General features: G+C 39.9%; 3 protein-coding genes and 1 long non-coding RNA gene across 10 annotated transcripts; 3 read left to right on the forward strand and 1 right to left on the reverse strand.

Moving 5' to 3' along the window:
• Positions 1 to 7554: 7554 nt before the first annotated feature.
• On the forward strand, positions 7555 to 8816 carry LOC148149615 (protein FAM200C-like). Its single transcript, XM_087988563.1, has 3 exons — positions 7555 to 7740; positions 7805 to 7945; positions 8127 to 8816. Exons 1-3 carry the CDS (start codon positions 7555 to 7557, stop codon positions 8814 to 8816), a joined length of 1017 nt encoding a protein of 338 aa, XP_087844689.1.
• Positions 8817 to 13859: 5043 nt separating this feature from the next.
• Positions 13860 to 132530, forward strand: slc25a12 (solute carrier family 25 member 12). Of its 3 annotated transcripts, none has more exons than XM_043693649.2 (18): positions 13860 to 13893; positions 14579 to 14632; positions 26717 to 26859; positions 33423 to 33538; positions 45913 to 46052; positions 50636 to 50782; positions 57666 to 57804; positions 61101 to 61194; positions 67977 to 68061; positions 75487 to 75571; positions 86986 to 87144; positions 91241 to 91293; positions 105557 to 105637; positions 115503 to 115643; positions 123023 to 123161; positions 128208 to 128366; positions 128475 to 128565; positions 131823 to 132530. In XM_043693649.2, the coding sequence occupies exons 1-18, from the start codon at positions 13882 to 13884 to the stop codon at positions 132025 to 132027; spliced, it is 2043 nt and encodes a 680-aa protein (XP_043549584.1). In that variant the 5' UTR covers positions 13860 to 13881; the 3' UTR covers positions 132028 to 132530. The 3 variants fall into 3 exon arrangements, with proteins under 3 accessions (XP_043549584.1, XP_043549585.1, XP_087845163.1); XM_043693650.2 differs by lacking the exon at positions 13860 to 13893 and adding an exon at positions 13937 to 14206; XM_087989037.1 differs by lacking the exons at positions 13860 to 13893; positions 14579 to 14632 and adding an exon at positions 32265 to 32394 and having other exon boundaries at positions 26724 to 26859.
• A 1413-nt stretch (positions 132531 to 133943) lies between these two features.
• LOC122551568 (cytoplasmic dynein 1 intermediate chain 2) lies at positions 133944 to 221678 on the reverse strand. Of its 5 annotated transcripts, none has more exons than XM_043693645.2 (17): positions 221613 to 221678; positions 210867 to 210990; positions 205496 to 205607; positions 198561 to 198699; positions 188442 to 188495; positions 188119 to 188234; positions 167163 to 167246; positions 161803 to 161965; positions 161622 to 161721; positions 158794 to 158919; positions 147978 to 148124; positions 147675 to 147788; positions 143908 to 144041; positions 138873 to 139017; positions 138499 to 138639; positions 138168 to 138293; positions 133944 to 134800 (listed from the first exon to the last, which is right to left on the reverse strand). In XM_043693645.2, the coding sequence occupies exons 2-17, from the start codon at positions 210978 to 210980 to the stop codon at positions 134699 to 134701; spliced, it is 1917 nt and encodes a 638-aa protein (XP_043549580.2). In that variant the 5' UTR covers positions 210981 to 210990; positions 221613 to 221678; the 3' UTR covers positions 133944 to 134698. The 5 variants fall into 5 exon arrangements, with proteins under 5 accessions (XP_043549580.2, XP_043549581.2, XP_087845162.1 ...); XM_043693646.2 differs by having other exon boundaries at positions 198561 to 198648; positions 221613 to 221677; XM_087989036.1 differs by lacking the exon at positions 221613 to 221678 and adding an exon at positions 221081 to 221206.
• Positions 221667 to 223882, forward strand: LOC148149616 (uncharacterized). The gene is made up of 2 exons (XR_015757680.1): positions 221667 to 221941; positions 222899 to 223882. It is a non-coding gene; the product is annotated as an uncharacterized LOC148149616 (long non-coding RNA).
• Positions 223883 to 288358: the final 64476 nt, after the last annotated feature.

The following is a 288358-nucleotide window of genomic DNA, read 5'->3' on the forward strand; positions in this document are numbered from 1 at the left end:
TTTAAAAATCGAAGTGATTGCTTCTCCTATGACAGTCTCCTGCCTGTCTAATCCTGTCTGTTTCTGTCTAATCAACTCTTCTTCAGATGAGCTATACGAAAAAGCTGCATGCTCAGATCTAGAAAATTTCAGAACACAACAGAGATTGCTTATCAATTATCGAAATGTGAACAATATGCTTGCCAGTTATAGTAGAATCACAGAATTTTATTGCACTGGAGGAGGCCATATGGCTCAATGTGCCTCTTTGAAAGTGTTGACCAATTCAGTTCACACTTTGTTTTCTCCGCAAATACAAATAAGCTATTTAAAAATATATATCCAATGGTCATTTAAAGATTCCTATGGAATCTGATTCTATCACTCTTTGGGTCATGCATTACAGATCACAACAACCCTCAGTGGGGAATAATTCCTGTTTTCCCTTCTAATTGCTTTGCTGATTTTTAAATTTCCGCCCTACTGACTCAGTTACAGAGGAAACAGATCATCCCTATTCGAAAAACACTTGATTATTGTGAATACCTCTATTAGGTCTTCTCCTGACATCCTCTCCTCTTAGCAGAATAATCCCAGCTTCTTCAAACTCTCCACATAACTAAAGTCCTTTGCCCTTGCTATTTTTCAGATAAATCTCCTCTATACTCTCTCCATGGCATTGGCATGTTTCCTAAACAGACGTGCCAGTTTCTATAGCCCAGCTGAAGCCTAAGCAATGATTTGTAAAGGTTTAACATTCATTCTGGTTTTTGTACTCAATGTTCTTACTTACAACATACTCTTTCTTAACCAGTTTATAACTGTGACCTGTCTGGTCTTGCAGCTTCCTCAAAATAGTATCATTTGGATCATGTTGTCACTCCATGTTGTTTCTTTATGTACACTTGAAGTCTGCTGCTAACTTGATTATTATTTACCACATTTCCAAGTGTTGTGTTAAGTGCAAACTTCATAATGTTACTCACAATATCCAAGTTCAGGTTATTTAAACATAACAAAAAAGCAACTGTCCAACAGCAACACCTGGCATCCTGCTGGTCAGCAAAGCATTCATTTCCCCACTACCATCTACCTCCAATCCCCAAAGAAATTACAAACTCAAACCCTTTAATATCATACACTTCTATTTTCTGAGTAAGTCTGATATGTAGTTCTTACTCAATGTCTTTGAAAGTTCATATGTATACATATCTCTGCATATATTTACTGTACTGCTGTCATCAATATCCCTGTTACTTCACAAAAAAGTCCATTAGGTTAGTGAGACATGCTTTGTCACTAACAAATCACTGCTAGCTATCTCTTATTAACCTACACGTTTCAACTGAGATTTAATGTTGTCCTTAGTTCTTGTCTCTAGTAGATTTCCTACTGTAGATATTAACCTGAATATACTGGAGTTAGCAGTTTTATCCCTTTTTTTTTGAACAAGTATTAAACATTTGTGGTTCTCTAATCCTTGGACACCACATACAAAGTGGATCAAAAGGTTGTGGTCACAGTTTCTCCTGTCTTCACCTTAGTTTCCCTCAAACGGCTAGGATACAGTTCACTGCTAAATACTGCATTCTGGAGCTCACTGACACCTTTCATTGCAATGCTGCTGTCAGGCTGCTTTGCAGGCAGAGGCAGGCACTTTCTCATGCTTCAGAACAGGGTGTATCCCAGCTAGCCGTTGAAACCTGAAAATGGGAGAAAAAACCTTTTTACCTTTATGCCTAGAATTTTGAATTTTCAATCTCACTGTATTTTCCCAACTGTCCTTCCATTGTCCATGCCATTTAAAGGCTGGAAAAATTCTGCCCATTGTTATGTTGTAAGGAAGCATTAGAAGCACCAATTTGCAAACAACAAGCTCCTATAAACAGGAATTAAATAAATGACCAAATAAAATGTTTTAGTAACTGTCTGAGAGATAAGTGTTGGCCAAGACAGCAGGAGCACTCTCCTACACTATTATGAATAATATTCTATGATCTTGCCACTCATCTTAGAAATTTAACTTAAAGTCTGTTCTAAAATAGTACATTTAAAAACATACGATTCCCTCAGTACAGCACCATTGTATTGACCTATATTAGGTACTCAAATTTCAGGGTTAGAACACAGGCACAAGTGTGGGTTTGCAGACAACACAACTGGGATTTAATGGTTTGTTTTTATAGCTACTGAAGTTGAGGTGGTGCTGCATCAGGTCATAGAGTCAAGGATTCATACAGCATGGAAACAGACGATTTGGTCAAACTTGTCTGTGCCGACCAGACATCCCATTTGCCAGCATTTGGCTCATATCCCTCTCAGACGCTAGATTAGAGTGGTGCTGGAAAAGCACAGCAGTTCAGGCAGCATCCAAGGAGAAATAAAATCGACGTTTCGGGCAAAAGCCCTTCATCAGGAATACAGGCAGAGCGCCTGAAGGGTGGAGAGATAAGTGAGAGGAGGGTGGGGGTGGGGAGAAAGTAGCATCGAGTACAATAGGTGAGTGGGGGAGGGGATGAAGGTGATCATTCAGGGAAGAGAGGGTGGAGTGGATAGGTGGAAAAGAAGATAGGCAGGTAGGACAAGTCATGGGGACAGTGCTGAGCTGGAAGTTTGGAACTAGGGTGAGGTGGGGGAAGGGGAAATGAGGAAACTGTTGAAGTCTACATTGATGCCCTGGGGTTGAAGTGTTCCGAGGCGGAAGATGAGGCGTTCTTCCTCCAGGCGTCTGGTGGTGAGGGAGCGGCGGTGAAGAAGGCCCAGGACCTCCATGTCCTCGGCAAAGTGGGAGGGGGAGTTGAAATGTTGGGCCACAGGGCAGTGTGGTTGATTGGTGCGGGTGTCCCGGAGATGTTCCCTAAAGTGCTCTGCTAGGAGGCGTCCAATCTCCCCAATGTAGAGGAGACCACATCGGGAGCAACGGATACAATAAATGACATTGGTGGATGTGCAGGTAAAACTTTGATGGATGTGCAAGGCTCCTTTAGGGCCTTGGATGGAGGTGAGGGAGGAGGTGTGGGCGCAGGTTTTGCAATTCCTGCGGTGGCAGGGGAAGGTGCCAGGATGGGAGGGTGGGTTGTAGGGAGTGTGGACCTGACCAGGTAGTCACAGAGGGAACAGTCTTTGCGGGAGTCAGAAAGGGGTGGGGAGGGAAATATATCCCTGGTGGTGGGGTCCATTTGGAGGTGACGGAAATGTCAGTGGATGATTTGGTTTATGCGAAGGTTGGTAGGGTGGAAGGTGAGCACCAGGGGCGTTCTGTCCTTGTAACGGTTGGAGGGGTGGGGTCTGAGGACGGAGGTGCGGGATGTGGACGAGATGCGTTGGAGGGCATCTTTAACCACGTGGGAAGGGAAATTGCGGTCTCTAAAGAAGGAGGCCATCTGGTGTGTTCTGTGGTGGAACTGGCCCTCCTGGGAGCAGATACAGCGGAGGCGGAGGAGTTGGGAATATGGGATGGCATTTTTCCAGGAGGTGGGGTGGGAAGAGCTAATCCAGGTAGCTGTGGGAGTCGGTGGGTTTGTAAAAAACGTCGGTGTCAAGTCGATCGTCATTAATGGAGATGGAGAGGTTCAGGAAGGGGAGGGAGGTGTCAGAGATGGTCCAGGTAAATTTAAGGTCAGGGTGGAATGTGTTGGTGATGTTGATGAATTGCTCAACCTCCTCGCAGGAGCACGAGGTAGCGCCAATGCAGTCATCTTTGTAGCGGAGGAAGAGATGTGGAGTGGTGCCAGTGTAATTACGGAAGATGGACTGTTCTATGCAGCCAACAAAGAGACAGGCATAGTTGGGGCCCATACGGGTGCCCATGGCTACCCCTTTGGTCTGAAGGAAGTGGGAGGATTCGAAGGAGAAATTGTTAAGGGTGAGGACCAGTTCGGCCAGACGAATGAGAGTGTCGTTGGAAGGGTACTGTTGGGGACATCGGGGGAGGAGGAAATGGAGGGCTTGGAGGCCATGGTCATGGCGGATGGAGGTGTAGAGGGATTGGATATCCATGGTGAAGATGAGGCGTTGGGGGCCCGGGGAAACGGAAGTCTTGGAGGAGGTGGAGGGCATGGGTGGTGTCTCAAACATATGTGGGAGGTTCCTGTACTAGGGGGGATAGGACAGTGTCGAGGTAGGTAGAAATGAGTTCAGTGGGGCAGGAGCATGCTAAGACAATGGGTCGGCCGGGGTGGTCAGGCTTGTGGATCTTGGGAAGGAGCTATAACCGGGCAGTGCGGGGTTCCCACATGGGCCGCATGGGCCCTAGCTATGCCTTGCTCTTTGTTGGCTACGTAGAACAGTCCATCTTCCGTAATTACACCGGCACCACTCCCCACCTCTTCATCCACTACATTGATGACTGCATTGGTGCCAACCCGTGCTCCCGCGAGGATGTTGAGCAATTCATCAACTTCACCAACACATTCCACCCTGACCTTAAACTTACCTGGACCATCTCTGACACCTCCCTCCCCTTCCTGGACCTCTCCATCTCCATTAATGACGGCAGATGCCCTCCAACGCATCTCGTCCACATCCCGCACCTCCGCCCTCAGACCCCACCACTCCAACCGTAACAAGGACAGAACGCCCCTAGTGCTCACCTTCCACCCTACCAACCTTCGCATAAACCAAATCATCCGCCGACATTTCCACCATCTCCAAACGGACCCCACCACCAGGGATATATTTCCCTCCCCACTCCTTTCCGCCTTCCGGAAAGACCGTTCCCTCCGTGACTACCTGGTCAGGTCCACACCCCCTACAACCCACCCTCCCATCCTGGCACCTTCCCCTGCCACCGCAGGGATTGCAAAACCTGTGCCCACACCTCCTCCCTCACCTCTATCCAAGGCCCTAAAGGAGCCTTGCACATCCATCAAAGTTTTACCTGCACATCCACCAATGTCATTTATTGTATCCGTTGCTCCCGATGCGGTCTCCTCTACATTGGGGAGACTGGACGTCTCCTAGCAGAGCACTTTAGGGAACACCTCTGGGATACCCGCACCAATCAACCACACAGCCCTGTGGCCCAACATTTCAACTCCCCCTCCCACTCTGCCAAGGACATGGAGGTCCTGGGCCTCCTTCACCGCCGCTCCTTCACCACCAGATGCCTGGAGGAAGAATGCCTCATCTTCCGCCTCGGAACACTTCAACCCCAGGGCATCAATGTGGACTTCAACAGTTTCCTCATTTCCCCTTCTCCCCTTCACCCCAGTTCCAAACTTCCAGCTCAGCACAGTCCCCATGACTTGTCCTGCCTGTCTATCTTCTTTTCCACCTATCCACTCCACCCTCCCCCCCCCGAACTATCACCTTCATCCCCTCCCCCACTCACCTACTGTACTCTATGCTACTTTCTCCCCACCCCCACCCTCCTCTCACTTATCTCTCCACCCTTCAGGCTCTCTGCCTGTATTCCTGATGAAGGGCTTTTGCCCGAAACGTCGATTTTACTGCTCCTCGGATGCTGCCTGAACTGCTGTGCTTTTCCAGCACACTCTAATCTAGACTCTGGTTTCCGGCATCTGCAATCATTGTTTTTACCTCATATCCCTCTAAACCCTTCCTATTCATATACCCATCTAGTTGTCTTTTAAATATTGCAATTGTACCAGCCATCTCCACCTCTTCTGGCAGCTCATTGTGTTCACACATTACACTCGACGTGAAAATGGTGCGCCGTAGGTCCCTTTTAAATCTTTCCTCTCTCATCTTAAACCTCTGCTCTCTAGTTTTGGACTTCCTTACCACGGGGAAAAGATCTTGGCTATTCACCCTATCCATGCCCTCCATGGATTTATAAACCTCTATAAGATCACCCTCAGCTTTAATTATTTTTAGTTAAAGAGTTTCTGTTTGCCATTCTACAAAGATAGAGACAAAAAAAGCAGATACTGGGATCCAAAGTGGACAGGCAAGAGGCTAGAAGAACACAGCAAGCCAGGCAGCATGAGAAGGTAGAGAAGGGTTGAAGAAGAGTTACACCCAAAACATTGACTTCTCTACCTCATGATGCTGCCTGGCTTGCTGTGTTCTTCCAGCCTCCTGCCATTGTACAAAGTTGTTCAATAATAAATCAGTGCTGCAACATGTTTGCAAAAAATACTGTAGTTGGGTACAATGTATAACTCTACAGGTGCATTGTGCTGCAGTGTAAAAGCAATTTTCATTACCTGCCTCTGCATGGAAGCCAGCAAACTGTTAATGGAGGCAGCTAGATAGTTTCTGGATCGTTCCAGCTTCTGAGCAATCATGGCCAGCACATCACAGGACTGGCAGCATCACTCTGTTTTCTTGGCAAAATCGCAGGGTCCTCTCCTGCTAGTGCTGATCTCTGCTACTACTCTGGCTGCAAGTTGCCTGGGTCGTTTCTCCCTTCCCCATCTGTACAACAATCAGTGTGAGCTTCTCAATAGCTTCTGATCCTAAATTCAGTTCATCTTCCGATCCCACCGACATTTCTTTATCTGAGGTGGTTGGGGGGGGGGGGGGGGGTCCCATGTCAATGCTTTCTCTGGGCCATGAAGAAGGGATGCTGGTCTTAGGGATATTCAGTGAGAGGCATGTTGCTGTAAGAACAACGTGTGGTAAGACAGGGTGGAAATTGGATGAGATACTCGCTATTGAGTGGCAACAGCAATGAATGCAGTTTGGTAAGATATAGTGAGGTAATTTGCTCAGTCTTGTGGCGAGGAGCAATCCACCAAAATTGACATGACTTGCACTTCGGATAAAAACCACAAGATTCAACGATTCTTTTACTTGTAAATTATACTATTGAAAGTATATTGATGGTAAAGCATACTCTACACCAGTGTTTCGCAACGGGGGCGGGAGTACCCCCTGAGGGGCGTTAGCCTTCCATCAATGGGCATTAACTCAAAGGGGACAGCAAGGGGGCACTGAATGACTTTGTAGAGAGCTAACCAATCACTTGGAAGACTGCCGTGTCCTTGAAGGACATTGCTGTGTGTAGATGGATAGTCGCATAATACGAGTCTGTTATTTTCCCTGCATCCATGGAGGCGTGCGCTCTGATTAGTTGCTGCGCTATTATTGATAGTCTTCTCTATGAATGGCAAACCATTTGAACTCGTTCGCAGTTGGCACTGATTCTACTGCCGAGATCAATATCACCTCACTCGTGTCGCTTCTAGGAAGACGAAACACAGCTTTTCAACTGTTTTACCCAGGTGGCAGAATGAATGCACATTACAGCTAATTAGCCAATCAAATTTTGCCACTTGTCTGAGCATCTTATGGTGATAAGGTAATACCCATGATTCCATCAAGGTATTCGAGTGACAGTGTAAAAATGGCCTCATCGAGTAATAAAAAGTGCAGGCAGTATAGCGTGGACTATTTGCGATATGGCTTTATTCAATTTCCATCTAATAAGCAGTTACCACCGTGCTTGCTCTGTGAACAAAGTTTTTCCAACAAGGCCATGAAGCCTTCTCGTCTTATTAAACAGTTGGAAAAGAAAGACAGTGACAAAAAGGACAAAGAGGTGCATTTTTTCAAACATTAAAGAATAAATTCAATCAGCAACCAATGATTTCCACTGCTTTTTCAAAGATGGGAGCCACAAATGTAGATGGGCTTGTGGCATCATACAACATAGCGAAGCTAATCGCAAAATGTGGTAAACCTCATTCCGTGGGTGAATTGTTGGTGCTTCCAGTTATTGCTGAAGTATTATCAACCATGCTACATCAGGAACCATCAATGACTATCAAGCGTATTCCTCTTAGCAATGATTCCGTGAGAAGGCACATCAATGAAATGGCCTCAAATGTTGAGGATAAATTATGTTCCCTTTTGATAGCGAAATAAATCACCTTACAAATTAATGAAAGTACTATATGTGGAAATCAAGCTTTACTTTTGGGGTACGTATGTTTCATCGACAAAAATGAAATACGAGAAGAACTACTTTTTGCTCTGGATCTACCGACAGATACCAAAGGTAAGACCATCTTTGACTGCGTCAAGGATTATTTTGATAAAAAGTCTGTTCCCCTCAAAAACATTTATGCTTGTGCTATGGATGGCGCATATGCTATAACTGGCCAACATCGGGGATTTGTCGCATTATTAAAGAGAGAAGTGCCCATGTTTTCACAGTACACTGCATAATCCATCGGCAGCATCTGGCTGCAAAGAAGCTTAGTGAAGCCTTCTCTCTACAAGTGGCAATAGATGTGGTAAATTATATAAAGAGACATGCTCTGAATGAACCACTTCTCCGCCAACTCTGTAAAGATAATGAAGATGAATTTCTGCAATTGCTGCTACACACAGAAGTGAGATGGCTCTCGAAAGGAATATGCCTCAATCGTTTCCATGAACCGTTCAATTCTATCATTGAATTCCTACACAGAAGTAATGAAAACCTTTGTATGAAAGCCGAAGCTGTAAAACACAACTGTGCATATCTTGCGGATATATTCGATAAGTGCAATTCACTGATCATGCAGATACAAGGAGATAATGTGAATTTCATAAAAGCAAGGAATGCTGTTACATCTTTTATTGTGAAACTTGATCTCTTTCATTGGAATATCAGTCGTCGTGAGTTTTACCAGTTCCCGAGTTTAAACAAAATCGCGGAGGATGTTACTGATAATCAATTACTTATCTACTCAGGTTACATTTGTGCACTGCAGGATGATATGAAAATACAAGTTGCTGAGATGGAGATGCCTACATGGCTGACTGACCCCTTTATCTCATGCGCAGAAGAAATGGACATTCGCCTTCAGGAAGAAATGACAGAGCTCCAAAATGACACTGCAATGAAAATTCGGTTTTCGCAAATGGGTGAGCCCCTTTTTTAGATTCAAGATGCCACCGGATGTCATTTCCTGCTATTAAGCGAAGTGGCAAAGCGGTTTGCACGACCATTTCTTACCTCTTATTTGATTGAGAAAGGATTCAGTGCCGTCGCCAGAATACAAGATAAGATCTGCAATCGCATGGATGTTGTTCAGCGTGGTGACCTGAGATTGCTTTTGACAAAAATTGAACCAGATGTATATGATTTAGCAAGACAACATGAACCACAAGGATCGCATTGACTATTTTGCTATCGTAGACTAAATTTTATACAGAGTGAGCCAAAAGTAGGTGGACAGTAAGAACAGTAATAAATGATAACATTTATTTTTTGTTGTATATAAAACATATTTAACAAAAGTTTTCCATTTTCAGCACTGCAGTGTATAGCAGTTATAAGTGCAAAAACAGACTTTGGTGATTCGGGGGCATTGCATGATTTCAAGATAAGGGGGCGTTGAATACGGAAAGGTTGAGAAACACTGCTCTACACGATTAAATATTTGGTAACATAATTGAAATCACCATAATATATAGTAATTTAAAGGATGATCAACTGGAATGAAAATAGTGAGAAATCATTTTAGCTTGGAACACATTTGTAGTGAATGTGGGTTCCCAATATGAATTACTGTTAGGTAATTGTTTCTGGTAACTACTTGTAATTTTCACTGGAATCCTATGTCCAGTCTGTTTTCAAGATCCATTATTAATAACAGAAAATATATGGTACATTATGTGCCCAGTATTTTGCAGTATGTCAAAACCATATTTGTTGCATTTTTCAAATATAGGAAATTTTATTTAAGACCAAAAGGCATGTTAACAGGTGATTTACTGTATCTTTTGCTCATTCTTTTATACTGCTTTCAATTGTCATTAAATGTAAATCTTGTCTGTTTTTAATGTAACCAATTTATTGTAATCTCTATTCGATTTCAAAACTGTCTAATGTAAATGTTGCAAACGTTTCGTCCCCTGTCCAGGTGACATCCTCAGTGCTTGGGAGCCTCCTGTGAAGTGCTTCTGTGGTGTTTCCTCCGGCATATATAGTGGCCTGCCCCTGCCGCTTCCGGTTGTGAGTTTCAGCTGTCCGCTGTAGTGGCCGGTATATTGGGTCCAGGTCGATGTGTTTGTTGATGGAGTTTGTGGATGAGTGCCAAGCTTCTAGGAATTCCCTGGTTGTTCTTTGTTTGGCTTGTCCTATAAAGGTCGTGTTGTCCCAGTCAAATTCATGTTGCTAGTCATCTGCGTGTGTGGCTACTAGGGATAGCTGGTCGTGTCGTTTCGTGGCTAGTTGATGTTCGTGGATGCGGATCGTTAGCTGTCTTCCTGTTTGTCCTATATAGTGTTTTGTGCAGTCCTTGCATGGGATTTTGTACACTACGTTAGTTTTGCTCATGCTGGGTATCGGGTCCTTCGTTTTGGTGAGTTGTTGTCTGAGAGTGGCTGTTGGTTTGTGTGCTGTTATAAGTCCTAGTGGTCGCAGTAGTCTGGCTGTCATTTCAGAGATGTTCTTGATGTATGATAGTGTGGCTAGTCCTTTGGGTTGCGGCATGTCCTCGTTCTGTTGTCTCTCCCTTAGGCATCTGTTGATGAAATTGCGAGGATATCCGTTTTTTGCGAATACCTTGTATAGGTGTTCCTCTTCCTCTTTTTGCAATTCTGGTGTGCTGCAGTGTGTTGTGGCCCTTTTGAACAGTGTCTTGATGCAACTTCGTTTGTGTGTATTGGGGTGGTTGCTTTCATAGTTCAGGACTTGATCTGTGTGTGTGGCTTTCCTGTGTACCTTAGTGGTGAATTCTCCATTTGGTGTTCTCTGTACCATCACGTCTAGGAATGGGAGTTGGTTGTCCTTTTCTTCCTCTCTCGTGAATCGGATTCCTGTGAGTGTGGAGTTGATGATCCGATGTGTATTCTCTATTTCTGTGTTTTTAATGATTACAAAGGTGTCATCAATGTATCTGACCCAGAGTTTGGGTTGAATTTGTGGTAAGACTGTTTGTTCTAACCTTTGCATTACTGCTTCTGCTATGAGTCCCGAGATCGGTGAGCCCATGGGTGTTCCGTTGATTTGTTCGTATATCTGGTTGTTGAATGTGAAGTGTGTTGTGAGGCACAAGTCCAGTAGTTTAAGTATGCCGTCTTTGTTGATGGGTTCAACGTCCTGTTGTCTGTTATGTCTGTTCAGCAGGTTGGCTATTGTTTCTCTGGCTAGGGCTTTGTCAATAGACGTGAACAGTGCCGTTACGTCGAATGAGACCATGGTTTCTTCCTTGTCTATGTGTATATTTCTGATGATGTCCAAGAATTCCTGTGTTGATTGTATAGAGTGTCTGGATTCGCTGATCAAGTGTTTCAGTTTCTGCTGTAGTTCTTTCGCCAGTTTGTGTGTTGGTGTCCCTGGTAGTGATACTATGGGTCTGAGTGGGATGTCTGGTTTGTGCATTTTAGGTAGTCCATAGAATCTGGGGGTGTTGTTGCTTTCAGGTTTCATTCTTTGTAGGTCCGACCTGGTTATCTGTTTTTTTGTAGGTTCCTCAGTGTGTTGTTTATCCTATTGGTGAGCTGTGGGGTGGGGTCAAACTTCCTCTTTTGGTAGGTGTTGGTATCTGCAAGTAGTTGTTGTGCTTTTTGGATGTACTCTGCTTTGTCCAGGATGACCGTCATTCTGCCTTTGTCTGCTGGTAGTATGATTATGTTCTTATCGTTTCTTAGTGATTTTAGTGCTTCCCTCTCCTTGGTGTTGAGATTATGTGTTTGTCTTTTCCTTGTTATCAACAACTACTTGCAGATTCACTTATATATTTTCAATACTGATTTTAACTATTATCAGCATTGTTAGTTTTGGTGAGAAACTGTATCCATTATACGAAAAAGGAAAATGTGTTTAAACTTCTTCCAATCACCAAGAAGCATCCAGTTCTTGCTCTAGCAATCTTTGTTGTTACCTTAAATTCTACAGTCAGAGATCAGTTAGCTCAGTTGGCTAGACAGCTGAAAGGTTCCAACAGTATTCCAATTTCTGCACCAGCCGAGGTTAACGTAGAAGTTCTGCTTTCTCAATATCACCCCTCACCTGAGATATAGTAATCCTCAAGTTAAACCCACTTCCAGTCATCTTTCTCTAATGAGACTGTGGAACTATAATGATTTAAATTTTAGAGTACATTTCATTTTTATTGATCATTTCATAGAAATGTATCTGGCAAGTACCAAGATGAAGAAGGAACACCTGGGAATATGAGTGTTTGTTCTCAGGATGGAATGGAGAATGCTGAGGCAAGAAGGAAAATGAAAATCCTACATGTTCTAATGTAACAACGTGAGAAGCGTTTGTTTAGAATGTGGAAATTGCACAGCAAACCCATGAAACGTATTGTGTTCGCCATCAATAAACCAATATCCTATTTTTTAAGTTCAGCAAAAAAACTCAGATGAAAATTGAGATTTAATGCATGTTAGAAAATCACTTGACAGAACCTAGTCAAGCAGTTGGAGTTTGTCGGTTGTATTAGTTCCGAAAAGATAAACATGCATAATTTAAACAGGCTATAGTCCTGCTCTCTCTCTCTCTCTCTCATTAAAGAGAGATGACTGGTGGTGGTTTAACCTGAGGGTTACAATGCCTCAGGCAAGGGGAGAGGTTGACAAAGAGAATTTTGCATGATAACCTCAGCCAGTGTGGGAATTGATCCCATACTTGGAAGGGTGAGCTGTGAGGAGGATGCAGAGATGTTGCAGTTGATTTGTACAGGCCGACTGAGTGAGCAAATGCACGGGAGGTGCAGTATAACGTGGATAAGTGCTAGGTTATTCAAATAGGAAGGCAGATCATTATTTGAATCGCTGTAAATTTAGAATGGAATGTTTGATGAGACCTGGGTGGCGTCATGCACCAGTTGTTGAAAGTAAGCACAGAAATGCAGCAGATAACAATGAAGGCAAAATGTGTGTTGGCCTTCATACCATGAGGTTCTGTGTACAGGAACAAGGATGTTACACAGTTACACAGGGCATTGGTGAGGCCACACGTGGAATACTACATGTAGTTTTGGTCTCCTTACCTGTGGAAGGATATTCTTACTACGGAAACAGGGCAGCAAAGATTTACCAAAGTTAAATCATGAGGGGCATAGATAAAGATCTCTTCCCTCGGGTCAGGGAGTTCAAAATTAAAGGGCATAGTTTTAAGGTGAGAGGAGAAAGACTTAAAAGGGACCTGAAGGGCATTTTTTTCACACACAGGATGGTTCATAAGTGGAATGAACTGCCAAAGAAGTGGTGGATGGAGGTATATTTACAACATTTAAAAAACATTTGGACAGGTACATAAAAAGTAAAAGTTTAGAGGGAAATGGGCCAAACAACAGGAAAACAGGGCTAGTTTGTAAAACTTGGTCAGCATTGATGAGTTGGACCAGTGTCTTGTTTCTGTGACTATATGTATAAGGGAAAATTGAGTCTTTTAGGATTGTATTCACTTAGAAGCATAAGGGGGAATCTGATAGAAACTATAAAATTCTAACAGGACTAGGTAGTTTAGACGCATGAAGGATATTCTCAGCAGTGGGGGGAGTCCACGACCAGTGGTCATGGGTTAAGGATAAAGCACAAACCTTTTAGGACGAAGATAGGAGAACTTTTTTTCACCCAGAGGATGATGAACTTGTGGAATTCACTACCAAAGAAAGTGCTTGAGACCAAAATATGCGTCTTCAAGGAAGTAGCGCTCCTTGTCTCATAACCAGAGAGGGATCGGGGAATGTGAGGGAAGGGCGTGATTAGGGTATTGAGCGTGATATCAGTCATGAATGGCAAAGCAGGCTCGAAGGGCCAAAAACCTCCTCCTGCTCCTGACAAGATTTCTCTGTAAACCTGATCAGTCAACTCGATCCACATATATTACAGAAATGTAAATATGTGATTCATATCCAATGCCCTACTTTCTCCTCCCCCGTCCCCCACCAGGAGCCGCTAGCGCCGTTACCCGGGTGACTCTCTGACCTCTGACCCCTGACGTTTGCGCGCCTGCATTCCGGCGTCTCGTGACATCACAGTTGCAGCATGGCGGTCAAGGTGACACAAGCGAGATTCCCTGTCTCATTGTAGCTTTTACAGAGATTCACATTGAGTGTTGTACTGTAGATTCTGTCAACTGGTGAAGGGTTTGACTAGTAGATCTGTATTGTGTATATATTTCAACTGAACGGTCGTTGTGTTTGTTTTTTTTTGCAGTCTGTTGATATTTGCAGGCCTAGCGCTTGGCCTTGAGTTACCTTTAAACAATTTTAAAAAACGAAGTGTGTATTTATATTGAACAACTTTACGTATTATTATCCGAATATGAGTGTTTTGAATATATGTATACTGCAGGCAGCTCACTGTCACGGTAAAGATTTATAATGTTTTGCGGATCGAAAGAGCTAAATGTGTTGTTTCGTATAACTGAAATAATGAAACTTAGTTTCTAAATGTAAAGTCTAGGCAGTTCGGACGTGTGTGAGCTTCTGCTAAAAAGGAAGGGTTAAGAAATCCTTATCTGGGAGGACCTTCTTCAGTGTCAAGCTTGCATAACTAGTTACAACCAGGAACAAGAGATAACTAGTATTATGTACCCATATCTGTCAATTGAGCAAATTACAATTTAAATACTGTTCAAAATTGTGAAATGAATTACATTATTTAATGTACTTCTTTAGATATCTTTTTCCAATATAATTCATTTGTGTAACAAACAGAACAAGTGTTTTTGTTATTTCAGGTGCAGTCTACTAAAAGGGCAGACCCCAGTGAATTAAAAGCAGTATTCTTGAAGGTAATGGAAAGTTTATGTAATTTGGGTAAACTCTAATTTTTATTTGTATTTTAGCTGTTACTATAGATTAAATAGACTTTTGGACTCAATGTGAGAAGGAGATCTTAACACTTAAAATTTTATATTAAAAATTATAAATGAAGTTTTAGGGCTTATTGGTTCAATTAACATTTAAGGATGTACTAGGTGTATCAGTTGTGAATGATGAATTAATGCAGTATTGTGATTTTGGGAGGCAGGTGTACTAAGTAAAATAACATTTGTTTGTGATTAGTTTCTTGTGTTTGTAGTGCTGAATGCAGTGTTTTATTAATAGTGGAAATCTGAATATGAGATACCCTTGACCTGCCTTTGTTCAACCGTTTAGAGGTTTAGCCACTAATAAAGAGATGATTATTTTCTGCAGTCTTTAACGTAAAAGCAAAGTACTGTCAATTTTGTAAATATTATGTAAAAATAGGTGGAAATGCTCTGCAGTTCTGGTACTATCTATGGAGAGAGAAATATAACTTCTTGGCTATGTGCATACATAGGGTGAATGAGATGCAACCGCATGTGGAAATTATTGAAAACATTGCATATAAAATTTCTCCTTGACTCTGCCATGCTCTGTAGTTGTAATTCTTATCCCCAAAAACTGAAAATTCAGTTAAAATACAGCCTTTGTTTTTCTGTGCTGGTCTCGGCAAGTACACATTTTGTCATGACTGCCAAAAATCACTTTAAAAGTCACTGATTCGCTGCGATGCAATGAGGATGAGCGAATACCTTTAAGTAGACTTGGAAGTATTAGCGCCATATGTATTGTAACAGGTTAAACAAAGATCCATTAGAAGTGTTTAAGATGTCAAATTAAGGTATGGAATATTATGAAATTTGGACGAATCTGAGTAATGATATCTGTGTGCAGATGAGACATGCACATAACAAATATTAGAGGATACTCGAATGGAATAGGGAAATAGTAGTAGGAGAGGGTGTTATATTATTCTGTTTTTTTGTCTGTGAAGTTTCTTGCGTATTTAGTTTAAACCACTACAAATCATCTAATAGGGTACTAAGTGCTGCCTGTTATATTCCTTTGATGCTAGATATCAGCCTTTTGGATGGTCTCTGCAGTTTTCTCTTGCTTGAATGTTTGTTTTGATTTGGTGACCAAGCCTGAATCCAGCATTGGTGTTTTCAGTCATTCATCCTTATATTCGTGAAAAGAACTCCCTTGTGGTTTCTTTCGTCCTGGATGACCTATTTGTGATAATTTTAAAAATGCGAGCTGATTTACTGTTACATTAAAAACCTTCAATAAAATATATTTTTGCTTTATTTCCTATATTTTCAGTATTTACTCTGAGCATTTAGCAGTAGTCTTGGGCTGAAAGAAAATCATTTGTTCAACCAAGGAATTCTTAAGAAAGCAAAGCAATTGCGTGCAGTGACTTAGCACAGGGATCAGTGCTGGATCCCATATTGTTTATGTAAGTTTGTGATGATACAAAGTTTTGTCAAGTGGTTGACTGAAGAGGTGGTGTTTGGTAACAGAAAGATGTGAACATATTGGTCAGGTGGGCAGATCAGTGGGTGGAATTTAACCCTAATATCAAGAAGGAACAAGACAAGGGAATACTTAATGACTTGGCAGGACATGAGAAGTTCAGAGGGACCTCTGCGTGTTTGCCTACGCATTCATGAAGGTTGATAGAGTAATTAAGGCATACGGGATACATGCCTTTATCAGTCATGGCGTAGATTATAACAGCATCATATTGGAACAATATATTGGAGCCTTACAGAATTTTGGTTAGGCCACAGCTGGACTACTGTATGCAGTTTTGGTAACCACATTGTAGGAAGGATATGATTGCACTGGAAGGGTGCAAAGGAGATTTACCGGGAAGTTCCCTGGAATGGAGCATTTCAGCTCTGAAGAGAGGCTACATAAGTTCAGGTTTTCTTTTAAAGTTTGAGGGAGGAACCTGACAGAGGTGCCTAAGATTAGAAGGGACGTAGACAGGATGGATGGACAGTAGCTGTTCCCTGAGTGGAAGGATAAATCCCAAGGGCATAATTTGAGGAAAGACTTGTTAACCTAGGGTGTGGTGGGATCTGGAATGCACTGCCTGGGTGGATGATTGAAGCAGGAAACCTTGGAACCTTTTGTTTTTAAGCACTTGGTTGCCATTTAAAGTGTCATAACATTCAAGGTCTCATGTAGTAAAGTGGGACTAGTGTTGGTAATGGTATATTTTTGGTGATACAGAATTGATGAGCTGATGGGCTTCTGTGTTGGCTGATTCTGTGCTTGCATTTATGTGGCACCTTGCATTTATACTGCCACAAAGCATTTTAAAGTTGAATTAATTTTGAAATGTAACTAATGCAATAAGTATTGTCAATTATTATAAATGAAAGGTTAAATAGTAGTTTTCAGTTTCTGGAGAATAATCAGTAGCATTTCCTGTCAAATTGTAATATCTTGGGGCATGCACTGACAGTGAGAGGGGCAAAGTGCAAAGGAGATGTGAGAGGCAAGTTGTTTTTACACAGCGTGGTAGTGCGTTCCAGACTCCTATCAGGGCTGGTGGTGGAGGCAGATACAATAAGGGTGTTTAAGAGACTTTTAGATAAACTCATGAATATGCAAGGAATGGAAGGGTATGGACCAAGGGCAGGCAGAAGAGATTAGTTTAATTTGGTGCCATGTTTGACACAACATCGTGGGCTGAAGTAACCATTTCTCTGCTGTACAGTTGTGTTCAATGTACTGTCTCAAAATAGTCTGTTTGAAGAATATGACAGAGCAACATTTGAGAAAATCTTCTGGAACTTGAATGGATGTCCACATTCCTTCATACTGGAAAGTATGTCATGACATTTGATTCAAATTTTAACTGTTGTGGCTCTAGGCAGGAGTTATGAATGGAACTGCATTAAGTTATTAATGTGAAGTATTATCTACATCCTAATAATGTTGTGACTCCAGCATGCTCCCATGCTTTGCACTAGGGAGTGTAAGACTAAACCGGTTCCTAATTAATAGGGCATATATGCCTGGCCTATATTTGGCAACGTGAAGAAGTAGTTTATGTCAGTTCAGCATATAGTTTAAAAATTGCCTCTTGATATTTGCTGTAACGGTGTAGGCTGTCATTTGAGTCTTTATTTTGCCTGGTACAGGTTGTCTTTTAAGTCTGTTTTCACAAGCAACCTGGTAGCTTAGCCAGTTAAGTGCTATATTGGTATGTCTGTAATGCCACCTAACCTCCTGTAGCTGAATAAATGTTATTGGCACTTGAGGCTGCTGTAATGAATGCCATATAAAAGTTAAATGGTTGATTTTGGAAGAAACACATTTGATAGAAGTGCTGCCAAAGTTTTTGGGAATTAAAATTGTACTTAGCTGGCATGGTGTCACAGTATTGGCATCTGTAGTTAGGACTTTCTGAACCTTGCTTTTAAAGAGTTTTGTAGGTTAGTGGGGAGGAAAGAGGTCTGTAGAAGTTGATAGTTTGGCAAGTTTTTCAAATACATTTTTATGGAATTAGTATGCAGTAAGATTTATTCTCATTGATTAAAAGCTGTATAATGGTAAGTCAAGATGATGTGAACAAATTAGTCAGAGGTATCCAGCGCAGAAAAAGGCCCTTCAGTCCAACGAGCCCAAAAGAGCCACCTGACTATTTTAATTCCATTTTTGGCACATAGGTTTGTATGGCTTGGCATGCAAGTGGATTCTGTATACCTGTTTATCACTTATGCTGACTTAATTTACATTTAAAAGGTTATAAATACACATTAAAGTTAGGATGTGATAAACTTGGCACTTACGTAATGCAAGCACTTTAAATCTATCGCATTAACTTAAGAATGCCGGTAGTTAGTTCCAAAGTAACAATTTATTAATAATTTGGCTTGTCTTGCCTCTTTAAAAGAGTTATTGAATTAGTCCAGATCTTGAGCTATTTTTCCATAATCTTGCAAATTCAATATCACTTTTTAGCTATGTGGTGTATACATGCTTATGTATTATTGTATTGCTTTTAATTAATCTTGATGGGCCAGAATTTGCTGCAGCAGTTATTTGAACATTTTGTTGTCGTTTCACTAGGCCTTGCATGTTTAGGATATTACATAGAGTCGGAGAGATGTACAGCATGGAAACAGACCCTTCAGTCCAACCCGTCCATGTCGAACAGATATCCCAACCCAATCTAGTCCCACCTGTTAGCACCCGGCCCATATCCCTCCAAACTCTTCCGATTCATATACCCATCCACATGCCTTTTTAAATGTTCCAATTGTACTAGCATCTACCACTTCCTCTGGCAGCTCATTCCATACACGTACCACCCTTTGCGTGAAAGAGTTGCCCCTTAGGTGTCTTTTATATCTTTCCCCTCTCATCCTAAACCTATACCGTCTAGTTCTGGACTCCCCGACTCCAGGGAAAATACTTTGCCTATTTATCCTATCCATGCCCCTCATGATTTTGTAAACTTCTATAAGGTCACCCCCCCAACCTCCGACGCTCCAGGGGAAACAGCCCCAGCCTGTTCAGCCTCTCGCTATAGCTCAAATCCTTCAACCCTGGTAACATCCTTGTAAGTTTTTTTCTGAACCCTTTCAAGTTTCGCAACATCCTTCCGATAGGAAGGAGACCAGAATTGCATGCAATGTTCCAAAAGTGGCCTAACCAATGTCTGCAACATAACATCCCAACTCCTGTATTCAATACTCGACCAATAAAGAAAAGCATACCTAATGCCGCCTTCACACTCTTTCAAGGAGCTATGAACCTGCACTCCCAAGGTCGCTTTGTTCAGCAACATTCCCTGGGACCTTACGTCTTTTAGTATGTCCAAGAGCTGAAAATGTGAATATAGAAGGTGAAAACAGTTATCTGCCAAGTGATGGGGAGGCCACACAATTTTGTATCTTCTAAGCAATCAGGTTGAAAGACTATAACCCTAAAAGTATTAGAATTGAGAAATGCAAAAAAATGCAGGTGAACTCAATGCCAAATTGGGTACTGGAGGAAGTAGACATGAAAGGAAATTGGATTAAGGGTTGATGTGGAAAATGAGACAGGAAGCAAAAATAAAACTTGATAACTTTTTAAATTAAATTAAAACTAGACTACCATCTCCCCAGTAGTAGTGGATTGGTTAAAATTCCTGAGTCTCTGGGGTCTTTTGAAAGTGAGTGTTACTTTTTTTAACTAAAGGCAACATATTGCAGATACTGGAATTCTGAAACAGACACAAAATGCTGGAGAAACTCAGGTCTGGCAGCATCTGTGGAGAGAGGAAAAACCAAGCCTTTATTCTGAAAAAGAGTCATATCAGACTAAAAATGTTAACTCTGCAGATGCTACCAGACTTGTGATACTTCTATTGCAATGTTAAAATAGCATTTAAAACATAGATCAATTATTGTCTTAAATTATGCAAAATCTAAAGAACAGATCAACTGTATAAAGCAACAACTCCATGGTGGCGCAGTGGTTAGTGCTGTAATCTCACAGCGCCAGGGACCCAGGTTCGATTCCAGTCTTGGGTGATTGTCTGTGTTGAATTTGTACATTCTCCTCGTGTCTGCTCAGGTTTCCTCCCACAATCCAAAGATATACAGGTTAGGTGGGTTGGCCAATCTAAATTGTCCATAGTGTTTCAGAATGTGCAGGCCAGGTAGATTAGCCATGGTAGATGAAGAGGGATTACAGGGAAAGGGTAGAAGGCCAGATCTCGTTGGGATTATCTTCGGGTGTTTGGTGTGGACTCAATGGGCCAAATGGCCTGCTTCCACACTGGAGGGATTCTGTTAAAAATGGTGTGCAGTATTTATGTATCTAAGCTAGTGTAAAGCTAACTTCTGCCTTCAGTCGTTGTAAATTGCTTCCAAATAGACAACTAGATTTCCTTTTAGTTTGAAAGTTCAGCTTGAGATGGAGGGAAAACAATTATGCACATTGCAAGGAATATAATGCCTCCTTTCAGATGAGCACAAATTTAACTTAAGCAATAGACTCAAAATGTTTATTTTAAATCTTTAATTCCGTACTCTCTATGATCATCTTAAAGGCCCTAGTAAAATAATTTGATTGAATGGTTAATTTTTCTCCTAATGTATATCTACTCGTGCAATGCATATTGAATAAATGTTCTTAAAAGCCAATTGGGTAAGGGAGGAATTTTGTTGAGATGTGAGTGGAAAGATATAGGAATAAATGTGGATGGCTTTTTGAAAGAGTTGAACATGATGGACATAATTATCTCATCTTTATCTGCTTGCTAGTTCTTGATTGAAAAAATGAAACATTCTTTCCCATCTAACCAGTGAAGACCCCTCAGGGTCTTATGTTTCAATCTTGCTCTTTTAAACTCTCAACAAGTGTAAGCCTAGCCTGTCTAACCTTTCCTCATAAAGCAGCCCATCTATTCTAGGCATTAGACATGTGATAAAATAATAAAGACATGGATAGCTTTCAGAGTAGACGAGTTGGTCTGAGGCAATATTACAGAAGTGGATATAGGTGGTTTTTGTAAAGGCAGATACGTGGTCACAAGCTCATCTTGGAATCAGCGATGCAACCAAGGTTGCAAACTGTCTGGTTGAGCTCAGTTTCTGAGAGGCATAGGAAACAGTTTGTTTCTGGTACTAAAGGCAATCATATTTGCCTTGCAAATATTTAAGCCAAGCAAATTTTTGCTTAGTACTGTTAAAGATTTTGATTGCTAAGTTATATTGAGATAGTTGAGAGGGCTGCTGCTGAGCTAGAGTTGGGTGTCGTCAGTACAACTTGTGGAAACTATTGTATGATCTCACTAAGATGCATCATGTGGATGAGAATAGGAGCGCTGAAGTGTATATTATTGGTTGAAACCAGATATAGCAACCAGAATTGGGGAAAAATTGCTAGCCCTGGCTCAGTTGAAAACATTGTTGTCTTTGAATCAGTAGCTTGTGGGTTCAAGTTTCATTTCAGGGTTTGAGCACACAAATCGAAGCTGATAATATTGAAGTGACATTGAAGAGTTAGAGATTTTAAGAGTTTTGGTAGCGGTAATAATGTTATTGTAATAAGAATTGCTATTTTGAACAACTGCAGAAGCATAAATTCAAACACCACCATAGAAGCTGGATGAATTTAAATCAAATGAATAAATCTGGAACTAAAATACTTGCCTCATTAGTAGCAATCATGAAACAATATATTGTTGTAACAACTCACCTGGATCATGATGTTCAGTGGAGGAAACCTGTCTTCTTTCCCTGTACTGGTCTATGTATGCTTCTAGTCACATATCAGTGGGCCACGTGCAAAGTTAATGTGTTCATTTGAAGAAGTTGAGAAACCCAGCATTTAAAAGATGTAAGAAGGATTTCACTGTACTCTGAATGGACCTGGAACAGCAGGAACCTTTATTTTAGGCCTAGCTAAGCCACCACCCTCGCCCCTACGATCATGGGTCTCTGTTCAACTGACCATTGCACCTTCTCTCCCAGCCGTTGTGATCTCTGTCATTCAGCAACCCAAAAAGCATAGTAATTTTGTACTTTTTGTTCTGTTGGGTAGCCCCGTTAGTAACACCTTTGAATCAGGTTGGCTTCTGGACAGGGATCTGCCTTTTACTTGTTTCCAAAAAAAGCAAAATTCAGGGAATCTGCACTGTTTTCTCCCTCCAGTGTTCTTGACAGGGTATGTAAGTAGTCCAACTAGGGAAGGCATTAAACTGGACCTGGTTTTGGAAAATGAGGCTGGCCAAGTGAGTGCAGTTTTAGCAGGGGAGTATTTTGGGAATAGTAACCATAATACCATGAGTTTTAAGATACTTGTAGTTAGGGATAACAGCAGACCTTTGTATCCTCTTTGGCCACAGGCAAGGTCCCAGAAGACTGGAGAATAGCCCATGTTGTACCATTGTTTAAGAAGGGTAGCAAGGCTAATCCTGGAAATTACAGGCCTGAGAGTCTAATGTTGATGGTAGGGAAATTTATTGGAAAAGTTTCTTGTGGACAAGATCTATATGCATTTAGAAGCAAATGGACTTATTAGCGGTAGCATAGTTTTGTGTGGGGGAGGTTGTACCTCACGAATTTTATCACTTTTGTTTGACGAGATGACGATGATTGATTGTTGACTACATGGACTTCAGTAAAGCCCTTGACATGGCAGACTGGTACAAAAGATGAAGTCACATGGTATCAGAGGTGAGCTGGCAAGATGGATACAGAACTGGCTTAGTCATAAGAGACAGAGGGTAACAGTGGAAGGATGCTTTTCAGAATGGAGGGTTGTGACTAGTGCTGGGGCCTGTATTGTTCGTGGTCTATATAAATGATTTGGAGGAAAACATAGTTGGTCTAATTAGTGAGTTTGTGGATGATATAAAGTTTGGTGGAGTTGCAGATAGTGAGGAGGATTGTCAGAGGTCACAGCAGGATATTGAGGCATGGGCAGAAAAATGGCAGATAGAGTTTAATCTGGACAAATGTGAGGTGAAGCGTTTTGGAAGGCAAAATGCAGGTGGAAACTATACAGTGAATGGCAGAACCCTTAGGAGTATTGATATGTAGAGGGATCTGGGTGTGCGGGTGTGCAGGTCCACCGGTCGCTGAAGGTGACAGCGCAGGTAGATAAGGTAGTTTTTAAAAAAAAAGCTTATGGCATGCTAGCCTTCGTTGGAAGAAGAATAAGGAAAAACAAGTTATGCTGCAGCTTCATCAAACTTTAGTTAGGCCACACTTGGAATATAGCGTACAGTTCTGGTCACCACACTAACAGAAAGATGTGGATGCTTCGGAGAGGGTATGGAAAAGGTTTACCAGGATGTTACCTGGCATAGAGGATTTTAGCTATGAAGGAAGGTTGGAAAGACTGGGTTTCTTTTTGCTGGAGCACAGGAGTTTGAGGGCAGCCTAATAGAAGTTTATAAGATTGTGAATGGCATGGACAGTATGTGGCTTTTTCCCAGGGTGGAAGGGTCAATAACAAGAGGACACAAGTTCAAGGTGGTGGAGGAAGGGTTTTAAAAGAGATATGCAAGGCAAGTTTTGTACACAAAAATGTGGTGACTGCCTGGAACACATTGCTAGAGAAGGTGGTGGAAGCAGACACAATAGATGCATTCAAGAAGCACCTGGACAAATACATGAATAGGAAGGGACAAGAGGGATACGAATCCCGTAAGCAGAGACTGTTTTAGTGTGGATATATTGGTGCAGGCTTGGAGGGCCAAAGGGTTTGTTCGTATGCTGTATTGTTCTTTGTCCTTTATTCAGTAATTATCGCAGTCGTTTTCTACCAGTTAATGCCTAAGCACACTTAAATTCCCAGACTACAATATGTGCTCCTGCTTTGAAATGTTTTGTTACAAAGTGAAGTCTATTTTGACATGTTTAATACAACATTCAGGGAAAAAATTGCCTTATTTCATGTGTCGAAAAGTTAATGTTTATATTGCAGTAATGCATTAAGTCAAACCCAAAAATCAAAATCTGTTTGTGTGTTGGAAGCTAGCTCTCCTTGTCCAAACGTTCTGTTTTACTTTATTCCTCCATCATTTTTCTTTATAAACCAAGTGGTCCCCTCAAGACACAAACCATGTTGACTTGGAACTATATTGCTGTTTCTTCACTGTAGCTGGAATATGATCCTAAAACTCCTTAAAAGCACTGTGGTGCAACTGCACCAGGTGGACTACGACAGTTCAAGGCAGTACCACCTGCATGAGAACAATTTCAGATTTGCTAATGATATACCTCATGGAAGACCTTCCTGAAAATAAAACCTGATCTTTCATATTCTTGTTTTCCCACTATTCAACATGTAAGAATTTAATGGGTTGGACTGTTGAAGTTTTCATATCTGCTTTTAAGAAAAATTGATATGAGAGAACAATTGGGAAGGGCATGCCAGGGAAATGTTTGTATACGCATTTCTTTGTGTGTTTGAGTTTTGGAGTTTTATCAATGTGAATGCTTGTTTAATGATTGGTTATGGTCTGACTTGCAAATCATACTATGGAGATTCTTAATAAATTTCCTATGTAGGGCATTCTGCATTTGTAGCTCTACATAATACACTTCCATCCTAATATATTTAACTTTTTAGCAAATGAATTAGTGCCTTGTGATTTTGCTTTGTCTGAAAATAGTTTTCATAGATGATCTGTAGCATGATGTTTATACTGAACCTTGCATTTTAAATTTTTTAAGATTTTCTTCAAATTACAGAAGGTATGCAGTACATTTTGAAGTTAACATTAAAATAGCAGTTGAGCTTTCTACCATTGAATCTTAGAAACTGGGACTATTTAATAATTAGTGGCAGTAGAATTCTTTCAGATCTGTTCTTGTAGTTACCATCTAAGCAGTGTACATTGAAGTTTACTTATTTAAAAACTTAAACTGGAATTCTCACTCAATTTTCAGACAGTAGGTCTACTTCACCTATATCTAAGGTAGATATTACTGCAAAAGAAGATAAGTACTAATGCATTATTTATGGATATATGGTTTTCCACATACGATAATTTCTTTACAGTTGGACATGACATATTAGTATATTCAGTTTCTTATTCTCAATGTTTAACTGAAAAAATTTCAGGCCTGTATGTTGTCAGCACATACTTTAAGTAACTATCTTAGCTGTTTTGCATTGATTTTGAGTGATTCAGTCAAGCTTAAACCAAGGATCTCAAATCTGAACACAGTGAAGTATGAGGGTGAATTGGCTCTAGAAGTTTGGGAAGCTGTAAATTTAAAAAAAACTTTAGAGAATCAATTTGTAATTTGAAATAGCTGTATATCTTTTCAAAAAACCATGAGAAAGTGGTCTGTCCATAGCCATCAAGAAGTTATCTACCTGACAAATGGAAGGATTTTAGAATACAATATTGTCTGATCAAGACATTAATCTTGATGAATGGAGAGAAGAAAACAATGAACTAGTTAGAAACCTGAAATATACTGCAAAAGCTTCCATAGAAGTGCACAAAGGAACAAAGAAAATAAATGTGGTTCCCTTTTGGGCAATGTATTTGCAGATATATTCTATTTTCGCTCAAAAAGTGCACAACCTGCAGGAAGTCAATCCATATAACATTTCATAAATTCCTACTTTGGAAATAGAACCAGTCTGACTCAAGATTGCGATACAGATGAACTCTAACCCCACGTCTTTAATGCATTGTCTGAGCTGAGATGTCACCTTTTTTTTTTAATCAAACCGTAAATTATCTCGAGAATATGGCTTAAAAGTAGTTCTGGGATTTACATATTAATGAAAATTACATATTAACCAAAACCTGCAACCCAGTTTAAAGACGAAAGACTTAACAGCAATCTAGGTTTGTTCTATATATTGTTTTAATTGCATGAACTGTGATCTTTTGCAATAAATTCTGTGTCTTATGATCCTGCCCCACTAGTTACCTGATAAAGGAGCAGTGCTCTGAAAGCTAGTACTTCCAAATAAACCTGTTGGACTATAACCTGATACAGTGATTTTTAACTTTCTCAAATTTCAGAGCTGTCTTTTTTTAAAAAAAAAGCTATAACATCATAGTGTAATGGCATGCTGTGACCTCTACTCTGGCCCATCCTGATGAAGGGTCTCGACCCGGAACATTGACCGCTCCACCTCCTGATGCTGCCTGGCTTGCTGTGTTTGCCAGTCTCCTTTTGGTCTACTCTTAAAATTCAATTGTTATAAAAAAAACCTGACCTTAAACCTCCCTGTAAGGCTTGGAGTCTACGCACAGTCCACACATGCACATGCCATTATCTAAGGTGTCAAAAAGCAGACCCAGCCCTCTTTGAATCTTTAACAGCCAAGCCACCCAAGCTTGTTGGCAGAATTCAGAGAAGGTCTTGTGATCCTTTTCATTTCATTATTTTGCCTTAAAGCGACATTCCAAAGCTTCATAATCTTTTAAACTTTGTTTGTAACACTGCATATTATTTTGGTAATAGCTGCGTTCTCCTTTTTTTTTTGGTGTAATGTGCGTTAAAGGTTGTCCCATTCAATTCTACATACCTCCAACAAAGCAAATATTATTATTTTATCTTTACTTTTTTTTTCAGTTTTGTAGTGTCACCAAGGATGGGGAGCATTACATGACTCCAACAGACTTTGTGCAGAAATATTTGGGATTACACACCGATCCACATTACAACCCCAAGACTGTACAGCTTCTAGCTGGCGTAGCTGACCAAACTAAAGATGGGTAAGGTGATATTTAACTTTTAATTTGCGAACTAATCTAAAATGTCTTTTTCTCGCACTCTTTCTGTACATTTTGAAAGATGTTTGTTTATAGTTATTGTGCAAAATTAAGCACAAGATGTTCCTGGTGATAACAAAGAATCGATCATTTGTGATGTTTTGTCATTATCGCATGAACTCCAAAAGCAAGGTTGTGGACAACCAATTGCAGTCCAGGAAAATGATAACTAAGCTGTCAACTTCCACAAAGAAATTTATAACTTTACTACATATTTTTCTGCTCTTGTTCAGTTTTAAATAAATGCATATAATTAAATGATCAGAATTTAGAGAGTGGGAGTCTTTTCCAGAAAGCTTTTTTATTGAGTTGAAGAGAAAAGTGTGTCATTTGCTCTTCTACCAGGATTCAGTGAGATAAACTTTTAATGTTAAATTCTATAGGAAAGATAAGTTGCTGTCATTTTGCAAACCTGGTCATTAATCTTTTTTTCATGTTTTCAGTGCAGTATATTTATAAGAAATTAAAAATTACTCAAATTTACTGAACTATGTCATTCACATTGCTTCTCTTAATTTGGAAGAATTTAGACTTTTATAAAATATTCACTCTCACGGAATCATACAGTACAGAAGAGTCCCTTTGGCCCATCAAATCTCTACTGTCAAAGCTGCACTAAATCTGCACTAATTCCACCTTCAAACATTAGGCCCATAACCTTGAATGCTGTGACATTTCAAGTGAAGCTTGATGTTGGTGAATGAGCACCAGTTACTTAAAATAGTGTTGTCATTCATAGCAATTGCAACCGGTTGAATTTCTGAAGCCATTAAAATTTTGTTCGTTTTTTTGCATTTATTCAGTTCTGTTTGTGTTGCTGACAAATGTTGCTTTACAAATTCTTAGAGAAGGCTCTAAATGCAAATTATCACTTACTTTTGTGACTAAAGAAGACTGTAGCTTCCTGATTAAGTGCTTTCTCCTTTTGATTGAGATTAGCAATCCATCACGTCTGCTGCTTCAGCTTGCTCTCCCTGGATAAGGCTAAATCTTCACTATATTGCAAGGTGAATGTTGTAGTATCACATCACATTACTGCAGTTAATACAGAAACTGCCTGATTAGAACTAGCACATATCTGACAATTATTAAAACACTGCAAAGCTTTCTTTAAAGTGAGAAGTCAAACAATCAAAAGTTTTGAATTGATTCAGCCGATACGTTAACGATGTATTATACTTCTTCTTTCAAATATCAGCTTTAAAAGAGGTTTGTTGTGTTCATTTACAGGAGCATGCCAACATGTCACGTATGTCAAGCTAATTTGAGTTTTTTAAATTATCCTGTGGAATACAAACGCTTATATTTTAATCAGTAAAGGAATCAAGTATTATAGTGAAAAGGAGGAAAGTAGAGTTGAGGATTATCGGATCAACCATGAATTGAATGGCAGAGCGGTTGATGGGCTGAATGATGTGCTTCTGCTGGTAGGCCTTATAGGCCTAAAGCAAGTAAAAGCAAGAAAATGTTGGCACTATAAATAGTTGTGCATAAAATGACAACAGATGGATAAATAAATTGCTGTGGAAATTCCAAACATAAAATTACATATCAGCTGTTTCCCATAAATAAATACTGTACAGCTTTAATTAAAATTTTGTATTTCAGTAAAAGTTAGCCTAGTATTTTAAATGACTTTTTCTATTTTTTTCCTATTTTCTAAGGATACTTATTGAAGAACCAGCACGTATTAATTGATTGTGAAGTGAATTCTAATAAAACTTTAAGACAGACTGGATGTAACGAAGTGAAACAAGGTTTCAGGGTAAATTGGCAGGATATCAGAAAATATTCAAAAGAAAAAAGCCAAAACAATATTTTGATACTTTTTAATTGAGCCATATAACTTAACGAATGAAATATTTGTGACATAAAAATTAGGCGCAAGAGTAGGCCATACGTTCCAGGGCTCTTCTCCATCATTCAATAAAATCTGCATCACCTCTAGTTTTCTGCTGTATCACCGTGTCTCTTGATTTCCTTTTGTGTCCAAAAAATTATCAGTTTTGTTCTTGATTGTCTTCAACTGGATATCCACAGTTCTCGAGGGTTGAGAATTCCATAGATTCACTGTCTTCTGGGTGAAAACATTTCTCCTCATTTTAGTCATACATGACCAGCCCCTTATCCTGAAATTGTGAATCCCAGTTCTAGCCCAGGCTCGTCCAATAGAGTTCTGCTGAGGAATCCTCTGTGTCTGTTGAGCTGTTCAAAATATAGTTAATCATGATAATATGCATCTTTTGTCAGAACCTTGCATCTTGTACTCATTGGGATAATTTGCAAGATGCCTTGATGTGTATATGAGGAAAAGATTTTTTTTCCAGGAGACTTCAAGTTCTATGCTACGAAACTGTTATACATCTAAGTGTAACTGGAAGATCTTGCAAAATCTGTTCTCAAATCAGCGTGTTTCTCTCCTGTATTTGGTGCTGATAGGTTCACTAAACACTCTGTCATTGGCAGAGCAGCAAGTGTTTCAATATGATTAGTTTAAATCAGCCTAAGGCCTTGAGATACAGTGTGGGTCTGTGGCATGGGGATTTGGAGGATTGTAAAACACAGTGGTTTTAGTCGAAGAAAAATGAGAGCCACATAACTGGCTGCCAGGTGGTTAGGAATACAAGAGTCAGGCCTTTGCAGGAATGGTAGCGGCAAGTTCAAGAGCAGCTGTGATGTTGATCAGAACATGTGTTTGTACCTTCATGACCACGAGTCACTTCAGTGATATTAATCAGGCAACCTGCTGGCTGTGAATGGATTAGTGAATGAATTACTGAGAACGCATGGGGAATTTGGTGAGCGAATGGGCGCAGGCATGTTGTTAAGTTGGTGAATCATTGTGGTTGAGTCCATCTGGGTGAGTGTGTATATGTTTCTGAGCTATTCATACAACCTCCTTCCCCAAAAGCCTTTTTTTCAAAGCAGGGTAGGAGAGGATGAAAATTCAGGCTGAAAGGCAGTCCACTTCCAATCCCCACTTTCCATGGATTCTGCTGACGCCAGTGCAGAGTGTGTGCTACGAGATGCAAACCAAATTTGGTTTTGTTAAATCAATTTTTAAAGTTTGGTCCTGGTCCCAATTCCATTCCTGAATTATTCGGGCTTGTGGCTAGTTTTATTCTGTCTTCATCTCAGTTTCTTAACTGAGATGGGTTCGAAAATGGTTTTGCAGTTTGGCTTTGTTTTAGTGGGCATTTTTAACAATTCCTCATTTGAATTCTCAACTAAATTGTAAAACTTAACATTCCTGATGAAGGGCTTATGCCTGTAATGTTGATTCTGCTGCTCCTCAAATGCTGCCCGACCTGCTGTGCTATGCCAGCACCACTCTCTCGACTCTGATCTCCAGCATCTACAGTCCTCACTTTCTCCCTGTTGTAAAAGCTAACTTGCTTAACTTTGATTGTTCCCACCCGTCTCTCCAGGCCATTCACGAGAGAACTATTGAAATGTGGCCCCCAGTGAAAAAGTTGGTGAACCCTGTTCTAGACCCTACAACAAAGGGAAACAACTTTGCAACATTGAGTTTGTCAAGCCCTTTAAGAATTTTTGTTTGTATATTTCAATGAGACCATCTTTTACTTTTTAAACTCCAGTGAGACTATTCTACATGAACTCTTTTGATTCTAGGAATCAATTTAATTGCTTTCAATGTACAATCTGTAAGTTAGAAATATATCCTGAGTGGACAGTGCTCCAGGTGTGGTCTTATTAGAGCTCTATAGAATTGCTGAAAAATGTCGTTAGTCTTTTAGTAAAGGGTAACATCCCATTTACATTCATTGCAATTTATAACAATGAAGGAATTGATTATCAAATAAAATTTTCAGTCTTATCCTAGATAGATGAATGATATTTGAAGCAAACAGTGTTAAATTAACTTTTCAGGATAAATAAAGACAAGCTGGAGAGTCATTAATAATTTAATTGAATCTGAAGATAATTATGTAGCCTAATGCAATGGTGGCAGGAAGTAAACAGAATTTTAAACTAATTGTCAGACCTTAAATGAGAGTTATGTTTTGTTAGAAAGCCAGTAATTAATTATGCTTGGACAGAAAAGCAAAGCTAATGCACAGTCCAGTGTACAAAGAATTAAATGAATATGCTTCAATTGCAGCCATTTTTAATTTTTCATAAACTACAAATTTCTCATTCTAGGTGATCAGTACAATTTTTATGATACAATATTTCATTGGTTTATTTTCTATCCCCACAAACCCATGGATCTGGATTGGATACACTTTGACCTCAGTTGGCTCAGAGATTCCATTACCATGTGTGTATACGTATGCACTGGTGCTGTACCGTAGTTTAATGTTTCCTGACATTTGGCCACCTGGTGATACAAGGCAATGTAAACAATGCAGATTTGATCACTGTCCCAGCTGAAGTAATTCCTGGGGCCTGCCTCACCTCCAGTATGATATGAAAAGAGTGAGAGTAATATAGTATGTACTTTCTATCCAAGTTTGTTTATTGTAGATAGGTTAAAGTGGTTCTAAGAAGAACAAGGGCCCATTGCTGCACTATTTTACAATTGTTTTGACTCCAGTGCAGTTATTGCTGGATCAGTATGAAGATGTGAGATGGTGCTCCTCGAGCAATGTCTCATGTACAGTACTTTTATCCATATTGAAGTTTTTATTTAATATTGATATGAAGCAGAAACCTCTTCTACAAAACTGAAGTCGATCAATTATGCTGTTGTGCATCAAAATGTATTTGGCTCCAGTGAATGATTTTTTCCTGGCAGTCTGAATATGGAGAGGGATTCCTTTTTCCTTCTGTCACCAATTCAATATTCATTTAGTTGACGACATCCAGAATTTGAAAAAGTTGATATAAAAGAAATGCAGGGTACTTCCTTTTTAGCAAAGCAAGTTCTTTATAATATGCTGAAGTTAAATATGAATGGAAAGGGACTAATGTTTTTGTACAAAAATCTGATAATCATTTCATGTTACATTTGGTTCTGGAAAGTTCTTGTCTCTTCTGACAATGTTTGTATAATTTATGTTTAGCATGGCACTGTTTAAAAATTGGGAATAATGCTAGATATTTTTGCCATCAACTTTGTCTATGTTCATTGCTTGTACTGTCAATATTTATTGTTATAGATCATTCACAATTGAAGAACTGCAATGTGTATTGCTTTCATAAAAAACTCAGCAATATTAGAAAATAGTTGGGTAATATACCATATGGTGTATATTCAATGCCACTAATATTTTAGCTATCCCATTGCAATGATATGTGACTACCTTTTCCATAAGTTTTTTGTTGAAGTGCAGTTTAGTGTTGCTGTTTTGAAGTGAAGAATTCTGACATATGCTTTATATCAGTGCAACAGGATGTCGAAAATCAGCATGTGTTGATTGAAAGGAAGACCAAGGTTTGTGAAGGCTGCCATTACTGAGAGTTAGGATTCAGCAGCAGTTTGTCGTAAGCAGGCAGCCCAGCTTTGTCTGACAGGTGACTATTTAAGAGGGTATGATCCATGTTGCAGGATAGATTATTATGCAGTTAATTGAATTGAAAACCAATTTTTATCTAAAAATTTAAGTGGTTAAAAACCACCCAATTTAAGTTTTGAAATAATGATTAAATAGTACAGGTGGAAACAGATGTAACAAACAAGTACAGTTTTATGATTTTAAGTGCTTTGTCGTGGTCAGTAAATTATTAAATAACTTGTGACACAACTAATTCAACAGTTCATACGTATTGGTGTGAACTACTATGGTCAGGATTAGGAGTAAGGTATATATGTCAAAAAGTGTCCAATGCTTGGCTTCTACCCTGCCAAACAATGCTGATCCCTGATCCTGGATAGAGTGCAAATCTTGGAAAAACTGTTTCCACTTTTGTAAAATACAACCATGCATAGCTCTCTTTTCTTCAGAAATAGGTTCTTTATTAAATATCGTCTATTCAAAAGTGAATTAAGAAGCAATTAAAATGTCTTTTCTGAGAATCTGATGACATGCTCTAGATTACCACTGTAGTTGATGTTGGGCACTTGCTGTAAATTTTACACATTTTTAGACAAGTGGTCAGCTATATGCTTAACATTTTGAATGCATCTATGAATGTATTATTGGGCAAAAAAATCTGGAATTCGTAATCCAACCATTTTACCTCTTCCTCAGTCTATTTTCTGACTACGTGAAATGATGAATCTCGTTAGACTCAATGCAATATGTACTGGTGATCAGGTTGCAGCTGAACAGGAATTCTGCTGTAATCTGATCAACGCACTTACCACCCAGACCTAATGGGAAGCATGAGTTGTTGATATTTCTTTAAATGTGTATTTGTTGGAATTGCTAATGTTGTAATTCTGGCAGTGTCAAATTAATATAGGCACCTTTGTACTGAAAATCCAGCAATGAATTTAAAAGTGTACTCTTTAATTTGACATGAAGCAACTTCTGTTTGTTTCTTTAAGTATCTCAATTTTTGATTAGCCTTCTTTGATAACTTATGCATTGCAATTATAGGTTGATCTCCTTTCAAGAGTTTCTGGCATTTGAATCTGTTCTGTGTGCTCCTGATGCCATGTTTATTGTGGCTTTTCAGCTGTTTGACAAGAATGGCAATGGAGAAGTAACATTTGGTAAGCACAGTAAGATACAGTATAAGTGCAATACTAAAATTAATTGATGTTGTTACCCTGTTATTTTTCCTCCCATTGCAGTGTTTAACCTGCAGGCATGCTGTTATCAGCACTTTAGCATGTTTTCATAACTACTCACTTGGATATAAATGTAGATAGTACAGACTGCATGAATAACTAAATATAATGGAACAGAAAGTTCTATTACTTTGTGGAGAATTCCTTGGAGTAAGCATCAATGTTCATAAAAAACCAATTTGAGTAGTGTTTCAAAACTTAAGAAGCAAGCATTAGTTGTAGATTGCAAGTCTGACTTTGACCCTAATCTTTACTTGTTGTCACGATTCTCATTACCAATCAAAAAATATTCTTTGCAACCAGAGGCTGTTATTTGTCATTTATGTTTGCGACAAATTTGTGTTGAGTGTTTATTCCATGATTCACGACCTCCGGGTGACAACTGCTAAAGCTTTTACTGTGGGCTTCAGGACTCTAGTGTTGCACCAGGGCTGTCTTGATTGTGTTACGACAGGTTGTTCCACCATCTGATCAAGGATGGTGGGCAGGTTCCTGATTTTGCAGGCCCAAAGAACCTGCAAAAGGGGAGGTGAGAGATCTCAAGGGTGTTACAGAATTGGTGTATCTTTAGACAGCCAAGCTAAATTTAAAATTTAGGAGCCGAGGGACATTATTATTGTCTATTTGAGAAACTGGGAATTTCTCGTTAACAGCTCCAAGAAATGTTTTTTGACTTCTACAGATAAGAGTAGTAGCCAGAGATTAAAGACGTGGGACAATGATTGAAATGCCTATCTGTTACATTTTCTAGATATGGTGACCGGGTTTAGCGTATCCATGTTGGTAAATAAGGTAGACAGATGGACTGTAGTGAGCAAAGTCATGAAAAGGCACAGGCCTTGGTTTACCAACAAAATTTTGAATAGATAATACAGTTGAATTTCAAATTCCTTTAGATGGTTGAAAGGTTTGCCTCATACTAATTTGTATATGATTGGAACCCAAACTGCTTTTAATATATATGATGAGCCACCAGTACTGGAAGGAACAACGATCAGCGCTATCCTTTTTGCATTCATCTATGTGATTCACAGGCAGTGTATTGGCCAGCAAAGTCAGAATACTGGTGGATGACCACATTAGTAGTACATGCGAGAAAGTCTCCTGGAAAGTTAAAAATTGGCAAAGTATCCAAGATAAAGGGCAAGAAATGAGGGGGTGGGGGTGGATTCGCACAATAGATTGAGAATGGAGAACTAGAAAATGTAGTGCTAGTATTTATTTGGGGGATACATTTAGGAGAAAGCAGAAAGATTTCCAGCAGACATAGAAATACAATTATGGATGTTGGGAGGGAGAAGAGCTATCTGGATGCTTTATTCTGTGGGCAGTTACAGGCTTTGGGTTAAGTAGAAATTTGAAGTTGATTAAATATCAGAGACAGAAGGATATGACTGTGATTCAGAGTGAAACAGGTGTGGGGGTCTAACATAGTAAAGGAGGAGCCTCAGCATTTGATTCTGACCAACAGGTACAAATACTTGCCTTCTCTCTGTATAAGAACAAGAACTGTAGGATGATAAACAAAGTAAGTTGCAGGATGCTTTTAAGCTGGGTGGAACAAAAAATGGAATGTGATGGTGTGGGGACAGTACAATTGGGGATAGATATTGCTTCCTGTAGCTGCAAAACTGTTGGAGGTCATGTTGTCTGTCCAGATCAAGGATTTATGGACACATTTTCATGACTGTAGACAATTGAGTAAAATGTGGAGGATTAGTGTGTTGTGGCCCATGTGGAAACTGAGCATAGCGGCTCTGATGGGAGTGGTGTGTTGGTAATTAAGTCCCCCTAATCCATGGATTATACCAAAAGTGGAAATGTCTTATTGAATCACCAAAATAATAAATTTATCTCCTTTGTGCTACGAAAAGAAATGTCCATCTGGTGCTTTAAACAAACACTAAAATAACTCCTTTATGAAAAGCAAGAACTTTTTTCTAAGTAAATTGCAAAAATGGTAAACAACTAAATTGTGATTAAGAAGTATACTTTCCTCTTGGTTTCAAACACGTCGATTCATACACGTACAAGTTACACAGCTCTGCAGACATAATTATGGGTTGGAATGAAAAAGGGGAAAAAAAAGTCACCAAGTCAAGGGCACAGATTGAGAAGGTAGAATGTATTGACCTCTCACAGTTCCTTTGGTCCCTAAATCAAGATCAACTTCTTGGCAGTTGCAGAATGACAAAAGATCTTCAACTCAGAGTTTAGATTCAAATAGATAGGAAATAATTAGGAGTCTTGATATTTGAATTGTTATCCTGTTTTCCAACTGCTGACAGAGATTTTAGCAGGTTTTGCTTTAAGGTTTGTCCCTTGCTGCATGCCTGTCTAACAACAGTTATATAGATCTGTGAAAACACACAGCTCCACAGTCCAGAAGCTGTTGAAATAGCATTGATTCTAGAACTTATCCAAGTCTGTTTGGCCAGCAATTAAGAATCTTAAAATTCACCTCTTATTTCTTCTGAAAGCTCCAATAGACTCTTCACTTGAAATCACTTACCCTTCCAAGAAACAGCAGATACTCCACTGTTCTCTTTGACCTTTTGATTTTTACTTTCTAAAGAATTATATGATAAATGAATGGGTGCAGAAATGTCAAAATAGTTCTATGTTTCAGTCTTTCATAGTCCAGAAATATGTTATTTCATAATGAAAGTTTTTTGGAAGATGTGAACATAATACAGTTCGATGCCATGTTAAGTTTGAGAGCCATTTATTCAATCCCAAACAAGAATCTTGAAGTTGTTTGGGTAGTTAGATTAAAAGGGATGGTGGTAAATCAACAGTGGTAAATGCATTTTGGGAAAGCAAATCTTAGCAGGACTTATACACTTAATGGTAAGGTCCTTGGGAGTGTTGCTGAACAAAGAGACCTTGGAGTGCCGGTTCATAGCTCCTTGAAAGTGGAGTCGCAGGTAGATAGGATAGCGAAGAAGGCGTTTGGTATGCTTTCCTTTATTGGTCAGAGTATTGAGTACAGGAGTTGGGAGGTCATGTTGCAGCTGTACAGGACATTGGTTAGGCCACTGTTGGAATATTGCATGCAATTCTGGTCTCCTTCCTATTGGAAAGATGTTGTGAAACTTGAAAGGGTTCAGAAAAGATTTACAAGGACGTTGCCAGGGTTGGAGGATTTGAGCTATAGGGAGAGGCTGAACAGGCTGGGGCTGTTTTCCCTGGAGCGTCGGAGGCTGAGGGGTGACCTTATAGAGGTTTACAAAATTATGAGGGGCATGGATAGATTAAATAGGCAAAGTTTTTTCCCTGGTGTCGGGGAGACCAGAACTAGAGGGCATAGGTTTAGGGTGAGTGGGGAAAGATATAAAAGAGACCTAAGGGGCAAATTTTTCACGCAGAGGGTGGTACGTGTATGGAAAGAGCTGCCAGAGGAAGTGGAGGACGCTGGTACAATTGTAACATTTAAGAGGCATTTGGATGGGTATATTAATAGGAAAGGTTTGGAGAGATATGGGCTGGGTGCTGGCAGGTGGGACGAGATTGGGTTGGGATATCTCGTTGGCATGGAAAGGTTGGTCCGAAGGGTCTGTTTCCATACTGTACATCTCTATGACTCTATGCATTTAAAGAGCAATTCAAAATGTTCAACAAAAATGCATTAAAAATCATTTTAAAAAAAGCAAACAAGCACTGTGAGAAAAATCTATCCTGCGTATACTAAGGCAGTAAAGAGTATTATTAGGAATAGTAGCAAGCCTGAGGATTGGAAATGTTTCAGAAACTGGAAGGCCTCCAAAAATGATGAAAGGGGAAAAACTGGAATTAATATCCCTTAATATAAAAACAAATAGTAAGAGCTATAAGAAATTGGTAAAATGAGAGTAGCTGAGGGAAATATTAGTCCTTTTAAAGGCAGAGACAGGAGAAATTATTACGACAAATAAGGAAATTACAGGGATATTGTATTCATATTTTGTGCCTACCTTCACGTTAGAACTCTCAAGTTACATGCCAGAAATATAGGGCAGCTGAGGAGCTAACAAAAAAAAATTGGAACCTAATGTATTTAGTTTGAGCCGAAACAATGAAGACTGACTAAATCCTTACATCACAGCGTTCGAGAAGAGGTAGCTGCAAGATGGTGGAAGTGCACGTTATGGTTTTCTAAACTTGCCAAGATTTTAGAGCATTAAAATTATTTCTATTTGCTCACAGAAAATTTACAATGAAACAGCTGCTCTTCAGGAAAGAAGGCTGAATAAAACCAGCCAGTTACAGGTCATTCTGGTATAACACACATTTTGTCAATGCAAACTGGCTATAACACAGTTGATGAATTATTGATGCTGTTCGGATAATGCGAACTTTCTATTGAATGGATATAACTGTCTTTTACAGCGCGATTTTCTGTAGCGCGAGGTTGTAGAGGAACACAACTGTTGTGTTATACCAGATTGCACAGTGTGGGAATCAATGATGAAGGAAGTTTTTAACAATGCATGTAGCAAATCATAATATGAGATGGAAATGTGTTGCTGGAGAAGCGCAGCAGGTCAGGCAGCATTCTAGGGAACAGAAGAATCGACGTTTCGGGCATTAGCCCTTCTTCAGGAATGAGGAAAGTTTGTCCAGCAGGCTAAGATAAAAGATAGGGAGGAGGGACTTGGAGGAGGGGTGTCGGAAATGTGATAGGTGGAAAAAGGTCAAGGTGAGGGTGATAGGACAGATTGGGGTGGGGGCGGAGAGGTCGGGGAGAAGATTGCAGGTTAGGGAGGCGGTGCTGAATTTGATGGATTTGACTGAGACAGGGTGGGGGGAGGGGAAATGAGGAAACTGGTGAAATCCGAGTTCATCCCTTGTGGTTGGAGGGTTCCTAGCCGGAAGATGAGGCGTTCTTCCTCCAACCGTCGTTTCGCTGTGGTCTGACGATGGAGGAGTCCAAAGACCTGCATATCCTTGGTGGAGTGGGAGGGGGAATTGAAATGTTGAGCTACAGGGTGGTTGGGTTGGTTGGTCCGGGTGTCCCAGAGGTGTTCTCTGAAATGCTCCGCAAGTTGGCGGCCTGTCTCCCCAATATAGAGGAGGCCACATTGGGTACAGAGGATGCAATAGATGATATGTGTGGAGGTACAGGTGAATCTGTGGCGGATATGGAAGTTTCCTTTGGGGCCTTGGAGGGAGGTGAGAGGGGAGGTGTGGGCGCAAGTCTTGCACCTCCTGCGGTTGCAGGGGAAGGTGCCGGGAGTGGAGGTTGGGTTGGTGGGGGGTGTGGATCTGACGAGGGAGTCACGGAGGGAGTGGTCTTTACGGAATGCTGATAGGGGAGGGGAGGGAAATATATCCTTGGTGGTGGGGTCCGTTTGGAGGTGGCGGAAATGACGGCGGATGATGCGCTATACATGGAGGTTAGTGGGGTGGTAGGTGAGGACCAGTGGGGTTCTGTCCTGGTGGCGGTTGGAGGGGCGGGGTTCAAGGGCGGAGGATCGGGAAGTGGAAGAGATGCGGTGGAAGGCATCGTCGATCACGTCGGGGGGGAAATTGCGGTCCTTGAAGAAGGAGGCCATCTGGGATGTGCGTTTTTGGAACTGGTCCTCCTGGGAGCAGATGCGGCGGAGTCGAAGGAATTGGGAGAATGGGATGGCGTTTTTGCAGGGGGCCGGATGGGAGGAGGTGTAGTCCAGGTAGCTGTGGGAGTCGGTCGGTTTGTAGTAGATGTCCGTGTTGATTCGGTCGCCTGAGATGGAAATAGAAAGGTCGAGGAAGGGGAGGGAGGAATCTGAGACTGTCCAGGTGAATTTGAGGTCGGGGTGGAAGGTGTTGGTGAAGTGGATGAACTGTTCCACCTCCTCGTGGGAGCACGAGGCGGCGCCGATACAGTCATCGATGTAGCAGAGGAAAAGGTGGGGGGTGGGGCCAGTGTAGTTGCGGAAGATGGATTGTTCCACATATCCTACGAAGAGGCAGGCATAGCTCCACTTCCTCCAAACTCTTTCCAATCCTCCCACTTCCTCCAAACTCTTTCCAATCCTCCCAATTCCTCCAAACTCTTTCCAATCCTCCCACTTCCTCCAAACTCTTTCCAATCCTCCCACTTCCTCCAATCTCTTTCCAATCCTCCCACTTCCTCCAAACTCTTTCCAATCCTCCCACTTCCTCCAAACCATCCAGTCCCTGTACACCTCCATCCCCCATCACGAAGTACTCAAAGCCCTCCGCTTCTTCCTTTCCCGCCGTACCGACCAGTACCCTTCCACTGACACCCTCCTTCGACTGACTGAACTGGTTCTCACCCTGAACAACTTCTCTTTCCAATCCTCCCACTTCCTCCAAACCTCCGCCGCATCTGCTCCCAGGAGGACCAGTTCCAAAAACGCACATCCCAGATGGCCTCCTTCTTCAAGGACCGCAATTTCCCCCCCGACGTGATCGACGATGCCTTCCACCGCATCTCTTCCACTTCCCGATCCTTCGCCCTTGAACCCCGCCCCTCCAACCGCCACCAGGACAGAACCCCACTGGTCCTCACCTACCACCCCACTAACCTCCATGTACAGCGCATCATCCGCCGTCATTTCCACCACCTCCAAACGGACCCCACCACCAAGGATATATTTCCCTCCCCTCCCCTATCAGCATTCCGTAAAGACCACTCCCTCCGTGACACCCTCGTCAGATCCACACCCCCCACCAACCCAACCTCCACTCCCGGCACCTTCCCCTGCAACCGCAGGAGGTGCAAGACTTGCGCCCACACCTCCCCTCTCACCTCCCTCCAAGGCCCCAAAGGAAACTTCCATATCCGCCACAGATTCACCTGTACCTCCACACATATCATCTATTGCATCCTCTGTACCCGGTGGCCTCCTCTATCTTGGGGAGACAGGCCGCCTACTTGCGGAGCGTTTCAGAGAACACCTCTGGGACACCCGGACCAACCAACCCAACCACCCTGTAGCTCAACATTTCAATTCCCCCTCCCACTCCACCAAGGATATGCAGGTCTTTGGACTCCTCCATCGTCAGACCACAGCGAAACGACGGTTGGAGGAAGAACGCCTCATCTTCCGGCTAGGAACCCTCCAACCACAAGGGATGAACTCGGATTTCACCAGTTTCCTCATTTCCCCTCCCCCCAGCCTGTCTCAGTCAAATCCATCAAATTCAGCACCGCCTCCCTAACCTGCAATCTTCTTCCCGACCTCTCCGCCCCCACCCCAATCTGTCCTATCACCCTCACCTTGACCTTTTTCCACCTATCACATTTCCGACGCCCCTCCTCCCTATCTTTTATCTTAGCCTGCTGGACAAACTTTCCTCATTCCTGAAGAAGGGCTAATGCCCGAAACGTCGATTCTCCTGTTCCCTAGAATGCTGCCTGACCTGCTGCGCTTCTCCAGCAACACATTTCCATCTCCGATCTCCAGCATCTGCAGACCTCATTTTCTCTGCAAATCATAATATGAACAGACAAAGCCATATGATTACATGAAAAGGAAATGATGCCTGATACGTATCAGTTTTGTTTGAGGATAGCTCCAGGATATCACGCAGTAGCACAGGATATTCTTCTGGAAGAGGTGATCAGTCCGAAATCATGAGGGACGTGATGGTCTAGTGATATTATCGCTGGATTGTTAATCCATAGACCCAGATAATGTTCTGGGGATCCAGTTTTGAATCCTGACATGGCAGGTGGTGGAATTTTAAGCTTAATATTAAAACCTGGAATTAAGAATCAAATCTGTTGTTGATTGTTGGACAAACCCATCTAATGTCCTTTATGGAAGAAAACTGCCAACTTTATCTGGTCTGGCTACATGTGATTCCAGAACCATGGCAATATGGTTGAATCTTAAAAAATAAAAGCAAATTACTGCGGATGCTGGAATCTGAAACCAAAAGAGAAATGCTGGAAATCTCAGCAGGTCTGGCAGCATCTGTAAGGAGAGAAAAGAGCTGACGTTTCAAGTCTAACTGACCATTTGTCAAAGCTTTGACAAAGGGTCAGCTAGACTTGAAACGTCAGCTTTTTTCTCTCCTCACAGATGCTGCCAGACCTGCTGAGATTTTCCAACATTTCACTTTTGTTGAATCTTATCTGCCCTCAGGGCAGTTAGGAATGGGTAATAAATGCTGGCCTAGCCAGTGGTGCCTTCGTCCCATAAATCAATTTTTTTTAAAAAATGGGTAGAAGAGGGATCAGGTTGGTCTTGATTTTAGGGAACAGCAAAAGAATTTAAATAGCAAGACCTCATGTGCTACAATTTCAGGATTACTCCCAGTGTTATTTACCAGCGAGCATAGAAATAAGGCCATCAGAAATAGGAGTGGAAATAAGGCCATTCGGCCCATTGAGTCCACTCCATCATACAATCGTGGCTGATGGGCTTTTCAAAGCCGCTTACCTGCACTTTCCCTGTATCCCTTAATTCCTTGAGAGATTAAGAATTTATCAATCTCCGCCTTGAAGACATTTAACGCCCTGGCCTCCACTGCGATCCGCGGCAATGAATTCCACAGGCCCACCACTCTCTGGCTGAAGAAATGTCTCCTCATTTCTGTTCTAAGTTGACTCCATCTAATTCTAAGGCTGTTCCCACGAGTCCTAGCATCCCTGCCTGATGGAAACAATTTCCCAGCGTTCACCCTCTCTAAGCCATGCATTATCTTGTTAAGTTTCTATTAGATCTCCTCTCAACCTTCTAAACTCTAATGAATACAATCCCAGGATCCTCAGCCGTTCATCGTATGTTAGGCCTTCCATTCCAGGGATCATGTGTGTGAATCTCAGCTGGACATGCTCCAGTGCCAGTATGTCCTGTCTGAGGTGTGGAGCCCAAAACTGGACACAGTATTCTAAATGAGGCCTAACCAAATCTTTATAAAGTCTCAGTAGCACATCACTGCTTTTACATCCAACCCTCTTGAGATAATTGACAGCATTACATTTGTTTTCTTAATCACTCAACCTGCAAGTCAATTCTAGAGAATCTTGGACTAGCACTCCCAGATCACTTTGTACTTTGGCTTTATGAACTTTCTCACCGTTTATAAAGTAGTTCATGCCTGTATTCTTTTTTCCAAAATGCAATACTCACACTGAATTTCATCAGCCATTTCTTGGACCATTCTCCTAAACTGTCGAAATCTTTCTGTAGCCTCCCCACCTCCTTCGAACTATCTGCCTGTTCACCTAACTTTGTATCATCGGCAAACCTCACCAGAATGCCCCCAATCTCTTCAAATAAGAGGATCTATTGGTTAAATCTCTTCTCATGGGGATTTGATAAGTGCTGTTGATGATCACTTGAAGTAGCTTGTTATGGTGGTAGAATCCTGTTTGACAGCTAAATTGGAAGGAAGTAAAGTTGGTAACAGGAACTGGAGAAGCGATGAATGAAATTAAAGGTACGCAAAATAAAACCAAGCATCTGCTAAGTTTAGAATATAAAGTAATGTTAAAAGGCACTCCAACCTGAAAGCGCGCAGCATTCACAGCATGGTCAGTGATTTAAAGGCACAAAGACGGGTATAATCTAATAGCTGTTGCCAGAAACATGATTGCAGAGCAACCAGGACTGCGAACTTGGGATTCAAGGGTACAGGCTTGCAAATGAGTTCTCTTCTTGAGTACATTGGCAAGCTGATTTATACTCAAGTTAGAACACAATGTGGGACAATATAAAATAGCCATTCAGAAGTACAAGGAAATATTTGCATGTTAATCTTTAAAATTAATACAGCCTTGTATGGTACTTCATTTTCATGTATGAGCGTTTGTAAGTAGAATGTTTGTAAATCGCGGATGACCCATATTTGAAATTTTAGGAAAGGCAGGTGAAAAAGAGGTGTGGTGTTGTGTTGTTGATAAAGGATGGGATTAATAGGCGGGTAAAGAGTAAAGTCGCCATAGTCCCTGAGGGCTGCTGACTCATTGGAGCAAGATAATTGGGTAGTGGTTTAATTTGTCAGGTCACCATACCTCGGGTAGGGGGATAGATTGAGGAGGAGATTCCATCATGATAGCATGAGCATGTACAGCAATTGAACCTATGCTGTTGACGTCACTCTGCATTGTAAACCAGCTGTACAGCTGAGCTGAGAACCAAGAAATTGATAGAAAAAAGGAGCAAATACAATTACCTAAAAAATAGACATTTCCATAGGCATTTAAAATGAAAATATTTGAGAGGATTTGTAACTCAGGTTCTGGATGTAGGTTTGCTCACTGAGCTGGAAGGTTCATTTTCGGATATTTCGTCACCATACTAGGTAACGTTTTCAGTGAGCTTCCGGATGAAGTTGGATGTCTTTCAGTGGTGTTTCTAAATCTGTTAAGAAATCTTTCTTGTCCGCATCCTGGAATTTATAATTTAATGTATTCAAAAAGAACTGTACCCAACAAACACAGTCCACCGATTTCTCAGCAACAAACCCAAATAAGCAGACAAAACACATCCAGAAACCCTAGCCACTATCCCCGACATCAAAGACATCTTTGAAATGACTGCCAAGCTACTCAGACCCCTTGGCACCATGGTAGCCCACAAATCCACCAACACACTAAAACAGCAACTAATGAACTTGAAAGACCATATTCAGACAACAAGCCAAAGTAATGTCATTTACAAAATACCATGCAAGAACTGTAACAAACACTACATTGAACAAGCTGACAGAAAACTAGCCATCAGGATACATGAATATCAACTAGATTAGATTAGATTACATTACATTGCAGTGTGGAAACAGGCCCTTCGGCCTAACAAGTCCACACCGATTCGCCGAAGCGCAACCCACCCATACCCCTACCCCTACATTTACATTTACCCCTTACCTAACACTACAGGCAATTTAGTATGGCCAATTCACCTGACCTGCACATCTTTGGACTGTGGGAGGAAACCGGAGCACCCGGAGGAAACCCACGCAGACACGGGGAGAACGTGCAAACTCCACACAGTCAGTTGCCTGAGGCGGGAATTGAACCCGGGTCTCTGGCGCTGTGAGGCAGCAGTGCTAACCACTGTGCCACCGTGCCGCCCACTATCCACAAAAAGACATGACCCGCTCTCTCTGGTATCCTTACAGACTGATGAGGAAGAACAGCACTTCGATTGGGACAACACATCTATCCTAGGGCAAGCCAAACAGAGAACATGCATGAGAATTCCTAGAAGCATGGCATTCCAACAGGAACTCTGCCAACAAACACATTGACTTGGATCCCATTTACCATCCCTGGGAGGGGGGAGGGGGGGGCAGGAAATGTCATCAGCGTAGGAAATGATATCACCGCAGGAAATGACGTCACCAACCCAAGGAAATCCAAACACATAAATAGAAAGCGGGCCACACCACCAGTGCTTCGTCCGGAGGCTCACTAAGGATGTTACCTAGTATGGTGATGAAACATCTGAAAACGAACCTTCCAGCTCACTAAGCAAACCTACATCCAGAACGAAAATGTTTATTTAAGGCAGATGTGGCTCCATTACAAGCAGTGAGAAGAATTGAAAATGATTAATGGAGGAAAAGTCAGAGAAGCCAAATGGTAATTTATATTTGTTGTCTTTGAAAAAGAAACAAGAAATCTTCCAAACTTAGATATCCAAGGTACTAAGTAAAATGAGGAATAAAAGAAATTAATGGGTCTGAAGGTTGATGAGTTCCCCAGGATATGATATTCCACACCCCAGTGTGTTGAATGGATACATGGATAACTATAGTGATAATGGATACATTGGTGATCATCTTCCATTAGTTCCTGCAGATTGAATAAGTAGCACATGTCACCCCACTATTTAAGAAGAGAGAGAGAGAAAACTGAGAGTTGCAGTCCTATTTGCCTTAAATCAGTAGTGGAGAGAAATGATATAGTCAAGATATTTTCTAACTAACCTGTTCGGAGATGTTATCACACTTATAGAGCAGATTAGACTTGAACCCAGGCCTTCTAGCTCGGAGGTAAGGAAGAGCCCGCTGTGCCGAATGCTAGAATATATTATAAAGAATGTGATCGTTCTTGACTGATAGTGATTTGATTGGGCACTGTCAGCAGAAGTATTTGGGTAATTTTCTGAACTAGTGACAATAAATAATGTGACAAATGCTTTGCTATTTTGGGATTTTAACCATTCAATTTTTTTTAGTGCTCCTTTTTTATTTCTACAAACTCAATCACTGATGTGCAAATGTCCTTGATAGATTTGCCTGTATCATTAACTATTGCCTAAACGTATTGTAACTTTTTAAGAAGCTAATGCATGTAATTTTTATTCTGTAATTTCTTTAAGTCCTGACTACCTTCTCAAAATTATTCTTAGAAAACATCAAAGAGATCTTCAGCCAGACAATTATGCATCATCACATTCCTTTCAACTGGGATTGTGAATTTATTCGGCTGCACTTTGGCTTTGACAGGAAAAAGAATCTTTCATACTCTGAATTTACACAGTTTTTGCAGGCAAGTAATAATCTCGACCAATTGTATTACACCTAAGGGGGAGCATCATTTGATCTGATCCGCGTATTAGATGCATGTGTGTTTAGTCTTCCCACTGACCTTCGCCAAGTAATCTTGTCTTTGCCTCCTTGTCTTAATTGCATTTTATAAATATTCTGCTTTTTTAATCAAAGTAAGCTCCTAATATGTTGTATGTTTTCTACTAATACATGGTTTGCTTGTAATTTTTATCATTATTGAATTCTACCTTAAACAGGATAATTTAAAATTTTATATATTCCTTTAATATAAAGAGAAAAATATAAAATCTTTCTTTGAGTAGATTTGTATAAAACTTGCATGGGAATAGATATCACAGGCTGGGTCAATATTTGTTGCCCCTGAGAAAATGGTGTTAAGCTGTCACCTTGAACTGCTTTGGTTCATTTGTAATGGTACCCTCGCATGCTACAAGATAGGAAGCTCCAGGATTCTGACTTAAGCAGCACTGAACAAATAGTGACTATATTTATAACTCCTAATTAAAGTGAAACAATTCTTGTTTCAAGAAGTCTTGTACAAAGTCACTTGATTATCAAAATGATTAAACCTGTGTATATATAACTTGAACAAATTGCATAGTTTGAAACAGTCAGCCTTAACTTGAAATTAATCCTTGTTATTTAAAAATATGTTGCATTTAGATGTTATTTGCATTAAAATCCAATTATGTCAGGCTCATGCTTGTTAACAGCCAATAGACTTGTTAGTCTATTTGACTCTTGTTTTTTCTGAAAATATAGTCTTATCTTGGCTACTTGTTTGTCTTGGGAGGTTTTTTCCTTCTGCAACAGCCATTGAGATATTCTGAAGTGCACATCTTTCTGCACATGTTCTGCGGTTGAGGGCTTATTTGTGAGTATTCCCTGCTGGTCATTTCTGGGATTCCCAACAAGTTTTCATGGTAACTGAAATGATACAGGACCTAAAGAGTCATGCCTTCATTTTAGGAAACTGTTTCTTACTCAGGTTCTGTAGCAAAGAGATGGATAGTTCAAGGAACATTGAACCAGATTTGTTTTCTTCAGAAAGGGAAAATAAGAAGAAATTCTTTTGAGTTCACAGTTGATTTTATGACCAAGAACTAAATGTTCAATGAGCCCCAAGAATTCCCACTACAAAGCAAAGGTTGCCTCATGACTTTGTCTCAAATATATATGTCTCAGTTCTAGATACTGGCAACAAACCCAGGAAAGATTTCTGTACCTAACCTGACTGATTACAATCTGAATGAAATTATTGACAAAGAAAGGCATGCCTACACTAATGGTATTCTTCTCATCAAATGTGCAGAATGCAAGCTCAGCATCATTATCCTGTTCCAGCAGATGAACAGGTGCAAAACATGGCAATACACATGATCTAAACATGAGTACCTGATTGATCATGTTGATTTCTGTGCTTGCAGTTGCAAAGATATTCATATTTCCACAACATTGATAGAAGCTGGTGACGACTGGAATGATCACTGACTTCATTCAATCATATCTATTAAATTGGCTTCCAAAAGATGAATGCAACTGAAAACATGTCCACATCAGATTGATGTTGAAACTCTGAAAGACCCACTCAAAAGAGACCAATTCCAACAATACCTGGGAGGGAAAAGCTTTCTAACTTCAGAAAATGAATGTCCCTGGTGCTTAACTATCCTTGAACTCAGTACCATTAGTGCGTGCAAAGATGTACTTGATTTTTTCTGACACAAAATCCGGATTGATTTAATGAGGATGATCAGGATCTTCATGAGAGCTGAAGGTTGATAAATCACCTGGACCAGATAGACTACATCCCAGAGTTTTGAAGGAAATAACTGAGGAAGATTGTAGAGTTGTTGGTGATCTTTCAGGAATCGCTAGAGGGAAGGTCCCACAGGATCATAAGACACAGAAATTATTGCAAATGATCCTGTTCCACATCCACCTGATGAAGGAGTAGCGCTCAGAAACCTCGTGTTTCCAAATAAATCTGTTGGACTATAACCTGGTGTTGTGATTTTTAACTTTGTACACCCCAATCAAACACCGGCACCTCACATCCTGTATGTTATGGTCTTGTAAAGCAAACTGATTGTAAGCTTTAGCGTTTCTGTGCTGGCAGAATGTCCAAAACTCAAAATAAAGGATTTGCAGACAGAGGCACATAGCAGCATAACAACATGGGTACACAAGGCAAAAGCAATTTAACATCATGCTGACATGAATGGAAGCTGTGGCTTCTTCACCGCCACAAAGACTATTTGTGTTCTCAGTGTTACAGAAGGACAATCTCCTCTGCGGCCGAGAGGTTTGGGAGGTCTGATCAAGAAAAGTGAAACGTCACCTGTCAGAGGGAGCATTTTGAACATGCAAAGGATTCACTGTTGACAAGTATTTTCAATTCCAACCACAACACCCAGTAAGGGACAAGCTCTGAAATGTGCCAATGCCTATGGAGTAATGAAAGCGATGGCACAAATAAAGAACAGCATTGCATCAGGGAGCGATGGAATTCCCACTCAAATCTTTAGGTACATGACTGAGGAATAAACATCTTTGCTTTATGTTCTACAAGTCATGAATGAAGAGGAGCTCCTGAATGATGGAGATGCCATTATTGTGACAATTTTCAAAAAGGAGGGGCAAATCAAAGTGCAGAGGCATTACCATGATGTCCAGTGCAGGAAAAGATCATTACAAAATTTTCTTTTGAACTGGCTCATTATTTGCTGAGAGAATACTCCTGAAATCAACATGGGTTTGGGTCATTAAATGACATGGTGGACATGACTTTTGCAGCTTTTCAATTTAAAAAAAAAAGTCACAAGCAACATAATCCTCTTTATTGCGTTTTCTTTTTGACATGCCAAAGCTCTTCTATTCAGTAAATTGTGTGCCAATCTGTAGGATTCTGCTGAAGTGTGGATGTCCTTCAAAATTTGTCATCCTTCACCTGCTTCATGGTGCATGAGCAAGTGACCCTTTGCAACTAATCCTTTAACCATTTGAGGTTTACAAAGGTGTTGAACATGATTGTGAGACTGTCTCTGTCCTTTTATCTTCTGAGCTGCCATGGTCCATTGATTAGAGACAAGTTTCCTACAAGAGTGCAGTTTGTTTATTGAATGACCTGTAAACTATTTAATTGCTGACTACAATCAAACTAAGATCAGCCTGACTTCTGGTATTGTGCTCCATTATGCTATTGATAGTGAGCAACTGCTGTTTTGGGAACAGACCTTCAGAGACTTATTAACTTAATTACCAAAGCCATTGCAAACCTGGGACTTGGGCTCAGTATTCAGAAAAGCAAAGTCCTTCATTCAGCAAGTTCCCAGTGTGCACAACTGAGCCTCACTGATCAATATTCCTGATGAGTGTCTGGAAACTATCTTTAACAGATAACTGGCATTTGGCAAAGCAATCCAGAATTGCCTGAAATCTGTTGGTGCATCCTTTGGCCATCTATGGAAGCAGGCGTTTGAAGATTTAAACATCAAATCTGAAAATAAGCCCATAATCTACCATTGAGCCATAATCCCTACCTTACAGTTTGGTGCTGAAATATGAGCAATGCATAGGAGGCACTTCAAAAACAGGAGTCATACAATCCAGACTACCTGCAGAAGATCTTGCATATAAAGTGCAAAATGATGCACCAGCATCATTGCTGTCTCATGAGCATGGAGGCTATTGCTATCTGCCATGTTTCATTGTGTTGATCATATAGTTTGGATGTCAGATACCAGACTCAAAGTAGGTTGTTTTCTCCCAGCTAAGTTGGGAGAGGCACACCAGAGAAGGACAGACAAAGTACTTCAAGGATATTACGAAAGTCAGCACAAAGAAATGCAGAAAATCTAAACAAACTCAGCAGGTTTGGCAGCATCTGTGGAGAGAGAAATAGAGTCAATGTTTTGAGTTCAGGTCATAACGGATTTGAAACATTAAACCTGTTTCCCTCTTCACCGTTGCATCCAGGCCTGAGCTTTTCTTAGCATTTGATGTGTTTGCTTCAGATTTCCAGTATCTACGCTACTTTGCTTTTATACGAGGAAATGCAATCTTAACAACCACTCCTGGGAGATGCTTACCCTTGACTGAAACAGATGGAGGCAATCTGTGACAAGAATTCCAAATTTTTGAGACCCAGCTATGACAAAAAGTAAAAACAAAAAGAATAAGTCCTGACTCGAACAAATAATGCACAGTGGGACATAACATGAGAAATGTCCCATCTTTGGACTTGTGAAAGGCAACCGTCTTTATCATGAGAAATGGCCATAAATGATGTTTCTTTTAATTTGTAAAACAATGGTAGTGTCAAAAGGGTAGTAGAACTTCTGGTGAATTTTTCAGTGTTTGATTTAGTGACAGCTAATTTACAGTTTATATGATGGGTACAGATGTTGGAGTGAATTTTCTGATTTTATTGTTCTCAATTTATTATTACTAATATTGTCCTTTTCGGAAGTTGTTCTGATTCCCAAAGGTAGTGATGGCTCTAATCCAAGAGGAAAATAATGTTTTTCTTAAATGCATGTATTTTTGATTCTCCTTTTGCAGGAGCTACAGCTAGAACATGCAAGACAAGCCTTTGTACAAAAGGACAAAAACAAAAGTGGCACAATTGTGGCATTAGACTTCAGTGATATTATGGTTACCATTCGTTCACACATGCTAACTCCTTTTGTTGAAGAGAACCTTGTCTCAGTAAGTGAAATTAGCAGACTTTTTTTTCACCCAAAAGTAGAGCTTGGAATGCAACATTGATGTTGTTTTATAATGGAAAGCTTGTTCAAATAATTAGCGTCTATATTGAATACTATCAATCTTAATAATTTAAAAATTCATCACATTTACAAAAAAAGTTCTCTGTTGCTTTAGATTAGTTTTGTCCAATGAAGGCTTGCACACTTGTTGAGTTGCCATCATGTGTGTATCAGAAATACATCTATTAAAAATTTAGTTTGTATTTTGAGTTTTCACTGGAATCAGTTTCCTGAAATACTTCTGTCTTAATGCAGATCAAATCAACATTTACAGTATCTAACCTAACACTGAGAATTAACTACAGCTGAGAGACACTCAATGGTTTTAAAAACAAGTAGGTGAAAGCAAACGACAAGTGTCAATGGATGATTTTTTAACTGAACAGGACTTAGTTGGAAACCATACTACTGACAAGAAGATAACTCATTTTTATAACTGAGGACTATGGATGTTCAGTTTCTGCCATCAGGCTTGTTACAATGTGTCAATGCACACAGCAGGCTCACTGTTGAGCCTAAAAACCTATTGGAAATTTTTGGTGTTTCTGCCTTTACCTCTCAATAGATCTCTCCTCCTCATTCCCACCAATGTGAGACATTAAAATGTTGAATTTAGAGTTGGTTTCATGTGGAGCATGTTTGTAAACAGTGTGTCTATTCCTGTGCATGATGCACAAATTTGTTATAACAGCAACTTAATATGCGAGTCATTTGTTTTAATTGTGAACAGCTGTACTAGCGTTCAAAAAGGGTGACCACAGAGATAGTGAATATATCGATTGTGGAATTGCAAAGTTTCCTTAAACAATCCTGACTGGATTTGAAGACAGTAAATGTAATGCTGTGTGGTGGCTCAGTGGTTAGCACTGGTGGCTAACAATGCCAAGGACCCAGGTTTGATTGCAGCCTTAGGCGACTGTCTGTGTGGAGTTTGCACATTCTCCCCGTGTCTGCGTGGGTTTCCTCCAGGTGCTCCTTTCACCTCCCACAGTCCAAAGATGTGCAGGTTAGGTGAATTGGCTGTGCTAAATTGCCCATTGTTTTCAGGGATGTGTAAGTGAGGTGCATTAGCCAGGGGTAAATATAGGGTCGGGGACTGGGTCTGGGTGGGTTACTCTTTCGAGGGTTGGTGTGAACTTGTTGGGCCGAAGGGCCTGTTTCCACACTGTAGGGGTTCTATGATTCGATTGCTGACGAAGAAAAACGGAGCAGGAAATGGAACTTCAGGCCAGTTAAGGAAGACACATGTGAAACAATGCTGAAAACTACGAATGAGTTGTTACTAAGACTTCACTATGTAGTCTCCAATATCATATGAAAGGGGAAGCTAATGAAGAACATAGTGGATGTGATGTATGTAGGAATTGAATGAACGTTTGAACAGATGCCACATAAAATGTTGTTGTACAAAACAAGGGATTATGATTTTTGGAGTAATTGATTAGAATGAATAGATTGGTTAATGGACAAGAAACAGAAAATTGGTATAAATGTTACATTTGCAAGTTGGCAGGCTGAACCTAGTAGGGTGTTAAGAGGATCAGTCTTGGATTTTTGATAGTTATAGTCTCAATTCATGACCTAGGTTACAACCCAGTTAAGTGTGGCTGACCCTCAGGTTCTTGGGAGATAGTTGAGTGCTGGTAATGCCATTGAATATCTTGGAAAGCTCTTTAGATTCATTCTTGTTTAATTTGTCATTGCCTAATACTTGTATGGTGAAAATGTTTCTTGCCACTTATCAGTCAAAGCCTGAATGCAGTCCATGTTTTACTGCTTGCAGACTTGGTTTACTTCATCATGTGAAGAGTTGTAAATGAAACCGAACACATTGCAAACAACAGTGTGCATTTCCATTCTGGTCTTCTAGTGGCAGGAAGGTCATTGATGAAGGAACTCTAGATGGTTGGGTCCAGGACACCATCCTGAGAAACTCCTGCAATGTTGCCTTGGGCTGAGATGATAGACCTCCAACAACGACAACATTCCTTCCCTTGGCTTAGCATAACTCCCTTGGCTTGTCGTTGGAGAGACTTCCCCTGATTCCCATTGATTTCAAGTTTACTAGGATTACTTCATGCCACATACACTGAAATGATACCTGATGCCTCACCTCTTGAATTCATCTCTCTTGTCCATGTTTGGGATGTAATGAGATCAGGAGTTATGTGGTCCTGGGAGAACCCAAGCTAACTATTGCTGAGTGAGTGCTGCTTGATAGCTCTGTATGTGACCTCTTCCTTCATGTTGCTGATTGAGAATAGATTGGTTTGTTAATTGGTCAGACTGGAATTTTGTTGTTTTGTTGAGGACATGACATACCGGAATAATTTTAACTCTGGTGTTGCCAGTGCAAGAGCTGTTTTGGAGCCACTTTGCCAGAGGTCCATCTCAATCTGGAGTGCACGTCATCAGCAGTAAAGCTGGGCTGTTGTTAGGCCAGAGGCTTTTACTGTATTGGATATGTTCATCTGTTTCTTGGTGTAACATTGAATGAACCTACTTAAAATCTGGCATTTGTGATGATAGGAGGAGTCCTTAGGAAGAGGCCGCAATGGCTGTCTGCTTTGTGGTTCTAATTCAAGGTAGTTGCAAAACCTATGATTTTGTCTTCGTACTCCTAACAGCTCCCCCAAACTGCCAATTTAAAAAGGTAGCGAGACAAAAACAGAACTATAAATTATTGAGCTTAAAATGTGTGATTGGAAAATGTCCTTAATAAAGGGCGTAATAGAAGTACATTTAGAAATATATAATATGATCAAGCAGAGTCAGCATGGCTTCACAAAGGGGGAATCATGCCTGACAAATTTATTAGAATTCTTTTGAGGATGTAACAAATGGGATACATAAAGGGGAAGCAGTGGATGTAACACACCTGGATTTTCAGGTAGTGCTTGGTAAGGTAGCAAATGTTACTTCGTAGTAAGACAAAACCCGTGAGTTGGAGATAGCCAATCCTTCATCCTTGCTAATATTCTAAGTAATAGAAGACCAAAAGTTGGGATAAGATGTGGATTTACAGGATGCCAACCTGCAGCTAGTGAAGTGCCACAGGGATCAGTGCTGGGGCCACTGTTATTTACAATATATACTAATGACTTGGCTGAGTAAAGTGAATACTGTCACTAAGTTTGTGGATGACACAAAAATAGGTGGGAATGCAAGTGATGAGGGCTCTGGATGACGCAGGTGATATGGCATATTAAGTGAATGGAAACCTACTTCACAGATGGATGTAATGTGCAATAAATTAGAGGTCATGCATTTTGATAGGAAGAATAAGGTGCTAAATATTATTTAAATGGAGAAAGTGTGCAGAGCAAGGAGTCCTGATGCATAAATCACACAAAGCCAGCATCCAAGTTCAGTAGAAAATAGGGAAGACAAATTGAATTTTGCCTTTTGCGTATCATGCCAGTTGGTCTTTGATATAAAGAGAATGGAGTATAAAAATAGAGAGGCCTTGCTAAAAATATACAAGGTACTAGTCAGACCATAACTGAAATGTTATGAACTGTTTTGGTTTCTTAATCTAAGAAAAAATATCCTGGCATTGAAGACAGTCACTATGCTAATCCTGGGTGTGAACAGATTGTTCTATGAGGGCGAGTTGAGTAGATTGGTCCTGTACTCATTGAAATTTAGAAGAATGAGAGGCAATCATATTGAAATATACAAAGATTTGACAGTAGATGTGGAAAAGTTGTTTCCCAGTGTGACAGTGACTAGGATCCGAGGGTGTAATCTCAAAATAAGGTGTGACCCATTTAATATATAGAGGAGAATTTCATCCTGAGGGTACTGAATCTGTGAAATTCTTGACTGCAGCGGGCTGTCAATGCTCTCGTTAAATATATTCAAGGCTGAGATAGACAGACTTTAAATCGGTTAGGGCTTCGAATATTATGGGGAAAAGGCAGCCAAGTGGAGTTGAGGATTATCAGAAGAGCTGTAATCTCATGGAATGATGAAGAAGAAATGATGGGCTGAGTGGTCGACTTGAATTTCTATGTCTTATGGTCTTGTGGAGACTCTTCCACGTGATTTAGATTCTCTCCCTCAGGGTATTGTGTGTGAAGTCACAGCATGTGGATTGCAGTAGTTCAAGAAGTGGCGGAGCCGGTGTTGGATTAGGGTGGACAAAGTTAAAAATCACCCAACACAAGGTTAAAGTCCAACACGTTTATTTGGAAGTAGTAGCTTTCGGAGCGCTCCTTCTTCATTAGGTGACTAGTGGGGCAGAATCATAAGACACAGAATTTATAGAAAAAGATCAAAATGTCATGCAACTGATGTGATATATTGAACACACCTACATTACTGTTAACTCTTTTATCTTTTAGAATGAGTTGCAGGTATTGATTTAATCACACTTTTAATGCGTTGTCCAAGCTGAAATTGCACTTTTTTATAATACCTTAAGTTATCTTGGGAATGTGAATTGAAAGAAGTTCTGGGATTTAAATATTAATGAATCGATACCTATAACCCATTCTAAAAGATGAAAGACTTAACAGCAATCTAGGTGTGCTCAATATATCGTATCAGTTGCACGACACTATGATCATTTGCTAGAAGTTGTCTTATGATCCTGCCCCACTAGTTACATGATGAAGGAGCAGTGCTCTGAAAGCTAGCACTTCCAAATAAACCTGTTGGAATATAACCTGGTGTTGTGTGATTTTCTAACATGGTTCAAGAAGGCAGCTCATCATCACCTTCTCAAAGACAACTAGGATTAGGTGCTGATGAGCTGACACCTTGATCCTTTGTGGTTCATTTGCTATATGTACATCCACTGCTCGGGAATGAACTACAGGATTTTAAACCAGGGATACAGGAAGAATGGTTTTTTTTATATCAGGTTAGGATAGTGAGTAACTTAGAGAGAAACTTACAGGTAATGATGGCATTCCCTTGCTCTGCAGCTGTTATCCTTCGAGATGGTAATGGCCGTGGATTTTAAAGATACTGTCCCACGAATATTTGGCAAATTTCTGCAGTGCATTTTGTAGATAGTGAACATCTGTGAAGGAGGGAGTGAATGTTTGTGGATTTGGTAGCAATCTAGTCGGCTGTGTTTTCCTTGGTGTAATTTTTTGAGTGTTGAAAAGCCTTTAGTTTCCAGATACTTTCTTCAGGAAAATACCTCAGCCAATGATTGATTTGTTAAATAATCACCACCCCTTTTCTGGTTTGCATAGATTGTTGATTTTTTTAAAATTTGAACTTCCTTGTGTTTGTCCTGATGAGTGCAAGGGAAAATCCTTCAGCATGTCTGTCACTTCAGTAATATTCAAGTTCTGTTCTATCAAGTGCAAGCAACTTTTAGTACATTTATTAGAATTACTGATTATGTTTAGTTGTATCCCTGAAGAATAATATAATTACAACTTTCTTTGCAAATGTCTTCTAACTCAACCTGTGTAATACCATTGAAATTTAAAATGACAGTCAATAAATTATTTGGGTTCATTGTAAGGCAAAGCAGTTCCTAAAGGCTTTGTGCTTTTCAAATGAAGCCTGTCACAAGAGATTCCACCTGATATTTTGTTGGTAGACCCTCTTTTTTGACTTTAATTATTTGGCCCAGAGATCTTGTTCAAAAGTCCCAAAAGCTTTGTTCCATAGAACTTGCTGAGAGTTCTTCTATACTTGTTTAAAAATCTTGATATCTTGCTGCAGGTTCTCAGCAATGGCTGGAAATGTGACTTTCACATCTTGGGCAAAGCCAAAAGTCACATGGCACCAGACTATAGTCCAACAGGTTTATCTGAAATCACAAGCTTTTGGAGCGCTGTTCCTTTATCAGGTGACCTCACTTGACGAGAACAGCGCTCCAAAAGCTTGTGATTTCAAATAAAACTGTTGGACTATAACCTTGTATCGTGTGACTTCTGACTTTTTCCACCCCAGTCCAACACTAGCACCTCCACATTATGCTTCACATCTTTGAGAGAGAGAGAGAGAGAGAGAGAGAGACTCATGGTCATATTGCCTTGGAGAAAAGTTTTCTTTGCTATTTTGACACAAAAGGAGCAGCGAAGGTGGACTGATTGGAGTTGGGAATTTTTGTTTTTGAGAGTTTTAAACCAAGTTTTTAAAAAATGCTTATCAGTATTAATATACCAAATCCTTTTCTAATCAATGTTGGCAAAACTCTTTGCAATATCAGTTCAAAACTTCGACAAGTGCTCTGTAAATTGCATCATAGAGGTCATGATTGATTGTGATGCAATTACAGCTCCGTCTGAGATCTTTTTTTCCACTTAATTACAGTCATGGCTCAGCTCTTGATTTTCATGCAAAGGTCCATTTAAATATTTAACTAAAGTCTGAAGATTCTTGTCACAAGTGTAAAATGTTCTGTAGGATGGCTTGATTTTGTTAATCATGCAAATTAGTAACCCTGTTATAATACTGTAAAATGAAGCAAATCACAGCTGTGCCCATCAGTAATGATTAATATGGTAATAATATTGAGAATCATCGCATGAAGCATTGCAGTCTGGTTGTCACACTTGCACTTTCAATCCCCACCTTGAATTTCAGCTGCAGTTTTTAAACTCCAGTGTTTCTTCACTAAGCAGTTTTTAAGGTGAATGACCTGTGCCAAACAAAAGTTAGTGTTTATGCTCTTTTAAATAACACAGATCTATTTTGCCAAAATACTGCATTGTGTATTACGTGGTATAATACTCCACTAATAGTAAATGTGATTTACAAAGAAAGATCAACGAGACCTATGTATGTAGATCGTTTATGTATTCTGTATGCAGATACTGTAAAGGAATTGACAGTAGTGATGTTTTATTAAACAGGCAGCAGGTGGAACTACCTCGCATCAAGTCAGCTTTTCTTACTTCAATGCATTTAACTCCTTGCTGAATAACATGGAACTTATTCGGAAGATATACAGCACTTTAGCAGGCACAAGAAAAGATGTACAGGTTACTAAAGGTAAAAATATCCACTTTTGTCTCTGGATCCTCACCCACAGCTAAAAAACAATTTGTAGTAACTTATAATTCAATGAGTTTGAATCTAAACTCTTTCCAATACATTGTAACTGAAGATTGACCAGTTCCAATTTGTGTTCGCCTGGCAGTGGCCTGACTCATCAGAGTTGATTTTCCTGGTTTGAATTTAATAAGTTAATTATGGTAGTTAGAAGTCCCTTGCTGTATCTCCATGTGATTTAAATACCAACCAATCCGTAATCTCTGTATAAATATATCTTTCTAAAGTTGCTTTTCTTGTGTTTGGACTTGAGTGGTGCAACACAAAAGGCTTGGACTTCATGTTTGTTTGTGGCAATGTTTAAAATTTGTACTACCACACAATTATTTTTTCTAAATTTTATAATTTCTCTTAATAATCCCCAGTTAATTGTATCATAATATCAGTGATTGACCATTTGTAGGTTTGATCGATTTAATAATCCTGTCTGATTCCAAATGCCCAGTTTTTCTTTTCAATCACTTTTAATGGTAAGGTGTTGTTGTGGTTCTGTTCGCCGAGCTGGGAATTTGTGTTGCAGACGTTTCGTCCCCTGTCTAGGTGACATCCTCAGTGCTTGGGAGCCTCCTGTGAAGCGCTTCTGTGATGTTTCCTCCGGCATTTATAGTGATTTATATCTGCCGCTTCCGATTGTCAGTTCCAGCTGTCCGCTGCAGTGGCCAGTATATTGGATCCAGGTCGATGGTAGTGTGGCTAGTCCTTTGGGTTGTGGCATGTCCTCATTCCGTTGTCTTTCTCTTAGGCATCTGTTGATGAAATTGCGGGGGTATCCGTTTTTGGCGGATACATTGTATACTACCATACATCAAAAACATTTCTGAACTGACAGCCAGACTACTGCGAACACTAGGACTCATAACAGCATACAAACCAACAGCCACTCTCAGACAACAACTCACCAGGACGAAGGACCCGATACCCAGCATGAGCAAAACCAAAGTAGTGTACAAAATCCCATGCAAGGACTGCACAAAACACTACATAGGACAAACAGGAAGACAGCTAACGATCTGCATCCATGAACACCAACTAGCCATGAAACGACATGACCAGCTATCCTTAGTAGCCACACACTCCGATGACAAGCAACATGAGTTTAACTGGGACAACACTACTATTATAGGACAAGCCAAACAGAGAACAGCCAGGGAATTCCTAGAGGCATGGCACTCATCCACCGATTCAATCAATAAGCACATCGACCTGGATCCAATATACCGGCCACTGCAGCGGACAGCTGGAACTGACAACCGGAAGCGGCAGATACAAATCACTATAAATGCCGGAGGAAACGTCACAGAAGCGCTTCACAAGAGGCTCCCAAGCACTGAGGATGTCACCTAGACAGGGGAAGAAATGTCTGCAACAGAAATTTCCAGCTCGGCGAACAGAACCACAACAATGAGCTCCCGAGCTACGAATCTTCTCCCAAACTTTAATGGTAAGGTTCTGGGGAGTATTGCTGAACAAAGAGTGGGAGTGCAAGTTCATAGTTCCTGGAAAGTGGAGTTCCAGTTAGACAGGATAGTGACGAAGCTGTTTGGTATGTTTGCTTTTATTGGTTAGTGTATTGATTATAGGAGTTGGGAATTCATGTTGGGGCTGTACATTGGTTCTGCCACATCTAGCATACTGCATTCAATTCTGGTGTCCTTGATATAGGACGGATGTTGTGAAACATGAAGAGGTTCAGAAAAGACTTAAAGGATGTTGCCAGATTTGGAGGGTTTCAGCTATAGGCTGGAGCCATTTTCCCAGGAGCGTTGGAGGTTGAAGGGCGTCCTTATTGAAGTTTATAAAATCATGAGCATGGATAGGGTGATTAGCCATTATCTTTTCTCTGGGGTAGGGGAGTTCAAAACTAGAGGACATGGGTTTAAGGCGATAGAGGAAAGATTTAAAAGCGACGTAAGGGGCAACGTTTTCACACAGAGGTTGATGCATGTATGGAGTGAACTGCCAGAGATCGTGGTGGAGGCTGGTACAATTACAGCATTTAAAAGACATCTGGATGGATATATGAATAGTAAGGTTAGAGGGTATGGGCCAAATGCTGGCAAATGGGGCTAGATTAATTTAGGATATCTGGTCGGCATGGAAGGGTTAAACGGAAAAAATTGTTTCCATGCTGTTCAACTCTGTGACTCTAAGCTAGTTTAGTAGAAAATCACTTGTGATTTTCAAAGCTGGACTAACTTTTTTCCTTGGAGTTTGTTGTATGATTGCTGGTCTTAATGGTTTTCTTTCGATAATACTAGACTAATAATAATTCAGAGAAGGTGTGTTTAGATCCAACCGTGACAGTTGGGAAATTTGAAAACTGGTAAGAGTAAAGGTGACGATGAATCTAGTAGACTGTTCCTGCTGATTTGCTAAAATCCTTTAAGCTGTAATATCTGACATTCCGACTGGTGTGGTCTGCTTGTCATACTATTCTTACACCAAAGTGGTTGACCCTTAATTTAAGGTCAACTGAGGATGGGCAATAAATGTTATCCTTGTTAATGACATTCTCATACCAAGATTGAAACAAAAAAAATAAGAACTTTTAGACTTCGTTCAGCTACATGACACTAGGAATTGATGAGTCACACAGATCAAGAAAGACGTAGAAATGTAGATGAATTACTATATGGAGTCAGTTTTTTTTTTAGATTAGATTACTTACAGTGTGGAAACAGGCCCTTCAACAAGTCCACACCGACCTGCCGAAGTGCAACCCACCCAGACCCATTCCCCTACCTTTACCTCTTTACCTAACACTACGGGCAATTTAGCATGGCCAATTCATCTAACCTGCACATTTTTGGATTGTGTGAGGAAGCTGGAGCACCTGGGGGAAACCCACGCAGACAATGAGAGAATGTGCAAACTCCACACACAGTCACCTGAGGCGGGAATTGAACCCGGGTCTCTGGCACTGTGAGTGCCAGAGTGCTAGCCACTGTGCCACCGTGCCGCCCATTCATTGGTACAACTAGACTTAGTTGCTACTTACACTACCTGCTGATTTCAGCTTTGTCCATTCATGAGCTAGTGAGAAGAAGCCACGTGTTTTGTATTGTTTTTAGTGGAACTCTTGAGACATGGGAGATAATGGAACTAAATGTAGTTGCAAAACTCAGCCTCCACAATGCTGCCTCCTATACTAGAAGCGACATATATATGCTTAAGGCAGTTGAGGACATTGTGCTGAAGAATGCATCTCTAATCTTTGTTTTTCTTTTGATATATAGAGGAGTTTGCTCATGCTGCCAATAAATTTGGACAAATTACACCTTTGGAGGTTGATATCCTTTTCCAGCTTGTGGCTTTGTACAGTCCAACAGGGTAATTAATCTTTAATTCAACAATTTGTATTTTAATATGGATATTCAAAACTTTGTTCATTTGACATAGAGTAGGTGCTGTAGGTGGTCTTTATTTAAGTGCAAATAAATTTGTGTTTGATCATTTTAAATTTTAAACAATTCAGTAGGCTTAAGACCTAAGTAAACCTCAAGATTTGTTTAAATTAATCTGCTTTATAAAAGGAGGTGATGCCAGTATAGGAAAGCAACTGATTGGTGAGTAGTTGATTATTTATTCAAGTCTTCAGTTTTGTTTGTTCTCATGGTATTGCTAGTTAGGACATCCCTGGTTGCCCTTGTGAATGTGATGGTGAATTGCATTCTTGAACTGCTGTAGTTCATATGCTGTAGGTAGAAACACTATGCCATTAGGGAAGGAATTCCAGGATTTTGACCCAGTATGTCTGTTAAGTCAGTTATCCTGATTATAGAGGCATGACAGAACATCTTGTCATTTTCAATGCACATCTTGTTCATTGGGTACCACATGAAGCTACTTATTTGCTATGAAACCAGCTGTGCAGGAGGTGTCTTCATCTGCAGTAGATTGAGCTTCAAGTTACAGAATTTGAGTAGGAACTCCTGTTATTTTCGTACATCTACAGGTCTGTGGATAGCTTGTTCTGGATTTGGTCACCCCACAGTTTGAATGTGCAGCAGAGGGGGAAATGAGTAACTGACAGGCATTTTAGAAGTGCCAGAGATGCATGAGTTTCCTGAGTGCATCTTGCTGTCCAGTTTATACTGAGTTCTCTACACTGATGAGAGTGTTGAAACTAAGTGGCACCACAGCTGACTGAGCTGTACAAAAAGCAGAAGGAAGTTTGGAGAAAGTATTAATCATTAGGAATTCTACAGTTTGAGGAAGCAAGTAGGGGATTATGTAGTGCAGACATGAATCCAGGATGGTATATTGCCTCCCTGATGCTGGAGTCAAGAATGTCATCAAGTAGCTGCAATGTGTTGTGTATTTGGGAGCAGAGGGAGTGAAAGGGTGAGCAACCAATAGTCATGGGTCATGTTGGTGCCTAAATGATGGGTAAAAAGAAAGTTAAGCACTGTAGAGAGATTTTAGGGAGCTAAGTAGCAAGTTGAATCCCAAAGGTGGTCTCCAGATTAACACTGGTTCTATTAAATAAAGGATGTGGAGGAGCCAGTGCTGGACTGGGGTGGGCAAAGTTAAAAAATCACACCATACCAGGTTATTGTCCAACAGGTTTATTTGAAAGCACTAGCTTTTGGTGCGCTTCCAAATACATCTGTTGGATGATAATCTGGTGTTGTGTGATTCTTTTTTTAAAACTATTAAATAAAGGTACAGGAGGGTATAATATGAATGCTTGTTTGGAGAGATGGTGCAGGGTGGAGCATTCAGACTGGTTGTAGGGAAGTAGAGCCTGTATATGGTGGAGTAGCTGGTGGGATGATTTCCTGGTTCTGTTTTTTTTGGGGGGGTGGCGGGAGGCGGGAGAGTTTCAAGCTTTGTCAGCAAGGATTAGGGAAGCAAGAAGTAAGCTGCACAAAGATTTAAGACAGGCAAATTACACTTAAGTAAGAAATAGGAAGGGAGCATGCAGTAAAAACTAAGGTTCATGGTGCACGTATGTAAATGCATTGAGTGTAATAAATGAGGCTGATGATTTGTAAGCTCAAATAGCCATGTGTGAATGAAGTGTTATGGAGATAACAAGCCCTGAATCAACAAAGGATACAGTGCGTCCAGGAAAGGTATGAAAGAGCAAAGTGAGGATGGATGGTGGAACTGAACTGGAATGTTGCATGTTGGAGGGACTGTGTTCAAGAGGGATCAAAACAAGAATCTGATTGGTTAAAGTTAAGGAACATTTGAGGTACTATTTAAAATACTATGTATTCTGTAAGTCACCAACTAGTGGGAAAGATGTGTTGAAGTAAATGTGAAGGAAAATTGTGGAGAGGTATAAGAGCTATACATCAGATATAATGATGGACTACATGGAGTGGGAAGAGTTCAGGAAGTGTGTTCAAGTGAATGTTCTAGATCAATATTTTTCTGGCCCAATGAGAAAGGAGACATTACTAGACCTGGTTCTGGAGGGCGAAGTTAATGAAATGGGTCGCATGTCAATAAGTTAGCATTTAGGGAACAGTGAACATCGTATCACAATGTTTGGGTTATTTATGGACAAGGAGAAGGAACATTCAAGACTAAAAATATTAAATCTGAGCAGGATTATTTTGCTTGGATTTCCTTGGCTAGCAGGCAAAACATATAACAGAATACCAGACAACAAATTGATAGTACAAGTGAGACTAAGGTTGAATATAAAAAACTTTTGGAGGGTGCGGTGAGAGGAAATAATGACAGCAAAGAGAACATGAGAATAAACTGGCAGCTACTGTAAAAGGACAAATGTTCAACATATTCTATTGATATATAAATATCAAATCCTTAGAAGAGGGGAACTGGCTGATTAGAGACCAAAGTGGCAATTTGTACATGGCTGTGGTACTAAATAAGTGCCTCACTTGTGTCTTTACCAAAGAAAAAGATGCTCCCAAAGCGATATTAAAAAAGCAAGTATTTGAGGCACTTGATGGTCTTAAAATTGCTGAAGGGAAGAAGGTATCAGAAAGGTGGGTTGCATTCAAAATTGTTAAGTTAATAAATCTAGAAGACTTTGGTTATACAATGGTTGACATGAAGATGCAGCGGAGCAGTTAATTGATTACATTTAAGCCAGGCTGGTCAGCTTTGGTCAAAGTGTTGCTGCAGGGCACAGCTGGAATTGCCTAACTCAAAACTGTTCATTCAGTAAAAATGGCGTGTTGTGTGCCCTTATTCTTTTGCCTGCAAAAATGCAGCCATATGTATGAACAAACTTACCTTCTGGCACTTGCAAATCCGAGTGCAAAAATGACATTCTACCTAAAATGAGCATATAGTGTACAAGCTTTTATGTACTGGGATGTGGGCTATACATCTTAAAGACTGGTGGACCATATTAAATAGCACATCCCGCTGACTATGCTGAACCAGTCTATGCTTGCAAAACTCAAGACAGTGACCAGCGTTAAATGTGATTCTGCTGTTGGGCAACAGTAACTGAATAATCCTGACTATGCCAATATGCGTGTGTGGAATGAGCTGCCAGAGGAAGTGGTGGAGGCTGGTACAATTACAGCATTTAAAATGCATCTGGATGGATATATGAATTGGAAGGCTTTAGAGGGATATATGCCAAGGGTTGGCAAATGGGACTAGATTACGTTAGGATATCTGCTCGGCTTAGACGAGTTGGACCAAAGGGTCTGTATCCGTGCTGTATATCTCGGACTCTAATTGCATTGGAAGCCAAAATAAGATTATTATTTGAATTTGTAGAATGATTCCTTTGCGTGCTGGAAGTTATTGTGCAGGAGTTAATCCTTGTCAGTCTCAAATACTCTCAATGGTTAAGCTCCATAGCTCTGGAGATAGTGAACCTTCAGAAATCTCCATCTTCTGAGTGAAGAATGTCTCTGCTTTTTTGTCTTAAATGATTTACCCCTTACTCTGGGTGTTATTTCCTTGGCTCTGGGGTCACCAGCCATGGGAAACATCCACATGGATCTTGTCCAAAATGTGTAGGAATTTTCAGTTTCATTGCGATCATCCCTCATTCTTGTCAGCTCTTGAGGATAAAGGTTCAGTTTTAACAATCTTTCCTGCAGTCCCAGGGATTAGATTGAAATTTAGTTGCATTCCTCTGTGGCAAGTCTAATCTTAATTACATGAGACCAAAAAGTTGTAAGGTGGCAACCAAATTCTTCCATTATTTGATAAAACCATGTTAGAAATTAAGCTTTTCCAAATGCCCTGAATACAGAATATTCCAAAAGAAATATTTTGTAAAAATGATGTGTAACATTTTCCCAGAGATGAATGTAAGGCTAACTGGATTATAGCTCCCTTCTTGAACATGAGCGTCACATTTGTAGCTTTTTTTAATCTGCTGGAATCCATTGAGTTTTGAAAGATTTTCGCCATTATCTCTGAAACTACTTCCTTTAAAATCCTTGGAAACAGGCCATGAGGTCCTTCAGACATGTCTGCCTTTAGTCCCATTAGTTTTTCAAAGTTTTTGTCCCCCTCAATAGAGACTATTATACGACCTTTCTTTCCAATGGTATCTTCCTTGTCTGTTATCATTGTGACAATTATATAGTCGTTCCCACCACGAGGACTAATGCAAGATATTTTAAATTATCTGCCATTTGGGTGGCTCAGTGGGTTACTCTTTGAAGGGTCGGTGTGGACTTGTTGGGCCGAAGGGCCTGTTTTCACACTGTAGGAAATCTAATCTTAAAAAGATTTCTCTGTTATCAGGTTGAAATTTGCATCCTGCAAAGGTCATACTCTCACTTTGACTATATTTTTCTTTTTATATACTGTTACAAGATCTTGAATTTTTAAAAAAAAAAATGCTTCCCAATTTTCTTAATCAATTTCCTCCTGCTTTTTAATATGATTTTAGTCATCTAGTTCCTAAAAGTGATTCATGATCCTCTGGCCTACCAGAACTTTTCACCACTTTGCTTGCCATTTATTTTTGTTTGGATACTTTCCCTGACTGCCTTTGTTAACCACAGTGGTTCGTCCTTCTCATTAAGTCCTCTTTCTGGAATAGTATAGATTCTTGCAAACGTACAAACTAAGAATAAGAGTAAGCCACTCTGCCCTTTGAGCTTGCTCCAACATAGAGAAAGGCTGATCTGATTTTTAACGTCAAGCCTACATTCCTTCGTATCTCTGATAATCTTTGATCCCCTTGGAAATCAAGAATATATCTGCCTTGGCATTAAAAATATGTAAAGCTTCTGTATCCACTATCTTTTAAGGAAGAGAATTCCAAAGAGTCAACTCTCTGAGAGAACTTTTTTCTTTCTCTTAATCCTAAGTTGTCGATTACTGTAACCTATTTCTAGATTCGCCCACAAGAGGAAACCGCCTTTCTGAAACCGCCCCATCCAATCCCCTCAGGAACTTGTTTGTTTCAATAAAGTCAACATTGACACCTCTAAAATCTGAAAGTTAGTAGTTTAACTTATCTGGCCTTTCCTCATAAGGCAATCCACTCATTCCAACTATTAGTCTAGTAAACCTTCTGTGAACTACTTCCAATGCATTAACATCCGTCGTAAGTATGGTGACCAGTGCTGTACATAGTACTCCAGGTGCAGTGTTACCAATGCCCTGTATAACTGAAACATAACCTCTCTACTCTTACATTCAATTCTCTTTATAATAAAACATAACCTACTATTAGCTTTCCTGAATAATTGCTGTACCTGAATGCTAACCTCCTGCAATTTGTAAGTCACATGGTATCAGGTGAGCTGGCAATATGGATACAGAATGGTTTAGTCATAGGAGAGAGAGGGTAGTGGTGCAAGGATGCGTTTCGGAATCGACCATTGTGACTAGCGGTGTTCCACAGGGATTAGTGCTGGGACCTCTGCTGATCATGCTCTACATAAATAATTTGGACGAAAACGTGACTGGTCTAATTAAGTTTGCAGATGATACAAAGGTTGGTGGAATTGCAGATTATGAGGATGATTGTCAGAGGATACAGCATGATTTAGATCAGTTGGAGACATAGGTAGAAAAATTGTAAATGGAGCTTAATCCAGACAAATATGAGATGATACACTTTGAAACGTCAAGTACAGTGGGAAATTATACAGTGGATGGTAGAATCCATAGGAGTATTAATATGTAGAGGGATCTTGGCGTGAATATCCACTGATCACTGAAGGTGGTAGCGCAGGTAGATAGGTAGTAAAAAGCCTACGTCATGCTTGCCTTCATTGAAAAGGGGCGTTGAATATAAGGAGAGACAAGTTAGGCTGCAGCATTCTAGAACTTCAGTTTGGCCACACGTGGAATGTTGGTCACGCTACCAGAAGGATGTGAATACTTTGGAGATGGTTCAGAAAAGGTTTACCAGGATGTTACCTGGTATTGGGAATTTTAGAATACTGATCCTGTACATGAAGACTCTTTTAGTATGGAATAGCAAAATGTGTTGTCATAGGCTTGGAGGGCCAAATGGGCTGTTCCTGTACTGTTTAGATCTTTGTTCTAATAGCAGGCCCTGTTTATATTGTAGTCCCCATGTATATTGTAGACTAGAACACCTAGATCTCGCTGCATATTTTTGCTGAGTGTTATGAAATATCTGCTTAATGTCTGCCATTGCTCATCCACTGACTTTCCCCTTATTGTATTTTCTCAGCCCACTTTAAGCGACTTTTCTGCCACTGTAAGTACCCTCATTTAAGTTGAGGGTATGTTTTGAGTTCTCAGTTGCTCTCCATCAAACTGAGGTTGAAATTTTATGATGTGATTTCCTGCAGAGGGCCCTTAACTATAAGCTCTCTTATTAATACCATTGCACTTTACTATATCTAAAATAGCCTGTTCCCGGGAAAGATCTGCAGCACACTGCCCTAAGAAGCCATCTCTGATGTACTGTAGAAATTTGTCTTCCATTCCACCCTTGCCCACTTGATTTGTCCAGTCAATATGCACGTTGAAATCAACCGTGGCAATTGGAGTGCCTATTTTACTTGTCTCCATTACTTCCCAACTTGTACTTTTTCCTGCATTGAATGAGTTTTTATTAGTTTTCTTGAAGATTATTTTGCATTCTAGATTATTGTGACAAAATATTTGATAGGACGAGTAGAATGTTTTATACTTCTAGTGAGCTGCTTCTCTCTCTTGTTTCCCTCCAGGCGAGTCACTCTGGCAGATATTGAAAGAATAGCACCATTGGAGGAAGGAGCTCTACCATACAACCTGGCTGAAGTCCAGAGGCAGGTACGAGAGAATAAGTCGTGCCTGTCAAATTTATTAAATTCTTTGAGAAAGTAACAGGATAAATAAAGGGGAAGTAATGGGCCTTATGTTTTATGGTCTCATAGGCAAATATAGTTGATCACTTTGAAATGTGAGGATATTGTTGAGTTTGGAGAAGGCATTTTGACATGTTTCATGAAAATAAATGGCGTATCCCATACTACGTTACACTGGATGCATGTTTTGGGGATAAACCAAGTTAGTTACTTGTTGCATTGCACGCAGAGATGAGACATGCTTCTCTGCTAATTTAAACCCGACACACACAAGATTCACCCCGTGCTGTAATCTGTGAAAATTTGAGAAGCAAAGAACTATCCCAAAAGTCACTATTTAAAGCAAAAATTAACAACTTTACTTTTTTAAAGTCTAGTAAAATAATTAAGTAACAACTATTTACAACTCATTTATCTAAACCTATCGTTTACCTTCCCCTCTACAATACTGCTCCGATAAAACCCCTGATTAAGATTTACAGAAAAATTCAATTCTCAAAACCATCCAGCTGTCGAATCTTCTCTTTGTATTTTCGTCTGTAGATTTGCTTTTGAGGTTGGTGTCGATGTTTTTTCTTGTGCAAACTCCTTCACAGAGTTCTTACCTGCAGCCTACGTCTGTTAGTCTTTCGGCAGTTCTCCCCCAACTGTTCAGTTTTTCCCGTCTTGTACCCCAAAGCATTGCATCGTTTCATTGGTTTTAATATTGTCAAAATATCAAATTCAAACTTGATTGGACTTTAGTATCTTGGTACATAATTTAAACAGATTGGCTGAATTTGAATTTGTTATTGTCTCATAGCAACCCAGGTACTGCTAGCTGCTCGACAAAATGTTACATTATACATTCTCTAGCATTCTGTGTGCTTGCAAGTCCTTCACCCCTCTTAAAGGTACAGTATCCCTTATGCCTTCATAAAAGACATCAGCCAGAAATTTTCAAGTGGCAGAAATCTTGCCAGGGCTGTTGCAGGAGTTGACTTTGTTTTGGTAGGCAGTGGGATCCTGGACTGCTCCCAATCAAAGATGATGGCCTGTACCCAGAAGATACTTGCCGTGATCAGAGGACTAGCAATGTCAGTCACGTCACTGCTAGCAATGGCCAGTGCTATGGCACAAGCTGCATAGTGAGGGTATGATGACAATAGTGGTGGTAGTTCAAGCCTTGAGATGTGGTGGTCTTGATGAACATCTTCCCAAAAGGCCAGCCATTGCTTCTAGAGGGCACATCCACACAGCAATGAATTGCTCCAAAAAGAGCTCCCCACAACTGGAGATGACCAGATTTCACTGGGTAATCTCCCCACAAAAGTGGAAATGCCCTTATTTGGATTTTTTTTTCCTCTTTGTTAAAATAGTCTGATGGCAAATGTGTCAAAGTACCATCACTTACTGTGCTATTTGGATTGCCTTCCTGCCCCTTTACCGACTGATCAAATTCAATCTTAAAAGTACTATTATGATTGGGTACTGAAGAAGAGGAAGCAATAGGAAAGAGGGCAGGGGAAGGAAAGCATCAGGAAGAAGTGAGAAGACCACGGAAGAGCTGCGTTTTGTATTGGAGGAAGTGAGGAAAATAGGAAGGGTTTAGCCAGACCAAGTACTGCTGGCACATAGATACAACCAAGAGAGTGGAGAATGAAATGGGAGAGGAGAAATAAAACGTTAATCATTGGAACAGATGACAGATGTCAATATCTTTCTTGGTATGTTTTTCTCCAGTTCTCCTATTTAAATCCAAGTTATTGTTAATGGGCTGGTTTAGAATGACAAATTGGTCCATTGAAGTGGGGGTTTCTTTAGCTTCTAGCCTTTTATTTTTGGGAAGGAGAAATAGGTAAATTTCATGGTCAGCAACTTGTTGTGTTAACATAATTGTTGCAAGCTAATTCAGCACAAATATATTTATTTTACTGAATACTCACCTAAGTAACCAGTCAAAGCTACAACAGTTAGTCTCTACTGTCTGCAACAAGCACTTGCAATGCCACCAACTATAGATACGTGAAAAAGTAGGATGTTTAATTGCACTTTGCCACAATGTTTTTTGTTGATGTAAGTGCCCAGGAGTGCAGCAAGTTGAGAACATTATTGTTGTGTTTCATTTATCTTGAGCTGACCCTGAATCTCAATATCCTCTGAAGATATGATGGACAAATATAATTTATTGAAGTGAAGTTTGGAAACAAATTGGTTACCCGTCTTGCCTGTATTTTTGTCATCACTGGTGTTATGTCTATCGAGTCTGAATGTTCTGTTACTGGTCTTGCATCTTCTGTTTAGAGAATGCAGTGACCATCTCCGAGTATAGCTTAGATTACTTAGTTTGGAAACAGGTCCTTCGGCCCAACAAGTCCACACTGACGAGCAACCCACCCAGACCCATTCCTCTACATTTACTCCTTACCTAACACTATGGGCAATTTAGCATGGCCAATTCACCTAACCTGCACATTTTTGGACTGTGGGAAGAAACCAGAGCACCCAGAGGAAACCCACGCAGACACGGGGAGAATGTGCAAACTCCGCACAGACAGTTGCCTGAGGCGGGAATTGAATCCAGGTCTCTGGCGCTGTGAGGCAGCAGTGCTAACCACTGTGCCACCGTGCCACCACTTTGACAGACGTGCACACTCAGAATTAGAAACTGCCAAATCCTGTGACAGCTTAGCCTCATCATCTGCTTCTGGAAAGCTGGATTAGTGCAATTTTCCAACTTTCTCAAACCATGCTTCCAACTGGCGCAGTGCTAACCACTCAGCTCCTGTGCTGCCCGAACATTTCTTGTTTGGGAATTGAACCTGCGCAGTGACTATGAAAGTGCCAAATCCTAACCACTTATTCAATCTGACCAGGTAGACTATCCTTTATTCGAAATTCCAAAATCTGAAAGGTCAGATATCCAAAGTTATTTTCTCCATAACAAGGTGGTTTGGCGTGCAAATAGTTAACCCAACTCCACACCCACTTGACCCGTGTCATTCAGATGTGACATAGTAACATGGCCCAGCACTGACAGGCGTCAATTCTATCTTGGTGCTTGTAGTACCATCTGCTATTGGGTAATTTTGAAACATTTTACTATGAAAACGTCATTTAATTCTTTATCCGAAAAATTCCGAAATCCGAAAGACAGCTGGTCCTGAGGGTTTCGGATAAAGAATTGTTTACCTGTACTACTTGATATTCCTATGAATGGATGCAAATGTGCATGCCTTTACAGAATGGTTTTGTCAAGAGGTGGTCATGCCTGACCAATCTGTTAGAATTCTTTGAGGAGATAACAAGCAGTTTAGACCAGGGAGAGCCAATTAAGGGTCCATGCTGTTAGAGGCAAGGTACTAGCATGGATAGAAGATTGGCTGTCTGGCAGAAGGCGCTGACCCGTGATACAAGGGTCTTTCTCAGGATGGAAGCTGGTGACTAGTGTTCCACGGGATCAATGTTGGGACTACAGCTTCTCACTTTATACGTTACTGAAGGAACTGAGGACATTCTGGCAAAGTTTCCAGATGATGCAAAGATAGTTGGAGAGGAGGTAGTATTGAAGAGGTGGGGAAGCTGGAGAGAGATTTAGACAGGTTAGGAGAGCAGGCAAAGAAGTGGCAGATGAAAGTGTGAGGTCATGCACTTTGATAGGAAGAATAGAAGCATGGAGTATTTTCTAAATGTGGAGAAAATTCAGAAATCTGAAGTGCAAAGAGACTTGGGAGTCTTAGTCCAGGTTTCTCTTAAGGAAAACATGGAGACTGAGTCAGTAGTTAGGAAGGCAAATACAATGTTGTCATTCATCTTGAGAGTACTTGAATATAAACACTTGAGAGTACTTGAATATAAGATTCTGGTCAGATGACGTTTAGAGCATTATGAACAATTTTGGGCCCAATTTCTCAGGAAGGATGTATTGTCCCTGGAGCAGGTAGAGAGGAGGTTCACAAGAATGATCACAGGAATGAAAGGCTTAACATAAAGGAATGTTTGAGGATTCCGGTTTATACTTTGAGTTTAGAAGGATGAGGGAGGGTGGGTGGGGGTGGGGGGTGAGGGGTAGTTGATTGAAACTTACAGAATATTGTATGGCTTGGACAGAGTGGATGTTTGAAGATGTTTTCATTGGCAGGAGAGATGAGGACATGAGGGCACAGGGTCTGTAGGCCAGGTCATTGAGTATATTTAGCACAGAGATAGGTAAGTTCTTAATTGCAAAGGGGATCAAAGATTATGGGGAGAAAGCTGGAAAATGGGGTTGAGAAACCTATCAGGAGAAAGTGAGGACAGCAATGCTGGGGATCAGAGTTGAAGAGTGTGGGGCTGGAAATGCATAGCCGATCAGGCAGCATCTAAGGAGCAGGAGAATCGACGTTTTGGGCATAAGCGCTTCAATCCTGATGAAGGGCTTATCCACAAAACGTGGATTCTCCTGCTCCTCGGATGCTGCCTGACTGGCTGTCCTTTTCCAGCACCACACTTTGGAAAACCAATGAGCCATGATCGAGTGACAGGGCAGACTAGATGGGCCGAATGGCCTAATTTCTGCACCTTTGTCTTATGGTCTTTATATGTAATAGTTTAATGTCGTAAAGCATTCTCAATACATTTCACAGGAGGATTGTCAAATAAAAAATTTATACTGAATCACAAAAGTGATATTAGGGCAGTTTTCAAGGAACGTCTTAAAAAGAGAGAGAATGAAGTGGAGATGCTTGGGGAGGGTTTGGCAGTAATTGACTCCCAGGCAGCTGATGGCTCTGACCATGGGGAAAGTAGTTCGTAATACTACTCCCAATGATCTGATATATTCTACACTTATACCAGAAATTGTTTGCTAGCAGATCTTCCTTTCTTGAAGGAACAATATGGAGTTAGGTTTCCACGCAGTATGCAGGGAACACACTGTTTGTATTGATATTTTAAAAATATAACTTCAGTGTCCAGCTGTACTATAAAAATGCTCTAAGCACCATGAGATAAACTAAATGATTTGTCCCATGATATACTTGGCTCATTGACTACTGATATTTCATTCTGAGCTATTGTTTTGACAGTTTTTGCCAGTGGAGGCTTGAGATTATTTTCCACATTCTGGAAGGGTGATGGGACACATCTCAGGCTTGCTTCAACCAGAACAAGAATCAAACCTGTGCTGTTGGCATTCTCTTTAAGCACAGGTCAGCCATGAAGGCATTGGGCTAATTGACTTATAATTGGGAAATGAATCCTGGTTTGCATTTACTATTAGATATTTTGCTGTTTAGTTGGGTGACTTGTACTTTTTCTTGTAAAATAACTTCAAGAAGAAATTAAAAATCCCAATGGCCAATTTAAAGCAGTTGTATGAAAAGTCTTCAGCCTTTTGTAGTAATAAGCAGATGAAAGCAATATTAATTAAATACTACTTTGTAGGCAACATATACTCTCAACAATCGAAAACCATCTTGTTAATGCTTTGACGTGATTAAAATCTCCCTCACGATTACATTTTCCTCTGTCTCTTAAGTAGATGCACCCTTTCCAGAGTCAACCAAAGCAATTCTTAGCTCCTGAACACTTGCTTTCTTTTCTTATCTCACTGGACGATTTTGAATTCCCAAATTGGCTTTTTATGTGGGTTATCATGAAGATTCCTTCCTTCAGCCAAAATTATGTGAATCTTAAATTCTCAGAAACTTGAGCTCTTCAATCTGAGCACACATACTCAGCTGTGTCCTTGCATGGCATACTATGAAGATTTGCTGCCTTTACCTCTTGGTTCTCTCTACTTCATATTTTGATAGATTGAAACAGGCTTATGAGGTTCAGTGATATTTTAAGAAAACTCCTTGCAAGTGGTCCTACCATGGCTTCCTGTGAACTTTACTCTTCTAAGGACATCTCTATGGCAATGTGAACCACATGAATCATAGAATCTCTGTAGAGTGGAAAGAGACCATTCAGCCCTTCAAAGAGCATTCCATCCAGACCCAGCACCTCATTCTATCCCTGTAACCCTCAATTTACCATGGATCATATCTAATCTGTACACTGCAGATAATTTAGTATGGCAAATCTACCTAACTTGCACAACTATGGACTTTGGGAGGAAACTGGAGCACCTGGACGAAATCTCCACAGACACAGGGAGAACATGCAAACTCCACACACAGTCACCTAAGGTTGGAATCGAACCTGCATCCCTGGTACTGTGAGGCAGCAGTGCTAACAACTGAGTCACTGTGCTGTTCCACATGTCCAGATGGAAATGCAGTTAGCTATGATTTAGTTTGCTTGATTGACTGCATTCTGTCCTGAAACTAACTTGATAACCTAACTTGTACAAAGTCTAACATATTTGTGGGATTTTGAAGGCAAATTGTCCATCCCGTGCTCATACAAATGCTCTCACCATTCTCTACAGGCGTGTACATTGTGCATGTTCTTCCTTGTAAAATAACCTGTCTTTTTTCTGTCAATTCAGCAGAATTCAATAGGTCACGATTTCTCCTCATCGTTTTTACCAAAAGTGAAATGCATGGGCAAAAAAACCCACAATTTTAATGGAATGTTGCATTAATTATGAGTGTCATGTTTTTTGTACTTTCTAGTGTTCTAAGAAATTTGTGAAATATCAGAAAATTGAAAAGTAAAATAGATTCCTTCTGTTCCTTACTTTGCGTCTTTGCAAGGAATAATTTAGAGAGAAATGGTTACTTTTGATTCAGCTTCAGGTCAAACAAACTGGTGCAGTTTTCGAGGTTTGCCATGAAGCAAAAGAATGTCATGTGGGGCAGCACATATTTGCAGTAGCATCATGTCATCAAAACACAATCCTTTATTTTAATGATCCAACTGATGATAACTTCTGAGGTCTCCAAAGTTTGTGGGTTGAAAATTTGAAAAAGTAGATCAGTTTAAAAACTGACAGGGATGAATCTATTACACAAATTATCTAAATGAACCGGTAATTCTATCAGTATAAATTGTACCTACTGTATTTATAATCCATGACTACATAAGTTTAAGAAAGTTTAGTGTTTATTGCCGCACTGTATCTGATTCCAAAGCTGTATGCTGGTTTGTGTTTTATTTATTAAAGAAATTTCCATGTGAAAATATTACTTTAACAAATGGTAGAGCAATTAATATTGAAGGTTTTTAAAATTGTGTTCAGTAGAATACTAATTTTAAAAGTTTTACACTGTATGAAGGCAACTGTTCAAAATGATTGGTGCAGTTTTAATTATTTCAAATTATTTAAAGTTATTCCAATAATAATGTTACTTAGATTTAAGCTAATTCCAGTTTTCCATATTTGCCAGTTTATGGTATCAAGCTATCAGTGTAACCGTAGTGTTAAGGTAACTGAGTCATATTCCTTTCCCCATTCATCCTTTTTGTTTTTTGTTCTCTCTAGCAATCCTACAGTGATACTAGCAGGCCTATATGGCTCCAGGTTTTTGAGTCTGCTTACAGGTTCACTTTGGGCTCAATTGCTGGAGGTGAGTGACATGTCTCAGTGCTGTTTTCTGACCCAGGCCATTGTAATAGAATCCAGTCAGACCAGTACAGATCAGCCAGGGTATAGGCTGTTGTAATAAAGGGCCAACTTTGGAAGGCTCTGTAAAGTTCCTTTTATATTTACTTGTGATCAGAAGATCTGATGGAGTATTACCATGCCATGTCTGGCTCCAGACTGTCTTCAGGACAAAATCTGAACAATTACATACATCTTCCAGACCCAGCAGTGAATCATGCTAAATATTTGGTGGGAAAAAGAAAAAAAAAAGTTTAAGGAATGAACTTAAGAATATCTTGGGCTAAGCTAAAATGTATGCTGTTTTAAAACTTCTCTACACGATGGCAGTGGAGAGAAACTACTCAAAATAATAAATACTCTTTGATTTTACATTCTGCTTCCAATTTCAGAAGTGTCTTTACTGCCTTATACTGAACAAAAATTGTAGGTAATGCAGAATTTCCATAAATGAGTGCTAAATTTGACAAACTGCCGTACTTTACCATACTTTGACATGTTGATAAAACTAAGTTCAAGAGACACATTCATATAGACTTTTTATACGCTACTGATAGAGGTGAAATTTAAAAACTAACAGCTATAATTAGAAATAGTATTCTGTAACAACCATAATATCTAAATGGGTCTTAATTCTGAACACAATATTCTATTATTTTTGACATATTCTTTTTCAATCAAACTTTATCATATTTTGTTTAAAACGCTACAACAAAATTTGAAGGAAAGATACAAGATATTTATTTAAAATTCTGTTTCACTGTAGAATTAGTGCATTTCCATTCAGGCCAGTAGTTACCATTGAACATTATCTACATAGATATTTGACATGCAATTCAGCTGCAGTTCATCTTAACCCCATAACAATGTTATTCAGGGTGAAAAGATATTAAAATGAACATGGATAGTAATTGGAGGGTTTGTTTATATCTAAAACAAACAAAGCTATTGTGGTTGCTGTAAACTAATAAGTGACAGCAGGCTGTTGAACCTCTAGTAATCTGCTACTGTGCTGCTTACAAAGGTGTTCCATTGTTTATACTGTTTCTGCTTGCTTCGTCTTTACTTGATCCTGACCTGATTTGCTTTCTTGCATCAAATTTATTGTCCAAATTGTTACCTTTTGTTGCTGCAGGAGTTTTGCATTTGTTTTGTTCAGAATCAGGCATACTATTCTGCTTATTAAAACCTGTGCATGATTAGAATTGTCTGGCGCCTCTTGGTTATGTTTCATTTTCATCGATTTGAAGTTAGATGGCTCTATGCTACAGTCAGGCAAAAGTCTAGTATAAGTGTAAAAGCTTTGACCTGATGGCATTACTGAAGTTTTGATGAAATTTTAACTTCAACATTCAGAAGGTGTTTTTGGAGCCAAACCAATAACTATGCTCTGGCAACAGTCACAATGATGAGAAGAGGCTACAGTAAAATATGACCATTAGATCGGGGGTAGCACAATTAGGCTTTTCACTCCATCAGGTTTGTTCCATCATTCAGTTCATGGTTGACCTGATAACTTTCACCTCTACTTTTCTGCTATTTCCCCATAACCTTTGATTCCCTTACTGATTAAAATTTTTTCTATCTCCATCTTGATTGTACTTAATCCAACTGGTGCAGCTCTCTTCAGTACTCTGAGAAGAAACTCCGTCTCACTGTCTTTAAATAGGTAACCCCTTACTTTGAGATTATGCCCTCTGGTCCCAGTCTTTTCCACAAAGGTAAACAGTATGTCTGCCTCTATCAGTCAAGCCCCCGAGGAATCTTGTATGTTTCAATAAGTTCTCCTCTCATTCTTCTTAATTCTAATGAATGCAAGTCTAAACGCCACCATACCCAGATCAGGCACATACAATCAGCACTCATTTAGTTTATGATTTTTAGGGCCCAATTGTTCCTGGTCAGACTTAAAATGAATCCCAGTATCTCAATCATAAAAAGAAATAATAAAAATATTTTATGGACACGTAAGAAAGATGTTTACCTTTGACAGGCTAAATGTACAGTTGATGTTTTCTGTTTTGGGAGAATCTAGAACTGGGAACTCTGATTAAAAATAAGTGGCTATTCACTTAAAAGCAACGAGGTTTTAGAATGCTTTTCTTGAAAAGACAATGGAAGCAGGATCTTTGAATATTTTGTAAGGCAGAATTGAATAGGTTCATGGAGGGCAAGAAGCTGTAAAGTTATCAAGATTAGATAGAAATGTAGAATTGAGATTACAGTCAGATAACCATGATCTTGTGAAATGGTGTAGCAGGTTTGAAGTGCTGAATGGCCTGGTCCTTGCTCATATGATTGTACTAAGGAGATAATAACATGGCATTTATAATGTCAGAATTCTATCAGGTGGAGCCAGTATGGTTTGTGAAATGAAAGGAACATTTGACAAATTGGTTGGGTTCTTTTGATCAAGTAATAGGCAAGGTGGAGGAAGAGGAACCTGTAGTTGTGGTCTATTTGGATCTTCAAAATCCATTTGATAAGATGTCAAATCAAATGCTACTAGAAAAAATAAGATCCTGTGATGTAGAGATGGGGAATGCATTTGTATTAATGGAGGATTGACTGGCTAACAGCATGCAGAGTGTGTGGATTAATGGGTTATTTACAGGTTGGCAAACTGTTATATCGGTGATTTGGATTAAGGGCAAACATGGCTAAACTTACTGATGGCACAGTAAATAAGTTGTCAGGACGGCATAAAGTGTCTGCAAAAGGATTTGGATTGGTTACCTGAGTCCGATGCAATTTGACAAATGGAGAATGATTTGAAAAAATGCGAACTTGTCTATTTGGAAAGGAAGAAATGAAAGCAATATTATTTGCATGGAGAGAGACTGCAGAACTCTAAGCTATTGCAATCTTGGTGCATGAATCACAAAACATTGATTTATGGGTACAGCAAAAGTGATTCAGAATGAAACAGGAATTTCGTTTATTGCACTGGGTATAAAAGCATACACATTTGGAACTGTTGGTAGAGTTGCAGAAAGCGTTAGTTGAACTGCATCTGGAGCTATGTGTATAGTTTTATTTAAGAAAGGATATAATTTCATTAAAAGCGGTTTAATGTAGAAATAGTGCAATAGAAGCAGTATAGACTTGACTGATTCTGGAATGACAATGTTATCCTTTTTGGAAAGGTCTTGACTGATTCTGGAATGATAATGTTATCCTTTTTGGAAAGGTTAAGCTGATTGAGAATGTAATTTAGAAGAATGGGATGACCTTAGTGAAAGAAGCAGGAGGCAGCATCATAGGATGGCTGATTTCCCCTTGTGGGGGTTAAGACAAGTGGCCAGAGTTTAGGGGTGTCCCATTAAAGGTTAGAGTGATGAAAAAATTGTTTCTCTCAAAGGGTCACCAGTGTGTGGAATTCTGTTCCCAACAGAGCAATGGAGATTGATTCATTGAATATGCCCAAGGCTGAATTTAAAAGATTTTTAATCAAAAGGGAACTGTGTATATTGGGTATGATAATAGAGTTCAGGCCACAATCATAACAGCTATTATCTTGTCAGAAACAAAGTTAGAAATTGTTGGAAATACTCAGCAGGTCAGGCAGCATCTGTGGAGAGAGAAAGTATAGTTACAGTTTTGGGTCCAGAGACCTTCAGAACAGATAACAGCTAGGAAAAGGTTGATGAGAAAGAGCAGGGGAGAGGGGAAAGGGTAAAAATGATAGGTGGAGATGGTACCCAGATAGGTTAGGCAGATAAAATAATGGGTAAAGGTCAGCCTGGAAGAATGAATAGCTGCTGGTGGGGACTGTTAGTGGCTGACAATGGGTTGTTTGTGGAAGCAGTCCATGTGATGACTGGTATGTGAGGTTGGGGCAAGGAGATGGGAGAAGGTGAGCAGGCCATAAAGTTGTTGAACTCCATATTGAGTCCAGAAGGTTGCAGAGTTCCCAAGCAGAAAATGTTATTGAGTCTTATCAAATGGCTGTAAAGTTTTATGTTCCTTTGAGTGGGTCTAGAAGATATGTGAACAATGAGATAACATCTGATCAAGTAGAAAGTAAAAACTTTTTAAAAAGCAATCCGAAGTGGCCAGTCAGAAGATGAAATGTTCTGCTGTTCGAGCTTGAGTTGAACTGCAGTTGGGACACTGCAGCAGGTAAGGTTACAAAAGGCCAGAGTACAGCAAGATAAGAGAATTGAAATGAGAAACATCCAGAAGCTCATCTTTGTTAATGGACTGAATTGGATGTGTTCATATTGCAGTCCCTTGTCTGCATTTAGACTCCCTAAATGTGGATAGGACTACATAATAAATGGTGAATTCATTGTGCTAGATGCATTTGATGACATCATGTGGGAGGTCACAGGAATGACAGAGGATGATCCCTTGAATATGGAAGCTGGTTTGGGTAAGGAGATGAGGACAAGGATAGCCCTATTGTGGTTCTTCGAGGGATGTAGTGACAGAAAAGGTTTATGAATTCGAATTAGCCCCTCCCAGCAACATCAATCCTTTTACATGCTCCCTTTTCACCAGCTGTGGCCAAGCTTTGTTTCCTGTCAAATTAGCCAGACACCACCACCACATAACAAATCCGTGCAGGTGGCCTTGAATCTTTGAAATTTCAGTTGAATTTCTGTACTGCTGTTTATATGTTTATGCACTTCTCGGCACTTTGGCTGCACATTTAGTCCTATTTCCCTCTAACTTTTCCCCACTGTATTAACTTCTGTTAAGTGTCATAATCTCAAAGCCTTCCATCACGTTATCCCTCATTCTTTTTTCAAGAGAAACAGAATTGCCCTGTTCACCCTCTTCCATGCTTTCCTTATAATTCTTAAACTCTTTTTATAATCTTTGATTTGATTTATTATCACATGTACTGAGACACAGCAAAAAGTATGGTTTTACATGTTAACCAGAAAAATCATACCTTACATCAGTGCATCAGGGTAATAGAACAGAATGCAGAATAAAATATTATAGCTGCAGAGAAGGTGCAGAAAAAGATCAATTTTAATATGACAGGTCTGTTCATAAGTCTGAAAACAGCAAGGAAGAAACAGTTCCTAAATCAGTTGATATGTGTTTTCAAACTTTTATATCTTCTGCCGAACAGAAGAGCGTATAGCCAGTGTGGGAGGGGTGCTTGATTATGTTAGCTGTTTCCCCAAAGCAATGGGAAATGTAGATGGAGTCAATGGAAGGAAGGCTGGTTTACTGGGTTGTGTTCACAATTTTCTGTAATTTCTTGCGGTCTTGCACAGAACAGTTGCTAGATCAAGCTGTGATGCATCTGGATAGGATGCTTTCTATGGTGCATCAATAAAAATTACGAAGAGTCATTGTGGATATACTGAATACCCTTCGTCTTCTGAATGTGCCTTTGTGACTATGGCGTTAATGTGAAAGGGCCAGGTAAGACTGTTGGTGAGATTTACTCCTTGGAACTTCAACCTATTGACTACCTCAGTCTCAGCACCATTGATACAGATAGGGCATGTCCTCCACCCAGCTTTCTCAAGTCAATGACCAGTTCCTTCATTTTGCAGACGTTGAGGGAGAGGTTGGTGTCTTTACACTATGCCACTAAGCTGACTCTTTCCTGTATTTTGTCTCAGTGTTTGAGATCCAACCCATTACAGTGGTGTTATCAGCAAATGGAGTTAGGGCCGAATTTCACCACATGCCATACTTGTGTACAAGGAGTATGGTAAGGGGCTGAGTACACAACCTTCCAGAGAAACACTGTTGAGAATTGTTATGGAAAAAGTGTTGGCACCCATCCTTACTGATTGTGCTCTATGGGTCAAGAAGTCAAGGATCCAGTTGCAGAGCGGGAAGCAGAGTCCTAGGTCTCAGAGTTGGGAGATGAGTTTGGCAGGAATTGTGGCGTTGAAGGTGGAGCAAAAGCGAATAAATAGGACTTTGACGTAGGTGTCCTTTTAATCCGCATATTCAAGGGACAGTTGTAGGACCAGGGAGATAGCATCCAGACCTATTGTGACAAAGGCGAATTGCAGTGCATAAAGGTAATCTGAGAGGCCAGAGATGATGTGTTCCATTATTAACCTCTTGAAGTACCTCAGTGATGGATGTCATTAAGGCACATTGCCTGATTTTTCTTTGGCACTGGGATAATAGTAGTCTGTTGTGGTTCTGTTAGCTGAGCTGGGAATTTGTGTTGCAGACGTTTCGTCTCCTGTCTCGGTGACATCCTCAGTGCTTGGGAGCCTCCTGTGAAGCGCTTCTGTGATGTTTCCTCCAGCGTTTGTCTCTGCCGCTTCCGGTTGTCAGTTCCAGCTGTGTGCTGCAGTGGCCTGTATATTGGGTCCAGGTCGATGTGCTTAGTTGATTGAATCTGTGGATGAGTGCCATGCCTCTAGGAATTCTCTGGCTGTTCTGTTTGGCTTGTCCTATAATAGCAGGGTTGTCCCAGTCGAAGACAAAACCCTAGCCAGAGAAACAATAGCTAACCTGATGGACATACAGAACAGTCAACAAGACAGGGAACCTATCAACAAAGAATGCATACTCAAGCTACTTTACCTGTGCCTCACAACACACTTCACTTTCAACAACCAAATATATGAACAAATCAACGGCACACCCATGGGCTCACCCATCTCTGGACTCATAGCAGAAGCTGTAATGCAAAGATTAGAACATATACAGTCTTACCGCAAATTCAACCCAAACTCTGGGTCAGATATGTAGATGACACCTTTGTAATCATTACAAACACAGAAATAGAGAACACACACTGGATCATCAACGCCACACTCACAGGAACCAGATTCACTAGAGAGGAAGAAAAGGCCAACCAACTCCCATTCCTAGACATGATGGTACAGAGAGCACCGAACGGAGAATTCACCACAAAGGTATACAGGAAAACTACACACACAGACCAAGTCCTGAACTATGAAAGCAACCACCCCAACACATACAAAAGAAGTTGCATCAAGACACTGTTCAAAAAGGCCACAACACATTGCAGTACAGAAGAACTGCAAAAAGAGGAAGAAGAACACCTCTACAATGTATTCGCCAAAAACGGATACCCCGCAAGTTCATCAACAGATGCCTAAGGGAAAGACAACGGAATGAGGACATGCCACAACCCAAAGGACTAGCCACGTTACCATACATCAAGAACATTTCTGAACTGACAGCCAGACTACTACGACCACTAAGACTCATAACAGCAGACAAACCAACAGCCACTCTCAGACAACAACTCACCAGGACGAAGGACCCGATACCCATCATGTGCGAAACCAACGTAGTGTACAAAATCCCCTGCAAGGACTGCACAAAACACTACATAGGACAAACAGGAAGACAGCTAACAATCCATATCCATGAACACCAACTAGCCACGAAACGACATGACCAGCTATCCTTAGTAGCTACACACACAGATGACAAGCAACATGAGTTCAACTGGGGCAACACTACTATTATAGGACAAGCCAAACAGAGAACAGCCAGGGAATTCCTAGAGGCATGGCACTCATCCACAGATTCTATCAACAAACACATCGACCTGGACCCAATATATCGGCCACTGAAGCAGACAGCTGGATCTGACTACTGGAAGCAGCAGAGACAAACCACTATAAATGCCGAGGAAACAACACAAGCGCTTCACAGGAGGCTCCCAAGCACTGAGGATGTCACGTAGACAGGGGATGAAACGTCTGCAACACAAATTCCCAGCTCGGCGAACAGAACCACAACAATGAACACCCAAGCTACAAATCTTCTCACAAACCTATGATAGTAGTCTTCTTGAAGCAGGTGGGAACCTCACGTTGTAGTAAAGAGGTTGAAGATGTTTGTGAATACTCCTGCAAGCTGATCCATGCAGAATCTGAGTGCATAACCGGGACTCCCTCTGGACCTGTCACTTTCTGTGGTTTCACTCTGCAATGGTGACTATGGGTACAGGTGCACCTCGAGACTGTGACATCATTTCATTGACCTTCTGTTCAAAATGAGCATAAAATGCAGTGCATGCAGTGAGCGGATGCAGTGTTGTCAGCGATTCTACTCAACTTTGTATCCCTCCAAAGTTTCTAATTCTTTGTTATTTTATGGTGCCAAGAATTGTTCTTAATCCTCCAGGACTGTTCCAAATACAGATTTAGCAAAGGTTATTTATTTTTCAGTTCCATCCCTAATTTACCTTTAATTTATGTTGCTACTTCTGATCCTTTGTTTTGAACAAGTTGCAATTGTAAAGTGGAATTTCTCTCACTAGCAGAAAGTAAGAAATTGGTCCTCCTAAGATTACATGAAAATATAGGAAGATGTAAATTTATGCAGGGGGTGGAGGCATGAAATGCTATATTTCATACAGTCAAGAGTGTCGTTGCTCATAGTGTTCGGAGAAATATGGAAGATAATAAGCTAAAAGGGGCAGTACAGAGAAAAGATGAAATACATTGATACTTTTACATTGACTAGATATTTAAAAATACAAGCAAAGAATTGAGATTCACTTCTGAAATGAAGGCCAATCGGGGAAGTAATGCAGAGCTTTGTTTGGGGTGCTGTGTGCCATTCTAGTCACCATACTACAAAACGGATAGACTGGGGAATAAGAGCAGGCCTGGTAGAGGTCTTCACTTCCTGAAAAGTTTTGATATGGTAGGCTTGAATCACTATTCTCTTGAGAGTTAGTTGAGAATCAAAATGACAAAAATACAAGAAAGCTGCTCACAAATCAAATGAAAAGTTTGTAAATAAGTGTTTTCTTTGGAACAGAGAAGGTTGAGGAGGGACTTCAAGGAGGTGTCAGATTGAGGTGCATGGGTAAGGTGAAGAAACAGCCACTCTGCTTGTTTGATGGGTCAGTAACAAGGGGCTGTAATCTTAGTGAGAAGTGGGAGGGTTAAAGGGGATTTGAGGAAAAGTTTTTCACTGTAAGGGTGGTGGAGGTCTGGATGTACTGTCTGAGAAAGTAGTTGAGGCAGAACTCGGAACACTTAAAAAAAAAAAAAAATTTGGATGAGCACTTGAAATGTCATATCATTCAAGGCTCAGGACCTGATGCAGGAAAGTAGGAATAGTATAATTAAGAATATTTTTGGTGGGACGGATTCGATGGGCCATAAGTCCTCTTCTCTACTGTAAGATTCTGTGAATGTCTACCTCACACCTATATTTAATGAGCATCAATACATTTAAAGTGAGCCTTATTGTTTACATGATGGAGAAGAAAACAGAAGGATAGTCATGTTGGAAAAGCCTCGTGGAATATAAATACTGTCATAAGCCAATTGGATCAATTGACCTGTTTTGTGCAATACATTCTTTGCACATTCATCTTAGTGGTCTTACTTCCTCAACTCTTCACAAATTTCAGATAATCCAGAACATTAGTGCTCAACTCTTATAGTCTGATCTCGCAAGTACTTCTCAAGCATTTTGCCTCCATTCCGAAAGAATGTAGTACCTTTGCCCCAATTGGTTTGTTGTGTCTTCTGGAAGCAGCCTATTACTGGTCCATGGCTAAACTGGTAACTGTCAACTCTGATTATGGTTTAATTTTGTTTTATGAAAGTAATGTCTAATGATGCAAAATTCTAAATCATTGTAGTTTTAAAATTAATTATTTGAAGGAACAGGTATATTGGTCATTTTGAGATTTTAAACAAAACGAATGTTCAAGATCAATGGAAATGTTGTGCCTGCTTAGCAATATCATTTGTGATCTTGTTCTTGACAGTTAATTGTATAATTTTAATAATTCTGGTAAAATACTGAGTCAACATTGTTCACAATTTTCTTACAATTTTCTAAAGGTTAGTTTTCATATACAAATATATGCACCATTTATTGTCATGTTGGTCAGTTCTGTTCGTTATAACAGTTTTGTTTACATTACAACATTATTGACAGTTAAACTATCAATGCTCCAGACATTATCAAGGTAGTACATCATGAAAACCTAAAACGTTAATCCAAGTGTGTTAAAGGTAAAATCATATAACAGAATTAGATAAGTGATTCAAAATAGTGATGATAGTAAAGTTGATTTTCATTTGTTTGCCTTACCACCTTATTAAATAGGCACTAAAACTATTGAGCTTCAAAGGCAATGATAGCAACTCAGGAGCTTTTGAAATTGGCCACAGCCCACGCCCCTCCCATTTATCTCACCACCTCCGAGGCTCCCAGCCCCATTCCTCATAAAGGGCTTATGCCCGAAACATTGATTCTCCAGCTCCTCGGATGCTGCCTGACCTGCTGTGCTTTTCCAGCACCACACACAATCGACTCTGATCTCTACATCTGCAGTCCTCGCTTTCTCCACAGTTCATAGGAGGCAACTGACTTTGTTGTTTGCTTTGCAGCACTGCATCAACGTTATCTTGTAATTTTTCAACACACAAAAGTTAGTAAGTTTGAAATGGTTTATTCCTTTCAATCTATGGCTTTAAACGACAGGAACAGAAATATTTGTACTCCAGGTAATCAAACCAAATTTCTTGGCGGAGAATATCACCTGTACCCTCAACACTAGCTCCATAGCCAAGAAAGCCCAGCAGTATCTCTACTTTCTGTGCAGGCTGAGGAAAGCCCACCTCCCTTCCCTTATCCTCACCACATTCTACAGAGGGTTCATCGAGAGTATCCTGAGCTGCTGCATCCCTGCCTGGTTCAGGAATTGCACCATCTCTGATTGTAAGACCCCTACAATGGATAGTGAGGACAGCTGAGAAGATAATCAGGGTCTCTCTTCCCTCCATTATAGACATTTACTCTACATCCGAAAGGCTAAAAGCATTGTGGAAGACCCCACACACCCCTCACTTAAACACTTCTTCCTCCTGTCATCTGGCAGACCATAATGGAGCATACGGTCTCTCGCGGACAGACAGTGCAACAGTTTCTTCCCCCAAGCCATCAGGCTCCTTCACACAGTATCATCGGGCTCTTTCCCATCTGAAATTCTTCTGTATTGTTGCTGGAAAAATGTCTATTATTCATCATTTTTCTGTTACATTACTGTGCGTGTTTTGCACTTGTGCACTTTATGCCGCATACAATTGTGTAGTTTGTGCTGTCCATGTAGCACCCTCGTTACTGGAGGAACACTGTCTCATTTTTACTGTATCAGTGTATATGGTAGAAAATAACAAAAAATCTTCTCTAACAAGACCTGATAAGCTTATGGAATTGCTAAAAATAGTTGGTACTGTAAAAGTAGCACCTTTGTAGTTGATTTCAATGATGCTGGAAATTGGTTCTAGGAATGTATGTTATATACCCTATTATTTATTGTAAGCATAAGCTTTGTAACTGTTCGAGACACTATTTAAATTTTAGGAACTAATGTGATTATTCATAATGACTTAAAAGCTATTCAACTGAATTTACCATTCTCTTTTTTTCATGTAGCGGTGGGAGCTACTGCAGTTTATCCTATCGATTTAGTGAAAACAAGGATGCAGAACCAGCGCTCTACAGGATCCTTCATTGGAGAACTGATGTACAAAAATAGTTTTGACTGTTTTCAGAAAGTTGTACGATATGAAGGCATTTTTGGCCTTTACAGAGGTAGGAGTTTAATCCAGTTATACAGTTCTTAATAATAAGAGTGTTGTGAATGTATTTTTTTTTCTTAGCCGTGAAAGAAAGTTATCCAATTCCTCACTTCTACTAAGAACAATAATATGCTTTCAGTTCTGTACTTCCAGTAACATGGCAGTTTTGTAATGATGTAGATGAAATTGCAAAATCAGTGGCATAAGATATTCTGAATTTGAGCAGATTGGGATGCACAGGAAATAATGTTTTATTTAAAAATAAATATTTTTGTTCCATTATAGATGCTACCAATGTATAATATATTAATTTTTCATTGCCCAGAGCTACTGTGAAAGTATCTTTATATCCCTCTCTCTACACCAAAACTCCTCTTGTATAATGTTTGAAAGACATCCTGCTCATTCCGTCCATCACCACTTTTTTCAACTTGGGCTTTTTAGATCTCGTGGGTTCAAATTATGTTTCCTACTGAATGAATAGATTAATGAAACTCAGATGAAAAAAAAATGCATATCTGGTCCAAGCCATACTTCCTGTTGCTCCATGTTTTTGACAACATGGGTCCAAATATTTAATGGTTGTCTTTGGAGAATCAGATAAAGTAGTCTGTTCATACTTTTCATTCTGATTGTCAGGAGTTTAAAAAAAACACTAACTGAGCAAATCTAACTGAAGATAAATACCACTAATACCTTTCTAAAATAAAGGAAATACGAATAATATATAAAACAAGTATCCGCAGGTGCTGGCAGTTTGAACAAAAATAGCAATTACTGAAGAAATTCAGCATGTCTGGCAATATTTGTAGAAAGGAATCAGGGTTAATGTTCTGAGTCCAGTGTCCAGTTCTGAAGAAGGGTCACTGAATTCAACACTAACTCTGATTTCTCTCCACGGATGAGTAGGCTTATCAGGATTTCGTTAATTGACCAAGATATGTCTTACTAAGTTGCATGATCTGCCTATTAAGAAAAAAAAATCAAGGAAACAAAATTACAAAGAATATCCACCTTTCAAGCTAAGCACAATTCTGTTTCTAAGATGTATTCCTTTTTATTATTGTAATAAATGAAAACTAGATTGCTAATTCAGATCAAGGAAGGAGAGACTGCCATCTGCTGATGACTTATTCCAGAAAACATATTAATTGCAGAGTTGGTGTTCTCTGACCTTAATGAGAAACTTTGACTGGCAGCACCAGGTATGCATGACTGCTTTGGCTGTGGACCAGCAAAAGTCACTCAACAGTTTTTTTTAAGAAGCAGATCAGGTTCACTGGCAGACATAAAGCATATGAAAAGGACTAAGGCCATCATTCTAACCTTTGAAAAAGAAACAGATTTGATGCATACAGAGGAAAAGCAGTCGATCATGTGGTTCTACTAGGAAGTTTAACTTTCTTGATTAACGTAATTACTTTGAGTATATTTCCATGTTAAGGTCAGTTGTAGCATAGCTCCCTGTTTCGAATAACTTGCTCTGTATTTTTGGGTGTTGCAAAAACCTTCCTTGAACCTTCATTAGGCTTTTAACATACATGCCTGCTGTGCACCTTAAAATGTTTCTGCATTCAGAGTACTGTATAATTCAACTTATTGATGAACTCTGACATAATTACTCTACTGCAAGGGTCGGGGCGGGCAGGGGTGAGATGCAGATGGAAGCCTGGATTGTACTGCTGGTACTCGGCCAGAACAGTCATGCATACCTGGTGCTGCTAGTAAAAGGTCCTCATTAAGCTCACAAACACCAGCATGTCATTGAGGTAGTTTTCTGGAATAAGTCATCAACAGATGGCAGCCTCTCCTTCCCTATCTGAATGAGCAATCTGGATTTTGTTTATTACAGTAAAAATAAGTACATGTCACAGAAACAGAATTTTGCTTAGCACAGAGGGTGAACATTCTTCTTAATTTTCTGTTTTTGTTTGATCAATGGGTAGAACATGCAACTTGGTAAGATACATCTTAATAAATTAATTTGAGGAAATCTTCCTCATACAATTGCTCATACTTGCCTTCATTTTAAGAAAAAGTATTGTTGGCATTTATCTAGCATTTATTGTTATACTGTTTCTCAATATTTCTGCTTTTTATTTTTTCTGTGCAGTTAAGGTATTTTTGGAAGGAAATATCTTCATTTGAGTATGTTTTACTCAAATTACAGTCCTGTTTTATAGAGAAAAATGTTGATTTGGTGTCTTTTGTAGTGATGTAGCCTGACAATGTAACATAAATATTCTATAATTTAAAAATTGTTACAAGCCAAGGGAACTATGTTTTTGCTTGGGTTGGAGCTTCATGAAAATAAGCATCCATCCTGTGGAAGGCTTGTCAGTCCCTCCGATATAATGCTAGACTTTGCAGTTACATGTTTTTATTTTTGTAACCATCTTTTGATTTATATAGCTATGTTGTCTCTACATTCTGGGGCAAAAGTATCTTTGCAGTCTGTATGGTGAGTTTTGATTGTTAAAGTTCAACCAAGAGTCAATAAATATGGTAATTAAATAAGTTTAACTGCTTTTTTTTCCGCAGTAATTTAATGCATGTGAATCATTTTGTTATTTGAATGGAACTGCGTTAAACTATTTAGTCTTTAATGTGGGCAGCCAGTCAGGTTGTCGTCATTGCCATCCGTAACTGGTCATGGCAAAGATGATATATGAGTATAGGAGTTTTTTATTGTTTTAAACATTTTTCAATCTGCAGGTGGAAAGAGGTTTTGCATGGTCTACCTGGGAAGCCTAATTACGTTTGATTTTTGGCCCTGACTAAAATAAACTTATTGAACTGTCAGTACTAAGTAAGCATTGACAGTGAATTTACCAATCAGGGAAGTCGGATGGAAAGTCCTTCGTTCTCTGTATCTTTGATTGTACTTCATATCTTCTTCTGTGATTACATGGCTAGATATTAGTTTAATGTGTCTACCATTTTGACATTAATGTTTGCGATTTCTCATATTGCTATTTTAAGGTACCCATTTAATTTTGCTAATCTTTTCCTTTATTTGTGTTTGTGAAAACTCTTACTTGTGTTCAGTTTTCTTCTATCAATTTCTTGGACTTTTGCTGCTTTATTTTTGAAAATAACTTTTAAAACCTCAACCACTGCCACCTTAAATCTACTGCTATTCTTCTACAGTTACCCATCTCATTTTCAATGACATTTTTAGTCATGGGAATATATATGCATTGAAAATTATGAATTCTTTAAATGTTCACCCATGATATAATGTCAAATAACCTAACTTTCCAATGAACCTCTAACATTGGCTGTTTTTACCTCTGTAAATGGGTTTATTTAAACTTAAGATCCTTTGGCTTTAACCACGTCATACTTGAACTTAACTGGATTTAATTTCAAATAATGATTGCTTTTCTCCAGAGCATCCTTTTTTAAAGATCTAAAATAAGTATTCTGTAATTGATTCCTCAGTATGTTTCTTTTTTAAGTCTATGTGCTCCATAAACCTGTCTCTCAAGCTAATTTTTCAAATTTGGTTTGCCAAATCTATTATGAAGATTATTACATTGCCCTTATTGCATGCTCCTTTAATTTCCTAACCAAGTTCCTCTTTATTATGCTGGAGTGTTGAAGTAGTCACAGAACTTGTCCCAGCTAAGATTCACTAGTTTTCTACAGATGATGGAATAAACCAGGAATCTTTCTCATTGGTATGGAATCTCGTTTCTCAGTTTCTTAATTAGCTTTGGCACTGGTGTCTGGTAGCAGTCTGGTGAAGCAACATGCTTTCACGTTCCCTTTATCCCCCTGCATCTTGGATCAGATTTTGAGGTACAGAATCCCATTATTCATATAAAGCTTATCAAAAACAAGGGAGAGAGTGCAAGAATTTTTGACGTCGTAATTGCACAACTATATAGCAGTGGGTTTATGATACCGCAGCTGCACGATTTTTGTAGATTAGTCTCTGTTAATAGTGAAATCAGTTTACTGAATTTTGTTAGAAAATCAATAAAGTATCTTCATAAATCATTTGATTCGATTGTAACATTTTTGTGTTGTTAAAATTCTAGTGACAAATTTATATTTATGTTTCATTATTGCTAATGGTTTGCACTATCCTTTTAAACACTTAGGTCTCTTACCACAGTTATTGGGTGTTGCTCCAGAAAAGGCCATTAAACTCACTGTAAGTATTCATTTTATTCTTTATTCTTTGTTTTTATTAGTTTACTTACTGTATGAATATGAACAATAAATACACTAAAGTCTTTTATTTTTAGATTCTCTGGGTTTTGCAGTCTATTTAACAGAATTTGTCCGTGTAGAAGGTATATGCAGACATGCCTTGTACTTGATTATAAGCAATTTACTATTAATAACATTCTACTTAGTGAGTCCTAAAAAGCAAAATTTTAACTGATTAATCTAAATTTTGTGCTATACAGTATGGTACTGGTCCTTTTTTAGTTTATTTTTTGAAAATGGATGCTCAAGTGTACTATGTAAGAGAGCCCAATGAACAGAATTGTATGTATGCAAGCCCAGTGAACTAATTGTATTTATCCAAGTTAATATACCCAATCTAAACAACTACTATTCCCTCTTGCATTTTACACATCTATGTTAGTTAAACACAAAGAAGTGATCTGCAACTTGAATTTTTTGCAACATTTCTTAACTTGTCAGGTGTCACAAGTTTGCAATGTTTGATCTCCTATTTAGGCTTCTTCTCCTAAACACGTTAAAGATTAATTTACTCAACTGGTTGCTGAAAATTATCTCTAATATTTACATTTGCTGACTTTTTGTTCTACTTCCTATGTCTTAGTCACATCGATTCCAATTTTCTTTCTTTTCTCCTTCCCTTTCCTACCTCTTCTGCACCACCTAAGCCATCCCTTCAGGTTCTTGACCCTCTGTCCTGCTTGTACTTAATTACAGCTGCAACAATAGCATGGTTTTTGGTTATGATGGTTTCCTCATCAAGCCAGTTTTAAGATGTACAATCAATTGAATTCTGGCAATTTTTCCATGTCTTTGACTGCTTATTAGCTCAACCATCAATGCACCCACTGAAGTGAAAACAGAGCATTGTGTTTGCCATTACTAGCTTTTGAACAACTTGAGAAATAGTTTTCTCTCAAGACCCTGATTTTTTTTTTGTATTGACCAACACAATGTCCAGAGACCAGGAACTCCTCAACAAAGCCACCTTCAAATCTTTCTAAATCTCTGTCTATGTTTTGGTCCTCTGTTTGCCACAGCATTTCTCGAGCTACCATTCTGCTTAACATATATTCATCTCCACCTTTGATATCCTTGACTGCACTTAAATTGTTACTCTCACCACGTTCATTTCCTCCAGTGCAGCTTCCATTTCATTCCCTTAAGTACAAGGGCTAGAGGTTTGAAAGGATGTGGCAAGGAATTGGATTAGCCATTCACTAGCTGATCAGGCTAGACTACGTAAAATATACTTAGATCCTGCCCTTGTGAGAAACCTGCAAAAATATCCCCTATTTTTCTCTGTTGGAAATCTTTGTTTTGAACCCCTCTCTTTGACTGCCTTGTCTTACATCTCCAAGAGTAAATGCAAGAATCTCATGGATTTCACTGCTAGTAAGTTTAAGACTATCCAATGATTTACTCACCTATTGGATCAAATGCTCTTTTTGCATACCTTCTGCACTAACCTTGAGCTGATATCTTTTTCTCCTAAAAAAACAGAAATTGCTGGAAAATCTCAGCAGGTCTGGAAGGATCTATGAAGAGAAATCGGTTAACTTTTCAGGTCAAGTGAGGAATGTCACTTGACCCAAAGCATTAACTCGGATTTCTGTCCACAGATGTTGCTAGACTTGCTGTGTTTTTCCAGCAATCTCTGTTTTTGTTTCTCATTCACAGCATCCAGTTTTTTTTTTCCAGTTTTATCTTTTTCTCTTGTCTCCCTTCATCCCCTCTTAGGTCAGCAGCTGCTCGTTTCTTCTAAATTGCTGCAATACTTAGTTCCTGGCTTCCATGTTAGTTAAATTTGTAATGGATCTCCTTGATCACTGTTGCTGCAAACTGCCCACACTCTCTCCAACCTGCTTTCCTCTCCAAAGTCCTAAGGAAAGTAGAATGATGTGGATAGGCCTAGCAGTGAGATTCCAGAGCTTAGGGCCAAGGCAAACAAAGTTACAGCTATCAATGATTCAAAATCTGGGATGTTCACAAGACCAGAGTTACAGGAGTTTGGATATTCCAGAGTTGTGGGGCTGGGATTGTTGGCAACCTTGACCCTAGGATGAGCTTCCAATTGCATTACATTACAAAGACGGCCTGTTTCCAACTCCATAACATCACCTGGGTATGTCTCTTCAGCCACCTTGCTGAAGCCCTCATCCATACCATTATTCCCGCTAGAGTTGACTGTTCTAATCTACTCCTGGTCACCCACCCAAATTCTACCTGCTGTAAATTTGAACTCATCAAAAACTCAGCAGCCCTGTCCTAGCTTGAACCAAATGTTGTTCATCGTATGATCAAGACATTGATAATTTCTTATGATCTTTGTGGCTCAGTTTTGTACTTTGTCTTATAATACACCTGAGAAGAACTTTTCAGTTGTTTTATTGAATTAAGCCATTATATATAAATGCAAGTCTTGTATATGTTCCAGGTCTGATGGTTGTGGGGTTGCTTCTAAGTTCCAGTACTTTCTTGCGACTTGTGCATTTAAAACTCAAAAGCCACCAGAGTAACATCTTATACAATAAAAGAAAATTTTTTCTACCCTGTGATCTAGATTGTATATGACAGTAACAAACATTCAGGTTATTAAATCGACTATCTTATTTGACATTTAAGGGCAATGTAGTCTTAACCTGATTGAAACTCACATGGAGGCTTGTTTTTGAATGCTGGACAAATCTGTTTGAGCTTTGAGCTTGAAGCCACGGATCACTTGTCAGATTTTGACAAAGTCTACACTCTAACAATTAAACTGTCCCTTGTCTTTCGAATGTAGACATATTTTATGGCACACGTTTAGTACTGTTAGTTTTATTGTATATTGAAATGCAAAACTTGGTTTTAGTCTGAGACAAAGGTATTTTATGATATAACAAATTAGTAAAGATGCTAAGCAGTTTGTTATTATTTTAGGATTGGTGGTTCCCATGGTCATTTTTCTATTTCCTCAGATTGCTCACGGTTATGAAACCTGTCACGTATTCTAAGCTGATACTGGCCTTGAAAATTATAATTCTTTAACATTGTGATGTTACATATGAACCGCATTTATTTTCAAATTGTCTCAATTGTAAGGTTGACGAACTAACCGACTAAATAGTGTTTTACCTTACCACTGATCTGAAATGGTGTTGACCAAGTGAATGTTGCCATTTGGGTAGAAGTCTAATGCTTTCTCTGAAACACTGCCATTGAGGGATGCAGTATTAACTTGAAGATATTTATTGTTATCAGATATTTGGACTCTAAATAGCATAAGATTCGGACATTGTTGCCATTTTCTTAATTTGAATTTGAAGCCAAGTTTTATCTGTGTGCAATTTTTCTTATTATTTCCTAGTTTTGCTGAAAGATTTTGTTTGAAATATTGCATTTCAAAGAATAAAAGTCTAAATTTTCTTTGTGTTGTAAAATTGAACTTCTGTAATTACTATGATATCCCAGTCCCATGTTCCTAACCATGCCCTGAGTTCATCTGCCTTCCCTGTTAGGCCCCTTGCAATGAAATAAACACAGTTTAATTTATTAGTCCTACCTTGTCCCTGCCTGCCCTGACTGTTTGACTCACTTCTGTTCTCAACTGTACCAGTCTCAGATTGCTGTCTTTCCTCACTATCTCCCTGGGTCCTGCCTCCGCCCCCACCCAACCTTACTAGTTTAAATCCTCCCGAGCATCTGTAGCAAATTTCTCTACCAGTATATTAGTCCCCTTCCAATTTAGGTGCAATCTGTCTTACCTGTACAGGCCGCTTCTACCCCAAAAGAGATTCCAAAAATGTGAATCCTTCTCCCATACACCAGCTCCTCAGCCATGCTCTGCTCTATCCTCCTATTCCCGCCCTCACTAGCTCGTAGCACTGGGAGTAATCCAGATATTATTACTCTCGAGGACCTCTTTTTTTAAAAATTTCTGCCTAACTCTCTGTAATCTCCCTTCAGAATCTCAACCTTTTCCCTTCCTATGTCGTTGGTTCCAATGTGGACTATGACCTCTTGCTGGCCCCTCTCCCCCGTGAGAACATTCTGCCTCCTGTGAGTCATCCCTGGGACCAGGATCAAGTTTACAGAAACAAGTTTACAGGCTCAGGGTTGGGCAGGACTGCCAGCTTAATGTTCCAGGATGCAAATTCTACAGGAAGGATAGAAAGGGAGGCAGTTGGGGTGGGGGGGAGGGGGAGTGGCATTTTTGATAAGGGATAGCATTACAGCTGTGCTGAGGGAGGATATTCCTGGGAATACATCCAGGGAAGTTATTTGGGTGGAACTGAGAAATAAGAAAGGGATGTTCACCTTATTGGGATTGTATTACAGACCTCCTAATAGTCAGAGGAAAATTGAGAAACAACCTTGTAAGGAGATCTCAGCTATCTGTAAGAATAATAGGGTGGTTATGGTAGGGGATTTTAACTTTCCAAACATAGACTGGGACTGCCATAGTGTTAAGGGTTTAGATGGAGAGGAATTTGTTAAGTGTGTACAAGACAATTTTCTGAGAGAAGGTGCAAAACTTGACCTACTCTTGGGAAATAAGGCAGTGCAGGTAACTAAGGTGTCAGTGGGAGAGCACTTTGGGGCCAGCGACCATAATTCTATTAGATTTAAAATAATGATGGAAAAGGATAGACCAGATCTAAAAATTGACGTTCTAAATTGGAGAAAGGCCAATTTTGATGGTATTACGCAAGAACTTTCGAAAGCTGATTGAGGGCAGATGTTCGCAGGTAAAGGGACGGCTGGAAAATGGGAAGCTTTCAGAAATGAGATAACGAGAATCCAGAGAAAGTATATTCCTCTCAAGGTGAAAGGAAAGTCTGGTAGGGAATGCTGGATGACTAAAGAAATTGAGGGTTTGGTTAAGAAAAAGAAGGAAGCATATGTAAGGTATAGACAGGATAGATCGAGTGAATCCTTAGAAGATTATAAAGGAAGTAGGAGCATACTTAAGAGGAAAATCAGGAGGACAAAAAGGGGACATGAGATAGCTTTGGCAAATAGAATTAAAGGGAATCCAAAGAGATTTTACAAATACATTAAGGACAAAAGGGTAACTAGGGAGAGAATAGGGCCCTGAAACTGTGTTGCTGGAAAAGCGCAGCAGGTCAGGCAGCATCCAAGGAACAGGAGAATCGACGTTTCGGGCATGAGCCCTTCTTCAGGAATGAGGAAAGTGTGCCAAGCAGGCTAAGATAAAACGTAGGAAGGAGGGACTTGGGGGAGGGGTGTTGGAAATACGATAGGTGGTAGGAGGTTAAGGTGAGGGTGATAAGGTGAGGGTGATAGGCCGGAGTGGGGGTGGGCGCGGAGAGGTCAGGAAGAAGATTGCAGGTTAGGAAGGTGGTGCTGAGTTCGAGGGTTGGAACTGAGACAAAGTGGGGGGAGGGGAAGTGAGGAAACTGGAGAAATCTGAGTTCATCCCTTGTGGTTGGAGGGTTCCTAGGCGGAAGATGAGGCGCTCTTCCTCCAGCCATCGTGTTGCTATGGTCTGGCGATGGAGGAATCCAAGGACCTGCATGTCCTTGGTGGAGTGGGAGGGGGAGTCGAAGTGTTGAGCCACGGGGTGGTTGGGTTGGTTGGTGCGGGTGTCCCAGATGTGTTCTCTGAAATGTTCCGCAAGTAGGCGGCCTGTCTCCCCAATATAGAGGAGGCCACATCGGGTGCAGCGGATGCAGTAAATGATGTGTGCGGAGGTGCGGGTGAATTTGTGGTGGATATGGAAGGATCCCTTGGGGCCTTGGAGGGAAGTGAGGGGAGAGGTGTGGGCGCACGTTTTGCATTTCTTGCGGTTGCAGGGGAAGGTGCCGGGAGTGGAGGTTGGGTTGGTGGGGGGTATGGACCTGACGAGAGAGTCACGGAGGGAGTGGTCTTTTTGGAACGCTGTTAGGGGAGGGGAGGGAAATATATCCCTGGTGGTGGGGTCCGTTTGGAGGTGGCGGAAATGACGACGGATGATACGATGTATATGGAGGTTGGTGGGGTGGTAGGTGAGGACCAGTGGGGTTCTGTCCTGGTGGCGATTGGAGGGGCAGGGCTCAAGGCCGGAGGAGTGGGAAGTGGAGGAGATGCGGTGGAGAGCATCGTCGATCACGTCTGGGGGGAAATTGTGGTCTTTGAAGGAGGAGGCCATCTGGGTTGTTTGGTATTGAAACTGGTCCTCCTGGGAGCAGATGTTTCATTATGCAGTGTATTGCAGCTGATGAGGCACTGACATGCCTACCATCTTAAATTGGCTTGCAAAGGGGGTTACTCCATAAAACTATTAAGACCCCTAATTCTGGACTAAAAAGTAAAATCCTCTAACCTTTTTTTTGATCTTTCAACTGTTTAAAAAAAAGCTGTTTAAAAAAATCTGTATTTGTGCTGTCTACAAGTAGACCTTTCTTCCTCAAAAAATGAAGCAGAAGTTACGTTTCAACAGTATTCTCAGAAAAGCTTCAAAGAGGTTTTTAAAGAGAAAAAATAGCTTGCAATTCCTGATCTGCTGCCTAGCCAACTAACCATCCCCACAAAGGAATTCCAGACAGCTAATTCCAGTTTTGAACTTTTTGACTGTATCTGAAAAAAATGCAAGGTCTGTGATAAATTGGTATTCCTCAGTTGCATTATGCGTCAATATTATTGCTAATCGAATTACATTTCCAATGTCCTTTTTAATTTAATCTCCAACCCTTGAGTGTTTATGAGCATGCCTGTGATACAAATGATAGACTATTCCGCCTGTGCCAATGTCTAAGAATGTGTGAAATAAACCATACTTTATGCTTTAAATTTACAACAGTAAATTGCAACCCCATTTTCAAAAGGGGTAAGATTTTTTTAAAAATCAAAATTTATGTAAGTAGTGAGAGATTTGTTTTAATACTTATAATGTATCCATAATTGACATTGGGTCCTTGTATCCAAATTGGATTAAGTAAAATTAGCTAAAATGGTGCAAAGTTTGACAAATGCCTAAGTATAAGAAACAGGCTAAAGTAAACTGACTTGAAACAAAACGGAACAATTGGATAGCTGAAATGTCTACCAGGTTATATGGCTCCCAGAATATTGTCAGGAGATGTTAAAATACATTCATACTTTTCCACTGTCTGGGTGTGTGGATACTCAAAAATTAATGGCCTGAATAAGCAGATACGTTTTTCTCCCCGGTCTTGTCTCTGGCTTGATGTAGCTGGATACTGTAAAATCTTCAATTCTTGCCAGATTCAAGGGAAATACCAGGCCACCACTAAACATGCCCTGACTAAGACCCACGCATGGTTTCGGTGGACCCTTCTACCAATGGATGCTGTGGGGCCACTGTCCAGAACCAAAATCTCACCATGATGGACAACCAACAGATGCCGAGGTCATGCTTCTCAGCAAAGTTACAGCATGCCTAATCCAGTTATTTACTTGATCAAATCCGCCAAGAGAGTTTCAGTTAGGTTGGGGAGCTAACGTCATGTCTCAAGTGTTTCAGGAGGTGGTGCTCAGTTTAAAGATCAGCTGAAGTCTTTGTTGTATGACCCTCCAACTTCAGCAATATTAACAGACCCTAAAAACTGTGATCAGGACACACTGCACAAAATATTTATGTGACTGAGTTTCGTGCTATTTGCTGCCAGGGACTCCACAATCAAGTCCACAGGCTTCAGTCTCTTTCAAGTTAATTTACAGTTATGATGATGGGGTTCCCTGCAGCAACTGACAAGCAAAGTTCTGGAGGCCAAGAAAGAGTCCCCAACGTATCGACCTCGCAGTTTTTTTTCAGTGTCTATGTCGTGTTCAAAGAGTCTTTAGAAATGTCAGCAAACACAAAGATGGACAGTCATGGCCAAGCTCAGATGCACCAACCCAAAAGCCATGTCCTCATGCTGCTTCCGCACCCCACTTACTCTCTTTCTAAGCTGAACTGGATGGTCAAAAGGATCAACAAAGCCAGTTACCTGATCACTACTCCTGATTGGTGAAAAAGGCACCTGCAATACTACAGTAACATCTTAGAGAGATTATTGCGAAAGCAGTCAATCTGTGGATGTTTGTCGGTAAATGCAAACATCTGAGCACAGTTGGGAGGAGTCAGCTGAGGAGGGGGTAGCTGTAGGGTCTCTCGTTGAACCTTTTGCTACTCAGGGGTTTATACTGTGGTCTTGGAAACTTAAAAGCCTACCTGACCCAAAAGCAGCAGGATAATGTGCCCACTCTGCTATGAAATTTAAAGAAATCTGTCAGCACTAGACAGCGTGTACCATGGTAGCAGTTTGCAATCTAGGGATTGAGCGCATCCCAGCGATAAAACAAAACCTCTCCTGGTTGATTCTTGACGGGCCAGCTCTGGTCAGGCAGAAAACCCAGTATGTGCTGGATAATAATACAAATGCGTTTCAGCTAGAGTAGTTGGACTTCTCATTGTACTGGTCCCAAAACTAGATGGATTGACTGAGCTTTGTATCGATTACCAAAAGTAAATGCACTTACCTGGGCGAACTCCTATCCAATCTGACATCTTAAGAATTGTATAGACAGGATTGGCTGACCTTTAAAAAGATTAGCAAGGCTCCCTGACCACAAGAGCGAAAGAAATCGCAGCATTTGTCTCTGCATGGGCTGTCTTTGTCTCCATGTAGCCTTTAAAATGTGAGGTTATGTCCTTTGACCTCAAAAAATACTTCCACAACCTTTCAAGTTCACCAATCAGGCAGTACCTGTATTCAGCAGTTGTACATTTACAGTGACACTTGGAATGACCATTTAAACCACCTGGAAGCAGTGGTCAAGGGTATGGAAAAGACTAATGTTGTACTGAACTTTACAAAATGTGACTTTGCTGTGGCCAAAGTAATTTATCTAGATTATGAAGCGGAGAGCAAAACTGCTACCCCAGACTCCTGAAAACAAAGGGAGTTAATGTGTTTTCTAGATACGACCATGTTCTACTGCAAGTATCTCCCAAACTTTAACACCATGGCCACCCTCCTGACATTAACCCTGACAAGAAAGTAAAAGGCATGCCAAGATCCTGTTTTTAAAATTGAAAACCATCTTGGCAAACCTGCCTGTACAGATGCCCCAGACTTCAGTAATCAATGTCAACAATGTAGGCTAAGAGCCGTCGTACTCCAGAAAGGTGATACTGGAATCAAATGTCTAATTGGCTTTCTTTTCTTGATAAAATGCAGAAAAGATACTCTACCATGGAGAAATACATTTTTTATTTGTTAGTTTTTCAACATTTCGAAATCTGTGTTTGTCATGGACAAAGACTGACCCCTGTCCATTCTACACTGACCAAAAAAACGTTTAAATTCCTAGAAGTATTCAAAACGGTTAATGTTACATTTTTCTGCTGGAGCTTGCTCTTGTAGCTCTTTAACCCAAAAGTAAATCATATCAACATTACATTGTTCTGTGCCTTATCCCATTGCTAAGGGTCCACAATGTAGCAGAGAGCTATCATGGCACTACCTAGTTGTGAGTTTGATTATTCTTACCCTAGTGTGAGTGGGAATTAATGTATACCTCCTACTTTTCTTCCTTCTTGAAGGCGTTAGATGTTTAAAAAAAGCAATCCGCCCCCAACCCTGGTGAAATGTTTTATAGTTAGAGCACCTTAAATAACTCAACCAGGGGTAGTTGCTCCATGCAACATTTGCCGACAGTAGCAAAATGTCTAATTCTGAGCAACGAGTAAAGCAGCCAATACCTATGATTGCTTCATTTGTAGAGAGTTCAATGAAATAGAAGTTATATTTCAGCAAAAACATTTAGGAAAACTTTGAAGAGGTTTTATTTTAAGAGAAGAAATAGTGTACAACTCCTGAACTGTTCAGGAGCCATTCGTTCACTGATTTCTAGACAGTTAACTACAGTTTTAGACTTTAATTTCATCTTAAAAGCAAGGGCATTGATAAACTAGCATTGCTAGATTACTTTGTACTTATGTTGCTAATTGAAAAACCTCTGTATTCTTTCCGATCCAGTCTATCCCATATGTATTTACTTGTGTGCTTGGAAGTACTGAAAGTATTCCAACCCTCCTGTCTAAAAGTCTGTGAAGTAAACCATACTTGTAGTTTTGCTTTACTACAATGTTGCTGCAGTCCTTACAGAAATACAACTTGGCAATTTCATGTTTGTACTCTGAAGTTTCCTTGGCTTATTTTTGCCTGTTTGTTTTTCCTAGTCTTCTGTTTCTTTTGCTATAGAAACAGCTGATAATTGCTTCAGATGCAGTGATTTGCTCCAAAGGCTTTTAGAATATTTGTCACACTATTATGACTTCAACTTTTTAATTGCCCTAATTCCTGTAAATTTGCTTACATTTAGCTTCTCTCTGATACCAACGCTTGATCTTTTGATCCATCTGAATCTGCAACTGAGTATCATAATGAACTAATCTAGGAAAGTTGGGTGTAAACAGTGTAATCTTTTAAATCTATCGAAAGATAATACTATTCTTTCTAATGAAAGCAACCAAAGAATTGAGCTTTTATCCATGCAGCTTGCATTCTTTGACCGATTATTTAAGAATGAAAAAATTTACTTTAATAAATTGAGTTGGTTTGTCTAAAAAGATAAATTGATATATTTTAAACTGCTGCCACCTTGTATGTAATTCTAAGTTAATTGAAATCTTACTTTAGTAGATTGGGTTTGGATCTGCTAAACTACAACACCTACCTTTTATTGAGCATTATTGTTAGAAATTTTCTACCATTCTTGCTGTTTTGTGAGACCAGACTCTTATATTTATAAATTTTGATGTGATGACAAAGAATATCAGAATAATTAGTAAGAACAGTTGGGCATCTTGTACCTCTTGTTTCTTTCTTTGAATTAAGCATTTTCTGCAAAACCATCTTTTCCCAACCATATCGTCTGTAAGGATCAAAATGTTAACTATCTGATTTCAGTTCTTGGATTCCATATGTATTGAAATCTCTCTGCAGATGAAACTTGATTAGCATTCTACATAAACTGATTTTAGGAATTGGATACACGTTAACAAGGAGAGTTATAAGTTTTACTTCCTCCTATGTTTGTACTTGGCAAATGTTTACTTTTGAGAGAATTAGATTGGGTGTCCTTTTATCCTCACATAATTTCAACCTTTATAAACAAAATCCTTACCTCACATTCAGTCCTTGCTTTTGAACTTGCCACATTTTATGATCTTCAAATGCCTATCATATCTATCCACAGATCAGACTACCTCTGATCACTTTCTTCTATCACTCTTCATTAACATTCCAGCCATACCACCTTCTGTGTCTGTTCCCTGGAAAAACTAAGTCATGGCATAAAAGTGAACCTGGCATTAAAGATGGCAGCATTTTTTATTTTTTACAGGCCTCAACCCTGTGTTTTGGAAGGAGTTTTTGAAGCTTCATAGGTCTGCTTGTGTGGTGCCAAAATTGTAGCCTTCACTCTGTTCTGATACATTTATATGGACTCCTATAGAGCACGTAAGACAATACTATCCACTGTACCTGGTACAAGTGACTGTAATAAATCAAATCAAATCTACAGTGGCAACATCCCTTCCCCTGTATCTGGAGGCCTGGGTTCAGGTCCCACCTCCTCCTGAGGTGTTTAATAACATCTCTGAACAAGTTGATTAGAAAAATAGGTTCAGTATTAAAACTGCCTAGCCTTTAACTAGCTGTTTGTGACATTTTTGCAAATTTTGCTTCCTCGCTTAAATTTTCATGTCTTTATCCTAAGACTTTCCAAATTTTTTGGGGTCAGCCAAGGCATTGTTTGAAACAACTACCAATCTCTGAGTAGAAAAATGTGCATTAAAGTCATATTCCCAGAGCATACAAATCAAGGCTGACACTCCAGTTCATTACTGAAGAAGCACTGAGTTGTTGGTTGTGTCATCTTTCAGATTGATTGTGAAACTGTAACCTTGTCTGCACTGTTCGGTGGGCTTAAAAATCCCACAGCCCTATTTTGAAGATCAGTACCACAGGTGGTCGTTATTGTATTGTTGTTTGGGGGACTTTGTAGAATTCTGAGCTCAAAAACTGCATGAATATATGTAAAACTCCGTTATCTCACTTTTTAGATTAGAATCAATCTAAACATCATGGCATAGACAGAGAACACAGGGGGCCAACACCTTCAACATATTGTCTTGCTATCACCATTATTAACAGCTAACCCGAGAATACAACCTTTTTTAAAAAAAGGTTTTGTGATTTACACATGGAAGAAGTGAAACTATCACTGTATTCTAACAGATGAAAGGCTTAACAGACAATCAATTTTTCAATGTATAATTTCAGTTAAATCACACTGTAAACTTTTGCTATAAATTCTGTGTTAGGATTGAGCCCTCCACTATCACCTTATGAAGGAACGTCGCTCTGAAAGCTAGTGTGCTTCCAATTAAACCTGTTGGACTATAACCTGGTGTTGTGTGATTTTAACTTTGTACACCCCAGTCCAACACCGGCATCTCCAAATCTTGTTTGGGGGAGCTTGCCCTGCTCATCTTAACTACTGCACTTGCTACATTTCAAGGGAGGCAGGAAGTTAGAATTTAATGTTTATAAAATTGTAAAATATGGAAAGCATTGTGTGGTCCCTTTTTAAAAGATGATGCTTTTTCTGTGCTTAGATATTTAAAATGGATGTCTGTCAGTAGCAGCTTGAAAGTTTGCTAGTACACAGAGCCTGAACTAAAGCATTTGTATCTAAAGGCTGTACAGTTAGCAGGCCAAGCTGCAGTTTTTATCAAGACAGCAGGCTTTTGAATTTAGCCAGTCAATTTGAACCAGACACTTAGAAGCCAAAAACCTATTCAATTTAAATCTGATCATTTTGACAACAGAGCACCAATCTTATTATATGAAATATTGATATGTCATCAAGGGTATAAAAGAAGGGGGCAGTTGAATAAAGATCCGAGAGCAAGCTGCCATCCACCAGAGCTAACATCCCTGAGCTCTCAAAAGGGAATTGCTGGCTCTCACGGCCTTATCAATGTCTTTGAGAAAGCACCATCTCAATAACAATGCTACCAATGATGGTGAAGACATCCCTGACAGACAAATTGACGGAGAAGACACAGAACTTCTGGAAGACACACAACCTGGCTGTAATTTCGAGAGGCTTAATTCTATTTCTTTTATATAAGAGTGGGATTTGTATTTATTGGAGCATCATACCATTAAAATATTGTTTTATTCAGGAATAGTTCGTCGTTAGAAGTGATTTATTCAGTTTATTAATAGTTAATTTGCTCACTGTTCGAGGTGAATAATTAAATCGTTACTTGTTGATTTTAAAGTGAGTGTCTGGAATTTATTTTATTTAACCACTAGAATTTGCTAAAGAGCAGGTTACATCACTTATCACACTCTTTTTCACAGATTATAGGGTGAGGCCCTCCTCTTTGGGTTCTCAGAGGGGGATCAACTTCAGCTTTATAACACAATATTGCAATTACAGTTTAAGCATTGACTGCAAAGTGTTCTTAGACATCCTATAATCATGAAAAGGGGCACGTTGGTAAGTTCATTTGGCTGGACATATTGTTTGCAATGCAGAGTGCTGCTAACAGCATGGATTCAATTCCCACACTGTTTAAGGTTACTATGAATGATTGCTCTTCTCAAGCTCTTCCTTGCTTGAGGCATGGTGACCCTCAGGTTAAACCACTGCCAGTTGTTGCTGTCTCATGAGAGAGCAGTCCGATGGTCCAGTGTCACTGTGGCAACTTTACCTTTTAGACATGAAAGACAATTAATAAATTCAATTCATTTAAATAGTTGTATCTTTGCAGCTTTCAGATTTTTGTGCAATTTGGAAAGGAGAGCACTCATACAATTAGTCTGTGAAAATAAACAGGGAAATGGGAACAACCTGAGAGTTGCAGATTGTGATTTAAATTATATATAAATAAGGTTCTCTGCCTTTTGAATTAATGGTTGCTGTTGGTCAATAAAAATAATAAATGCTTTTTCCCTTGACAGAGGTGGAGAAGTAAATATGAGATACTTCACTATTTGGAACAAGGGAAGTCTGTGGGAGATTTATTTTTGGCCATTCTTGGCACTTCCTGTGAACTGGTTTCAGCACAGTCTGCCCAAATAACTTGCCTGTACATCCATCCACCTATAATAATTTTAGAAAATTGGGAAGGAAAAGGAATGCATATAACCAAAAATATATTGTCTTGCATGTGATATCAGTGATATTTTAAGTCTTGTGCATTTTCTCTTTAACAGGTAAATGATTTTGTACGAGACAAGTTCACTCGAAGAGATGGCTCAATTCCTTTTATTGGAGAAATCCTCGCTGGTGGTTGTGTAAGTATTGCTTACACTTTCAGTACACATGACATTTATAAATCAAATCAAAATCTTCATGTATCATGAAAGTTTGAATGTTCTAATCTTTGGACTTTGTTGTGAAATTCTTTGCCTCAGTTGGCAAATTTGTACCTTACTTATTTTAGTTCATTTTTTAAAAGTGGGTTACAACTCGAATAGATAGTGATGACTCAGGCTAAAGGTATTTTTAAAAAGCCCTCAATATATTGCTATGTAAAAGCTGGCTAAGATAGAAGGATACAAAAATATTTTGACATTGTCATTCTAAGTTTATACCTCAGCGAAGTAAAACAATAGCTCTGTGATATGGCGGGTGAGGACTAAACAATTAGAGTCATAAAGATATACAACACAGAAACAATCCTTTGGTCCAACTCTCCCATGTCGATCAGATATCCTAACCTAATCTAGTCCTATTTGCCAGCACTTGGCCCATATCCCTCTAACCCTTCCTATTCATATCCCCATCCAGATGCTTTTAAGCTTGTGAGCAAACTTGGGAGAAATTGGAGCTATGGTTTTATGATCCCAAACCAGACTGCTACCTTGCGTTATGATCCCAATAGGATCACAAAATTGTTATTATTTTGGTTAGGGGCAACTAACATTTATTTTAAAAATAGACACAAGGTGAGATCCAGAGAATAAAGCCGCAATATTCCATAGTTCTGAATAAACAAGAAATATGCAATATACAAGTTTGAATAGAAGTACAATATATAATACATGTGAAAGTTAATTCTAAAACCCATAACTAATGTGCTAAACATGAGTAATGTACTTTGATCAAATATGTCACAGCTCGCAACAATTTGCAAATGCAATTATGACAGATTATACAGATTTTGCAATAATTTCCCACAGACATTAATGTCACGGTTGCAGACCTCATTAAATTTCATCAGTTCCTCACCTCCGCTAATTTGGCTGTGAAACTCCCTCTTAAACTGTTCCATCGTGGACTGCCTCAACGACTGTTCTCATTCTGATTGATGACCTTCCTTTCCTGGGTCCACACTCTGGACTCTTGAGAATGGCAATCCAGTACTTATTCAAAAGGAGATCCATTCTTTCATCGATAGCTCCAATCTTGCTCAGTTACATACTGCTTACGGATCTTTCACCCTCTTTGTTGAGCTAAATAATAGTGCTCCTTTTGAGCGGTTCACAGCTCTAGGGTTTCCCAAGCCTTTATTACCCAGAGTTGCTCAACTGATGTATTCCTTGATTACTCACTACACAAAATCTGAGAGTTTCAGCTGTCTTTTAGCAGCGCAGTTAATGACAACTCTGCCTTAAATTTGGCGGTTCTGTCTGTCTATCCTTCTCCGACTTGTTTTGACCCCAAAACTGCACCTGAGTGATCCCAAGCTATTCTGTCTGACCTATTGAAAACTTGGAATTAGCCCTGTCCCTATTTTGATTGAGTTAATTGTAATTAATTTTGGAACAATCGAATGTAGCAATCATTAGAATTCTCTATACCCCTGAATGTTAAAATTTTGCCATTTTTTTGCAGTTTTCAATGAGCTTTACATAGAATTCATCATAGCCTGTACAGATTTCATTCAATGAATTAATTCAACTTGATTGATCCTGACATAATCGAAAGTTTCACCCATATGTACAAATCTAACATTCTTCCTTGCTTATTTATTTCTGTGACTTGGAAATACTATCCTTTAAAAGGAATGTGTATCCTGAACCGTCAGCTAATCTTCCTCTTCTGCTGCCTGGGCAATAGCCTGATATTTGTTTTCTTCTATTTTGGTAAGCAGATAGCTCGTGTTTTTAATGAGAAAAGTTTGCAACCTCTATTAGAGCTCTAACTAAAAATATTTCATCTTATTCCAAATATTTTGGACAAGTCTGTAGTTCATTGTGTTACCAGAAACATTGCAAAAGATGGGGGAGGGGGTTACTGGGGCAAAGGATGATGCATGTCAACCTGGGGACTACAAATACCACTTGAAGCATGTTTTTCCTCAAAAATATTTCTGTTCTAGTCTATGCAGGGGATAGAAACTGAATAGCTATTCCAAAACTGAGATTGGATAATAGAACATTTTTTTGTTCCTGGCAAAGTTAAATCCCACAGGAAAATTCACAGTTCTGTACTTGTTGGTCAGGTGCTAGTCAGACAAACAGACCAACGGCAAATACCTCCTGTGGCCATCTGCAAGATTGCAAACTGGAACATTCAACATTATTGGTCCTAATTTGAGAGCCAGTGGTAATTGTCTTGCTATTGTTATGGCTTTTAGTATAACTGTATCAAAGCCTGCAAGTTACCTCCAAGTCACGCACCATCCTGACTTAGAGCTGTATCAGTGCTCTTTCAGTGTCATTGGGTCAAAGTCCTGGAACTCCCTTTCGAACAGCAGTGTGGTTGTACCTACCACCCCCAAGTACTGCAGTGATTCAAGAAGGTAGTTTCCCATCACCTTCTGAAGTACAATTAGGAGTTGTCTGTAAATAACGGCTTTGCCAGTGCTGATCACATCCCATGAACATTTTTTTTTAAAAATCCTCTGAATTCCACTGTCAGCTTTCTTTCTGCATACGTTTATCTCAATGTTCTAATTGTACACCTCGCTTAATGCATGAGGATGAATTTTAAATGTCATTTTAAGTGTCATCAAGTGGTCCTTGCTCAGCAATAACTTGATGACATGTTCCACAGGACTACTCAGCTTCTGAACTCATTACAGCCTTGGTTCAGACATGATTAAACGAGCTGAACTTTTGAGGGGAAGTTAGTTTGACTGCCCTTTAAATCAAGGCAGCATTTGATTGTGTATGTCATCACACTAGAAAAATATTCCACTGTACATAGCAAAAAATATGTCAGTGGTTTTAAATGCTAATCTTCAGTCATAGAGATGTACAGCACGGAAATAGATCCTTCAGTCCAACTTGTCCATGTCGACCAGATATCCCAACCCAATCTAGTCCTACCTGCCAGCACCCAGCCCATATCCCTCCAAATCCTTCCTATTCATATACTCATCCAAATGCCTTTTAAATGTTACAATTGTACCAGCCTCCACCATTTCCTCTGGCAGCTTATTCCATTCATGTACGACCCTCTGCGTGAAAAAGTTGCCCCTTAGGTCTTGTTCATATCTTTCCCCTCTCATCCTAAACCTATGCCCTCTAGTTCTGGCCTCTCCAACCCCAGGGAAAAGACTGTGTCTATTTATCCTATCCATGCCCCTCATAATTTTATAAACCTCTATAAGGTCACCCCTCAGCCTCCGACGCTCCAGGGAAAACAGCCATAGCCCATTCAGCCTCTACCTCAAATCCTCCAACCCTGGCAACACCCTTGTAAATCTTTTTTGAACCCTTTCAAGTTTCACAACATCTTTCCGATAGAAAGGAGATCAGAATTGCATGTAATATTCCAACAGTGGCATAAAAAATATCCTGTACAGCCGCAACATGACCTCCCAACTCCTGTACTCAATATTTTGACCAATAAAGGAAAGCATACCAAACACCGCCTTCACTATCCTATTTACCTACAACTCCACTTTCAAGTCCTGGAACATTACTGCAGTAGTTCCTCCAGATAGTGTTCTGGCTTCATCTATTTTCAGCTGTTACATCAATGGGGCTCATTCCATCATAAAATCAGAAGTGAGGATGTTTGCTGATGATTATACAATGTTGAGCATTGTTTCCATCTCATCAGATACTAAAACTGTCCATATGCTGCAAGACCTGAACAATATTCATGTTTAGCCTGATAACTTGCAAGCAATATTCACAACATAAAATGAGTCAGGCAATGACTAAGAAGAGAGAATCTGATAATTTGCCAATGGCAATCAGTAGCAATACCTTTTACTGAATTTACCAGTAATACCCTGTGTTTAAAATTGTACTGGATCATCCCATTAAATTCTGGGGTTACAGCAGCAGGTCAGAAGCTAGGAATTCCGCAGAGAGGAACACATCACCTGAATATATTGGAACACACTACTGGTTAAGTGCAGCTCCAACTATATTCAAGATGCTTAACACCATCTAAAATGAAACAAGCCAATTAACTGGCATCCTATCCATTATGTTCCCTATTTAGTCCCTCCTCTACCAATGCACGGTGGCAGTAGTGTGTATAAAATCTACAAGAAGTACTGAAAATCCATCTAAGCTCCTTCAGTAGCACCTATGATCTGTACTATTTGGAGAGACAAATACGGTGGATTTGTGAGCGTACCACTACCTACAAGTTCCCTTCCAAGCCCCACACCTTCCTTGCAGAACTATCTACCACAATTCTGGAACTTTCTTTCTAATAACATTTTGGATATTCCTACATCACGTGAACTGTTCAAGATTGCAGTTGACCACCTACGGTGAATTAAGGGTGAGCAATAAATGATGGCTTTTAGCCAGCCACATACGGATCCTTAAAAATGTTTAACAGAAGGCTAAATAGGTTTGATTTAGTCTTTCCCAACTTACATGCTATAACCCCCTTTATTGCAACTTGATTCAAAAGAAAACACATAATTCTTGTTTTGTTGTACTTGCTATCTATTAAACTCAACTAGCTACACTTTGTTCATTACATGACTAATATGGTAATGTAGTGTATTCTTTGACTTGATGTCAGCATTTGACTTGCTAATGCATTTCTGAAATGCTTGCTACCTGATTTGATTTGATTTATTGTCACATGTACCCAAGTACAGTGAAGAGCTTTGTTTACGAGCAGTACAGGCAGATCATAGTAAGCATGGATTTACAGATCATAAGGTGGAAAATAAAAGCTTAGAGGCAAAGTCAGAAGTCACATGACACCAGGTTATCATCCAACAGGTTTATTTGAAATCGCACAAGCTTTCATCAAGTGCAATGAGAGAGCGTTGCACACTGACCCAGAGTTTATAGGCAGAGAGATCAAAAGATCATACAACTGGTCACATAATAAGTCACATAATACATGGGTGACTAAGAGTGTCAGACGGTATGGAAAGTGTTTATAAAGTCAGTATCAGTGCTGGGCTGTCATGACAATCGGGCAGAGTGATAGGAATATACAAAATGTGACACTTCAGGTCAGACACTGAATTTGTAGGTGTGAGGCCTTGTTCAAAATCTGTCTCAGAGTTTTAACCTGGAATCAGGCTGGGTTTATTCTGAAAACTGGAATTTATAAAGTACCACTTCAAAGCCTTGATTATATGTGGACTTGATAAATATATGAAGAGACTTACTGGCAGAATTAATGACAGGGGTACCAGTGTATGGGGTATATTTGAATTTCAAAAGATTTATATGAAATCCCACAGAAGTTAAGGTGCACTGGTAGTGTTTCATTCTTTGGTAGAGAAGGCCTGTGTTTAGGTTGATTTTTTAAAAAAAGAATAACGAAAGTATATGGAATTGGCAGTACTCACGTGGATTGAGGATTGTTTAACAGGCAGAAAGTAGAGGGTCGGAACCAATGGGTTGTTTAGGATTTGGCACTAGTTGTTCATTATCTGTTTAACTTATTTGGATATTGAGATCAGTTTTAAGATTTCCAAACTTGCTGATGATACAAAACTTAGACTGAGTGTTGTAAAGGGGATGCAAAAAAGGCTTCAAGGGCATTTAGACTGGCTGAGTGAGGAAACAATAACATGGCAGTTGGAATCTAATTTGACTAAGAGTGGCATTCCTCCCATGGCTTTTCTTAAGTGGTGCAAGATTAGAAAGTGTTGATGTCCAAAGGAACCTGTGTACCATTGTCAATAAGTTACTGAACACTAACATTCGGGTGCAGTAAGCAATTACAAAGGTAGACAGCATGTTGGTCTGTATAACAGGTGACTTGAACACAGCAGCAAAGAAGGCTTGTTTCAATTGCTTAGAACAGTGGTAAGATTGTACCTGGATTATTGTGTGTTGTTCTGCTACACTTGCCTAACAACCCATTGAGGGATTGCAGCAGAGGTTCACCAGTTTGCTTTCTGGGGGAGTAAAATTGTTCTCTGAGAAGAGATGAAGAGACAGCATGTATTCTCTGGAGTTTAGAAGAACTCATGGAATTTTATAATTTCTATGAAATTCTAATTGAGATGGATAGTAAATGCAGTGCTGTATGAATCTGGTGCTTCCTTTGGCTGTTGGATCTGGGGTGAAGGCTCATGGTCCCAGAATAACAGCAAGCCATTTTGGACTTTTGGGAAGGAAATCTTTACTCAGAGCAGTGCAGCTTTGAAATTCTCTACCCTTAAGTGCTACAAAAGCTTAGTCATTAAGTAAGTAAGTTTGACACAAATTGACCGTTTTCTGGTTATGACATAAAGGATCTGAGGAAAACCGAGATATGGCATTGAAGTCAATGATTAGCCATTACCTAGAATGCCAGCCTAGATTTGAAGGGCTGAATGGCCCAATCCTTTTAAAGTACTGATGGAGTGAGCAACTGTCACAGACTTAGTCTTTTGAATGAGGAGTAAAACCTGTCTTTCCAGGTGGATATATAAAAAAAAATTGCTCAGTTCTGTGTCAAATACTTACATTTCAATTAACGTTATTAAAACATTTGTATTGGTGGAACCTTCCAAGCGCAAGTTATCTGTTAGGTTTCCTACATGAAGTGACTACTCTTAAGTAACCAAAAAAGCGAAACACATTGGCATGTCCTGAAGTCACAAAAGGCACTACATGGATACAATATTTTCCTTTTTTCTTTTCCTATTAGATAACTAATACATCTGGGAAGTTGTGGTATAGTGGTAAAACGGACTAGTAATCCAGAGTTCCTGGCTGATGTTCTGGGACATGGGTTCAAACCTTATCATAGCAGATAGTGAAATTTGAAATCAGTAAAAATCTGGAAATAGTAGTTACATTTAGATTTTATTATCACATGTAGTTGAATACAAAAGTAGAAGATGACTTGATGAGCTGTCAGGGTTACATCATAGGATATTAAAAGAAATAGCCACAGACATGGTTGATATACTGATAGTTCCTTAGATTCTAGAAAAGTCACAGACAACCGCAAAGCTGACAATGTCAGTCCCTTTATTGAAAAGGGAAGGAGATAAAATAAAAGGACAACCACAGGCCAGTTAGCTTAGAATCGGTTATTGCAAAAATGTTAGAGTCTATTATAAAGGATAGAATAAGAGTGCATTTAGAATGACATAATATGTACAAGCAGAATCAACAAAGCTTCACAAAGAGGAAATTGTGCCTGACAAATTTAATGGAATTCTTTGATAAGCTAGCAAACACAGTAGATAAAGGGAAAGCAGTGGATGTAACATATTTGGATTTTCAGAAGGCATTTGATAAGAGATATCACGTTAGGCTACTTCTTAGGATAAGAGCCCATGATGTTGGAGACTGACTAGCCAACACAAGATAAGACAGTTGGGGTAAGGGGTGCATTTTCAAGATGACTACTTGTCACAAGTAGAGTGTTGCAGGGATCAGTGATTATCTACAATATGTATCAATAACTTTGCTGAAGAAATTTAATGTACTGTCACCAAGTTTGTGGGTTACACAAAACTGGATAGGAAGGCAAGTGATGAGGATAATAGTTTGCACAGGGATATAGACATGTTAAGCAGAAGGGCAAAGACTTGGCAACTGAAATATAATGTGGGAAAATGAGACGTTATTGATTTTGGCCGGAAGGATAGAGGAGTTGAATAATATTTAAAGTAAGATTGCAGAAAGCTACAGCACCGGGATTTGGGAACCTTTCTGCATAAATTTAAAAAAGCTAGTGTATGAGTTCAGTTAATAGGGAAGGCAATTTGCATATTGGCCTTTATTTCAAAGGGAATGAAGTATAAAAATAGGGAGTTGTTACGAAACAATAGAAGGCACGAATTAGACCACACCTAAACAAGGGCGGCATGGTGGCTCAGTGGTTAGTACTGCTGCCTCTCAACTCCAGGGACCCGGGTTCGATTCCAGCCTTGAGCGTCTGTCTGTGTGGAGTTTGCATATTCTCCCCGTGGCTGCGTGGTTTTCCTCCGGGTGCTCCGGTTTCCTCCCATATTTGGAAGATGTGCAGGTTAGATGAATTGGCCATGCTAAATTGCTCCATAGTGCTCAGTGATGTGTAGGTTAGGTGCATTTGTCAGGGGCGAATGTAGCGTAATGGGGTAGCGGAATGGATCTAGGTGGGTTGCTGTTCGGAGGGTTGGTGTGGACTTTTTGGGCTGAAGGGCCTGTTTCTATGGCCCTATAGGGATTCTATGATTCTTTGAACTGAATAGTTTTAGTACTTTATTCAGATGAAGGTATATTGACGATGGAGGCGTTCTGGCACTGCCTTATAAGGGGAGGCTGAGTAGGTTAAGCCTATACACTTTGAGTTTAGAAATGAGAGGCTACAATATTGAATAAAATAAGATTCTTAGGTAATTTGATAGGGTAGATGCTGATAGATTGATTCCCCCTTGTGTGAAAATTGAGGACCCGAGGGCATAATCTCAGAGCAAGGGGTTACCCATGTAAGACTGACGTGAGAAATTTCTTTTCTGAGGATATCAAATCTGTGAATCTCTTTGCCGCAGAGGGCAGTAGAGACTGGCTGTTTAAGAATATTGAAGGCAGAGATGGACAGACTTTATCAATGAGTAAATCCAGGGTTATGGGGAAAAGGCAAGAAAGTGAAATTGAGCATTATCAGATCAGTCTGATCTCATTGGTGGAGCAGACTCTGGTTGAAAAGCCTTTCTGTCCTTCATCTTATGATCTCAGACACTGAAGCTATTTGTGCCAATATGCGACAAAACCTGGATAACATCCAAGCTTAGGCTGATAAGAATAACATTTGTACCACACAAATGCCAGGCACTTACCATCTGCAACAGGAGAATCTTAACTTTTGCTCCATGGCTTTCCCACTGAGGAAGCTTGACACCATCCAGTACAAAGCAGCCCACTTGACTGACACTCCAAGCACGATCTTCATTTATCCCCCTCTCCATTGATGCACAGTAGCAGCAGTGTACCATTTATAAGATATACTATGGTAACTCACCAGGGTCCTTTGACAGCACCTTCCCAATCCCTGTCCTGTACAGCCTAGAAGGATAGGGTTCAGCAGATGCACAAGGTCACTACAACTTAGAAGTTCCCCTCCAAATTACAAGGCGTTCTCATTTGGAATATATCTCCATTCTATCTTTACTGGCTCAGAATTCTAGATCTATCTTCCTGAGTGGGTCTCCTGTAAAGGGAGCTCACTACCACCACGTCTAGGGGTGAACAATAAATTCTTACACAGCTGGTGGCAACCACAACCCATATATGAATAAGAAGAAAACCTAAATAGATGCTACCAGTAAAGAAACTTCTACCTTTCAGATGTATAGTATTTGCAGTATTTATTACTGCCATGTACAATCTGCTCAGCATCAGTTGGAATGGATTCTTTCTGACTAGACTAAAACATTTCCTTAACACAATGGTGTCTGTGATGAGCTTTGACGTAAAATGAACGCAATTCCTTTGCTGAACCTTCTGGAAGTTTTCTTCTCTTTGGTAATTAGATTATATGTTTGTGTGTATTTATTCTATGTATTTGATATGATGTATATACTTTGGAAAACTGGTTTCCCAAGTTTTCTTCTGATACTCCGTGTCCTACTTTATGGAGAATACTTACTGGAAAAATTAATGATTATGTCTGCTCCTCTGGTACTTGGATTTGTGTTGCTGGATATTTTATTTGGGGAATGTCATTAAAAGTCGGAGTAAAAAGCCATGGGTATGTGATTGGGAGTCCATACAGAATAGGAAAATTGGGGTGTGTCAAACTTTGTATAGAACCTTGTATCAGGAATTTTAACATGATTTTTATTTTTGTCAGGCTGGAGGTTCTCAAGTAATCTTTACAAATCCTCTGGAAATAGTGAAAATTCGACTCCAAGTTGCAGGAGAAATTACCACAGGTCCTAGAGTCAGTGCACTTTCTGTAATGCGTGACCTTGGGTTTTTGGGTTTATATAAGGTAGGTAACCGTGTTAGCCTAGGCATGACAGCTTAAAGCTTTATTCCTGTAAGGAGCCTATTACAAAAATAAATTGTTGGTATGTTGAATTTTTACACAGTTTGAATACAGGCTTTTTTTTTAAGGTATATGGTTGTGTTTAAAGTATAAATGAAGGAATGGAATGATATGTTGGTATCATCACATTCAGATCAGATTGCACAGGAACCAGTTAAAATATTTACATGTTTAATTCACGGTCTCAAAATCCATCTGTGTTTTTTTTTAACGAGTTACCATTCAGTTGATATTCTTTTATTTTGTTACTGATTTGTTTCACTTTGAGTTGATCCAGTTTATTTATTTTACAGAATTGTTCTTGTTCACTTATTTTCATTGTCAGTACAGCTGCTTGAATTCCTTCCATTGTGTACTTCAATCAGAGCCTTTCCTGATAAATTAATTTATCTTTTTTGTAACCATCTACAATCTTGTTCATTTATACACTTCTTCCTGTGTCCTTTTCTTCCCCCAATTCTTGACAGGACCATAGAATTGTTATGGTGCAGAAAGTGGGTATTTGGCCGTCTTATCTGCACCAGCTGAATGATTATTATGACTTCTTGCCATTTTCCTGCCTTTATCCAAAACACTGAATACAGTTAGGTTTTTATTATTTGAATTGTCCCTGAATCTTGATCATCATTTTTACTTGCTACATACCTCACATAAAAATCTAATTATGTGCAATATTACAGCAAAGTTAATATTCTAATTAATATATTGTGTTATATAAACATTTTTCTTTATATTCATAGTTTCTGAATTTGCATGAGCAAATTACGAGATTACGAGATTATATAAAAGCAAGATACATTGTCTGTTTTAGATGGATGTGTTTAAATTTTTGTGTCAATTTACAATATTTGACCTTTTAATTAAAATAAAGCACCTTGCACGATTCTGTTATTTCACAAAAGCAAAGTAATCCTATACCATTTCAAGCAAATGTGATAACTTTCATAAGTGTGAAAATGAGAGTTCAGAATCATTCTGTTCCTGTTTGAGTGAAAAGTAAGGCTTGTAGGATTGGAGAACAATGAGTGAATAAAGATATTGAGGTTCTAGTCAAAACTAAAAAAAATATATATTCGATATAAACAACTAGATTCAAATGAATCTCTTGAGCAGTATAAATAGTGTAGGGGCATTCTTAAGAGGGGATCAAGAAGGCAAAGAGAGAATAGAGAGCGCCTTGGCAAATAAGGTTAAAGATAATCCAAAGACATTCTACAAGTACATTAAGAGCAAGAGAGCAAATAGAGCGAGAATAGGGCCCCTTGAAGATCAAAGAGATCGTTTTGTGCTGATTCTCAGGAGATGGGAAAGATATTGAATGAATATTTTGCGTCCGCTTTTACTGTGGAGAAAGAAATGGAGGCTAGAGAGTTCAGTACAATGAATGTTTTGAAAACAGTTTATATTACAGAAGAGGAAGTGCTGGAGGTCTTAGAAAAAATAAAATGGATAAACCTCCGGGCATCTGATTTAATGTATCCCAGGATTTGGTGGGAAGTTAGGGAAGAAATTGGGGGGCCATCTGCACAATTATTTGTATCATCGATAAATATGGGTGAGGTACTGAATGACTGCCTAATGTTTGTTTAAGAAGGGATCTAAGGAGAAGCCTGGGAACTATAGACCTCGGAGTCTGACTTCAGTGGTTGGTGCATTGTTGGAAGTGATCCTGAAAGATAAGATTTGTATGCATTTGAAGAGGCAAGGAATGATTGGCGATAGTCAGCATGGTTTTGTGAGGGGCAGAACAGTATACATTGTTTACGTGGACTTTAGTAAAGCCTTTTACAAGGTTGCGCGTAGTAGACTTTTTGGTAAAGCTAGATCCTATGGGATTCATGGTGAGTTTGCAAATTGTATAGAACATTGACTTAACGGCAGGCGACAGAGTGTGACACTGGAGGGTGGTTTTCCAGACAGGATGCCTGTGACCAGCAGTCTCACACAGGGGTCGGTGCTGGATCCACTTTTGTTTGTCATTTATATAAATGATTTGGATGAGAATATACAAAGCATGGTTAGTAAATGTGCAGATGACACCAAGATTGGTATAGTAGACAGTGAAGGAGGTTATCTAAGATTACAAAGAGATCTTGATCAATTGGGTCACTTTGCTGAGGAGTGGTAGATCAAGTTTAATTTGGATAAATGTGAGGTATCGCATTTTGTAAAGCAATCAAAGCAAGAACTACCCTAAAAGTAGGACTTGGGTTGTGTTGTAGAATAGAGAGAACTTGGGGGTTCATGTATTTAATTCTTTGCAATTTGCATCACAAGTAGACAGGCTAGTTAAAGTGTTTAGCATCCTTGTCTTCATTGCTCAGACCTTTGAGTATAGGAGTTGAGACATCAAGTTGAGATTGTATCGGACATTAATGAGGCCTCTTCTGGAGTACTGAGAGCAATTTTGTCTCTTTGTTACAGAAAAGATATTATTAAGTTGGAGAGAGCTCAGAAGAGATTTACTCGGAATGTGCCAGGAATGGAGGGTTTGGATTATAACGAGAGGCTGGATAGACTGAGACGTTTTTTCTCTAGAGCATAAGAAGTTGAGAGGTGACATTATAGAGGTTTATAAAATGATGAGGGGTGTAGATAAGGTGAATGGCAGGTATCTTTTCCTTAGTTTGGGAGACTTCAAGACAAGGAGCCATTTTTAAGGTGAGAGGTGAAAGATTTAAAATGACATAAGGGGCTTTTTTTTTAGTGGTTCATGTGTGGAATGTACTTTGAGAGAAAGTGGTTCACGCAGGTACAGTTACAACGTGTAAAAGATATTTTGATAAGTACATGAATAAGATGTTTGGAAAGATGTGGGTCAAGTGAGGCAGGTGGGTCTAGTTTAGTTTGGAATTATGATCTGCATGGACTGATTGAACCAAAGGGTTTGTTTCCTGCTGTATGACTCTTGAGTGATCTTGATCATTAAAACCCTTTGATGAGGAATGTTCTTACCTTATCCAAATTTTAAAAAATCACGCTGCAAATGTTGGATATAAATATTATATACCAGCCATTATATAATGGGAAAAATCTGAGTCTCAGTACAATGTTTAATCACTCATCAGAAGTGGAACAAGCTGTTGTAACTGCTAACACTTCAACAAAAACTTCTAAAATAGAAGAAATAAGTTTAACAAAGCAATTATAATGATTTACTGTCTGCTCTGATTAATGCATTATCAAAAATGAGCATGAACTCCTTCGACTTTAGACACACAAACTTTTTTGGCCATGTCAGTCTTTCTGATGGAGCTATTAAAGGACAAGGGAAGTTAAAAGTGATCATTATTGTTTTGAAAGTCAGCGTTTGGTTGAGAGGTGTAGTTAGGACTGCAATGATAGCAGGCAGGGTTAGACTTTTCCACCCTGTTGTGTGTGTGATGTGTCGTAAATCACTAATGGAAATTAAAATTGTATCTTGTATGAAGAAATCTATTTTTTAATTATTTTATTTAACCTGTTTCTACAAAATTGGTGTAGATGGGAAGTTAATGTGGATGTTCTGTCCAGAGGTGGAAGCATTACCACTATGCCACAGGAGTGCAAATTTTTTTTGCTGTATTTTAGTTGATGTTCAGATTCATCATATTCTGCCATGTTAGTAACTCCCTGTCTGAAGTGTAATTAAAATGAATTAGAACCGTTGTCACTTTCAGAATTGTCCCAGAGTTTTAACCAAGAGGAGGATTCCACTTGGTCTGTCATGGCCATTTCAGCTTTCTGTGGGAGCTGCTCAGCTAGTCTCTCTCATCTGCTTTTTCCCTGTAGTCCTGCTTTTTATTTTGTGTGTCTCTTTCTCTCCCTGCCACAGTTTTCCCAGCCGCATTAGAAGCAAAGAAAGTATTGCAATAGTAGAATTTGGAAGAAAAGAGAAATTAAATTGCAGATTGGAAGGGGTAAATTTAAAGCAGAAGACCAGAGCAAGTAATTACTTGTGCTGGCTTCTGTTTGCAGGGAACTAACTCTCAGATTGACTTCAGCAGCAATGTAGTATTTGGAATAAAAGGAGGCGAGAAGGATAGCAATAACAGAGACTCAGACCTTGATGAAAGAATACAGAGGAAAAGAAACCCTGTTGGAACTAGGGCAGAAAGAGTACTTTGAGTCACAAGTGAGAGTACTTCTTGAATTATATTTCAGAAGGTCATTCAAGTTAATGCTAGAGTTTTAGCAGCAGCTACTTACTTTAATATAATTTTGTTTTGGAGATACCGGTGTTGTACTGGGCTGTACAAAGTTAAAAATCACACAACACCAAGTTATAGTCCAACAGGTTAATTGGAAGCACTAGCTTTTGGAGCACCATCTGATGAAGGAGCAGTGCTCCGAAAGCTAGTGCTTCCAGTTAAACCTGTTGGACTATAACCTGGTGTCGTGTGATTTTTAATATAATTTCCTACTTCATCTTTCTCACAGACCTTTCATATGCTTTTTCTTCAGATGTTTATTTCTTTTTCAAATGATATTCTCATCTTTGTTTCAATAACCACTTATGAGAAAACAGTCTAATGGCTTTAGTATGAAAAATATTTTAGCTTTTTTTTAATGTAATCATGCATCTCCTGCTTACTAATTCATCAATTGCTGGATAAAACTATCCTTTCAAAATCTTTCTTAATCTAAAAAATCTTTGTTCCTGTGACTTTCTCTATTACAAAAAAAATCACCAATTAATAGTCTTCCTTCATTGCTGTGTGTTTAACTAATTACATCTGTGCCAACACTTGGTTAGAGCAATCCAAAACAAATGCCCCTGTCCAACCTACTCCTTGTTTTTAAAATATTAATGCAGTCTTCTTCAAAAAGACAGTGAGGTTTGCCTCAGAACTCCCTGTGGTAAAGCATTCAATTTTCCAATGTTCCTGTATAACAAGTTTATTTGGACTCTTCTATTCATTCAGTGATTACTTGTCATTGATGTCCACTTCATTACTGATTCTGAACTGGAAGAAGTACATTTTTTTCTCTCTGTATGCTGTCAAAATTCTTCACATATTTTTCTATTGAATCTCCTGAGTTGTCTCTGCTTGAATAGAACTAATCCCACTCTGTCCTTTTAGCTGTAGTTTCCTAAGCCTGGTATAATTATTGTGAATTTTTATTATACTTGCCAAGGTTTACCCAAAGCTGCATACATAAGAAGAGGAGTCGGCTGTTCAAGCCCTCAAGCCTGTTCCACCACTCATTGAGATCATGGCTGATCTGTGGCTGAACTCTGTATTCCTGATTTTGGTCCATATTCCTTATAACTACTAGCTATCTGGTTCTAGACTCCCCAATCATTGGAAATGCTACTTTGTTTTTTCCTGTTAATATCTTGAAGACGTTTATCCAATTATCCCTTAACCTTCTAAATTCTGGAGAAAACAAGCCTATTTTGTTTAATCTCTCTTCATAGTTTAATCCTAAAATCCAGACATTATTCTTGTAAACCTACATTGTGTTCCTTCCGAGGCCAATATATTCTTCCTATGCCATTTTGCTCAGACCTGCTCACAGTAATTCAAGTTGGTCTAACAGTAATTCAAGTTGGTCTAACTAGGGTTCTGTATATATCTGTCATAACTTCTTTGTCCTTATACTCCAGATATAAAGGGCAGCATTCAATTAGTTGCCTTGATTATTTTTGGCATCTGTTTGTGACATCTTAAAAATCTACGCACCTGAATGTACATTGCACTCCATCTGCCAAAGTTTTGCCTTTTCACCTAGACTATCAATATCCCTTTTATAATTTTATGCTAGCATCTCTACTGTCTATAGTGCTGCCTAACTTTGTATCATCAGCCATTTTGGATGTATGACTTTCTTTTCTATTATCCAAGTCATTAATAAATAATGTGAATAATTAAAGCCCTAATATAGATCTTTGTTGGATGCCACTGGTCAGATCCTGCCATTATCATAACTTTCTGTTGCCTGCCACTCAACCAATTTCCTAACCATGCCAGTAATTTGCAATTCCATGGGCTTCTACCCTAGTTAATAGTATCTTAATGTGGGACTTTATCAAATGCCTTCTGGAAGTTCACATAAAAAACATCCATAGACATTCCTGACCACTGCTTTCGTCACCTATCACTGAGGTTTGTCAGGCATGGTCTACCCGCCATGAATTCATGATGACTCTCTCTAATTAACTGAAAATATTCAAGTTGTTCAGTTATGCTATCCTTGATTATAGACTTCAACAATTTCCCTACTACAGGTATTAGGCTTAGTGGTCTATAATTCCCTGAATTTTCTCTCTTTCCCTTGAAATATGATTGAGTGCCTAAACCAGTTTTTTTTACCATAAATAATCATAACTTCTTGTCTGCCTTACTCTGTACCCCATTTATAAAAATCCATATTTTTGATAGCCTCTTTAAGACCTGATTATTGTTTGACGACGGCACGGTGGCTCAGTGGTTAGCATTGCTGTCTGAGTGCCAGGGACCCGGATTCATTTCCTGCCTCAGGCAATTGTCTGTGTGGAGTTTGCACATTCTCCCTGTGTCTGCGTGCTTTCCTCCAGGTGCTCCGGTTTCCTCCCACAGTCCAAAGATGTGCAGGTCAGGTGAATTGGCCATGGTGTTAGGTACATTAGTCAGGGGTAAATATAGGGTAGGGGAATTAGTCTGGGTGAGTTACTCTTGGGAGGTTCAGTGTGGACTTGTTGGGATGAAGGGCCTGTTTCCATACTGTAGTAATCTAAACCTGAATGTCTCTGTATTATCCAGTGCTTTCCATTAGGTTTATAGTTCCCTTCCTTGCTTTTACTTGCTCCCAAAAGTCATTAACCTTCACATTTCCACATTAAATCATGCATTTATAATGCCCCTTCCTAAATTTTAACCTAATTTTTGTTAAGCATTTTATCCACCGAATCTATTGGTTGATACTCTCCTCTTTTTTTTTGATTTAGTAGAGTACGTCTATTTGTTCTTTACCCCTTGTTGCATTTAGAGATTTTTCACCACTAATTTGTCAACCTACTATCCAGCTGTCTATTTTGGGCCAGGTTCGCTCTATCCTTTTACATTTTTTAATGTGGTTTGATCGTGCACTTTTCATCAATATTCTGGAACTAAAAGATCTAATACAGAGATTGTTTTATCTTCACAAGATATGTGGAGAAGCTTTTTAATTGTATTGGTTTATAGGAAGTTTTATGTTGAATGATATTTACAGTTTTCATTTGTTTATTTTGAGCTAGCAGCTTGTCTTTTAAGTGTTAAAAATTGAGGTTGTTGGTAGTGTGATACTGCGGAGAAAAAAAGACCTCAGTCTGTGAAATGGCATTGTTTATGTTTAAAATTGTTTTTAATTACTTATAGGGTGCAAAAGCTTGTTTTCTCCGTGATATCCCTTTCTCTGCCATCTACTTCCCAGTGTATGCTCATACTAAACTGGCCTTTGCAGATGAGCAGGGTAGGCTGGGTGCGTTGCAGCTTCTTGCAGCTGGTGCTATTGCAGGTAAGAATGACAATTAATTACTTGAAATTGGTAGCTAACAATTGTTTTGATTGCAATGGTTTCACTTTTATTTTGACTAGTAATTTTCAGTTTAGTATGTGTATTTTAAATATTGGGCACTTTAAACGTTGCATTGCACAACGTTAGAACTGATGCAAGTGGAACATAATTTCAGAAATCGGAACAAGGTTAAGGAATTTAGACCTTCAAGTGTGCTGTACCATTCAATAAGATTGACTTTATTTCCACCTTCCCATGCTATCTCAGCATCAACCTTTTCAAACTCATTTAAAAATGTTATGTTTTATTGAGATCAAACTTCATTCCAGATGAAAGGAATATATGCCTGGTTCATATGTTTTTTTAATGTTCATTCATGGGATGTGGCTGTTATTAGCAACACCAGTGTTTATTGCTCTTGAGAAGATGGTAGTGAGTTGCATTCTAACTTGTGCTTTGTAGATAGTTGGCAGGCTTTGGGCAGTTAGGACATAAGTTACTCCACACACAATTCCCAGATTGTTGTAGCCAGAATATTTATGCAGATGGTCCAGAATAATCCCCGGGATGTTGATGGTGGAGGATTTGAAGTTGGTAATGCAGTTGATCATTAAGGGAAATTATTTATGTTCTTTCTTGTTTAAAATGGTCATTACCTCAATAGTCATTGTACCATGTCATTTTCAGGTCTTGCTACGTGCTGTCATGGACTTCTTGAAAGGTGGACCACAAAACTGATGTAAAAAGGGAGGATATAGCATTAATGTAAATGAGCAAAAAACATAAAAATGGACTGTAAATGCTTCTGTGACTATGTAAAGGAAAATATTTAGATACATGAATTTATTGGAGGTAGAAACAGGAGAATTTATGATAAGGAAATGGCAGAGAAGTTAAATTTACTTTTTGTCTCCATGAGAAAGATGTAAGAAATCCTCAAAAGGTGAGAGGTGCAAAATATCAGAACATGAAATTGAAAGAAATTAGTATTAATAACAAAAGTTACATTGAAGAATTTGAATATAAGTACAAATATGTCTTGATTCAATTATATTGAACCTCAGTGAGACTCCATCTGGAGTACTATGTGTGGTTTTCATCTTGTTGCCAAAGGAAGGATGTACATGCTATTGAACTGCAATGGAGGCTCACCCCAGAATAACACCTCAGGTTATCAGGTTATAACATATGGAAAGAGTGAGAAAACTGTTCTGATATTCTTTTTGAGTTTAGAAGAATTGACAGGAAAAGACAGGGTGGATAAAGATAAACTATTTCCACTGGTTGGGGATTTTGAACCTCTGGGATATAATCTCAGAATTAGGGCCAGATCTTTCAAGTGAGATGTTAGGAAGTACTCCTACACACAGCATTGTAGATGTTTGGAACTGTCTTCCACAAATGGCAGTGGATGCTGGATCAGTTGTTAATTTTATATCGGCGATTGATAACGTTTTGTTAAGATATCAAGGGATATGGCCAAAGGTAGGTATATGGAGTTAGGCCACAAATTAGCCATGATCTCATTGAATGATGGAACAAGATCAAAGGGCTAAATGGCCTACTCCTGTTCCGATAATGATAGTTGATTTAATTAAAACTTACAAAATTCTTAAAGTCTGCACAGAGGCTGTTTCGTCTAGAGTGCTTAGAACCAGGAGACATTGTCTCAGAAAGTAGACCATTTCCGACTGTAATAAGGAGGAATTTTTTCACTCAATCTTTTGAATTCTGTAAACCAGAGGGCTTTGGAAGCACAGCCATTGAGTATGTTTAAGATGAAAATTGATTTCTAGATACTAAGAACTACAAGGGATAGGAGTATAGCATGTGAAAATGGCATTGAGGTCAATTTTCAGTCATGACCTCGAAAGGAAGAACAGGCTCAGGAGGCTGAAAGGTCCACTGCTCCTCTATCTCCTGTCTGAGGGGTTGCAAATGGCATTGAACATTGCAAACACTGCAAACATCAATGAACAACCCCACATTTGATCTTATATCAGAGGAAAGATAATTGACGAAGCAGCTGAAGATGATTGGGTTTTGAACAGTGCTCCAAAGAACCTATCTCTGAGCCAAAAAGCCTGTATTCAAATCCTACCTGCTCCCGAGGTGTTTAAGCACATTTCTGACACGTTGGTGGGGGGAGGCATGGAAACACTCTCAGCATTTACCCTGTCAAATCCCTTAAAGAATCTTGTATGTTTCAACGAGATCACTTCTGATTCCTGTAAACTGCAGTGAGCAGAATACCAACCTGTTTAGCCTTTGCTCATAAGATAATCCCTTCACATCAGGGATCATCCTAGTGACCCAGCTTTGAACTGTCTCCAATAAAGTAATATATTTTTAGTTATGGGGACCAAAACTGCTCTCAGTGCTCTAGATGTGCTCTCACCAGCATCTTTCTATTCAAATTCCTTCCCAGGATATGGGTGTCACTGGCCAGGCCAGCATTTATTACCCACCCCTGATTGTCCAGCTGTTGTGTGAACCAGATAGGGTTTTCTGACAATTAACAGTTCAGATATTTATTGAAATCAAATTCCACCACCTGCCATGGCAAGATTCAAACCCTGGTCCCCAGAACATTACCTGAGTCTCAGGATTGATAGTCTAGTGATAATATCATGAGGCCATCACCTCCCCTTCCAGCTGCAGTAAGACCTTCCTACTTGTATATTCCAAACCTGTTGAAATTAGAGCCAACGTTCCATTAGCTGCCTTGATTACCTTGAAACAAAAAAAAACCCAAAGAACTGCAGATGCTGGAAATCACAAAGAAAATCAGAAATTGCTGGAAAAAGTAAGCAGTTCTTGCAGCATCCGTGGAGAGAAAGCAGAGTTAGCATTTTAGGTCCAGTTACCCTTCTTCAGAGCTAACACCTATCGTTAACTCTCTTCTCCTCCACCCCTCGCCTACCCCAGTCCCTTCTCTTGCATATATTTTCCAAGCCACTACTCATTCTGAACAAAAACTGAACCAATGTTTCACTGGACCTGAAACATTTAACTCTGCCTTCTCTCCACAGATGCTGCCAGACCTGAGTTTTTCCAGCAATTTCTGGTTTTCTCTCCTGCTTACTTGCAGAACCTACGTGCTTGCTTTTTGCGTTTCATGCACAAGTGCCCGGACGTCCCTTTGTGTTGCAGCTTTCTGTATTTTTCTCCAAGTAATATTTTGTTCTTCCGTTCTCCCTTCCTAAATGAGCTTCACATTTTCTCACATGCTCCGTTTGCCAATTATTAACCACTTACTTAACCTACCAATATTTCTCTTTAAACTGTTTATATCTTTTTATGGCCTGGCTTTCTACCTATTTTTGTGCTGTTAACAAATTTGGGTACAGTATATTTATTTCCTTCCCTCAAGTCATTAATATATACAGTATTGTAATCAATTGTGGTCCCAGTACTGATCCCTGTGAAATCCTATTAGTTGCATATTACAAACCCGAAAAAGCACCTCTTAATCCCACTAGCTGTTTTCTGCCCGTGAGTCATTTCTCCCTCCAACACTATGGGCTCTTCTGAGTTGACCTTTTGTGATTCCTGATGCCCATTGATTTTAATTTTGCTGGGTTCCTTCATACGACACATTATCCAATAATATGCTGTTGGGTGGTAATTTTCCAGATCTGACTTGTGCTGCTTTCTGTAGTCAGAACATGCTTGAACAATTATCCATTCAGTCAGGTAGATAATAGCATTGTAGCTGTGCTGGAACAGCTTGACCAAGCACATGGCTAGTTCTAGGCACAGGTCTTCACTGCTATCGTTAAGATGTTGTCAACCTTTACTGTTTCCAGTGCGCTGTGATGCTTCTTAATATAACATAGAGTGAATTGAAAACTGGCAACCTCGGGAGGCCAAGATGGATATCCAGTTGGCACTTCTGTTTGAAAATGAATTCAGCTCTCTCTTTAATATACTTAGCTGCACAATCTTTGAAGTTTGAGGAGTCTCTGATTAGTTGTTTAATTGTTATCTACCGTATTGATTGGGCAAGGGGTTCTTTTGTATTTTCTTGTCTCAGTCAATTGCCTGTGGCTTTTCTGCAGCAATTATACAACTGAGTTGCTTGTTGACCATTTCAGAGGACTCTTAGAAGTTTATTACATTGCTTTGGTCTAAAGTCACATGCAGGTCAGACTGAGTGAGGATAACAGATTTCCTTCCGTGAAGGATATTAGTGAGCATTTTTTTTGCGCAATCTGGTAATTTCATGGTGGTTATTACTAAAATTGGCTTTTTAATTCCATATTTTTATTAATTAATTGAACTTAAAATTTCTCCAACAGTCATTGATTTGAAATTGTGTATCTAGACCATTAATCCTGGTCCCTGGGTTATTGGTAGAGTAATATTACCACGGTGCTACCTCTCCAATCTCTCTGATACTGTTCATTAACTTGAGGCTGTGTTGTGTATTTTAGACCCTAGGATATTGGAGAATAATTACACCAGCTGTTGTAAAAGCTTCAGTGTCACAAAAGTGATGTCATTTATCAAAGACATGTATTTTCTAGCACCTAACTGATGTTCAGAGGAATGGTACACTTAGAAAATCAAGAAATGACATAACATAGAAATATCATTTGTTCCATTGTGATTGTGAACCTATTGCTAGAGATATCCAGTTTGTTAAATCTAGTCTCTTCCTCCCGGACCTGAAATTTTTACTTCAAAGTGACGTGATAAGCAAACATTGTGTGCTTTCCAGTTGAAAAAAGCAATTGTTCGCCATTACTTTGTGCTGTCTGTGTCCATTGCTAATTTTGTATTGACAGTGTCGTTTCATCAATTGCATTGCCATTAATTTTATTGACATATCTCGTGTTCAGTTTGTATATCATTGACGTTAGTTTGATTGGCTAGATTTATTCCAATTCCCTTTTATGAACAGATGTAACATTTCTAATTTTGACTTGGTAAACATTCTCTCCCAGTTGCATCTTACCTGTAGTTTGAATGAAAAATATATAAGTGCTAACTTTTTCTTTGTATTCACAATGTAACGTGATTATTCAAAATTATTTTTTAAAGGTATTCCTGCTGCTTCCTTAGTAACTCCTGCAGATGTCATCAAAACAAGACTTCAAGTAGCAGCTCGTGCTGGTCAGACTACCTATAGTGGTGTTATTGACTGTTTTAGGAAGATCTTAAGAGAGGAAGGTCCCAGAGCTTTATGGAAAGGAGCTGGAGGTATGGAATGCTAATGCTTCAAATGATTAAGGCTTGAACAGTAGAGGATAATCTATATAAAAAAAATCAGTCAAGTAACATGAGACTTGCTTTTTAATTTTCCCACAGCCCGTGTCTGCCGGTCCTCACCTCAGTTTGGTGTAACTCTGGTGAGTTACGAACTTTTGCAAAGGTGGCTCAACATTGACTTTGGGGGAATGTAAGTACATGTTTGCAGTAAGTGTTTTGCCTGTGGCACAACATGACCAACAATTTGGATGTAGTTTTCATGTTATTTCTGACTTATGGAATGACTGTGTGTGCGAAGTTGAGATCAGCTGGTCATTCAGTCTTACATGTTTCAGCATGTAGCATTGCCAAACCCATATTGCAGTTTGAACATGTTGATGTGCAAAAATGACCAGACACACTACTTTTGTCTTGACCTTCCTATCCTGTTTTAGCAATGCACTGCATACACACTCCATTACATGCATATTGCAGTAGTGTAAATTTTAGATCATGAAAATCAAACAGAAAAAAGCAAGTTATTGGATTTTTTTTTGCAAACGTTATAAGATAGTAAAGGATCTTTATTATTTGTAATGCCATTGAAGCCTTGTTCTGGGGCAGCTGTTAAACAAATGATATTAAGAACAATGATAATCGTGCAGTCTAAGCTGCTTTCTATCTACCCTCTCTCCATGTCACCCCCAGTTTCCCTGCCCACTTTTCTCTGCTTCAAATAAAATGGCCCTAGCGCCTCTTCATGGCTAAACTGCCCTATCCTAGACAACATCCTGGTGAATCTTCTCAGAATACAGGGTTAACGGTAGGGTTCTTAGTGAGGTGGAGGAACAGAGGGATCTTGGGGTCTATATTCATAGGTCTTTGAAAGTTGCCACTCAGGTGGATAGAGCTTGTAAGAAGGCCTATGGTGTATTAGCGTTCATTAGCAGAGGGATTGAATTCAAGAGTCGTCAAGTGATGTTGCAACTGTACAGGACTTTGGTTAGGCCACATTTGGAGTACTGTGTGCAGTTCTGGTCGCCTCACTTTAGGAAAGATGTGGAAGCTTTGGAGAGGGTGCAGAGAAGATTTACCAGGATATTGCCTGGAATGGAGAATAGGTCGTATGAGAATAGGTTGAGAGTGCTAGGCCTTTTCTCATTGGAACGGCAAAGGATGAGGGGTGACTTGATAGAGGTTTATAAGATGATCAGAGGAATAGATAGACAGTCAGAAACTTTTTCCCCGGGTGCAAAAGAGTGTTACAAGGGGACATAAATTTAAGATGGAAATGTGTTGCTGGAAAAGCGCAGCAGGTCAGGCAGCATCTAGGGAACAGGAGAATCGACGTTTCGGGCATTAGCCCTTCAGGAACAACGTTCCTACGCATGGGTTGCTAATGCCCGAAACGTCGATTCTCCTGTTCCCTAGATGCTGCCTGACCTGCTGCGCTTTTCCAGCAACACATTTCCATCTCTGATCTCCAGCATCTGCAGACCTCACTTTCTTCTCAAAGACATAAATTTAAGGTGAAGGGTGGAAGGTATAGGGGAGATGACAGGGGTGGGTTCTTTACCCAGAGAGTGGTGGGGGCATGGAATGCGCTGCCTGTGGGAGTGGTAGAGTCAGAATCTTTGGTGACCTTTAAGCGGCAATTGGATAGGTACATGGATGGGTGCTTAAGCTAGGACAAATGTTCGGCACAACATCGTGGGCCGAAGGGCCTGTTCTGTGCTGTATTGTTCTATGTTCTATGACACCTCTCTAGTGCAATCACATCCTTCCTATAGTGTGGTGACCAGACGTGCCCACAATTCTCCAACCATGGCTGGAGAAAAGTCCTGGACATCTCCAACATAATCTCTTTGCTCTTATAACCTATGCCAAAATTGATAAAAGCAAGAGTGCCTTTTTAACCACCCAATTAGCCTGCCCTGTCACCTTCAGGAATCTGTAGACTAGCACTCCGTTGCAAGAATTTCCAGGGTCTGATAGTAGCCCAACTATCTTCTAACCCTTATCTGCAGGGAGTTACCTGAGAAAAAAATCCTTAGTGTTAAAATAGTCTTTATTATTTAGCTATAACTAGGAAATTTAAAAACAATAGCCCAGAGACTTGGAATAAATGATTACAGAGACAGGTACCACTGATGTTTTAGTGGCTTCTTCAGAGGTTCAATGAATAAACAACTTTTTTTGACAGTAGGCTTTATCTTATGTTTCCCTTTGCTATCTGCAGAAGAGTCAGCTCCTAGAACAAATGGTCCTATGCATTGTTTAACTAACAGTTATGTATCCTTGTGAATTATTCACAGGTAAAAATTCACAACTGTATTATTAAATATTGCTGTACAAGTTATTTCATTAAGGTATTATTTTTTAAATCCTTTCCCACTCCAAATCACTCTGTTCCTCTAAGCTCTGGTGTCCTGCCATTCATTGAGTACTCCCTTGTCTTGTTACTATTTCCAATATGCATCACCTCACACTTCAGTTAAATTTCACCTGTCACTGATCTGACCAACCTGTTTATATCCTCCTGTAATCTCAGACCTTGTTGCTCAGTCAACCACCTGCCAATCTTCGTTTATCTGGAAACTTCCTCTCCCACTTCACATTTTCTTCTATATCATTTACATCACAAACAATAAAACAGCATGTTGCAATTAGTAACTCACCAACCGTACTCTTAACACCTAGAAAGACAAGAGCAACCCATGCGTAGGAACGTTGTTCCCGGCCAAATCTCCTCAGTCACAATCCATCCTGATATGGAATTCTCCTTCTATTTGCACTTGAGTATATGGCAATCAATGCTTGCAAAGTGAGTGACACCCACATTCCATAAAGAAATAAGTTGTTAAAATAGCTTATACTTTGCTGCATAATCACAACAGTTCAGACCTGAGTTTTCATTGGTACAGTGTACTATCAAATTAAGCATGTTCAAAAAAATTGTTGATACTAGTGGTCAGCTGACCTACAAGTCAACTAATTTTTAATGTTGGGTTCTGTTCCTGGGAGTTTTCAATCCCGTTCTCTTCAGTTAAAGTTAAAAGAATGCTATGCTATTCATTCCCATTACTTCTAATGCTGAAAATTGCCCATTAATACAATTTAACTGAATTTTTCTTTTCCCATCTGGCAAACTGAAGAGTAATTTTGCAGTGCAGATGTAGACCAGCACAGCCTGGTTTGAGAGCATGAGATGGGATGCAATTTTAAAAATCAGCTTGACAGAGAGATCATTCCTATTCTCCTGTTCGAAGTTGGCATTTTAACAAAACCTCTACATCACCACTGTTTGAAATTCATCCTGAAAGAATGTGTAATGGGGGAGAAGTGCACTCTATTGTTTGTTTTGCTGCTTCCCCAAATTTCTATTCCATGAATACAGTGTTGGTGTGCTTCTCTCATTCTTGCAAGTAGTTTTCACCAAAGTCACTGCTAAAATCTTTTATTCAACAGCAAACCTGTTGGTTCTGAGCCCACACCGAAATCTAGGATCTCCGACCTTCCTCCAGTCTCGCCTCATCACATTGGAGGATACAAACTAGCTGCTGCCACTTTTGCTGGAGTTGAAAACAAATTTGGCCTCTACCTGCCTAAATTTAGATCATCAGGTGTGGCCTCAATCCATCCACAAGCGTCACCTGGTTCTCCAGAATCTTAAAAGATCTCCCAAAGCAATGAGGTGCAATGTGTAAAGCTGCATGTAGGTGGAGGTCAGTTGGAATTTGATTGAAATCATGTATTTCCTAATTAAATTTTTGTAATAATACTAAATGTTTGAATTGTTTGCATTGCAGAAAATTGTTGCTACAGAATTTCCTTGTATAATTTTAGAGATCATGTGTAAAAGATGAAACAAAACTCCACCTACAGCTAGAAATAAATACTTAAAACCACTTAAATTTCATGATTGTTTCAAAAAGCAATGTATTCAATCGTTGATTTCAGACTTGAATACTGTTGATATTTGTTGTGTTGACTGCTATGGACACTTTAAAAAGTTGTTTTATTCTTGATGTGCTTTTTCTTGATCTTTTCTTCTCTTGCTTATGAAGCACCAGAAAAAAGTTCAAAACAGAACTTATTATTAATGAAAAAGTATCTAATGTTACAAAGTTTAATGCACATTTTATTTTGTTCATTCATTAAAGTGCAGAAAAGTTATTTTAACTTGTTTGGGTTCAAAAATTGTTTCATAATAATGCAACTGATATCAAACTTGGCTGTAAATGTGGGCAGGTTGGTTAATGTTTTACTTCTGCACATTAAGATTCAAGCTCCGGTGTGGGCAGAGCTCATGCACATCCGCAATGATCACCAATTGGTTTTTGCAATGAAAACACTGCTATAGCATGAAAAACTACTGTAGTGAAATAACCCCTACCCTGACTTTTGTTTAATAATGTTGTCACTGAAGAAGGATTCTCCATAAAGTCTGTATATTAGACACAAGTTGAAAAGATGAACGAGTGTGCCCAGTATAAAGCAGAATTCTTTAAAAATGCATTTTTAAAGTATTCTTACAAATGTGACAGGAGCAGTCAAGTAATGACCAACCCTTAGAATTTTCATGCCTTTCACGAATGTAAAATAAATGCCAGCTTCTGGCTGAACCATGTCCTCAGCATTGCCAAAAATCCTATTAAAATCAATAGCTGTAATACATACAAAGGGAGTTGATTCTTCCTTTTGGAATTGGGTCACTTTTCTAGCTGGCATAATAATCCAACATTAATACTGATTTTAAATTTTTTAAAAGATTGCATTATTTTAGATTTTGCTTTACAAAACTTATACTTGATATACCTGTACATATTGTACATTCTGTACAGACACCATAGGGACTGAGTAAAACAGAAGTGGTGCAATAAGCTTAAGTTAAAGGTTGGTGGAAGACATTGTACAGATTATAGTTTTGTTAAATCATGCCAGAATATTACTGTTTAAAGAAATCAATACAATGAAAATTATGATTCAATGAGAATGAGGCTGTTAAATTTGGTGTCTGAATTGCTGGGAAGTCTGGATCTAATTTTAGGCTAATAGGTAAATCAACCTTAGCTCAAAACCTTGCTTTTTATGATGTACATTTCAGCACATTTGCTGAAGGTGTTCTTTCATTTTGTAATTGGGTGTTTCTCAGTAAATTGAAGCAGTGTCTGAATTGTGTACAGACTAAAATTGCATTATTCATTAACCTACCACCAGCAGTTTGTGTGATAAGGAATACATCTAATGTGACATTTCTACAATTAAACTGTATATATGGCAGATAAAATCTTTTGCATTTCAGTATGTTTATGGGGAATTAAAAATTAATAGTAAATGTATAACTTGGAGCAAATAGATGGTGCCTGAACGTTTTCAATGTGGTTGAGAGTACGCTTGTGGTCTTGAACCACAATTATTTCCTCAATAAGGCTACTTTTCCTTTTACAGGAACTTTGCAGTCCTGCTGCAAACAAAGCAACTAAACCAATAATGGAAGATTTGAAAATAAAAATGTAAATACTTTGGAGTATAGGCCACTTGGTACTATGGTAATTTCACACAAATTCCTACATGAAAACCAGAACACATATTTTTACTTGTTTTATTATTTATGTAAAACTGTCATTAAAACTAGTACACAACTTGGTCTTTACAAAGTCATTTTTACCAGTTCATTAGTTTAATGAGCACAATATTTTTCTCCATTTTAATAGTACTTGAGATTAGAGCATTTTGTCCAGTATCCCTACTCAGGATAACAAAAACCAGGCCAGTGAAATTCAGTAATTTCTGGAAATAATTCTCAGCGCTCAAACTTAATTGAAAGGACATATAATAAGTGATAGTCAGTTCAAGGTCTTCTGTAATGGGGGATGGGAGTTTTCCTGTTTTTTTTTTAGACCCTTTAAAGGTTTTGAGCAAGAAATTGTAACCACTATGGTTATTCTGCCCCTTTTTTTTGGTCCACATGTCATATTACAGGTTGTCCAAATTACAACAGCAGTCTTTTTTTTAAAGAATGGACCAGTTTAGGACAGTTGATACCCTTACCACTATTAGTGAAGAGAGAGAAAATCAGCAAAAGTAGCAAGTGCAAATTTTATTCCCTGTGTTGTTACTTTGATATTTTTGAACCTATTCTAGGAAAGCAAATAGTTATGTGAAAAATTCTTGCATCTGGTTCAGTAATCCATGGGTGAGGTTTAGGAGCTGGTTTACTAAGCCATCAAGTTATATTCAGAGAAAAAGCATAGAAAAATTACAAACCTGATTTGGAAAAGATAAAATTAAATTTGGAAGTACTCTACAACTAAGTCATGCCTTGAACTCTAATCTGCTATTCATGCTGTAATTTCATCTTCTGCATCAGCTCTGTTCGCATTTATTTCTGCCAGTGTCCGAGCAAATCGTGTCCATTCATCATTTCGAGGAACTGCTATTTGCTGTTAAAATAAATGTGAGTTTAAAAATGCTAATCATTACCTTCAATATTAAAACTAAAAGATGCAGTTAAACGCAGAAGCAATTGGAAGAAGGACTCTAAATACAGATTTTACTGACCTGATAATATTGAGGATTAGTTGATAGAACTAAACTGGCGTTCAAATTTAAAAAAAACTTTTTGCACTGAAGGTTCATGGAAAACATAGTATTAGATTCTTTGTTCCAATATAGGAAATTGTTTTGTTTATAATGTCGGGCAGTGAGATGATCATAGGGAGTAACTGTGCTAAGTGTTATTAGCACAGATAACCATGTACTTGCAGAAGATATCACTAAGCAGCAACATAGAAGAGGAAACCTGTAATGGGCCCTTGCAGAACTTAGAACAGCACAGAACAGGCCCTTCAGCCCATGTTGTTGTGCCGGCCATTGATCCTCATGTATGCACACACAAATTTCTGTGACCATATGCATGTCCAGTGGTCTCTTAAATGTCCCCAATGATCTTGCTTCCACAACTGCCGCTGGCAACACATTCCATGCTCTCACAACTCAACATAAAGAACCTGCCTCTGACATCCCTCTATACTTTCCTCCAACCAGCTTAAAACTATGACCCTTCATGTTAGCCATTTCTGCCCTGGGAAATAGTCTCTGGCTATCAACTCTATCTATGCCTCATTATCTTGTATACCTCAATTAGGACCCCTCCTCCTTTTCTCCAATGAAAAATGTCTAAGCTCAGTCAACCTCTCTTCATAAGATAAGCCCTCCAGTCCAGGCAGCATCCTGGTAAACCTCCTCTGAACCCTCTCCAAAGCATCCACATTTTTCCTATGATAGGGCGACCAGAACTGGACGCAGTATTCCAAGTGTGGTCTAACCAAAGTTTTATAGAGCTGCAACAAGATCTCATAACTCTTAAACTCAATCCCCCTGTTAATGAAAGCCAAAACACCATATGCTTTCTTAACAATCCTGTCCACTTGGCCATTTTAAGGGATCTATGTACCTGCATACCAAGATCCCTCTGTTCCTCCACACTGCCAAGAATCCTATCCATAATCCTGTACTTAGCTTTCAAATTCGACCTTCCAAAATGCATCACCTCGCATTTATCCAGGTTGAACTCCATCTGCCACCTCTCAGCCCATCTCCGCATCCTGTCAATGTCCCGCTGCAGCCTACAACAGCCCTCTATACTGTCGACACCTCCAACCATTGTGTCATCTGCAAACTTGCTGACCCATCCTTCAATCCCCTCATCCAAGTCATTAATAAAAATTACAAACAGTAGAGGCCCAAGGACAGAGCCCTGTGGAACACCACTCACCACTGACTTCCATGCAGAATATTTTCCTTCTACTAGCACTCGCTGTCTTCTGTTGGCCAGCCAATTCTGTATCCAGACAGCTAAGTTCCTCTGTATCCCATTCCTCCTGACCTTCTGAATGAGCCTACCATGGGGAATCTTATCAAATGCCTTGCTGAAGTCCATATACACGACATCCACAGCTCGACCCTCATCAACTTTTCTAGTCACATCCTCAAAGAACTCTAAGGTTTGTGAGGCATGACCTGCCCCTCACAAAAACCGTGATGACTGTGTTTAATTAAGCCATGCTCTTCCAGATGGTCATAAATCCTATCCCTCAGAATCCTTTCTAACACCTTGCAGACGACAAATGAGAGACTTACTGGTATGTAATTGCCGGGGATTTCCATATTTCCTTTCTTGAAGAGAGGAATTACATTTGCCTCTCCAGTCCTCAGGTACGACTCCAGTGGACAGCGAGGATGTAAAGATCTTCGCAAGTAGCAAAGCAATCGCATTTCTCGTTTCCCAAAGCAGCCAAGGACAAATCTGGCCTGGGCCTGGCGACTTGCCAATCTTAATGTTTGACAAAATTTTCAGCACAGCAGCTTCCTCTATCTCTATCCATTCCAGCATGCACACCTGCTCTTCAAATGTTTCATTCACTACAAAGTTCATTTCTTTCGTAAAGACAGAAGCAAAAAACTCATTTAGGGCTTTCCCCTACCTCCTCAGACTCCACACACAAATTCCCTAATCGGCCCTACTCTTTCTTTGACCATTCTCTTATTCCTCACATAAGTGTAAAATGCCTTTGTGTTCTCCCTAATCCATTCTGCCAAGCCTTTCTCGTGCTTCCTCCTGGTTCTCCTCAGACCATTTTTGAGCTCCTTACTCACCTGCCTGTAATCCTCTAGAGCTGAGCTGAGCTTGACCCTAGCTTCCTCCACCTTATGTAAGCTACCTTAACGAGACACTCCACTGCTCTCGTCATCCAAGGTTCCTTTACCTTACCCCTTCTTGCCTGTCTCAGAGGGACATATTTATTCATCACTCACAACAACTGTTCCTTAAACAGTCTCCACATGTCTATAGTGCCTTTACCATGGAACAATTGCTCCCACTCCATGCTTCCTAACCCATGTCTAATCGCATCATAGTTTCCTCTTCCCCAATTAAATATCCTCCCATTTTGCCTAATCCTCTCCTCCTCCATTGCTATGTAGAATGTGAGGCAGTTGTGGTCACTATCACCAAAATGCTCTCCCTCCACAAGATCTGATACCTGTCCTGGCTCGTTTCCGAGCACCAAGTCTAGAATAGCCTCTCCCCTCATCGGCCTGTCAATGTACTGAGTTAGGAAACCCTCCTGAACACACCTTACAAAAACAGCTCCATTCAAATCTTCTGCTCAATATTGGGAAAGTTAAAGTTACCCATTACAACAACCCTACTACGTCCACACCTTTCCAAAATCTGCTGACCTATGCTTTCTTCAATCTCCCTGCTGCTATTGGGGGGCCTGTAGTAAACCCCTAACGAGGTCACTGCTCCCTTGCTGTTCCTAATTTCCACCCATACTGACTCGATAGGCAGATCTTCCTCGACAATGGAAGCTTCTAGCTATGATACCCTCTCTGATTAGTAGTGCTACACCCCCTCCCTATTCTTTTTAAATGCTCTAAACCCTGGAACATCCAGCAACCATTCCTGCCCCTGAGAAACCCATATCTGTTATGGCCACAACATCGTAGCACCAGGTACTGATCCATTTGGATCGGGTCTTCATTTGGTAATTGGAAAAAATGCTACTGGTGGAGATGTAATAGAACAATTAAGAATAGAAGGGAGATCCTGTTGAACTTGACCCCTACAGAGGTATCAAAACTCCAATCCTTGAGGATATTGTTTGTGATTTTGACCAAGCTTAACTTGTTACTTTGGGAAGGGCACAACCTCATTTGTACAGCTGAAAAAGGTCAGTATGTTAATCCCTTCATACCAAAATCCAATCTACTCCAGTAAACAAAGTAATATGATGAATTACTCACCTCTCCTACGTCATAAATCAATATCTGCCCTTCTGAGTCACCTACAGCTATTTCTCTTCCAGTCTGAGTCCATTTCACACGATTTAGTGCAGGATTACTGTCAACAGTAATGCTTGCAGTTGGCACCTAATTTGGATTTTAGAGAAAAAAAAGTTCGAAATAATTGCCATGAATTTTGATTATCTCAAAGAAGTGAAAATGTAAGACAAAATATTTTTACTTCAGAATATCTATTTTCTCCAGACGGTACAATACTGGATTGAAATTGTCCAAACCACCACACTACTGGTACAAGCTACTCAATATTAAACTTCCACCTAATTCTACTTACTTCAGTGTCATTGTTGAGATTCCATAAATCAAGTCTTCCCATTCCGTCAACACAAGCAAAAAGGGCAGGATGTGTCGGTGACCACATGACATCATAAACATAATCAGCATTATCTTCAAAGGAATACAATGGTTTGTTATTCTGAAAGAAAGTAGTGTTTATATAACTTAAGGTTTTTTTGTACATAAAAAAACAGATCCATAAATCAAAACTATACACATTCAATTTCATTCAATTATTGTAATGATTATACCTATGAAATTTTTACTTTTATTTTGTAGATTTTCTTCCATGCAACAATGTGCCAATCTAAAGTACTACAAGTTGAATATAGTGACAGTATAAATACAGTTAATACCAAGAAGTCAAACTACCTTAGTTGTCCAAAGTTTGACTGTCCAGTCAAAGGAAGAGGTGACAAAAAGATGAGAGAAGTCAGCTGGTCCAGCTGCAGTGTGATAATGAATACCTGTGATCGGTCCTTGATGACCATCAAAAATCTCACTAATTCCAGCCTTGCTACAATAAACAAGAGTTTTGATTACATAAATTGCTGTCAACAAAAATGTATAATTAACATTATAAAGTGAATACAAAATGCCCTTGTTCAGACAAATGTGAACTCTTCAGTTTTCTTGTCATCTAATAGGGAGAGGAAAGTCACTGAGATAAAAATATCTGGTCAACAAATTTTTCAAAATGATTTTTCTTTAATGGAAGGATCAATTGAAAATAATTCTTTAAGCAAACACCCCTTCTCAATGCAAAATTCATCTTCAAACAGTATAAGAAGGAAATTAACTAAGATTTACAGTTAACAATCCCTGTTCTAGGTCCTTGCCAACTTAAGTTTAACCCTTCAGCACTTCTCTTGCTCAGAAATTGTTGTTCCTTCACTAAGTTTGGTTTTTTGCATCCCAATCCTGATGAATCCAAGATGATAGCTTCAAGTTTGTTTATTTTGTAGTAATATTTAAATTCTGTACTAAAAAGGAACTATTTATAAAAAGTGCAGAAAGATGTCGGCACCAAGGAGACAGGAGTATGAATTAGACTTGGGTGCCTTTAGGTGCACTCTTAGTCACCAACTTTCAATTTCATCACCTTCATTTTTAAGATGATGGGTTACAGGTCACAACCCAAAATTCAAAAGTGACTCAATATACAAAAAAGTGAATTTTATTAATTTTCTCCAGACACTTATCAATAAATACACTACACCTAAAACAAAAAGGTATTAATTGAGGTTTGAATATAACTTAAGAAAATTGCATTTTGGTGAAGCAAACAAGAGCAGGACTTATACAGTTAATGGTAGGGCCCTACGTAGTGTTGGCAAACAGAGACCTAGGGGGTTCAGGTACGTAGTTCTTTGGAATTTGCATCACAGGTAGACGGGTGGTTAAAGGTGGTTTTTAGTACGTTTACCTTCATTATTCAGTCTAGTGAGTATAGAAGTTGGGACGTCATGTTGAAGTTGCACAAGATATTGGTGAGGCCACTTCTGGAGTACGGTGTACAGTTCTGAACACCCTTATATAGGAAGGAGGGTTCAGAAAATATTTACTAGGATGTTGCTGGGAATGGAGGATTTGATTTATAAGGAGAATCTGGATAGACAGACTTTTCACTGGAGCATAGGAGGTTGAGGGTTGACCTTACAGTTTATAAAATGAGGGATGTAGATAAGATGAAGAGCATAGGTATTTTCCCTTGGATGGGAGAATTCAAAACAAGGGGCCAATTATGACGGCGACAGGTGAAAGATTTAAAAGGGACCTGAGGAGCAACTTTTTCACATAGATTGGTTCATACTGGAATGGTCTGCCAGAGGAAATGGTATATGCAGGTGCAGGTACAGTTACAACATTTAAGATACTTGGAGAGGTACATGAATAGGAAAGGTTTAGAGGGATGTGGGCCAAATACAGGCAAGTAGGACTATTTAGTTTGGAAAACTAGGTCGGCATAGACGAGTTGGACTAAACGATCTGTTTCAATGCTGTTTGACTCTGACTCCGTAACAGCTTTCAAGGCATGAGAGGTAATTGAAAGATTCACTGTAAGTTCTACGCTGGAAATGTGAGAGTCATACAGCACAGAAATATTATTTGCTTAGTATAATAAATAAGCTAGATAATTTGAAAAAGAAAAATGCTTCAAGTGATCATAGTGCTTAGACAAGCTCACTTTTACTGTAGTTTACTCAATCCCCATACTAAATTTTGAGACCCATTCATCTAGCCAGAGGAAGTAGTGGAGGTTAGTACACTTATACCATTTAAGACATCTGAATGGGTATATGAATAGGAAGGGTTTAGAGGGACATGGGCCAAATGCTGGCAGAAAGGACTATTTACTTGGGATGTCGCTCAGCAAGGGCGAGTTGGACCGAAGGGCCTGTTTCTGTGCTACATATCTCTATGACTCTATACCTTGTTTGAGGTTTAGAACTCCCAAGTTCCTAAATCCTTGTGCTCCATCATGAAGGACAAGGTGTGCAAGTACACCATCACTTTCAGGTACCCCTTTGAGTCACATTCTATCCTGTCTTGGACATATATTGTTGGTTCTTCTTTAATGCATTTTTCTGGAACTCCCAACCAGCAAAACTGTCGGGCATCACCCACAATCACTGCAGAGGTTCAACACGATAGCTCACAGCAACCTTCTCAACAGCAACAAATGCCATCAATATTCATATCCAAACTTTAAAATCCTCTAGCTTCTAACCTACCTTTGTTATGCTTTGTGACTTTTGTTTATATTTAAGGCATTATGTAAATAAAATTATTTGTTATTATTGAAAGCTGAATGAAATTGTTCTGGATTGTCAAGTTCCTTTTGTTGTATTTGAGACACTAGTTCAATAATCTGACTGATTCCAAGATACCAGTCTTCTCCATGTGAGTGTATTCAAGCCAATCAAGCTGTGTAAAGCATCCCCACATTGGACTTCCATTGGTTACTAAGAGAATGCCAATGATTCAATGTGGTGATGGAAGGTGTTAGGATAGTTTAACAAAAAAAATGGAATATTTTTTCAGTAAAGACACTCAATATGAAAATCAGATAAATCTTTAAAATTCACTGTTTCAGTCTCAGCTGGAGTACTATACACAATTCTGGAGACCAGAGTTTAGGGAAGATGTTAAGACCTAGAGAACGTTCACTAGGTGATAACTGAAATCTCTAATACCTGCAATGTGAAGAGATTTGAGATGCTAGGATTATTCTTAGAGAGAGTTATGAGGAGACTTAAAGGATTTTAAATTGTTAGTGACTTTGATAAGTATACTATGGAGAAAATACTGCCTTCACAGCAAGTAAATAATAACCAGAGATCAGATTTTAAACGATTGTTTAAAGATCTAGAAAAGAAAGGAGGAGAAATTTCTTTTGAGAGGATTGGTCAGATCTGGAACATATTACCTGAAATGGTGGTTGATCAGATTCCATGGGAGTTTATAAGTAATTAATAAGGGATCATTTGTAGTGTTAGGAGGAAAAGCTAGGGATGAAATTGGACTCTTTCAAGGAACTAGTACAGTTGTGAGATACTCAAAAGCCTCTTACCAGGCTGTAAATTTCTATGATGAAGGGTTTTTGCCCGAAATGTCGATTTCCCTGTTCCTCGGATGCTACCTGACCTGCTGTGCTTTTCCAGCACCACTCTGATCTAAAAACTGTAAATTTCTATGATTATAGCTTTACAACTTTAGTGTCCTTTGAATTGTAATGTGAACAATGCATTTCAGGCAAAAGATTGTTCAACAGTCAAGCATATTTCAAAATTATATGAAATAACTGCTATTAACAAGGCAAATTTGAAACAGAAGAAAAAAATACCCCTAGTATATGTTTAATAAAGGAGGAGATAAAACAATTAAAGATTTAAATACAGAACTCAAGTATTAAAGAATGTGAGAGAGATATAGTATTTCACAAATGCATAAATAAGACATATTGACTGATGTATGAGCAGAGGTTGAATTGGGTAGGATTACATTCACTAGAGTTCTACTAAAGGTCCTAAGCAAATGCACAGTTATTGACCTGAAAGTAGTAAAGAAAAAGTTTCCACTTATGGGGAGTCCAAAACCAGAGATTATATTTAGAAGCTGATCACTAACAAGGTCAATAAGATATAAAAGTTTTTCACTCAAGAGAGTGGAACAATGCAAAAACATAACTGGGAGAAAAAAATCTACGTGTCCTTAATGGGGATACTTTATAGGCACGAGAGAGAGAGAGAGAGAGATTGAAAGGCTATGATGAAATGGTTTGATGAAGTAGGGTGGGAGGAGACTGAGTAATAAAGATTAATAAAGACCAGTTTAGTTGAATGGTTTGTTTCCATGCCGTACATGTGATGCAATTAAATGTGAGAGACTGTTTGTGTAGACCATGAACCTTTAAGGGGATTATGGTATTCTCCTGCAAATATTTCCCTTAGGTTTTGTGGTTGGTAAAGATTACAGGTTTGCCTGCCACGAAACCTTAATGGATTGCTGCATCGCATCTTGTAAATAGTATACATTGTAGTGGCTGTGAGCTGATGACTAAAGGAGTGGATGTTTAACAAACAGTAGTTGGTGAATATCCAACTTTCTTCTGGCTGGAGTGGAGTTACCCGCTGGCTGGAGTGGAGTTACCCGCTGGCTAGAGTTGTTACCGATCAAAGCAGGTAGAAAGCAATGCATGAGGTGTAGAAGTTTTGGGGAGTTGGGTGCTTAACTACTCATCTCAGAATGCCAGCCTCTGTCCTGATCGAGTGGGCCTAACTTTTTTGTAGATGATCCAACTCAGTTTCTTGTCAATACTTAAGAATCGTGATTGTGGGCCATTTGGGAATAGTAATAAGATGGTAAGGTGGGGGCAACAAGTGAAAATTTGACAGCAACGCAAGTTTATTTGTTTAAATAAGCACTAAAGCTTTTACACACAAATTATTCAATTTCAAAATTAATTAATTCCTCATAAGCACATAGAATCCTTATAGTCCAGAAAGAGGCCATTCAGTCCATTGAGTCTGCACTGACCCAAAAGCACCCTACCCTGACCTAGCCTCCTACCCTATCCCTGTAATCCTACATTTACCATAGCTAATGCACTGAGCTTGTACATCTTTAAACTGCGGGAGAAAACTGAAGCACCTAGTAAAAATTCATGCAGTCACCCAACGCTAGAACCGAATCTTGGTCCTTAATGCTGAGAGGCAGCAGTGCTAACACTATGCAACTATGCCCTGCTCTCTGAGGCTTTCAATAGGTTTACATTCAAAATTTCTAATGACAAAGTGATTTTTTTCAAAAATCAGTACCAACTTATTTTTCATTAGCAGAATGTAAACTGGAATCTTACAGGGAAATAATTAAAACAAAGCATTTCAAATATTTTCTGCCTTACCTTCCATGGCGACATGCTGTGTATATAGAACCTTCTTCACTACCAACCACAAAATTATTAACATCACCCAATGGGAAGGACATGCAAGTAACAGCCACTGCTTTGGATTGTTTGTGCATCAACTCCATGCTGTCCTGTGCAAAACAAAACATTGTTGTTGATGTATTACTGTTTTTGTGAATCAAGGTGACAAAAGCATTTTACCTGATTTGTTACTTGCTCCAACATGTTGTGAAGGCAAGATATGTCATAAGGGATTGTCAAAAATACTGAATGTCAGGAGCACAGAAAGAGTTTTGATGTTGTAAGTGGGATCTGCATTCACATCTGATGCAATTAAATTTTGAAAAGAAATTACTTGGTGCTAAGCAAAAGGAATTATCTTCAGTCTCTCCCTTGAACATAATCAGAACTGGAGGAGAAGCAAGATGCCTATATACCCAACCAAGAGGAGAATGGGTTCAGTGTCGACAGAAGGACCCAACAAGATGACATGAAGCTGAGTGAGAGGGTGAGCTGGAAGGAGGATGCAGAGTTGCTTCATTGTGATTTGAACAAGGAATTGAGTGGGCAAATGCATGCTGAATTCAGTATAATATGTATAAATGTGAAGTTACCTTCGATCTCTGAGGAAGGATGTTTTTTCTATACAGAGTGCAGCAAAGGTTCACCAAGCTAATTCCAGGGATGACAGGACCGACATATGAGACGATGTTAAATCAATTACGGTTGTATTTGCTGAAGTTCAGAAGAACAAGGGGTGGATCTCATTGAAAACTGTAAAATTCTAATCGGACTAGACAGGGTAGATGCAGGAAGGCTGTTCCTGATTACAGGGAAGTCCAGAACCAGGGGTCACATTCTAAGAATACAGCGTAAACGATTTAGGACTGAGATGTGGAGACATTTCTTCACCCAGATTGGTGAGCCTGTGGAATTGCTACCACAGAAAGTTGTCAAGGCCAAAACTTTCATACTTTGAAGGAGAAGTTCAGTATAGCATTTGGGGCTAATGAGATCGAAGGATAGGGTGAAAAAGCAGAAACAGGCTGTTGCAATGAATGATCAGCCATGATCATAATGAATGGCAGAGTACGTTTGAAGGGCTGAGTAGCCAACCCCTGCTCATTTTTTTTAAACGATTGTATGATTTAGAAACAAGGATAAAAACTTTAAGGACTGACAGAATGTCAGTACAGAACTTATGCTGTGCAACAAACACTCGGGTTCTGGGTAAATAAGTCTATAGGCAGCAGAGGTTTGCATGAGCTCAAGTTCATATAATATGCTAGCTGGATGGGCAGTCTGGAATAAGGTCCAGAAGTAACAAGGCCATGGATGAAAGCTTCAGCAACAGATGAGCTGAGGCATGCACAAAAATGGCAATGTAACGAGAGAATTAGGCAGTCTTGCTGATTGAGAAAATGCAGAGATGCTGGGAAGATGAAACAGACTGGACGACTGCTTTGCAGAACATCCAAGTTGTGTCCTCAAAAATGACCTCGAGTTTCCAGTTGCCTGACACTGCAACACACCACTGTCTTCCACACCAACATCTCTGGCTCAGGTTTGCTGCAGTACTGCAGAAAGACTCGGTGCAAGCTGAAAGAATAATGTCCCAAATTCCGCTTGGGGACTCCACAACCTTCAGGACTCAAAACTGAGTTCAATAATTTTCAGGCCTGGGCATATTTTTCAATCTCCCTCATCTACCCCATACACCAGGACTTGTCATCACATGGGCTGCTTTCATCACAGCCAACCTAGTTTCATACACTAATGGTCCCCATCAGCAGGTTTTCTTTCTCCTCAGCTCACCATTTTCCATTCTTTCATCTGCCCAACTGCTGTTGTTTCTCTCTAGACTCCTTCACTATCTATCGTTTACTTCTTCTCTTCCTCCCCCACTCCTTGTCATCAACATAAATACCACTTTTCCCTAGCTAGTATCAGTTCTTAAGGAGAGGCACTGAACCCAAAACATTGAGTCTGCTTTCTCTCCACAGATGCTACCGGACCTGAGTTTCTCCAGCAATTTCTGCTTGAGTTTCAGATTTCCAGCATCTGCAACTCTGTGGGGGTTTTTTTGTTACAGATTTAAAATAACTGGCAAAAGTAAAAATAAGACAAGAAAAATATGTTTACTCCTTTCAAGTGGTTAAGGTCTGAAATGCACCTCCTGAGACTGTGGTGGAGGCAGGTTAAGTATTCAAAAGAATATTGGACTGGTTGCTGAAAAAGAACAATGTGCAGGTCTACAGGTATAAGGTGGAGCAATGGCAATAGACAAATAACTAATTTGCTGAATTTAATGCACCATGATGTGTCGAATGGATTCCCTGTAACTGTTCCATGATTTTGAGATTAACAGATAATACATTTTTATTTATTCATTTTTGAGAGATATAATCGTTGCTGACTGGTCAGCATTTATTGCCTGTGCTTAGGTGGCAGCTATGTAGTTTTTGCTGTAACTGTCAAGTTTGAACTCCTGTGCAATTGATACTTTTCAGAATTTAATGTTAACTTTTGTATTAAAAAAAAAAACAAACATGCAAATATAGGGAGAACAGTGGCACAGCACATTGTTGTTTCAACACTTTGATCATGGAGGAGAAGTAGAAAACAGAAACACATTCAGCTCCTTACAGTGGTTGGATCTCAGGGCATGTTTTCAGTTCACAAACTTCAGGAGCTGGGGAGATGATGCGTTAGGTGTTTTACAATAGAGATAAAAAAGGTAGAAAACTAAATTCAGAGCTTTCTTTCCCAACATTATTTTTAAAAATAATGAACAAAATGTATTTGCTATTAAGAGTAAGCCATATTGTTAGTCCATAAAACTGTTAAAGGACTGCCTTTAACTGGTTTCTCTAGTTCAAGTATATAAAAACTAGGAGCAGTAGGCGGCCATTTGGCCTTTAAGCCTGCTCCACCATTCAGTAAGATCATGACTGATCTTTTTGTGGACTCAGCTCCACTTACCCACCCTCTCACTGTAACCCTTAATTCCTTTACTGTTCAAAAGAATTAGCTTTGAAAGCATTTACTGAGGAAGCCTCAACTACTTCACTGAGTAGGGAATGCATTGATTCACAACACTCACGATGAAGAAGTTCCTTCTCAATTCAATTGTAAATCTGCTCCCCTTAACTTTGAGGCTATGCCCTCTTATCCTAGTTTCACCCGCCAGTGGAAACATCCTCTCTACTTCTATCTTATCTATTCCCTTTATAATTTTTTGTGTTTCAGTAAGATTTCCCCCTCATTCTTCTAAATTCCAAAGAATATAATTCCAGTCTACTCAGTCTCTCCTCATAAGCCAACCCCCTCAACTCCGGAATCAAGCTATCTGAACCTTCTCTGCACCCCCTCTAATGCCAGTACATCCTTTCCCAAGTAAGGAGACCAAAATTGTATGTAGTTCTCCAGGTGTGGTCTCACCAGCACCAGCTGTAACATAACCTCCCTGCTTTTAAACTCAAACCCTTTAGCAATGAAGGGCAAAATTTCTTTTGCCTTCTTAATTTCCTGTTGCACCTGCAGACCAACCCTCTGTGATTCATGCTGTCCAGGTCTCTCTGCACAGCAACATGCTGCAATTTTTTTTACCATTCAAGTACAATCCTTTTTACTGCTATTCCTACCAAAATGGATGACTTCTCATTTATTAACATTGTACTCCAATCTCATATGGCATAATAAAAATGCACTGAAAGTCAAAGAACTGTAACAACCATGCAATTTTTAAATTAGATTTTCTTTACCTGTGGCTGAGAAAGCATATCCAAGCTCCATGAGCAGATCTTCCCATCAGTAGAAACGCTGATCAAGTTATGAGCATTCTGGGAACCAACGACATTCACACAGTAGACTGGATGCTGTAGGCAGATTAGTTTCTGCTTAATACCTTGCCCAAAATGATTGTTACAAATGTTTTAATCATTTTACCAATACATGTAAAGTTTAAAAAACGTTAAAAGGTCAATTCTACAATTTTTTTCAAAAATGATTTTTAATCTCTGATCTTCAAAATCTTAATTTAGCTAGTTGTTATTTTTGAACTGTACCGTGTGAGCAGCAGCAGAGAGTGGTGTTCTTTGGACTGGTGTCCTTTTATTACTGCGATTATCCCAGAGCACAATCTGGCCAGAATATGTGCCTCCAACTACAAGATTTGGATGAAATCGTGCAAAGGATGCTGACATCACAGATGACTGTTGAAAAACATAATAAAGTCAGTTGTCTATCAAGAAAAAGGAACAGAGCAGCAATTTTCAATTGCATTATCTAGGTAGTTCCATTTAGGACTAAACCAGAATATTATGCTCATTCAGATGCGTTTTAATCTCACATCCATTGGACAATTTAAATTAATCTTTCAGCTTGATTTATTTCTTTGCAATAACAGACCATAGCAGGAGTACGCCATTTAACGTGATTATCTGATTATCCTCAATTCTAATTTCCTGCCTTAGTCCCAGAACCTTCAATTCCCTTAATGATTGGAAATATGTGTCTCAGCCTTATACTGAACAGCCCATCCTCAACTGCCCTCTGTGGTAAAGAAATCCACAGAATCACGTATGCTGAGAGAACAAATTCCTCCTCATCTCAGTGCTAAACTGGCATCTCCTTAGTCTGGTCCTAGACTCTCCCATAAGGGGAAACTACCTCTCTGCATCTATCCTGTCAAACCCCAAAGATTCTTAACATTTCAGTAAAGTTTCCTCTCATCCTTCTAAACTCCATTGAGTACAGGCCCAACCCATTCCACCTCTCATAAGAGAACCCCTCCATTTCCAGGGTCAAGCTAATGAACATTATCTGGACTGCCTCTGATGCCAGCATACGTTTCCATGGAAAATGGGATCAAACTACTCCAGTATTCTAGCTGTGATGACTAGTACCTTGTATAGTTTTAGCAAAGCCACCTTTTTATCTGCTATTCCCTGTGGCATGAAGGGTAACAGCCCATTTGCTTTTTCTATTACCTGAATTTCGATGCTAGCTTCTTGTGATTCACTCACTGGAACTCCCAAATCCCTCTGTATTGCAGCATTTTTGCTGTCTTTTCCAATTAAATAACCTCCAACTCTTCTATTCTTACTGTCAAAATGCATGACCTATCACTTTCCCACATTATATTCCACCTGCCGAGTTTTTGTTTACTCATTTCACTTGTTTATAACCGTAGACGTCGTGTGTCATCCTCACTATTACCTTCCCACTAATTTTATGTCATTTTCGAACATGATGATAGTACATTCACTTCCCTCATCTAAGTCATTAATAATATACTGCGAATAATTGTGACATCAGCATTGATCCCTGATACAGGGTGCCATCTGAAAATGCCTCTTTTATCCTAACTGCAATCGGTTCTGCTATAACATGTGTTCCTTCAACACGAATTGGCTTTAACATGATTGAAGTATTTCGACTGTTATTTGCAGAAAGCAAACTTTTCTTACCCGTATTAGCTATAACGTGATTCTAGCCTCGTTAGTTTAAATGGCACAGTTATTGCGCGATTTTCTTATAACACGAGATCACATGAGAATTGCATCATATCAGAACCAACTGAATCTATCTTTTATTCTATCCTCTATCCATGCTAATATACTTACCAAGCTCATGGATTCTTATCTTATTAAGTAGTCTTGTATATGGTACCTCAACAAATACCTTTTGGAAATCCAAATGTATTACAGCTACTAGCTCCCTTCATCTCTGCACTTGTTACCTCCTCAAAAAAACTGGATTAAGTTTGTCAGGCATAATTTCCCTTTCATACAGCCATATTGATACTGCTTGATCATAGTATAGGTTTCTAAAATCTGAAAGAACTGCAATGCTGTAAATTAGAAACAAAACCAGAAGTTGCCGGAAAAGCTAAGTAGTTCGGGCAGCATCTGTGAAGAGAAATCAAGAATTAAACATTTTGGGTCCAATGACCCTTCCTTAGAACCAGAAATTTGAGGAAGGATCACCAGCCTGAAACGTTAACTCTGATTTCTCTTCGCAGATGCTGCCAGAACTGCTTAGCTTTAGCAGCAACCTGTTTTTGCTTTATGTGTTTCTAAATGCTGTTTTATTACATCCTTTATAATGCTCATAATATTTTCCCAAAAACTAACTGGCTTTTGTCCCCCTTTTTGAATAAGGTGGTTACATTGGCAGTTTTCTAATCCTGTGGGACTTTTCCAGAATCTAAAAATTCTTGGAAGATTACAACCAGTGTATCCACTATCCCTGTAGGTGCTTCCTTTAAAATCATAGGTTGCAACCCATCAGGCCAAAGGGAACTTATTGTCAGTTGGACACATTAATTTCCCGAGTACATTTCTCTAGTGATAGTTAGTGTTTTATTTCTTTTCTCTAAGACCACCATGCCTCCATACTTTAGCCCTATGATTCTTTAATATTTTTGGGACACCATTAATATCCGCTATTGTGAACTCTTCTCCATTTTATGGCTCCCCAGTATTATTTCCCCAGTCTTGTTCTCTGAGAAATCCACACTCACTGTTGCCTCTTTCTTCCTTTTTTATGTATTTAAATAAGCTCTAACTACCTGTTTCTGTATTACTTGTTAGTTATCCCCATTGCTTATTTTCTCCCTCATTACTTTCCAGGTCATGTTTTGATGGCTTTTAAAACCTTCCCAATTCTCTGGCTTTCCTCTAATCTTTGCTACATTGTATTTTTTTTTCCCCAATTTGATACAGTCCTTAACTTCCTGGTTAGTTGTGGTTAGTTTCTAGAATCTTCTTTTCTCATTGGAAAATATCTTTGCCGTGAGTCAAATGTCTGCTATTGTTCATTAAACATCCTTTCTGCTAAACTCTTCTCCCTATCCACTCCAACCAATTCTGACCTCATTCCCACCTTTTTCATTTTAGCACAGTTATCTCCGATTCAAATTCTTGCTCTCAAATGAATGCTAAATTCTACCATATTTTGGTCACTGCTCCCAAGGGAAACGAAGATCATTTATTAAATCTGTGTCATTATACATTACCAGTCCAAAATAGCCTGATCCCTGGTTAGATCCGAATATATTATTCTAGGAAACTATTTTGAGTATACCTATCAAAGGCTTCCTCATAGCTGCCTCTGACAATTTTATTTTTCCAATCTGTATGATGATTAAAATCACCTATAATTAATATACTGCCTTTCTCATATGCCCTCATTATCTCCTGATTTAATACTTATCCTACATAACCGCTACTGTTAGGTGCCTGTAGACCTCTGCCACCAACGTTGCCTTCTCCTAGTTATGCTTAACTCCACCAATGTGGATTCTACACCATTTGGGCCAATATCAAATTTGCATAATATTGCAAGTGTGAGGACACAGGTATAATCTCCATAATAATCTTTGCAAATGTGACTGTGTTAATTCACTTCTGAAATTTGAAAGATTATTTTCTATGTTTCTATTAAGAAAGGCATGTTTCCTAACCATTTTAGGTTGAACACATAAGGGTAAACTCAAGAATGCCAAATTTCAAACAATTCATACCAAAGGGGAGTGGAGTACTGGTTGGTTGACAAGTTGTCTCTGATTGGCTGAGGCACTGTCGTGAAGAAAACAATAGAAAAACCACAGGCCCTTGTTACTCCCAGTAATTCAATCAATCAATCATTAGGATATAAAATTTAAGCACCTAGTATCACAATGTCACTAAAATTCATACACTATACTCAACTGTATGGTCGCTAGGAAATCTTTTCAGTAATGGCATGATGCCAGATAGACAAGTCATATATCTCAGCAAGTGGCTGATTGAGTCAAACTGCACGTCTTCAGTTGTTTGCTACAGACAGACACAAACTTTTGCAAATAGGCTGCATTTACAACATACAAAACAAAATATCCACTGTTAGATGGAATTTTATAGTTGGACGACATTTGCTGAACAGTCGTGACTGTGCCAATTGCTCAACTGGCAATTAACTTAAGATAATCAGTCAAAGGTGTAACATGGTACATTTACACTTGCTGGAACCAACATATATACATAAGCAAGGACTTGCTCCCTGCAAAGGAAGGATTTTAAGCCTTTCATGTTTTTTGAATTACCTATGAGTTTAGAGGGACTACAATTCCCCATTGTTTTCATTACAGTACCACTTCAGTCAAAAAGAGTTGATCAGCCAAACAATCAGCACTTCCTTCTTCCTTGAGGATATGTTGTTGCTACTGTTTGAGATTTAACATTTTTCTGTTTGTCCTGACAAGTGCAAAATGAGGAGCTTTGCCAAAATGTCTATCCTTTCAGCCATATTTCCTTCAACAATTATAAATACTTCCATTTTACTCATTCGCATGTTTAACTCTGTATAGTTAAAGGCCCTCTCTTTTGTTTTGGTTTGGAACTGACAGTTAAGGTTAAGAATTGAACTTTGAAAGTTGGTTTTAAGGAAGTAAACAAAGATGGATGTGAACTGGCCTAGAAAACACTGCAATGTAATTACTATTTTAAGGACACTAGACACTTTGACATTTCCGCCACCTCCAAACAGACCCCACCACCAGGAATATATTTCCCTCACCACCCCTTTCCGCCTTCCGCAAAGACCGTTCCCTCCATGACTACCTGGTCAGGTCCACGCCCCCCCCACAACCCACCCTCCCATCCTGGCACTTTCCCCTACCTCCGCAGGAACTGCAAAACCTGCGCCCACACCTCCTCCCTCACCTCTATCCAAGGCCCTAAAGGAGCCTTCCACATCCATCAAAGTTTTACCTGCACATCCACTAATATCATTTATTGCATCCGTTGCTCCCGATGCGGTCTCCTCTACATTGGGGAGACTGGGCGCCTCCGAGCAGAGCGCTTTAGGGAACATCTCCGGGACACCCGCACCAATCAACCACACCGCCCCGTGGCCCAACAATTCAACTCCCCCTCCCAATCTGCCGAGGACAGGGAGGTCCTGGGCCTCCTTCACCGCCGCTCCCTCACCACCAGACACCTGGAGGAAGAACGCCTCATCTTCCGCCTCGGAACACTTCAACCTCAGGGCATCAATGTGGACTTCAACAGTTTCCTCATTTCCCCTTCCCCCACCTCACCTTAGTTCCAAACTTCCAGCTCAGCACTGTCCCCATGACTTGTCCGGACTTGTTCTACCTGCCTATCTCCTTTTCCACCTATCCACTCCACCCTCTCCTCCCTGACCTATCACCTTCATCCCCTCCCCCACTCACCCATTGTACTCTATGCTACTTTCTCCACACCCCCACCCTCCTCTAGCTCATCTCTTCACGCTTCAGGCTCACTGCCTTTATTCCTGATGAAGTGCTTTTGCCCGAAACGTCGATTTCGAAGCTCCTTGGATGCTGCCTGAACTGCTGTGCTCTTCCAGCACCACTAATCCAGAATCTGGTTTCCAGCATCTGCAGTCATTGTTTTTACCACTTTGGCACCAAGGTGCTGCTATGCCCAGCTGGTTGGATGTTGAATTGGTCAATCAAGGGAAGGAGAAAGTGAGGTCTGCAGATGCTGGAGATCAGAGCTGAAAATGTGTTGCAGGAAAAGCGCAGCAGGTCACCTAAGCGCAGCAGGAATCAAGGGAAGACCAGTTCTAACCAGCCGATCACCGAGAACTTTGATTGGAAAGAAACTTCAAAAACCTTTCTGACTAGGTTTTTAGAAGCTCCAGAGACTGCTGCTGCGTTTTGCTCTCTCTCTCTCTCTAATTTTCCATCAAGTTATTGAATTGTTAAATGTTCTGAGAAAAGAATCCCTGTCAGTAGGAAATAAATGAATGTTTCTGAAGGTCTTCTGAAACCATTTGCATTCACCAGTGACTTCAGATTTCAAACAAGCTCTAAATATGTACAAAGCTTTCTCCCAGAATTTTATGAAAAACTGATATCATATGGAATGGTTTATTGAACCAGCAAATTACAATTCACTTATTTTCTTTAATTTTCCCTTAGCCATGGTCTGCTGTCTGTGTGACTGGAGGATTGATTAAAAAAGACTTTTTTTTAGGTTGCACATTAAGCAGGATTGCACATTAGGTGAACATCAATGTTCAACTAAAATTATATTGTTGATAATACACTGTTAATTTTTTTTTAGATTAGATTACATTACTGTGTGGAAACAGGCCCTTCGGCCCAACAAATCCACACCGACCCGCCGAAGCGCAACCCACCCATACCCCTACATTTACCCCTTACCTAACACTACGGGCAATTTAGTATGGCCAATTCACCTGATCTGCACATCTTTGGACTGTGGGAGGAAACCGGAGCACCCGGAGGAAACGCACGCAGACACGGGGAGAACGTGCAAACTCCACACAGTCAGTCGCCTGAGGCGGGAATTGAACCCGGGTCTCTGACGCTGTGAGGCAGCAGTGCTAACCACTGGGCCACCGTGCCGCCCACTGGATTTGTTTAAGCTATAAACGTAGTGTCCAAAATCTCTTATTAATGGTGTCACGGTGGTTCAGTGGTTAGCACTGCTGCCTCCCAGTGCCAGGAACCAAAGTTCAATTCCAGCCTCAGGCAACTGTCTGTGTGGAGTTTGGACATTCTCTCCAAGTCTGCATGGGTTTCCTCCGGATGCTCTGGTTTCTTCCTACAGTCCAAATACGTGTAGGTTAGGTGAATTGGCCATGCTATGTTGTCCATAGTGTTCAGGGATGTGCAGGCTAGATGCATTAGCCAGGGGAAATGTAGAGTAATAAGGTTGGGGAGTGGGTCTGGGTGGAATACTTCTCGGAAGGTCGGTCTGGACTTGTTGGGCCAAATGACCTGTTTCCATACTGTAGGGATTGTATGATTAATAAAGTTTTGTTCGAACAATTGGGCAATTTTGAGAGTCATTGAATGTTTTAATTTAAACGTGTTGCAAATCTAGTGATAGTAAGGCTGATTTGGTTTGGCTTGCTATCTGTGTCATAACAATAGTAACAATGATAAATGGTCAATGTAGTTATGGAATATTTAGTGGTATGACCAGCTTTTCTAAACATAGTTACTAATCTCACAGAGCTGTTTTAGCTGGAAGGCAAAACAGAGAAAAATGTTGACTTGCATTGTTCATACCTAATCCTTACCAGCTGAATATTGATGAGTTTGGAAAATAGCTTCTTTGTTGAAACTGGATTTTTCAGCCATGCAAATAACACTGGGATAGCTGACATCTATTTATGAATGCTTTAATCAAATTCATTTCCACTGTTACAAGACATTAGGCAAGAATTTTCCAAAGTTGACTTGGGGTGGGGGGGATGTTTGCAGGTAAAGGTACTGCTGGAAATGGGAAATCTTCAAAAATCAGATGACAAGTGTCCAGAGAAGGTAAATTCCTGTTCTGGTGAAAAGCAAGGTTTGTAGGAGTAGGGAATGCTAGATGACTAGAGAAATTGAGGTTTTGATTAGGAAAAAGAAGGAAACATATGCCAAGTATAGACAGCAGAGAGTAAGTAAGCCCTTAGAAGAGTATAAAGGCGGTTGGAGTATACTTAAGGGGGAAATCAGGAGGGCAAAAAGGGGACATGCCAGCTTTGGCAAATAGGGCTAAGGAGAATCCAAAGGGATTATATAAATACATTAAAGACAAAGGGGTCACTAGGGAGAGAATAGGGCCCTCAAAGATCAACAAGGCTGCCTATGTGTGGACCGCAGGAGATGGGAGAGATACTAAACAGTATTTTGCATCAATGTTTACTGTGAAGGAGGACATGGAAGATATAGAATGTAGGGAAATAGATGGTGTCATCTTGAAAGATGTCCATATTAGAGGTGGTGGTGCTGGATGCCTTTAAACATATAAAGGTGGATAAATCCCCAGAAACTCATCAGATGTGCACCAGAAGGCTGTGGGAAGCTAGGGAAGTGTTTACTAGGGCCCTTACTGAGATATTTGTATCATTAACAGTCACAGGTGAGGTGCCAGAAGACTGGAGGTTGGCTAACATGGTGCCACTATTCAAGAAAGGTGGTAAAGAAAAGCCAGGGAACTATAGACCGGTCAGCCTGACATCGGTGGTGGGTAAGTTGTTGGAGGGAATCCTGAGGAACTGGAAAGACAAGGACCGATTAGGGATAGTCAACCTCGCTTTGTGCATGGGAAATCATGTCTCACGAACTCGACTGAGTTTTCTGAAGAAGTAATGAAGTGGATTGATGAGGGCAAAGCGGTGGATGTGACCTATGTGGACTTCAGTGAAGCATTCGAGAGGTTCCTCATAGTAGACTGGTTAGCAAGGTTAGATCACATGGACTACAGAGGGAACTAGCCATTTGGATACAGAACTGGCTCAAAGCTGGAAGACAGAGGGTGGTGGTGGAGAGTTGCCTTTCAGACTGGAAGCAGTGACCAGTGGAGTGCCACAAGGATGAATGCTGGGTCTACTGCTTTTTACCATTATGTAAATGATTTGGATGCGAACATAGGAGGTATAGTTAGTAAGTTTGCAGATGGCACCAAAATTGGACGTTTGGTGGACAGTGAAGAAAGTTACCTCAGAGTATAACAGGATCTTGATCAGATGGGCCAATGGGCTGAGAAGTGGGAGATGAAGTTTAACTTAGATAAATGTTAGGTGTTGCATTTTGGAAAGGCAAATCAAGGCAGGACTTATATACTTAATGGTAAGGTCCTGGGTAGCATTGCTGAATGAAAAAACCTTGGATTGCAGGTTCATAGTTCCTTGAAAGTCACAGGTAGATAGGATAGTGAAGAAGGCATTTGGTATGCTTTGCATTATTAGTCAGAGCATTGAGTACAGGGGTTGGGAGGTCATATTGTAGCTGTACAGGCCACTTTTGAAATATTGTGTGCAATTCTGGTCTACCTTCTTCCTATCGGAAAGATGTTGTGAAACTTGAAAGAGTTCAGAAAAGATTTACAAGGATGCTGCCAGGGTTGGAGGATTTGAGCTATGGAGAGAGGATGAATGCAAAGGACAAAGAAAATTACAGCACAGAATCAGGCCCTTCAGCCCTCCAAGCCTGTGCTGATTCAGATCCTCTATTTAAACCTGTCACCTATTTTCTAAGGATCTATATCCCTCTGCTCTCTACCCATTCATGTATCTGTCTAGATACATCTTAAATGACACTATTGTGCCCACCTCTACCTCCTCCGCTGGCAACACCTTCCAGGCACCTACCACCCTCTCTGTAAAGAACTTTCCACACATATCTCCCTTAAACATTTTCCTCTCACCTTGAACTCATGGCCTCTAGTAATTGAGTCCCCCACACTGGGAAAAAGCTTCTTGCTATCCACTCTGTTTATACTTCTCATGATTTTGTAGACCTCAATCAGGTCCCTCCCTCAACCTCCATCTTTTTAATGAAAATAATCTTTATCTACTCAGCTTCTCTACATAGCTAGTGCCCTCCATACCAGACAATATCCTGGTGAACCTCTTCAGCACCCTCTCCAAAGCATCCACATCCTTTTGGTAATGTGGTGACCAGATCTGTACACAATATTCCAAATGTGACCAAACCAAAGTCCTATACAACAATAATATGACCTGCCAATACTTGTACTCAATACCCCATCCGATGAGGCAAAGCAAACCATATGCCTTCTCAACCACTCTATCGGCCTGCGTTGCTACCTTCAGGGTACAATAGGCCTGAACACCCAGATCTCTCTGTACAACAATTTTCCTCAGGGCTTCTCCATTTACTGTAAAGTTTGCTCTTGAATTAGATCTTCCAAAATGCATCATCTCGCATTTAGCCAGATTGAATTCCATCTGCCATTTCTCTGCTCAACTCTCCAAGTTATTTATATTCTGCTGCACTCTCTGACAGTCCCCTTCAATATCTGATACTCCACCAATTTTATTGTCAGTTGCATACTTGCTAATCAGAACACCTATACTTTCTTCCAGATCATTTATGTATATCACAAACAACATTGGTCCCAATACGGATCCCTGTGGAACACTACTGGTCATAGTTCTTCATTTTGAGAAACTCCCTTCCACTACTCTCTATCTCCTGCTGCACAGCCAATTCTCCATTCATCTAGCTAGTCCACCCTGGACCCCATGCGACTTTAGTTTCTCCATCAGCCTACCATGGAGAACCTTATCAAATGCCTTATTAAAGTCCATGTATATGACATGAGCAACCCTTCCCTCATCAATCAACTTAGTCACATCCTCAAAGAATTCTACTGAGTTGGTAAGACATGACCTTCCCTGCACAAAACCATGCTACCTGTCACTGACAAGCCCATTTTCTTCCAAATGTAAATAGATCCTATCCCTCAGTATCTTCTGAGGCTTTCCGACCACTGACATCAGGCTCACCGGACTATAATTACCTAGATCATTCCTACTATCCTTCTTAAATAAGGCTGGGGCTGTTTTTCCTGGAGCATTGGAGGCTGAGAAGTGACCTTATAGAGGTTTTTAAAATCATGTGGGGCATGGACAGGGTAAATAAACAAGGTCTTTTCCCTGGGGTGGGGGAGTCCAGAACAAGAGGACATACATTTAGGGTGAGCAGAGAAAAATTTAAAAAGGACTTAAGGGGCAACTTTTTAAACAAAGTGTGGTGTGTGTATGGAATGAACTGCTAGAGGAAGTGACGGAGGCTGGTAAAATTACAACATTTAAAAGGCATCTGGATGGGTATATAAATAGCCTGACCGAAGGGTCTGTTTTCATGCTGTTACATCTCTATGACATATACAATATCTTATATAGCTAGCATGTGACATAAAGTATTTAACACTATTACCAACATAAAAGTGTTGAAAATTAATGTATATGCTAGAGTGATTAAATTGTTAAGTTCACAAGCATGAGAAAGTCTTAAGCGATGGTCCACATTTCTAAGTGAATTAAATAAAGGCTTTGGTTGAACGAGATCTCATACTGTACCTGGCAATGGAAGACATATTCTGGAGTAGTTTTCTTAAATTTCATGTTCCACACAAGAGCTACACCATCTGGTTCATGAGGAACATCTTCATTGTTGTTATACGAAGCAACAAGTAGTTCTGGATACTATTGACAGCAAGATCAGAAAAGAAACATTAACAGGAACAGTAGGTTGCCTGAGGCACAGCAATACTATGCTCCTCGGTAGTTAACATATTAGCTGTACATCAGTCACTATTACAAACAGATGAGGCTGCAAACTGCTGCAAGCTGCAAGTCTACATAGTATTTCAGAACCTTTAGAGAATCAGAGAGGGCTGTGTGAAATATAATAGTTTGTTACTAAGGATATTGATGGGATGCAAGTTAAACACATAACATTTAAGTGACGGACTACTACCACTCGTTTTTCTATACAGGTCTTTCCTGATTTAGACTGTGCACGTCAGGGAGAATTCTTCAATCTGACTGATTGAAGATGCTAAACATGTATGCCTAGTTCACACAGATCTTCTGTAAAGTATGCAGCTTTGCTTCAGGCTCAGTCACTAACTTCAAACACTGTTTGTCTCTCCATGAATGCAACCAGGCTTGTTGTGTATTTTTAGCATTTTCTACTTTTATTTCAGAATTCCAGTATCTGCAATATTCTACTTTTAGATTAAGGTAGAGGTTAAAATATATCATAAACTTAACCAATGTATTCATTTATTGTGAATTTATGATATATAAAATGTTATTTTCTAAACATAAAATTCGTTTTTCAGAATCAAACAGGTTATTAATTAAGAACTTAATACATTATAACGACTCAGTCACACTTTAACAACTCAGTCATACTTTATTCAATACATAGCTTCTTTAAGGTTTCTGTATCAAGACTAAGAGTGCAAAAGTAAAATATTAACAGTGGACACCACAGAGAAGTATGTAATCTATGACTGAATGCATACATGTGAAATCCAGTAATGCATTCTGAGATGTATGGTTTTATGTGCCAGCATTTTTTCTACCATGTTCAATATGAGTTCCCTAGCTATCATTATAGTATCTAATGTAAATGGGGTAAGTCAAGGATGGGGAGCTCAAGACACTTCTCCTGCTTATGTGGCAAGTTGGGCATAGTTCCAGTGTGCAGGAGGTATCTCCATCTGCATCTCCTGGAAGTCCCAATACCAGAACTTGATCAGTGACTTGGAACACTGTTGAGTATCCCCTCAGCTGAGTGTATCGTGGATAGTACACACAGAGAGAGAATGGAAGACCACCAGGCATAGGAAAAGGACCAGGATTGCAATGCAGGAATCCCCTGTGGCCACCTCCTGCAAAACAGATATACCACTATGGATACTGTTGGGTGAGAATGACCTCTCAGAGGAAAGTAGCAACAGTCCTTTTTTTTTGCACCTTGGTGGCCTTGCTGCGTGGAAGAGGAATCATATGCCTATAAATGCTACAATAGGGGATTGTTACTATAGGGCATGCTACCCGGAGTGCTGCTGTGGCCACAAACAAGATTCCAGGATGGTATGTTGCCTCTTGGGTGCTCGAGGCAAGAATGGTTTGAGGCAGCACAAGATATTCTGGAGTGGGAGGGTGAATAGCCAATGGTCATAGAACACATCAGTACCAACAACATAGGTAAAAATAAGGGACAATGTCCTAAAAGTACAACATAGGAATTAGGAAGTGCTGAAGCAATACATGCTGGACAGATTGCACCAGATTAGGAACAAAACTGATTTCCAAGGGAAATATTTGCGAGTACACTCAGGGAGGACTTAAACTAGAACGGCCAGGGAACTTATACAGGGAAACAAGATGGAGGACAAAAAGGTCAAAAACAAAATATAGAATGGATAAGATGATAAGTGATAGGCAGAAAATTCAAGGGCAAGAATCAAACAGGGCCACAGTGCAAAATAATGCAAATGAGACCACTATGAAGTGAAGTGGAATCTGTATTGGTACAGCTTAGAAACACCAAGAGGCAGAAAATGATCATGGGGTTGTACAAATAAATTGTAGTGGTAAAGTTGAAGAAAGAACGAAACAGGAAATCAGAGATGGTTGCAATAAAAGTACAGCTGTCATTATGAGAGATACTAACCTGATATAGATTGGGCAAATCAAATCAGTAACAATGCCACAGAAGATAAATTCCTGGATTATTTGCAAGGTGGTTTTCTGGATCAACATGTTTAACTGCCAACGGGACAACAGGCCCTCTTAGATTGGATAAAATGCAATGAGAAAAAAATTGGCAATCTAGCTGCCAATTTTGGAGAAGGCCCTTTTGGAGAAGAGTGACCATAATATGACAGAATTCTTCATTAAGATGGAATGTGGTACGGTTGATTCTGAGACTTGGATCCTCAATCTAAATGAAGGAACTATGATGATATGAGGCAAAAGTTGGCTACAATAACTTGGGAAATGTTAGTTAAAGTGATGAGTGGAAAGTCAATGGTAAACTTTTAAAGAATGTATGGAGAAACTGCAATGATTATTCATTCCTTTCTGGCACAAAAATAAAACCAGAAAGGTGGCCCAATCAAGGCTAACAAGAGAAATTAAGGATAATACAAGATCTAAAGAAGAGACATACAAATTGGCCAAAAAAAAAAGCAAGCTTGAGGGTTAGGAGCAGTTTAGATTTCAGCAAAGGAATGCAAAAGAATTGATTAAAATGGAAGAAAATAGAGTACGAGAGTACAAAGAACAAACTAATTGTAAAAACCTTCGAGAAGTACATAAAGAGAAAAAGGTTAATGAAGACAAGGTGGAAAAAGTACCCTCACATAGAAAATAAAAGTTGAACATTCTACCTGAGGTGACCAATCCATGCATGTAACAACGCGATGTTTTGACCAGCGCTCATCAAAAAACTGTCTGTTTATAGAAAGTTTAGCTCCACCTTGAAGTTCTCTGTTAAGAAAAAGTGCAAGTCAAAAATGCTGTTCAGTTCAGAAACAGTCTAGCCAAAATACATAAAATAATGAATAATACCCTTCTTTTTCTTCTAAATCCTTGCCACTGTAGTCAAAAAAGAGATCTTTATGTTCTGCAAGAGCTCGTTCAATTATTCTGGTGCTGTGATCAAAGAATGTGAGGAATTCATCAGAGTGAATAATTTGCTGTCTTTCCTCTTCTGTAAGTTCACGTGGTGCACCTGGTGAAACAAGGTGAGCAAATCTTTCTTACTTTGAGTTTGTTTTAAACATGCAATTCAGAAAGGTACTTTACGTCTTCACTTGGCCGTCTATTCAATCCAATTTCCTTTGAAGATGCATCAAAGTTCCCATTAGTGTAGCATTTAAGCATGCGACCACAATGTCTAGTGCAATTTCTTGCTGAAATTCAAAACCGTCAACTACTAATTGATAAAGAAAAGGCAGTCCTGACATTTTTTTTTTTAAATCTTCCTCATGCCAAAGAAAAATACATATAACATTCATTTCATTCGCATGTCAGAGTCATGCAGCATAGAACCAGACCCTTCGGTCCAATTCGTACATGCTGACCAAGTTTCCCAAACTAAACTAATCTCACTTGCCTGCATTTGGTCAATATCCCTTTAAACTTTTCCTATTCATGTTCATGTCTTAAATGTTGGAACTGTACCTATATCTACCATTTCCGCTGGGAGTTCATTGCATGTATGAACCAACCTCTGTGTGGAAACGTTGCCGCTCAGATTTAAAAGGGACCTTTCTCTTCTCACCTTAAAAATATGCTCCCTAGTTTTGAACTGCCCCACCTTTGGGCAAAGCCCTTTGTTATTCACCTTATCTATGTCCCTCATATTTTACTTGATCAATGAACTTATTTGCTCATGACCTAAAATATTTTTCTCTATACATAATGTCAAATTAATCTTTAATTAATCAAATTAAGATATTCTTTACAGAAAACATATAAATGGTGTGTTATTAACCCACTGAGACCAATAACGTCTCTGGTTATAACGTCCTTCATTTTGATGTTAGTTCATTTTAAATAAAGCAACAGTAGAAGCAAATCAAATCAGCATGAAACCCTGAGATGGAAGAAGTGACAAAAGAATGATAAAACTATACAGTGCTTTCACGATTTTAGGATGACTCTAAGAGATTCACAGTCAATCAAGTTTTAAAAGTGTAGCAATTTGCTATCTGGGTAGTAAATTAGATAATTAGTAAACAGCAGTAAGGTAAATGACCAGTTAATCTCTTTACTCTCTGGCAAATAGAGAATTATTCTTTGTTTTAAATAGTGGAAAGGATCTTTAAATCCATCTCTACCATAAGGGCCTTAACTCTATGTCTTTTCCAAAATCAAGAGCTGGCGCGTTCTCCACCAACTAATTTCACAATCAGATGAGTTGACCATTATTACGCAATGCGCAGTTTCAGATGTTACCAATGATGACACTTTGAAATACATATTTGTCCAGTGAAGCACTTTTGGGCTGTAATGATGCTCTGAAAATTAAGTATTTTTTTCTAGATCCTCAACCTGGCAATAAAATTAAGCCGAGTGCTCAGGCCCTCTGAACCCAAACCTTCTGACAGCTGCAAGAGTATTGTCCCTGAGCCAGCCTTTTTGATTAATAAGGGCAACGCTGACCCAGCCTTTTTGAGTAATAAAGTCTATTAGCACTTTCACAACAAGAGCAATATCAAAAAGTGTCGATCCAATGTGATCCATCCTCTATCTAAAGTTTAAGATCATGCGCAGTCCAAGAATTCGGACCTAATCCCAGAGGATTAGGTATCACGTATCATTTCATTAAATACAACAGCAGGTTGTAGGGTGTCAATGGCCTACTCCTGTTCTTATTTCATATACTTGGAAATATGCAAAATGCGAAAATGATAACAATGTATATAGGCACAAATAATTGCCTACAGAACAGCAAGCACAATTTATTACAGTTGACATTAAAGCACACTAGATTGAAAGTCTCCAAAATTATATAATGCATATAAATTCAGTGAGACAGACCACACTTAGAATTCTGTATTCTAGATGTATGCACATACAGAAGTGTGTATGTATGTTATATATGGTACAGGGCGGAGTAATTGCAGGAAAAAATTGCTGACAAATAAAGAATGAGGACAGGCAACATAATCTAAAGAATGCAATTGTAAAAGGGTTGCAGAAACAAAGATGCCTGGAAGTTAATGTGCAGAATTGTTTGAAGTGGCAGGGCAGGTTGAGAAACTGTTGAAAAGATAGATGGGGTCACAAATTTGTATAAAGGGATGCATAGGATCCAAAGGTAAGGAGGTTATGACAAAATGTTATGAAATACTGATTCGTTACAAACAGGCAGTGTATCTAATTATAGACACCATGTTTTAACTGGATGTTTTGGAGAGGGTGCTAAAAAGGTTTACAAGCAAGGTTCCAGGAATAAGGAACTTCAATTACATGAACAGATTGAAGAAGAGCAAGTTTTCTCCTTAAAAAAAAAAGAGATAATTGAGAGGAGATTTGATAGAGATTTTTTTAAATCTCCAAAACCTCCGAGTATTTAAAGACACTGTTCACAAAGTTGTGGACCAAAGGATACCAACTTAAGATGACAGGCAAAAGAAGCAATGGTGATTCGAGGATGATCTTCCATTTCACCAAGTGTTTAGAGAGTCTAATGTTCTACATAAAAGTATGGTGGAGGCAAATTCAATTATGGCTTTCAACAATAAAGTTGATAAAAATCAGAAAAGTGAACAATTTCAGGGTGACAGAGTTAGGGTGGTACTGAAAGAATTGCTCTTGTAAAGAATCAACATAAACATGAAGAGCCAATGGCCTCCTTGTGACATAATCAATTGTTTATCTCTTGACTAGCCATTACTAGCCATCCAGCCTAATCTTATGTTCAAACTCTTGGTCCAAAGCACTATTATTTTTTTAAATGTGCATAGGGTTTCTGCCTCTCCCACTCATTCAGTCAGTGAGATCTAGACCCTAAACCACTCCGAATGAAATGTATTTACTCTCAATTCCCCTTGCATGCTTTCCTCAATTACATTAAAGCTTAATACTCTGATCACTGACTTCTCTCTTCACGATAATACATCTTTCTTCCTATCTGTTCCATCTGGGTCCTTTACATTCTCTATAAAGGAATGTATCTGGTTTAATTAAGCCCAGAGAGCCAAGAGTCAGGCTAGGAAAAACAGCCAGTTGGATACAACCTCTCTATTGCAATAAACCTTCACAGTGCACTGGAGCAAAGTTGGAAGATTTATATTGTAGACATTCGGCCCATCGAATCGACATTGATCCTCTGAAAAGAATTCCTCCCAGATCTCTCCCTCTACCCTATTCCTGTAACCCTGCATTTACCATGGCAAACCCACCTAACCTGCATATCCCTGGATACAATGGGCAATTTTAGCATGGTCAATCCACCCAAACCGCACATCTTTGGACTGTGGGAGGAAACTAGAGCACCCGGAGGAAAGCACGCAGACATGGGGAGAATATGCAAACTCCATACAAACAGTTGCCAGAGACTGGAATCAAACCTGGGTTCCTGACACTGAGGCAGCAGTGCTAACCAGTGAGCCAATGTGCCACCCTCTTTGCTCCTCAATAGTGCCTGGAGTAAAATTATCAGTGTGTTCTCTTGGTTCCAAATTTCCAATGAGAGGTAACTCACCTTGAAGTCAGTTTGACCTCAAAGAAAAGCTGAGGATATTGAAGTGAATGTAAACAATTAAACCACACAGTAACAGATCTGTGCAATTTTGTATAATTTATATTATATACAGAATGGTAATATAAGACACTTAGATGTATTTATGACTTCAAATTAAATTTCCAAGGATCAATCCTCAGTCCCCATCGTATTTCCCTTCCGTGACATCACCGAATACACAGCATTAGTTTTCCCTTTTATGCTGACAACACCTAGTTACACCACACAATCACGTCTTTTGACTCTTGCACAGCTGCAAAATTATTAACCTGCTTATCAGAGGTCAGTAGTGGATGAGGAGAACTTTTTTCCAATTAAATATTGGGAAAGACTGGAGACTGATTACTAATCTTGGTACTCTCAGACTAAGCCCCACTCTCTGCAACTGGAGTTCGCTGATGACACCACCTACCAAGCCCGCTGGCAAGGAAAAGCCACCAGCATTCTCAAAAATCCATCCCACCTTGGCAACGTTCTTCTACAACCTCTACCATCGGGGAGGAGGTACAGAAACCTGAACATGCACCAGTTTTCTACCCTACTATTGTTAGAATACTGAATGGACTCACAAACTCTTAACATTCGCCTGCACCTGTGTTTTTGTTTTTGCTGCTGTTTACCTATTATTTACTTATCAATGATACTTAACTCTGTGATCTGCCTGTATTGCTCGCAAGACAAGGCTATTCACTGTGCCTCGGTACATGTGACAATAAATTCAATTCAATGCTTTTTATCCCCAATCCAATCTCCAACCTTGGGCATCAACTCCACCCATCGCCCTGAGGCCACTCTTGAGACCAAGCCAGTTTGTTCACAAAAACGTTGTCATATTTGATCCAAAGATGAGCTTCTGAATTAATGTTCGTGCCATCGCTAATATTGTGCATTTCCATTTCTGTAAAGTTATCCAATTTCACCCATTTCAACTCATCTGCTGTTGAGTTTTTTACTACTATGCTCTATTTTTCCAACACATTCCTGGCTGATCTCTCATGCTCCATTCACTGCAGATTTGAGATCGTCCATAAAGCTCCTGATTATGACTCAACTTACACCAAGTCCTGTTCCCCTATTAACCCTGTGCCACTGACCAACAATGGTTCTTTCTCAAGCAACACCTTAACTTTAACATTTTCATCTTTTTTTCAAACCCTTTTGTTGCCTTGCTCCTCCCTTTCTCTGTTATCTTTTCCAATCTCTCAAAACCAGAAGATGCAAGAGAAGTAGGCCGTTTAGCCCATCGAGTCTGCTCTGAGATATACTGCTTCTTATATTCTGGTCTCTTAAACAATCTCAATTATTGCTGCCCCCTCAGTTACATAGATAACATGCTCTGAAATTCGCGCTGTGCACCTCTTTGCTTCAACGCTTCACTTTAAACCTTTAAGACACTCCTTATCCAAGATTTAGGTCATCTGACCTAACACCTCTAACGTGGCTTTGTTCCCAATCCAAAATGATTTGGAATATCTTGTTATATTAAAGGAACTGTATAAATTTAAATTGTTTTAATAGTTTTGCTTCAACAATAACAAACTTGATAGTCAAGTGGTTGTCTTGGTGTAAAATGATCACCGTTGACACCAAATCACAGAACTGCATATGCAAAGTATACTACTACAATCAGGTTATGTTGTTAAGCTCTTCAGAACAAATTTTCACTACAAAATACCTTCTTTAACTTCTTCTTTTTGTATTTGTTCTGGTTCCGGTTCAATTACTTGCTTAGGAACAATATCTTCCTCTTCCTCTTCAGCTGCAAAATAACAGTTTAGAAAATTTAGTGTTGCAACCTTATAGATACCTTGGAACACCTTACATTTAAGCACAACATTTTCATTCTGAAGTATCTGCAACAAATGTTCCCTTTCAAAAGCTATTAACATATTGACTTTAATTATCTAAAGAAACGTTATTCATTACCAAAGATGATGAAAAAAGTAAATTATTTCATAGCTGTCTGAGTTGCTACTTGTAATCTTCAGGCCATCAATGTCAGGGCAATAAAGAAATAACTAATGGCTTCTATCTTGAAAATGGCATGACAATCATTTCTTGACATTACTATTGTCAGAGGTACTGACATTTAACTGCTTTTTACTTTGCTCCGTGCTTACAGCCATAACACCATAGGACTCTTACCAGGAAAACTAAATTTCACAATACACTTAGCGATTCCACATGATATTCACACCAAATAATATTTAAATTCCTTTCCTTTTAAAAATACAGTACAGAAAAACCATTCAGTTTTCAACCATATTAACTTTTCAATTTTTATGGCTCATACCTTGAAATTCTGAGCAGAGATTCAATTTTACTAAATTCATTACTAAAGCAGCATAATTACCTAAGACTAATATAAATCATTCCAATTTGTTTTCTTTAAATTCACTCTTGGGACAAGGGTGTCACTGGCTGGGTCAGCATTATGCCAATCCCTAGTTACCCATGAGAAGTTGGTGGTCAGCTGCCTTTTTAAAGCACTGCTGTTGGTGTAAGTTGACCCACAATGCCATTAAGAAGGGTGCTCCAGGATCTACTTGATCCAGGATCCAGGTCACCCAATGACACTGAAGGAACTGCAATATATTTCCAAGTAAGGATGGTGAGTGGCTTAAAGGAGAATATGGAGGTGACTGTGTTCTCACATATCTGCTGCCTTTGTCTCACCCAAGTCCAACACCAGCACCTCCGCATTTGTCCTTCAAGACTGAACTGATAATGGGTTTGCAGAGTCTTTTCTGAGCAGTTTTGTAATGCATCCTGTAGATCACACATAGTGTGGTTAGTGAGATTCAGTGATGAAGGGAGTGGATGTGTATCGATAAAAAGGGCTACTTTGTCTTGGATGGTGTAAAGTTTCTTGAGTGTTGGAGCTGCACTCATCCAGGCAAGTGAGAAGCATTCCAATGCAGTTTTGAGTTGTACAATATAAATGGTGGATGGGCTTTGAGGAGTCAGGAGGTAAGTTACTCACTCCAAGATTCCAAGCCCTCATCTGCTGTTGTAACCACTGTACTTATATAGCTGGTTCAGTTTAATTCTGGTGAGGGAATTCTGATTATTCAGTGAAATAAGATATTGAACACTAAGTTAGTCAGCTTAAAGATACGAGACAACTTTCATTGTAGACCTATAATAATGTCTCAAAACATCATTGTTTTTCTGATCAATTCAGTACTGACATTGAACAGCAATCACAAAATGCCTTTTTGATAATACTTCAACATATAAATCGGATGAGATGAACTCTTATAAATGTTATGGCTCATTTTCCAAAGTTAAAAAATAATAAAGTTCAAGAATCCTATAGTTCCAATTGTCTTCTGTTTAGTAAAATACGAGATTGTCATACATCAATAAATCTATTGAGTTAATCAATTGAATTATTTGGAGTATTCAAATTTAGGGAGAGGTGGCGATGTAATGGCAATATCATTGGACTTGCAATCCAGAACTCCAGGCCATTGTTCTGAGGAAGGTTAAAAAAAACATCAAAAGTGTAATCTTTGGTTTACTTTTGGGGCCAAAATAAAGGGATAAAAGTACAGGAGAGATAAATCAATGGCTGAAGAGATGGCACAATATGCAGGGAATCAGTTTCTTGGATCACTGGGATATCTTCCTAAGTAAGAGTGAAAATAGAAAGAGAGATGAGGATGGTTCTGAATCAGAAAAGAGCAATTTAATTAAGGAAAAACAGACAAGAGCAAGTCAGACAATGATGTAACTGAAGAATTAAAATGCATTTATTTCAATGAAGGAGGTCTTCCAGGTAAGGCTGATGAACTCAGGGCATGTATGGAAACATGGGAATGGAATGTTGTAGCCATAACCAAAACTTGGCTGAGCCAAGATCAGGACTGGCAGCTCAATGTTCCAGGTTTTAGATGTTAAAGGTAGGATAGAAAGAAGGTGGTGGTGGCCCGGGGGGTGGGGGGAGGCATTGCATTTTCATTAAGGAGATACTTCTGCAGGATCATTTAGTGAATATGCACGGGCTGAAATTAGAAATAATAAAGGCATGATCACCTTGATGGGATTGTACTATAGGCCCCTTCAATAGTCAGAAGGATGTTAAGAAAGAAATATGGCATAAGAGTTATTAACTGGAATAAGGCAAATGTTAGAATTATGAAATGAGAACTTCAAAAAATTGATTGGAGTAAACTCTTTGCAGGTAAAGAGATGACTGGCAAGTGGGAGGTCTTCAAAAGTGTGATAATGTAAGTTCAGGGACATTATGTTCCTGTCAAAGTGAAAGGTAAGGCTGGTAAGATTAGGGAACAATAGATGAACAAAGATATTGAGGTTCTAATCAAGAATAACAAAGAACCATGTTATAGATATAGGCAACTGGGATCAACTGAACCACTTGAAGAGTATAAAGAGTGTAGGGGCATTCTTACGAAGGAAATCAAGAAGGCAAAGACAGGATGAAATAGCCTTGACAGATAAGGTTAAAAATAATTCAAAATGATTACAAATACATTAAGAGCAAGAGAACAATTTGACAAGAAATTAGGACTCCTCAAAGATCAACAAGATCATTTTTGTGTTGAACCTTAGGAGGTAGGACAGAAAATAAACTGATATTTCACTTCAGTTTTTTTCTGATGAGAAAGAAATAGAGGCTAGAGAACTTGGAGATAAAATATTGAAGTTTTGAAAACAGTAAACATGACAGATGAGGATGTGCTGGAGGTCTTAGAGAACATAAAGGCATATAAATATCCATGGCCTGATCAAATGAATCCCAGGACATTTTAGGAATTAGGGAGAAAATTGTGGGGTCCTGAGCAGATTATTTGTATCATCTATACAGAAGGTAAGGTACCAGAGGATTGGAGGGTGGCTAATGTTGTGCCATTGTTTAAGAAAGGCTGTAAGGAGATGCCTGGAAATACAGATCTGTAACTCTGACGTCGGTGGTGGGTAAGTTGTTGGAGATGATTCTGAAAAATAGAACTTACATGCATTGGGAGCAGCAAGGATTTATTAAGGACAATCAGCATAGTTTTGTGCGAGGAAAATTAAGTCTCACTAACTCAAAGGAGTATTTTTTAACAAAGTTACCAAAAAGATTAATGAGGGGAGAGCGGTAGACATTATTTACTTAGACTTTAGTAAAGCCTTTGACAAGGTTCCACAAAGCAGACTAATTAGTAAAGCTAGAACAAATGGAACTCAGGGTAAACTTGCAATTGGACACAAAATTGACTTTGTGGTAGGAGACACAGTGGCAGTGGAGGGTTATTTCTCAGACTGGAGAACTGCGACCAGCAGTGTTCCACAGGGATCAATATTGAGTCCACTTTTGTCTGTCATGATTTAGATGAATATATAGGAAGCATGGTTAGTAAGTTTAATGATGACACCAAAATTGGTGGTATAGTGGAAAGTGAAGAGGGTTAGCTAAGATTACAAAAACTAATGTTGATTGTAGGCAAAATCCATCTGTTTAATTAATGTCATTAGGGAGAGAAATCTGCTAGCTTTACCTGGTCTGGTCTACATCTGACTTCAGACCAATAGCAATGTGGTTTAATCTAAACTGCCATTTAAGACAACTGGGAATGAGCAATAAATACTGGTCTAGCTAACAACGCCTGCATCGCATTACGAATAAAAAAGAAAAAGATTTCTTTTCAGTTACATTTCACTTAGAAGCAAAATCAACAAATTAACTGTGTAATAGTTTGACTTCTTATAGATCCTGATTACAAATAAATCATTCAGCCTAATACTGTTCTTCTCAGGACCTTGAGAGATGTGATAACATTAAATATACAAGAAGTCACTTCTACCGACAGCTATTGGAAAACAACTCCATTCTTGTAACTGATGACTTCCATTTCTCAGGAATATATAAAGCCATATATGGTTTCTGTGCAAGTTAAAATGTTGGGCCAATAATTAAAAGATATACATATCAACAAAAAATGGCACAAAGTGAGAATATTTTGCACAGATAAGGACCACTGCTATAATTCTATTACAATTCACAAGCATAACATTAGAAGAGCGAATTCTAAAATCAAGGCTACTGATAATTATGAAATTCTTACGAATTGACAAAGTTTACAAACTGGTGCTGCATAAACACAAGCATATTTTGAGCACCACTGTCTAACATAAGCAAGAAAGGAATTTATAATTAAGTAGCCCCGTTCAGATTCTCAAGAATTCCATTTCTTTTATTTGAAAGTGATATGTAATTGTTTACATCCACATCACCAGGCAGATGGAGCCTGAGCTTAACATCTCATATGAAAAACACATCCAAATATCACATCAAGGTATTAAGGTAGATTACATGCTCAGGTCATGCAATGAGGTTTGAACATACAACCTTCTGATCCAGGTAAGACTACCAACAAATAGCAACGCTAGCACCTCTGGTTATTTGCCAAACATTGGCATATGATTTTGCCACATGACCCAAATCTGATACACTGACTGGCCTAAATGATTATATAATTCTAGACAAGTCGAACACAAAGGAAAGAAAAGTCTAAGGACAGTTCTTAATCCTTTATATACAGTCGCTTCTGCTATAACAGGTGTTTCTTCAACACAAATTAGCTCTGATGCGATTGAAGAATTTAGACTATTATTTGTAGAATATGAACTTTCCTTATCTATAATGGTTATAACATAGTTCGGCCCCAGTAGTTTAAATGGCGTGGCCATTGCATGATTTTCTTATAACATGAGATCATATGAGAACGGAACAATCATGTTATATCAAAATCAACTGTATAAACAACAGTGTTCCAGGAAAGAATTCAGTTGTTGTTTCAGAAAAATAGCTATTTTATCATTAGTATGGAAATCTTCGATTAGGATATCCTTCCTTGTTCAACCACTTTAGTGATCACAATTATGAGTGCTCAAGTATTGTCCAACTTGGCTTCAACCCAGTATAGGACTGGGTGGTAGTGCAAATTGCAACTGAGAGGAAATGAGGTTGAGAAATTACTTTTATTGTTTTAAACTAATTGTTGTAAACTAAATAGTGAAAAAAGAAATAAATACAAAATCTATACCAACTTCTCAATAGAATGTCCTCTTTCATTCTCAAACTTGCATAGTTTGATGTCGGAAAAATAAACCAGTTCATATAATGAACAAAAAGGAAAAAAATCCAATAATTCCAAAGGGTTTAGAATTTATCCTACTGTTGCCACTTCCTGGGACTACAATATACAGTAGGTCTAAGTTTCTATTTACATCATATTCTGCCACAATTATTGCTTAACGTCTGAAAAAAATGTGGTCTTGTCAAAGGTTTCCATTCAACATGCTGGTTCAACCTTTGGAACCCTGCTATCATTTTACTATTATTCCACCTCTTCCAGTTCTACAGAATCATCTGGACTTTCTACCAAAATTTTCTACACTCCTATTTGCTGTCAGGAATCCCCAGCTTGGTAAACAGGATATCCAGCCCAAACCTTTTAGCATTTAGGAAAATCCAGCTCTCAAGGCCCCTGAGCATGCAACTAAATATGGGATTCAAAGTTTACACTACTGACCTGGTAAACTGGACATAAGGAAAGAATTCTTTCTGGGTTTTTTTTCATAAATTGCCCTCAGAATGGGGTATGATGCAATAAAAGCTTATTTATTGCCCATCTTCAGCTGCAAAGTGGCAATGTTCCTTTTCGGCAAACTGCTGTAAGTTTTTGTACTGATGACACTTAAATACATTTGGTACAAAATTCTAGGGTTTCAATACAGTCAAGAAACAGTGATGTTATGATGTTATATATTCAACTGAATAGTGTGCAATTTAGAGGTAAAATTAAATTAATAATCTTGTTATTCTTAGAGACAGATTCTGGGATTGACCGGTATCATTAAAGTTTACATGTTAAGTTTTAGTGCATTCTTGCCGAGGACTTACTTAGTAGAGTGAAGAAAAAGTAACTCATGCCCTGGAGTCACATTATATCTAGGCTACTAGCAAAACTAGTTTCAAAACTTATACTTTCCCTACACCAAGCTATTATGTGGCTTCAATTTGAAAATCTGCATATTTTAGGCATGTGTTTTTAAAATATAGTTAATTCTGCATTGCTGTTTCATTCTAAACCTGAGATTGTGTGGTAAAAGGTCATCTTTTGTCAGGTCATCTATCAAAAACAAAAGGACCAGCAGGAAACTTTCCTTTACTTTGAGAAACCAGAGTACAAGTTGAGTGGTGTAAGCTGTTCTATCACATAAGATAGGCTGGTCAGATGATGGGAAGCAGCTGCCTAGATCAGGTCTCAGCAGCCCAGCCAGATGACTAGACAACAAAGAACAGATGGTACTGCTGGGATTGTGTTCTTCACTACAAGGTGGCATTGGGATGGCACAAAGTTTTCTGCCTGACTGCCTCCAATCACATCTCCTCTGACAGCAAGACTGTGTAATTACTGGCCCACCAGGGGAGTTAAAGGCAAGCATTCAGGCTGAAAACTGAATAAAATACATCTTGTAGGCCATAACAGCTGCCAAGCCACACTAATCGCCACATTTTCATATCCTTCACAACAAACACATTTAGGCAGACAATAAAACATAATTAAGCCTGCAAGTAATAGAGCTGAGAAAAATAACAGTGAAATGCACACTATGATGTTAACTTGTGCTTTATCGAAATGATAATCGTATGTGCAAATTTAACGGTAGATGGAAATTGAATCTGCCTCCAATTCTGACAAGTTTACAGAAATGGGTTAATAACATGAACAATTTCAATATCCTGCAGATATGCTCATACTTTCAACCAAATGGGGAAGTTAAAATCTTTCCTTTCAAGGGCTTCAATCAGCTGCAAAGGAAAACAGTAATCACTGTCTTTTGAGCAAGCTCTGCTGCATTTGTCAGCCCTTTCTCTAAGAATGCAGCCAGAGCAATCAACCTGCCATCCATTCAGAATGGAAAAACAATCTGAAAACACAGGGTATAATGCACCTGCCAGAGAAAATGGCCATTTCAGGAGAAGCTAGTGATCTGCATGACCCCACTGAGGAGGCGGTGGTGCAGAGGGGAAGAAATGCTTAAAAAGAATTCACAGTGATTCCGATCTCTCACACACTGACACTTCCTTACAAAGCATGCCAATTATAGCTTTTGTGCTACTTAAAAAAATGAAAGCTTTTTTTCAAAAATAATCACACTGAGACACAGAAGATGCACATCCTTTCACAGAAATCACTTATACACTGGACAATCTATTAATCTGAAAGCAGTCTGACATGGTAGGGGTCCAACGTTGTTCAGCACAAAACCAAAAACGCGACACCCAAGATTGAAATAATCTCTGCAGGTGTGCTTGCCCCCCATGCCACTTTGTTGACAGTTTTACATACAATCATCAAATCTAAAACCTTTACAATAAATAATTTTGAAATGAACATTTTCTCAGGACCAAAAGCTTGATACTGTAATAACTGCATTTTAAATGATAAGTCATCTTAAACTAAATAATGAAATACAGCTGCATTTGCTTATTGAAAAATACAATGAAGTACTGTTTTACTAGTTTGTCTTACTTAATCTTACAATACCTTGACAATTCTTCATACTTTTGTAGAACTGACCAACGATATTTCAGAGTGAAAAAATATAATTTCGTTTCCAATAATATGGTAATGTAAATTAAAGCAAAACTGATCTTAGCAGGAAAATATTCGATAAAGCTGCAGAATTTGAAAAGACTAAAACGGTTAACACTGAAGTAAAATATGCTGCATTAAAAGAATGCTGATCTCTGCCAAAGAAAATTGCTGCCTGAATAACAACCCAACCTACAAAAAACAAAATGTAAATAAAGCATTTTGTGGATCAAATAATTATTGGAATCATTATAACAGAGTATTGACAATTTTTGATGATTAACATTCGCAATTGCCTATTAAAATTTGGACAGATGTTAAGCTTTAATGGAAACTGCTGTATGAAAAATTACACCATATGGAAAATCATCTGCCATTTGGATAAACTCAACTTGCTTTGAGAAAGACAATTACAAATTTAGGATAAAATAGTTGAGTCATGCTCTACAACTTAAACTACCTACAGAAATCTGACGAGTAACTGATTGTTCTGGTATAACGCGCATTTCATCAATGCAAATGTGCTATAACTTGATTGACAAATTGGGGATGCTATTTCTACAGTGCAAACTTTTAAAATATGTGTTGGCTGTAACACGATTACAGCACTAACACTTTAAGCGCTGTTTCTAAAACCCAATTTTTCAATAATGCAGTTTACACAAGAATGTAGCTATCACGTTATCGAAGAACTGACTGTACTTAGATGCTCAATTCTCGGGAAATAATTGACAGTGAATTGATGTTTTGGTTTTAAAATCTGCATTGATATCCTCAATTGATCTAAGGGATGTTGATCTTCTGTTGCTTCATGTAACCGTCAGTTCTAAAATAAGATTGGTTACAGTTCAGCATCCAAAAAATGAATTTCTACTTTAAAACAAAAAATCAGCACTAAGTTAACATCTCTCGGAAAGAATCTGGCTGATTTGGGAAATAGAAATACTCACAGTAGGGTACAGTGGTCTTTTCAGAGATATTAGAAATAATGTTAACCCTAAGCAGGAATTTGGCAGAGACCAAGGCAAGTACCAAATATCACTGACCTCAGCAGTTAAACATCCAGGTAATTTTAACTCCCCATTCATTCATATGTCCTTCATTTCAAGTCAGCTCCATACCCCTAGACTCTCATAATTCACAAAGAGGAAATATTTTTGAAGGTTGTCAGGTTTCAGAAGGGAAAGAGAGCCTAAACTTTCCTCATGGGTTTTCTCTTGATCTCAAGACAAGTCGCACAACATTTTACAAAGAATATGTTTGGGCCTCTTCTGTCCTTGATTTCTCTTCATACAAACTTTACCCAGCTTTTGTATTATTGGAAAAATACCTTACCTTTCTCAACTAGATAATTCTAAAGAAAACAGCAACATTATCTTCAGGATACTAATCAATGTAGGCATAGCTGGGGATGAAATGGGAATTAAAAATCTCCCTTGAAACTTGATTTCTAAAAAAGTTCTAAAAGAACACAATTTAGATCACTTGTTAGAACACAGGAGCTCAGATGTTCTTCCTTGCCTAGTTAGTTTTATTTCATCCAGAAATTCACCTAGCAAAAAATCAACTTGGTTTGTATGCCTAAATGTTCAGGAGGTTCTTGCTGGTAATGGCAGTGAAGTTACTTACAAACTAGCAACACATAACTACTGTTTGGTATTCTTACTTTAGAGAGTGTTTTATTTCTGATAATATTATTTCCATTTAGGTTATTTTATTTGAATTGCTAGATTAATAGAATAAATATATCCATTTGAGTCTCTCAGTGAAATCCCCACTTGAAAACAGACCTTTTTTTTAGATTGATTAGATTAGATTAGATTAGATTACTTTACAGTGTGGAATCAGGCCCTTCGGCCCAACAAGTCCACACTGGCCCGCTCATGCTTTTGTACTGCAGGCACCAATTTGATCCTCGTGTCTTTTGCCAACAAAATTAAATTCAGTCTGATTCATTTTAAAAATAGCTTCTCACAAGTTGGTTATTTTCTTTTGTAATCATGAGCAATAATTCAAAATATGAAATGTATCTAGATAGATTATTTTGAACTAATTCTATTTCCTTTTATGAAATACATTTATCATTTTGGTTTAATATCTATGAAAAAGATTGACAGAACTCTGATTCCATTGCCCAAACAAGTTCCGCATTTGACTTTTCAAAACTTTTGACTCTCCAAAACTTTTGACTCTTACTTGGAAAATTAAAGTTAAACTGAAACATTTATCATAATAGAGGAACAAACACTAAAAATATGGTTAAATTAATCGTCAATAACAGCTAGTTCTACACCCATCAGTTCAACACCAATATTGCTTAGACCTGAACCTTCATAATTCCAATGCTTTGTGAGGAAAGCACATGGAAATTTTATTTTCTTTCATGTAAAGGAAATTATTTCCCATTCAACAAATAATAACATGCCTAACAGATTTAGATACAAGAGAGTAGACATCAAAGCATCAAAATACTATATTGTCAATTTTTTAAATAAAACACCATATGCTTCATCCTTACCACAGTCTGTTTTTCATCAATAGATTTCACTCCAGCAGACTATACAATAAAGACACTGCACTAAAATAGCAGTTACTGCAGAAGTGACCAACTATTGTCGATGAACACTGAACACAAAGGTTAATGAACCACTGAGATTTTACTCTGTCTTAACATCAAAATTGTGATGTATTTCGTTGAGGTGGAAAGAAAGGCATTGCTGTAAATTAGGCTGCACCCAGCAATAACGATATGAGTGAAGTTACAGTTGTCTAGATGATGTGTTTCTATGGAGCAGGTTAATCAAAGTTAAATCATCTGTGAAATAGCTGTGTTTTGTTAACTTGGGTGTATTTGTATCCTTCCAGGCATACAAGGCATTTGACTCATGTTTTACTTCCTACATACAAAGACACAATCATTCACATTTTTGAAGCATTAAATCATCTGAACTCAGAAATAAATTACAATTCAAATATGCCTTTTAAATGGTGGTGAAAATTCCTAATAGAAGAAAAAACTTGAAGATAAATTGAGGGCACATCTGTCAGTTTATGTTGTTCAAATGAACATTGAAGAAAGATCCCATTGTATAATTCGTAGAAGTGTCCTGAGCAACACATCTCTTTCAAACAACTTTATTAAATCAGCTGGCTGTTGATCTCACTGCTGTTTACCATGCTGTAAGCTAGTTTTAAAATTATATCCCCTTGTCCTAGATGGCTCTCGTTCACAGAAACTATCTACTAATTACTTATAAAATTCTTTAAAAAAAAAGTCAAATATTCTGGGACCTTCTCCATTTCAGGAAATAAAAGTTTAACTTACATCATCTCTCACCACAATCTCTATTCCTTGCCACATAGCTAACATTCTGCACAATATGCAGTTGAGTGAAATGAGGGGGAGTCTCATAGAAATCTACAAAACTGACAGGGCGAGATAGGGTAAATATAAAAAGGATGTTCCCAAAAACCAAGGAATCCAGAACCAAGCATCACAGCTTAAGTTTAAAGACTAGGCGATTTAGGAATCATGACAGAGTTCTTCACACAGTAATGAGCCAGTGGAATTTTCTGCATTGAATACGGTCAAGGCCAAAACGTTGAATGTTTTCAAAGAGGAGCTGGATATAGTACTTGGAGCAAAAGGACCAAAGGATATGGAAAGCAAACAGGATCAGTCAAGGTCTGATCAGGGATAGTCAGCATGGATTTGCACACGGCAAATCTTGTCTCACATATCTTATAGAGTTTTTCAAAGAGGTAACCAAGAGGAAAGATGAGGGTAAAGCAGTGGATGTTGTCCATATTAACTTTAGTAAAGCCTTTGACAAGGTTCCACACAGCAGGCTAGTCATGAAAGTTAGGTTGCATGGTATGCAAGCAGAACAAGCTAATTGGATGCAAAATTGGCTCGATGGTAGGAAGCAGAGGGTGATAGTTGTAGGTTACTTCACGAACTGGAGGCCTGTGACTAATGGTATGCCACAGAGGTCGATGTAAGGATCTTTGTTATTTACATAAATGATCTGGATGTGAATGTACAAGGCATGATTAGTACGTTTTCAGATGATACAAAATTAGGACATATTCTTAATACTGAGGAACGTTATCAAAAATTACAGAAGGATCTTGGTCAGATGGAGAAGTGGGCTGAGGACTGGCAAATGCAATTCAATACAGATAGGTGTGAGATGTTGCACTTCAGAAAGTTAACTCAAGGTAGGTCATGTACAGTAAATGGTAAGGTCCTGAGGAGTGTTGAACAGAGGGACCTAGGAGTACAGCTACATAGTTCTTTGAAAGCAGCTTCACAGTTAGACAGGATGTTGAAGGAGGTATTTAGCATGCTGGCCTTCACTGGTCGAGGCATTATTTATAAGAGTGGGGATGTTATGTTATAGTTGTATAAATCGTCGATGAGGTTGCGTTTGGAGAATTGTGTACAGTTTTGGTCACCTTGTTACAGGGAAGACATAGTTAAACTGGAAAGAGCTCAAAGAATATTTACGAATATGTTGCCAGGCTCAGTGAGCTTGAGTTATAGGGAACGGTTGACCAGGATAGGACTCTATTATTTGGAACATAGGAGAATGAGGGGTGACCTTATTGAGGTGCATAAAATCATGAGAGTCGTAGATAGGATGAATGCATATAGTCTTTTTCCCCAGAGATGGGGAATTGAAAACTAGAGGGCATAGGTTTAAGGTGAGAAGGGAAAGATTTAAAGAGGACCTGAAGGGCAACATCTTCATTCAGATAATGGTGCTTTTATGGAACAGGCTGCCAGAGAAAGTGGTTGAGGCAGTTACAATTGTAACATTTAAAAACATTTGGACAGGTACACGGATGAGAAGGGTTTAGAGGGATATGGACCAAATGTGGACAAATGTAGCTGAGTGGGCACCATGGTCAGTATGGACTAGGTTGGGCCAAATGACCTGTTTCCATGCTGTATTACTCTATCAGGGTACTGAGTTGGATGATCAGTCATGATTATATTGAAAGGTATAGCAGGCCCAAGGGCCAAATTGCCCACTCCTGCTCCTATTTCCTATGTCTCCATATTTCTATACTTAATCATTGTATAAAATAAAACTATCATTTCAAGTCCTAACATTTTTCAACCTTCTCTTTCAAAGTCAGATCAAAATATTTACATTCAAAGCAACCTGACCAGCATTTACCCTCTCCTTTAAAATATACTTTACAGTCACTTTTCATTTTATAAGTAGTTCAATTCACCATTGAAGTTTTAATCGTGCTTAGAATTTATTCTCGTTTTCCTTTATTCCATTATTAAAAAGCAATGCAATGTGAAAAGCCGAGTTTCAGGCTCATACAATTTTAAGTTTAGTCTTGTTCTCCAACTTATTGCAACATTACACTAAGTTTTGAACACAAGGATAACTTTTCATTTAGGTAGATAAAAAGTAAGACAACTACAGATAGACAACCCTTTATCCGAAATCCGAAAAGCTCCAAAGTCCGATGGTTTTTTTGTGAAGTTTTTTTTCCTCATTAACGAGGTTTTTTGGCATGCAAACAGTTAACCCAAACCCACACTCACTCGATGCGTGTCACTCAGATACGACGTGGGGCGGGGCATTGCCCAACACTGGCAGGCCTCAATTCTGTCTCAAGGCCAGCTTTACTCAGTGAGTCTGCTCCTCTAGCAAGATTTCTTAAAATTTCACCATCAAACTGTCACTTATTCTGAAATTCGAAAAATTCTGAATTCTGAAAACCAGCTGGTCCCAAGCATTTCAGATAAAGGATTGTGCATCTGTATTATTAGTCATTCCAATCTAGTTTCACTTTGATTTAGGTTTTACATATAAGCAAGGGAAAAACCCCAAGGATGGCATTTGAATTTAATGCTTACAGAATCTTGCGAGGAAGGACATTTTAAATATCGATAACGAAAGGTCGGTCAGTTTGTGTCGAAGAATAAGTGAAATTATAAGAAAGAAGTTCATTGCTCTTGCAAAGTTCCAAATTGATAAATAGCTAAATTGGTATTGTTCCTGAAACAATCTTTTGACAACAGGGATAAAAAGCAAGGGTTCCCTTCAGCTGCAACTTATAGAAACTCGTTTTTATGAAACAATAAGAGATGGCTTCCATGTGTGGTGGGGGGGGGGAAACGTGCGCAACCCAGGCTCAGCCTGTCAACTGCATTTAAAATCAGTTGGAGTTGAAGACTTTTAGAAATATTGCATTAGGAACGAGGTGTTCCAAATATAGGGAAGACGTGACTATCATATGGTTTTGTATTTGGTCTTTTAATATGAGCCAAATAACTGTTTCTGTCCAGTTATTATATATAGGCCTGTTTTTGATTAGTCAATCATCAAGGACAGGTTATTTTAAGGATAGAAAGTGCAAAATAAAAATCAAAAATGCTGGGGAAACCTAGCAGGTCTGTTAGTGACTATGAAGAAAGAAACAGTATTAATGCTGAGTGAATGACTCCTTTTCAGAATACAGATTTAAGCTTGAAGACCAGAAGTTCCCTTTAGTTCAAAAGGTAGTACAGCAGTTATTAAAGTTAATCAATGCAGTTGTAAGATAGTGAAAATTGGAGTGCACGCAGTAAGTAGCATTTCCATCATGTAAGTGCTAGCCAACAACTACCATTTCCAACAGGAAAATGTCTGTCCACTGTCATTAGATATTCAATGGCATTACCATAACCATTATCATCATCAACCTTAGAATCACTACTAGCTGAAGAGGACACACAGAGAGGGCAAGAAATAGGAATACAGAACAGGACATTATATTGAAGATATGCCCCCTCCTTTAACCAGTGTATTTTAAATAACAAGTTAGCATGGTTACTGGCTATTTTGTCCCAAAGTATAAAATACAGGATACAATGAAATGTGTTTTTTTAAGTATTAAAATGTATATTTTAAATACAGACTGAATAGCCTTACAATCCTGATGGTCTAAGGATATTTTTTAATCTGTTCACATTTAGATATTAGTGGAGTCACCAGCACTCTCTCAAACTTGCCAGATGGGAATTTTAAGGTTTTGGGTCAGTGATAATAGAATGGCAGTTATTATTCAAAATTAGGTTGGTGTGTGACTCATCAGGGGATTTGGAGGGATAGTGTTACCATGTACCTGCTGCCTAAAGCAATATTAGTAGTAGATTTAGCAAATCCTATCAAAGGAACCCTGGTGAGATAATGGAGTGCAACATGTGGATAGCATGGCACAATGTGCATTTCACCAGTGGTGGTGAATGGGGTGTTGACCAAAGAGACCGTTTTGTCCTGGATGATGTCATAATTCTTGCATGATGTTGGAACGAGGAAGTGTTCAATCACAATCCTAATATGCTCTTTAGGTGGCAAAATTTATTGGGGAGTTCAGAGGGAAGTTACTCACCACTCTGCATTTGACATGCTCTTATAAGCACAGTATTTCATGGCTGGTTGAGTTAAGCTTCAGATCAATAGTGATCCTCTGGATAATGATGGTTATGGTAATACCTTTGAATATCAAAGGAAGGTGGTTAGACCGCTGCCTTTTGGAGATGCTAGTCAGTAATCAGCACTTACGTGATGCAAATGCTACTCATCACCAAAACCAGAGGTTATCCAGCTCTTGCTGCAGTCAGGCATTGACAGCTTTAGGAATTGAAATAGAAAGGGAACACAGTGCATTTATCAGCTAATGTGCCTGCTTCTGAATTTATGTTGGAAGATAGGTCATTGATGAAGCTGAAGGTAGGCAGGTCTAGGGAACCACCCCAAGAAATTCATACACCAATGCCCTTGGGCTGACATAATTGGCTTCCAATAACTCATTCATCTTCATTTGTGCTAGGTCTAAGTCAAAATAATAGAGAACTTCCCTGATATTACAAGGGCTATTTTCTATTCATGATGTTGGAGAAATGAGGGTGCAGCATGTGCCAACTTTCTGGAATGGCAATTCAGATGATTCACAAAGTCTGCATATATCTGACTTATCCATTCCGTCTCCAGTAAACCTTGTAAAACAATGCAAATTCAGGACCACTATCTTGATCAATCATCATCAAAACTTTCTTGGACCAGAAAATGCTGGAAATACTCAACAGGCAAGTGGCATCTGTGGAAACAGAAATAAAGTTAACATTTCAGATAAATAATCTTTTATCACAGTTAGGAATGGTTGAAACTGCAATACATTTTAAGCAGCTGAAATAGAATGGGTAGAAAAACATCAAACGGGAAAATATGTGATGATGTGACAGGCAGGAGAGATTAAGTAAGAAAAGAGGTGGAGGTAGTAGTAGTGGTTGAGGCTTAAATAGAATGGGGATAGTATCAACGAGGATAAGAATGAGCCTGGAGTAGCTAAGTTTCAGAAAATGATGAACAGCTGCCATCTGAAAGCTTAAACAAGAAACAAAAAGACGATGACCAAATTGCAAAGAATAAGAAACAAAATGGGCAGAGATAACAGCCTGAAATTACTGAACTTATTGTTGAGGAGAGATAACTGTGAAGTACCCAATTGCTAGATGAGATTCTGTTCCTAGACCTTGAGTTGAACATCAATGGAACACTGCAGTACTGTGAGGATAAAAGGGTCAGCATGAGAGCCAGATGGAGAACTAAAATCTTAAATTACCTAGGTTCAGTGCAAACCCTGCAAAGTGATCAGCAACTCTGCATACAGCATATCTTAACAGTCTTGAAAGGTAAAGAGATAATATGGCACATGTTATACCTCCTGTTTTTGCTTGGAAAGATAGTGGGGTGTTGGGAGTGATTGATAGTGGACTGAGTGCAGGGGAAAGAACAATCATTTCAGGATACTGAAAAGCAGGGGAAGATTATGTATGATAATCCATACAGAGCAAGGTGAAGTTATCTTGCTGCAGGTAGTAGAAATGGCTGGGGGATGATCTGTTGAATACAGAAACTGAAAACTTGAATGTGCGAGACAAAAGTGAACCCTATTATGTCTCTGAAAGGGAGGGGAATTCATGAAAGTGAACGTACAGAAAATAGCATCATCATGGTCACTGGCTTTGCCAACTAATTTGGGAAAACCCTGAGTTGAAGAAAAAGGAGGACCTATCTGGAACCCTGCTATTAGCATATACAACAAACAATGAAATTGTGAGAAAGGAATTAGAATAATATTGCATGAAGGTGGTTGTGAGGAAGTTATAGATCAAGTAGCTGTGAGCATTAAGGGAGCTTATAATGAACATTTGTTGATTATCTCAATTTCTGGGATGGTCCAAGATGATGATTAGATTACATTCACTACAATATGGAAACAGGCTCTCCGGCACAACAAGTCTACACCAACCCTCCGGAGCAATCCATCCACCCACTCCCTTACAATTATCCCTAACTAATCCACCTAACACTACGGGCAATTTAGCATGGCCAATACACCTAACCTGCACGTCTTTGGACTGTTGGAGGAAACCAGAGCACCCAGAGGAAACCCACGTCGACATGGGGAGAATGTGCAAACACCACACAGGCAGTTGCTTGAGGCGGGAATTGAACCCAGGTCCCTGGCAGTGTGAGGCAACAATGCTAACCACTGAGCCACCGTGCCGCCCTGAGGAAGGATTGATGTAGACTATTTAAAGTTAAGAGAAAGGAGTAGTAGTTTTCCAGGTCAGGCTAAAGATAGAAATAGATTTAGTCATCAAAATAGCCTCCACCATCCATTTCACCAACTTAAAATCTGTCACACTTATAGATTTTTCCAGTTTTAATGAAAGGTTATTGACCTGAAACATTCAGTATTGCTTTCTCAACAGATGCTAATTTGCTGAGCATTTCCAGTATTTTCGATTTGAATTTCAGATTTCCAACATCCACAGTATTCCATTTTCTTGTAGAAACACACTGACAGCATTGGAAGTGGAAAACAAAGCATCCAATTATATTAAATTCCTGATAGTTACAAAGCAATGAAGGTAGGGATCACTAATCCTCTATACTACATGATTCAAAATTTGTCCTTAAATGCAACGGCCATGTTTGGGAAAAACTGATTGTGCATGTGAACAATAAATTAACTTTCAAAACAAACCTGTGGCCCCTAAACCAAATCACAAGATTAGTGTTGCAGCTATTAATAATCCAGAAGTACTGTGATATTCTCAGAAGGTTCTTAGAGAACAAGAAAATATCCTTACTAACTTTAGGTCTTCTGATAGGCTATCACAGATGGTAGCAATCATGATTAAAACATTAGTTACCAATTTCGCACAGTAGGATCCAAAATCATACATCCTTGCATTCATTAAAAGTAAGGATCATGGAAAAGTCACATTCTTTAATTTGAAAAAAATATTGACGTCAATTCAAATGAAATAAACTTTTAGAAAGTCAAACTGCATAGTATGAACAAATGTTGATTTTCAATGCGTTTAATGCAGCGTTTCTAGTAGTATGTTGAAACAATTCCCAACTCCGAAGATTAATCACATAATTACAGGAAAATTAAAAATCTACCACAAATTCCATATCTATACGCTATAATGTTGATCTCACTCAAAATCAAGTTACACTTTGGCTAGGGACCTGCAACATTGTTTTTCACTGTAGACAAATTGCAAGATCCAACATAATTACTAAGCAAATAAAGGCACAACATGGCTCTGAACAAGTAAAATAAACTGTACTATACAAGTTAAAACTGTAACACAATCTATTTTTTTATACATATACAAAACTTGTTTCTGAACATCCAATTAAGATTAACCCATGGAAAATACTTAGGATGTAAATTCACTAATTGTTAAATGATAAATGTTGATCCTCTGGTTAGCATTTTGCATTGTGTTCAGAAAATATGAATAAAATAATTTTGTGACGTTATATCACATTGAAAAAAACAGCAATATTTCCACACCATAGGTTACAATTTGGTGAAATTATTTTTAAAGAAGGAAGTACACCCATATATACAGTCAACACAATCAATGAATAGCTTTTTATTGATATAGATAATTGACCTGATTTACCCTTTGGAATACTCATGGTTGATAGCTACCATGAACAATAGTGCCAATTTAACTTTTCGCTTCTGGTGGGATCCAAGTACGGTTGTCATTCTTACTGAAGGCACCAAGCTCCACCCATCTTACAATCAGCAAATTAAGAGAATCATTGCATAGAATGTTGCCATTGCTCATCCATTTTCTATCCCCTTGGTCAATGCCCATTAGGAGCAACATCCAACTAGCCCTAAAGGCACTTTGATGCAACTGCTCATTTCAAATATTTCAAAGCTAAAATTAGGACTTATTTAGTAGGATCAAGCCCATATCTTCCAACTAAAAAGTCAACACGTGCAACGCGTGCTGCCACTGGATCAAAAATATAGAGATTATTGGAACATATTAATGTGTTATCATTAATAAAATAAATGTTAATGTTTAAACAGTTATTTTTTACAATTTCAATTTACAGTTAAAACAGATACCTTTTTAAATGATATTTCCATCCTGAGTAAATAGGAGTGACAGAAAAATGGACCATTTTTTCTGAACAGCGGCAATCTGTGAGAGAATGCCACTCCATTCTTTCCTTTTTAGGGAAGGGAACTGATTTATGACAGGAAATTCCAATCAGAGCTCCTTCAGAAATACAGAGCCATATTTTCATTGACAGGTCTAACGTAGTGTAGAGCAGTCAGGGGAAAGCAAACCACGCCCCATGTTTCACAGCAGTTAGTTGTTGTATTCTGTAATTTAAAGGTCCAGCATCACAGACAGCCACTTTGAAGCTGATATCAAAAAGTAAGTATGTAAGGTGATGATGATGAGTAGTGTATCGTGCAATACAGGATGGGGTGACAGGTAGATAAAGTGTCAGGTGAGTACGTGCAGGGTGCCAGGTGAGTAAAGTCTTCGGTCCAGCCCTAGGAGAAGAGGGGACTGTTGAATCAAGATCTGAACATTTTGGAGATCTGGAGAAGACATTGTTGGAATGTGAGATACACTGGGAAATCAGCTGAATAATTATTTAAGGGTTAGATGAAATGTTGAGTTGTCCAGAAGCATTTGTAAAAACACTGTCAGAACTGAAAATAGATGGGAAAGGATGGTGTTTTTGCTGATGATGGGGGGTTCAATACAGTACATGGAGATGTGGCCCAGTGACAGATATATAGAGAGAGAAGAGGGGGGAGAAAGAGAGTGTGAAGGGAGGCAGAGAGAGGGGTAGGAAGAGAAGAAAGGGAGAGAGAGACAGAGTTAGGGAGAAAGAGAAACAGTGAAGGAAGGAGTTGGGGGTGTAGAGAAAAGGAGTGGGCACAGGGAAGAAAAAAAAGACAGGAACAGAGAGAGGAAAAGCATTAGAGAGAGACAGACAGACAGACAAAGTGACGTGAAACAAACAAATAATGAGATAAGCTAAAAGAGAACTGGTTAAGGTGCTAATGAGAAATGTATATGGTAGAAAATGGGTTGGTGTGCTAGGAGCAACACACATACAGGTGTGGGGAAAGGGAACGAAGGAAGAGGGTGATTAATTTTCTGAAATTGTAAAGCTCAGAGGACAAACTTGCTGATTTACCTCCTCCCTCTTCACTAGTAGCTAGAAAAGTCAAATGTAGCAATGTATTGGAACGGTCTGTTTCCTGAATGATGTAATATTCATAGATTGCTGGTTTATACAGTAAAAAATGGGTGAGAGAGTACAGCATTTACTCACACTAAATATGCAGTGCACGTGGTATTAAAAAATGTTGACAAAATGCTAATCTACACTCCAAGCAAATACAACCCATTTCTATAATATGGTATTTTAGGTTTCATACCACATTGAGCTAGAAGATGAATTTTCCATCAAAAACATTTTAGAAGTTTTTTTTTTACATTTAATATTTATCCATGCAATTTACACCATCAATTAAACAGCACAATAATTTGTTTGTTCAAAAATATTACTTCAGAAATTCACAACACTATCAAGAAAAAAGTGCTTAATTATTTTTCATACTTTTCTAGTAACGTACATACATATGTCAGCTTACTTTCAGTATTTTGTGTAATCACTGGAGTTTGAGTTTCCTTTGTGTACGTAACAATCTCTCGTGGAGGAAAGTCTACTTGTGTGATTTTTGCCATCTCCAGTTTAATGGGTCCTCGTCTGTCAGTAAATGATTGGGACAGGGAGAGAGAATTACTGAAGTTACAAAATAAGTAACTGTATACAAAGCTAAAAGAGCATATGAAAAACATCAATTGATAAATATTTAAAACAAAGATGTAACTTTATTCCCCAATTCTGCAGACTAGCACGTGAGAAATATACAAATGGCAGAAAAGTACAATAAATAGAATGAATAAGCAATACCCAATATCAGCTTGAAGCTGCAGAACTGAAGGATCGGTATCCCAGTGAAAGGTCCTAAATGATTGACAAGTCAACCGTGCAGCATTATCAAAAAAAGTTTAGATCAGTAATGTTAATATTGATGTACATTTAATTCAGACATTCATTTTCCATAAATATACTTAAACTAAGCACTAATTTTTAGTGTACTGTTTATTGTAACACTACCTGTTGTACAGGTGAACAATATCATTAAACATTTATTACTTGATGCTTGTACATTAGGAAGGATTTCTATGTTAAAACAAAATATTTAGGAAAAGTCACATTTCAGCTAAACATCAGATGAATACAGACAGTAAGATAACTTTAGTGTATACGTTTTAAACACCACACAATATTGAGAAAAATAACTAGCAGCATGAAAAATAATATACAGCTAAAGAAACAAGAAATGAAAAAGGATTGTAGGAAAAGGTATTACAAAAGCCAAAGACAGATCATCTTAGAATAGATATGGGGGAACTGTGATAGTGACGGGTTGATTGAAAGGAGACTTGGTTAGTGTCCAAGTGGCTGCCAATTGTGTTTTTTTGAATTTTAAAGAAAAGATCTGCTTTTTGAAGTTTGATAAAATGAACCTCACTACAAACCTCAACTTTTTTTTAAAAATCAGGTCTCAAAACTAAACTTAATTAATTTTTCAGTTCTGAAATATTAGATTACCAAGTGACGATAAGTTATGGTAAAATTAGAGACTTTATTTGGTGCCTAGCAAAGGAATCTAAGGAAGTCACGAGTCAAACAAACACAGTGGAAGATGAATTACACAAAGGCAAGCACTAAGTACTCACAAAAAAACAATAAGATGGCAAACAATTTCATCAAGTTTCAACATGTTTTCCATTAATTCATGCCTATTCCAATCCACATACAATGTGGTATAATGATTTGGAAAAAACACGTAATTCTAATTACCAAACAAATATAAACAAATACTGATTACTTGGTTCACACTGAATTCTGCATTTGCAAGACCTCTTTCAGTGCATCATCTGCCAAATCAAAGGTACACTGCTCAGTTCCCGTGAGAAATACTGCCCTATAACCTCAAGTTCATCCTATCTTGCAACTTCATCACGTTGAGTCCAATGACATGTCCTAATAAATTTAACAATGCTACAAAGTATACAGCTTAGCAATCGCCTTGATAGTTCTTTCCACTGCAACATTGTTTGTGTCTTCTGTCTCACTGTCACTGAAACAACCCTTGCAAGCTCCAAAGCAAATTCCATTTGAAGTGCTGTCCAACTGTTGCTTCAGTTTTGGAGTTTTCAGCATCATTTTCTTAACATTGTCCCATAACTTTTCCATCTCATCTACACATTTTTCAACATGATTTTCAAAAACATCCTCAAATCATTCCTCCATTTACCATCCGCAAACCATCTTTCAATTATTTTGCTTTCAGCAATTTTCTTCTTTGAAATATTTAGGCTACATTTTATCAGAGGCACCATACTATAAAACACAAAATGTTTCTCATGGTGGTAACATCAGTGTAGGTTAAAAACCATTAACACTAAAATATTGATGTTGATGCGATTGATGAGGCTCCTTGCCAGTTTGCTCAGCAGTCCGACAAAGAAAACAGTAGATGACAAATGTCTGCTTCCTCAACAATAGAACATTCATCAGTCAAACTGACTACCTCAAGCATTAAAAGGCGTTTACAACTATAAATAAATTTCCCCTGTCTAATGCACCTAACCAACACATCCCTGAATACTATGAGCAATTCAGCATGGCCAATTCACCTAATCTGCATATCTGTGGATTGTGGGAGGAAACAGGAGCACCCGGAGGAAACCCATGCAGACTTGCAGACTTCTCCCAAAGGGTTGTGAATCTGTGGAATTTGCGACCCCAAAGTGCAGTGAACGCTGGGACAGTGAGTAAATTTAAGGAGGAGCTGGACAGATTGTTAACCGTTACTGAGTTGAAGGGTTATGGGGAGAAGACAGGAGGAGGGAGTGAGAAGCATATCATCCAGGATCAAATGATTAAGAATGAAAGTCAAAGTGGTTACTAGATTTCATAGAATCATTGGATGGTTACAAGCAATAACAGGAGGCTATTTGGCCTGTCATGTTTGTGCCGGTGCTCTGAAGGAAAAATACAGCTAATTGGAGACATTCCTGATGAAGGTCTTATGCCCGAAACGTCAATTCTCTTGTTTCTTGGATGTTCCCTGACCTGCTGTGCTTTTCCAGGGCAACACGTTTCAATACAGCTAATACCATGCCACTGCTGTTCCCCGTAGCCTTATAAATCACCTTTTCCAGATAAAGATCCAATTCCATTTTGAAAGCCTCAACTGACCCTAACTCTACCATGCATTCAGTTAGTGCATTCCCAGATCCTAAAAATTGCTGCATGAAAATGTTTATTATTCCACTATTCCTTCTTTTCTTAACAACCTTAAATCAGTGCCTTTTGGTTCTCTATTCTTCCTTAAAATGGAACAATTTCTCTCTATCTACTCTGTGGACTTGAATACCACTATCAAATCTCCTGTCATCTATTCTCCAAAGAAAACAGTCTTAAATTCTCCAATCTTTCCACGAAACTGACGTTCCTCATGTGTGGAGCTATTCTCATTAATGTTTTCTGAACCCTCTCTCTAATACCTTTCTAACTTTTTCGAAGGATCTAGATGCACTATTTTATTCGTGGATAAACACGTGTTTTATACAGGTTTTACATAACCTCCTCACTTTTGTACTTTCTTCCACTAGTGTTAATTGGCCTGGTTGCCACATGCATTATTACTTGGTCTCTCAATCTTTCCTGCCACTTTAACAAATTATGCAAATATACACACACACACACACACACACACACACACACACACACACAAAGGAGCATCTGATGAAGGAACAGCACTCTGAAAGCTAGTGTGCTTCCAATTAAACCTGTTGGACGATAACCTAATGTTGTGTGATTTTTAACTTTGTACACCCCAGTCCAACACCAGCATGTCCAAATCATATTTCCAAGGCAGGGTGGTGAGTGGCACGGATTGGAATTTGCAGATAGCAGGGTTCCTGTCTACTACTCCCGGCCTTCTAAATGGAAGTGGTCATGGTGTTAGCTAAGGAAACGTAATGACTTTCTGCAGTAGTACATACTGCTGCCACTATGTGTCAGTGGTGGGGAAAGTGAATGTTTCTTTGTGGATGTGGTGCCAGTCAAGCAGGCTATTTTGTCCTGGACAGTATCAGGTTTTTTGAGTTTTGTTGGAGTTGCTCTCATTCAGGTATTCCATCGCACTGTTTCCTGTCACTCAGTAGAGTTTGCCTCCATGTTGTTCCTGTCTCTCTTAGCACATGAGTTCTAACTTTGCGCACAAGTCTGTTCTCCAGCACTACTTTAATATTATTGGAAGACAATGTACACCGCATCAACAGCACTACTCATGTTAACTGTCTCAGTTGCCTCAAAAAATTCAAGCAAGTTAGCTACAATTTGCCTTTGACAAATCAATGCTGGCTTTGTTTACTTAACCTACAACTGACTATTAATTTTGTCCTAAATTAAAATTTCTAGAAGCTACCCCGCCACCAAGGTTAAATTGAATGACTTAAAGTCGTGGGACGCAACTTTATGCCTTTTTTTTGAATAGGCATGCAATATATGCAATTCTCCAGTCTTCTGGCTTCGGCACTACATCTGAGGAGCTTTAGAGTTATGAGAGTGTCCATGTATCGCCTACTCTCATTTCTTCCAACAGCCCCAGCTTCAACTTATCCAGGCCCAGCACCTGATCAACTTTAGGTCCACAGAGCCAATCAATGCCTTCTCGTCAAGTCTAAAAACTTCAAGTGCCTGAACTACCTCCTATTTCAACACAACACTTTATTCCTTGACAGATCTAAGCACAGAGCTAATACCTCAGCCATTCTTTTCATCTTCATATATAAATTGCTTTTATAGTCATCCTACCACATATTTACTATTAATATGCCTATAGAAGACTTTTGGATTTCATTTTATATAACTCTTATTTCTATACTCACTTGCAGGATCACTACTACGGAGATGGGTTTGCTTGCTAATTTCCTACCTAGCTCAATAAATTCTGACTGCAGGACATTTCATTTTCTACCTACCGACCTCATTTGTGAGCCATGAGGGCCATCTACAGCCATCCAGTGACATTCTTCACCCTGGCACTAGGAAGGCAACATACCATCCAAATCTACATGTGTGATTACAGAAATGCCAGTGTCCCACTAACAATTTGTTATACCTTCTTTATTGCTCATCTCATCTTCCTCATGACCACTGAATAGCAGAATCAGCTATAGGGCCATGGATTTAACTCTAGCTGCACTCCTCAGATGAACCAACACTTTCATCAATATTCAGAACTGATTGATGGTTGAAGAGCTAGATGTACTCGGGGGCAACTGCATTACTTGCCTATTTGCTTTTGACTGTCATGTGATCACCCATTTAATCTCTTCCTGCAGACTGTTAAGCTTCACAATGACCACATCTATAAACACGAGACTAACAAAGCTCTTTCCTCATGGATATGTCCCAGTGATGTCAGTGCTACTCAAGCAGAGAAATTGACAATCCAAGCTTTTGCAGCTGACAAGACTTCATATACATATAGCTATGTACATCATAGGTACTTTTATGGAGCTTGCACATGGAACAGGATACGCATTCCCGCGGATCAGAGTTTCCCAGTAGTAAGAATAAAATTTACTACTGAAAAGTGACTCGCAAACACTTCTCCTGTTGTCACTTAAGAAGGGAAACTAATTGAAATATTTTACTTAACACTTAGCAAAACAAAAAAAAAATTAACTTTCCAGCTCCTTAGAATAACTTCCTAACTTTGGAGAATAATAAACAAAGCAACAACACTCATCGACTAATCAAAGCATGGGTTTCATGTGATGTCACAGTTTGATTCTTTTCTCTTCCTCAGTTCAGTGATCAGAGCTGAGCTGCTCCACACTGCTTCACAGTGATCCCGTACAAGTACTGCAACACCTGCTAATGAATCCTATAATCTGTCTACTAACAATGGACAGAGTAACTTGTATTTCTGACCTAGATCAAGTAGAAATATCTATCAGTTGCTGACTCTCTGTGCAAAATCCGAAAAAAGAATTTTACTCCTTTCCTCTGAAACACATATATATATACGGCTAAGTGCCAAGCTTTGAGTGCTTCTGAACTGAAACCAGCCTTAGCAAACATTTCAATTAATTTACTAACTCACAAACAATGAAGTTCTTGACCAGAGTCCTGTTGAGCTGCTATTTGCAAGATGGTGTTTACAATCTACTTCTCACCCTACACCTAACAGAGATCATCCTTTTTAATTCATTTATGGGCATCATTGGCTGACTAGCATTTATTGCCCATCCCTAGTTGCTCTTCTGATACAACTGATTGGTTTGCCAGGCCATTTCAGAGGGCAACTGAGAGTCAACCACATTACCGTGGCTCTGGAGTCACACGTAGGCTAGACCAGGTGAGGCTGATCTTCTTCCCTGAAGGACATTAGTAAACCAGATGGTTTTTCCGACAATCAACAATGGATTCATGGTCATCATTAGCTTCTTAATCCCAGATTTTTACACAATTCTAATTCGACTATCTGCCATGGTGGGTTTCAAACCCAAGTCCCCAGAACATTAGCTCACATTCTGGTTTAATAATCTAGCAATAATACCCCCAGGCCATCACCTCCCCTTGGATCTAATCAGATCCAAGTAGAAATTTAAAAAAAAGAGGAATTATTCACATAACAGCATAGTAAAAAAGCAGAATTAGTTCTCACTTCAAAATCCTAATCATGGCCCATCATTGCAAGATGAATTCATGAATTGAAGCATATTAGGACCAAAGTATTGGTAAATCACATAGCTAGGACTGTAGATAGGGATTTAAACTAAATACTGGAGAGGAAGGGCTCAATTGCACAGAAATTTTAAAATTAAAGGAGAGGAAAGAGTGTAGGTTAGTGATGAAGCACATTGTTACCAAGAAAAAAAGGAAGGAACAGTGTGTGGATGTCTCATTGCACAAAAGAATCATAAAAGAGTAGGGATCGGCTTAGACCCCCACCCTCCTCTCATTTATCTCTCCACCCTGCAGGCACTCTGCCTCTATTCCTGATGAAGGGCTTTTGCCCAAAACGTCGATTTTCCTGCTCCTCGGATGCTGCCTGAATTGAAGTGCTTTTCCAACACCACTCTAATCCAGAATCTGGTTTCCAGCATCTGCAGTCATTGTTTTTACCTCATACAACAAACTTAGCCAAGGCGCACAATTTAAGAGCAAGGAGGTTATGCTGGAACTATATATATGTTGGTTAGGCCACAGCTAAATTATTTTCTGCAGTTCTGGAATCCACATTATAGGAGGAATGTGATAGCACTGGAGAGGATGTAAAGGAGATTTACCAGCATGTTGCTATTCACTGAAGAGTTTCAGTTAAGAACAGAGATTGGATAGACTGAGTCTGCTTGCCTTAGAACACAGGAGATTGACAGGAAACATGATTGAGATGCATAAAATTGAGAGGCATAGTTAGGGTAGATAGGAAGAAACTTTTGTCATTAATTCTTCCTGAAGAAGGGCTCATGCCCAAAACGTCGATTCTCCTGCTCCATGGATGCTGCCTGACCTGTTGCGCTTTTCCAGCAACACATCTTCAATTCATTAACTCTTCCATCAAGGAGAAGGGGGCAAATATTCAAGGTAAGGGACAGAAGGCTTAGAAGAAATGTGAGGTAAACATTTTCATTCAGAGCGTGGTTGGAATCTGGAACTCTCTGCTTGTAAGAGGCAAAATGGCTCATAACATTTAAGTATTTAGATGTATATTTGTGATGCCAAGGCATACAAGGTTAGAAAATTGAATTAGAATAGTTAGACGGTTGTTTTCAAATGGGCTATTTTTTTTTTAAAAAGGGGCCTTTTCTAACAATGCATGAAACATTCAGGATAAAATTAATAAGTTAACAGTGCTAACAGAGATAAATAGGTACAATTTGATGGCAATTACTGAGACGTGGTTGCAGGTCGACCACATCTGTGAATTGAATATTGAAGGGTACTCTGTTTCAGAAGGATAAGCAGGAAGGAAAAGAAGTGGTATATCTTTTGTGGGAAAGAACAAGATCAGTGTTTTAGTGAGAAATGATATAAGCACGAGGGAACAAGATGTAGAATCAGTCCTTTTTTTATTTGTGGTATATTGGCATCACTGACTGGCCAGCACTTTCATTGCCTGTCCCTAGTTGCCCTTGAGAAGGTGGTGGTGAGCTGCCTTCTTGAATAACTCTAGTCCACCTGCTGTGGGTTGACCACAATGCCAGGATTTTGACCCAAGGACAGTGAAAAAACGGCAATATATTTCCAAGTCAGGATGGTGAGTGACTTGGAAGGGAACTTGAAGATGGTGGTGTTCCCATATAGCTGCTGCCCTTGTCCTTATAGATGAAGTGGTCCTGAATTTGGAAGGTGCTGTTTCAGGATCTTTGGTGAATTTCTGCAGTACATCTTTCATATAATACACACTACTACCACCACTACAGTGGTGGAGGGAGGGTGCTTGGATAGAATTAAGAAATTGCAAGGGAAGGAAGTCCTTGGTGAAGGTTATCTTTAGGTCCCCAAACAGTAGTTTCATAGTAGGGCAAGTATAAACCAGGACACATTGGAGATTTGTTATAAAAAAGGAAAAGCCAGAATCACAAGTGATTTTTGATATGCCTGAAGGATTGTTTATTGAATATATTAGAGAGTGTTTCTTGGAGCAATTACTTCACCTGATGAAGGAGCAGCGTTTTGGAAGCTTGTGATTTCAAATAAACCTGTTGGACTATAACCTGTTGTTGTGTGACTTCTGATTTTGTCCACCCTAGTCTAATACTGGTATCTCCTATCTTCCTCAGAGAAACAGGCAATGCGGAGACTACAGAAAAGGAAGAACTTAATGAACTTAAAGAAATTTAACTTGGGAAAAAGTGTTGAGAAAATTATTGTGATTAAAGGCAGACAAGTCCCCAGGGCCTGATGAGCTACAGTCTAGGGTGTTAAAAGTAGCAGCAGAGAGAAAAGATCCATTGGCTATATTCTAAAATTCCCTGGAGGCTGGAAAGGTTCCAATGGTTTGAAAAATGCGAATATAAAGTGCTCAAAATGGGAGGGAGGCAGACAATACAAAACCACGGAATATTTAATGTCTATCACTGGGAAATTGCTAGAATCCATTATGAAGGAAGTGATAATTGGACATTTGGAAAGTCAAAATGCCTGTCAAAAGTCAGAGTTGATATGGTTTCATGAAGAATAAATAATATTTGACTGGTTTGCTACTGCATCAGACTCAGCATGATGTCACGAAGAACAAGTCACATTTGACTAATTTGCTAGAGCTCTTCGAAGATGCGAAGAGCAAAATGAACAATGGGGATACTGTAAACGTCGTATATCTGGACTTTCAGAAAGCATTTGATAAGATGCCATAGTAAAAGTTAATATACCAGATTAGATCACATGGGGTTAGGGGCAATATATTAGCTTGGACAAAGGATGGGCTTACCAATAGAAAAGAAAGTCAGGATAAATTGGTTTTTGTCTGGTTTGCAAGATGTAAGTGGTGGAGTGGCACAGGATTTGGTCCTCAGTTCCCAACATTTACAATCAATGTCAATGACCTGGATGCAAAGATAGAAGGTGACACTAAATTAAGTGGGAAAGCAAATGTCAATAAAGAAATTTACAAGTGGATATGGATAAGTTAGGTAAATGGGCCAAAAATTGGCAGATGGAGTTTAATATGGATAAGTGTTTGGTGATCCAATTTGTATGGAAAATAGAGAAGCAACTTATTATCTAGGTGGAGAGAAACTTCAGAGTGCTTTGGTGCAGAGGGATCTAGATGTGCTTGAAATTGCAGAAAACTAGTATGCGGGTACAATAGGAAAACAGGAAGTCAAATGGAATTTTGGTAGTGATTGTTAAAGTGATAGAGAATAAAAGTAGGGAAGTGTTCCTGTGATTGTACAAGGCATTAGTGACACTGCATCTATACGTAATTTTGGTTCCTTTAATTTATGAGGGATGTAGTTTCATTGGAGGCATTTCAGAGGTGGTTCACTAGATTGATACCAGAGATGAAACTTTTGTCGTATGAAGAAAAAATAAACAGTTTCAGCCGATATTCTCTAGAGTTCAGAAGAATGAGGAGATCTATTTGAGATGGGAAGTGGTGGAGGCTGGTACAATTGCAACATTTAAAAGGCATCTGGATGGGTATATGAATAGGAAGGGTTTGGAGGGATATGGGCCAGGTGCTGGCAGGTGGGACTAGATTGGGTTGGAATATCTGGTCAGCATGGACGAGTTGGACCAAAAGGTGTGTTTCTATGCTGTACATCTCTATGACTCAAAGACTGTATGATATCTATGTAAGATATAACGGGCATTGACACAACAGAAGTAAAGCAGATTCTTTTTCCCCTGTGAGGCAATGATAGGTTATAGATTTAGGATAGAGTTGGAAATTTAAAACAGAGATGGAGAAATTACTTCTCTCAAAGGGTCGTGAGTTTATGGAATTACTGCTATAGAATGCAATGGATGCCAGGACAGGAGACAGACAGATTTAAGATTTTGGAAAGACACCAGTAAAGTTGAATTGAGGCTGAGATGGGATTTGCCATAACCAAACTGAATAGCTGAACAGATTCGATGGGCTGAATTGTCTACTCGTGCTCCTAGTTCTTATGTTCTAAGATGTTAAGGAACAGCACAGCACTATACTATAGGTGGAGAAGGAAACAAAAATACGTTTTAAAATGAAAACAGTCACTAGGCTGATACTATGTACCATCCAGCAGCTGCCTGAAGAATGGTATTTATAATCAGGTACAAAATCACACAATGTAGCTTCCAAAAACTGTAATGGGAGGAAAAACTGTAGAAATAAACACATTTCTTACTTTTGAGACAATGAAATCATAAAATTCATACATATCAGAAATTATACACTCTATAGATACAACAGAAAATGCAGACTGAAATGTAAATAAGTGGTCATACCTTGCCCCAAGAGTGCAATCAGCAGAATCCTGGCTTCCAGCCTCACTTGGTGTACTCACCGATTTTGAGGGAGGAGATGTAGGAGGGACTAAATAGTGAAACAGACAGGTATCCGCTGTTACTACCCGTAGTGGATGCACTGGTAGTGATGTTTCAAAATTAATTTAACATGAAATATTGAATAAAACAAAGGTGATGGCATTAAAGAAAAATACATGAATGAAATGAAATTTAAAAAGAGAGAAAGGAAAAAGCAAAGTTAAATTCCATGCAGTGGTTCATGCACTTAACAATGTATGCAGTCAGTGCTTGGATGAAATAAATTTGGAATCATTTGTGCACTTTAGTCATGCTTTCCTCAAATATAAAACAACAGTATCTTGCTGATTATCCAACAAATCCAAACATGCACTATCCCTTTTGCTGACTAATACATAACATGGAGTAAAAACTGTCACACAGCATTTGTACTGAAATCACAAAACTTTTTAATACAAATAACATTCACAGTCAATAACACATCTGTTTAGCAATTTGTGAAAATAAACATTTATGCATAATTCTTTATGTAGTGTGTAACAGCTCCTTTCTAGAATCAAATATCATATTAGGTCAGAGAAAAGGGATCTTGCATAATAGGCTAATATGCCTTCAGTGAATGGGGGAATTGGAACACAAAGGGTACTACAAATGTGATGTTTTGTTTACAAGTCGATGAATAATAGAAGTAAAACATGATACAATGAAATAGTTCAGAAAATTGTATCTTAACATCGAGAATGATTTGCATTTAACAAAAACTGTGACACACATGCAAAAATAATTTTTAAATCTTTTAACCTCTTTCACCACATAGTATATACAGCACAAAAACAAGTAATTCAGCACAACTAGTTCACTTTGCCATTTAAGTTTAAATACATTTAAATATGTAAATATATATATATATATATATATATATATAAAAATCAATATTTTTAAAAACTGCTTTAAATTGTGTGACAGCAATAGTGTTATTTCCAGGCCAGAAAAGATCCTACTGAACACAAAATGTCAAAATGTGTGGGCCAGAGTGCGCATATCATACATGAAACATGAGAGACAGAAAGCTTTCACAAATTTCATTTATAACTTGCACAATTTTTGAAATGTATACAGCATAATGTAATAAAATAACAGGGTGTTAAACAGATTCAAATCAACTCATCATATATTGTAAATTCATGCTATTAGAATTGGTGAAGACCTAGAAGCAGAATTACTGCTCTGTCCATCAATGAATGGATATGAAACTTTAATACTTAAATATCTGTATACCTCAGTAGGATTGAGCCACATGGTCTTGATCCAAATAGTTTGTTTGTTTTTATTTCTACCATATTGGCCATAGGAAGAACATTGATTTTGTAGGAATTCAGATATATCTTTAATATAAATGCAAAGTCTCAGCGCCTGGAAGCATTATATCAATTCCCTTCTTTGGGGGCCGGCGGGTGTGGGGTTGGTGACGAGAGAAAGAATGCTAAGTATTATTTCTCCAATATTATTGAAACATTATTATCACAGTCCATCACCTTCCCATTTTTGTATTCTAAAAATATTGAGGAATATGGAATAGTGCAGGAAAATGCTGATAAGATAGATCAGTCATAGAGCTGTACAGCATAGAAACAGATCCTTTGGCCTACTCACCCATGCCAACCCGATATCCTAAGTTAATCTAGTCCCATTTGCCAGGATTTAGCTCATACCCCTCTAAATCCTTCCTATTCATCTGCTCATCCAGACGCCTTTTAAAAGTTGTAATTGTATCAGCCTTCAACATTTCTTATGGTAGCTCATTCCATGCACATACCACCCTCTGTGAGAACTAAATTGCCCATAGTTTTCATAGATGTGTAGGTTAGTAGGTTATATACATGAGTCAGGGGTAAATAAAGGGTGGGGGGGGGTAATAGGTCTGGGTGGGTTACTCTTTGGAGGGTCGGTGCGGATTGTTGGGCCGAATAGCCTGTTTCCACACTGTAGGGATTCTATATAAAAAAGGGTTGCCCCTTAGGTCCATTTTAAATCTTTTCCCCCTCATCTTAAACTTATGCCCTCTAGTTTTGGACACTCCTACCCTGGGGAAAAGACGTTGGCTATCCACCCTATCCATGCCCCTCAAAGTTTATTTTATAAACTTCTGTAAACAGCCCTGAGCCTCCGATGCTCCAGGGAAAATAGCCCCAGCCTATTCAGCCTCTCCCTACAGCTCAAACACCCTTGTAAATCTTTTTCTGAACCCTTTCAAGTTTCACAGCACTCTTCCTTTTGTAGGGGGAATAGAGCTGAACGCAGTATTCCAAAAGTGGTCTAACCAATGTCCTATACAGATGCAACACGACCTCTCAACTCCTGTACTCCATACGTGCCAACAAAGACAAGCATATCAAATACCTTCTTCACTATCCTGTCTACCTACAACTCCACTTTCAAGAAACTACAAATCTGCACTCCAAGTTCCCTTTGTTCAACAACATTTGCCAGGACGCTACCATTAAGTGCATAAGACCTGCCCTGATTTGCCTTTCCAAAATGCAGCATCTCACATTTATCGAAATTAAACTCCATCTGCCACTCCTTGGCCCATCAGATCAAGGTCCTGTTGTACTCCAAGATAATAGTCTTCGCAATTTTGATGTCATCTGCAAACTTACTAACCATACCTCCTTTGTTCACATTCAAATCATTTATATAAATGACAAAAAAGCAGTGGATCCAGCATCGATCGTTGTGGCACACCACTGGTCACAGGCCTCCAGTATGAAAAGCAACCCACCATCACCACTCTCTGCCTCCGAGCCAGTTCTATATCCAAATGGCTAGTTTTCTCTGCACTCCATGTGATCTAACCTTGCTAACCACTCTACCATGAGGAAACTTGTCGAATGCCTTCCTGAAGTCCATATAGATCACATCCACCACTCTACCCTCACCACTCCTTTGTTACTTCTTCAAAACTCAATCAAGTTAGTGAGACACGATTTCCCACACACAAAACCAAGTTGACTATCCCTAACCAGATCTTGCCTTTCCAAATACATGTAAATCCTGCCCCTCAGAATCCCCTCCATCAACCTTCCCACCACTGATATCAGGCTCACTGGTCTGTAATTCCCTGGCCTTTCCTTACCACCTTTCTTAAGTAGTGCACAAAGTTAGCCAACCTCCAGCACCTCACCTGTAGCTATCAACGATACAAATATCTCAGCAAAGGGCCCAGCAATCTTTTCTATAACTTCCCAGAAAGTTCTAGAGTACACCTGATCAGGTCCCAGGGATTTATCTACCTGTATGTATTTTAAGACATCCAGCACCACTTCCTCTGTAATATGCATGTTTTTAAGATGTCACTATTTATTTCCCAAGTTCTCTAGCTTCCACATCCTTCTCCACAGTAAATCTGTTTAGTACCGCCCACATCTCCTGCAATTCCACACATAGGTGCCCTTGCTGATCTTTAAGGGGTCCTATTATCTCCCTAGTTACCCTTTTGTCCTTTATGTATTTGTAGAATCCCTCTGGATTCTCCTTAACCCTATTAGCCAAAGCTATCTCTTTGACCTTTTTGCCCTCCTGATTTCCCTCTTAAGTATTCTTCAACTGCCTATCTACTTTTTTAGGGATTCACTCGATCCATGCTGTCTATATCTAACATATGCTTCCTTCTTATTCTTGTCCAAAATCTCAATTTATCTAGTCATCCAGCATTCTCTACACCTACCAGCCTTGCTCTTCACTCTAACAGGAACATACTATAGCTGGACTCTTTGTTATCTCATTTGTGAAGGCTTCCCACTTTCCAGCCATCATGATTTCATTACTTTGCTCCTATTTCTTGTGTTCTTATATTAATGCCAGGGTCCACTACTCCGATAATCACTAATCCTGAAGAAGGGCTAATGCCCGAAACGTCGATTCTCCTGTTCCCTAGATGCTGCCTGACCTGCTGCGCTTCTCCAGCAACACATTTCCATCTCTGATCTCCAGCATCTGCAGACCTCATTTTCTAATCACTAATCCTACCTTCCAATCTCATTGAAGCTGAAATCATCCAACTGCAGTTCATGTCCTAACCTGGCCCATGGCTAGTACATCAAGCATATGTTCGCAGCAGCCTATGTTGTCCCTCAAATCCTCCAACACTGGCACAACACTGTCACCAGATTGTTGAATACACCAGCACTTCCCCTGATTTTCACTGACTCAGTTCTGCTGGGTTTTCATTATGCAGACTCTTAAAATACTACCTTGCTGTCAAGGGAGTTGCACATACATCATCTCTGGTGTTGAGCTCTTTTGTCCATGTTTGGACTAAGGGCACAGTATGGCAAGATAAATGGCCCCAGCAGAAGCCAAACTGAGCATCATTCAGGAGGTTATAGCCGGATAGGTGCTGCTTAATATGGTCAACAACATCTGCCATCACTTTGCTAATGACCTTGAACAGACTGGTGGAACTGTAATTAGCGGAGTTGGATTTGTCCTGCATTTTACGGACCAGACGTACCTGAGAAATATTCCATTTTGCTGGGTAGATACCATCGTTGTAGCTTTACTGGAATAGCTCAGCAAGAGGCAAATCTAGTTCTGGAGCACAAGTCATCAGTACTATTATCAGACTGTTATTAGGGCCCATATTCTTTGCAGCACCCAAAGCCTTCAGTCATTTTTTGATATCATGTGGAGTGAACCAAATTGGTTGAAGACTGTAATGCTCAGTTGGGCACCCCAGGTTTCCATTACACCTGTCTTGTATATGTTTTCCTTTTCTTCAATTAGGTTCCTATAACATGCCTTAGTGCATTTGTGTTAAAGATGCACGATAAATGCAAGTTACTGTTTTATCAGTCTCACTATTCTGGTCTCTGGCACTGTGCTCATCCTGTTTTCTCATTAGTCCTTCTTTTCACTCACCCAAGCTCTCCTGCCAACTCATGCCAACTCCAGCCCAGCACTGCTCTTCATTTTTATTCCCTTCCCCAATTTCAGTTCATTCAATTCCCTGAATATGCCTTAACTCTAGTAGTTAATTCTCTTCAAAAACCTCAAGGAATAAGCAAACAACCAACATTCTTTTTAAGAGTTTAAAGAGATATATTTGTTGTATTATTATTTTATTGAAAAATATGGTTTTAGCCAGCTTAAAATAGATTTTCTCATGGTAGTGAGAAGAAATAGGACAAGTTGAGAAGACAGTGGATGGGGGGATTGTGACAGGAAGCACAGGATGTGAAGAAAGACGATAAAAGGACGCTGTCAGGAAGGATAGACAGGATATGCTGGAGGGGACACAAGAATGGGTTAATAAATTAGAGAAAAAGAGGAATAAAGAATTGAAGAACAATAGAAGAAATAAGAGAGGAGAACTGCATAAATCCAAAGAGATGAGTGCAAGACATAAGAACAGGAAGATGCTGGTAAGATTAATCGGGAATGCATAAGGGGTGGTTTTGCAGTTGTGAGCAACTGTAAGCAGGACCCAACTTTTGTTGACAAGGAAAGCAAATCAGAATAGAAAGGGAGGAGGTCAAGTGGAATTGTAAACAAAAGAGCTGTGGGAAATATATGAGTTAAATGAGCAGTCTAAGTGAAAGGGATATGGGGGCAAGGGGTAGCAGGACTGAATTACAGCAAGGGTGAAAGCAAAAACAATAAGGAAGCCCATTTGTCTGGTGTCTGTATTCTCACCAAAACGTTTACCATGTATGAGTCCATTCTTGTCCTCATTATATTATCCAATCTACCACTGCATGCCCAAAAGAAAAGTAAAAATTAGAGAGGATAGACAAGTCAAAAGAGATGCCCACACTTTAACAGAGCAACTTTAGACATCACTTTTAATGTATGAAAATATTTTTAAAAATTAAAAATAAAAAATATTCTCAACAGGAACAATCAAACATATTTAACACAGAGCAACATGAGATTTAGGACAGATTAGGAATAGATTGGCAAAAACATAGCTATAAGGAACATCTTAAAAGGTGAAAGCAGAGACAACAGAACAGCAACGCAAGCTAGTAGCAATGATTAAAACAGAAACTTCAGACTTAGTGTGCAGCATCAAGGAGGATCCACTTGTTAGTATATTGCAAGTCTATAAATATAGTCTGTATTGCTTGTGAATATAGCACTTTGCTGTCACAGTTGGTAGTGCTGTTTCACAAATGAACATCTCCAACTCATCTGAGCAATACCATAGTAGATCTGCTTTATGTTATTCTACGTCTTTGTAGCAATGACAGTAACCGTGTCAGTCCCAATTAACATTTCCTTGCAGAGCAAATGCTCTTTTTGGGATTTAACTCTCAAAAAATCAATACAACAAAACAAAATTGAGAGACATAGGTTTAGATTACCGTTTTGGTTTTTCCCAGTTAAACTTACTAACTTAAAATGTATTGTTATTCATAATTATATATTGTGCCTTTAAGGACACAGTAACATAATGATGCTCTACTGCCATCTACTGATAGCCCAATATCGTTATCTGTAATGTTAACATTTGCTAATTTATTTAGGAGTTAAGAAATGGATAACATAAAATGTAAAAAACACAAACTTTAGCTCTCAATATTTCAGTAAGCCAAAAATAATTAGAATCTGTTAAACCTTCATTCTGATTAACATTTGACATATTTAGACAGTTATATCAAACAAATCTGACATCATGTAAAAACAAACCTAAGTGCTACTCCCATTGTAAATTATTAGCGAGCAGCACTGTTTACTTTCATTTCCATGGCTCCAATTCAAATCTCACTTTAAACTGACTTTCATAAAACAAAATAAAACAAAACAGCACCTAACTTAGTAAAATATTCACAAAGAAAACAAACCACATTCTCACAAAGTGAAACATACCTCATTAACAAAATCCACATACATACCAAAAGAGGGTTCAGATGTAATGCCCATGCTCTGCAACAATGCCTCAGCTTCTCTTCGTTTCTTTTCAATATCAGATTCTTCGATTTGTACCAACTCTTTTTTCTGATCAGCCTAAGGTAGAAATGACAAGTACAACACTTTTACAAAATATAGTAATGAATTGTGATTATGTAATAGAACTCAAAAAAAAGGTGCATCATCTATTTCAAGCCATGTTATCGTTGATTGTTCTTTTAACCAACCTTTTTTCAATCTCTGCTGAGGAAGCTATCATAATATAGGTGCTCTCAGCTCTCTGATACTTCCTAAACATGTTCACGCTTCATGCATTATCCTAGGTGAAAATACTTGACAAATTATTTCAGAAAAACATTATAATCAAGTCCAAAGCCATCGTCAAATATATATCATCATCTAATATGGTCTGAGGGAATGCCCGAGACCTAATGGAATGAGGGAATAGCTGATGGATATATTAATATATTATATATAATACATGGAGTTTAATTAACTAAATTTAACTAAGGAAATAAGGCACTCACTAAAAGTGTGGACTTGGGACTCTATCCATTACCTTTTAATGTATAATAGTGGTAGTAGAGGATGGGTGAGTTGAAAAGTGCGATGCTGGAAAAGTGCAGCAGGCCAGGCAGCATCCGAGGTGCAGGGGAATCGATGTTTCAGGCATAAGCCCTCCTTCAGGAATGAGGTTGGTGTGCCAAGCGGGCTGAGATAAAAGGTAGGGTCAGGGGTGCTGGGAATACAATACGTGAAAGGAGGTGAGGGTGAAGGTGATAGGCCGGAGAGGTCGGGAAGATGATTGCAGGTCAAGAGGGCAGTGCTGAATCGGGGGGTTGGGACTGAGATAAAGTGGGGGGAGGGGAAATGAGGAAGCTGGAGAAATCTACATTCATCCCGTGTGGTTGGAGGGTTCCTAGGTGGAAGATGAGGCGCTCTTCCTCCAGGCATCGTGTGGCCAGGGTCTGGCGATGGAGGAGGCCAAGGACCTGCATGTCCTTGGCGGAGTGGGAGGGGGAGTTAAAGTGTTCAGCCACGGGGCGGTTGGGTTGTATGGTGCGGGTGTTCCAGAGGTATTCCCTGAAACGTTCCGCAAGTAGGCAGCCTGTCTCCCCAATGTAGAGAAGATCACATCGGGAGCAGCGGATACAGTAAATGATGTCTGTGGAGGTACAGGTGAATTTGCGACGGATATAGAAGGATCCCTTGGGGCCTTGGAGGGAAGTAAGCAGGGAGGTATGGGCGTTTTGCACTTCTTGCGGTTGCAGGGGAAGATGCTGGGAGTGGAGGTTGGGTTGGTGGGGGGTGTGGATCTGACGAGGGAGTCGCGGAGGTAGTGGTCTCTCCGGTCGGTTTGTCGTAAATGTCTATGTTGAGTCGGTCGCCCGAAATAGAAATGGAGGTATCTAGGAAGGGGAGGAAGGAGTCTGAGACGGTCCAGGTAAATTTGAAGTCGGGGTGGAAGGTGTTAGTAAAGTGAATGAACTGTTCAACCTCCTCATGGGAGCATGAGGCAGCGCCAATACAATCATCGATGTAGCAGAGGAAAAGGTGGGGGATGGTGCCAGTGTAGATGCGGAAGATAGACTGTTCCACATATCCGACGAAGAGGCAGGTATAGCTGGGGCCCATGCGGGTGCCCACGGCTATTCCTTTGGTTTGGAGGAAGTGGGGGGATTGAAAGGAGAAATTGTTAAGAGTGAGGACCAGTTCAGTCAGTCGAAGGAGGGCACACCAGCCTCATTCCTGAAGAAGGGTTTATGCCCGAAATGTCGATTCTCCTGCTCCTCGGATGCTGCCTGGCCTGCTGCGCTTTTCCAGCACCACACTTTTCAACTCTGGTCTCCAGCATCTGCAGTCCTCACTTTCTCCTAGAGGATGGGTGAGTCAAAATGTCTAGTTTCAGTGTATGATTACTCAATGGTCTTCTGAAAATGAGCCTCAAGGCCATTGTTTGAATGAAGTTGTGATGCAAATGTGCGTTCCTTCTTTATCAAAAAGGAAATGAGATGTGGCTTTAGCACTTTCATTATCGTACAGAAGCAGGATAAAAATCAACTTTTTTCTGGAATTAGAGCCTGATGATTTAAACATGGATGAAGTTTGGAATGCTTGTTAACTTGCATGGGAATAATTTCTCAAAAGATAATTTACTGACTGCTTATTAGGCATGGTCAAACTTGATACATTTAAAAAGATTGAGAATAAGACCATGGAAAAGCACATAATGAAATTTGTAGACTGCGTGTAAAACTGCAGTGGAAACGTGTGGAATAAACTAGCTAAAATGCTACCTCGACTCTAAGTACTAAGGGTTGGATGAAAGCTAAGGAATTTGAGAGTGCTACCAGTTTCAGATTTGGAGATGATAACACACTAAAATATTTGAGGAATAGTCATCCGTTATGAAACAATCAAAACTGAACATTTAGTTATGCAGTGCCCATTGAAATACTGTTACTATTGAGTAGGCCATTGATGATGAAAGCACACTGGATATGGAAAAAAAAAAATCACTGAACTTGCATTTTACACAACTGGTACATTATAGTACAGGATGTAGAAATAAGGATGGTGAGTTCAATAAGAGTTAAGAGATAAGTGATAAATGTGAGAACTTATCGGCAAGTACACCATCATGATTGATAGTAAGTCTCACCTTAGCGAAAGATTTCAACGAGAGTGTGGCTATTGATTTACAGATATAGATAATGTTTATTTTCACTTTAGATTTGTCAACCAGATTTTGTCAGTCAACAACAACATAGTAAAACTAAGAAAATAACTGTGGATATGGTAATGGACAGGTGCCCAGAATTGGACCACTGACAAAATGTCTCTCCAATAACGGTGATGGAATTTGCAAAAAAATTCATTAGAACACATGAACATTATAGTTATGAAGCAGCAGACAGCACTTTTAGCAATAGAGAATGCAAAAGGAACCATTCAGAACCAAATGTATAAAATTTTGGCAGATTAGCCGAGCTGTAAACATCATCTGTACTATCCGTGCTAAGAGCTTGTTGCAGATGGTTGAAGGGTACAGTAATCTCAGGTAGTTTTTGGCAGGAATCCTAAAGTTTCATCAGTAACACATGTTCAGCCCCCAGCGTGGGTTGGGGCTACAATTAACTCTACATTTTTCAGAGCATTTGAATACACTGCATGCAGACAGAAAGGTTTTAAATCCAAAGTATCAGAAAGAATTCAGTGGACATCAAGTTACAAGATAACCAGTTTCAATCTGGGAGATATGGTTTACTGTAAGAGACAAGGACTTAAAGAATGGAGAGGTCTGCGGCAAGTTATTGGTAAAGATGGAAAAGTAATAAGTGTACAGCGTACAGACCAGACTGTTCAGGTACACTCTTCAAGGTTGAATAGTATGGATCTTAAAAATGTGTTGCTGGAAAAGTGCAGGAGGTCGGGCAGCATCAAAGGAACACGATAATCGACGTTTCGGGCATAAGCCCTTCTTCAGGAATTTATAGTCCTCAAAAAAACTCCAGCATCTGCAGTCCTCACTTTCTCCTGAATAGTATGGATTACAAATTTGCAGATTCTGAAAGTGTTGTAAAATATAACGAATGAGGTACCTCTCATACCCAACATAGCAGAGCTATGTCAAAACTGCTGTGATTGACAGTTTGTCTGATGATGAACAGATCAGTTCTGATGACCAATATGAGGCCACAGGTCCCAAAGGATAACTGCCAAAAGTGGGTACGAACCTCAAATATTTACGAGAAGTGGCTAGTCAATGGATAAATGTGACCACTATAAGTAGAGCAGGGAAGGTCAATGGAAAATATAAAAGCTGAATGATTGTATTGAAATGAAGTGCAGATGGCTAGGGTCATGGATTGGGAATATGAGGTACAAAGATGAAAAGCAAGAAGATGCAGTATAAGTTCTAACAGTATAAGTTCTAAGCCAACACTTTCCAGGGGAGATCAAACTGTAGTAGCCCAGAAGGAGATAGAAGGCCAAGAAATAAGTCATAGTTTTAATAAGGTTAAGAAATACTGTACAAATAAGGAACAACACCAAGAACAGAAGGCTTTGCTTTCCAAGAAGCTTTGGAAAGTCTTGGTGACTACAAGCAAACTAGAAGACAAGTTAATAAATGTTAGAAAATAACAAGAATTAAAAAATTGGAATGAATCTGGGGTTACTTGATAGGGTACTTGTTAGGGAATAATCAGCTCTATCAATTAGGCAGAAATGCACAAAAAGGATATCACTTGCTGGGACTTGTAAGACTAAAACAATGAGGTTTTGAAGAGAAAATGGACGACCAAGATACAGAAGTGGGTACACCAACAGCAGGAAAAGCAATTTTGAACTTTTTTTTGGTTCTGTTGTTAACAAATACTTGGGAGTGTAGACCAATTGATATTAAACCTGCATTTCTACAGGGAGAATCAGTTCAAAATGGAAATTTTTCTTCGTCCTCCAAGAGATACCAAGCACAATGGGACACTCTGGAAGTTAAGTAATGTGTATATGGCCTGACTGATGCCTCTATGGTTCGTTATTTCTCAGTATGATCTGTCATATTAACATTTGGCTGCCTTCAGTTAAAAACAGATCCTGCCATGTTTTACTGGCAACATGAGGGACAGGTTTCAGGCATCTTTATGATGTATGTAGATTCTTTTTTTTTGATGGCATGGGAGCATGAATTTTAAAATATCATAAACAGGCTTAACACAGAATTCAAAATTGGAAGACAGACTTCTGGGGCTTTTAAGATATTGCCAAAAAGCAGGAAAGTGGATTAGAGGATTATCAGAATTTATGATCTCACTGAATAGCAGACTCGATGGACTGAATGGACTACTTCTGCTCTTATGTTTTGTGGTCACTTTCAATATATATTTATTACATTAGCGAGAGGATTCTTGCACTGGTAATTAATCACAATGTTTCATAATGATATCCAAAGGAATTATTTCTTGCCTACGGGTATTGAAATATTAATCAGCTGGATGTTTCTCCATTCTTGTATTAAAATGAAATTTTAATCTAATGATCCCACTGCAGCATTATGTAATCATCTTAAGTCTATCTTCAATTGTTCAATACTTTCAAATGCAGAATTTGATTCACTCCCATTTACATCCTTTCCTTAAACAAAATCTGGCTTTAAATTCACCAGATATACTAGCACCAATGTATCTGGAAATATACAAAAAATTAATTTGGTTAGGACATTTTTTTCTTGTTACAGGATAAAAGCAGTTATAGCCATAAATAGAATAAAACTCATAAAAAATGCAAGCTGCATATATACAAGAGAGAAATATCCATGGACGATACAAATATATGATTTCATTTATGACTTACTTCCTTTTTCTTTCTCTCCTCTTCTTTCCTTGACTTTTCCTTCCTGATTTGAGCCAAGCGCTGCTTTTTGCGCTCTAATTCTGCTTTAAGTTCACTTTTGTCTTTGTCTGACATAATTGCAGCCCTGTTTTCACAAAATCAGAAGACAGATATCAGCATAACGGTTTCATAAATAAATCCTTAATTGTCCTTGACATGTAAAATACGTAACTTAATTAACATTTTATACTACTTAAATCCTGGAAAGCCACAAACAACAGTTTATACATTTTCAACAATTAAGAGTCTCATGCATTTTACAGTGGAAAAAAATTGCATGCTAACCTTTTAATTTAACCATTATTTGTTTTCAAAGTACAGAGATGCCAAGTTAAAGACTAAACAAGAAAGCTTTAAAAAAAAACAAATGCATAAACTTACTGACGTTACCAATTAGAACCAAATGCATGTACTCATTGCAGGATTCCACAGCAAGTCAGGGGTTAGACAGTCAGAGATGTACAGCACAGAAACAGACCCTTTGGTCTAACTCATCCATGAGTCTGCAGCAAGTAACTTGCCTCCTGACTCCCAAAGCCTATTGACCATCTATAATGCAGAGATCAGGAGTGTAAGGGAATGTTCCCCACATGCCTGGTTGAGTGCAGCTCCAATAGCAGTCAAGAAGCTTGATACCAGGAAGGTCAAAGCAGCTCACTTGATTGGCACCACATCCACAAATATTCACATCCACCACCACCATACACAGTAGCATAACTTATCATTTTTAGCCTGCACCCCAAGTCCTAGATTCTCCAAACAGTTTCTTTCATTTGCCCTTTCTAAGAATAAGTTCATCACCGTTTAAACTTATAATTCCAGGCAATACAATCTAGTTTGTGTATTTGTTCCTCTTTATCCTGAGAGTCAAGTATGATTCTGGCAAACATACCCTTCAAAGCCAATAGATCCTTCCTAATATGTAATGGCCACAACTGCTGATGGGCCACAGCAGGAATAGTAACTAGAGCTTGGATAATTAAAGCAGATCTTCAACCTGCTTTTACGTTAATCCTCTGGGTGTAAAGTCCAGCATTCAATTAGACTTTTTGATTATTTATATTTGGCATTATGACATTTTAAATAATTTCTATTGCTGTATCCCTAAGTTTTTTTTGGATCTCCTATGTTTTCAACTTTAGAAGGCACTCTGTTCTATCCGTCTCAGGTTTAAAGTTGGGTGGCCTCACATTTGCCTACATAGAAATCCATCTCCACTGTTTTGCCAGTTCATCAATTAATAAGTTTGTACTTTTTTTAGCTTCCATTGGCACAATTTATAATGTACCTATTTGTTTTTGTGTTCAGTTAATTTGAATATGTTGGTTCCTAGCTCATCATTAATAAATAATGAATAGTAGAGGCCCCAATATACAGCCTGTGGGGAACCGATAGTCATATTCTCCCAATTATCCTATTTTGTATTTCCTGCCATTCACTAACTCCTAACCAGGTCAATAATCTGTTTTCATTTCATAGCTTCTTCTTTGGCTAACAAGTAGCATTTTGCTATGCTACTTCCATCAATTAGCTTAAAAATGATCAGATAATTCAAATATTTTTAAACATGAAAATCAAGAGGGAACTGTGTCCTACTAGCTGATTTAGTTATAATCTGTGGAGTCAAGGCCAAAACAGAACAGTACTAAGCAGGCACTGATTTATCAGAATAAATAGATGTTAGAACAAGGTTTTGTAGATCTGTTTGTGGTTTGCATAGCTCCTGAAAAAAGGTTCATCCAATGTCCTGGTCAACATTACTCCCTTTGGGCAGCACAGTAGCTAGCACTCCTGCCTCACAATGCCAGGGAGTAGGGTTCGATTCCTTGGGTGACTGTGTGGAGCTTGCACATTCTCCCAGTGTCTGCATGGGTTTCCTCCCACAGTCCAAAGATGTGCTGGTTAGGTGGATTGGCCAAGCTAAATTGTCCCGTAGTGTTAGGAACGTGTCGGCTAGGTGGTTTAGTCATGGTAAATGTGGGGATAGTTTGGGGATGCTGGGTCTAGAAGCGATGACGTTTTGAGGGTCAGTATAGACTTGATGGGCCAAATGTCCTCTTTGCACACTGTAGGGACTCTATGAAAAACCAACACCATCATCTCGCTGTTGTGGGATCTTGTCTCCCACATTCCTTACATAGCATACAACACAGTAATACAATAAATTTACTGAAAAAAACAGCAGTGAAAAGGAAAGATATTACAGATCAGTATTCCTAAAACTCACTTCCCTTACAAATTCACTTCAATTTTAGTTGCTTAATATTTTTAAAAATTGCTCAAATTGCAGTTAACTTGACCTTTCCAAATCTCATCACCAATATGCATATTAAAAAAATTATTTTGCTGTATATACACAATGTGTTGCTTATGGCCTCTTTTGCAGCTAATTGATTTGTTCTTCGATCCTGCTTCTCCAAAATTTTCCTTCTTCTCGGTTACATGTTCAATTACTGAAACACATCATGCTGGTCTTTTAATTCTGATGTTGAATAAGTATGTCTGGCTAGAGCTAGTGTTGGTGTGGAACCACGAAGGATATTTTCCCACTTCTAAATCTCCAATAACCAGATCTATGGTCCAAGTTGCCTGATGTGCTGCAACGTCCAATACCAGTATCTTCCTTAATCACACCACCTGGTGTAATTATCAATCTTCTCCAGCAACACAAGACAGACTGATCTCAAACAGCTGTAAACTTAAATTTTGCTTAAATTATATTTAAGTTCTTTGACAAAATGTAGGGTTTTTTTCCTGCTCCCACCACATTGTTGCCATTTATTACATAAAAAGTATGTCTTTTAGTACATGTATACTTTTGTACCTCAAATCAATGTTGATACATTTTTAAAATAGATTTAGATTTATGTGGATAACATGGCCAGGAGATATAATCAGAAAAACCCTTCTTGTCATTTAATAGCAGCAAGAACAAATTATAGCTCTTATGATGTAATTCTATTTACACGAAAGATTTCACCATAAGCACTTAGTCTTGTTTTTTAAAAGTGCCAGCTTAAGATCCAGGCACCAGCAAAAATGGCAAGGGATTAGTGAGTTTTGAGAAGATTTGTAGTTTAGATTGAGGTTTTGGATGTAGGTTTGCTCACTGAGCTGGAAGTTCATTTCCAGACGTTTCGTCACCCTACTGGGTAATATCTTCAGTGGGCCTCAGGCGAAGCACTGCTGATAATTCCTGCTTTCTATTTATATGTTTGGGGGTTTTTTTGGGTTGGTGAAGTCATTTCCTGTGGTTATGTTATTTCTTGTGGTGAAATCACTTCCTGTTCCTTTTCTCCGGGGGTGGTAGATGGGGTCTAACTCGATATGTTTGATGATAGAGTTCCAATTGGAATGCCATGCTTCAAGGAATTCTCGTGCATGTCTTTGTTTAGCTTGTCCTAGGATGGATGTGTTGTCCCAGCTGAAGCTGCTGTTTTAATGTGTTATTTGTAAGTCAATCTGTACACAAGTCAGAATGTAATATCATACAGTATAAAATATCCAGTCGTAAGTACAACTGAACGCTTGCATTATAAAGTTGGATATTAGATTATTATTATTATTGGTAATGATTAGATTAGATTACTTAGTGTGGAAACAGGCCCTTCGGCCCAACAAGTCCACACCGACCCTCCGAAGAGCAACCCACCCAGACCCATTCCCCCACATTTACCCCTTCACTACGGGCAATTTAGCATGGCCAATTCACCTAACCTACACATCTTTGGACTGTGGGAGGAAACCGGAGCACCCGGAGGAAACCCAGACATGGGAAGAATGTGCAAACTCCACACAGACAGTTGCCCGAGGAGGGAATTGAACCTGGGTCTCTGGCGCTGTGTGGCAGCAGTGCTAACCACTGTGCCACCCACTACCTATGGGATCTCATTTGTAAGTACGAGTGCTTGTAAGTGAATTTTCATAAGTCAAAGACCTTATGTACTACAAATTCTGTAGAAAGACATTTTTCAAGGTTTTTTTTGCATATGCTGCTTTATAAAGGCTTTGGCCAAAATTCAACTTCTGGCAATGTTCAAGTCATATAATCTGTTGGGCAGGAATAAAATTTAAGAGAGTACCCAAATAGGCAGGGCACATTCCAATTTTATTTTTGTTGACTTTACAAATCCTTTTGGAGAATGGATTGGTGCATACTATGCCCATGCTTACAATGCAAGGAAAAGATACAAGTAGCAAGATTTACATCTTTCTCAAGCCATCTTTCATGCCAATTTCAAACTATTGTGGTCTGTCATATCAAAGGAGTTCTTATGGAAATCAACTCTAATTGGGAAAATAATAAATCTGAATGAGTTTTATTAATTATTTCCAACATCTTCAAGCATAGCCAATACAGGTAGAAGATCCTTTAGCTGAACATCCAAAACCGACAAGCTCCGAAATCCGAAAGTTTGTTGTGAAATTTTTTCAAATTAACAAGGTTGTTTGGCGAGCAGTTAACCCAAGTCGACACCTACTCTACACATGTCACCCAGATGCGACACGGGGGAGGGGGGGGGGGGGGTGGTGGTTGCGTGGCCAAGAACAGACAGGCCTGGGGTTTCTCTGCGATTGCCCCAAAGTCGACACTCACTCGTTTCATGGTCACTCAGATGTGATGCGAGGGGACATGGCCAAGTACCGACAGGCCTAGGGTTTCTCTGTGAACGCCCCCAAGTCGACACTCACTTGATGTATGTCACTCAGACGCGATGTGGAGGGGTGTGGCCAAGGACGTTCTTACTTAGATGCCTGCTCCTCCAGTAAGATTTTTTAAAAATTTTACCATTTAACTGTCACTATTCTGAAAACCGAACAATTCCGAATTCTGAAAAACAGCTGGTCCCAAGCATTTCGGATAATGGATCTTCTACCTTTACAATGGTGCAGCAACGTGCCGCAGCCTGCCCGCCTCTAATAAAATGGACAATTAGAGCATGATATAGGTTACTGCCCAAAACTGACATTATCACCAACCATAAGACCTGAAATATAGTCAGAAATACATTGAACTGTCAAGCTACGGACCTACTCTGTCCCAAATCTAATTCCTAAGTGGCCGAAAATAATTTATGTTTAGCTATTTACCACAACCAGAGTCAAGAAGGAAAACAGCAGTCAAAAACAATGTGCAGAAATTATTCAATCAATTTAATTGATTTAAATAGCACTTGCTGGTTTGTGAATTTTAACTTTGAAAGCAAAAAAGAAAAATATTTGTCTGTCTAGTTTTCTGCTGGCTACTCATCCATAATGTACCTCATTGCAACTTCAAATTCATAGCCATTTATTCAATCAGATGGGAAATAAGTTTTTAAAAATGGTCTGAAAAAATTTCAACTCTGAGTAAGCTCTTCCTGTATTGAAAGTAAATATACTTCAATTTAGACTCTCCATTTTTAGTACCAAACTTCCAAGTAACCTTATATCAGTAGCCTTAATTAAATCAAAATACATTGTATCCATTGTTCTACTCTATCTTCTTTGTCACACCCTCAAAAGAAACTAGCAATTTAGGTTGGCAAAATCTCTTCATTCAACAAACTTGCAATGGCTATCCTTTATTTCATGTCTACTCAGGTATTGCTTGAGCTTTGATAATGTTAACCACAATGAACATCAAGCTGACATTGACTATCATGTCTTTCACCATTTCTGAGTGCTAAGCGTGTGCATTTGCTGGGTAAAAGTCTTCAAACATTTGTGCAAACTTAATTTGGCCTAATTAAGATTACAATTTGTAATTCAATCTGTAGACAGGATCTTTCAGCAGGTTTGTTTTCAAGGGATGCATTGAAAGATCAGACTAATTAAGTACCAGCTGAAATTGGATCATCATTAAGAGAGGAAACTTTGTGCTTTGTGTTGGGAGGATATATAAGCAGTCAAATTAGTGTGCATTACTGCTGGAGTTGAGTGTCTCAACGAATTCAATGGAGGAAAGAGGCAAGTTTTTGATTGCTTTTGTCTAAACAAAGCAGTTGCTTGATATTTCTAGTCATTGAATTAAAATTAAGGTCTTCAGTTTGTGTTTAGGTCTCTATCCTTGCATCCCATTTTTCTTAAAGTTAAAAATCACAACACCTGATGAAGGAGCGGCACTCCAAAAGCTAGTGTGTTTCCAATTAAACCTGTTGGACTATAACCTGGTGTTGTGCGATTTTTAACTTTGTACACCCCAGTCCAACACCGGCATCTCCAAATCATTTTTCTTAAAAATAGCTTATTAATTTTAAGATTGATAGTGTATAAAACAAAATTTAAAAGTACAGTAATGTGCCACAGTGGGGATTCCTCAAGTGTAAAGAGCAGGGTTACTAGAGTGATTTAATTAATTGAAAGACAATAGAATTGATAGGTTGGGTGCTGTGTTGTACTTGCAAAATATGGCAGCAGCTGAACACAAAAGGTGATCCACAATTAATACATCTGTATCAAAAGTTTGCAGCTTGAGCAACTTTGGATCAGAGTTGAGGAGCTGCAGCCCTTTCTGAGGACATTGTATCACAACTGGAAGGCTGAAAATTATTTTGACACTTCATTACAAGTGGTGGCTACACACATTATGTAATTTAAACCTGCTGTGATTAAGGACAGGTGGGTGTGATTATAAGTGTTACAGATAATGGAGCCCGAAGAGGCAGATCTCCAAAGACATTTGTAGGGACAGAGGCTCTAACAGCTAAGAAAATTCTAAAGGTGTGTGAACAGCAGTGAGGGCTATAGGTAGGATGACAGAACTGACCATAACACCATGGTACAGGCAGCCACGTAGGAGGAGGAAATAGGAACGTAGTAGGGAACAGTACAATTTGGGAAGTAGATACAGACTTATGGAGCCATAAGCAGACACCCTGAAGGCTGGGTTGCCTGCCTGGTTAAGGATTAAGGACATCTCGAAGCTGGAGAAGAATTTGGGAGAGGAGAGATCCTGTTGTCATTGTTCAGACTGGTACTAACAATGTTGATAGATTGGAAGGGAGGTTCCGAAAGATTTTGAATAATTGAGAGATAAATTGAAAAGGATATCAGGGAGGGGAATACATAAGCTTACAAAGCAAATGATATGGCAACGCTGCAGGCCAACTATTTTGATAATGATAGTCAGGGGAAGAGGGTTGACTATACAGGAATTAAAGGGGCATAAAATAATAAAGACAAAACTAATGGCACTTTATTTAAATGTGCACAGTTTTCAGAACAAACTTGAATTAGTGACAGATCAATGGATGCTATCTTTTAGCCATCAGAAGGACATGGTTACAAAGAGATTGAAGCTAGGAACTAAATATTTCAGAGATGGTTAATTTTTTTGGAAGAACACGCAGGAAGTGTGGCGAGGTAGCTTCATTAGTACGAAATGGAATAAATACTATAGCAAGCAATGAAGTGCTAGGTTTGGATAATGTTCCATAGGACAGGATAAATCAGGGGGTAATGTGGGCCTTTCTTTTAAAATAAAAACAGTCCACTAATTACGGTCGGGTGTGGTGCTGGAAAAGCACAGCAAGTCAGGCAGCATCTGAGGGGCAGGAGCATAAAGCCCTTCATCAGGAATGAGGCTTCTGAGCCAAGGGGGTAGAGAGAGAAATGGGGAGGGAGGATGGAATGGGAGGAGGTAGCTGACAGTGTGCGAGGTAGATGAAGGTGGAAGTAATGGTGATAAGGTCAGAGGGTGGAACAGATAGGTGGGAAGGAAGATGGACAGGTATGACAGGTCATGAGGGCAGTGCCAAGTTAGAAAGTTGGATCTGGGATAAGGTAGGGGCAGGGGAAATTAGGAAACTGAAGTCCACATTGATTCTGTGTGGTTGGAGAGCCCCAAGGCGGAAGATGAAGTTCTTCTTCCAGGTGTCAGGTGATTCGGGTTTGATGATGGAGGAGGCCTAGCACCTGCATATCCTTGGCGGAGTGGGAGAGGAAGTTAAAGTGTTTAGCTATGGGACAGTGGGGTTGCTTCATGCTTGTGTCCCAAAGATGTTCTCGGAAGCATTCTACAAGTAGGTATCCTATCCTGTCTGAGGACCAGTTCAGTCAGTCGAAGGAGGGTGTCAGTGGAAGGGTACTGGTCGGTACGGCGGGAAAGAAAGAAGCGGAGGGCTTTGAGTCCTTCGTGATGGGGGATGGAGGTGTACAGGGACTGGATGTCCATGGTGAAAATAAGGCGTTGGGGATCGGGGAAGTGAAAATCATGGAGCAGGTGGAGGGCATGGGTGGTGTCCTGAACGTAGGTGGGGAGTTCTTGGACTAAGGGGGACAGGACGGTATCAAGGTAGGCGGAGATGAGTTTGGTGGGGCAGGAGCAGGCGGAGACAATGGGTCGGCCGGGGCAGTCAGGTTTGTGGATTTTGGGCAGGAGGTAGAAGCGGGAGGTGCGGGGTTGTGGGACTATGAGGTTGGAGGCGGTGGATGGGAGATCCCCCGAGGTGATGAGGTTATGGACGGTCTGGGAGATGATGGTTTGGTGGTGGGGGGTGGGGTCATGGTCAAGGGGGCAGTAGGAGGAGGTATCTGCGAGCTGGCATTTGGCCTCAGCGGTGGAGAGGTCGGTGCGCCAAACTACTACCACGCCTCCCTTGTCTGCTGGTTTGATAGTGAGGTTGGGGTTGCAACGGAGGGAGTGGAGGGCTGCGCGTTCCGAGGGTGAGAGGTTGGAGTGGGTGAGAGGGGTGGGGGAGTTCAGGTGGCGGTTAATATCGCGGCGACAGTTGGCTATGAAGAGGTTGAGAGCAGGTAGGAGGCCAGTAGGGGGTGTCCAGGTGGATGGGGTGTGTTGGAGGCGGGAGTCTTGGTTAAAGAAGTAGGCGTGGAGGCGAAGGCGGCGGAAGAATTGTTCGATGTCATGCCGCGTGTTGAACTCATTAATCAGCTGGAGGCGGGGGTGGGGCTGGAGGCGGGGGTGGGGCTGGAGGCGGGGGGCTGGGGGCCGGGGCTGGGGGGCTGGGGCTCGGGTGGGGGTGGGGGTGGGGCTGGGGCCGGGGCTGGGGCTGGGGGTGGGGGCGGGGCTGGAGCTGGGGGCCGGGGTGGGGGCGGGGCTGGGACTGGAGCTGGGGGCCGGGGTGGGAGCGGGGCTGGGACTGGAGCTAGGGGCCGGTGTGGGGGCTGGGGGCCGGGCTGGGGCTGGGGGCCGGGCTGGGGCTGGGGCTGGGGCTGGAGCTGGAGGCCGGGGTGGGGCTGGAGGCCGGGGGCGGGGCTGGAGGCCGGGGGCGGGGGCTGGGGGTGGGGGCAGGGGCGGGGCTGGAGCTGGGGGCGGGGACCGGTGTGGGGGCAGGGTTGGGTGTGGTGATGGCGATAGGTGAAGGGGCGGGGTTAGACGTGGTGACCAAAATAGGCGTGGGGGCGGAGGAAGAACGCCTCATCTTCCGCCTAGGAACCCTCCAACCACAAGGGATGAACTCGGATTTCACCAGTTTCCTCATTTCCCCTCCCCCCACCTTGTCTCAGTCAAATCAATCGAATTCAGCACCGTCTTCCTAACCTGCAATCTTCTTCCTGACCTCTCCGCCCCCACCCCAGTCTGACCTATCACTCTCACCTTGACCTCTTTCCACCCATCACATTTCTGACGCCCCCTCCCCCAAGTCCCTCCTCCCTACCTTTTATCTTCGCCTGCTGGACAAACTTTCCTCATTCCTGAAGAAGGGCTTATGCCCGAAACGTCGATTCTCCTGTTCCCTGGATGCTGCCTGACCTGCTGCGCTTTTCCAGCAACACATTTTCAGCTCTGATCTCCAGCATCTGCAGACCTCACTTTCTCCGCACAAATCCTCCAACCCTGGCAACATCCTTGTAAATCTTCTGAACTCTTTCCGAAAGGAAGGAGACCAGAACCGCACGCAATATTCCAAAAGTGACCTAACCAATGTCCTGTACAACCACAACATGACCTCCCAACTCATACTCAATACTCTGACCAACAAAGGAAAGCATACCAAACGCCTTCTTCACTATCCTATCTACCTGCAACTCCACTTTCAAGGAGCTATGAACCTGCACTCCAAGGTCTCTTTGTTCAGCAACACTCCCTAGGACCTTACCATTAAGTGTACGAGTCATGCCCTGATTTGCTTTTCCAAAATGGAGCACCTCACATTTATCTAAACTAAACTCCATCTGCCACTCCTCAGTCCATCTGATCAAGATCCCCTAAACATAAATGTGTACTTACGTACGTTAATGCATTTGAGAGACAGGGCACCTAGGAACCACAGACACTCGTCTCCTCGGCGTATCTGAACTAATGTTGTCTTGCAGCTGCGGAGACACTGAGCCCTTGGCTGTACTGCTCTCAGGATACTGAGCCCCCTCTTACCGCACACAAGAGACACTTAAAACAACAACCCGTATCCCCGGGGAGACCCCATCCCCACAATGAGTACCCTCCTCCTCTGCCGTACACCGGGAAGGGGGGGGGGGGGGGTAAGAGGTTGAACGACACCGGGCACTCCAAGCCCACCCCAGTCTCACACCGAGCTCCCCCTCCCGCTCCCGCAGACCGAGCAACGCCAAGCCCCCCCTCCCCCCTCGCGGACGCCGAGCCCTCGCCCTTTCCCACATCCCGGGAATATAACTCTTTGGCGACAGCGGCCTCTGCCAGCCCCGACACCGGCGGAAAGTACGGCCCCGCTCCCCGCAGTGAGAGCCGCAGCTGTGCCCAACTCGGTAATCCCTGATGCCCAGCCCAGCCCAGCATCACTGACTGACCTGAAAATTATCCACAGGAGCCCCGGAACCGTCACAACTAGACAAGATGGAGCCGCAACCGGAAACGGAACTGGGAGCCACCACTTCCGGCCAACTAGCAGCGGGCGCACAATCAATGAACGAGGAGAGCGGGAGCAGAAGGGAGTTTGCAGAGCCAACAGTAATATATACACCATCAACATACAAAACTAACAGTATTATACTATACATGAAAAGCAACAACATCGTATACATATAAAACCAGAGTTAAAAATCACACAACACCAGGTTATAGTCCAACAGGTTTAATCGGAAGCACACTAGCTTTCGGAGCGACGCTCCTTCATCAGGTGATTGTGGAGGGCTCGATCCTAACACAGAATTTATAGCAAAAATTTGCAGTGTGATGTAACTGACATTATACATTGAAAAATTGATTGTCTGTTAAGCCTTTCATCTGTTAGAATATAGTGATAGTTTCACTTCTTTCATGTGTAAATCACAAAACCCATTTTTTTAAAGTTGCATTCTCGGGTTAGCTGTTAACAATGGTGATAGCGAGACAATGTGTTGAAGGTGTTAGCCCCCTGTGTTCTCTGTCTATGACCTGATGTTTAGATTGATTCTAATCTAAAAAGTGAGATAACAGAGTTCTACATGAATGTATGCAGTTTTTGAGCAAAGTGCAATGTAACTCTGCAAGTACAAATTTACCACACAAAATATATGTGTGCATGTGGATCTTTGCCTGTCTGTGTGTGTGTGTCTGTCTGGGGTGGGGGTTGTGAGTGTTAGAAAGTATGTGTGTGTGTAGTGAGTGCAGAATGTCTTAAGTCTGTGAGGGGGTGCATGTGTGGGAGTGTGTGTGTCTATAAGGGTGTCTGTGCTCATCTGTGTGTACCTGTCCGTGTGTATGAGAGAGTGTGTGTGTGTGTGTAGAAATATCTGTGTGTGTGTGTGTAGTGCAATGGTGATCACCTGTAATGTGACATGAATCCAAGGTCCCGTTTGAGGCCCTCCCTATGGGTACCGAACTTAGCTATCAGCCTCTGCACGGCCACTTTCCTCTGCTGCCTGTCCCGAAATCTACCTTGGATGATGGTCACCCGAAGGTCCGAGGCTGAATGTCCTGGACCACTGAAATGTTCCCCAACTGGGAGGGAACCCTCCTGTCTGTTGATTGTTGTGCGGTGCCCATTCATCCGTTGTCGTAGCCTTTGCTCGGTTTCGCGTGGGAACACCTCCCACCTTGTACATGGCAGGTACTCATGTAACTCAGCCAACGTTGTCTATCTTATCCGTTGCAGGCAAGGATGCCCGGAGGCATGGTACATTGGGGAAACCAAGCAAAGGCTACGACAACGGATGAATGGGTACCGCACAACAATCAACAGACAGGAGGGTTCCCTCCCAGTTGGGGAACATTTCAGTGGTCCAGGACATTCAGCCTCGGACCTTCGGGTGACCATCCTCCAAGGTGGACTTCGGGACAGGCAGCAGAGGAAAGTGGCCAAGCAGAGGCTGATAGCTAAGTTCGGTACCCATAGGTAGGGCCTCAACCGGGACCTTAGGTTCATGTCGCATTACAGGTGATCACCATTGCACTACACACACACACACACACAGACACAGGTACACACAGATGCGCACAGACACCCCTACACACCCTTATATACACACACACTCCCACACATGCACCCCCTCACAGACTTAAGACACTCTGCACTCACTACACACACACACACACTTTCTCACACTCATAACCCCCACCCCAGACAGACACACACATACACAGACAGACAAAGACCCACATGCACACATATATTTTGTGTGGTAAATTTGTACTTGCAGAGTCACATTGCACTTTGCTCAAAAACTGCATACATTCATGTAGAACTCTGAGCTCAAAAACTGCATGAATTTATGTAAAACTCTGTTATCTCACATTTTAGATTAGAATCAATCTAAACATCAGGTCATAGACTGAGAACACAGGGGGCTAACACCTTCAACATATTGTCTCGCTATCACCATTGTTAACAGCTAACCCGAGAATGCAACTTTAAAAAAATGGGTTTTGTGATTTACACATGAAAGAAGTGAAACTATCACTATTCTAACAGATGAAAGGCTTAACAGACAATCAATTTTTCAATGTATAATGTCAGTTACATCACACTGCAAATTTTTGCTATAAATTCTGTGTTAGGATCGAGCCCTCCACAATCACCTGATGAAGGAGCGTCGCTCCGAAAGCTAGTGTGCTTCCAATTAAACCTGTTGGACTATAACCTGGTGTTGTGTGATTTTTAACTTTGTACACCCCAGTCTAACACTGGCATCTCCGAATCAAAAATATAAAACCAGCAGCTTTACAGGATCCATCTAAGACCAGCAACAATATAGCATACAGATAAAACCAGCTGCAATATATTACATATGTAAAATCAGTGTCAATATAGTATGTGTATAACATGAACAGAGACTCATATCTACAGAAAAATCCAGTAGCAAGATGGTATATACTATACATATCTATATATATATGTGTGTCACATATATATGTGTGTGTATACAGCAGCAATATAGCATACACAAAACCAATGTCATAGGTATACTTATAAAGCCAGCTGCTATGTATCATATATGCATATATATAAAACCTACACTGATATATTAAACCAGTTGTCCTCTATGACAGTGATATATCTGACAAGATTTCAATTAGATGTCTCCTTAATTATCTATAAACAAACGAGCTTCCTATACAAACTGTCCTCATCATTTACCCCTCTAAGCCCAGATATCTTTCGTGTGAATCTGTTTTTCACTTTCTCTAGTGCTTATATAGCCTTCCAATGTGCAATATCTAGAACTGAATGAGGTACTTTAGATATTGCCTAATTGGAGCACTGTATAATGATAGCATAACAACATCCCTCTGTATTCCAACCAGTACTAAATGAAAATTAACATTCTATAGAATATAGATAGAACATAGAAGAATACAGCGCAGTACAGGCCCTTTGGCCCTCGATGTTGCGCCGATCCAAGCCCACCTAACCTATACTAACCCACTATCCTCCATATACCTATCCAATGCCCGCTTAAATGCCCATAAAGAGGGAGAGTCCACCACTGCTACTGGCAGGGCATTCCATGAACTTACGACTCGCTGAGTGAAGAACCTACCCCTAACTTCAGTCCTATATCTACCCCCCCTTAATTTAAAGCTATGCCCCCTTGTAATACCCGACTCCATACGCGGGAAAAGGTTCACACTGTCAACCCTATCTAACCCCCTAATCATCTTGTACACCTCAATCAAGTCACCCCTAAACCTTCTTTTCTCTAATGAAAACAGCCCCAAGTGTCTCAATCTTTCCTCATACGATCTTCCTTCCATACCAGGCAACATCCTGGTAAACCTCCTCTGCACCCGTTCCAGTGCCTCCACATCCTTCCTATAGTATGGCGACCAAAACTGCACACAATATTCCAGATGCGGCCGCACCAGAGTCTTATACAACTGCATCATGACCTCAGGACTCCGGAACTCAATTCCTCTACCAATAAAAGCCCTTCCCCCTTCTCTCTCTCTCCCCCTTCTCTCTCTCTCCCCCTTCCCCCTTCTCTCTCTCTCCCCCTTCTCTCTCTCTCCCCCTTCCCCCTTCTCTCTCTCTCCCCCTTCCCCCTTCTCTCTCTCTCCCCCTTCCCCCCTTCTATTAGCTGTTTTTGTACCTATCCACTGGTTTTAATAGTTTCTGTACGTAACTAAGAGTCATAGAGTCTTACAGCACAGAAACCAACTCTTCGGTCAAACTTCTCTGCACAACCATCCCAATCCAACCTCGTCCCACTTGCCAACATTTGGCCCATAGCCTCTAAACTCTTCCTGTTCGTACAGATGTCAGTTGTAATTCTACCTATCTCCACCACTCCTAGCTGCTCATTCTGTACAGACACTACGCTCTGCAAAAAGGTTACACTCAGGTCCTCTCTTAGATTTTTTCCCTCTTACCTTAAACGTATCCCTCTAGTTTTGAACTCTCCCAAACATAGGAAAAAGCCCTTGGCTGTTCACCCTGTGCATAGCCCTAATTTTATAAACCTCAGTCTCCAACTCTCCAAGGAAAAAAGCCCCAGTCTACTCAGCCTCTCCCCATAACTCAAACCCTCAAGTCTGGGCAACATCCATACAAATCTTTTCAACAGCCTTTCAAGTTTAACAACATCCTTCCTATATAACGGTGACCAGAATTGTACATAGTACTCCAAACGTTGCCTCGCCAACATCCTGTACAACCTCTATAAGATGTTCGAACTGCTATACTCAATGTTCTGACCAATGAAAGCAAGCATGCCAAACACCACCTTCACCACCCTGGATCAGTGGTGCTGGAAGAGCACAGCAGTTCAGGCAGCATCCGACGAGCAGCAAAATCGACGTTTCGGGCAAAAGCCCTTCATCACGAATAAAGGCAGAGAGCCTGAAGCGTGGAGAGATAAGCTAGAGGAGGGTGGGGGTGGGGAGAAAGTAGCATAGAGTACAATAGGTGAGTGGGGGAGGAGATGAAGGTGATAGGTCAGGGAGGAGAGGGTGTGCAGAGAGAGGAGGAAAACTTCTTCAAGGCAGGCATCCTTGCAAGAGGATTCGCAGTAGGGTTAAAATCAATGAGGTAAAAACAATGACTGCAGATGCTGGAAACCAGATTCTGGATCAGTGGTGCTGGAAGAGCACAGCAATTCAGGCAGCATCCGACGAGCAGCAAAATCGACGTTTCGGGCAAAAGCCCTTCACCACCCTGTCTACCTGCAACTTCACTTTCATGGAACTATTTACCTGCACCCCTTGGTCACTTTGTTCAGCAATACTCCCCAGGGCTCTATCATTAACTGTATGTGCTGTCCTGATTTGCCATACCAAAATGCAACACCTCACATTTATCTAAATTAAACTCCATCTGCCACTCCTCAGCCCATTGACCCATCTGATCGAGGTCCCGTTGTACTTTGAGATAATCTTCTTCACTGACCACTACACTACCAACTTTCACTGTCCTCACCATTTAGAAATATTCTTACAAATTAGAAATTAGATTACCATTTAGAAATGTTCTTACATTCTTACAATGCCTTTTCTCAACTGTCCATTATAATTTCTTCTGTTTCTTAAGGCTTCAACCCTGGCCTCCTCCTATCACCTTGATGCTGCATCTCAGTGACATTATTTAAAAACATGAAATTAGGTTCCATTAGTCTGAAATGAGTGATCTCACATTTTTGTCCAATCACTTTGATCCTTTGCAACTTTTTTCTCCTGTATGCATTGCACACTACATCATTTAACATGGTCCAATCAACATTTATACATATGCAGAAACAGAAATTGCTGGAAAAGCTCAGCAGATCAGGCAGCATCTGTGGAGAGAGATCAGAGTTAACTTTTCGGGTCCAGTTACCCTTCAGAATTTTATACATATGTCAAAGTAGTTGACAAATGTAGTGAAACACATAGACCTCAGGAATTGCTTCTGGCAACCAGATACCCAACACTGACCTGAATGATTATTGGGCCTTGGGCCTCAGTCCAAATCCCTGCATGGGCCATATATGATTAAAATGCTTTGGCACCAGCTCAGGTGCAAGGTGCTCACACTCAAAATCTTGGACACCCCAATTCAGAAGTCTGCTATGGTGATTACTGAAATAGTTTAGCCTCATTTGTTTGCTTTTCATTCTCTCATACAAGAATATTGACATAATCAGTCCATTTCTTTCACAGATTACAATCTTGCAACTACAACCGATCTCTTAATCTATAATGTTTTGAAATGTGTAGATTTCAAAATTTACATATTTTGTAAATGTAGATTTACATTTACAAAAATTACGTTTACCCAGTAGATTTATTAGTTTGGTTATCATGCTGCTTTCAGCACTGAAATGGTCCAGAGTTCTGATTAATCACCATGGTGACAGCTGATGTCTTCTCATCTCAGTTTTTGAAATGATTAACACCATTCTTCTTTATCACCCTCTCCTCTGTAGCACTATCCTCAAAAGGTTCATCCATGTCCCAGCTGTGCTATTGAAGTTCTCCAATGCCTTCCCTCATCCATCCTGCATTGTAATCTCTTCTGTTTCTTAAGGCTTCAACCCTGGCCTCCTTTTATCACCTGATGCTGCATTTCAGTGACATTATTTAGAAACGTGAAGTTAGGTTACATTATATGTTACAATGTTCAATTTTACCTCCCCACCTACACTTTGATTGACTGTCCAACTGCATTTCACTTCATAAATGAGCTAGAACTTTCTTTGGCTCAACACTGGCAAAATAGAATTGAGTTAAAAATCACTCTACACCAGGTTATAGTCCAACAGGTTTATTCGGAAGCAGTAGCTTTCGGAGCACTGCTCCTTCATTAGGTGGTTGTGGAGTATAAGATTATATGACACAGGATTTGTAACAAAATAATACAATTTGATGCCATTGAAATGACAGATTGAAAAAAACTAGATTGTTTATTATTTATGCAATTTTTTGAGCAAAATAAAATGTAATTCTGCAAGTGCTCCGAAAGCTAGTGCTTGCGAATAAACCTGTTGGACTATAACTTGGTGTTGTGTGATTTTTAACTTTGTCCAACACCGAGACCTCCAAATCAAGATTGAATTGTGTTTCCAAAGTTCTTAGCCAGTCATCTCAATTTTTTAGATGAATGCTCAAAACCAAAATGATAGTGAGTCTCTAATGCTTAATTTGAGCTTCAAACTACGCTACACTAATGATGCTGAAACCAGCATTCATTCCTTTATCAAAACCTGTGCTGTTTTTATTTCCAGACCCTCTTTGCCTGAGTGCAAACTGCCCCTTTATCTGTAGTCTCTCTCACTCTTTCTCTCTCGGCCTCTTTTATAAATGATATCTCATCTAGAACACTGTCATATCCTACAGAAAAAGTCCTTCACCTACCATCCAATGCTTAACAACATCAGCTAGCTCTGCACTTTCACGTTTGGATCATTATATAGTTTCCTAATCTGCCCCATTTCTGGTGGCAAGACTTGTAGCTATGTCATGTTACTCTGTGAATGTCTAGATCCCTCTCTATCATTACATTTCACCTAGTATCAAAAGCACTATTCTCATTGACTTTGGATGCAGTCCAAATCTGACTTTCCATTGTTGATGTTCATTTCTCTCTTTCCTTCCCAATGTGCACTCTGCAGTTCTCAAATCTTCAACTCTGATCTTATCTCTCCATGTCTGTTATTAATACAGATGATGATAAGTTTTATTTGTTCATGAGATGTGAGCATCATTAGCTAAGCCATTCCTAATAGTACTTGAGAACTTGCTGAAGTTTATCAATATCCTGGGGGTTACCAGCAACCAGAAACTTAACTGGACTAGCCATATAAGTACAGTGGCTACAAGAACAGGTGAAAGGGTAGGGACCATAGAGTGGTTAAGTTGCCTGACTCCCCAGAGACTGTACATGATGTACAAGGCACTAGTCAGGAGTGTGATAGAATGGCCCCTTCCCTTCCTGGATGAGTGAAATTCCCAAAACACACAATCCAAGACAAAACATAGAATCATAGAGATGTACAGCATAGAAACAGACCCTTCGGTCCAACCCGTCCATGCTGACCAGATATCCCAACCCAATCTAATCCCACCTGCCAGCACCGGCCCATATCCCTCCAAACCCTTCATATACAAAAACCAATCCAAATGCCTTTTAAATGTTGCAATTGTACCAGCCTCCACCACTTCCTCTGGCAGCTCATTTCATACACGTACCACCCTCTGCGTGAAAATGTTGCCCCTTAGGTCTCTTTTATATCTTTTCCCACTCACCCTAAACCTATGCCCTCTAGTTCTGGACTCCCCCACCCCAGGGAAAAGACTTTATCTATTTATCCTGTCCATGCCTCTCATAATTTGTAAACCTCAATAAGGTCACCCCTTAGCCTCCGACGCTCCAGGGAAAACAGCCCCAGCCTGTTCAGCCTCTCCCTATAGCTCAGATCCTCTAACCCTGGCAACATCCTTGTAAATCTTTTCTGAACCCTTTCAAGTTTCACAATATCCTTCCAACATGCAATATTCCAACAGTAGCCTAACCAATGTCCTGTACAGTAGCAACATGACCTCCCAACTCCTGTACTCAATACTCTGACCAATAAAAGAAAGCATACCAAATGCCTTCTTCACTATCCTATCTACCTGCAACTCCACTTGCAAGGAGCTATGAACCTGCACTGCAAGGTCTCTTTGTTCAACGACACTCCCTAGGACCTTACCATTAAGTGTATAAGTCCTGCTAAGATTTGCATTTCGGGAAAGCAAATTTTATAGGACTTATACACTTAATGGTAAGGTCCTAGAGAGTGTAAACAGTTTGCTTGATTGGCACCACATTCACAAACATTCACTCTCTTCACCATGACACTCAGTAGCAGTGGCATGTGCCATCTACAGAAATCTACCAAGGGAAAATTCATCAATCATCCAAAACCACAACCATTACCATCTAAAAGGACAAGGTCAGCAGGTGGATGAGAACACCACTATCTACAAGTTGCCTTCCAAATCACTCATAATCCTAACTTGTAAATATATTAGTGTCAGTGGGTCAAAATTCTGCATCTCCCTTTCCAATTACATTGGGAGTCTACTGACACCAAATCGACTGTAGTGATTCAAGAAGCCCTGGAGCATCAGAGGCTGACGGATGACCTTATAGAGGTTTACAAAATCATGAGGGGCATGGATAGGATAAATAGACAAAGTCTTTTCCCTGGGGTGGGGGAGACCAGACCTACAGGGCATAGGTTTAGAGTGAGAGCGAAAAGATATGAAAGAGACCTAAGGGGCAACTTTTTCACGCAGAGGGTGGTATGCGAATGGAATGAGCTGCCTGCGGAAGTGGTGGAGGCTAGTACAATTGCAACATTTAAAAGGCATCTGGATGGGTATATGAATAGGAAGGGTTTGGAGGGATATGGACCGAGTGCTGGCAGGTGGAACTAGATTGGATTGGGATATCTGGTCGGATTGGATGAGTTGGACCAAAAGGTCTGTTTCCATGCTGTACATCTCTATGACTCTAGGCCACAAGGGGTGGACAATAAATGGTGGAACAGAAAGCAATGGCCACATTCCATGAATTGATAAAATAAAATCATCCGTGATGTCCTGGGGCTCTCATGTTTGATCCCCAAGAATCATAACAATCTTCCAACCAGCAGAGGAGTCCCTAATGATTTCTATTGACTCCAATTTTTTGACAGCTCATTGATGATGTTTAAGTCAGTCAAGTGCAGCTTTGACGTCTAAGGTGGTTGCCTCACCTCTGAGTTCAGCTCATTTGTCCATGTTTGGACCAATGCTCTCATGAGATCAGGATCTGACTAGCCTTGGAATAACTCAAACTGAACATCAGTGGGTTTGACAGCACTTAAAATGACTCCTTCCATAACTTTGCAGATGATCAAGAATAGGTGAGATATTTGGCCAGGTTGGATTTTCATGGACAGGATATATTTGGAAAATTTGCACGTTGCTGGATAGGTAATAGCTGAACAGGAAATGTTTGATGAAGTATTCCTGACGAAGGGCTTATGCCCAAAATGTCGATTCTCCTGCTCCCCTGATGCTGCCTGACCTGCTGTGCTCTTCCAGCGCCACACTCTTGACTCTGATCTCCAGTACCTGCAGTCCTCACTTTCTCCCAGGAAATGCTTGGCCAGGATCCAGCTAATTGAAGAGTATTTAATTGTAAGATAAAATGTATAGAACTGTAGATCTTGACTTAGAACTTCAGGATATGCAAAAAGCCGCTGAAGCTTCGAGCATTGTGAGCATGAAGTATATGCTGTTTATGAAGTATATGCTATGAAGCTTATGCTGTTCATGAGCCATCTACCATATTGGTAAAGGCCAAAAACAATTCAACAATTAAATTACATATTAGAAACAGGCTGAACTCAGAGGTGAGGCAATTACTTTAGACTTCAAAGCTGCACTTGACTGACTTAAATATCATCAATGAGTTCTCAAAAAATTGGAGTCAATAGAAGTCATTAGAGACTCCTCTGCTGGTTGGAGTCATGCCTAGTACTAAAGAAGATTGTCAGTTGGTTTAATAGATACTAGTTTGATAATAATGAAACCCAAGATCAATATCAAGTGTGTCTTGGGTTTTAACATTTAGTCACAAGATGAGTCACATAAGCCTGAAAAATAGGGTACTATATAATTATAGGCTGTGCATTTCAATAGTTCCTGATATAACAGTCATGCTGTATGCCGATTGGTAATTTTGTATTATTTGCTTCTTGATCTGTTTCTCTCCACTTCTCCGCTATAACAACATTTCATCTGTGACTGGTAAAGTATATCAGACAAGAAATTGACTCTGAGGTCACACAAAAAGGACATTAGAACCTCCTGATCAAATTTTATATTTTTTTTACTGTCAACAAAGGTTCTTGAGAAATATTCCTTTGTCACCAATTCCAAAAATAGAGCAGTTATATAATTTGGGAAATAGTGGTTACTGATTACACAATGATAATCATGGCATTTGGATTCAGTCACCGAGCCTATAATTAAAGCTCAACTAAATAGAGATAATGAATTGTTGTTTTGAATTGCTTTAATGTTGATGGGGTCTTCTCTTTGTGGCATTTCTATTGTTAACATTACTGAAGATGTTTTTATAAATGATCAATTCACTCTTTGTGGATATCACTTTTAAAATGTGCTGAGCACAAAGAAATGAGAGAGGAATTATAGTTAGTAAAAGTTTACAGACTAAAGCTGCTGATGACATTATTCTTCATTATATATGACTAAGAAAACCAATAATGTAGTGATTATATGAAAATGAAATAGTTAAATAATTTATAGAATAAAAATAGTTAATGCTGAGTGATTAAGAAATGTTCAGTTAATTAAGAAAGTTCAAACTGTTTCAAAAAATGAGAACAAAATTTTATCTTTTTAGAATGGAGGGAACCCAAAAGAGACAAAAGTTCAATCATTCTTTCCTCATATCATGTCTTCCTCTGTAACAAACATACTGTTTCTTCTCCTATTGGTTTGCATCTCAGGTGCAATTTGAGGGCCAATAGTATGAGAAATGGCTGATTGCTGTTGTGACACAAAAGGCTCTTGCAATTTAAAGGCTCTTCTTGGCAAATTGAAAGAAAGAGCCTGTATTATATTGCAACCGTTACATAAAATTGAACTGCAAAAACTTCGATAGGTATGGAGAAAGGAATTTTTTGGCTAGGGCAAGTGTGCATCAGCAGAATTTATAAAGGAGAATAGAGAAATGGTGGAGAAGCAAAATGTGCCTTGCCTTGTGTCTGTTTCACTGAGGATGATAGAAGAAATTTTCCTGTATTGGAGAGCCAAGAGACTAGGGAAAATAAAGAGCTGAAGGAAATTGGAATTAATAAAAAGGGTTTACTGGAATAATTAATGGGGCTAAAAGTTGTTAATCCCTGGGACTTGATAGTATACATCCCAAAATGTTGAAGGAGGAGACTAGGGAGAGAGCTGATGCATTGGTAATTATCTTCCAAAATTCCAAGGATTCTGGAATGATTCCTGCAGTTTGGAGGCTTACAAATGTCACCCTCTTATTGAAGAAAGAAGCAAGTGACAAAAATAGGGAACAGCAGACCCATCAGCTTCCCATCAGTAGCAGGGAAAATCTGACATTGAGATAAAAATGATCTGATTGAGCACATTCAGCATGGATTCGTGATTAGAAAATGTTTGACAAACTTGGAGCTTTTTAAGGCTGTTACTAACAAAATTGATAAAGGAGAGTTGATGGCTCTAATATATTTGGATTTTCAGAAGGCTTTTGATAATGCTTTCCATAGTGTGTAGGTTAGCAATATTAAATCACATATGATGAGAGATAGTGTATTGGCATTGATCATGGATTGGCTTACAGATAAAACAGCAAGTAGAAATAATTGACAGACTATGACTAGTGAAATACCATAAGAATGAGTACTTAGGTTCCAACAAATCACAATATATTTCAATAACTTGGGCATGGAGATAAAATGTAATGTTTTCAGATTTTTAAATGATAGAAAGCTGGAAGTGTTTTGACAAACTGGTAGAGTGTCTTGGACAGACACAGTGATTGGGCTAGATCATGGCAGATGCAACATAATGTGGAAAAATGTGAATTTATCCACTTTGGTAGGATAAACAGATGTGCAGGGTACTTCTTAAATGTCAAAAGATTGGAAAGAGGTGCAAAGGAAATTGGGTGTCCTTATCAGTAAATTATAGTAAAGTTAAAAATCACACAACACCAGGTTATAGTCCAACAGGTTTAATTGGAAGCACACTAGCTTTCGGAGCGACGCTCCTTCATCAGGTGGTAGTGGGGGCCCCACTACCACCTGATGAAGGAGCGTCGCTCCGAAAGCTAGTGTTCTTCCAATTAAACCTGTTGGACTATAACCTGGTGTTGTGTGATTTTTAACTTTGTACACCCCAGTCCAACACTGGCATCTCCAAATCATAGTAAAGTAAGGCTAACATGCAGGTGCAGTAAGCTATCGGAAAGGCAAATGAAATGTTAGCATTTATTGCAAGTGGATTTGTAGTACAGGAGTGGTGATACCTTTCTTCAGTTGTATAGGAGTTCAGGTTAGACTAAACCTGAAGTACTGTCTGCAGTTTTGGTCTCCTCATCTCTGGAAAGATACCATTGCTACAGATAGCTTGCATAAAGGCTCCACCAGAATTGTCCCTGAGATTGTAGGACTCTCCAATGAAAAGCAATTGGGGAAACTGAGACTATATTTTCTAGAGTTTGAAAAATCATTGTCACCTATAAAACATACAAAGGATAGGTGCAAGTGAGATGGAAGCAAAGAGGTGCAGGTAAGATGTTTCCTGTAAGTTGTTGAGGAGTCTAGAACTAGGGGTAATTTTTTTCAATAAGGGGATGGCATTTAGGATCAAGATGAGGAGAAATATTTTCACACAGAGGGTGATGAACCTTTGGAATTATCTACCCCAGAGGACTATGGAAGTGTTGTGGTTGTATATCTTGCAATACAATTGAGTGAATTAGGTGAGAGCTAGCATTAAAGAGATGTCTGCCTGCTAACATCAAAAAATGTGATCAGTAGATAGCTGCTAAAGGAACATTTATAAAATTATATTTGAAAGTTATTGTGATGTTGTTTCAGAAAATGCTAACACACATGATAAGGTCTTGATCAACTCTCTTACTAATTACCAGCTCTGTAAGGGAGAGGGCAGTGTGTTACCTTGTCTTCCTTTATTAGGTCATTGAGCTATTTCCAATGTCAATTAGCAGTTCTGATGATGAGAGACATGACAGTCAGTGTCAATTCCACCCTCATTTATATGGCTCTTGAAATTTTCTGTTGTTTCCTCCCACAGGTACCCAACAGTTTATTTCTCCATACATTTTACTCTGATGTGTCCAAAGTCCAATTCATGTACTGGATGTTGGCTAGATACTGCTTGGATTTTTAAGCCTTTTAAATATCAGCCTCACCGCTTAGATAAAACCAATTAGAAGTGTGTCATCTGCCAGTTTTAGGAAGGGCAAACAAGAAATGTTTCTTCCCCATTCCCTAAGCAGGTGTTATTATTCCTTTCGCATATGTAATTGGCATGATCAATCCTACTCAAAGTTCTTGCTGCAAAATTTGTTTATCCTAAGGTCGCCAACCCTGAAGAAAATGTGCAAAGAAGTTGTTATTTAACTGAACCTAGAAGAAAAGATTCTTACCAATACATGCTTTGGATGTTCCTTTTCATTAAGCTCCCTGCCAGAACTTCTTACCCTCCTTTCCCCATCTACCTGGACTTCCAGGCTCCATGATATCCACCACTATATCCATCCATAGTTCTGACCACTTTTTATCCACTCGATGCCAACCCTAAGGCTCCGAAGCTAGCCCTCAATGCAGTAGATTAATGTCAACAGCTCCCCCAGAGACCTTCAATTATTCTAAAGGTTCACCTTAGATGCAGTACTTTTATTTAACCAGAATTCATTAGCAATATGAATTCCTTCCCTGAAATTAAAAGTTACACCAGACTAGTACAAATGATAGCATTTGCCGTAGTAGGAATTGGTGAATCCCAGTTGGCCACCATTAGACCTTTTCTCAAGTTGTTGGAGATTTGTTACTGGTGACATTCCTGTTGCCGCTAGCAGTTGGAAATGGTTGTCACCAGTAGAATATTTTTTACTGGCTCATACTGGTATTTTCTGGACATACTGAGCACGCACACCCTTATGATTATGATTGTTTCTCCAGTATGCAGATTTTAAACATATGGTAATGTGGATCGTCAGCTAGATTAATAAAAGTAAGCTCGAGGGATCCCGGCTGCGAGCCAAATTAACTTGTCACAAGGCAAAGAGCAGCTCAATTAGAATTATTTATCAACAAAACCCAAAACATAAAATTAAGTTTATGTACAGGGAATAATTAGCATACAACTGCAACATTTATTTACAAATTGTACACATAATGCCAACAATTATTAAGTCATTGTCCAGAGCTTCTTGTTCAAATCTTGGCTAAAATATAGGCATTCATCTTGTGTATGAAGCCTTCTACCTTGGAAGCCTTCTATCTACTTAGGCCCTGGGTGTGAAGATGGCTGGTGAAATGTACTTTGAATGTAGAAAACAAAGAAATCTTAAGTATAAATTCACATTGCAAAATGCACGTCAGACCTTTAAATAAGAAAGGAATAGGTGTTAATACTGCACACAGCATTCAGCTTGACTGACAAAAGCACTGGCTTTGAAATGACCTTGCAATTCATAGATGGTGGGCTTGGCTGCCTCAGACTGACTTTTCCTGCACCATCTTTGTTCCTCAGATTCCAACAGCTAGGTTCTTGACAAACACTGAGTTTGTTTTCTGGATGCACATCAGGATCCACAGATGCTCCAGGATCTCGATTGCACATATCAGTTCAACCTGTAAGTTAAAAAAAGGAAATAGCAATACACAAAATTGACGAAACCGATCTATAGTGATGGTGCTGTTAGTGCTCTATTTGCTGTCACTGAGCCAAGAGATTGGGTGGTGCCCTGGAATCCTGCCATCAGTAGATATCTAAGTTTGCAGCAATATCTCCAATGTCAAAAAGCACTGGGGACACAACAACGTGTGCATTGCCCCTCAGACTACGATGTAAAAAAATACAGTACCATTAAAGAGAATTTCAGATCCAACATTTCTACATAGCCACATAAAGAGGATAATAGCTAACCTGATTCTGAGTGCATTCTCAAGCTTCATACTTTGCTCCTCGAGTACTGCAGGGTTGACCCCTCTTCCTCCACATTGTGCTACAGGGCTAGCCCCTTTTCTTCCAAACTCTGCCTCAGTGCTGCCCTTTGTTCCCTGAGGCATCCTCTCCTGCAACCTGGTGATCTCCCTGCTTCTCATCAGCTGCAATTGGATCGACCTGAGGTCCACTGCAATGCAGAGTGACCAAGCTCTCTCACCCGCTGCTGGGCAGTGAGTTCTCCCATCAGGGGCTATGAGGTTGCTTTCTGCTGACTCTCCTTCTCTGCTATTATTTCATTTAATATCACATTCAGCTGATTATTGTGGGTCTTTTCTCTGCTGAGGCCTTCTTTTATTTGTGGAGAAACAGAAATAAAAGCCACAGCAGCATGCAGCCATCATGCATATTTATGCAATACCTTGTGTCTATTCATACTTCCCAGCAACTGCTTTATTCTCATAAATTCTGTGCGGGATACATCGTCCCCATGAGAGCTACCAGTCTCAGTGCTCATTGGTGGCATGGGGACTCTGCACAAGTTTTTTTTAAATTTCATAATGATCTTCTAGATTACAAAACACATCAATGAGGTTACATTTAATCAGCAACTACCAGACATGTGGCAACAATAGAAGATCTTTGAGATTTACCTGCCAGCTCCAGAACCTGCACTTTGTAGAATTCATGAGATTCCAAACAGTAGCACTCATTTGTAGATTACATCAATTATTATTTTGATATAAACTGTACAGCATCAAGAAGTAACTTAAACTATTTGATCCTTTCAGCATTACATGGACTTTCCTATTCTGAACTTCAAATAATATTTCATTTCTTCTGAAAATCTGCAGAAACTTTTATTTGCGATGATATAAAACAGAAGCATATTTCAAAAGCTGAAGAAGGTTTTCTTAGGAATCAAAGCATTAACTGTTTGAAGATTTTTTTTTAAAATACTTACATGATTTCTTGAATGTGCTTTCTGTTAAGATCCCAGACCACAGGAATAAAACTTAATTTGCAGCCATTTGTTTTGACAGAAGCTTGGCTTATTGATTTGTTGAGGCAGTGAGGAGTTACAGTGAAGAGAAGACCACCAGCAGCAGCACCAGCAGGGATATGAATGAATATCAGTATGTGAAACCATTGATGATCATTTTCACTCAACTCTTCAGCTTTGGTCAGGTCACCAAAACCTTTTCCAGGTATTACAAATACACACTGAACTCTGATCAGTTTTGCAAGATAAAACTGGACAAGGCCCTTTTCATAAAAATGCTTTTCGACAGAAGTATTATTAATTGCAAATAAAAGTGCAAATAAAAATTACAACCTGAAATCAATGTGCTTTTGGCAAGGGGACATGTAAAATATTCCACCCCTCCAAAAAATGATAGGAGGGTGTAAACCAAAATTGACAGATTGATGTCATTTTTAAAAACATAATTTAGTGGGTAATTGAGTTTGCTCACAAGCCAATTAACCTGAATATTATAACATAAACCTTTTTTCTTTCTTAAGGAACAAAATCTCCAAAAATCTCATATGCACTGATACTCCTCCGTATTTTTCCTCTCCTCGTCTTCCCTCTGACTTGAGCCTTCTTCCAATCCCATCTCTTGCTGTATATTCACCATATACTCTCCCAATTATGATGCTTAACAAACTGTGTTCTTTTCTTCTGTTGCCTTCGACTCCATGCCTACTTCTTTGGACAGAAGTTCTCGCCCCATTCCACAAACCAAGAATGATCCGTAAGACTATAGATATAGGAGCAGATTTAAGCCATTTGGCTTATTGAGTCTGCTCCACTACCTAATCATTCACCTATCTTCACAGTATCCTATCTTCTCCCCGTAATGCTTAATCTCATTACTAATCAAGAACCTATCTCTGTCTCAAAGACATTCAATTATGTAGCCCCCTTAGCCTTCTGTGGCAATGTGTTCCACAGAGTTGTCACCCTCTGGCTGAAGAAATTCCTCTTTATTTCAGTTCTCAAGGATTGTCACTTCATTCTGAGGCTATGCCCTCGGGTTCTAGTCTTTTCTACGAGTGGAAGCATCTTCTTAAATCCACTCTATCCAGGCCCCTCACTATTCTGTAATGAGATCCGCTCTCATCCTTCTAAACTCCATCGAGTACAGACTGAGAATCCTCAGCTGCTCTTCATATGACAAGCCCTTCACCGCTAGGATCATTCTTGCAAAACCTCCTTTGGACTCCCTCCAGTGCCAGCACATCCCTAACTTCCCAGTTGTTATTTCAATACACCATTGTGATTTTGTGATAAAATCTCCCTTTTGAATTTGCTGCAGTGTTCCAGCAGAGTTCAATACAAGCTGGAGGAACAGCATTGTATTTTTCACTTGAGTAATTTACAGGCTTCAGGACTCAACAACGAGTTCAACAGCTTCAAAGCATGAACACCCATTTTGATTACACTTCCTTTCCCTCCACCCTGTGTCTTGTTTGAATGGTTTGTTTGCATTTTTGGCTATTCACACCTACCATTAGCACCTAATTTGCATCAAGATTACTCCTTGACCAGCATGTGCACATATTTTGCCAAAAGCATCCTCACCAGCTGTTCCACTTGCTCTACTTCCCCCTTTGTCAACAGCATAAAAGCCACAATTTTCCAAGCCCTTTTTAGAACCATCAGATCTAAAAAATTAACTCTATTTCTCTCAATGCAAACACTGCCAGACCTATTGAGTTTCTTCTGCACATTGTGTTTATATTTTAGATTTCCAGCATCCACAGTATTTTGCTTTTATTCAACCTGAATATTATGTTGTCCATTCTATAATAGGCGGGCATGAGCTTAGCGGCAGGTGTTCGAAGACTGGTTTGGCAGGAAAGAAGTGGGGGTACCTACTTCAGAGAGGAGGGCGTTTCCCTATCCCAGATGTTACCATTCCCCCCATTTTCGCTTTCAACCTGGTCACCAAAACGTGCCCTCCAACCCCTCCTCTAGGCTCCATGATACCTCCCTACCCTTAAATCCATGATATATCTATCCTTAATCTTCACGGGACATCTTACATCCCAGTATTACCTACAACTGAGCTCCAGTTACTAGATTCACTGGCCAATCAGACTTACTGCAAGCTTTCAAGGACAGCAATTCCCCCCTTTGATAGACAGAAGTGCGCTGCTCACCTCTTTAGGGTTGCCTGAGCAAATTACGTTTGCAAGGTGACCTTCCATAATGTCAGTCTATTTGGGACCCACCTTGTTTCCAGAGTGGAGGGATGGCTGAGCTTTCCTTTCTTTCTTCTAAGAGTGTTAGACAAAAATTTTAATAAGAAAGATCAGGTGTTTTAATCAGATTCAGCAGTAGATAGGATGTGAGGTTTAAGGCTCAATTTTGAATAAAACAGAACAAATTTTGAACAAATAGTTTGTATAATTTCGGCTTTATAGTTAAGAGACAACATAATTTTTTGAACAACTTGAAGAACAAGACAATATCTGAAACCGGAGCAACCTGAATGAGATGCTGTTTGAAACAACAAGGCACCCTGATTCTCAGATGCATCTCTGGAGATGTTACTGACTAAAATAAGGATTTTAATACAATAATGCATTGTATAATACAATACAATACAATTCAATACAACACAGGAACAGGCTCTTCAGCCCACCAAGCTTGAGCCAATTCCTATTCCTTATTCAGACCCATAATAAAAATACCCATACACAGTTTCTATCCCTTTGTTCATCTCTCATTCATCTGTCTATCAAGATACACCTTAAACATTGCCTGCTTCCACCTCTGCTGGCAGGGTGTTCCAGGCACCCATCACCCTCTATGTGAAAAATTTTCCCCACACTTGTCTCCTAAATGTTCCCCCTCATGTTGAACCTGTGCCCTCCTGCAGTTGACATTTCCACCCTGAGAAAAAGTCTCTGACTATCCACCCTATCTATGCCTCTCATAATTTGTAGACCTCTATCAGGTTGCCACTCAGCCTCCATCTTTCCAGTGAAAACAGTGTTTATCTACCTTCTCACAATTAAAACCTTCCAAACCAGGCAACATCCTGGTAAACCTTCTCTGCACTCTCTCCAAAGCAACAACATCCTTCTAGTAATGTGGTGACCAGAACGGCATGCAATGTTCCAAATGTGGCCTAATTAAAGTTTTATACAGCTGTAACATAACTTGCTAACTTTTATATTCAGTTCCTCAGCTGATGAAGGCAAGCATGTTGTATGCCTTCTTGACCATCTTATTCACCTGTGTTGCCATTCTCAAGGATCTGTGAACCTGTATGCCCAGGTCTCTCTGTATGTCAATGTTCCTAATGGTTCTGCCATTTATTGTACAATTCGCACCTGAATTTGATCTTCCAAAATGTATCACCTCCAACATTTGTCTGGATTAAACTCCATCTGCCATTTCTCTGTGGAATTTTCAATCTATGTATATCCCACTGTCTCCTTTGACAATCCTCCTCACTATCTGCAATTTCATCAATTTTGGTATCATCCACAAACTAACTAATCAAACTAGCTACATTTTCCTCCAAAGCATTTTTATATATTACAAACAACAATGGTTCCAGCATTGATCCTTGTGGAATGCCACTTGTTAGTGATCTCCATTCAGAAAAGCACTTTTCCACTGCTACTCTCTGTCTTCCATGGGTGAGTGGGGGAGGAGATGAAGGTGATAGGTCAGGGAGGAGAGGGTGGAGTGGATAGGTGGAAAAGGAGCTAGGCAGGTCGGACAAGTCCGGACAAGTCAAGGGGACTAGAAGTTTGAAACTAGGATGAGGTGGGGGAAGGGGAAATGAGGAAGCTGTTGAAGTCCACGTTGATGCCCTGGGGTTGAAGTGTTCCGAGGCGGAAGATGAGGCGTTCTTCCTCCAGGCATCTGGTGGTGAGGGAGCAGCGGTGAAGGAGGCCCAGGACCTCCATGTCCTCGGCAGAGTGGGAGGGGGAGTTGAAATGTTGGGCCACGGGGCGGTTTGGTTGATTGGTGCGGGTGTCTCGGAGATGTTCCCTAAAGCGCTCTGCTAGGAGGCGCCCAGTCTCCCCAATGTAGAGGAGACCGCATCGGGAGCAACGGATACAATAAATTATATTAGTGGATGTGCAGGTAAAATTTTGATGGATATGGAAGGCTCCTTTAGGGCCTTGGATAGAGGTGAGGGAGGAGGTGTGGGCACAGGTTTTACAGTTCCTGCGGTGGCAGCGGAAAGTGCCAGGATGTGAGGGTGGGTCGTAGGGCGGCGTGGACCTGACCAGGTAGTCACGGAGGGAACGGTCTTTGCAGAAGGCGGAAAGGGGTGGGGAGGAAATATATCCCTGGTGGTGGGGTCTTTTTGGAGGTGGCGGAAATGTCGGCGGATGATTTGGTTTATGCGGAGGTTTGTAGGGTGGAAGGTGAGCACCAGGGGCGTTCTGTCCTTGTTACGGTTGGAGGGGTGGGGTCTGAGGGCAGAGGTGCGGGATGTGGACGAGATGCATTGGAGGGCACCTTTAACCACGTGGGAAGGGAAATTGCGGTCTCTAAAGAAGGAGGCCATCTGGTGCGTTCTGTGGTGGAATGGGTCCTCCTGGGAGCAGATACGGCGGAGACGGAGGAATTGGGAATACAGGATGGCATTTTTGCAAGAGATAGAGTGGGAAGAGGTGTAATCCAGGTAGCTGTGGGAGTCAGTGGGTAAAAATTTTTTACAAACCCACCGACTCCCACAGCTACCTGGATTACACCTCTTCCCACTCTATCTCTTGCAAAAATGCCATCCCGTATTCCCAATTCCTCCGCCTCCGCCGTATCTGCTCCCAGGAGGACCAGTTCCACCACAGAACACACCAGATGGCCTCCTTCTTTAGAGACCGCAATTTCCCTTCCCACGTGGTTAAAGGTGCCCTCCAATGCATCTCGTCCACATCCCGCACCTCCGCCCTCAGACCCCACCCCTCCAACCGTAACAAGGACAGAACGCCCCTGGTGCTCACCTTCCACCCTACAAACCTCCGCATAAACCAAATCATCCGCCGACATTTCCGCCACCTCCAAAAAGACCCCACCACCGGGGATATATTTCCCTCCCCACCCCTTTCCACCTTCTGCAAAGACCGTTCCCTCCGTGACTACCTGGTCAGGTCCACGCCGCCCTACGACCCACCCTCACATCCTGGCACTTTCCCCTGCCACCGCAGGAACTGTAAAACCTGTGCCCACACCTCCTCCCTCACCTCTATCCAAGGCCCTAAAGGAGCCTTCCATATCCATCAAAATTTTACCTGCACATCCACTAATATCATTTATTGTATCCGTTGCTCCCGATGCGGTCTCCTCTACATTGGGGAGACTGGGCGCCTCCTAGCAGAGCGCTTTAGGGAACATCTCCGAGACACCCGCACCAATCAACCAAACCGCCCCGTGGCCCAACATTTCAACTCCCCCTCCCACTCTGCCGAGGACATGGAGGTCCTGGGCCTCCTTCACCGCTGCTCCCTCACCACCAGACGCCTGGAGGAAGAACGCCTCATCTTCCGCCTCGGAACACTTCAACCCCAGGGCATCAATATGGACTTCAACAGCTTCCTCATTTCCCCTTCCCCCACCTCATCCTAGTTTCAAACTTCCAGTCCCCTTGACTTGTCCGGACTTGTCCGACCTGCCTAGCTCCTTTTCCACCTATCCACTCCACCCTCTCCTCCTTGAATTATCACCTTCATCTCCTCCCCCACTCACCCATTGTACTCTATGCTACTCTCACCCCACCCCCACCCTCCCCTAGCTTATCACTCCACGCTTCAGGCTCTCTACCTTTATTCCTGATGAAGGGCTTTTGCCCGAAACGTCGATTTTGCTGAAGCTCCTCGATGCTGCCTGAATTGCTGTGCTCTTCCAGCACCATTGATCCAGAATCTGGTTTCCAGCATCTGCAGTCATTGTTTTTACTCTGTCTTCCATGGTCAAGCCAGTTTTGTTTCCATCCACCCAGATCCCATGAGACTCCCATGAGATAAGTCTCAGTCAGTACAATCTCCATGGCCATCAGCCACTCGGTTCAGGAAGTTCAGCTTCACAAGGTTGGAAGGGAAAGTCATAACACTGTTGCCAATATATAACCTCTGCCTCCCAAAGGGTCTTCATGCACCTTTTTCTTGATCATTCTTTTTCTCAGCATCTTGGTTTCAGGGAATATTATTTCTTCTGATTCATATTGCCTGCAATGGCACTTAAAATTGCCTCTACATCACATCATGACAGGATACATGCACTCATATGATGCATGCAGAAATGGGAGGATTCTATTTTCTATCTCTGTTAGAAATTGTGTAAACTTTTATGGAATATGCAAGAGGCTGACAGCCCATAATATTTCTCTAATGTGAGGATTCCAGGAACAGCTTCTAAGTGTTTTTCTAGTTTCCAAAGTAATAGCAAACATTACTGCAAGAAATATTTTAAACAGACTTCTTTCAGAATGTTTATCAAGATCTGTTTGGAATAATGTAATGTATACTAACATTGATAAGTTATACCTTTGAGCCAGTATCCAGCATTAATTAGTTGCAAGGAGTGGTTGCAGATATTGTGATTTCTCTGGAGAGTGACATTTAATCTTCTTCCTTCGAGCTTCCTATGATGCTTTCTGTGAGTTAGAACATAGAACATTACAATGCACTACAGACCCTTCTGCCCTCAATGTTGCAATGACCTGTGAAACTAATCTGAAGCCCATCCAATCTAAGCTATTCCATTTTCATCCATGTTTACCCAATGACCATTTAAATGCCCTTAAAGTTGGTGAATCTACTACCATTGCAGGCAGAGCATTCCATGCCCCTACTATTCTCTGAGTAAAGAAACTAGCTCTGACATCTGTCCTATATCTATCACCCCTCAGTTTAAAGCTATGTCCCCTCATGCTGGCCATCACCATCCGAGGAAAAAGGCTCTCACTGCCCACCCTATCTAATCCTCTGTTTATCTTATATGTCTCAAGTCTCCTCTCAACCTTTTTCTCTCTAATGAAAGCAGCCTCAGTTCCTCAGCCTTTCTTCATAAGACCTTCCCTCCATACCAGGCAACATCCTAGTAAATCTCCTCTGAATCCTTTCCAAAGCTTCCACATTCTTCTTATAATGTGCACACAATACTCCAAGTGTGACCACACCAGAGTTTTGTACAGCTGCAGCATGACCTCATGGCACCAAAACTCAGTTCCCCCTACCAATAAAAGCCAATACACCATACACCTTCTTAACAACCGTATCAAACTGGATGGCAACTTTTAGGGATCTATGCACATGGACACCAAGGTCTCTCTGCTTGTCTACACTACCAAGAATCTTACCATTAGCCCAGTACTTGGTATTCCTGTTAATCCTTCCAAAGTGAATCACCTCACAACCTTCTGCATTAATCTCCATTTGCCATCTCTCAGCCCAGCTCTGCAGATTATCTATGTCCCTCTGTAATCCGCAACATCCTTTGGCACTATCCAAAACTCCACCGACCTTAGTGTCATCCGCAAATTTACTAACCCATCCTTCTACACCCTCATCCAGATCATTAATAAAAATGTCAAACAGTAGTGGCCCCAAAACAGATCCTTGCGGTACACCACTAGTAACTGAACTCTAGGATGAACATTTCCCATCAACCACCACCCTTTGTCTTCCTTCAGCTAGCCAATTTCTGATTCAAGCCGTCAAATCATCCTCAATCCCATGCCTCTGTGTTTGTGCAATAGTCTACTATGGAGAACTTTATCTAATGCCTCACTGAAATCCATAAACACCTCATCAACCACTTTACTCTCATCCACCTGTTTGGTCACCTTCTCAAATAACTCAATAAGGTTTGTGAGGCACGACCTACCCTTCACAAAATCGTGTTGACTAACCCTAATCAACTTATTCCTTTCTAGCTGATTATAAATCCTATCTTTTATAACCTTTTACAACACTTAACCCACAAAGAAAGTAAGGCTCACTGATCTAGGATTACCAATGTTGTTTCTACTTCCCTTCTTGAATAAGTTTTAGGCCTTTTTCTTCTTACCCTGCAAGAGAAAGATGGTGGTCACGGACTTTCAATGACAACCATTGCCATGAAACACGATCCTTAAAGTTACTAAGATTCTAAAAGGACCGTCACAACAGTCTCAAGTGATGTTTGTTTAATGTCTGCCACAGAAAAAGCACACAACAATACCTACAGCAGAGTTAGCGGTCACATTACTTCAGTATGCCAGGCAGCACAATAAGCATAATAGCATTTCTCCAAAGATCCATTTTTTATAAAAAAGCAACAAAAATATACTGCATGTACTTCCAATTGTGGTTACAAGTTATAAAAGTTACACAATAAACATACTCACAAAGAAACGTATCATTCATTAGTGGTTTAGTAAGGTAACTCTAATCAGTCCTGTTTTCATCAGTCTTTACATTGCACACATAGTCTTTGAATACTACAGGTTTCCTAATGGCACACTTGCACTTTGTTCTTGTGTGTTCCTCTGGTATCAATACATGCCTATGTGTTGTTTTCCCCTGAGAGTGTTGTTCACATGTCAAGTGCTGTTACTGTTGTAAACTTTGTTGCTGAATTATTTCTGTTTCTGACGAATAGTGGACATCTGGGATGATAGTCATTTTGGAATCTGCACGCGGCAGGAGGAGATCACTTTTTTTCTGGTCTGCTGCCTTCAATAAAGGAACAGTTTGTCTCATTGTATGTATAAGTCTGCAGCTGCAACCGACAAATTATCAACTACTCAGCTCTGACAATGACTTGGCAGTTTTATCAAAGTGTCATTTCACCTTGATTTTGTGCTCCATGTTGGCACCAGCAATGTAGGCAACAGTAAGTAAGAGGTCCTGTTTGGGAGTATCAGAAATTAGGAAAAAATTAAAAACAGGACCTCAAAGGTAGTAATCTCTGGATTCTTACCTAAACCATATGCAAATTGGCAAAGAGATAAAAACATTACAGAAGTAAATGTATAGCTAAAGGAGTGGCATAGGAAAGAGAAGTTCCATTTCTTGGGCACGGCATTGCTATTGGGACAGGAAGGAATGGTACTATCAGCAAAGAGTCCACCTGAACCATCTGGGACCAAGATTCTTGTGGAATAGGATGGTTACAAGGGGAAGCTCAGGAGAGGTTTCCAGAACAATACTAGGGCAGAGATTATGGAAAGGGTCAAGAATCTAACTTCAGGCACATCAGATAAGGGACAACTATGAGAAGGGGGCAGGGTTAGGTCAATGCAGGACTGAGAATGTTGTACTTAAATATGCATAGTATATGAAACAATGTAAATTGAGCTAGCAGCACAAATTGAAGTTGGTGGGTACAATGTTGTAGGCATCACATGGGGATCAGAGCTAGGAACAAAATATCCAAACATAAATGTCCTATCAAAAGGACTGGCAGATGGGCAGAGGTGAGCAGGGTTGCCTTGTTAGTAAGAAATTGAATTAAATTGATAACAAGAACAATATAGGTTCAGTAGACATGGAATCTATGTGGGTAGAATTGAGGAATTACAAAGGGAAAAAAAGACCGTGATGAGAGTTGTGTACAGGCCCCTCACAGTGGTCAGGATGTGGAGCAGAAAATAAACTAGACAAGAGAAAAGGTGCGAAAGAAAGGGACTATTATAATTGTGGGGGACCTCAGTATGTACATGGACTGGGAAAAATCAGGTGATAGTGGATCTCAAGAAAAGAAATTTGTGGAATGCCTGAGATGGTTTTTGGAACAGCTTGTGGTACAGCCCACTAAGGAACAGGCAATTCTGGATTTGGTGTTGTGTAATGAGTCTGATTTGATGAGGGAGTAGGTGAAGGAACCCCTGGGGGACAATGACCACAATATGATAGAATTCACCCTGCTGTTTGAGAAAGAGAAACTGGAATCAGGTGTAATGATATTACAATTGAGCAAAGGTAACTACAAAGACATGAAGGAGGAATTAGCCAGAGTTAATCAGAAGGGGAGCCTAACAGGGAAGATGGTGGAGCAGCAATGATTCAAGTTTCTGGGAGTAATTCAAGAGTCACAGCAGAAATTCATCCCAAGGAAGAAGAAACATACTAAGGGGAGGTCAAGGCAATGGAAGTCAGGATCAGCATAAAAGCAAAAGAAAAAGCACACAATGTAGTGAAGATTAGTTGAAGCCAGAGGGTTGGGAAGCCTTTAAAAACCAGCAGACGACAACATAAAAAGCAATAAGGTGTAATATGAGGTAAGCTAGCTTGTAATATAAAAGAAGATTAGAAGGGTTTTTTTTCAGATACAAAGAAGATAAGAGAGAGGCTAGAGTGGACATATTACAGAGGAGGAAGTGCTGGATGTCTTGAAACACATAAAGGTGGATAAATCCCCAGGACCTGATCAGGTGTACCCTAGAACTCTGTGGGAAGCTAGAGAAGTGATTGCTAGACCTCTTCAGAGTCACAGGTGAGGTGCCAGAAGACTGAAGGTTGGCTAACGTGGTGTCACTGTTTAAGAAGGGTGGTAAGGACAAGCCAGGGAATGATAGACCAGTGAGCCTGACCTCCCTTGTTGGAGGGAATCCTGAGGGACAGGATGTACATGTATTTGGAAAGGAAAGGACTGATTATGGATAGTCAACATGGCTTTGTGCGTGGGAAATCATGTCTCACAAACTTGATTGAGTTTTTTGAGGAAGTAACAAAGAGGATTGATGAGGGCAGAGGGGTAGATATGATCTATATGGACTTCAGTAAGGCGTTCAACAAGGTTCCCCATGGGACACTGGTTAGCAAGGTTAGATCTCACAGAATAAAGAGAGAACAAGCCATTTGGATACAGAACTGGCTCAAAGGTAGAAGACAGAGGGTAGTGGTGGAGGGTTGTTTTTCAGACTGGAGGCCTGTGACCAGTGGAGTGCCACAAGGATTGGTGCTGCGTCCTCTACTTGTTGTCATTTATGTAAATGATTTGGATGCGAGCATAAGAGGTACAGTTAGTAAGTTTGCAGATGACACCAAAATTGGAGGTGTAGTGGACAACGAAGAAGGTTACCTCAGATTACAACAGGATCTTGACCAGATGGGCCAATGGGCCGAGAAGTGGCAGATGGAGTTTAATTCAGATAAATGCGAGGTGCTGCAGTTTGGGAAAGCAAATCTTAGCGGGACTTATACCCTTAATAGTAAGGTCCTAGGGAGTGTTGCTGAACAAAGAGACCTTGGAGTGCAGGTTCATAGCTCCTTGAAAGTGGAGTTGCAGGTGTATAGGATAGTGAAGAAGGCATTTTGTATGTTTTCTTTCATTGGTCAGAGTATTGAGTACAGGAGTTGGGAGGTCATATTGTGGTTGTACAGGACATTGGTTAGGCCACTGTTGGAATATTATGTGCAATTCTGGTACCTTCCTAGCAGAAAGATGTTGTGAAACTTGAAAGGGTTCAGAAAAGATTTACAAGGATGTTGCCATGGTTGGAGGATTTGAGTTATGAGGAGAGGCTGAACAGGCTGGGGCTGTTTTCCCTGGAGCGTCGGAGGCTGAGGGGTGAGGGTTACAAAATTATGAGGGGCATGGATAGGATAAATAGACAAAGTCTTTTCCCTGGGGTGGGGGAGTCTTAAGGGCATAGGTTTAGGGTGAGAGAGGAAAGATATAAAAGAGACCTAAGGGGCAACTTTCCACGCAGAGGGTGGTATGGGTATGGAATGAGCTGCCAGAGGAAGTGCTGGAGGCTGGTACAATTGCAACATTTGAGAGGCATTTGGATGGGTATATGAATAGGAAGGGTTTGGAGGGATAGGGGCCAGGTGCTGGCAGGTGGGACTAGATTGGGCTGGGATATCTGGTCGGCATGGACGGGTTGGACCAAAGGGACTATTTCCATGCTGTACATCTCTATGACTCTATGACATTGGACTACTGGAAAATGAGACTTGAGAAGTAATGGGGAACAAAGAAATGGTGGCGGAACTGAAAAGGTACTTTGCATTAGTTTTCAAGTAGAATACGCCAGTAGCACTCCAAACGTTTAAGAGAGTTGGGGCACAGGTGAATGTAGTGGTCATCACTAAGGAGTAGGTGCTAGGGAAGCTGCATTGTCTGAAGATGGATAAATCACCCAGACCAAATGGACTACAACCAGGACTCTGGTAGACCCAGCTGAAAAGATTGTGGAGGTATTGATGGTGATTGTTCAGGAATCAGTGGAGTTAGGGAGTGTTCCAGGGGACTGGAAAATAGTTAATGTAACACCCCTATTTAAGAAAGGAGAGAGGCAGAAAACAGGAAATTAAGGTCAGTTAGCCTGACCTCGATTGTTGATAAGATTTTAGAGTCCATTATTAAGGATAAGATTGCAGAGCACTTGGAAGTGCATGGTGAAGTAGAGCTGAGTCAGCACAGCTTCATTCAGGTGAAGTCATGCCTGAAAAATCTGTTAGAATTCTTCATAGAATCCCTACAGTGTGGCAGCAAGTCTTTTGGCCCATTGAGTCCACGCTGATCCTCTGTAACCCTGCATTTCCCATGGCTAATGCACCTATCCTGCACATTCCTGGACACTGTGAACAATTTAGTATGACCAATCCACCTAATCTGCACATTTTTGGACTGTGGGAGGAAACCGAAACACCTGGAGGAAACCCAGGCAGATATGGGAAGAATGTGCAAACTCCACACAGACAGTCACCTGAGGCTGGAATGGAAAGGATAGGGCAGCAATGAAAACTGCTGGAGGGAACATAGAGAAATCATAAGGCCATAAGATATAAGAGCAGATATAGGCCATTTGGTCCATCATGTCTTCTTCACCATTCAATCATGGTTGATATGTTTTTCAATCCCATTCTTCTGCCTTCTCCCTGTAATCTTTGATCCCTTTACTGATCAAGAAGCTATCTATCTCTGACATAAATCTGTGGTGCTGTGAGGCAGCAGTGAAAACCACTATACCACCCTGCCACCCCTTTTTGAGGAGGTAATGAGCAAGTTAGACAAAGGAGATCCAGTGGACATGAACTATTTAGACTTCCAGAAGGCTTTTGACAAAGTGCTGATCAGGAGAGGACTAAATAAGATAAGATCTCATGGTTTTAGGGTGAGGTACTAGCATGGATAGAGGATTGGCTGACTGGCAGAAGGCAGAGAGTAGGGATATAGGGATCTTCTTCAGGATGGCAGCCAGTGACTAGTGGTCCATGTTGGGACCACAAAATTCACATTATATATTAATGATCTGGACAAAGGAACTCAAGCTGCTGTTCCTGCGTTTGCAGATAACACAAAGGTAGGGGCAAGTAATGTTGAGGAAGCAAGGAGGCTGCAGAAGGACTTGGACAGGCTTGGAGAGTGGACGAAGAAGTTGTACGTGGAATACAATGTGGGAAACTATGAGCTTGTGCATTTGGAAGGAAGAATAGAGGTATAAACTATTTTCTAAATGGGAAAATACTTTGGAAATCTGAAGCATACAGGGACTTAGAAGTCCTAATTCAGGCCTCTCTTAAGGTTAACATACAGATTTGGTTGGTGGTTAGGAAGGCAAATACAATGCTAGCATTCATTTTGAGAGGGCTGGATTACAAGAGCAGGGCTGTACTGCTGAGGCTGTATAAGGCTATGGTCATACCATATTTGGAATATTGTGAGCAGTTTTGGGCCCATAACTCAGGAAAGATGTTTTGGCCTTGGAGGGAGTCCAGAGGTGGTTCACAAGAATGATCCCAGGGATGAAGAGCTTGTCTTATGAGGAGCAGTTAAGGACTCTGGGTCTGTACTTTATGGAGTTTAGAAGGATGAGGGGGACTCTCACTGAAACTTACAGAAAACAAAGAGGCCAAGATAGCGTGAATGTGGAGAAGATGTTTCCACCAGTAGGAAAGACTACGACCTGAGGGTACAGCCTCAAAGTGGAGGTTGACCCTTTCAAATTGAGATTAGAGGGAATATCTTCAGCCGGAGGTTGGTGAATCTGTGGAACTCATTGTCACAGAACGCTGTGGAGGCCAAGTCATTGAATATTTTTACGACAGAGATAGATAGGTTCTTGATTAGTAAGGGGATCAAGGATTACTGGGAGAAGGCAAGAGAATGAGATTGAAAAATTTATCAACCATGATCGAATGGTAGAGAAGACTTGATGGACCAAATGGCCTATATCTGCTCCTATATCTTATGGCTTTATGATTGCTTTATGATCCCTCTGGCAGTTTTCATTGCTCCTCCATTTAACTGGGAATCATGTGGTAATGAAATTCACATCATTTATGAAGTGTCAGAACTCTTCACTTATGAATTGTGTGTGATTGTCAATCACTGCACTGTCTAAAATGCCATAATGACCGAAGCGTGCTTTCAGACATCCAGTAATCTCACTGGTTGTCACTGACAACAGCTGGTCTACCACCCAGTAAGTCAGAATAGTTGTCGACCATGACAAGATAATCAGAGAGTCTATTCCAAACTTAATTCACAATTGTAAGGCATACCCTATGCCAGAGCTGGTCCATTAGCTTGGTGTTAGTTATAGGCACTGCACTGACTGGTGCGGTCCTTAATTTCTTTGTTTATGTTTGTTTTAAATTTGTGGACTCACATATTCAATTCTTTAATGGTTGTGCTTTAGCACCTTTTTTCTAAATAACTTAGGGATAATAACTCTATTGCCTTTGTACAAGAGGCCACTTTGGATTATTGCTTCATCACTAAATAGAACACAGAACATAGAAAAGTACATTACAGAATAGGCCCTTTGTGTTGTGCTGAGGTTTAATCCAAATGTAAAATATAGTACCTTAACCTATGCACCCCTCAACTCACTGCTATCCATGTACATGTCCAGCAGTCACTTAAATGTCCTCAATGACTCTGCTTCCACAACCACAGCTGGCAACGCATTCCATGCATTCACAACTCTCTGCGTAAATGCCCAATACTCTCTTATAGTAACAGTTGTCTCCTAAGTGTTTTGAAGCCATCTTTTTATCCATTTTCTGCAGCAAGTGGAGAGTTGCATCTTATTGTGTGGGTGACTCTTATGTTTTACGTTCAATGTCTCTGGTAGATTCATGATATTGAGCTGTTGTTTCTCATTGAATCTAGAATATTTCACACTCTGCCTTAGCATCCTCAATATTCTTCATAGGGAGTGCTGTCCTTGACTACTGCTCAGAAATAAACATGTTTCTCTGCTTGTATTGTCTGGATGTTATTTCTGCAAAACAAGTAACATTCTGTGCAGGCACTGTGGAGCAGATAGAAAATGCTTTAAAGATAGAAGATTCCTTGAAGAAGATGCTTTAAAATTGCTTGTGGTTGGAGCCACTGTCAGTTGTCTCTGCAAAATGGATATTGATTAAAGTGATCAAAGCTTAGTCAATATGACCATAGTGCCATTTATGCCCTGGAATCAACTTGACCTTGCTGCATGATGGTTGGTCAAATGCCTAAAATGTTAGCACCGTACTGCAAGGTGACTTCATCATTGGCATTATAATAGCTCAGTACTGGCAATGTCATCATTCCTTGTTAAAGTCTATTAGAAGCTGCTTCTGATTGTCACAATATCACAGCACATCCTGAAGAGTGAGCTTGTGTACAGATTCATAATCTGATTACAAATTAGGTAAGAACTTTGCCAACTCATTCACAAATCTAAGAAATCATTGCATTACTTTCACATTTATTGGTAGCTGTATCTTTACCACAGCTTTTACCTTGTCAGGTGTTTGGGTGACAACATTTTGCTGAGAGTATATCACATACGTACTTGATTTCAGGCAATTTCAATTGTATCTTTCTCTTGTTCAGGTTCCTTTTCATCTGGCAAGCTCTCACTACCTGTTGATCAAAAGACTTACAAATCCACAATGGATTCCACTCCAGGAAGATCACTGACTATCTTATACTGTCCTGTTGCTGTAAGAGTTAAATAGGGATTCTATGTCATTAGTAAAACAGAAGGTGCAGAATTCTCCAGATAAATCTTGTACACAAAAAGACTGAACCCTCCAGAAAGCTTTTGAGAATCATAAAGGATTAACTAGGTAGGAGACAGAAGGGAGATAAAGATAAACAAATCATGCTTAAAGCAATTAGTAGGAACAAAGCCAAGCTAGGACAAGATAAAAGCTACACTGCTTTAATAGGTATAGACATGTACTTGAGACTGGAGACATCTGCTTACAAATGGTTATCTTCCTTTTCCTCAACCGTTTGTCCTCACTTGGCCTGTAGTGTCTCTCAACATAATGTAAAATCACATTTGAAATCACTTTAATATCACTGAGCTGATGGTTGATAGTTTCAGTGCACATGCACATGTCAAAAGCATTCTTGAGAATGTATTTCCCTTCTTTCAGCAAACATGCTCTCTTGCTGGCTATTCTGTGCCTAATAGAATTCTATCTCTGACAGGATTATTGTTCAGTTAACTAAACTCTCAAGAGTCAGCTAGATGTAACAGTGCAGTTACAAATTTATCAATAATCTCCCTTTCCCCCTTGTCCTGGTGTTGAGCACTTTTTTTTGCCTTTTGTTTGCTGTTTCTTTCAGTAGCTGGCTCAGTTACAGCTCTGAGAATCCACACATTTTCAGTTATGTTCCTGACACCACTTTCAAGTGACATGTGTTTAATGGCTGCTACAGATTGCACACAAAGACAGTTACAGCAGAGTAGAGATTGCATGAATACATCAAGTCAGCCAGTGTACTCAGGGTGCAATTGCATTTGTCCAAACATTAACCACTCAGTGAGATTACTCAGGAAACACCTTACAGAAGTGGAGGATTTTGGATGGGGCTTCATGGAATGGTTGTTGGGGAAATTGGCATTCTTATTTTGAATTCATTTACTTTCCCTGAAAAGCAGTTGACAGTTGCCCACGTTGCTGCAGGTCTGAAGTCACATGTAGGTCAGACCTGGCAAGGATGGCAGATTTTCTTTCATAAAGGACATTAGTGAGCTAGATGAGTTTTATGACAATTGGCAGTTGTTACATGTTGCCATTAGGCTAGCTTCTTATTCCAGACTTTAACGAATACTAATGGTGAAAATCAAATCCATGTCCCCAGACCATTAGACCAGGGCTCTGGATCCTTAGTCCAGTGACATTACCACTACACTATAGCCTGTTCTTCCTCACTTCCTGTCAGTGAGCTCATTAGGTTGACAGTGACATTCCATCCCTCAGTTGGAGGAAGTCCAGCCTCAAGTGCTATGGGCTAATCTGATTGGCTGACAGCTCCAGCTTTCCCAGAAGCACCAGCACAGAGTAGTGGTCACTCTTGGGATTGCAAGCAGGCTCCAGGAAGAATTTGGGTGGAACTTGAAGCCAGGTTAATCACAGGCTTTAACAGAGGAGAGAATTTGGCAGCCTATGGTACTATGAACATACCAACAAAAACAAGAGTAGGCCACTTAGCCCTTCAAGCCTGTTCCACCATTCAACAAGACTATGGCTGTTCTGATTCTAACCTCAATACTTAATATTTTGCTGCACACCCCAAATAACTTTTCATCCCTTTGGTAATTAAGAATCTGTTTAACTCTGCCTATGGAAAGTAAAGAGCATGGAAGCATGGGAAGGGTTAAAGCATGAAGACTCTGGATTAGAGTGGTGCTGGAAGAGCACAGCAGTTCAGGCAGCATCCGAGGAGCAGTAAAATCGATGTTTCGGGCAAAAGCCCTTCATCAGGAATAAAGGCAGAGAGCTTGAAGCGTGGAGAGATAAGCTAGAGGAGGGTGGGGGTGGGGAGAAAGTAGCATAGAGTACAAAGCAGGGGCAGGAGGGGTAACCACAGTGGAACATTCTTACACCAATTAGCAGAGTAAGGTTAAGGCTGAAAGGTCACTATGGCAAGATGCGATAACACAAGTAATAAAGCAAGTTTCTCTGTTAAGTGTTATTATGACAGGATTGGGAGCATAAATATTTGGGACATGATATTAAAATATCTAATTAATAGTTAGTAGAGTCAGCTTGAGACAGGAGACTATCGTAACAGATGGAATAGCTAAATATCTATCATGATAGGTTAGTCTGCAATGAAAGATCACTGTAGCAGAAGTGATAATGAATATCCAACTGTGACATTAGAATAACATCAAGTAGAATGTACAACTAAAGAGATAATAGGAACTAACATCACTGGTTTATTGTGTAGCTAGAGTGAGGTACTTTGACTAATACAGTTGGACATGCTGATAAGCTAACAGAAACATGATAGAAAAAGGTATAAAAAACCACGGACCCTGAGGTTCGTGGGCATTCGAGAATCAGCTTTCTCAGTGTCATGGTTTTTTGTTTGCAAGTAAAAGACCAACTTATTGAAGAACTCTCTGTGTCTCCTGGTGGTTCTCTATATTTTCTCCACAACATGCCTTACAACATTTCAAGATTCTGCACTCACTGCCTTTGAGGAAGGAAACTTCAAAGATTCCCAACCTTCTGAGAGAGAAATTGTTGCCTCTTTTCTGTCTTAAGTAGGAAACACCTTATTTTAAAACTATGACCCTGGATTTGGACTCTGCCACATCCTTTTAGTGGGAGGGAAGAGGGGATGGGGTAATAGACTTTGAAGGAGGAACAAATAGGATGCAGAATTTGGGGAGGTGCCCTAATATGGAACTGGAACCCTGAACTTTCCACCCCTTTTCCTCAACCACTTCTCCAAAAATGAATTTTTCAAAAGCAGCCTGCTCATTTCCAACTCTCTGCATCCAATTGTATAATGGTGTGATTAAAATGAAATACAGTCAATTGACTTGATAACAAGCTCATGTGTCCAGTCATTATTTATATGGCAGGTGGGAGGCATGTAGGAAGGTAGTGGGTTTGCTGCCCTTCATGTTTTACAGGCCCCCGATCAAAAGCACACATGATGGGGCATTACTTCAAAATAATTAGACACATAAATGGAGAGAGTGTAGAATTGTTCAGGAATGCACAGGTCTATTAAGAGAACCAAAATATCTTTTCTCAACTATAGGCAGTGTATGATCTAGCATTAACACATAAAGGGTAAAATAATTGATATTGAATTGAAGTTGTAGATCGATAGCATGAAAACCTTTCCTATTCATACAATTGAAAGGATTGTCATATTGGGCTTTAAGCTGCATTTGTATTCTGTTGACAATCTGACAATAGTTATATGGCCAACCCAATGGAAAAGAAAATTGAGTGGGATGTATAACAAGCAGCTTTTGCTAGCTTTCCGCCGCAGCTGCAAGTTAACATTAGCCTTACTATCTTGCAATACAAGTTTTATCTAAAGGGATCCCACAGAGATACTTTTCTGGACATTTTTTCCCATGTTTGTTATTGCGGGTCTGAAGTTCAACCTATCAACACTACTTGTGACCTGTAATTCTTGAGGGCCTCATAATGTTTGTCTCACCAATATTTGAAAGTAACAAAACAACTAGTCACTTCCTGGTGAATGCAAGCAGTGAACTTAAGGATTAACATTAAGTGACTCACAGTGTGCAGCAGAAAAAGAACATTTGATGATGGCAGATGGGCGGAGCAGGAACTTACTGGATGGATGGTTATATGCACCCTCAATAACCACCTTTGGGAAATGCAGCTGTAAAATTTGACAGTCCTGTCATGCTCCCTATTGTTAGTAAGTGGGAAAGAATACCAAAGTGCTGGTCATGATGATAGATGCTTCAATCACCTGTTTTATGCATGTCTGGGCTGCACAGTGGCTGATACTGCCCTTGATCCTTATCAAGCCTGGAAGAAGACTATGCAAAATGTTGAGAGTTCTGATATCCTTGACTGCCACAACTAGAGCTACTCTTAAGCTGACAGTTGACTATTAGCCTCCTTGAAGCAGACGGTACAGAACCTGCTGATATTGTTCATCGTAATCGTTAGCAACAAGGAATACCGCTATAGTTGTTGGTAAAGCATTTTGGTAAAGGCAGTTTCTGGTATGCATCTATTTCAACTTCTTAAAATTCATTTTAACTTTAAATATTGTAATTTGGAGTGGTTTAGATAAAACTTTAATCATTTATTTTAACAACACATTGGCCTCTTTTGGGATTTTGCAGCTTTTAAACAGAAGCTTCACCTGTCCCAGAATTCTTGTAAACATCGTAATGTCCCCTTTGCTGTTATATTATGTTGTCTGGTACCAGCATTGTCATTATGATATAATGATTTAACTGAAAATTCTAGGGTAGATTCACAGCCACTGATGCCTTGTTTTTGTACTCGTATATGTTACTGACATCTTGTGGGCAAGAAAGCCCTTATGAAGTTTTATTTAAAAAGACATCCAAACAGCTACAAATCTGGCCAGGTCCTTTATATCCTGAGGGGCAGGATATATCCTGTGATGTCAATTAACCCTTTTAGATAATAACCGCCTTGAACAGCATCCTACAATTGAGAATGATTACTTGTTCATTTTATTTGCATTATTTACAAAATGCAACATTCATAGACACGCCTGCTGTTCTTTTAATCTGAAATTTGGCATATGTTAAGTATTTGGAATAATAGACAAAAATGCTCAGCCAGGTTTAGTAACGTCAAACTGAGAGAAAACATAAAAGAAATTAAACAAAATACAGAATCTGTCATTGAACTCGGCATCAAAACAACAATGGCACTGCCAGCTCTGTTAACTCAGCATAGATAAGCAGGACTAGGATTCCAGTATCTGCAGTTTTGTCTCTAGCTCTGATAACAGCAATGTTTTCCATACTAACATCTGTGAGCTTGTCTCAAAATTTGAAGTGTTGTCCACAGACTGGTTAAACAGCTTAACAATAGCCTATTTAGTGATGTCCAGTTTGGGTTCTGCCAGGGTCATTCGGCTCCTGACCTCATTACAGCTTTAGTTCAAACATGGACAAAAGAGCTGAACTCTAGAGGTGAGGTGAGAGTGATAGCCCTTGACATCAAGGCTGCATTCAACTGAATGTGGCATCATGGAGCCTCCAGCAAAAAATGGAATCACTGGGTATCAGGGGGCAAACTCACTGGTGATTGAAGTCATACCTGCCACATAGGAAGATGGTCGTGGTTGTTTGATGTCAGTCATCTCAGCTCCAGGACATCTCTGCTGGCATTCCTCAGGGTAGTGTCCTAGGCCCAATCATCTTCAGCTGCCTCATCAATGCCCTTCACTCCAACATAAGATCAGAATTGGGAATGTTCAACGATGATTGCACAATGTTCAACTCCTTTGCTGGCTCCTCAGATACTGAAGCAGTCCATTTTCAAGTGCAACAAGATCGAGTGAATATTCACACTTAGGCCTCCTCTCTCCCACAGTAACCCACATCCTCCAATGCAGTGCCCTCTCTACTCATTTATTGAATCTTGCCCCCTTCACAATTGTCAATTCTGCCGGCCAATCTGCTCCTTCCACTGTCCAGAATTAGTTTCCCAAACTTCCCTACCACAGCATTGGCCCTGTTAACCCCATTCCTGAAGAAGGGCTAATGCCCGAAACGTCAATTCTCCTGTTCCCTAGATGCTGCCTGACCTGCTGCGCTTTTCCAGCAACACATTTCCATCTCTGATCTCCAGCATCTGCAGACCTCACTTTCTCCTGTTAACCCCACTTGATTTTCAGTAAGATGATCCTCAGCGCTGACCTTAACCTGACTCTCTTACTGTCTTGGATGTGCAGCTCCGGCTGATGAGTACTGGACTCCTGTCTGATCTCTGTGTAGCTCCCTGACTGATCTACCCTGACTCCCCAGATTGGTTGCACTGAACTTGCAGGAATAACTGTGGATCACTCCCTGGACTGTGGACCATCCTAAGTGACTGACTAACTATGTCCAAGACCCTGGACTGATAATAATAGCTTTGACTTACTGTGTTGGGACCCCCTAACTGAAGGCCTTTCAACTTTGAGACATGGCCATTAGGATGAAGCACATGTAGTGTGTTTGCCATATAAGCTGCTGGCACATGGTGCAGGTGTGACATTCAGCAATATGCCCACCCCCTGCTGACAACCATGACAAAGTGCCTGGCTTTCCTGTTTTAAAAGGAAATGGAAAACACAAGAACACTGAGTCTTTAAGTTTTGGTGGAGAGGACTAAGCACAAAAAAAGCAAAGCAACGTAGAGATGCAGTGAGTGTCCAAGTTGGTGCAAAGTGCATGAGCATTCAAGATATGCACCTTGGTCAAATCCATGATATTGATAACTGTTCCTGTGTGTGAGGTATCCTAAGATCAACAATGAAAGGTGTGATGCATTTCACAGTGCAGAACTGTATTATAGGTGGGTCAAAGAGATGCAATGAGGATGAGGATAGGTTGGCACATCTTTGATGCCAAACTCCATGGATGAGGGGTTCAAGTGCTGCCCATGGACTGTGGGAACTACTGTCAAAGATGGAGGCACAAAGGAGCAAGCAATTAGCTGGATCAGCCAGGAACCTTGTCTTCCATTCATGTCAGGAAACACCACCATCTAATTTCTACCTGGTGTGTGAGAGAATAGGAAGTTTTATCATAGATTCCCTACAGTGTGAAAACAGGCCATTTGGTCCATCAGGTCCACACTGACCCACCAAAGAGTAACCCAAAAAGACCCATTCCCCCACCCTATTTCTCTACATTTACCCCTGCCTAGTGAACCTAACCTATACATTCCTGAACACTATGGGCAATTCACCTGACCTGCACATCTTTGGATTGTGCAGACTCATGCAGACACAGGGAGGATGTGCAAACTCCACACAGTCACCCAAGGCTGGAACTAAATCCAGGTCCCTGGCGCTGTGAGGCAGCAGTGCTAACTACTGAGCCACTGTGCTGCCTATATGCATAGCAACTGAAATTAGATGCTAATGCATGCAAACTGGCCTCTTACCGCTCACCAGTGCGATTCGCAGTGGTTGCAGATTCAGACTTCTTTTTCTCAACATCGAGATTCCCATTTATACCAATCTCACCAAATTTGCCCAACTGACTCACCAACGCTCTCAACGTTCAGCGCCTAGGATATTTCTACCTTTCATGTTCTCCTGAAATCTTCTAAATTGCGGTTAGCTTCCTAATAATTTGCTTTTTCGAAATACACATAAACATGTCCTTTTATAAGCCCCCGAAACTGCAAAGCAAATAAAAACAAAATAGCTTAATAACATTTTTTCCAAAGTATTCCAAAGTAAATTACAAAGTATTAACCTACAGAAAAATAGGATTTAAAAACAATTTGAGCATTCCTGGTGGAACATATGATACCTTGATCCCAACCTAAACTCATGGCAAATCTCTGAAAGCTTAATTTAAATAATTGTAATAAAAGATAAATTTTACATCATGCTTTAGTGTAGGAGGTTGCTATGCCAACCAAAAAGCCTGGCTTGGAGATCACGCTTAAATGTGATGGCTGGAGATACAGCGCGAACGATCAGCTCTGACTTAATTTTTCTTGGAGCTGAAAAATTTTCACGCTTTTCTCAAGATACACTGGGAGAGAGAATTTATTTTATGATATTAGGTTTGCCTGATGGCAGTTGCAAAAATTTGCAAATCTATCATTACATATATCTACACAAAACAGAGATATTGACATTATTGAATTTGCCATATTTAAATGGGACGAGAGCGAAGGCTATTAGAAACCCCTCATAACAATCTGATTTTTGACTTCAAGGCTTCCAAAATATTTTATGCAATAGGTAGGCAAAATATAGACTCATGTAAAATCAAATACAAATCAAATAAGTAGTTATATAAAGTTACAGCACAGATGGACATGAGATGGAAATTATTTTAAGCTTTGATCCTGGATAAGAAAAAGTTTTATTGTGAGAAATCAGAAACCAAAATGCAAATATTCAGACACCACTTACACATTTTATCAAAAGCCTTTACTAAAATAATCATTTGTGTGCCATTGGCTGACCTGAGAGAGCAATTCCTTCATTTCTATTCAACATTTTGGAGCATTCAGGATTGAGGTAGTTATATCGGTTGCTATGGAAGGTGGGTTATGACCCTGTCTCCACACTGATTGACTGCCATCTCTCTGTCTCAGTCATGATTGAAATTCTCTGCAAGTCTTTCATTTTGGCTCAAATCATAAGATATTACTGCTATTCTTTTGCCCCAAACTTAATCTTTCCTATGTTATTAAGCACTTCAACCCCAAAAAACTCATTTGTGACTGAGATAAAAATGTTGAAACAATATGGTTGAAGCCATTCTATTTGAGTTTAAAATGTGTCAAAAATGAGACTGTTTGCAAGATAGATGGATTCCTGAATTTTCTTACTATCAGCTCTAAATAATAATTTATTATTTAACTGATACGTCAGTTGTATCATGTAAATTGGAGGTCGAATTTAAACATTGTTATATTGCATGCAATTCATAATTGTCATTTCAGTGCTTTTAAACAAAATTTAATATCAAAATCATCATTTATAACCAACCATCCTATGAAGGTTAACTGCTCTTATCTAACAACCAGAAATGGATTTTATTCCAAGTAACTAAAATGAACCAATACATGAACAAAAGTGGCTATTTCATGGGTGAATCTGGACAGTATGCTATTTTAAGATAATTTGTTATGATTCCTTGCCACAGTCATACTCATGCAATCTTAACTAACAGTGCTATCCTGAGATATGTCTTGTCCTACTGGCATGACAGACCAAGTAGAAGTGGAGGCACTGTAGTATATATTCAGGAGGGAGTTCCTTTTGAAGTCCTCAACATTGAATATAAATTACATATTGTCTCAACAACATCAGTTTACACATGAACAAGGAAATCTCTCATTGATTACCACATACCATCCATCCTTGGCTGATGAATCAATGCACCTCCATGTTGAACAAAACTTGGAGGAACCTCTGAGGGTGGCAAGGGCACAGAATGTACTCTGGGTGGGGCACTTCAACGCCAACAGGAGTGTCTTGACAGCAAGACTACAGATCAAGCTGGTTGAATAGTGGCTAGACTGGGACTGTGTCAGATAGTGAGGAAACTAACAAGATGGAAAAAACTTCCTTGACTGTAACCTCCCCAATCTGCCTACCACAGATGTATCTGACCATGACAGTATCATTAAGGATGACACAGTTCTGGTGGAGACAAAGTTCTGTCTTCACATTGAGAATACCTTACACATGTCTTGTGGCACTATCATTGTGCTAAATGGGATAAACTTCAAATGGATCTAGCAACTCTAGGCTGGGCATCCATAAGATTCTGTGGGCCATCAACAGCACAGAATCATAACATCCAGCATAATCTGTAACCTCTTGATCCAGCATCTACCACCTACCATTAAGATCAAGCAAAGGGATCAACTTTGGTTCAATGAAAAGTGCAGGAGAGCATCACAGACAGCACCAGGAACACCTAAATATGAGGTTTGAACCTGGTAAAGTTACACAATAGAACTACTTGCATGCCAAAGAGCGTAAGCAACAAGTGACTGACAGAGCTAAACAATCCCACAGATCGGATCTAAGCTCTGTAGGCTTGCCATGTTCCATCGTGAAAGATGGTAGATGATTAAACAACTCCTGCAAGAGGAGACTCCACAAAGATCCCAATCCTCAATAATGTGAAAGTCCAACATATTAGCGCAAAAGATAAAGTTGATCTACTCACACCAATCTTTAGCCAGAAGTGCCAGATGAATGATTCATCTAGGCCTCCTCCAGGGATGTCTTGCATCATTGATGCCAATCTTCAGCTCAATCAAATCACTCTTTGTGATATCAAGAAGTGTTTGGAGGCACTATATCCTATATAGGCATTGGCTCCAAACAACATTTCTGGCGTTTGTATTGGAGACGTGCTCTAGACTCATCTTATCTAGACACTATCTGAGAAATGTCTCAGGAGAATACAATTCAGTTTGTAGTGAATTTATCCCTTTTAAGTCCATTCTTTGAAGCTTCCTTGACACCTCAACAGGCATGACGTTCCAGGGTTCAACTTTTCAGATAGCCACTGAATTTATGTTTGCAGTCCTTTTTTGACTGTAGCAGTCCTCACTTTAAAACACATGTATGAATTAAAAATTAAGTATGTCCATAGGTGATCTAGGACTATAACATTTGGTCATGTCAAATTATTGCCTCATCCACCACCACTTTGATTTAATGATCAGTGGGAGAAGCTTGCACCAACAAGTAACCAGGCAGTCTTGACTCTGCCAGCTACTGGCAACTGAAAGGAAGAATGCCTTCTTTTCAAGTCCCCAGTGCCAGTTGAATGCTCCCCTCATACAGTTTGGACTCCATGCAATCTGTCCCCACTGTAACATATACCAACCCACCCACACAACTCCCTTGCTAAAGTCTGACAACACAATCCTGGCAACATCCAAGACTTAGCTGGAGGTCTGGGCTCATCAGTGAATGTCTTTTCTTTGGTTTAGCCCCAATAATGGCAGTGCCCATCATTTCATTTGGCCGAGAATTCCAATTGGCTGGCAGCTCTTTAAGGTGGAGTTTCCTTTTAGAGGGACATAGATGTCTCATCTCAGCAGAATTAAAAGCTTATCAACCAAGGGGAGGTAGGCTTCCCCTCAATGCTTACTCTCGGATGTGACAGCCCACTTTCACCATGTAGCCCAGGCACACAACGCTATGAAAGTTGGATCTAACTAGTACTTGAGTTCTAAAGCAGCAGGTTTCTGGTTCATACCTACGGGCAAGCTGAAAAAATGCTATTCAGCTTAAGGTCTAAAATTCACGCTAAATCCAAACTTCTAAACAGGCTAATCTCTTTAGTTCTTCACGCAGTGAGTGGCTGTTTAAACCCTTTGACAAAAATAAGCTTCTATGTTCTAGCATTGTAGTTATTATTACATTTCTGGATCTTTTCTAATCTCTAAACTATTTCAGTTTCCTGTATCACGCACAATGAATCTCAATTCACATTACTTTTCAGAATTGATCTCTTCCTTGCTATCCAGGCAAGTTTCCAGTTCCATGTCTGGAAAAAAAAACATACATCAGATTATTGTCTGGTAGTTGCTTTGAACAGCTAGACTTGAACCACACCTCCTTCAGATCACACCCAAGTTTTTAAATTCAGCAGAACATCAAGCCAGACCACATTAAAAATAATGCATTTATTTCATGAAAGAATTTATGAACAAGCAAGTGACAGCATATACTTATGTATTCATGGTGAACACCCCCTTCCCTTAACAGTTTGTTTAATCAAAATGATTAAAAAAAACCTTCCTGCCAAATTAAAACAGGTTCTAACCATAAAAATAGCGTGCATCTTCTGTGGTTCTTATGGTGGTGTTCCCAATTAATCCACCCACCACCTCCTCACTGTATGTAACTCAAAATTCTCCCTCTGTGTTTCTTTACCTTGAATTTCTAATAAATCTATATTCTTCCTTATAAATGCATATTGATCTTTATTTTCTTCCTTTCAGAAGTTTCATATGAATTCCTCTCAATCAGATAGAGGCAGTCTTCAATTTCTCAAAAGACAGCGACTGGGATTTCTTAGGTTTTCACCAGCCCACTATTTAAAAACTGGAGCAAATGGTCACTATTGCTGAAGTAAAAAATGCTGCTCTTTGCAATCTACAATCAAATGAACTAAACTTGTAACACTACATCAGAAGAGTCTGGTGCATAATAGTATCCAAACACAATAACAAAAGCAGATGCAGACCATTTGATCCCTTGTTCCTGTTCTGCCATTCAATATGGTTATGAATGATGTTCTGTCTCATTTTAATCTGGAGTGCACAGTTCCAGAGATTCACAAACCTGGAGGAAAGACATTTCTCCTCATCTTAGTTATAGTTTTCTCAACCAGGGAAAACAACCTCTTATTGCCAATCATATGAAGCCTTTTGCAATCTTTTATATTCAATGAGATCACCCTTAATTCTCCTCGGAAGTAGAGGCCCAATTTGTTTGGCCTTTCATCATAGGACAACTCACTCAGTTCAGGGACTAATTTCGTGAATATTCACTGTATCATCTCAAATCATAAGCTTCCTTAGTTATGGAGAGCAAGGGAGGAATTTTGTCCTTGCCGAAGGAGATTTCTGAATGAAGCCATTTAATTGGGTAGGAATGTGAAGAGTGGGACATCTTTGCCCTCCGATTTTGCTTAAGTAGTCAATGGGAATGCTCAAGAACATGTGCTTCCAATGAAGGCCTTTAAGTGGGCAGTTAATGCACAGCCTGCATGCCACCCTCAATCATGTAGCCTGGGTTCCTTGGTGATTTTGAGCCTTGGGTACGTGCATTATGGGTAGCTACCATAGCTCACTGGTGGTGTTGCTTTGATTGGTCAACAGCTCTCAGAGGGTGGAACTGCCACCCATGGATCTTTAATTCTGGGGACAGTCCAGGCTTAATTTTGGCGGGCTGACCTAAAAGGAGGTGCGACTGGGCTCTCACCACATGTTGGAGACAGTGAGATCTGCAGATGCTGGAGATTAGAGTTGAGAGTGTGTTGCTGGAAAAGCACAGCAGGTCAGGCTGTATCCGAGGAGCAGGAAAATCGACATTTCAGGCCGGAGCACTTCATCATTGGGCTCCGGCCCGAAATGTTGATTTTCCTGCTCCTCAGATGCTGCCTGCCCTGAAGTGCTTTTCCAGCAACACACTCTCAACTCTCACCACATGTTCTCAAGCCAGCAGGCAAGATACCTGTGGACTCTATTAAAATAGACAACTGGAAAACATACATTGGATTGTTGTCCAGTAGGTGCATTCTCACCTGAAGCCATACAAATTTGCAACAAGACTTTCTTATTTTTGTACCCACATTCCCTTGCGTTAAAAGTCAACATGCCATGTACCTCACTAATCGTTTGCCACACCAGCAGACTGGTTTTCTGTATTCTTTGTTCAAGTGAATCCAAATCTCTTTGAATAGAAACAATAAAATACTTCACTCTTTTTTTCTGTCCTGGTTTTCTTTTTTTTCTTTTTAATGGCTTCATTCACTCTTGCATATTAAAATTTTGTGTGGAACTATATCAAAAGCCATTTGGAAATCTCGGTATACTTCATATGCTGCTTCCCAGTTATCTATCCTAGTTACATTCTCAAAAAAGCTATAATAAAATTATCGATCATTATTTTCCTTCCTTACATGTAGGATTATAGTAAATGGTAGTAGGTAGTAGGCAGAGAGGTTAACTCCTCGAGCCTAGTTTGCCATTCAACTTGATCTTTGCTGATTTTTCTACATCTGCCCCATTTTCCGCACAATCCTTATATTCCTTTATGTGTTCACTATCTAGTAATCTATTGATCTGTTTTTAACATTATCAATGACTGAGTGTACACAGCCCTCTGTGACAGAAAATTCCACAACCCCACCACTTTCTGAGTGAAGAAATTCCTCATTATTGCAGTCCTCAATGTTCAACCTCTTATCCTGAGACTGCTTCACTAGTTCTGCCCACAGACGGGTAAAGCATCCTTCGTGATATAGCCTGTTGAACCCTTTAATAGTGTTATATGTTTCAACGGTGTCACATCTCACTCTTCTAAGCTCTAGAGAATAGAGATGCATAGTCACTTCAATCTGTCCTGAGTTAGTTACATCCTCAAAAACGTCAACAGACTTGACAAACATAATTTCCCCTTCATGAATCCATGTTAATTCAGCCCAGTCCTTCTAATATTTTCTATGTGCCCAGTTCTCACATCCCTTATAATAAATTCGAGCATTTTTTATAATATCGATGCCAGGCTAACGGGTCCATAGTTTGCTATTATTTCCTACCCTCTTTTCTTAGATAGTGAGGTTATATTTGTAACATTCCAATATTAAAGACTGATACACAGGCTATAGAATTTTGGAAGGTGACCACTAATCTATCCATTATATCTTCAGCTACCTCTTTCAAAACTTTGTGTTATAGATGATCAGGTCCCCGGGGATTTACCAATTTTCAGTCACAATACTTTCTCTAGTTCTACTTTTTCACTAATATTAGTTCCTTTTATTCCTCATTCCCTCTAGAGCACCAGCTCTTTGGTACTTCTAGGAAGATTTTAAATCTTCCTTCATTAAGACAACACAAAGTATTTGTGTTGTTCTCTGTCATTTCCTTATTCCCATTATAAATTGTCTTGTATCTGATTGTGATGGTCCCCCATTTGTCTTTGCTAACCTTTTCTCTTTATACACCAAAGGAAGCATTTACAATCTGTTTTTATGTTTCTTGTAAGTTTACTTCTTTTTATTTTCCCTTTCTTTATCAGTTTCTTGGTTCTCCTCTCTAAAATTCTTGAATTTTAAAATATTTCTAATCTTCAAGCTTCAGGGACAGCATGGTGGCTCAGTGGTTAGTACTGCTACCTCACAGTGCTTACCACAGATTCAGTTCCAGCGACGGGTGACTGTCCCTGTCAAGTTTGCATATCCTCCCTGTATCTGTGTGGGTTTCTGCCAGGTGCTCTGGTTTCATCCACAGTCTAAAAATGTGCAGGTTAGTTTGATTAGCCATGCTAAATTGCCCTGAAGGCATGTGCAGGCTTGATGGATTAGCTACGCTAAATATGGAGTCATGGGGATAGGGTGGGATGCTGTTTGGATAGCCAATGCAGACTCAAAAGCCAGATGGCCTCTTTCTGCACTGTAGGGATACTGTGATTCTTAATACTTTTAGCAACTTGATAAGCCTCTTTCTTTGATCTCACATAAATATCAACTTCTCTTATTAGCCACAATTGGTTTAATTTTCCAATGGATTTTTGTGCCTCAAATGAAAGTATATTTGCTGCAAAAAATGCAATAATTTGTTAAATGCCTGTTGACCCTCATACCGTTTAATCTAATTTCCCAATCTAATGCAGCATCTTCCTTTCCATACCTTTGTAGTTTCCTTTGGTTAGATTTAAAATTCTGGTTTTAGATTGAACTGCATCACTTTCAAAATCATACACATAGGCACTCTTCCATAAAGGTTTCTCTATAATGAGATTACTGAGCCTATTCTCATTGCACAGTATGAAAATAGCGCATTTTCCAGCTATTCTTCAACATAGACTCATAGAGTCATAGAGATGTACAGCATGGAAACAGACCCTTCATTCCAACCTATCCAAGCTAACCAGATATCCCAACCCAATCTAGTCTCTTCTGCCAGAACCTGGCCTATATCCCTCCAAGCCCTTCCTATTCATATGAGGAGAAAGTGGGGTCTGCAGATGCTGGAGATCAGAGCTGAAAATGTGTTGCTGGAAAAGCGCAGCAGGTCAGGCAGCATCCAGGGAACAGGAGAATCGACATTTCGGGCATAAGCTGAAAATGTGTTGCTGGAAAAGTGCAGCAGGTCAGGCAGCATCCAGGGAACAGGAGAATCGACATTTCGGGCATAAGCCTGAAGAAGGGCTTATGCCCGAAACGTCGATTCTCCTGTTCCCTGGTTGCTGCCTGACCTGCTGCGCTTTTCCAGCAACACATTTTCAGCTTCCTATTCATATACCAATGCAAATGTCTCTTAAATGTTGCAATTGTACCAGCCTCTACCACTTCCTCTGGCAGCTCATTCCATATACGTACCACCCTCTGCGTGAAAAAGTTGCCTGTAGGTCCCTTTTATTTCTTTCCCCACTCACCCTAAACCTACGCCCTCTAGTTCTGGACTCCCCCACCCCAGGGAAAAGACTTTGTCTATTTATCCATCCATGCCCCTCATAATTTTGTAAACTTCTATAAGGTCACCCATTAGCCTCCGACGCTCCACGGAAAACAGCCCCAGCCTGTTCAGCTTCTCCCTATAGCTCAAATCCTCCAACCCTGACAACATCCTTGTAAATCTTTTCTGAATCCTTTCAAGTTTCACAACATCTTTCCGATAGGAAGGAGACCAGAATTGCACGCAATATTCCAACAGTGGCCTAAACCAATGTCCTGTACAGCCGCAACATGACCTCCCAACTCCTGTACTCAATACTCCGACCAATAAAAGAAAGCATACCAAACACCTTCTTCACTATCCTGTCTACCTTGTATGTATTCTGTGAATTAATCCTCCATAGCACAAGTACAAAATGCATTAATCCGTTTGCGGATTAAATGTAGACTGGAATTCTCCATGATTACTCTGTCTTTCTTCAAATATGCACATGTAATTTCTTGATCCACACAGCCTTCTACATTTCCCCAACAGCTTGGTGACTTATAAACAACTCACAATATTTGCTACTCCTTGCTGTGCCTTAGTGCCACTCAAACTGATTCATCCTCTCTCACTAATTTATTGCACTTATTCTTCATTAAAGAATACTGCCCCACCTCCTTTTTCTTTATGCCTATCCTTTCTAAATGTCAAATGCCTTGAATATTCTGAACTTCTAACTTTATTGTAATGCTGAACGTTTACCTTTACTTTTGCAATTTATAGATAAGATTTTGTAAGTACTTTAAAGCTGATCTTTTAACTTTATTTTTTTCATTTTTATAATTTAAGCCTGAGATTTTGTTACTTGAAATCTTTGTACCTAAGGTGCTGCCGGAAATCACTGTACTCATATATCCCTGTACTTGAGTAAATGTGTTAATAAATCTAATTGTAATTGTAATTCTAATATTCAGTTATCAGTCAGTTCTCAGGTCATCCTGCATTTATATCTCTACAATGATAATTATACAATAGCCATTTACTTCTATTTGTGTCATCAATTTATCTATCTTGTTGCAAATGCTGTGTGCATTTAGATGGCATGCCTTTAATTTTGCCTTGTTAATATTTTGCCATATTTTGTCCAAGTTTGATGCTGACATATGTCTCTGCTGCTTTTCAATTTGGCTTATTATTTTTTTCTTCTTCATTACTAACTTGCCTGAATTGTCCCTGAGGTTTCTATCCCTTTGCCAAGCTAGGTTAAACCCCATGACTAAATCGAATGCAACTGACAATCAATGAACATGGAATAAACATACCTAATTTGTGCCACCGTTATTAGGCTGACCTAACAATTTTACTTAGAAGGCTATTTAATATGTAGTAAACAAGATATTCGCCTTCACAATATAAGATTTTACACAAATTGAAGATTGGGTATTGACAAAATGGTATCCAAATGATTATGATTTCTAAAGTATTTTGTTTGATCATTTTCAGGTTTTACTTGATAATATGTCAGGCTATTGTATATTGATTAAATACAAACATTCTGAATAACTACAAGCAAGAAAAATATTGTGTAACAGCTTTAAAAAACTATACCCAGGGTTTGTATGAATGTTTCAAATAGCTTCATTGTCATCATAATTTCTCAAACATATTAAATTCATCATCTGAGAAATGACAGGCAGCATTAGTTCTTATTAATTCCACTTCAAAACAAGGAATTGCTCATTGTGTATGTCAGGGCTTGATTGGATTTTCAGATCTCTTTCTGCTGTTATTTCTGAATTGTTTGACACAATGTTGGTTACCCAGTGGAAAATTTCAGATTTACAGAATCTTTGAACAGCTTATTTTGATTAAATCAAATAACCACTCTGAGGCAAACTATATCTCTAATTCAGTTATTTTGCCAAAGAAAATGATGAGATGATTGACTGGAATAAAAGAAGTTATGAGCTGGTGACCATCTGGAATTTGTCAGTGGAAAGAGCTCACTGGATATTGATGCTGATTCAAATTGGATGCGAAGTGACAAATTTTCTTGACCTTTTCAGAGCTGATTGAATTATGAATTACACTTAGAGTCATAGAGTCATAGAGATGTACAGCATGGAAACAGACCCTTCGGTCTAACCCGTCCATGCCGACCAGATATCCCAACCCAATCTAGTCCCACCTACCAGCACCCAGCCCATATCCCTCCAAACCCTTCCTATTCATATATCCATCCAAATGCCTCTTAAATGTTGCAATTGTACCAGCCTCCACCACTTCCCTTGGCAGCTCATTCCATACATGTACCACCCTCAGCCTGAAAAAGTTGCCCCTTAAGTCTCTTTTATATCCTTCCCCACTCACCCTAAACCTATGCCCTCTAGTTCTGGACTCCCCGCCCCCAGGGAAAAAGCTTTGCCTATTTACCCTATCCATGCCCCTCATGATTTTGTAAACCTCTATAAGGTAACCCCTCAGCCTCTGACGCTCCAGGGAAAACAGCCTCAGCCTGTTCAGCCTCACCCTATAGCTCAAATCCTCCAACCATGGCAACATCCTTGTAAATCTTTTCTGAACCCTTTTAAGTTTCACAACATCTTTCCGATGGAAGGAGACCAGAATTGCATGCAATATTCCAACAGTGGCCTAACCAATGTCCTGTACAGCCGTAACATGACCTCCCAACTCCTGTACTCAATACTCTGACCAATAAAGGAAAGCATACCAAACGCCTTCTTCACTATCCTATCTACCTGCGACTCCACTTTTAAGGAGCTATGAACCTGCACTCAAGGTCTCTTTGTTCAGCAACACTCCCTAGGACCTTATCATTAAATGTATAAGTCCTGCTAAGATTTGCTTTCCCAAAATGCAACACCTCACATTTATCTGAATTAAACTCCATCTGCCACGTCTCAGCCCATTGGCCCATCTGGTCAAGATCCTGTTGTAATCTGAGGTAACCCTCTTCGTTGTCTACTACACCTCCAATTTTGGTGTCGTCAGCAAACGTACTAACTGTACCTCTTATGCTCACATTCAAATCATTTATGTAAATGACAAAAAGTAGAGGACCAGCACCGATCCTTGTGGCACTCCACTGGTCACAGGCCTCCAGTCTGAAAAACAATCCTCCACCACCACACTCTGTCTTTTACCTTTGAGCCAGTTCTATATCCAAATGGCTCGTTCTTCCTGTATTCCGTGAGATCTAACCTTGCTAATCAGTCTCCCATGGGGAACCTTGTCGAATGCCTTACTGAAATACATATAGATCACATCTACTGCTCTGCCCTCATCAATCCTCTTGGTTACTTCCTCAACAAACGCAAACAAGTTTGTGAGACATGATTTCCCACACACAAAGCCATGTTGACTATCCCTAATCAGTCCTTTGGTTCCCAGTTGTTTTATCTTTCCTCATTTACTCTGTTCAGTTAAGAAGCCAGCACTGGACAATGAACCTGATCATCAATACATATGGTAGCAAAAAAGCTTGAGTACTGCAGGCTTTCTACTTTTCTTTCCTGAAGCTTTGTGAATCAGCTGTGGTGTTACTAAAAATAAATTCTTCCAATTCTTTCAGGTGAGTATTGCTAGTGCAAAGCTGATGAATACAAATAAAATTCAAGTGGTCCTGCTCAATACATCAGGTGAACTGAGGCAGGACACTCGCATTACATTACCTCTAAGTGAACAGGAATTCCAACTATCATCCATAATATTCATAGAACATAGATCAGTACAACACAGTACAGGCCCTTCGACCCTTGATGTTGTGTCGAATTTTTATCCTACGCTAAGATCAGACTAACAAGCTTACCCTTCATTGTACTATCTTCCATGTGCCTATCCAAGAGTCACCTAAATGTTCCTAATGTATCTGACTCTACTACCACTGCTGGCTGTGCATTCCACGCACCCACCACTCTCTGTGAAAAGAACCTACTTCTGATATCTCCCCTAAACCTTCCTCCAATCACCTGAAAATATGCCCCCTCTCGTGATAGCCATTTCCACCATGGGAAAGAGTCTCTGGCTATCCACTCTATCTATGCCTCTCGTCGTCTTATACACTTCTATCAAGTCACCTCTCATTCTTCTTCGCTCCAATGAGAAAAGCCCAAGCTCCTTCAACCTTGCTTCATAAGACACGCCCTCCAGTCATGCAGGATCCTGGTAAATCTCCTCTGCACCCTCTCTAAAGTTTTCAAATCCTTCCTATAATGAGACGACCAGAACTGGACACAATATTTCGTTGTCTAACCTGGGCTTTATAGAGCTGCAGCATAATCTTGCAGCTCTTAAACTCAATGCCAATGAAAGCCAACCCACCATCTATCTTCTTAACAACCCTATCAACGTGGGTGCCAACTTTGAGGGATCTATGGACATGGACCCGTAGATCCCTCTGTTCCTCCACACTGCCAAAAATCCTGCCTTTAACCCTATAATCTGCATTTAAATTTGACCATTCAAAGTGAATCATTTCACACTTTTCCAGGTTGAACTCCATCTGCCACTTATCAGCCCAGTTCGCCATCCTATCAATGTCCCGTTGCAACCTACAACAGCCCTCCACACTATCTACCACTCCACCAACCTCATGTCATTGGCAAATTGACTAATCCATTCTTCCACTTCCTCATCCAAGCCATTTACAAAAAAAATCACAAAAGCAGAGGTCCCTGAACCGATCCCTTTGGAACACTACTGGTCACCAAGCTCCAGGCTGAACACTTTCCATCTATCACCAACCTCTGTCTTCTATAAGCCAACCAATTCTGTATCCAGACAGCCATATTTCACTATCTCCTTACATTCTCAATGAGCCTACTATGGGGAACCTTATCAAATGCCTTGCTAAAATCCTTGTACACCACATCCACTATTTTATCTTCATCAATGTCTTTTGTTCACTTCCTCAAATAATTCGTAAGGTTTGTGAGGCATGACCTGCCCCTCACAAAGCCATGCTCACTATCTCTAATCAAACTATGGTTTTCCAAATAATCAGAAATCCTGTCTCTCAGAATCCCCTCCAATACTTTACCCACCACAGGCATGAGACTGACTGGTCTGTAATTCCCAGGATTATCCCAATTCTGTCTCGTAAACAAGGAAATAACATTTGTCACCTTCTAATCATCTGGCACTACTCGAGTGGACTGTGAGGAAGTGATCTCTTCCTTTGCTTCCTGTAGTAACTTAGGTTATATCCCATCTGGCCCAGGGGATTTATCTATCCTTAGAGTTTCCAAAATGTTCAGCACATCCTCCTTCTTAACATCAACCTGTTCCACCATATCAGTCTGTTTTATGGTGTCCTCAGAAATGTCAATGTCCCTCTCAGTAATGAATACTGAAGCAACGTTTTACATAGAACATAGAACATTACAGCGCAGCACAGGCCCTCAGCCCTCGATGTTGCGCCGACCTGTCATACCAATCTGAAGCCCATCTAACTTACACTATTCCATGTATGTCCATATGCTTGTCCAATGACGACTTAAATGTACTTAAAGTTGGCGAATCCACGACCGTTGCAGGCAAAGCATTCCATACCCTTACTACTCTCTGAGTAAAGAAACTACCTCTGACATCTTTCCTATATCTATCTCCAGCATCTGCAGTCCTCACTTTCTCCTCGAAGATTTTAACCTACTGCGAATCCTCTTGCAAGGATGCCTTCCTTGAAGAAGCTCTCTTCCTCCCTCTACAAGGATTTCAGTGAGTCTCTCTCACACTGCACACCCCAGGTCATCTCCTCTGCCCAGAAGCTCTTCAGCCACGTTCTCAAACAGACTCGCTACCACAGCCACATCTCCTTCCTTAGCACCTGCCTATGGAACCGACTGACCCCGCACGGACTCCGGACTACGTTCTTTCCTGAAGAAGGGCTCATGCCTGAAACGTCAATTCTCCTGCTCCTTGGATGCTGCCTGACCTGCTGCGCTTTTCCAGCAACACATTTTCAGCTCTATATCTATCACCCCTCAATTTAAAGCTATGCCCCCTTGTGCTCGCCGTCACCATACTTGGAAAAAGGCTCTCCTTGTCCACCCTATCTAACCCTCTGATTATCTTATGTGTCCCTATTAAGTCACCTCTCAACCTTCTTCTTTCCAACGAAAACAGCCTCAAGTCCCTCAACCTTTCCCCGTAAGACCTGCCCTCCATACCAGGCAACATTCTAGTAAATCTCCTCTGCACCCTTTCCAAAGCTTCCACATCCTTCTTATAATGTGGTGACCAGAACTGTACACAGTACTCCAAGTACGGCCGCACCAGAGTTTTGTACAGCTGTAGCATAACCTCATGGTTCCGGAACTCGATCCCTCTATTAATAAAAGCCAAAACACTGTATGCCTTCTTAACAACCCTGTCAATCTAGATGACAACTTTCAAGGATCTGTGTACCTGGACACCGAGATCTCTCTGCTGATCTACACTACCAAGAATCTTACCATTAGCCCAGTACTTTGCATTCCGGTTACTCCGACCAAAGTGAATCACCTCACACTTGTCCGCATTAAACTCCATTTGCCACCTCTCAGCCCAGTTCTGCAGCTTATCTATGTCTCGCTGTAACCTACACATCCTTTGTCACTATCCACAACTCCACCGACCTTAGTGTCATCTGCAAATTTACTAACCCACCCTTCTATGCCCTCATCCAGGTCATTTATAAAAATGATGAACAGCAGTGAACCCAACACTGACCCTTGCAGTACACCACTGGTAACTGGACTCCAAGATGAACATTTCCTATCAACCACCACCCTCTGTCTTCTTTCAGCAAGCCGATTACTGATCCAAACTGCTATATCTCCCACAATCCCATTCCTCCGCATTTTGTACAATAGCCTACTGTGGGGAACCTTATCGAATGCCTTGCTGAAATCCATATACACCACATCAACTGGCTTACTCTCATCTACCTGTTTGGTCACCTTCTCAAAGAACTCAATAAGGTTTGTGAGGCACGACCTACCCTTCACAAAACCGAGCTGACTGTCCCTAATAAAATTATTCTTTTCCAGATGATTATAAATCCTATCTCTTATAACCTTTTCCAACACTTTACCAACAACTGAAGTAAGGCTCACTGGTCTATAATTACCAGGATTGTCTCTACTCCCCTTCTTGAACAGGGGAGTAGAGACATTTGCTATCCTCCAGTCTTCGGGCACTATTCCTGTAGACAATGATGATTTAAAGATCAATGCCAAAGGCTCGGCAATCTCCTCCCTGGCTTCCCAGAGGATCCTAGGATAAATCCCATCCGGCCCAGGGGACTTATCTATTTTCACACTCTGCAGGATTTCTAATACCTCTTCCTTGTGAACCTCAATCCCACCTAGTCTAGTAGCCTGTGTCTCAGTATTCTCCTCAACAACGTTGTCATTTTCTAGAGTGAATACTGTTGAAAAATATTCATTAAGTGCTTCTCCTATCTCCTCTGACTCCACACACAACTTCCCACTACTATCCTTGATTGGCCCTAATCTTACTTTCGTCATTCTTTTGTTCCATAAATACCGAAAGAAAGCCTTAGGGTTTACCCTGATCCTATTCGCCAACAACTTCTCATGTCTCCTCCTGGCTCTACTGAGCTCTCTCTTTAGGTCTTTCCTGGCTACCTTGTAACCCTCAAGTGCCCTAAGTGAGCCTTCACATCTCATCCTAACATAAGCCTTCTTCTTCCTCTTGACCAGAGATTCCACTTTCTTTGTAAACCACAGCTCCTGCGCTCTAAAGCTTCTTCCGTGCCTGACAGGTACATACTTATCTAGGACACACAGGAGCTTTTCCTTGAATAAGCTTCACATTTCTAATGTGTCCATCCCCTGCAGTTTCCTTCCCCATCCTATGCTTCCTAAATCTTGCCTAATCGCATTGTAATTGCCTTTTCCCCAGCTGTAACTCTTGCCCAGTGGTATGCACCTATCCCTTTCTATCACTAAAGTAAACATAACAGAATTGTGATCACTATTACCAAAGTGTTCACCTACTTCCAAGTCTAACACCTGACCGAGCTCATTACCCAGTACCAAATCTAATGTGGCTTCGCCCCTTGTTGGCCAGTCTACATATTGTGTCAGGAAGCCCTCCTGCACACACTGGACAAAAACTGACCCATCTATAGTACTCATACTATAGTGTTCCCAGTCAATATTTGGAAAGTTGAAGTCCCCCATGACAAATACCCTGTCTCTCTCACTCCTATCGAGAATCATCTTTATTATCCTTTCCTCTACATCTCTGGAACTATTCGGAGGCCTATAGAAAACTCCCAACAGGGTGACCATTCCTTTCCTGTTTCTAACCTCAGCCCACTACCTCAGTTGACGAGTCCCCAAACATCCTTTCTGCGACTGTAAAACTGTCCTTGACCAACAATGCCACACCTCCCCTTCTTTTATCATCTTCTCTGTTCTTACTGAAACATCTAAATCCTGGAACCTGCAACAACCATTCCTGTCCCTGCTCTATCCATGTCTCCGAAATGGCCACAACATCGAAGTCCAAGGTACCAACCCATGCTGCAAGTTCACCCACCTTATTCCGGATGCTCCTGGTGTTGAAGTAGACACACTTCAAACCAACTTCTTGCTTGCCAGTGCCATCTTGCATCCCTGAAACTTGATTTCGGACCTCCCTACTCTCAGCCTTTTCTATACTTGAACTACAATTTTGGTTCCCCTCTCCCTGCTAGATTAGTTTAAACCCACCCCAATAGCCTTAGCGAATTTCCCCCCCGCCCCCCAGGATATTGGGGGAGGTTTTCATTAAGGACCTCCCCTACTTCCTCCAACTCCAGTCACAAGTTCCCTCCACTATCCCTGATCATCTCTACCCTTGCTCTGGCCATCCTCTTGTTCCTCATATAAGTGTAGAATACCTTGGGGTTTTCCTTACTCCTACCCGCTAAAGCTTTTTCATGCCCCCTTCTAGCTCTCCTAAGTACATTCTTCACTTCCTTCTTGGCTGCCTTGTAACCTTCTAGACCAGTGTCTGATTCTGGCCTCCTCAACCTTAAGTAAGCTTCCTTCTTCCTCTTGACTAGATGTTCCACATCCTTTGTCACCCAAGGTTCCTTCACCCTACCATCCCTTCCTTGTTTCAGTGGGACAAACCTGTGCAGCACTATCAGCAATTGTTTCCTAAACAAACTCTACATTTATATCATGCATTTCCATGAGAACATCTATTCCCAATTTAGGTGCCCCAGTTCCTGCCTAATAGCATTGTAATTCCCCCTCCCCCAATTAAATACTTTCCCATACTGTCTGCTCCTATCCCTCTCCATGAGTATAATAAAGGTCAGGGTGTTGTGATCACTATCACTGAAATGCCCTCCCACCTGACTTGTTTCGTTGCCAAATCCAATATGCCCTCCCCTCTAGTCAGCCTATCTACATATTGAGTCAGGAGTCCTTCCTGGACACACCTAACAAAAACATCTCCATACTATTTGAACTAAAGAGGTTGCAATCAATATTAGGAACTTAAATTCACCTATGACAACAACCCTGTTACTTCTGTACCTTTCCAAAATCTGCCTCCCAATCTGTTACTCCATGTCTCTGGTGCTATTAGAGGGGGTCTGTAGAAAACTCCCAATACAGTGACTGCTCCTTTCCTGTTTTTAACTTCTACTCATACTAACTCAGTAGACAAACCCTCCTCGACGACCTCCCTTTCTGCAGCTGTGATACTATCCCTGATTAGCAATGCCACTCCTCCACCACTTTTACCTCCCCCCTCCCATTCCTTTTGAAACATCGACGCCCTGGAACATTCAATAACCATTCTTGCCCCTGTGATATCCAAGTCTACATAATGGCCACAACGTCATAGTTCCAAGTACTGATCCACAAGTTCATCACCCTTATTCCTGATACTTCTTGTATTAAAATAGACACACTTCAACCCATCACACTGACTACATCTTTGCCCTATCAAGTCCCTATCCCTTCTCACAGACTCTCTGTATGCTGTATCTGACTGTTCACTATCTACTCCATCATTTGATCCGTAGCTCAGGTTCCCACCCTAGTCTAGATTTAACCCTCACAAAGTGCTCTAGCAAACCACCCATCCGGGGTATTGGTGCCCCTCCGGTTCAGGTGCAACCTGTCTTCCATGTACAGGTCCCACCTTCCCCAGAAGGTATCTCAATGATCCACATATTTGAAGCCCTCCCTCCTACACCAGCCCTGCACCCATGTCTTCATCTGCACTCACTCTCTATTCCTAGTCTCACTAGCACTTGGCATCAGAAGCAATCCTGAGATTACTACTCTGCTCGTCCTGCCTTCTACCTTCCAATCTAACTCCCTGTATTCTCTTATCAGGTCCTCATCCTTTTCCCTACCTATGTCATTGGTACCATGACTTCTGGCTGCTCACCCTCCTCCTTAAGAATCCTTGATATTTTCCTTCGGTCCAATCTTGTAAAGTTAGGATAAATGGGCCATCTAAATGTTGCTGCATGTCTGGCCATTGCTCACACAGAATATGCACCATTGCAGTCATATTTATGTTAGAATGTCAGTATTTGCACAATGGAGCATAATTGTGCATTGCTTAACAAATATATATATGTATATATATTATACATATAAAATGCTTTTGTGCTAAGAGTGACATTAGGTAATTTAACTTACTTGACCCTGTTATACAAACCTCACCCTTTTCCAAGAGAATGTAGAGATGGCATTGGCAACTTTTCATACTGATGCCTATAGCCCAAGAATTCAGCAGTCTGAACTATGTACTTTATTTGCTGGTGAAATTCAGTTATATGGGAGTAGAAAATGAATATAATTGTACCCTTTTTACAGGCATACAATAAGCACACAAGGTCCAATTTCAGGAATAAACATCCTGTGCCTTCAGCCCATGAGAAACACTTCTGACCTGAAATTGGGTTGGTCCACATCAATACAGGTATTATGTTCACTGCATATGCTAATGAGGGGGCTGTTGCTTTCATTAAAAGTCCTCAGGGAACCTGAGCTGCTGTTGGATTTGCTGAGCTCAGGGTTTTCAGGTACAGATGTGGTCCAGTCAGCAAGTGTTATGTAAATGGTAAGGAAATTTATTTTTTCTAAACACAAGCAGAGCCAGATGGAATAAAGTCACTGCAAATCTCCCTTGCCTCCAGGCACTTGCTTAACCTAAACTTCTCCTTCAATAATGGACGAGCTGCTCATGGAGGTGTAGCAGATGCTGGTGCCTTGCTTATAACATTGAAATGAGCTCCAAGACTAATTTACAGGCCTCCCAGTAAATTAACACACTAAATCCGCAGCACCGGCTTCGGGCCTGATAAGAAGCCTGATGAATTTTATGCACTATTGTTCTTTATACTTGCCTCAACAGTAATGCTGACTACCTGAGGAGAGACAGGGAAATGCCTTCAAGTTATATTTCATCACTCAACCCATGAGAAAATTATACAGTACCAGCAAAGGTAAAAACATTTTTAATTGCTTGCACTTTCTCTCAATCATAATCCAAAATGCACTGTTCCAAATGATACAAAAAAGAGAAGTAGGTGAAAAGAAATGGGGTGTAGCATTGTTGTTTAAAGAAACAATCACAGCTTTGAGGAGGGATGATTTACCAAATTAAGCATCATATGAGGGGTTGATCTCAGAAATTAAAAAAAAGAGGAGTTACATTTCTAGGCGTGTAATATAGATTCCGCTCCCCCTACCAAAAAAAATATAGTGAGAGAGGAACAAACCTAAAGGCCAATTCCTGAGTGCATAAACAATAGAGCAAAAATAGCTAGACTTCATCTACCCAAATATCAACTAGAATAGAGACTGCATGAAAGGAACAGAGAGTGCACAATTGATGAACAGCCTTCAAGAGATTTTTTAATCTAGCGTGTAACAAACCCAGTAAAAAAAAGGGCACAATTCTAGATTTAGTCTCATGAAATTAAGATGGACAGATGGCTGAAGTAGCAGTAGGTGACCATTTTTGAAACGGTGATCATAATAGTTTGATTTAGTATCATTGAGGAAAGGGGTAAAGATGAAGCAGAAGTAAAAGTCACAAATTGGGGAAAGGCAAACTTTATAAGACAAAGAGATGATTTATCAAAAGTGGACTAGTTACAGCTATTTGAAGGAAAGCCATTGGCAAAACAGTGAAGGCATTCAAATGCGAGATTCTATAGGCACAGTGAACACATTTTTTTCAGAAAAATAAAGGCTTGTACTATCAAATCCAGAGCACTCGTGTTATCCAGGAATGTACAGGGTAGGATAAAGCAGAAAAATGAATCTCAATCTTAAAAAACGTAATACATTGTGATACTTTGAACAGCATAAAAGTACTGGGGTGAAGTGTAAAATGAAATAAGGAAAGCAAAGACAGGATATTCAAAATTAATGTCCAATAAAAGTAAGGAAAATCCAAAGATGTTTATCAGTATATTAACAGAAAGAGGATGTCTAAGGAAAGGGTTGGGCCTATCAGAAATAATATTACATGATAACTTGTGCGTGGATATAGAATATGTGGGCAAGTCTCTAAATGAAAGCTTTGTATCTGACTTCACAAAGGAGAGTAATGATGCAAACATTCCAGTTAAAAAGGAGGAGTATGAAATATTAGATAAAATAAGCACAATGATAAGTGAAGTACTTGGATAGACTGACCTCTATGAAGGCAGATCTGTGAAGGGCCAGATGCATTGTTTCCTAGGTTATTAAAGTAAACCAGAGGTGAAATTACAGATGCCATGAGGATCATTTTCCATTCTTCACTAAATACAGATTTTCGGAGGCGTAAACACACTATACCATCATTTAAAAAGGATGCAAGGAATAGGCTGGTCAGTCTGACCTCAGTGGAAGGCAAACTACCAGAATCAATATTAACGGATAGGATTATTTGATGGGGCATGAATTAATTAGGGGGATAGTCAGCATGTTTTTGTTATGGAATGGTCATGTCTTCCTAATTTAATTGATTTCTTTGAGGAAACATTAATGATTTAGATTTAAGTATGGGAGGTATGATCGGGAAATTTTCTGGCAACACAAAAATTGGCCATCTAGTTGATGGTGAAATGAAGAGAATGGCTGCCAACTGCAGAAAGATATCAATTGTTTGATTGAATGGATGAAAAAGACAAATATAATTCAAACTAGAGAAGAATAAGGTGGGAGAGGGCAAACAAGCAAGTAATTAATAAGAATAGAGGAAGTGGAAGACCTTGAAGTTCATGTCTACAGGTCCCTGAAGATGGCAGGATAGGTAAATAATATGGTAAACAAGGCCTCCGGGATGCTTTTCTTCATCAGGCGAGGTATTGAAAAGAAGTGCAGGGATGCAATCACTTAACAATGGGAGTTCATAGTTAGGCCACAGTTGTACTGTACAGTTCTGGTAACCAGGAAGGACATAATTGCTCTGGAGATATCATAAAGGAGGTTTATAAGAAGGCTTAAAATTTGTAGATATGAGGAAAGATTGGATAGGGTTCTGAAAAAGGATCACTGGACCCAACACGTTGACTCTGCCTTCTCTGCACAGATGCTGCCAGTCCTGCTAAGTTTCTCCAATGGTTTTTGTTTTTGTTTTGGATAGGTAAGTGTGGTTTTTCTTCACGCGGGTGACTTAATTGAGGTGTACTAAATAGTGAGAGGTTCAGATAGAGAGGACAGGAAGACATGTTTCCCACAGCAGAGAAGTCAATTACCATGGGGCACAAACTGGTGATTGGTCGAAGGATAAGAAGGACAATGAAGTCAAACATTTTCATCCAGAGGATGGTGAGTGTCTGGTATTCACTGACCAGTTTGGTGGTTGAGGCACAAGCCATCAACCAGGTAAGAACAATGACCGCAGATGCTGGAAACCAGATTCTAGATTAGAGTGGCGCTGGGAAAGCACAGCAGTTCAGGCACATCCGAGGAGCAGGAAAATCGACGTTTCGGGCAAAAGCCCATCATCAGGAATAGAGGCAGAGTGCCTGCAGGGTGGAGAGATAAATGAGAGGAAGGTGGGGGTGGGGAGAAAGTAGCATAGAGTACAATAGGTGAGTGGGGGTGGGGATGGAGGTGATAGGTCAGGGAGGAGGCTGGGGGAAGTTAGCAAAGAGTACAATGAGTGAATGGGGGTGGGGATGAAGGTGATAGGTCAGAGAGGATGGTGGAGTGGATAGGTGGAAAGGAAGATAGGCAGATAGGACAAGTCATGGGGACAGTGTTGAGCTGGAAGTTTGGAACTGCGGTGAGGTGGGGGAAGGAGAAATGAGGAAATTGGTGAAGTCCACATTGATGCCCTAGGGTTGAAGTGTTCCAAGGCAGAAGATGAGGCGCTCTTCCTCCAGGCGTCAGGTGGTGAGGGAGCGGCGGTGAGGGGGGGCCAAGGACCTCCACATCCTCGGCTGAGTGGGAGGGGGAGTTGAAATGTTGGGCCACAGGGCGGTGGGGTTGATTGGTGCACAAGCCATCAACCCATTTAAAAGGAATCTGGATCAGCACCTGAAATGTTGAAACTTGCAAAGCAACAGACCAGGTGCTGGAAGGTGGGTTTAGAGTCAGCAGCTAGTTTATTCACCCAGCATAGACACATTGGCCTGAATGGCCTTTTTCTATGCAATAACCTTTAATGTTTCTATGGTTTCTAAACTCTGACACCGAGCTACATAAGGAGGTATTCAGCAAGATTACCACAAGCATTGAAGAACAGGTAGATTTTAAGAATTCTTATGAAAGAGAATGGAAAGGCTGAAAGGGTTAGGGAATGAATTTTACAGTACGGGTCATGGCAGCTAAAGGCATAATAACAGTGGAGCAATTAAACAGATGCTGAAAATGCCAGAAATGGAAGTGCAATAATAACTTGGGGTAATGGGGTGGGAGATAAATGTGAAGCACAGATGGATTTTAAAATTAATTTGAGAATGTTAAAAGTGAGGCGTTCATTGTTTGACATAGGTGAGGGTTTCACTCTCTGGTTTGCACCAGCCTTAAAATATCCTCCACCCCACAACTCCAAGTTATTTTTGCACTTCCAATTCTGGCATCTTCAGCATCTGTTTAATTGCCCCACTGTTGTTATGCCTTTAGCTGCCAATACCTGTACTGTAAAATTCCTTCCCTAACCCTTTCAGCCTTTCTTTTCTCTTTCATAAGACTTTTGATCTTAGACAAAGATGTAGACTGATCATATCACAGAGATGGAAATAGATGGCCTTAGTGATGGGGCAGGTTGGTGTATGACACTAATTTTGGAAGCTAATGGGACCCCAAGGTTGGACACAGTGTGGTTAAGCCTCTGAGAGTTGCTTGAAGAGGAATAGGTGGCTAGTTAAGGGGGTATGATTTGTGGCAGTTTGCAAAAACATGGAATCGATCTTCCCAATATTTGGAGGAAATTTCTGCTCATCTATACTGGAAGTTGTGCAAGTAGTCTGGCAATTTAGAGGCAGTGATGAAGTAGAGCTGTGTGCCATCAGTGCACATGGAGAAATGATGTCCTGTTTTTGGATAATATCAAGTGACAGTGTGTAGTTGAGAATTTGGAAGGTTCAAAGTATAGTTCATTTAGATTTATCTTGGGTGCTGAAGCAGGAATAGAAGCCATTGCAGATGACCTCCTGGTTATGACTGGATAAGTAAGTATGGAATGAGGCAAGGGTAGTCCCGACAGCCTTGCCAATGGTTAAGTGTTACGAGGATGATGGTGTGGTCAGCTGGTTGTGAAAGTGGGTCACAAAAGACTAGGAAACATAGTTAACCTTTGTCATAGTCACATGGGATGCCATTTGTGACTCTAATAAGGGACATTATGGTATAACAGTAGGGGTGAGAAATTGATTTGAGAGATTCAATCATGGAGTTCTGAGAAAGATGGAATTTGTGAGATGCCAGTATGTTCAAGTACTTTAGCGAGGAAGGGGGTGTTGGATATAGACCAGTAGTTTGCAAGAATATAGTGGCTAGTGCAATCTTCTATATAAACTGCATGGCTGCAAAGCAACCCAGAGGTTACTGCATAGGCTGAGCCCTAGTCGATGCATTTAAATTACTGCACTTGCATGGCCATACAAGAAGAATAAAAGGGTTGGTACTGTTAAGTAAGGTGGATTTGCACAATAAACAAACAAGAATAAATGTTGATCAAGATTGATAGTTTTTTTTAGGAGAGAGTTGATAACAGTAGATTTAAAGAAGAGAGGAGCATAATCTAAAGAAATAGAACCATTAATAACCACTAAATATATCAACCATTAATATCAGCCAGGATGGAATATTGGAAGGTCAGTTTATTGAGAATAATGTCAAGCAAGCACAAAGTGAGCACTTCAATGTGTAATATGTAACATTTTAAATTTGATGTTTTCATTAAACAATTAATTTGAACATTAAAAATTCCATTTTGCAAGCAAACAGTAGACCAAACTTTTAAGTAGAAAATGTTTCAGATATTATTTTGAGAATTGTGTAGAAAAGGTGATACAGCGCCACACAGTGTGCGGATCATGCAATTACAGAGCAATGAGTTTACATTGAAAAGCAAAATGCTGCAAAGTGAGACATCTGAAATCACAGCAGATAATCACCAAAATAACAAATATACTTCAGCACAATCTGACAGCTTGTCACAGACCTCATTCCATGATTATCATCAAACCAGTAGATGCGCATGCCATGGGAAGTATTATGGACACTTTCCAGGTTTGAACCCATTGAAGATACTACAGGAGGCTACATTCTGGCTAAACACCAAAAGCAGCAGTTTGCAAACAGAGTTCTAAAGCCCAATAGCCAATCATAGATCAGAGAAAAGCTCTGTAGTCCTACCATGTCTTATTGAGAATTGTTGACAAACAGTACAATGCATAAGACAAGTAAAGGTGTAAAGGATGGATCTTGCTGAGGTGGAAATTGGAACAGCAGAATTGTTCCCAACACTGCTGCCAAAAATAATGGGAATAATGATAATGATCTGAAATTGAGGACATTTTATGCTAAACCTGAAGTGTTACATGTGAAGTTTCTAATTGAAAGATGAGATGCAGTTCTCAAGTTTCATTAAAGCAGTGTGGAGGCTGATGTCTAATGGAGATGTATAAAGTTCCACCAGTATGAACAGACTAGATGCAGAGAGAACACTTTCCCTAGCTGGGGAATTTAGAACCAAATGTCACAGTCTTGAGATTCAGGATAAACCGGTTAGAACTGAAGTAACAAATTATTTCTTCCCTCAAGTGTTGGTGAAATTTGGAATTCTCTATCACAGAAGGCTATGGATGTCAAGTCACTGAAGTCAAGGAAGATACACACACACAGACACACACACACATATATACATACATGCATGTATGTTTAGGTTTTAACGTCATCAAGGAGAGAAAGTGGAAATGTGGCATTGAGAAAGAAGATCAACTGCGATGATATTGACTGATGGAGCAGGCTTGAAAGGCTGAATGACCTACTTCTGCTCCTAGTTTCTACATTTCTGAGACAGAAAAGCTAAGTGTGGGAGTGGGGTGGGAAATTAAAATGGCAAGTAACATGGAGCTCAAGGATCAGACAGACATATTCCCTAAAGCAATCATCTAAAATATATTTGGTCTCCTCAATTGAGAAACCCACTTTGCGTGTGATTCAAGTGATGTGTATTTGATGACTGATACAAATTACACATTAAAGCCATTTTCAGCAGAGGTCACATGACTACAGCAAGCTAGTCAGTGCTGTAAATGCAATTGCATTTTCCCAAACATCCCCCTTTCCACAGAAAAATGCATGCACTATCATTTGCAGTTATAAATTTACCATGTTCCAAACATGTGTGTCTGAAAAAAATTCTTTAATCAAATATGTATTAATTTGTCAGTTCTTTTTCAATCAATCTCTGCACATGCATCAAATTCATTATCTTTAAAACATTTAGTTCTCTAAATGATGCACATTGTCGTTGGCTGTTTATCCAGTATTGCTTGTGCTTGGAATGATAGTCTTCCTTTAGGGTTGTTGTGCCATTTTCATTGTTGGAGAATGATGAACCCCTGGAACTGAGGGTTATTCTGTACAGCCACTTACACTGAAAGCACATTTGCCCTAGTTGTATGTAGGTGTCTGCAGTTGAGATCATTTGTCCTCACTGTGGACGATTGAGACTTTAGACTACACTACTTTCCATGCCTTCAGTAGATGTATTTCTCCGCTTGACAATTGTCTTGTACAAGTCTGTGCAGGATTTCTCTGGTGATTTCACCCGTTGCCTCAGACTTTACATTTGACCGGGGATGGTATAACGTTGAATTTCCCAGCTCTTAATGAAGTGACTGAACTCTTCACTCCTTAATTAACTTGTGAATTGAGAGCAATTAATACTTATGGCAATGTCAGAAATGCCAGAGCGACTGACGTGTGCTTTTATACACTCTACAATCTCACTGGTTGTCATTAAAGTCAGTCATCTATTCATGCAGCTACACTTCTTGTCTGTCAGGGATATCACCCATCATTTGTGGTTTTTTGCTTTGCTTAGCTTGGTATTTGTTACAGGCACTGCACTGGCTGATGTGGTCCTTATTCTCATTGTTTATTTTTGACTAGGCTAGTCTTCTTTAGATTAAACACAATTCCTTGATGGCTTGCTCAAATGCTTTTCATCATCTCTTTTTGCAACTCCTTAGGGGTAATGACTTTGCTTCCTTTGTACAAGGTGATATCTTAGGCAATTCCTTCACTCCTGTATGACTCTGGACACCATAAGGTCTCAAGGCATCAGGTCAAAGATAAGAAAAGAAGTCACCTGCTGATTACCATATAGTGCTGAAATATGTGTTGCTGGAAAAGCGCAGCAG

The sequence above is a fragment of the Chiloscyllium plagiosum genome, unplaced genomic scaffold, assembly GCF_037043375.1.
Source record: "Chiloscyllium plagiosum isolate Xiang-an unplaced genomic scaffold, Cpla_swu_hap1 HiC_scaffold_7, whole genome shotgun sequence".
In the NCBI taxonomy this organism is placed as follows: domain Eukaryota; kingdom Metazoa; phylum Chordata; class Chondrichthyes; order Orectolobiformes; family Hemiscylliidae; genus Chiloscyllium; species Chiloscyllium plagiosum.

Bases quoted from the DNA above. Each gene is read 5' to 3' on its own strand.
- LOC122551568 (XM_043693645.2), bottom strand. From the start codon at position 210,980: ATGTCAGACAAAGACAAAAGTGAACTTAAAGCAGAATTAGAGCGCAAA. The intron at 188,235-188,441 runs GTATTGCTTATT...ATTTACTGACAG, and splicing joins CAGCTTCAAGCTGATATTGG to ACGAGGACCCATTAAACTGG. The intron at 161,966-167,162 runs GTATTTTGTAGT...TTGTTTCACCAG, and splicing joins AAAAGAAGAAGTTAAAGAAG to GTGCACCACGTGAACTTACA.
- slc25a12 (XM_043693649.2), top strand. The intron at 91,294-105,556 runs GTAAGTATTCAT...TCTCTTTAACAG, and splicing joins AAAAGGCCATTAAACTCACT to GTAAATGATTTTGTACGAGA. The intron at 128,367-128,474 runs GTATGGAATGCT...ATTTTCCCACAG, and splicing joins TTTATGGAAAGGAGCTGGAG to CCCGTGTCTGCCGGTCCTCA.
- LOC148149615 (XM_087988563.1), top strand. From the start codon at position 7,555: ATGGGAGCCACAAATGTAGATGGGCTTGTGGCATCATACAACATAGCG. The intron at 7,741-7,804 runs GTGAGAAGGCAC...CCCTTTTGATAG, and splicing joins TTCCTCTTAGCAATGATTCC to CGAAATAAATCACCTTACAA. The intron at 7,946-8,126 runs GTAAGACCATCT...ATCCATCGGCAG, and splicing joins TCTACCGACAGATACCAAAG to CATCTGGCTGCAAAGAAGCT.